General features: G+C 40.3%; 1 protein-coding gene across 2 annotated transcripts; it reads left to right on the top strand.

Moving 5' to 3' along the window:
- The first annotated feature begins 80,749 nt into the window (after positions 1–80,749).
- Positions 80,750–263,547, top strand: PEX5L (peroxisomal biogenesis factor 5 like). 2 transcript variants are annotated; one of them, XM_087933511.1, is made up of 14 exons: positions 80,750–80,860; positions 203,015–203,119; positions 221,876–221,987; positions 228,779–228,985; positions 233,857–233,983; positions 236,885–236,981; positions 242,482–242,577; positions 253,505–253,621; positions 255,232–255,375; positions 256,602–256,672; positions 259,284–259,481; positions 259,686–259,851; positions 262,377–262,534; positions 263,237–263,547. In XM_087933511.1, the coding sequence occupies exons 1-14, from the start codon at positions 80,840–80,842 to the stop codon at positions 263,439–263,441; spliced, it is 1,824 nt and encodes a 607-aa protein (XP_087789637.1). In that variant the 5' UTR covers positions 80,750–80,839; the 3' UTR covers positions 263,442–263,547. The 2 variants fall into 2 exon arrangements, with proteins under 2 accessions (XP_087789637.1, XP_087789638.1); XM_087933512.1 differs by lacking the exon at positions 203,015–203,119.
- Positions 263,548–280,231: the final 16,684 nt, after the last annotated feature.

Below are 280,231 nucleotides of genomic sequence, written 5' to 3'. Positions count from 1 at the left end.
AGCTGCAGTCAGTCCCATGAGGATGTAAATGTCGTTGAAGCCAGAGGGCTGAATTGTACCAATAAAAGAGAATATTTGAAGCTCAGGATTCAAATGAGGCATCATTGGTATTCTCTGAGCTTGGCTGTTTTTTTTTTGTTGTTGTTGTTTTGCAGTTGTTTCACTGGGTAGTTTAGGTAATGAAATGTCTACAAGAAAAAAACCGAGCTCAGAGAGCACCCAAGGACTAAATTGTATTCATAGAAAACCAGTTCTATTTTTATTCTTATTTTCCACAAAACAAAGCAAATGAAAGATTATGTTTGTTGTGACAATTATTACTTTTACTGTCACTTCCAAGACAAGGGGAATAATTGAAACTGACACAATTCTAACAATTAAAAACGAAAGGAATGGGTACAGAATTCTAGTTCTTTCTTAATCCGATTTTCCCATGGCTTTCAATGGAGGCTGATGGTTGAGAAGTTGGATATATTTTGTCAGCATTAAATCCCTTGTTCCATCCCACTATAATTGGGCATTTGACTGCCCAACCATTTCTTTTCCAAATTCTTAATAAAACTTATCCTTAAATCACAAGAGCAGAAGACAAGTGCTTTAATTCTCTCTCCTCTCCTCAAATGAAGACAAAGGACTCAAAACGTATAAGGGCCAGAAGGGGGTGCTACAGAGTTACTTTTCCCATTTGGTAGTCTTTATTAAAGCTGGTTAGATGAAAGTAAAGGTTTCCCTTACCTTTTGCGAAAATGTGCAATTTTTAGAGACTCAATACAGGTAGTCCTCGTTTGAAATTAGATGAAAAAAGTAACTTATGACCGTTTTTCACACTTACAACTCTTGCAGCATCCGCGATCGAAATCCAGACGCCTGGCAACTGGCACGTATTTACGATGGTTGCAAATTCTTGGGCTCCTCATGTGATCCCCCTTTGCAACCTTCTGACAAGAAAAATCGAATGGGAAGCCAGATTCACCTAACAATCATCTGACTAACTTAATAACGGCAGGGATTCACTCAACAGCTCTGGCCAGAAAGGTGATAAAATGGGGCAAAACTCCCTTAACAATTGTCTTGCTTAGCAATGGAAATTTTGGACTCCAATGTGGTTGCAAGTTGAAGATTGTCAGTAATAGCAGGTCCAAGAATGAAACTTCTAAGAAAATACGCAGTTCTTTCAGGGATCATTTCTATAGTAACCAACTAGAGAAATGCACTCAGAACACTGGAGGCTTTCAAGAAGAGATTGGACTGCACCATTTAGGTGGCAAATCCAAGCAGAAACTTAAGTGGTCAGGTTTAAAGACATATCTATCTAACATATCATCAGGCAGAATTTACATTATCTTCTGTCATTCTCTCCAGCAGTGCCTTTAATGCAAATAGCTCTAATTGCTGGTTAAGTATCACATAAGGGACTTGATGTCACCAAAATAATCCACGGAAAAATGATCTGCACACGTATCTTTTTTTTTGAAAGTTTTATTTAGGTTTTCACAAAAAAAGAAACCCATAATACAAATAACACATCTATTTTTGAAAATAGCATGGTCCTGGGTTACACTTCTTCATACAGACACAAACTCAATTTCATGCTCATTTTTGTGTTCTATTCCATATCTTATTATTGTTTTACATTTTCTACATAATTTTTCCCCTCTTTTAATTTTCTTAATTTTATTTTGATTACCTCATCTCAATTCAAATCATTATATTTATACTTTTGTCTGTCCTGTTTCAATTTCATATTATCTTTTCTCATTAAACAAATTTTTCTCCTGTAGTTACTAATTGGAGTATGACACCTTTATATCTTTTAATTTTACCCATTCAACTCTTATTTAAGCTTCAATGTATACCTTAAGGTTATAACATTCAATATAATACATAACTTCCAATCAAATTCTGCTTGGTACATTCTTAAAATACACACTATATTCTTTAAAAAAGATTATAAATATATATAATTAAAACACTCATTCCATTCCAATTCAGTTCTATCATTAATATTCATTAAAATCTTAACATCTTTAACATTTTTTTTCAATTAAATATCATACTTCCTTGGGAACACTTATAATCTTTTCATAATTATTTTTTCTCCCCCTATTTCTCTTCACTTATATTTTATAAATCATTAAATAATTAAAATGTTCCCATCCTTTCTTAATTCTCTCATTCGTTTTATTTCATTTATTTATTAACAAACGTTCCACTAGATTACGATAACTATTTTATCCATCATTTTAATCATACATTGTTTCATATTTTCTGAAATTATTTCTATTTCTAATATAACAATACTATCTTATGTACCTTTGCAGAATCCCTTTTTCAATTAAATTTTCACCCATTATCTCTAAATAGGCTCTATTTCTCTATATCTTGTTTCTGTCCTTTATAACTTCTTTTCCTTTCCTTCTTCCCTCTCTTCTTCTCCCTCCCCTTTTTATCCCCTTGTCTCTCTACTTCTAATTCTCTCTTCTGTATTCCCCTCTTCTGTTGCTTTCTAATATTATACTTATTTTTCAAACTATTCTTCTTTTTGGTTGTTTTTTCAAATCTTAAACTCTTCATTCTCTTTCCCCCCTTTCCCTTTTTTTCCCCCACATAAAATTACTTATTCATTAAAGATGGCTTCTTCTCTGTCCCAATCTTCTTGTTCTGCAGACATTTCTTGTTGTTTCTCATAGTTCCAAATCTCCATTTCTAAGAGTTGAAATATGAAGCCAAAAGAACCTCTCCCTTCTTGTGCATCTTCTTTGTACTTTTTAAGTTCCATTTTCAGTTCTTCTAAAAGTGGTGCCATTTTAAACACTTTTAAACAACCACCAGATTGATTTTAGTCACTCAAATGCAGTAACCAAAAATCCAGAGATCACCAAGTAATCCAAATACTCCTAAACTATTTCTTCTTGCTTCTTTTTTCCACTTTCTCTTCCTGGGGTTCTACTATTTTGTTGCTAAGTTTCAGTTAAAATGTATCTTTTAGAAGTCTTGTTGAGGTTTTACTGTAGATTCCTTTTAAATCTAGGCAGTCTCCTCCCTTTTTTCCAGATCCTGCCCTTTTATTCTTTTTCTCTCCTTTCCTGCTTTCAAAAGCTTTTAAGTATCCAGAAATCTTTATTTGACATTTTATTTTCAGTTAAATGCCTATTGATGTCAAAGTGGATTTTTTTTTTCAATTTCTTGCTCAAGTCTCTTAGCTGTCAGTATAGGGAAAGGAAAAGGAGCGAAAAAAACCCAAATCCTTTCCCTTTTCTCTCTCCTTCGCTGCTTCAAAGACTTATTTGGGAACAATGTTATTTTTTTTTTATTTAAATTCCAGGGTACCTTAGTTGTTGCTTTTGCAGTTTAACCCAGTCAACCAAAACTTTCACTTCTTATCTTCCTCCTGCACATTCTTTTCCGGTTGAGTTCTTCTTTGAGGTGGCCATTTCTGACCACCGCTGCAACCACCTTCAGGAAAGGGAGTAATGGCCAGCTGAGATGTGGCTCTCCTCAACCCTGCTGGCAGTCTCCCCCCTCTTCACCACCTCTACGGGGTGGCTTAGCCCCGAAACCAGCTGGCTTAGGGCACTCCAGTGGTGAGCACGGATCGAAACCGCACACGATCGCGGTTTCGGTCTGTCGCGAAGAAACTCAAACCGGAAGCCTGCACACACATCTTTTGTATACAACTGTTCATTTACCTTCAGAATCAAGCACAGTGCCACCTAAAACCAGTCCCACCCACCCCCGGACTATTCCTCAAAGAAGGATAAGTTAGGATATTGTTTTCTCCAGCATTGTTTCAAAGTTCTGTGACACAATGGAAAATATAAAAGAGCTTAAAAGAGAGGCAGGCAGTTGTTATGCAAGGACAATTTTTATGATGCAAAGAAACTTTGCAGCAAGCAGACATTGCAAATATCCGTACATTTCTCTTGTGGTTTGACATCTGCTCTAACCCTGTTATTCCAGCGGTGACAGAGCAGGTCTGCAGCTGGTCTGCCCCGCTGTCATTTGGGGTCTTCAGCAGCAGCCCTAGAACACCTGCTGCTCCTATATAAAACAGGAAGAAGAAAAAAGAGAGAATTAAATACAGTGAGATCAAAACGATGTCTGAAAAAGCACACTTGTTTCTTGCAATTTGCGTCGTGTTTACCCCCCCCCCCCATCTCCCTTCACCGCAATACAATTTTAAAAAATGCATGGGCCCAATGAAACGAAGAAAAAGAAATTGCTAGAGAATGCAAAGGGAAAAAGCAAGCAAGTTTTTCTTTCTGCTTAATTTTCTATCCATTCTTTTTTGAGATTGGAGCAAACATGCAGTCATTTAAATCCGCAGGCACTTTCTGCTCATTTGGAGTCCGTTGTGTCTTTCTGTTGCGAGAGAAATATGCAAGCTAAACAATTCACATTTTTTCCCCATGCACCATGCTGCTGCACATTTTAGAAGCATGACGCATCATGGTGATTAATGCCAATGATATGGCAAGCCTCCAAGGTGAAAATAAATGTACATCTCAACAGGACAACCTACAACAACTCCCCCTCCAAGTTAGAAAAAAATAAAGTCCCATCAGAACCATCTGGAATCATTTTCTTCTGTCTTTAATATCTTTATCACTGCAATACTGCCGATCTGCTAATCGTTAATTTTTTTTAATTTTAAAAATATGGTGATGGGCACTAGATTAGGTAGCATTAATCCTTGAATTCTTAGTGGTCCTCACTTAAAAAAGAACATAGGATATAGAATAGTAGGGTTGGAAGAGACCCTGGTGGTCTTCTAGTCCAACCCCCTGCTCAAGCAAGAGACTCTATACCAGTGGTTCTCAACCTGCTTTTCATCATGGACCTCCTTTAAATACCTTTAGTGGCTATGGATCATGGCCACAGACTCCCAAGACTCAATTCAAGCTTTTAACCATACATTTTTTTCAAGCTTTCGTGGACCTTCTGCGATGACATTGTGGCCACCCAGGAGTCCATGGACCACAGGTTAAGAACCGGTTTGGACAAATGACTGTCTAGCCTCTTCTTGAAAACCCCAAGAAGGCTTTTGTGGAGCACTCACAAGAGGTAAGCTGTTCCACTGGTTAATTGTCCTCACTGTCAGGAAATTCTTCCTAAGTTCTAGGTAGGATCCCTGTTTAATGATCTTCCACCCATGACTTCTTGTCCCGCCCTGAGGTGCTTTGGACAATAAATCAATCCCCTTTTCTCTGTGACAGAGAAGAAAGTCCTATGGTTTAAGGTGGCAACTGATGAGAAAGAGAATGGTCTAACCCCCTTCATATTTACTGCTAGGGACGGACTGTGGGACAATGAATGGAAACAGCTAAATCACACTGATGTATAGAGCTATAAGGAATTTGGGTTTTGAACAACAATCTGTTATCTTCTTAAAACAATTTCCATAAATTTGTACTCAAAGCGCCAATGGCTGATGTTTTCCTTTTAGCATCTGGAATTTCTAACTGCCTCTTCCTTTTGATTTATGGGAGATGCCATTCTATCTTGCTTTATTGATTTATTTCTTTCTCCTTTTGGTTTGTTGCATTATTCCTCCACTTTGTTTTCTTGAAAGTAAGCGGGTGTAGGAAGTAACCTGAGATCCATTACCGATGAATATGTATGCTTACATTATCTGTTGCTTATGCTTTAGTTTTTGAGATGTATAAATATCATTGCATCCCTTTGTGGGGTGGGGTCTCTCTCAATATCCTTTAGGGAGAGTTCCACCAGTCCACGTGTTTAATAAAATCTGCAGTGAACCTTGATTATTTGCTGTGAGTCCTACATTTTGATTCCATAAAAAAAAAAAAAACTGGTGTCAGAAGTGGGATTCACAAGCTATGAACAACAGAATAGCAGAGTTGGAAGGGACCTTGGAGGTCTTCTAGTCCAGCCCACTGCTCATACAGGAGACCCTATATCATTTCAGACAAGTGGCTGTCTAATCTTCTTAAAATCTCCAGGGATGAAACAACCAGAAATGATGGTGCAGGCGTCCTTTTGAGGTAAATGCTATGCAGAGCTTAACCCTTTGTCACCTTCACTGCCAAATGCAGTAGTCTGTGTCCAAATGTCTTTGATTTGAGTATATATGTTTATTTACTTATTATTGGGTTGTTTTCTTTTTAATTATGTAAGCTGCCCAAAATCATTTTGAGGTTGGTACTTTCTAAGTCAAATGACTGAAGGAGTGAATGAATGAATGAACAAATGTTAGGGTGGAAGTTGCTTAATATTCTCCTAACATTTTTCTGAGGACCAGTTCAAGGCCCTTTTGTTTTAGCGTTCTCTTCTTTAACCTTTTTTTTCCTGAAAGAAAGAAAATGATATTTGTAAAGCCCACTTCTCATTGGAAAGGCTCCATTACAAACTTTTAATGCCCTAAAAAAATGATTTATTTTCCCCCCTCAGTAGATGTAACTGTCTGAAGAATCAGAAATAGGAGTGGTATTCAGCACATTCTGACCAGTTCTGGAGAACCAGCAGCAGAAATTTTGAGTAGTTTGAGGAACCGGCAAATCCCACCTCTGACTGGCCCTGCCCCCATCTATTCTCTGCCTCCCGAGTCCCAGCTGATCGGCTGGGTCTTCTTTTGTTTGTCTGCACAGGAGAATGGAGCTGGAAAGCAGGTTAGTGGGGTGGGGAGGGAATGGGGATTTTGCAGTATCTTCCCCTGCCACGCCCAACAAGCCATGCCCAACAAGCCATGCCCACATAACGTAGTAAATTGTTTGAATCTCTTCTTCTTCTTCTTCTTCTTCTTCTTCTTCTTCTTCTTCTTCTTCTTCTTCTTCTTCTTCTTCTTCTTCTTCTTCTTCTTCTTCTTCTTCTTCTCCTCCTCCTCCTCCTCCTCCTCCTCCTCCTCCTCCTCCTCCTCCTTCTTCTTCTTCTTCTTCTTCTTCTCCTTCTCCTTCCCTCCGCCTCCTCCTCCCCCTTCCCCTCCCCCTCAAGCTAGAAACCAGGGGGCTATGCGTTCTAATCTTACCTAGGGATGAAAGCCAGATGGTGACTTTGGGTCAATCACTGTCCCACAAACCAACCCACCTCATAGGTTTGTTGTTGTGGGGAAAATAGGAGGAGAGAGGAGCATATTACACATGTTCACCACGTCGAGTTACTTATAAAGTAATAAAATAGTACTTATAACGTAATAATAGAAACTAGTCAATAATTTTGAAAAAAAAGGAAAGCAAAAAAATTAAGTAAGTTAAAAAAAGTGCAAAGTAAGTAACAGAGAAGAGGGAAAAGAAAAAGTTATCAAGAAGCAGCTTCCATTCTTAATATCAGTTGCCAGTACATTAATATTTTACCCTTTTCTAAGATTACAACATAATTTCCTTCTTTTCTTTTTAAAATATGATTTTATTGAAACTTTTTTTTAAAGAAAGAAGATGCAAAGAAGTGGCTTCCAGTATTCTTCATAGCAGTTATAAGTACAGTTATATTTTAACTTCTCTCTATAAAGTTACCTCATGATACAATTTACCTCATGACAGGCTTCTTTCTATGGTCTATCCTGTCTAATCATCAACACCATAAATCACGTTCATTTTTTTCCTCCAATTTTTATACAAAATTCCATAAGGGATTTTCAGTCTCCAATAAAGGTGGCTGGGTGTCTTTTCTCTAATCCAATAAGTTAATTTATCATCTCAGCATGATTTCCTTCTTTGCATGGTGTACTTTTTTTAATCATCAAACCCATAAATCACAAGCTCATTTTTTCCCCTTGCTTCAGCAAAAAGTCTGTAAGAACAGTCTGGCATCTTCTCCAGTCTTGGCAAAGGCTGATTCCTACTTTTTGGACCATAATGAAGACATATATATATATATATATATATATATATATATATATATATATGAATCTCACTCTGAGAAGCAAGAGCCGAAGACAGAAGCCTGAAGATGATGAATGAGACTTCATCGAAACGTTGCCTAGATACTTCGAATCTTACGCGGGAGAAAACCCGAACAACCAAAGATCCATATGGGTACTTACATGTATGGTATTCAGCTTTGTTCGGGTATTTTCCCACATCATTGTAGTTGTGCTTTTAAAGTTGTAGCAACGTTTTGGCAGAATCTCATCTGCCATCATCAGGCTTCTGTATTGTGTTCGTCTGTGACACAATGTTGCCAGCCAATCAAGACACAAAAAGAGCCACAAAACAGACAGAAGATATTAGAAACACCAATCAAGCAGAACACAGCAAACTCCAAGACCAATAAACACAGACCAAGACTCCCAACCAATCAGGATGAAGAAAAAACCATTCTGGCATGGCAGTAGGCTAGCCCCAAATTTAAAACTGAAACGGCTGTGAAAGTCTGACTCACAGACAAACACAGTACAGAAGCCTGATGATGGCAGATGAGATTCTGCCGAAACATTGCTACAACTTTAAAAGCACAACTACAATGACGTGGGAAAATACAGGCAGTCCTCAACTTACAACAGTTAATTTAGTGACTGTTTAAGTTACAACAGCGCTGAAAAAAGTGACTTATGACCATTTTTCATACCTATGACTATTGCAGAATCCTCGTGATCACATGATCAAAATCCAGCAGACTCATATTTATGATGGATGCAGCGGTCATGTGATCATCTTTTGTGACCTGACAAACAAAATCAACAGGGAAGCCAGATTCACTTAACAACTGCATTACTAACTTAATAATTGCAGTGATTCACTTAACAACTGTGGCATGAAGGGTTGTAAAATGGGGCAAAACTCACTTAATAAATGTCTCACTTAGCAATGGGAATTTTGGGCTCAACTGTGGTCATAAGTCGAGGACTCCCTGTATGGATGTAGAGTAATTGTATTTTATTATGATCTTTAATCATAATTTTTTGCTATTGCTATTGCCATTGCAAACAGTAAATTCTTAGCAAAGAAAAGAGGAGATTAAAAACACAGGAAAGCATCAGAATGCCCAAGCTTTGTCTTCCATTTCAATTTGATCTAACATCTGTAACATTAGCACGTCTACTGCTTATTTTCTATATAATTTCAACAAAACATTTTAAGAAAAATCAGCTATACTTCTGCCTGCTTTCAGTGACACTAATACCAATTTCAATGGAGATTATTTAGATGAATGAAATGGTACTGTTACTCATTATTCAGAAACTTGCAGCTAAAGTAGAGTAATTGCTGTATTAGTAAATATTAATAAATTGGGAGTTCTAAACATGTACTCCCATCTTGCATCATGTTAGGCTAGATTTTATTCAAACAGATTCATCTCCCTTAAACACAACTATGGAGCCAGTTCTGCTAATCCCCAAAATGTAAGATTTAGTCTGGAGTTACAAGGTTCTCTCTTTATATGGGGGGATCAGAGGTGGTATTCAGCAGGTTCTGACCAGTTTTGGAGAACTAGCAGTGGAAATTTTGAGTAGTTTGGAAAACTGGCAAATACCACCTCTGATTGGCCCCACCCCCATCTATTCTCTGCCTTCGAGTCCCAATTGATCAGCTTGGTCTTCTTTTGTTGCCCTGCACATGAGAACGGAGCTGGAAAGCAGGTTAGTGAGATGGGGAAGGAATGGGATTTTGCAGTAACCTTCCTCCAGGAGTGGGGAGGGAATGGAGATTTTGCAATATCCTTCCCCTGCCATGTCCACCAAGCCACGCCCACAGAACTGTAGTAAAGAAAAATTGAATCCCACCAAGGGATAATTATTTTACCTAGACCATTCGTGGGTGCTTCTACCATATGGAATTCATCTACTAACTTTCTATGGTAAAGTGAGGAACTATGGCCCTTTTTTTTGACTTCAAGTCCCAGAATTCCTGAGCCAGCCTTGTTCAGGAATTCTGGGAGTTGAAGTCCACAAATCATAAAAGAGCCATGGTTCCCCACCTTGATTTAGGATATTGTAGAAACTTAACATCCACCCACCTCCTAGAAGAATGAAATATTTTGGGAAATATTAAAAAAGGCAGGCTAAAATATTTCCCCTAAAAGAGAAATAAAAATCTTAAGGGAGACAGAACCTCAGAGCCCCAGTTCCCTGCTCCTTATCCACAAATCAAAAGACCTTCAGCTCAAGGGTGATGGGATTAAGACATGGCCCTTCAGGATATAATAGGATTAACCCACTACCATCTAGCTGCAGAGCTTGCTACATTGCACAATCTCCTAAGCACATTGCATCACCCAGCAAACTTCAACCAAAGTTAGCTCAGACAAACATGACTCCTATATGGCCCTATGGGAGTCTGACAACAGCCAATAGAATACATGTTCTTGCACAGAAACAGGAAGCTCAAGTTCAAAGCCCAGGAGAAGGTATAAAAACCCTTCACTCTCAATTCCATGTGGTCAGCTGCACAGAATCACACGTGCTTGGCAGTTCTGCTTCATCAATAAATGGACCCTCTTTCCAATCAGCCTCCAGCCTCCATTTTGTCTTCAGTGCCTTTCTCCCAGCTTGGAACTGGACCTGGATATTTCTTCCAACGGTGTTGAACTAGGAGCAATGAAACCCAGGTTCAGGAACTCAACAATAATAAACAATTAGACAACCCATGACCCATTGTTTTAGAGGTATTTCCTCAGTACCTTCCACAGTGGCAGAACATTAGGGATCTATTTAGAGACTTATCTGCCGTGAAAACATCCCATGTTGAATGGTATATAGCACAGGCGGACATCACATGGGAAGTGTTTTAAGATATTTTGTGCTCTATGGGAACTTTTATGTCCTAATGTGATTTATAAAATTTGCCGAATTTTAATTCCATGGGAATCATGGGTCCCAGATTTTGGATGCATTCTGTAAGTTAGCCCATTTGAAGTGACTTAGTTCAAAAGTTGTGGCCCTGTGTTATAACAAACAAACAATTAATTAAAAATGAAAGATAATGGTGGAATTCACCAGAAAGCCTCCAGGTTCCTTTCTCTTTCAAAATGTGCTGTTTTATTAGACCTTCAGAGGATTTCTACTTTTCTAAAAAAAGGATAAGAGGTACACTTAAGTAATTCTGGATATTGCAGTCCCAGAATATCTGATGGTTACCAGTTGGGGATAGGGGAACAGGCTGCCATATGGTGTTTACTTTCCCCTTACAATGCTTGCACAGATGCATAAAACACGCAGAGATGCTATAGAGAATTTGAAGGATGTACTAATCTTTCATATCTCCATTTTTCCTTTACTTCAAGTTGGCCTTCCATATCTCCAGACTTAATGAAGAGTTCTATTATGTTACAATATTTTTCTCTGGGAGAAATTTATGTGGTTCAATATTTTACTTTGTCTTAGCACTGATTTCAAGACTACTCCAACAACCTTTCTCAATGCATTGTCAGGTATGAAAGTTCAGGTCCACACATGAAGGTCCAATTAAACTGATTTGTTGTTACTGATGCCTATGCAGAGAAATATTAGGGTTAGCACCTGTTAGGAGTTAAGGGTCAATGGAATTCAAGTGATGTAGGGTTTAGTTTGCTTGTGGCTACCTACAGATTCTAGGCTAATCCCTCTTTTAACACCACCTCCAAGTTTTACCACTCCTTCCCCTACATTCAGTTCTTTATACTTATACTTAGAATAACTTTATTGTCACTTTGAATGTACACTAATCGGCATACAGTACATTAAAATGAAATTTTCGCTCAAAGGATCACCCAACCATGGTCACATTTTTGGTAATTGTGGGAAATTAAAATGTCAATCATTTTATACTTGAGTGGTCAACAATCCCTTTCTTCAGAGGCTATGTATAGAAAAACTCTAGAGATTAACTATTAAATGTTTATTAAACATAAAGTCACAAAATAATTAAATCTCAAAATTTAATTATTGCACAAGTGTGAATTATTCATTGGTGATTACTTTTTGTTTAGTTTTTTTTTTTACATATTGTCCTTAATCTGCAAGACTTTTTTCACTAAATGAACACTTGTAAGTTGAGGGCTACCTGTATTCTACCTTGTTGGATTTCCTCCTCCTCTCCTCATTACCTTCTTCAATATCAGAAGCAGAAATAGACAATGTAATTCATCCAGATATCATTGCCATGCTGGAACGTTGGTTTTTAAAGGCAATAAAAAACAACAAATAGGAATCCAAGCTAGAAGAAACTCGAGGCAGTTTTCTTAGAACATGGAACATGGAATAATAGAGTTGGAAAGGACCTTGGAGCCTTCTAGTTCAACCTCCTGCCCAAGCAAGAGATCCTACTACACCGTTTCAGACAAGTGACTGTCCAATCTCTTCTTAAAAACCTCCATTGATGGAGCGCCCACAATTTCTGGAGGCAAGCAGTTCCACTGGTTAATTGTTCTCACCTTAGTTCTAGTTTGCTTCTCTCCTTGATTAGTTTCCATCCGTTATCTCTTCTCTTGCCTTCAGGTGCTTTGGAATTGGAGAATAGATGGACCCCTCTCTTCTTTGTGATAGCCCCTCAAATATTGGAACACTGCCTATCATCTCTCTTCTGGTCCTTCTTTTCTTAAGACTTTTGAGGAGACCTGGGGACTTTTTATTGCTTTAACTGAGGCTGTGATTTTTATTTAGAAGCACACATTCACGTTGGTCTAGCTGGGTAAATTGTGTTCCAAGACTCGCATTTATATTTGTGCCTGTTTCTGTTTTTAACTCAGTATCTTGTTGACAACGTTAAAGGGTTGAAAGCAGCAGCAATCAATTTTGTATGTGTTCCCTCCATATCCTCTTCACAGTATGAGCCTTGCTTCTTAATTACTTCATGCTAAGTCCTTGAAAAAAAACAAAACCAGTCTCCGGGATCTTCGGTAAGGAAAATTGCAAATGTATACAAAGCCTATTTCTAAAGGAACCAATAAAAATGCAGGCTGAAGTTTGTCTGAAATAAGAAATGGGATTTGGGCTCAAAGAATTCTAGAATCCCAAACCCTGAAGCCCAGTACTTACTTTGAATCTGAGCCAGTGGTGGGTTTCAAAATAGTTTACCACTGGTTTGGTGGGCGTGGCTTGGTGAGCACACTTTGCATGTACGCACACACTTTGCACGTGTGCACCTGCCAGTGCGCACTTTGAGCAGGCGCAGAGCCTTTCTGACTCTTCTCCTGCAATCCTGCACTTTCCCTGTCGCTTCAGCAGCTGAAGCACGGCAATCTGCTGTGCCGTGCAAAGCGGATGTGCTCCAAAAGCAGAGAATAAAGGTCAGTATGTGAGACTGGCTGGGCCCAACAGCAGCTCCTCAGAGAACCAATTTGGTCTCAGCTGATCTTTGGTGCTTTCAGCACTACCGGTATGCCAGAACTGGGCCAAACTGGTAGAATACCACCACTGATCTGAGCTCACCTGCACACCTCACTAACTCTGCTTTAAAAAAAAAGAAGAAGAAGCCATATTTTCATGAAACTGTCCTTATCTCAACCCCAGCGCACAGTAGAGGCATTTCTAAGCCATCTTTAACTTCTCTGATTTTAAAGTAGCATTTCTCCTTTATTTTTTTCCCCTCAATTTTGGCCATGGATAACATCTAGAATGCTCCACTGACAATGTACTTAATAAGGCATTCAGAGCTGGGATACACCCAGTTCCTTTTAGCCATTTTTCAAGTCCGTGGTCATTGTGTCAAGCCTTATGATGATCCAGCGTGGGATATAAAATAAACACAGTCACAAAAAACAGGTGAAGCCCCTTTTATTCCTTCACTTTGCTTCTAAGTTCCCAATATCCTTGACTGAAGACGAAAAACTCCCACACAAGCAGTTACAAGAAGGAGGAAAAAAAACAACACAAACCAGGCAAGATAAGGGCTGGAGGACGTCCACAAATAACAGAACACACACTGGGAAGGACGCCAAACTCAGAGAGGAATAATAAATTGGAGAGATATTTCCACGCTTTGTTTCCAGCACTCGCCCATACGCATGTCCGTCCTCTTATTCAGTTGTCACAGCTGCAGCCCATGAGGAGGATCAAGGCCCTCTCCTCCCCCACAGACCACATCTCTCCCATATCTTCTCCTTCCTGTGTGCCCTAGGATGGAGAGGGGATGGGCCTGGGTCCTCCTCTGACTGCCCAGCCAGCCTCTGCTCTTGCCCAGCCTCCTCCACAACCTCCAGAGTCACACTTCCACTCCCTGTCGGCTGTTCCTCTTCTCCCTCAGAGTCAGTCTCCACCAGGGGGAAGCCTCAAATTTTGCTTTTGCCATTTCATCCATTTTCGATGTTCAGCTTGCCAACAACCCAAGTGGGGAGGGAGAGAAAGAATGCTATGTACACTCTCAGAAACAAGACAACAGCCATGGCAACCAAGGACATTTCATCAGGTGTTTGCCAGAGCCAAAAAGACTTTCTCAGAACAATATTAAGAAACACAATTGGACAAGGTGACCTAGCCTAATAGGCGGAGGAAGAATCTATATTTTAACTATGTGGGTTTGCGCAGGAAATAGCTAGATCTGGTTTTGCTTTCATATGTGCCGGAATTATGTACACAATACAATTTTGCATGAGGAGATTGAATTGTCTCTGTAGTACCAGCTTTGCTTGAGTTCATCAGTTGGAACCTTGACATTAAACCTGATCTAGCTATTTCCCGTGCAAACCCACATAGTTAAAATATAGATTCTCCCTCCCCCTATTAGACCAGGTCACATTGTCCAATTATGTTTCTTAGTAATTTTTGACTTTGAGCTCTACAAAAGAGGCTATTCACCTGAGCTCTGCAGAGGCATCTGCCTATAAACGTTTGATTAGCACAGTTTGAAGTACTAATGTGGGTTCTATGTAAAGATGGATTTAGCACTCTTCCAAGAGTTCTAAACCTAATTTTCTTTAAAAGGAATATTGGTTTAGTAGCTCTCCATCAATATAAACGGATTAAATTCATTATCAAAAAGAAAAAGGATATTCTCAAAACTTATTCAACATAACGCAGATATAATATGTCTTCAAGAGACACATATTTCGAAAAATGACGAAAGACATCTAATTTGTCCAAAATTAGGTAAACTTTTTACAGCACCGGCCGACAAACACAAGAAAAAAGGAATTGCAATTTATGTAAAACAAGATGTAAAGGCAGAATTAATCTGGTCGGATCCCGAAGGAAGAACTCTGGTTATACAAGTTTGGATAAACCACATCACATTTTTACTTGTAGCAATCTATGCCCCAAATGATGACCAGGGAAATTTTTAAACACCTTCACCAAAAAATAGTAGGCTTTGAAAAAGAAACATTTGCTTGATTGGCGATTTTAACTCCATTGCAGACTACCAGAAAGACCATAGTAATATGGGGAAAAACAAGAAGGGGAAAAGGGAACTTTCTGCGGCATGTAAGGAAATGTTGAGAGAGCTAAATTTAAAAGATCTATGGAGGGAACGGAATCTTGAAGGAAAACAATTTACATACTATTCTAACCCACATAAGACTTGGACCAGAATAGATATGGCTTGGATGGATTTGGACTTGGCTAATGAAATAAAAGAAATCAAAATCCTACCGAATGAATGGGCTGATCATAACCCAATACAGCTAATTTGGAGAGATAGGAGACGAATAAAAAAAGATGGACACTAAACAACCAAATTGTAAACGAAGAAGAGTATATTAATAAACTGAAAGAGGAGCTAAACTATTTTCTAAAAGATAATAATAATGAAACAACTTCAAAACAGAACATTTGGGATACTATGAAAGCAATTATAAGAGGCACAACAATTTCCTATAATGCTATGAGAAACAAGAGAATTTATGCCCAACAAAACGTGTTACAACAACAAATCCAAGACTTAGAAATACAATTACAAAAAACCCTAAGATCCAAGGACTACAAAATCAGTTAATACTAGCCAAACATAAGCTGAATTTAATTGAACAAGATAAAATATAAGTTAGCTTGAGAAGGTCCAAACAAAATTATTTTGAACACGCCAATAAACCAGGAAGATGGCTATCTTATAAACTTAAAAAAGAAAAAAAAAAGAGATTGATACACCAATTAATAGACGAGAAAGGCATCCCACAACATGAGATTGAGAAGAAAAAGGATATTATATTAAACTATTTTCAAAGATTATATAAAAAAGAAGAAATCAATGAGGATAAAATAAGAACTTATCTGGAGAATACGAATGATAAAACAATAGGGGAAGGAGACAAAGAATTACTAAATAAGGATATTACATGGTCTGAGTTAAAATCTGCAATGGAAAATCAATGTAATAATAAATCCCCTGGTCCAGATGGGATTCCAGTAGAATTGTATAAAGCCACAATAGATTTAGTAGGGCCTCTGATGCTGGAAGTGTTTAACGAAGTACTTTTGGCTGCCAAAATGCCAGACTCATGGAGGGAGGCGTTGATTGCGTTAATTCCGAAGGAGGATGTGGATGCCAGATATATCAACAATTATAGACCAATCTCACTTTTAAACGCCGATTATAAATTATTTACCTCAATTATAGCGAATAGAGTAAAACAAGTTTTAAATTTATACATTCATGAAGACCAAAATGGTTTCCTTCCATTTTGCCAAATTAAAAACAATTTAAGAACCGTTATTGACGTCTTAGAATATTATGAAGCTCATCCAGAGAAACAATTTACACTCACGTTTCTAGATGCGGAGAAAGCATTCGATAACTTACATTGGCACTTTTTAATACAAAAAATCTATAACATGAATCTGGGCACTAAATTCGAGAATATTATCACAACAATTTACAATACCCAACAAGCCAATATACTAATTAATGGTGAACAAACAGGCCCACTAAGCATTGAAAAGGGCGTTAGACAGGGTTGCCCTCTCTCACCCCTCTTATTTATATTTGCTTTAGAATCATTGTTAACGCGGATAAGACAAAATTCTGAAATCCAAGGAGTTAGGGTCAAAGCAGAGGAATATAAATTACAGGCGTTTGCAGACGATATGGTTTTCTTCCTAGAGGATCCCATGGAAAAAGGACATAATCTAATAAAAGAACTAGAACAATATGGCTCAGTAGCAGGATTAAAGATTAACAGAAATAAGACGAAATTACTGACTAAAAATCTAACAGAGAACCAGAGGAAAGAATTAGAAAAAACCATGGGGATACAGGCAACAAAAAAGGTCAAATATTTAGGCATATGGTTAACACCACATAGTAAATCACTCAAAGAGAATAATTATGATAAACTGTTACAGCAAATTAAGAAAGATCTAGAATCTTGGAATAAGTTGCAGCTTTCTCTACTGGGCAGGATTGCCACAATCAAAATGAACATCTTACCAAAACTCCTTTACTTATTCCAGACAATCCCAATAAAATTACCAAAAATTTTTTTGATGATATAAATAAGGTAACTCTTAAATTTATTTGGCAAGGGAAAAAAGCTAGAATCAGTATTAAGGCCTTACAAGATGCAAAAAGTAGAGGTGGGCTAGCGCTTCCAAACTGGGAATTATATTATTGGGCAGCCAACTTATTATGGTTAAAAGACTGGGTCAATTTACGGAACAAAAGAACTCTAGTCTTGGAAGGGCACGACCTTCAGAGAGGATGGCACGCATTTCTATGGGATGTGGGGAAAACTAAACAGGCGTACTTTCATAGACATCTTATTAGAGATTCACTATTAACTAATTGGAAAAAATATGTAAAAAACATTATTTAAAAATTCGATTTGGCTTTCAACAATGGAGGCAATGGTTCATCCCAACAATTTGGATATAACAAAAAGCGACTAAATATAAAGATTTATTAGACCCTTTAGGAAAATTAAGAACTCGACAGGACTTACAGGAACAGGGATTTAAAATTGATCAGTGGTTATATATACAAATCCATAGTAGATACAAACAAGATATCAAAGAGTTTGGAATCTATAGCAAATTACAACACTTAGATAAAATCTTATTAGGATCAAATAAAAAGAATATCTCTAAATTTTATAAATATTTATTGGAGGTAGAATTAGAGCAAGAGATAGTGAAAGGGAACATGATAATGTGGAGTAGGAATATTGGAAGAAGCATTACATTAACAGAATGGGAAAAGATCTGGAATAGAATCATTAAGATTACAAAATCTGCGGCGTACAAAGAAAATATGTATAAAATGTTATATAGATGGCACTTACCCCCTTCGAGGTTAGCGAAAATGAACCCAAACTCTAGTCCAAAATGTTGGAAATGTAAAAACATAGAGGGAACCTACTTTCATATGTGGTGGACCTATAAAGAAGCCCAGAAATACTGGCAAAAAATTAGAAAATGGCTGGAGGAGATAACCAAAGAACAAATCGAATACAAACCAGAGTTCTTCCTACTAGGGATCTCTGATAAACATTTTCCTAAAAAGACGAAATATATAATAATTCATATTCTAACTGCGGCCAGATTAGCATTTGCCCAGTGCTGGAAATCATCCCGTTTACCTACAGATCAATTGGTCATTCAGAAAATATGTGACTGCGCAGAAATGGACAATTTAACCATAGCTCTTAAAAATAAAGAGTCTTCAGCATTTGATAATAATTGGAATGCGTGGTATAATTGGTTATATCAGAGATAAACTGTTCAATGAATAATGGGTAATTTAAGCATAAATAGTGATAAGATGTGTATATTTAAAGTAAGGTAGGAGAATTGGATCTTGCAGACTGTCAAAAAGAATATCTGTCTGATTTTAACGTATTTTCTTTTTCTTCCATCTCTTTGTTTTTTTCTCTCTTTATACTTCTTTTTCTCCTTTTTCGGTCGCAAGACCGAGCGTTTTTTTCTTTTTTTTTCTTTTCCTCTCTCTTTCCCTTCTTTCTTTCTTCTTTTTCTCTCTCTGTTGCATATGTAATGTTGTTATGTTATTTTTAATTGTAAATTCAATAAAATTTATATATAAAAGGGCACTAGTTACTGTGTTTCTCCAACAATACAGCCTCCACCAATAGGAAGGCCCAGCACGATTTCTCGGCATGAGGTGAAATTAAGCCCCGCCCCGCAAAATTTAGGCCTATTTAATCCATGGCGTTTCCCTGCCATTTCTCACATAGTTCATTAGAACTACACGAGATGAAGAGAAATGGGGGGGGAGGATGGGGGGGGGAGAAAACTTGCCTTTAGGAGTGCCCTGCAGGTAGCCTAGGCTAGAATACCCTGATCTACTGATAGAACATCAGCCGATAGAACCTCCCCAAAGTCCAGAACTGCTTGGGGGTGAGGCATGGCTTCCCGTGTCCCCTCGCCATTAGGCAGTGTCTTTTGGGTGATGGAAGCTCCCCAAGGGCAGTCACCAGCCACTTCGATTGGCCGGTAGAAACGGCCTCGGGGCAAGTGCACACGCACACTCCCCTCGCCGCAAGTTTAATTCTATCAGCCGACGAAAGCTCCCCGAAGGCAGAGTCCCCAGCCTCTTTGAGGTGAGGCATGGCTGCCCGTGTCCCCTCTCCATTAAGCAGTGTCTTTTTGGCGATGGAAGCTCCCCAAGGGCAGTCACCAACCACTTCAATCGGCTGGTAGAAGCGGCCTCGCAGCGAAGGGAGTGTGCATGTGCACTCGCCCCAAGGCAACTTCTACTGGCTGATCGAAGTGGCTGGTGACTGCCCTTGGGGAGCTTCCATCTCCTGAAAGACACTGTCTAATGTGAGAGGACATGGGCAGCCACGCCTTGCCCCGAAGCGGCTGGGGACTCTACCTTCAGGGACCTTTCATCGGCTGATAGAAACGGCCTCATGGAGAGGTATGTGCGTATGGGCTGCTCTAGATGGTGGGGGAGGAATTAAGTCATCCCCCGAAAAGATGGCCTAGCCATTTTTCGGGGGTCAAAAAAAAATAAGGCTCGGCCTTATTTTGTGAGAAACACGTTATGTGTTTTAAAACCAGATTACATAAAGTCAGTTTCCATGGGGAAAGAGATCCAGATTCTGCCAGCTGTGCTTTGCTGGTTCTGCCAGCACTCTTAGGTACATTTGAGGCTTTGCTGTTTCCTTTGTAGTGTTAATGTTATTTGTTTACATAGTTATTTATTCTTTGAAACACATCTCTAAATTACTGCTTTATCATCAAAGCAAACACAGATTTGTATATATAGACTTATTTCTTAAACTAATACAACTGTGAAAATTAAACAAAAACATTAAATAATTGAGGTGTCAGCTTCTGAAATCTGGAAATTATTTCACACAATGCATCCTTCAGATGATACTGAGAAGTAAATCCAGGCTTCAGCACTGTTCTAATGAAATTTGCACCAAATCTATGGTTATCCTTCACTCACCTTCTTAAATACAGAACACTTAGCACTTAGATTTATATACCACTTCATAGTACTTTACAGTCCTCTCTAAGTGGTCTACAGAGTCAGCATATTACCCCCAATAATCTGGCTCCTCATTTTGAAAGGATGGAAAACCAAGTCAATCAGGATCGAACTCTTGGCAGTGGGCAGAGTCAGCCTGAAATACTGCATTCTAATTACTGTGCCACCGTAGCTCTCTTGCTATATGTATGATTAGAACAGCCATCAGTAGTATTAAAAGCTGCTCAGAAAGTGAGGAGAACCAGAAAAGTAGTCTCCTAACTAAGATTATCCATCAGAGGACACACTATGAAGCTAGTTCCACACATTTGAAATGTGTGGAAAGAAAGAAATCAGGAAACCCAGGCAGTTCAAATGAATATAAAGGTTTATTGCAAGCTTAAACTCTCTACAAGAATCTGAACTACTAATGGTCAAAGCAAATTGGTGGTAGATAAGAGTCAATGGAATTCAAGGTGGGCTGGGCTTATATCTGTTTTGGGAACGAAGGGACTCAAGATGATGATGCATTTCACCCCTCCCTTAAGTTGAGCCTGGTCAACTCTTATACATGTATTCATAGGGTTTTCAAACAATGTGTTCTGTCCTAGGCTTCCCCAAAAAGCATTAAGCAGACTCTGTGTTCTGTCCAAGCACCTTTTATTAAATGAATTTGAATTTCTTGCATTCACATTCAGCCAATGGCCTGGTAAACAGTCTTTCAAGGGTATAATCAGGAGCTCAAACCTTATCTATCTTGGAAAGCTGCCCGATAAATATTTCCAAAGACAGTGCTGACAAGGAAGGGCTTAGCACAGAGTCTCTAGGATGCACAGACAGATCTTCACAATGATGGAACGAATGAACAAATTGTTCCCTGCAAAAGCCCCCTCCCCTTTTGCTCCTCTTTTAATCCTTATGGGAGGGGCCATTCATTGTCCACCTGTGGCCTTACTCCCACTTCGACCCTGAATTCGTAATTGTTCTTTCCTTTTGACAGATCTGCACGTGTGCAGGCTGGGAACTGGTTCCAGCTGATCCCCCTCTTCATGGCTGTCTGAGCCCGAAGGCAGCTGATGACTGCCAGACTGCCCTGGCCCCACCTCTGCCTCTGGCATTCACCCAAGTCTTCCTCAGCCTCCAGGACTGGCCCCAGGTTCCTCCCCAATCTCCTCGCTGTCCGACTCTGCTGCCAGCTCCACCAGCCACTGGGTGGGCCACAACGCAATGGCTTTCTATTGACAAAAGAGATGCCATAATGAATACAGTCCCAATCAGGGAAAGAGTAGGTAGAGAAGGTCAGATAGATAATAACAATAAGTAGTAAGGCCCAGCACTTTGTCTTCTGCTAAATAAGACAAACTGATGGGTTTGCTACCCACTCTTAGCACCCAACTGATCTTTGCTTTCTACACTTTTTCATCACAATTTACTCTTGTCTAGGGCAAATGGACTTTCCTGCATGGTTTCTACTCTTTAAGACTGAATCTGAGCCAATATTGGCTGAAGTGCAAGTCTGGGAATAAAGATGATATTGTTGTGGTTTGCCGGCAGCAGGTGCAGATGGCTGAGGTCTCGGAGAGCGAGGATTTGGATGAGGGGCCTGCGTGTGATGCAGGGATGGGGTCAGGACTGTCAGAGAGTGGAGTGCTGCCTTCGGAGCTTGTGGAGGCTGGCAGCAATGATGAAGAGGACCCTGTGCCCAGTGCACATGTGCGCAAGGCTGCTGGAAGGAAAGACTAGCTGCAGCAGCATGGGTGACTTGGGAGTAAGGCTGCAAGGTGATGGCCCCTCCTTTAAGGGGTAAAAGTGAGCCCTCAGAGGTAGGATTCTTTACAGGAAGCAAAGAAGTTCTTGCACTTCAAGTCTTGTGTTGAAGTTTGGACTATCCTGGTTTGTGTTTGGAGACGTTTGGTTTTGATTATTTCCTTGCAATTTAATCTAGTGTTCTTGGCAGCTTTGCACAACCTTGGCAAGGCATGTTCTTATCTATTAAAAACTATTAGTGAATGAACAGAATTCACAGAGAAGCATTAAAAAGGTTTTGCTTTTATCTCTGTTTGGTGTTTGTTTGCTTTGAATGAGGCTTGGATCAGAACAGATATTAGAAGATATTGTTTGGCTTCACTGCTTGCTAGTTTTTAGAAAATTAAACCACTGCCTAGTCCTGCCCAGCTAGATCAGTGCCAAACTTCAAATTAAATCTGGACTGAAACGGGTGATCTGATCCGTATCAGGATCTGCCCATCACACAATATTATTTGAAGAGAATTAAAGCGAGCTTTTGACTCTAGAAAAGCTTGCCGAAGGAATGACTTTGCAACTGCATCTTGGTAACCACAATTATTACATCTTTCAATTAGACATGAACAGCTTCTTGTCAGTATCCTTTGGTTCAACCCAAGCCAAATTAATCAAAAAGTAATTAGCTGGGTCTCTCCAAACAGATGGTTCATATGTAACTGATCCCTTGAAACAGGACCTGAAGTTAGACATAGTCAACCTTTCTCCAAAAATAGAGTGTAGATCAGGAAATGTACAAAAGACCTGATCCATCTTTGTTCTCACCAGTAACCTACCAGCCATGGAAAAGTAACCCCATTTGATCCTACTTGGTGTTAATGTAGAGTCTATTCTCCGCACATTCACTCTTCTTGTTTTGTTCATGTAGTTTGATTCTGAAGCCTGTAATCACATCATCAATCATACCCGGCTTGTTGACATGCAATATGAGATTCCTGAGATCCTTTCTGTAAGCCCTTCACTCAGAATATCACATCTTGAATCAACAACCTTGTTTATATGAGCAGCCCGCTTAGCCGCACAAAGAAGGCAATTCAGAAGCAATTACTGGAGCAGCTTAGTAACATTCTTAGCTGAGGGCAGGTGAGATCATAGCTTAAATTCTATATAAACTCTTCAAAAATACAGAGAAGTCGATCTGAATAACTTGAACTGCCTTTTTTAATGATGGGAGAGCAACAGGGTGCCACTGAAATTGTGGGGTGGTCATATATGATTTTTAGGCAATGATTTACTCATTTCCACAGGCACCTACAACTTACTATGGTAATGGGTGGGCTCCATTGAGGACTACCTGCCCCTGACATTCATCCCAGGAGTACAGAAAAACCCTACCTACCTATCTTTCTTTCTTTCTTTCTTTCTTTCTTTCTTTCTTTCTTTCTTTCTTTCTTTCTTTCTTTCTTTCTTTCTTTCTTTCTTTCTTTCTTTCTTTCTTTCATCTACCTACCCATCCCTATCTCTATCTCTATCATCTCTCTCTCTATTTCTCTCTCTATCCATCCAGCCACCTCTATCTCTATTTCTATCATTTCTCTACCTACCTACCTACCTACCTACCCCTATACCTAACCCGATCTCTATCCCTATCTCTCGATTTCTATCTCTATCTCTCTATTTCTTTCTCTTTCTCTCTCTCCATTCATCCAACCATCCAGGGTTGGAGAAGCGGCAAATACCCCCTCTAACTGGCCTTACCCCCATCTATTCTATGCTCCCGAGTCCCAGCTGATTGGCTGGGTCTTCTTTGGTTGCCCTGCAGAGGAGAACGGAGTTGGAAAGCAGGTTAGTGGGGGTGGGGAGGGAATAGGGATTTTGCTGTATTCTTCCCCTGCCATGGCCCCCAAGCCACACCACACCCACCAAACCACGCCCACAGAACCGGTATTAAGTTTTTTTGAATCCTACCACTGATACAGACCTCTCAACTAGTGGTGGGCATGGCTTGAAGGGCATGGCAAGGGAAGAATACTGTAAAATCTCCAGTCAGAGATGCCATTTGCCAGTTCTCTGAACTACTCAAAATTTCCAGTACCGGTTCTCCAGAACTGGTCAGAACCTGCTGAATACTCACCTCTGCTCTCAACTATCTTCAAGAAAATAGAACGTTCTGAATTTGCATCAATTCGTGGTTACCTTTTAATCAGACAGGAAATAAAACCGACGTAAAATTATTCTGATTTGTAGTCACCTACAAAAACATTTCCAATGCCCCCTCGTTCAGATAGTTCTTATCTGACAACAAACTGACAGGGCCTTTCATAATTCAGCAGAATTTATTTTCATTTTTAAAAAGTTACTTTCATGTATAATTGAACTAGCTTTCAACTCGCTTAAGCGTCCATAGAGGGTGGGGGCGGGTTACCTTCATTAATCCTTTAGTGACTCAGAATGTTTTCAAAGGTTATTTATTTGGTTATGTCTTATATAAAGATAAAATGTTTGTTATAAGGAAAAAGAAGCCTAAATCCTACTCTTTAACTTTCTGGACAATTCATATGACATATTGCGCAAATGGAAACCTGGAGAGTTATAAAATACATTCGTCTCTGATGAATAGCATAGCATAGCATAGCATATAATAGAATAGAACAGAATAGAATAGCAGAGTTGGAGACCTTGGAGGTCTTCTAGTCCAATCCCCTGCTTAGGCAGGAAACCCTACACCACTTCAGACAAATGGTTATCCCAATCTCTTCTTTAACATTTATAGGGTTGGAGCATTCACAACTTCTGGGGGCAAGTTGTTCCACTGATCAGTTGTTCTAACTGCCAGGAAATAGTTCTATGTTGCTTCTCTCCTGGATTAGTTTCCACCCATTGCTTCTTGTCCTTCCCTCAGGTGCTTTGGAGAATAGCTTGACTCCTTTGTGGCAGCCCCTGAGATATTGGAACACTGCTATCATGTCACCGCAGTCCTTCTTTTCATCAGACTAGACATCTGACTGTCCTTTAAAAACTTCTAATTGATGGGTTAGTTGAGAATGTGCTCTTTCTGTCAATACCCTAAAGAATCTGAAAGCCAGGTAATGAAAGACGAAGCATCATGATTGAACCCTACATTTAAAAAGTTATATTTCAGCACATGACATCTTAAAGGTTATGGGGATGTGAGAGAAATGTCATGAGCTACAGAACTAGTATTGAATATCATGATTTGGACAACATCTGTAGTAACAGAGAAAGACAAGATAACATCCAGGGAGCTGCTTTCTATAGATCAGTGTTTTTCAACCCTAGCAATTTTAAATTTTGTGGACTTCAACTTTCAGAATTCTGGGAGTTGAAGTTCACACTGTTTAAAGTTGCCAAGGTTGAGAAACACCGCTATAGACTTTAGAGCATGCATCCTCAAGATTTCACCCCTGAAATTCAACAGTATGTGGCAAAAAAAAAAAAAAAGCACCAGCACAATTTTCTATAGATTTTTGATGGGACTCAAGACTCAAGAGTGGTGTGAAGTTTGTATTATCTATTAACAAAAACCTCTAACTCCTTCAAACTAGAAAGGGAAGAAGGACAAACAATTAAAATCTTGGCTTTTCCAATGATGTTATTGTATACAAAAGTTGTCATGGCTCTTTTGGCTGCTGAGAAAATCAATTAAAAGCAATTCAGTGCCCAGCTACAGGAAGCAAACCCAACCCAATTTTAAGACGTGTCAGTTTGCAATTTCCCTTCTTTTAAAACCCACTCCAGAAGGGTTGGAAATTTAGATGCAGTACCTGGTGGTGGACAAAGAAGATTTTTGTGTGAGTTCAAAATATGCCTTTTGGATGATTGGATGAAAATAATAATTTAGGCTAGACTCTGGAGATCCAGACACTAGCAGGATTTCCATCATCATTACAGTTACAAGAATCCTCCCTTCTCCAACGATTTGAAAAGTGGGATAAATGCCAAAAATGTATTTCCCTTTAATTCCACATAACCACCATTATGTGGCAGCAAAGAGCTTGTTCCCCATTGTCTTCCTGCTGCCCTCTAGAGGCTGTCTCTATATTTGCTGCTCCAATAGGAAGCCTATAATAATCCCATGTCAAAGGGGTAAAATTTGGATATATTTGATGGGTGAGGAGTATATCGCACAATGTCTTCTGAGAAAGAAATCTAACAAAATAATATGTACTATGAATGAACATTTCCTTTACAAAACCAATGTAACAAAACATAGTCAATACAGAGACAAAATAATGTAGAGAAACCATTCATTCTCACACTAGAACAAGTTCATCTATCATCTTGGTTTGATACATGGGAAGAACCAAGATCTTTACAGTTCTGTGAAGGCTAATAGGGCTAATATCACCTAAATCTTAGGAGGGAGGAAGTCATTCCAAAGCTATAACAGAATCAGAGTTGGAAGGGACCTTGGAGGTCTTCTACACTTACCCCTGCTCAAGCAGGATACCCTATATCAGCGGTCACCCACCGGTGGGCCGTGAGAAAATTTTGGTGGGCTGCAGAGAAATTTCACCCCCAGAGCACCTCCCCTCAAAGCAATTAATCCAGGCTGCGCAGAAACACAAGGCTCTGCAGTCCACATGGCCTGTGGCAATTGAGATTTACATTAGCTAGGCAGCAGGAAATGGTTGGATTTCTTGCTTTCTAGCTAGTCTTTAGATCTTCAGCTTTGCTTTTAAGCATAGCTGAACCTCCCTTAGGACTGAAGTTTCTATTATTCAGTGCAGACCCATGGCAAGCAAATTTTATGTGACAGACTGAGTTAATCGATGGCAGATAGATAGATCACTGAATGATTCTGTGAGCAACTCAATGTGCCTGCCTGCTTTGCCTGCTTTTGGGTAAAAGTTGCTCTTTTTCAAATAAAAAATCCAATATTTACACACATGGTGTGTTGTGAGTTAATTTTGTGAGTTTGCTTGCAAGCAAATTTTATGTGACAGACTGAACTAGCCAATGGCAGATAGATAGATATCTAAATGAATCTGTGATTCTGTGAGCAACTCAATCTGCTTGCCTGCTTTGCCTGCTTTGGGGTAAAAGTTGCTCTTTTTAAATAAAAAGTCAATATTTATATAAATATTTATAATATTTACATACAAGCCATGCCCAACCAGTCACATGACCACCAAGCCACACCCACAAATTAGGCCACACCCACAGAACCAGTTGGTAGTCCCTGGGATTTAAATTATGAGTTTAGTAGTCCCTGAGGTCCAAAAGGTTAGCGACTCCTGCCCTATATCATTTCAGACAAATGGTGGTCCAATCTCTTCTTAAAAACCTCTACTGATGGGGCATCTACAACATCTGGAGGCAAGCTGTTCCATTGATTAATTGTTCTAATTGAGTGGAAATTTATCCTTATTTCTGGGTTGACTCTCTCCTTGATTAGTTTCAATCCATTGCTTCTTTTCTGCCTTCAGGTATTTTTTGGAGAATAGATTAACCCCCTCTTCTTTGTGGCAGATCCATAGATATTGGAACCCTGCTACCATGTCACCCCCATTCTTCATATTCTTTAGCCTCAAGTCCCCTAATCATCTTTATTGCTCTTCTCTGCACTCTTTCTTGTGCTTCAACATAAAAGGACTGGTGCAGTAACAGGAAAGGTTCATTCTCCTGAGTGCCATTAAATGACATTGCTTCCTAGAAGGGACCCTAAGGAACCTGGTAGGATGAGCAAAGTAACAGGAGATAGTTCCACAAATAACCAGCTATATGCCACGCAGTATATCTATCTATCTTAAAGTCTCTTTCGAGAGTATTAAACAATTCATCACCCTCAACTTCTGGCTGAAGAGAAAACTGCCCTGAATATGAGATGGGGACTATTTTTAGAGAGGAAAAACTCAGCAATGTTCTGAGCCAAGAATAAATTTAATTAAGTGAAATGGAAATTCATAAAATGAAGCAGTTTCTAATTGGGATAGCAAGAGGAAAGAATGAAAATAACTGTTATTAATTGTTCTTTGAGTTATCTGATTAATGGATTTCTACCAGTGTGCACCAATTCCTAAAGAGCAACTGCTGTTCTCCGGGTACCTCAACCAAAATATAAACATATATTATACATCCCTAAATATATATAAGAATGTTAGTACTAAAATGGTGAACTATCCAGATGAAATCAAATTATATATGTGACCATTGGCCCAATCCACAGTAGACTGTATGAAAAGGTACAGGAGTCCCTGTGGATTTTTCTCAACTGGTCGTTGCTGACTACCAAATGTAGTGCTCATCTTTGTTTCAAGGCCATTGACCCAGCACTGTCTGAAGTCATTTATTTATTTTTATTTATTTTTATTTTGTCAATTGCTTGCAAGATAATAGGTATAAGTAAAAACATAGTTATGAATACATGGATACATATAAGAAAAAAAAAGAAAAGAAAAGAAACAATAGGACAGGGATGGTAGGCATGTTGCTTATGCACTCCCCCTAGAGACCTCTTAGGAAAGGGGTGAGGTCAGTAGTAGACAGTCTAAGGTTAAAGTTTTGGGGGTTTGGGGAAGAAACCACAGGTAGAATATTCCAGACATTGACCACTCTGTTGCTGAAGTCATATTTCCTGCAGCCATGTGGCCAGCATGATGTCACAGAGCACTATTACTTTCCCACAGAAGTGGTACCTATTTATCTACTTGCATTTGCACGCTGTTGAACTGCTGGATTGGCAGGAGCTAGAGCAAGTAGCAGGAGCTCACCCAACAGTGTGGTGCTTGTATCCCAAACATGAGTTGCTGTGCTCCCCCTACAATAGACTTTGCAATAGTAATAATATTATAAGCCATTTTTGTTTCTGAGGGAGCACAATCCTATGTTGTTTTATTTGCAGTCCCGAATCTTTCTCTCCTCTGCATAAGGGAAAGCGAACTGAATATATTCTTTAACTAGGGTTTTGGTTTTTTTGCCATCTACCATCTGCATTTTTGTAGCTCAGATCTGGGTGCCCTGTTTTAATATCCTGAATCATTCCTTATCAGCACCAGATGGGTTATTTCACAGTAAAATGAGAAGAGTTCTTTTGAAAAGTTAAAATATAATAATTCTAAGGCAGAGAGAAAAATAATTACCTTGTTGCACACAATTAGCTTGGCTATCACAGTTGAGAATTGAAAGTTGTGAAAGCCTTAAAACCTTCTCTGGGGATATTTCAAAATATTACCTTGGCTACATTGCTAGAATGATATCATCTCTTTTCTTTTCATGTAACTTTGAATACTGAAATTATTATTAGAGCTTCAAATCTTGCTTCGGTGGAATGGGAAAAACAGAAGCAGAGCTGGGGAACTTGTTTTTATACAATTCATTAACTTAGAATGAATGTATTATAAAATATTCTGACAGATAATGTAGTAGTCTACACAGGACCCATTTTTTATTGTCTTCTAGATAATTATTTGGAGGAAGAAATACTAATCTCTGAAATTATTATTTTTCAAATGTTATAATCTTCTCTTTCATGATAATTGGAACTAATAGCTTTTTCAGGGGGTGTTCCCCCAAGAAGGTATTTACATAGTTTTCTGAAATTATTTATATACTATTTTTCTTGAAATAATTAAGTATAACAGTATCTCTATTTATGGGCAGAAATCTAATTCCTGTTTCCAAGTAATATCAATATCACACTTAGGCAGGGGTGGGATTCAAAAGTTTTAACAACTAGTTCTGTGGGCATGGCTTAGGTGGTGGGCGTGGCTTGGTAGTCATGTGACTGGGTGGACATGGCTTGGTGGTCATGTTATTGGCTGGGTGTGGTCAACTCAATATCACTCACATTGAGGCAAGCATCTCCTCGCCTGGCCTCTCATGACTGTGGGGATGCTGTAACAGTCGTAAGTAGTCATAAGTCACTTTTTTCAGTGCCATTGTAACTTTAAATGGTCAATCCACACAAGCAAAGTACCAGCAAAGGAGAAGAAAAAAACTCCCGAGACGTTCCTGAGACAGGAAGTCTAGTCCTGCCAAGAATGTAATCAAGGTTAACGGAGAGGCAGTTTCTGTAAGCAACACCAGAATGTTTCCTTCCTGCCTTCCTTACAGGATTAGGCCAATAATTTCTTCTAACAACCAGTTCTCCGAACTGCTTAGAATGTTAACAACCGGTTCTAGTGAATAGATGTGAACTGGTAGAATCCCACCCCTGCACTTAGGCCTAAAACCACTTCAAAATGAAAGTCATATTCTATCAAATTGTCCCATCAAATATCTACTGAGAGATGTTGGAGGTTGAAGAATTTAGAATTAGTAAATTTTTTGTATCTATACTAGTCTCCCTTATTTCTTTGTCATTAAATATAAATTCAACACAAAAATAGTTTGTCGCGAACAACGACTGCCTGCGAAGGCTCCTGGATTGGGGCTGAAAGGTGAAAGTGGAAGCAGGATGCTTCATCCCATATTTGGATAGACCAGGTTGCCCTGATAGACTACTGGAAAAAAACATACATAACAGAAACAAGTTATTAATAAAATAACTGCCAGACATTTGTTCTTTCAAGACAAGCTTATATTTTAGCCTTCAAAACCGAAGACCTATGAACGGTAAATAGGATCTCATCAACCAAATAACTGAATTAGGGTAAGGTTTTGCCATTGAAATTGCATCTAAAGACAGGATAACGGACATGTTGAAATTGATGGTTTGACAGCTTGGTATTCAAAAATACATTACACAACTTTTTGCTCTGCAACTTCTGACTCAGTTGCTTTTTATACCCAGGATCATGTTCAACTTTTCCTAACCCAATGCTTTCCAAATGTGTTCTGACTGCAATTAATCAATTTCCCAATGGATATGGAAAGAGCAAGATCAGGAAACTCTGCCAGGTGGTAAAGTGAGTGGCATTTTTTCATTTTCTTTAAAAAACATTTAGGTTAAAAGTTGCTTCTAGATACGGTAACCCAGAAGCTTTAATTGGAGGTAGAGCAACTTTAGCTTTTATTACCTGTCAACCTTTTCCTCTACTAGGAAACCCCTTTAAAATGCTACTTTGTACAATTATCCGGTTTATATGCAGCCTCTTATATTTCAGAACTGTTCCAGGTAAGTAATAGCTTGCCTGTAGGCATCTGTTATAAGACACAATGGTGTCATCATGCAAAATAACCCACCTGAAGTTATTTGAACTCAGACTACCTTCACCACGAGCCTAAAGACAGGCCAAGATGGTTACCATTTCTGTAGACAGTCACGAGGAATGGAACCCGACTCTTGCCCTCCTTCCCAATGAACCATGGTGGTGCACTGGTTAGAATGCAGTACTGCAGGCTACTTCTGCTGCCTGCCAGTTGCCTGCCGTTCATTAGTTCGATCATGACCGGTTCAAGTTTGACTCAGCCTTCCATCCTTCCAAAGTTGGTAAAATGATGACCCATATTGTTGGGAGCGATATGCTCAGTGGGTGGGGGGGGGGGAGGGGATTCAGCCGGTTCACACTGGTTCAGGTGAACAGGTTGTTAAATTACCCGCACCCACCCTGGCTATCAAAGTGGATCCTGGGCACTGTGTTGTGCTGCAATGGAGAAACGGGCACTGGAGTGGCCGATGCGAGGGAAGGAGAAGGCCGCTTTCCCTTTTTCTTCTCCCTGCTCCTCCTCCTTCCTTCATGCCAGCCACTCTGTTGCCCATTTCTCCATTGTAGCACAGCGCAGCACCAGGATCTACTTTCATAGTGGGGAGGGGGATAATTTAACAACCAGTTCACCCAGGGTCAGGTTAGCTGTCGTGGGAGGCTCGTCCCGCATATGCAGCAAAGCTGGAGGATCGGGATGGGCCATACCTCTCACAACAGCCAACCTGTCCCTGGGCGAACTGGTTGCTAAATTATTTAAATCCCACCACTGACTACGTTGACTCTGTAAACCATTTAGAGATAGGTGTGAAAGCATTATGAAGCGGTATATAAGTCTAAGTACTATTTCTATTGCTAGTTGACTAGTGCTTTGTTTAAAATATTGCCCTTGGACTGGGAAGATCCAATAGAGGTTTTAATTGAATACAGGGGTGGGATGTGACAGGGTTAACTACTAGTTCGGGATTTACGAGCTTCCCTGCCTGCTGTGAGCCGCACGGCTGTTAAACGTCATTAGCACACTGTGTGCCTTTGAAACAGCCCTCTTTTCCTGCTTTTTTAACTGCAACTGTACCTCGTTCGGCAGCTGAAGTTGAAAAATCAGGAATTAAAGATCAGGTAAGAGCCCAGGTGGGCAGGTGGGCAAAAACACCAGCAGATATAGAACCGGTTCTATATCTGCTGCTCTTCAGAGCTACCAGTTCTACAGAGGTGGACAGAACTGGTAGAAACCCACCCCTGATTGAATAACAAAGGTCATTGAGTGTGACCACCAGTCTCATCCTAATCCATCCTACAAGATAGTTGGATATGGGTTTGCCGACTTGAGCCCTCAGACAAAAAAACAGGCTTATAAACCTAATAAATAAATAAACATCATTCTCAGGAGTGAAGTCTTACTTCTGTGCCTATAACATGAAAATTTTATACCATCATATGGTTGATTTAATGGATTTTAATTTAATGAGACATTGTTTAATGAGCTATGAGTTAGTATATTCATGAAACTGACAAATTGCCTAAATTCAGCAAGGCCAGAACAAAAGTCCATCTAGTTCAGTTTTCTCTCTCCAAAAATAGCACTTGGAAGCATATTCAGAATATAATGAATTAGCTCTTACTATAATGACTCCAAGGCATTTTTGGGACATTTGAATGCAGTCAAATGTTGAAATTAATGCTTTCCTGATTATGAGTTGATGGCTCCCTCTAAGTGGTTTTGTCCAGAAGTAATGGACAATCACTGCTCCTCACAGAATGAATAAAGACTCAGTGACCTCTGTTTTTAGCCATCTCCCCATTTCCATAAGGCGAGCTTGGAAGAATTTGTGGTATATTTTAAAGCAAGGATAACTCCTGGTAGTGTTGAACTGCACTACTTTATTATTGTGTTTTGTTCCGAAACTATACATCTGTGGAGATTCTCAATCATCCATGTCCCAAAGGTGCATTTTGCAAAAGGCAACTGGACTTCCTTGGTTGAATTGAAGAAGCTTCTTGAATGAGAACATTTTCAAAGAAAAAAAAATAAACCAAGAAAGTCCACTTACTTGCCTTTTTAAAAAAGGCAACTTTGGAGCTTCTGAAACTATTTAGTTTAAAACCCATCTACAGTACCTCAAGTGCAAACTTCCCAGAGGATCATTGGTCATGATGTACAGTTTGACATAAATCTGACATGTTGCCCATTTTCACAGAGCAAATTTCCAGGCATACATTAATCAATCTAGTTAAGAGCACAGAGGACTTGTATATTTTTTCTTCAAAATGCACCTTTGTAGGATTTGGAGGGGCAGAAATGGCTCCTTTGCAGTCCTTCCTGAAATTTCCTATTTTCTGTTGTATGGTTGTAAGATCGTTTCAAGGAAATGCCTGTTGCAGTTTTCAAGATTGATGTCAAACTTGATACTGGAGGGCGCAAGGAAGCAGACAAGCACCCCACAGTCCTTGATAAAAGGTGAGTGATTCTTTAAAGCAGAGCATCTTTGAATGGAAGAGATGCAATGACTCAGCAATGAAAGATGCTGAGCTTGTGAGCGGTAAAGTTGACAGCCCGGGTTTGAGACCCGAGAGCCACGCAATGGGGTGAGCTCTCGTTACTTGCTCCAGCTCCTGCCCACCTAGCAGTTTGAAAGCCTGCAAATGCGAGTAGATAAATAGATACCATTTCAGTGGGAAAGTAACAGCATTTCATGTTCCTCTGCATATAGTCATGCTGACCACATGACCACAGAAGAGTCTTTGGACAATGCTGGCTCTCTAGGCTAAGAAATGGAGATGAGCACCGCCCCCTTAGAGTCAGAAACGACTGGATTTTACCTTTATTTTTGAATGACTTGGATTCTGTGTTTCCTGAGCTTTTTGCAGTCTGGACTGAGCTTTCCCTTATAAGAAAAGTCATTCGTGAACTTGTGTCATCTGTTGGTTGTTTATGTCTACCCCTCTTGCTGTTACTTTCCTAATCGCCTTACAATCTCTTGCCTTAATTTCTGACCACATCCTCATTCAGATAATCATCAAGCCATCAAGTCATTGTCAATTCTTAGTTACCTCACAGATTTATTCCTAACCTGGCTGGTTTTTCAGGTCTTCTAATGCTGCATCCATCACTATCATAATTGAGTCCTTCTACTTCGCTGCTAGTTGCTCTCTTCTCCCCATTCCTTCCTCTTCCTCCAGAGAACTGAGTCTTTAGATAATGTGTCCAAAGTAGGATAATTTGAGCCTGGTCATTTTGAACCTTGAATGAGAACTCTGAGTTAAATTATTCAATGAGTCATTAGTTTGCCCATTGCAAAAATTGGTCCAGGAGAAGATGGAAAAAAAAACCCCCACTTTAAAGGATAATAATCGTAATAGCTAAGAAAGACTTTCTGCTGTCCCAGGTATGGGTTGTGTGTGAGAAGAATACAATAGCATGAGTTAAGGACAGGAAAAAGAAATTTCCAGAGCACTTCCATTCTACAATTAGGCCCATTTCCGGCCTTCCTGGACTTCCAGGAGGCCCAGTTTTCACCTCCTTGCATGCCCTGCACTTACCTGCATCCAAAACAGGCCACTTGGGGACTCCTGAAAGGGGTACAGCGGGGAGGGGGGGCGTTGGCCAGCCAGGAGTGGGATTTTGAGGTTCTCCAAACTGTGCAGAATCTTAGCTAGAGGATCTCCTGAACCCCTGAGAACCCCAGCAGCCCGTCCCTGTCTGAAAGCTACATATTTTTTTTTTGTTTAAATCCAATCTCTGAACAATCCAGTTTTGTTCTGGTCCAGAGAAGGTGCTATTTATTTAGGCAAGGAAGAACATGGGAAAGGATAACAGACGTGGGTCTGTCTGTTTAGAGATAATTTACTAAAATTGCTTTCTGGCTGAGTTGCTAGTAGAGAACTGGAGCTTCCAAGAAGATTATAGGAGTGTGGCCTCTTCCCTACAGAAGATGCTACCTATTTGAATCACTAAAAATCATCCGGCATTCAAGTGGAATGGACAATTCCCTTCAGAATCCATAGAATTATCTCCTCCATCTTCATTTCTTTTCACCCATTCTTCTTTTGCAAGTACGAATTCATCTGTTTCCATGACTACAGGAAGCTGTTTTGCTTTTTTTAAACAAATACTAGTCCAACTGTTCTTGGATTCAAGATATACACATTTTAAGTAGTCTGAATATATATGTAAATGTTTCCGCGCATTCTGGGAGATGCCGTTGCACAAGCCTGAAAGTTTAAATGTTGGAGAAAAAGGCTAAGGGAACAATCTTTCCACTGCTAATAAAACTGCAATAAAACAAAATTATAAGTAATCCGCAACTTACAGCCATAATGGAGCCCCAGCCCATTATAGTCATAAGTTGAGACAGTTTTAAAATGAGTCATCACGTAACAATAGCACTTAGATTCATATACCTCTCCATAGTTCTTTACAGCCCTCTCTAAGTGGTTTACAGAACCAGCATACATTCCCCCCACAACAATCTGGATCCTCATTTTACTGACTTCGGAAGGATGGAAGGATGAGTCAGCTTTGAGCTGGTCAGGATCAATCTCCTAGCAGTGGGCAGAGTCAACCTGCAACACTGCATTCTAATCATTGCACCTCACCTGATTTTATGACCTTTTTTTGCACCAGTCATAAAGTGAATGTTATAGTTGTTAATTGTTCCCTCTGGGGCATTTTTGCTGAAAACTGGAAATCAAAAAACTGGAAATCAACTCTGGTTTTGGGCAACAATGTTGTAAATTAAGGTCATGTGGCTGCAGGAGGCTGAAAATGACTGTAAATGTTGGTGGGTTGCTTTGCCTAAAATGCAGTCACATGACTGTGAGGGGAGGGGGCAGGGAAGCAGCCATTGAAACTTCAGAATTGGGTCCTAAGTAGCTTTTAAGGCAGGGGTCTCCAACCTTGACAACTTTAAGACTTGTGGATATTAACTCCCAGCTTTGCTGGCTGAGGAATTCTGGGAGTTGAAGTTCACATGTCTTAAAGTTGCCAAGATTGGTGTCATGCCCCTGTCAGAATCTGAGTTGGAGAGGGAGGCCCAGCAGCTGACAGGGAGTGGGAGTGTGGCTCCATTGGCTGTTGAAGAAACTGGGGAAGGGCAAAGTCCAGCTGGGCAGAGAAGGGGAGAGGTAGAGCAAGGCAGAGGGAATTCAGGCCCATCCCTTCTTCATCCTAGGGCACGCAGGGAGGAACGGAGAAGGGAGCAACATGATTGTGTGGCTTATGTGGAAGGAAAGGGCCCTGATTCCCTTGCAGCTGGGAACACAGTGTTTAAAAAGGGGAGTTGTGCACAGCCAACTATTGAGAGCAAATCATGAATTATCTGGTGTTGTCAAGGCTTATCTCGGTTCCTGGTATCTTCTCCACTGTAAGTGTCTTGCTGGCCTTTCAAGTCTGCAATTCCTTCTCCTGCCCTGTCAAGTTAATTACTGCAGCATGGTTTATGTGGATTTTTATTTACAGTTTGTATGTACTTTGATTTTGGACTGAATTTCCTCCACTAAAGACTGTTCTTGGGAGAGTGAAAACAACTGAGGTGTGGCAAACCATTCTGCCGCATGAATCAGCTGTGCTCTAAACAAAGGAAGTAAAGGACAGGAAAGAACAGGGGTGGGTGAACAGGCCCACATAATCGTCGCAGCGAATGGGTTTGGAGACACCTGATCTTCAGAGCAAAGGGGTTAGATCAAACTGGTCCAAACCGGTAGACTCCCACCCCGGCATCCATGTTTCCAGTGTCTTTCTCCCCACTTGGAACTGAACCAGGTGGATATTTCTTCCAATACTGTCCCTTGGGATTTTAGACACTGCTAATCTTCGTGTGTGCAAAATAGAGAAAAGGAAAATGATGTCAAAAGAAAACGGTAATCCGCAGCTAAAAGAGTTCATTCTCAAGGAACTTGGAGATATATTTTGAGTGATAGAAGCGAAACATTATGGATGTTGATTCTAACTTTAATTGAAAAATGCAAATTCGCCGAGATGTGGATCCCTCTGCATCGGATCTAGGACGGAATATTTGAAATCGATATACAGAGTTATAGGCATTTTCCTTTTGTACCAAATTAATTTACTGTTCCTAAAAAAAGGACACAAATATGTTTAACAAGATTATCTATTTCAGTACTTCTATACAAACTCGAGATGACTAACAGAGGGCAGAAAGAAATGAAGAATATTCTAACTTATTGCTGTGCCTAGCATTTATCTGAATTTCTAGTATGCAATCCAGATATTACAAATCTAATTTTAGCATGCTAGCTTCTTTGTGGGATAGATAGGAAAATGGGTTGTGTTTCCACTGCCTTCCTCTATTTTGGGGGAATGAGCATTGTAGTTTTCGAATAAACGAAGAAATAATTCATGAACCTTTTTAGGGAAAACTTGCAAATCATAGCACTAAAGCCCTGAAATAAAAGAGAAGCGCTGATCTTATTCAAATGCAGAAAATAAGACTTGCATCAGATGCCTGTCATGTATTCTATAATTTTCTGAAGCAGAATGCCAAACATTATTAATTCCTGAAATTTGAAATCTGTGCCGCTTTCCAATCTGACAGATGCTTCTCGTTCTTTCCAACATAGTGTTTTAAATATTACAAATCGTATTATTTAATCCCAAAAACATTGGCACCATGGTCAATACAATTATTTTCAAGAACAGCTTTGTCTGCCATTTGAATGATCTAATAAATGTACCAAAATCATAGAATCATGGGGTTGGAAGGGACCTTCCAGACCAATCCCCCAAATAATATTACATGAGGATGCCAATAAAGAAAAATTGTCTGTAGCTTAGAGATGAAATGAGATGTCCTTGGTGTTCTCTGAGCGTGATCGTTTTCTTGCAGATGTTTCATTACCCAAAGTAGGTAATATCCAGAGGTGGTATTCAGCGGGTTCTGACCAGTTCTGGGGAACCAGTAACGGAAATTTTGAGTAGTTCAGAGAACCAGCAAATCCCACCTCTGACTGGCCCTGCCCCCATCTATTCTCTGCTTTCCGAGTCCCAGCTGATTGGCTGGGTCTTCTTTTGTTGCCCTGCACAGGAGAATGGAGCTGGAAAGCAGGTTAGTGGGATGGGGAGGGAATGGGGATTTTGCTGTAACCTTCCCTGCCATGCTCACCAAGCCATGCCCACCAAGCCACGCCCACAGAACTCGTAGTAATTTTTTGGGAATCCCACTGCTGGTAACATCAACAGTGCTAGTAAGGCTGATGATGGTGTGGTGATGATGATGATGTTATCCATTCAGTTGTGTCTGACTCTTGGTGATTTTATGGGCCAGGTCTCTCCATGTCTTCCAATCTTGCACTACTTCTTTGTAATATTATATATTGCATATATAAAAATAGTGTGGGAAGAAAAATCCATCTGGTTCAGTTCCAAGCTGGGAGAAAGATACTGGGAACCTCGAGACTGATTGGAAAGATGGTTTATTGATGAAGCAGAACCACATGGGTTTGTGGTTCTGGGCAGCTGTCAAAATGGCATTGAGAGTGAGGTTTTTTTATACCTTTTGGGGGGCTTTGTACTTTAGCTTCCTGTTCCTATGCATGTTGTGATTCGCAGCCGGTGCAGCCAGCCGGTGCAGCCAGCAGTGGAATCAGACAGTGGGGAAGAAAAGGGACCAGTCAGAAAGTCTAGAGAGGACTCGGACGAGGGTCCTGCGTTGATGTAGAGATGGGGCCAGGACCATCTGGGAGTGGGGTGCTGCCTCTGGAGGCTTCGGAGTCTGGCAGCTGCGAGGCAGAGGACCCAGGGGAGCCTGTTCCCAGTGCGCGTGTGTGCAGAGCTGCGAGAAGGAGAGAGCAGCCGAAACAAAAGGGATGACTCAGGAGTAAGGCTGGGAGGTGATTGCCCCTCCCATAAGGTATAAAGGTGAGGCCAAGATGACGAAACCTTTGCAGGAAGCAAAGTAGTTTGATAGGTTCAGATTCATTCTTGAAGCTCTTTGTACAGTTGGGTTTTTTTGTACTTTGGTTTTTTTTTTTGTACTGCGGTTGGGTTTTTTTCTAGTTCATTTGATTCTTCTGAAGCAGCGCTTCAAAGAAAAGGTGTGTGCTTATCTTGGGGGATTGTTTGAGATTAATTCCGGCTCGGAATGAAAACAATTCCCAGCATTACAATAAAATAAGTTTTGTTTTTAAAATAAGTGTGTGCATAATTACGGTTTAGGAAGCCTTGGTCAAAACAGTGCAAGAACATGAATTCTATTGGCTCTGTTGTCAGATTCCTATGGGGTCATGTAGGGGTCATGTAGGGGTCATAGATGGCTCTGTAGGCAAAACAGGAAATGCAAATCTTAGGTGTTTGTCTGAGCTAAGTTTGGTTGAAGTTTGGACTGCTCTGGGGTGATGCAATGAAGGGGCTTGTGTTCTGAAAGGGTGTTGGGCAATTCCTATTGTGCCTTAATGGCTTTCATCCTGCTTTAGATCTTGAGTGAAAGGACTTGCTTCTAATCCTACCATTCTGCCTTTCTTCAGACTTTGCTGCAAGTTTCAAAATATCCTGTCTTGAATGGATTACCAAAATCTGCATTTCTAAAAGGTGCCTCCTCAGTTTCTGCTCGTGGGCAAGGAGACTGGGGCTGTTTCTGCCTCTAAAAAACATGTTTCTCCATTTCTCATTTAGGGAAATATAATATTCTGTCTTTTTTTAAATATTACTCAAAATATTTCAATTTTCTAGGAGGGGGACTTCCCACAATAGCATCAATCATCCACATCTGCTTATCTCAGGTTCTTGGGAAGGACTCGATAGGCAGACAAAAATGCCAAATCCAGTCTGAACATTTGGCTGACTGTGCGATGAACCACAATAATAATTTAGTCACTTTGAGTCTCTTTTAATAATGAGATGGACATATAAATTAAATAAACAAATAAAGATTATAACCATCCCTTGGAATTCTATGGGGTTAGGAGGGAGACATGTTTTGGCATATTCCAGAGCATTTTCCCAGCCAGAGAGTGTGAAAAAATGAGTTCCAAGGAAGAGAGAGAAAATATCAGATCCTGCATGATTGTGCTTGATAAAAGGTGCTAAGCAGCTTGTGATGAGGATTGGAGGCAGAAAGAAAAGCTAGGACTTGATATGAAGAATAACATCATGTACATTGTCCCATCGCTTTTAAAAAGTATCCAGTGATGGGCCATCAACAACTTATGAAGGCAAGCTGGTCCACTGGTTGATTGTTCTTTCTGTCAGGAAATTTCTCCTTAGTTCTAAGTTACTTCTCTCTTTGATTAATTCCCATTGTTTCCTCGTTTTGCCTTCTGATGCTTTGGAAAATAAGTTGACCCCCCCCCCCCCTTCTTTGTGGCTGAAGCCATTTGCAAGAAGTATAGTATGGTTTGATTCAGTGGTGGGATTCAAAAATTTTTACTACCGGTGTTAGGAATGATAGTAACCTAACAGTTGGGTTGGAAATATATAAACCAAGATAGTCATTTAATACTGTTGTATCTTTAAGAGAATGCTGTAATTGTGATTGGCTGAGGTTCCTCCAACGGTCATAAGATGGAGCCAGAAACCTGGTTTGTTCTTTTTGCATTTCCTTTTGCCTTTTGCCTGAATGTCATTCTGCTTGAATTGCTGTGAGTCTTGCAACTGTTCGCAAACTCCGTTTACTGAACTTTGTTTATGATACTGGTAAAGGAAAGGACTTCGTTTTTGGATTATCCCTTGACTGATTGTTTTGAATACTAACTGCTTTAACCGTGTATGATTTGGACTGTTTGTTGGACTTTGTTTACCTGTTTACTGGAAGTAAAACTTACATTTTACTATTCAGGGTATCTGTGTGCTGGTTGCGTGTTATTCATCACCACTCTCACTATGTTTCCCTGAGTGCACTCATTCTCCTAACGGGGAATACCTCAACAAATTTTTTTACTACTGGTTTTGTGGGCATGGCTTGATGGGCATGGCATGCTTGATGGGCGTGGCTTGGTGGGTGTGATAGGGGAAAGATACTGCAAAATCTCTATTCCCTCTCCACCCCACTAACCTGCTTTCCAGCTCCGTTCTCCTGTGCAGGGCAACAAAAGAAGACCCAGCCAATCAGCTGGGACTCAGGAGGCAGAGAATAGATGGGGGTGGGGCCAGTCAGAGGTGGTATTTGACGGGTCTCTGAACTACTCAAAATCCCCACTACCGGTTCTCCAGAACTGGTCCAGAACTGCTGAATACCACCTCTGGTATGATTCCGGATCCATGGCAATTCATGTTACAAAGACAGAGCAATCCTACTCTGTGCTGAGATCAAAGCAGGAATTGAAATCTACTGGCTGAGTGATTGCCATCTTCATTGTGAACAGGACAGGAGGTATGAAACCAAGAGGGCTATAATCTTAGTGTCTCCACCGTTGACATATCTGCAACGCTATGTTTTCCCACAGACAACTAGCAAAACATCCCCAGGGTGCATCAATGTTCAGTCTTACATTTCTGCCCCAGGAACACAAGTTTGTCTCTGTTCATCATTCTGACATTCCTTATAACAGTGGTATAGATATCTCTGCAGCCATTGAACATTTCTTTTATCTTTGGGTACATCAGCAGTTGAATGTCTTTCTGAATTTAATCGAGCTGCATGAAAAAGCACCAGCCCCACCTGTCAGCCCTGTAAAGTAGATCAGACTAAAAACAGACATTGTGTGGGCCTAGGGCTACTTATATTATAACAAGAGAGTCTTGTGAGTCCGAATGTGTTTTCCCAACTCCCTCTTTTATGTTCATATACATTCGGGCGGGGAGGCACTGTCTCAGTTAAGCCTAGTTAACAACTTAAAGCTACATGCAACCAAATAAATACAATGCATAGAACAGTCCAGCGCATGTATTCTGGAGAAATGGAAGTTTCCTGAGGATGAGCTCCAGCACAACCTCCAAAGCTTGGAAGAATAAATGTTTGGTCTCAGTGACCGATTCAGATTGGATTTTTGTCTCACTTATGTCAATAAATCTCGATTCAGATTGGATTTTTGTCTCAGTTATGTCAATAAATTTCTCTCTTGGTATGGTCTCAACCCCACGTTTATCTGAACATTGCCTCGCTAATGGATCTTCTCTGTCTGTCAAGGCCATTCTCTCTACTCCTTTCATTATATGCTCTATACTCTTCAAAAGCTGTAGGGGCTTCATCACTGGAAGTTTTTAAAGAAAAGACTGGACAGCCACCTATCTGAAATGGCATAGGGTCTCCTGATTGAGACCTCCAAGGTCCTTCCCTTCTGATTGTGAATAACTCACTGGATATCTTACTTCCTAGAGGACTCTTCCTCCATGTCATGTTCACCTGTCCTGCTTGCTTATTTCATTTCCTTGGTGAAATGCTGGAGTGGATTGCTCTTTCCTTCTCCAGTGGTTTGTATTTAGTGAGACCCTTCCTCTATGATCATCACGGGGGATCCTTCTGAGGCTGAAGATCCCCAACAGAATAGCTTATCACTGTGATGGCGAACCTATGGCACCTGTGCCAGAGGTGGCACACAGAGCCCTCTCTCTGGGCACGCGAGCCGTTGCCCCAGGTAGGCCCCACCACGCATGAGCCTGCATGCCTCCCACCGGCCAGCTGGACTTCTGGTCTCTGCTGCAAATGCGTGGGGGGTAGGGCATGCCTGGGATGACATGTGCATGCGTGGGACACACACATGGGTCATGCAGGCATGTGCAGGCATGGGGTGCATGCTCAGGAGGTGGGGGGTTTACACACAAATGCGTAGGAGAGCAGGGTGCATGCGTGGGGCGCGCACTTGCATTGCATTTTGGGGATGCACACACGTGTGCTTTAGGCACTTGGTGCCAAAAAGGTTAACCATCACTGGCTGATAGCATCACAAGGATGCATAACCCGCTTCATAAGGCAATAAGTCATGAATACACCCATTCACTAGATGGCAGCAAAGAGTTAAGAGGTTCTCCCCCGCCCCCATTTCTTTGTTGCCATCTACTGATTGGTTAAACATCTGCAGCCTATTATAGTACCCCAAATAAAATACAGTATATTAACCCAACACTTCCAACTTTGAGCCACAGTGCATTCTAAAAGTAGCTCTTTGCATTCTGGTTGTCGCTGAGATGGGTGTTGTGCTTCCCTTTAACACTGATTAATCCATTTTTTGTGTGGGCAATTAGACCTGGAAAAATAAAATGCTGTCATGTATATTTAACATCCTCTTTGCACTGGGCTCTTTAATAAGCAAAACTGTTGTGGCATTTTAAGAACATGGAAAAATTACCCTGCTGGAGCAGAGCAAACATTTGTTGAGCACAGCAATGTTCAGTAATAGCCAACCACGTGACCCTGAGAACTAATAAACAGAGAATCATGCAATTACTGATGTTCAGAAAAGATGTTTGACAAGAAAGGAGAGTGCATTGTACAGAGTGCTGCTCTCTAAAGTAATGAACCAACCCTGAATTGAGTGTTTAAAACTGGATCATTTACTGTCCTGCACATTATATTGCTGACTCCAGAAGGAAATAGAATGATGCGTATGTAAGTATGCATGTATGGAATAACTCTGCTCCTATTCCTACCCCCAGCCCAACCCTAATTCTAGAAACATACTTTAGAGAATAAAATGTGTTGTTCCCTTTTAGCAATGTAAATAACTATGAATTTCATCTTGAAATATAGCTGGGAGATGATTTTATTTCTTTTAGAAGTCCATAACATTTGTTTTCTGTACTTTTTTCTAACAGATTAACAGAGTTGGAGGGGACATTGTAGGTCATCTAGTCCAACCCTTGCCCAAGCAGGAGACCCTACACAATTTCTGACAGATGGCAGTCCAGTCTCTTCTTGAAACCCCCTAGTGATGAAGCTCCCACAACTTCTGAAGGCAAGCTGTTCCATGGATTGATTGTTCTCACTGTCAGAAAATTTCTCCTTATTTCTAGTTGAATCTCTCCTTGATCAGTTTCCATCCATTGTTCCTTGTCTGGCCTACAGGTGCTTTAGAAAATAGCTTGACCCCTTCCTCTCTGTGGCAGCCCCTCAAATATTGGAACACTGCTATCATGTCTCCCCTGGTCCTTCTCTTCCCTAGACTAGCCATGCTTTTCCTGTAACCGTTCTTCATATATTTTAGTCTCCAGTCCCCTAATCATCCTGGTTGCTCTTCTCTGCACTTTTTCTAGAGTCTCAACATCTTTTTTATAATGTGGTGACCAAAACTGAATGTAGTATTCTAGGTGTGGTCTTACTAAGGCTTTATAGAGTGGTATTAGTACCTCACTCGATCTTGATTGTATCCCTTTGATAATGCAGTTTAGGATTGTATTGGCTTTTTTGGCTGCCACCACACACTTCTGGCTCATATTTAACTTGGTTATCCACTAAGACTCCGAGATGCCTCTCACACTTACTGCTATTAAGTCAGGTTTTACCCAGTCTATACTTACAAACTTCTGCACTTAAGTTTGGTCACACCATATCAACCAGATTCTGTTGCAGTCGAAAATTATGTCATACCTGATATGAAAATTGTTTCTTGGGTGAGATTTCCAAGATGGATTAAAATTTCAAATTTACTTTCTAAAAATGGTTGTAAAGGGTTTTTTTTTTCTGTCTGCTTCTAAAAGATGAACTAAAAGCACAGTCACCTATTGCTCCTCAGGCTCAAATCCAAAAATGTAAAAATAGAACAAGTTACCTCAGAGCCATCTGAAGATAACTTTCATTAATGTGAAAAAAGCCATCATTTACTGAGATACAATATGAATGGATTAGGATTAACTTTAATCACTGGTGGTGGTGAAGACAATTTCCCCAGATATATCTAGCCAGAAGCAATCCATTTAGGCCTAACTTGGAACATCTTGAGACTTCCATATATTCTTTCTCAGAAAGGATTTCAAGCAGCACACAGCGAGAATTATCATCCAGATAATGAAATTTATATTCTTAATACATATTTGGAAAGGTTAAAGACTACATTAAGTCACAAATTCCTTCAGAGTATATTCTGCCATTTTTTTTACAGTTCCCCTGTCTTGACAGCTCATATGCCACAGCTTTAAGCCAGATTGTTTTATCAAAGTATAACATAATTGTTAAACTTTTAATCCTCTCTGCACCCATGGAAGTTCATGTACATTTATTACTATTGGGGAGGGGGTATCACAGTTATTTAGGATTTGATTTACTTGGGGTTTTTTATACCAGATTTATTATAAATAACTCAAGGTGGTAAACATCCATCTTCTTCCTACCTCCTCTGATTTTCCTCACAACGCAGTACAGTGGGTTGGGTGGAGAGAGAGTGAGTGGCTCAAAACCAGATTTCATGGCTAAGGTGGGACTAGAACTCACAGTCTCCTGGCAATTAGCTCAAAGTCACCCACCTGGTTGTGATGCTTAAGGCGGGACTAAAACTCACAGTCTCCTGGTGATTGGCCCAGTCACCCAGCCAGCTTCCATGCCTAAGGCGGAACTAGAACTCACAGTCTCCTGGTGATTGGCCCAAAGTCACCCAGCCAGCTTTCATGCCTAAGGTGGGACTAGAACTCACAGTCTCCTGGTTTCTAGCCTGATGCTTTAATCACTAGACCAAATTGACTCTCAGACAGGCACTTTACAGCATTCCTAGGTGAGCTGTCCCATAAAGAATTAGCCACAGTTCATCAATCCTTTGAAAGATCTCTTCTGAATCTCACATGAATGTAGCAGCTGTCTACTATTCATTAAAGCAGCCTGACTCTTTTTAGACTTTTGCGTGCCTCTGCAAAGTGCCACTGTTTTAAGAATCTCATTAATTTTAAATGAGGAATCCTTTGTTCTTGTTTCAAATATTGCCCCCTCGCTGCCTGCTATTTGTTTTCATATCTAGTAAAGAACTTTTCCTGGGACTAAATAATGGGAAATAAAATTGAGAAGGAGGGACAGGATCAAAAAACTGAGATATCCTTGGAAGATCAGAGTTATTTAAGCCTTTAAAAAAGGAAGCATTTGTTACTTTCAGTACATATTCAGTGACATTGAATTAATTAACTATGAAAATGCAGGGCTGACAAATCATATAATATAAGGAATAACACGTAGACTTTTGAAAATTAAAACACTATGTTGATGCTTTCCTAATCAGACAGTTAATTAAAAGTACCAGGAATTGAAGACATTAGTTAGTTAGCTGAACTATTACTTAATCCATTCTACCCCCCACCCATGAAATTAAGAAGCATGCATTGTCATAAATGTATATTTAAAACGGATTTTAGAAGATTGGAAAAGTAGGGATAATCGTTGGGTGCTAATCTCTCTTCTCCAAGGGCTTCATCTACAGGGATACAATCAAAATCAAGTGAGGTACTAATACCACTCTATAAAGCCTTAGTAAGACCACACCTAGAGTACTGCATCCGGTTTTGGTCACCACACTATAAAAAAGATGTTGAGACTCTAGAAAAAGTGCAGAGAAGAGCAACCAGGATGATAAGGGGACTGGAGGCTAAAACATATCAAGAATGGTTACAGGAACTGGGAATGGCTAGTCTAGGGAAGAGAAGGATAGCAGTCTTCCAATATTTGAGGAGCTGCCACAGAGAGGAAGGGGTCCAACTATTTTTTAAAGCACCTGTAGGCCAGGTGGGATTCATTCTCCAAGCTTGTAGGTTGGTTTCTGAATGTTTTGTTACCAGGCTAGGTAACATCTTCAGCAGAATTTAGGGGATGTCGCTGTTGGTGTTCTTCTGCTTAGAAGAGCTTTGTGTGGTCATTGGATCTTGTGATGGGGAGGTCATGTCAGGTGAGGGTCATGTTCAGGTGAGAATCTTGTGATGGGTCAGGTGTGGGTCATGTCAGTTGAGGGCCTTGTGATAGTCTTGTGATGGGAAGGTCACGTCAGGTGAGGGTCATGTTCAGGTGAGAATCTTGTGATGGGTCAGGTGTGGGTCATGTCAGTTGAGGGCCTTTTGATGGTCTTGTTATGGGGAGGTCACTGTCAGATGTGCCTCATTCAAAACCCAAGAACGAACTCCCTCAACTCCATCATTGTAGAGAAAAGGTACTTTTACTGAGTTTGAAGTGATAGCAACAAAAGAAAGCAAGTCTCAGCTGGTCCTATGAGTCTTGAAGATTTGCCTCAACTAAGTGAATAAAGACACCAGCTTCACTTTGCTATGTAGTTCAGTGATGATTTATTCCATGAACAGCAAATCACAAACACTCTCCTCCAGCAAAAACGGCTTAACCCGAGTAAGGGTAGTGTTGGGAGCTTCTGCCTTCCAACCCCATTTATTATTACAGCGACCACAGCCGTGCCTACATGCAGCTGAGCTCCTGGCACTGCCTAACTCAATTAACCTTCATTGCTGTAACCCTACCTTGACATCATCCTAATTGCCTGTTTATCTCTCTCAAACTGCCTCCGTGTAAATGATCCCCCCACTACATACTCCATTACCATCCTCCCAGCATGTACCGGCAACCCCCTATCCGCTCCCAGGTGCCTGTCATCCCCCTCAGCTGATTCCCGGGCTTGCACAAGCAACATTCCTCGCTGCGTCAGACATGGAGCATGGCTTCATAACCTCAGTCAGGAGCGGCTCGTCAGTTGGGAGCTGCTGACGGGTCGAATCGCTGGGCCCCGGTGAACTGTGGACTCCGAGGTAAGCGACGCTGCACTCGGAGCCATACAGGAAGGTCTGAGGCAAAAAGGCGCAGAAATTGCATGTTGAAAGTTATCCCAAGTTCCCTCCCCCAAAGGTCCAAACTGAACATCCAATCTGAAGTGCTTGTAGTGTCATGTGGGGTACATCTTCAGGTGGTTATTCCCTCATGTGGTATGCAGAGATGGTTGACCTTGGCTCAACAGAGATAAATCCATGCAGCTGCGCAGTAAGCAGGAAAGCATCCTCTCCTTTTTAGTTCACACAGAAACCATCTTCACTCTCCAGCCATCTTCCCCTCCCTAATACCAAATTACCCCCCCTCCCCCATTTCTATGGCAGCCAACAAGAAGCTAGCAGCATGAGGTGTCAAGAAAGTGACATGGAGGCTGATGGTCACATCAGGTGAGGGTCAGGTGAGGAATTGGGAGGTGAAGTGCTGTTTGGGGTGTGCGTGGGTTGATTGAGGGTTGATGCCATCACTGGTTGGCTGTGCAGTTGATTTGAATTCTGAGGGGTTCATAGGCTGAGAAGTCAATGTTTCTCAAACTTGACCATTTTAGGATGTTGGGACTTCAACTCACAAAGTCAGGAATATTCCCAATCTTTGATAATAAAATTTGCCCTTAATTTACAACCTGTGTTTCCTCAGGCCATGTAAACTGAAGTGATGTAAAGCACTGAATAAGCTCCTAATCTGTTATTACAAAACACTAGAAAATCTAAATACATCTTTACCCTGGGGACAATTGCATCGGCTGAAAGTGTACACAGAGGTAATTGTAGAAGAAAATCTACAATTAAAGATAATTTTATTCCAATTTGGAGACCATTTCTTAATATATTAACATTTCTCCTTAAAAAAACACGATCCAATTCAGTACAAATTCTGGGCAAAAATATTCTTTTAAAGACTAGATAAGTGCATAAATACTACCTTTTCCTCTTCTCATTTGCCTTTGGTTTAATTCTTTACCTTCCTTTCTAACTGTATTTTTAGTTTTTGTGCTAATATCAAAGTAGTTCAATAAAAAGCAACATAAAAAGAAATTATAACACCTTCATTGCCATCTGCAGTGCTGCAGCCTAGGATTTTCTCCTGTAATTCTAAGTGTGTTCAACTGATCTTCTTTCAATACCGAGAAAAATTTGGTTTTTATTTTGTAAATAAGCTGTACTATAAAATGTTTATTGGGTATTTAGTTGGAAAATGATGCCATGCATATTCAACCAAAGAGCTTTGAGAAACAGAATAAAAACACATTAAAATACACGAGCTTTTTGAAGTTGCAAAAGAAAGAATGTTTTTGCCTCTTCATCACATACCTAAATGGAAGCAGCTGTTAAAGATAATACCGAGCCAAAAACCAAAAGCATGAATAAGAACATCCCACATAATAAGAAGAAATTACTGTGAGGCCTGCAAAATCATACTCTCCTTTTTGGTTGGTCTGCCTACATTTGTCCAAAAAATGGAAGCGAGTAAAGTACCAGTACCAATAGAAGAGCATGTTTATAGCTCAGGGTTGAACTGTGGGATCTTTGGTGCTCTCTGAGCTTGCTGGTTTTCTTGAAAACGTTTCATTACCTACAGCAGGGGTCTGCAACCTTAAACACTCAGAGCCATTTGGACCTATTTCCCACAGAAAAGAAAACGCCGGGAGCCAATAATTTAACAACCGGTGTGACTGGCTGGGCGTGGCCAACTTGATGTCACGCACTCCCACCCAGTCACCTCCTGCTCTGGAATATGGAGTGAGTTTCCATCCCCTGCTATCACCCTTACCTTCTCAGGCCAGGCCAGGAGTAATGGGGAGGGGAGGGACGAAGCCAGCCAGTGGTGGGATCAGCTGACAGGGAGCCGCATCAGAGGGCCAAAAGAGCCACATGTGGCTCCAGAGCCACAGGTTGTAGACCCCTGACCTATAGTAACTAGGTAACATCTTCAGTGCTAGAAGGGTGTGGGGTTTACAGTGGGGTTTACACTCTATCTAACTACAGTGACTTGCCTTGTCAGTTGCCCTGTCAACTCTCACCTACTGGTACTAACACTCGGCACTGAATTGGCCTTAGATAAGCGTTAATGGAATTCAAGAGTAGCTGACTAGTTGTAGCAATGTAACAACTCTAGGTTGATTCCTCTCTTGGCTCCATCCCAAGTTCTGCTTCTCCTCCTCCTACATTTATAGGGACATACAATGTATAAACTATTGCTTTGTTATCCTAAAATGTAACATGATTACATTTTACTGGGAAACCTTGACCTCTGGTCATTCAGCTTGGAGGCTAAAGACGCAGCCTGGCCTTCTTCAATTTGAAGATACATTCGTTCAGCTGAGGCAAAGAGGCAGTCCCAGAACCAGTGAAATTCGGGGGCTGGACAGGAGGCAGATTGTATCTGTCCTCAGTGTGGAAGGGATTGCCGCTCTCAAATTGGTATTTTTAGCCACATTAGATGCTGTTTTAGGACCTCTTTTCAGAGCACGATAGCATAGTCTCTTGAGACTGAAGGATGCCAATTCAATTCAACAGGATTATGGACAGATCATGGAAGTGCTCCCAGATCCAATCACAATGAAATTGCAAAAGCAAAACAAATCAAGCATTAAGGATTGAGAAACATAATATAATCTCTCTATTGTCATTTGTCAGAGCATAACTCTGACTTTTTGGAATAGGACTCTCTTCTTTTTTCACTGCATACTTATACAATGACTGACAACATATAATTAGGGCTTGTTTGTATCTTATATTGAAAATTGGAAGGGTTTTTCTTTAGTTACAGTTGGTATAATGATAATCTTCATAGGCTGGGCTGGTAATTCTGCTAGCCTTTAAGATAATATGGTCTGAAAGTATCCTGCGTGAAGCCACCCATCTTTCTCAACATATACTGCACCTTGTCCTTCACTGAATAAGAGATAGCACCAGAACAAGTATATGTAGAGAAACCCTACTTTTAGGAGTATAACTTTAGTTGGAAGTTGTTTTGTGTTTGGTGCTTACATTAATACAAATAAAGATAATGCAATAGTGACTGTGTAAATCTAAAAGCCAACAGTGTGCTTTCCTCCATTATACCAGCAGATCAAGTCAACTCTTGAAGTGGATAGATCAAAGTCAGAACAAAAGAAGAAATGAATCAGAGAAGAACAACGTGATGAAAGTCCTGAGAATATCCATCTAGCCAACGGGAGGCGTGTTATGTAGACAACTGCAAAACAAACCTTTCAGATATTTCAAAATCCCTCTGCAATTTTCTCCACATCCATTTCCTCCAGTTTTCTAGTGCTCAGTAGTGCATGCAAAGTCAAATGTCAAGACTCTTTTCCCATCTGGTTCGTAACCTTGAATTAAAGGCATCTTCAGTTTACATTTTTTGAGGATAAAGGCAGCTGCTGAATACTGGTCTTGTCATAGATTCATCTGCTTTTATCCCAAATTCTTGTCTGCCTGTTTTAGGATAGACTGCTTGGCTCAAGGTTGATTCGGCCTTCCATCCTTGGGTAAAATGAGGATCCAGATTGTTGGGGGCAATAGACTGACTCAGTTAGAGAGGGCTGTGAAGCACTTTGAAACGGTCTAAATGTTATTGCTAATGTGGCAGGTTTCCTACATACACTGGTTAACTGATGAATAGAATAGAATAGAATAGAATAGAATAGAATAGAATAGAATAGAATAGAATAGAATAGAACAGAATAGAATAGAATAGCTTTATTGGCCAAGTGTGATAGGACACACAAGGAATTTGTCTTGGTGTAAATGCTCTCAGTATACATAAAGAAAAGGTACATTAGTTAAGAATCAAGAATCATAACGTACAACACTTAATGATAGTCATAGGGTACAACCAACAATCAAATCATACTAGGAAACAGTCAATATAAATCGTAGGGATAGAAGCAACAAAGTTACAGTCCTACAATCACAAGTGGGAGGGGATGGGTGACAAGGAGTGATGAGAAGATTAACAGTAATAGTAGTGTACATTTTGTAAATAGTTGAACAGTGTTGAGGGAATTATTTGTTTAGCAGAGTGATGGCTTTCAGGAAAAAACTGTTCTTGTGTCTAGTTGTTCTAGTGTGCAGTGCTCTATAGCGTCGTTTTGAGGGAAGGAGTTGAAACAGTTTATGTCCGGGATGTGAGGGGTCTGTAAATATTTTCACAGCCCTCTTTTTGACTTGTGCAGTATACAGGTCCTCAATTGAAGGCAGGTGGGTAGTAACTGTTTTTTCTGCAGTCCTAATTATCCTCTGAAGTCTGTGTCTGTCCTTTTGCGTTGCAGAGAACCAGACAGTTATAGAGGTGCAGATGATAGACTCAATAATTCCTCTGTAGAACTGTATCAGCAACTCCTTGGGCAGTTTGAGCTTTCTGAGTTGGCGCAGAAAGAACATTCTTTGTTGTGCTTTTTTGATGATGTTTTTGATGTTAGGTGTCCATTTTAGGTAATGTGATATAGTAGAACCTAGAAATTTGAAGGTCTCTACTGTTGATACTGTGTTTTCTAGTATTGTAAGAGTATTGTATTGTATAGGAAGGTTTATTCTAAAGTCTACTACCATTTCTGAGTGTGTTCAGTTCCAGATTGTTCCAGTTATACCATGAGGCAAGTTATATAACCTCCTGTCTGTATGCAGATTCATCGTTGTCTTGAATGAGACCAATCACTATTGTGTCATCAGCAAACTTCAGTATTTTAACAGATGGATCATTGGAGATGCAGTCATTGGTATATAGGAAGAAGAGAAGTGGAGATAGCACACAGCCTTGGGTGGGGTGGGGGTTGTGCTGATTGTATAGGTATCAGATGTGATTTCTGTCTGTTAGGAAGCTTATGATCCACTTACAAGTGTGTTCAGGTACTGCTAGTTGGTTTAATTTACTTAGAAGGGTGTCTGGAATGATGGTATTGAATGCTGAACTGAAGTCTACAAAGAGGACCCTTGCGTAGGTATTTGGAGATTCAAGGTGTTGCAGGGTGTAATGCAGAGCCAGTTAACAGCATCATCGATCTATTTGCTCAGTATGCAAACTGCATGGGATCTAACAGCAGATCCGTGATGGTTTTCAGGTGGGACAGCACAAGCCTTTCAAAGATTTTCATAACTACAGATGTTAGAGCAACTGGTCTGTAGTCATTCAGTTCCTTGATGGAGGGCTTCTTTGGCACTGGGGTGGTGGTAGAACATTTGAAGCAGGAAGGAAGATAGCACATCACTAGTGATCTATTAAAGATTTGGGTGAAGATGGGGGCCAATTGGTCAGCACAGACTTTTAAGCAAGAAGGAGTTATCTTGTCTGGCCCTGGTGCTTTTCCTGGCTTCTGTCTGTGTAATAGATCTTGCACTTCTTTTTTTGTGACCACCAGAGGTTGTGAGCCCAATGGATTGGGGCCAGTTGTAGGAGGCTTGGCTGTTGTTGGTGTGTTTGAGATGTGGGTTGTGGAGATAGGTAGTTGTAGTTTCTTTTCAAACCTGCAGTAAAACACAATCAGGTCATCTGCTAGTTGTTGATTTCCTTCTGCCTAGGAAGGAGGTTTGCTGAAGCCAGTGATGTTTTTAAGAGTTTTCCACAAGTTTGCTGGTTCATTTGTTGAGAATTGATTCTTTAGCTTTTCAGAGTAGCTTCTTTTTGCTGCTCTGATCTCGTTTGTTGATATGTTTCTGGCCTGGTTGTATAGCATTCTGTCACCTTTTCAATAGGCTTCCTCTTGGGAACAACATAGCTTAAGTTTAGCTGTGAATCAAGGTTTATTGTTCATCTATTTCTTCTGCTTGGTTGGGTGGTCTATAGTATAAACTTATGGCAATGTCATTCCCTTTTTTTTTCTTTTATATTGACCCATATGCATTCCATTCTTGGTTTCGTACATTTCTATAGAGATGTAGTGATCTCTTACACATGATACAACTCCACTTCATCTTTTATTAGGTCTCTTTCTTTGGAACAGTTTGTGTCCTTCCATCAGTATGTCCCAGTAATGAGTTTCATCCCACCAAGTTTCAGTAACTGCCACTCTATCATAATGACCCTCATGTACTAGGACTTCAAGTTCACCATGTTTGTTCCAGTGGTGGTATTCAATTTTTTTTACTACTGGTTCTGTGGGCATGACTTGGTGGGCATGGTGCGGCTTGGTGGCTGTGGCATGGCTTGGCAGGCGTGGCAGGGGAAAGATACTGTAAAATCCCTCTCCCCTCCCCATCCCACTAACCAGCTTTTCAGCTCCATTCTCCTGTGCAGGGCAACAAAAGAAGACCCAGCCAATCAGCTGGGACTCGGGAGGCAGAGAATAGATGGGTGCAGGCCCAGTCAGAGGTAGTATTTGCAGGTTCTCTGAACTACCCAAAATTTCTGCTACTGGTTCTCCAGAACATGGGAGAACTGGCAGAATACCACCTCTGGTTTGTTCCCCAAAGGTTGCTTTGGGTTCACCCAGCCATTCTCTTAGCATATGGGGTTAATTTGGCCCGAAAAATAAGCTATCATATCAATTATTTAGGGACCTTGTATTATATAAACTAATGGAGAAAAATTAAGTAGGTGGTCCCAAGGAGTCATAAATGACTTGACAGCACATAGTCAATCAGTTATGTAAACACAACAGTTGTGTTTTCTTAACTGGCTTTACAGGGAATGTAGCCAACTTTTATGAATGCGATAGATTCTTATAAAGCTGCTAATTCAAGCATAAAAAGGATTTTGGGTTGTTGAAAATTAGCTTTTTTAAAAAGAGGAAGTGATAACTCCAACTGAGCAATGCAGATAAGAAGCCACCAACTTTTCTTCAGATTCATTTATTTAGAAATCCTTACTTAAAAAATAAAATCCAAACAAAATCATTAACCACTCAGTTGATCTGTTTGCCCAGTTTTTTTTAAAGTGAAAATTTCACCGTCTTTCAGTAAATTTCCAGCCCAGTTTCAGCTGAAAGACATCACAACTGTATTTTCTAGCTTCTTATTCTCAGTTTAAGAGATGAAGAGAAATACACCAAAGCAATAGAATTCTAGGACATCCTGAGCTCAACAGATAATACTGATACTAAACATTAAAAACAACAGCAGCAGCAACAACAACAACAACAACAACAATAATAATAATAATAATAATAATAATAATAATAATAATAATAAAAGTAAAGGTTGGGGAAGGAGGTAAGGAAAAAAAATCAGGAGAATATAAAACACTTGTTAAATTAAGTGCTGTAACCTGGATATCATAGAAGCCTTTCCATTAGTTTTGAAAAAGCTTGCAGAAATTATAAATATTTATAAAGGGAAACTAGTGTTTGAAAACTCTTTGATCCAAACATAAAAGGATTGTTTTCAAGGCAAAAGAACATATACTGTCAATATCAAGAGCTACATGTTCTGAAAAAATGAACTCAGATGACTAGCATTCTTCAGAGAATACCATTAATAATAAGGAAATGAATTTCCTAATTGTGCGTGTATAAAGCTTCAGTTCAATCAGAGATCTAAGTGTTTTGAAAAACACAATTCAGTAATTCTTTGAAGTACTCATTGATGTCAAAACACATGTAATTTGATTCACCTTTAACTGGCAGTTGTTTAATGAAGGAGGGGAAATAAATGAGAACTACCTACTTTATTTGTTAGGACAATTTTATCATATTTCTTTGCCAACAGACTAATTTGGGCCAAACAAAGTTTTTCTTTCCTTTCAAATGAAGCAACCAGAAGGAGCTAAGTTTGCTCCCCACTCCATGTCCCCGTTTGTAGATTTAAAGCTGCCCAAAGTTGTTATTAGTTACGGAAGAAAACCACTCAACAAACCAGGATTTTCCCATCTCCATTTAGTTGAAAAGTTTGTGGACATTTATGCACAGTTTTACAAGGAGCATAATGACTGGGAATGGGAAGCCAATATCCTTTGGAAGCTGTACATGTGTGGGCTAAGTAAAAAATAATAAATTGAAATATGCCTTAATCTCCCTATGGTGTCTTCTCAATTGTTTTGAGGGTATTTTTCCCCTCCCACCAAATTCCCTTCCCTATAATGTTTTCAGCAGTTTTTGCAAAGATAATTCTGAGAATGTTTTGCTTGCTGATAGGGGAGGTCCTTGTGAGAAAATCAGTTCAAGAGTAAGACATCCAGATCGGCAGTAGATGTAACTATATGAAGAATTGGAAAGAGGTCTCAGCAGCTTCTTCAACTGGATTGAGGATTCTTCTTTGGGACTCTTTAATGGCTGCCTAAAAGTAGTAATAATCATCATCTTCTTCTTCTTCTTCTTCTTCTTCTTCTTCTTCTTCTTCTTCTTCTTCTTCTTCTTCTTCTTCTTCTTCTTCTTCTTCTTCTTCTTCTTCTTCTTCTTCTTCTCCTTCTCCTTCTCCTCCTCCTCCTCCTCCTCCTCCTCCTCCTCCTCCTCCTCCTCCTCCTCCTCCTCCTTCTTCTTCTTCTTCTTCTTCTTCCCCTCCACTGAATATGGAACAACAGAGGGTAATAATTGCCATTGTCTTCCTTTGAAGGATTATAGTCTGGGTGCTATGATAGGTTTCCTTAAAGCTGTGCTTACAGTTAAAAGGAAAGATAGTTTTGAGTGATTTTTATGACTAGTTTTTATAATGTTCCCAGTTACAATAGGGTTGCTTGCTAGAATAATATTTTATTTTTTACTGTCAGGCTAAATCACTGACTAGAGGGTAAAAATAAAAGTTTGCTTCCTTGAATATAGTGTTTGCTTTGGCTTGATAGTTACTTCTAGGTTGAATTTATGGTATCAGTTAATGCCCTGTAACAATGTGAATTGTTTCCTAGATAACTTTGAGTTGTCCAGAACAAAACATTTCTGTATACATCAGTCAGGGAAATCTAACCTGTTAGTTTGGTGAATATTCATGATTCATGTTATATGAGGATTACTTGTCATAGTAATATTTAATGCAAGAAAATTCTATTGACAATAGATTAAAGGTTGGGGCTTGTAATGGTATGTGACTATGAACCTGAGAAACAGGGAAGGTGAGCTGCAGACTAGGCAATGGGCCAGAAAAGAGGCAACTGAACCAGTGGTAGGATTCAAATTTTTTTACTACCGGTTCTGTGTGCATGGCTAGGTGGGCGTGGCCAGGTGTCATGTGACTGGGTAGGCATGGCTATGTGACTGGGAAGTGGTCAAAACTCTTTTTTTCTTTTGCAGCACCGGTTTGGCTGAACTGGCAGCATTTTTTTCTGCCACGAAGAAGAGGGGGGGTCAAGCTAGTCTCCAAAGCAGGACAAGAAGCAAAGGATGGAAACTAATCAAGGAGAGAAGCAACCTAGAACTAAGAAGAAATTTCTTGACAGTTAGAATAATTAATCAGTGCAACAACTTGCCTCCAGAAGTTGTGGGTGCTTCATCACTGGAGGTTTTTTAAGAAGAGATTGGACAACCATTTAACTGAAATGGTGTAGGGTTTCCTGATTGAACAGGGAGGTTGGACTAGAAGACCTCCAAGATCCCTTCCAACTCTGTTATTCTATTCTATTCTATTCTATTCTATTCTAAAAGTTAGAAAAAATATAATTAAACAGCTAATGATATTCTTAAATTCGTATTATTGTAGGGATTACTAGTTTTGGAAACATTGGGATTAAAACATTTGTATTGCTATTAGGCTAAAGGTAGAATTAGAATCAGACTTTCCTGAAGTACATGTTTTAATTTGTAGACAAAATAGATAGAGTTGTATTTCCTTTCCTTTTCTCTTTGTGACTTTAATCATATCTCATGACTTTAATTTCTTTTACTTGCTCCTTCTCACTTTTTTCTTTGCTTTGCATATCATTTCTCACTCCAAAAGACAGTTGTTTGATTGCTATATATATAAAGAAACTTAAAAGAATTTGGTTGCTGGAATTTGGTATGTCTAGTTTAATGAAACTAGGGGTGACATGGTAGCAGTGTTCCAATATCTCAGGGGCTGCCACAAAGAAGAGGGAGTCAAGCTATTTTCCAAAGCACCTGAGGGCAGGACAAGAAGCAATGGGTGAGAAAGTAATCAAGGAGAGCAGCAATCTATAACTAAGGAGGAATTTCCCAATGAAACAATTACTCAATGGAACAATTTGCCTACAGAAGTTGTGAATACTCCAGCACTGGGAGTTTTTAAAGAAATCAGACAACCATTTGTCTGAAGTGGTGTAGGGTTTCTTGCCTGAGCAGGGGGTTGGACTAGAAGATCTCCAAGGTCCTCCAACTCTGTTATTAGATAGCACAGTATAGGTCATGGAGCCTTATGGACAGCATTAGATTCTCAGGCCTGTATTAGGGATTCATATCATAATGAGCAGTTTGCTCTTCATTATTTCAAGAGATTTACTGGCACTTGTGGTCCTCTGGAGCTAATTAGCAGTGATGAACATTTGTTTTCAAGGCTAGTATGTGTAACACCAAGCAAAAATTTTGATGCCACATATTTATTGAATACAGCTTTATTTTCTTTAGTTTAATTCTCTCATTTAACTCTTTGTAGATCTGGACTGAATTCCCCTTCTCAAGACATTTTATTTGTTTCAGGGTTGCTATGGTGCTTTTTAATTATTCAGATATGAACGTGATTGCTAGATTGTTGACTATATCACAGTCATCGTGCTAAACCAGGGGTGTCAAACTCTATTTCACGGAGGGCCGCATCAGGGTTGTGTTTGACCTTGGAGGGCCGGGGAAGGGGGCCTAGCCATGGTGAGCATGACACAGGACTCGTGTTGGGGACACCTGTGGTGGCCAAGTACTAATGCAGGACTTCCATAAGACCCTCCCTCACTCTCATTGTAATCTATCTGCAACTAAAAAAATGCTCCTTTAGTCTTTTTAGTTGCCAGCAGAAAGGGAGTGGGGGAAAGCAGTGCATTCCTTAAATGCCTTAGATAATCGCCTTGGCAGCCCAAAGCTGTCAGTTTGCAAGAATATTACTGGAGAGCTTGATCGATGACTCTTGGGTATGAATGTGTCCCATTGGAGAATATACATCGAGGGGGTGTGGGGAAGACCAGGGTCAAGGGGGAAATGAATGATGTATTTTAGTGTCTGCCGCACCCAGCTAACGCCAACATGGCCACTCCTAATAAATCAATTTCTTTTTTACTCTGAGGGATGTGGCTAGAGACTGATGATTTGAATAGGGTTGGATTTGTTGGAGCCCTGACACTATTTCTGAGATACTGTCCTTCCTGCCTTCTATCCTTCCTTCCTTTTTCTTCTTTTTCCTTCCTTCTTTTTTCTTCTCCCTTCCCTTCTTTCCTTATTTTTCCTTCCTTGCTCTCTTCCTATCTTTCCTTCTTTTTCTTTGCCTTTCCTCTTTCCCTCTCTTGTTGGCTGCAGGAGGCCGTTGTGCCTGAAAATGTGTTTGGCCCATGAGCTCCATTTTCGGTGGCAGAGGCACCGGTCCTTTGCTATTTCTAGGCCAGCCCCGTAGGCTGGATCTAAGCAACCCCCAGGCTGGATTCAGTCCGCGGGCCTTGAGTTTGGCATCTCTGTGCTAAACTAACAAGGAAGGTCATATTGCATGATCACAAGGTCATTCCAAGAAGTGTGACCTACAGAAGCATCCTCTGGAGATCATCCTTCAATGCTCTGAAATTTGCCCTGACAAACTGAATGACTTTTCTACCAATCCATCCATTTCTATCTCATACACCATCATATTGTCACCATAGATTGATCCCATCTGTCTTAGCTTATGTGTTTACCCATTGTGAGAATTTCCTCTTCATGCAGTGAAGGCTGGATAAGAAACTTCATGATGGCACCATGGGAAAAGACAGGAATCAGCTTTGGATGGTTTCAACGAAGGATTGGGGAAAATCTCTTGATTTAATATAGCAGCAACTGAATAACAGAATAACAGAGTTGGAAGGGACCTTGGAGGTCTTCTAGTCCAACCTCCTGCTCAGGCAGGAAACCCTACACCATTTCAGACAAACGGTTGTCCAATCTCTTCTTAAAAACGTTCAGTGTTGGAGCATTCACAACTTCTGGAGACAAGTAGTTCCACAGATTAATTGTTCTAACTATTGTTCTAATTGTTAATTGTCAGGAAATTCTTCCCTAGGGTTCTAGGTTGCTTCTCTCCTTGATTAGTTTCCATCCTCTGCTTCTTGTCCTGCCTTCAGGTGCTTTGGAGAATAGCTTGACACTTTCGATATTGGAGCACTGCTATCCTATCACCTCTATTCCTTCTTTTCATTAAACTAGACCTACCCAATTCCAGCAACCGTCCTTTATATGTTTTAGCCTCCAGTCCCTTATTTCACTGCTTTGTGCCAAATCAAAATAGAGACTGACTGAACATGTGCAACTTAATGAAGAGAAGGCAGTAATTATGCCCTGTCAGGCTACAATCAGCTAATGCTTTTAAATTCTTCTTAACCAGATTAGCTGAGACGTTGGCAGTGGCTCAATGAAGGTTGCTAAGGTAGACTACCCCCAAGTTATCTATAAAAAACAACAGCTTTCTCCTTAGATTAACAGAAGCCAATTGACACCTGGAAAACTGCCAGCCAGCCATGGTATCTAAGGTTGTAGGACTAGAAGAAGATAAGGATACTATGATTTCACTCCATTTGATGTCAAGATCTAGAAGCCAAGACAGAGAAAATGGGGGAAACCCTCAGAAAATATTTCTATATATATATATATATATTTATTAATATATAAATAAAAAGAGCAACATGTTCAAAGTCCATATATACAGTGTGTTGCCTGGTTACATTTCTTGGAGTAATATTCGTCATAATCATAGTAATAGTCTTCCCTAATGATAATTTCATGATAACAGTGCTTTTCCTTCATAACTTTGATACATATTAATTAGTGAAACTAATCAAAATTAATCACAATAAGTTACAATAAACAACCATGATCATGAAATTAATCTTTTCAATTTCTTACTGTTTGTTTAACCAAATATTCAGTGTCTTCCTTTAATTTCAAATGTTAGTTTATTTATTTCTGCGTATTCTAAAATTTTTGTTATTATCTTTTCTTCAGTGGGGATCTCCTCACCCTTCCAATGTTGTGCGAACATAATACAGGCCGCTGTTAACACATGTACTATTAAATATGCCTTTCTTTTACTATATTTATCTGGTATGAGGCCCAACAGGAATATTTCCAGTTTTAAATCTATATGTTCCCTTATCATTTTTTTTCTAGCCAGATGTGTATTTTTGTCCAGTATTTTTTCACTTTTGAACATGTCCACCACATGTGATAATATGTGCCCAGAAGAAAATGTTTCACATTTATAAGAAAAGGGAGTGGAAGAATTATGGAAACACAGTGGGTTTTTTTTTTCTTAAAAGGGTAACAGTGAGACACCTATTAAGAAAAAAAGTACACCATTTCAGTTCATATAATCATGTAAATCACTTTTCCAAAAACTACCTGCAGGGCAGGTCAAGTTCCAGACCAATTTAGTTTTAAGAGATAACACCCAGAAACAGAAGTCTGTGAACATTGGACACACCCAAGAAGAAAACATCAAATAAAACTGAAAGTGACACCATGGAGCCTGGATTGAAACTGGTTATAGTTATGCTGTCACCATAGCAACTATATATATAAATATATATATATGACATTTTCTATTTTCAGAGACCTATCATTTCCCCTCAATTGAGATGGCCAGGGATTTAACTATTTCTCATTCTTGATTTGTCTAAATAAGGGATTTGGAAGAAAATAAGCTTCTCTTATTTACAAAACAATTTGGCAAACCCAATTTTATCACCTGTCACCATGGGACTGGTCATAATTTATATCATGTTTCCACTCAGGTATTTAATTGGGTCTCTCACTGCTAAATGATTTTTTTTTAAAAAAAATGTATGTATTCTTTCATGTATTTTAGTTACAAGTTTTCAATCCAATGGACAAAGTTTTTTTTTCATAGCCATCCAGTCAATTCTTGCCACTCTCTTAGACAACTAACTAATTGTAATTTTATTTAAAAAAATCAAAAGGTGTTCATCCCAAATTGCTAAAAGTTTGTAGAGATTCTCAATGATCCAGATCATGGTTGTCCCAAAAGTGCTTTCTCAGGAAGCAACTGGAATACCCTTTGAATGGTGTGGGAGTAGGAATGGATTTCCAGAGGAAAAATTGCAGACTACAGGAACCATTTGTACTACTTAGGTGACCCTGAGGACATAGATAAACCTCCAAGTGCCTCAATGACCCTCATACAATCCACTAAGTGCAACTTCGCTTCCTTTTTCCTTCCAAGAAAGATGGCATTTTGGAGAAATTCATCAGGAATAATGAATGTGATCTTCTTGCACTAATTTAGTTATAGATGATCAATGGGTGTGTGCATAGCAGTCCAAGCACAGGAAAAGTGACATCATGTGGGTCATTTGTGTGATGACCACATGAAAAATGAGCAGCCAGGGAGTTATGGGTGATTATTCAACTTATAAGTAATGAGAAAACATACAGCTCCAGCAGAGTTCTCCAAGAGTCTTGATGATAAAGTAAGTTTAAAACCACCAAAGGAAACTCAATACAGTAATAGAAGCATATTTCGTAGAAGTTTCAAGAATTTAGCCGCTATGCAGATATCTGCACAGCATGAAACAGGATTTCAAGGCAGAAAACAGGATCTGTGGGTGGATTTTCTCACATCCGTTCTCTGGACAGGTGCTTTTTTTTTTTTTTTGGCACGTTTGCTGATTGCACATTATAGCAGAGGATCACATTAGGGCTACTTGCATGAAAAGCTCTAAGATTAATTCAAAACTCATAAGGATATAGCAACAGCCTAGCACTGCAGAAATATTGTAGCAGTCTAATCATGCAGATAGCTTTTAGTATTGCAGTCCAATCGTGACTAAGAGCTCAGATTTTAAGCTCTGGCCTTTGTATGGTTCTAAATGGATCTTGGACTTTGCAGAGCTCACACGTTTGAATGGCAGCTAGTCGAATCCTCACAATCAGCCTCTACGTCTAACATTACTGCTGCTAGCCAGCATGGAGCAGGTGGCTTGTAGACTATCTAGGACAGGGGCATCAGACTCAATTTCATTGAGGCAGAGGTGGTATTCAGCAGGTTCTGACCAGTTCTGGAGAACCGATAGTGGACATTTTGAGTAGTTCGGAGAACCAGCAAATACCCCCTCTGACTGGTCCCGCCCCCATCTATTCTCTGCCTCTTGAGTCCCAGCTGATCGGCTGGGTCTTCTTTTGTTGCCCTGCACAGGAGAACAGAGCTGGAAAGCAGGTTAGTGGGTTGGGGAGAGAATGGGGATTTTGTAGTATATCCTTCCCCCAGGAGTGGGGTGGGAATGGGGATTTTGCAGTCTCTTTCCCCTGCCACACCCACCAAATCACGGCCATAGAACTGGTGGTAAAAACAGTTTGAATCCCACCACAACATTGAGGGCCACATCAGGGTTGTGCTTGACTTTGGGGGGCCAGGGTGGGGCATGGCTAGGGTGGGAGTGGCAAGATTGACATCACTCATGTCGGGGGCACCTGTGGTGGCTCGAGCACTCTGCCAGCGAAAGCAGGCTCCATTTCCATCTGCGATGGCTTCCTGAAACCATCTGCCAGTGAAAATGGAGTTCGGGGGGGCTGCTCGTGGCCCTCACTAGCTTCATTTTTGGCTTCAACAGCCTCCTGCAACCCTCTGCAAGCAAAAACAGCCCTCCCATGAGCTTCGTTTTCACTGGCAGAGGGCCACTGCGGGCCAGTCCATTGCTGTTTCCAGGGTGCCCTGTGGGCCAGATCTAAGCCCCCCGGTGGGCCACATCTGGCCTGCAGGCCTTGAGTTTGACACCCCTGATCTAGGTAAAACTTAATTCACCAGTTGCTTGCTTGTCCCCACAGGCATTTATTCCCAGGACAGTGCAGACCAAGGAGGCAGGCAATCCCTCAGTGCTTCTCAGGGGCAGTCTTGCCCTCTATGGTTTCCAACAGAGGTGGGATTCAAATTTTTTTGCTACTGGTTCTGTGGGCGTGGCTTGGTGGCCATGGCAGGGGAAGGATATTACAAAATCCCATTCCCTCCCCACCCCATTAACCTGCTTTCCAGCTCCATTCTTCTGTGCAGGGCAACAAAAGAAGACCCAGAGGCAGAGAATAAATGGGGTTGGGGCCAGTCAGAGGTGATATTTGCTGGTTCTCCAAATGACTCAAAATTTCCACTACCGGTTCTCCAGAACCAGTCAGAACCTGCTGAATACCACCTCTGGTTTTCAGGTGTAGAAAGGCATCTACATCCCATCAACTTCAGATACCTGTCAGGTTGGTATTACCAACCTGAACTTCTACAGCACAGAAAGATGGGATTATTGTTTACATGACTTAACCATGTTGAATAAGTTAGGTTGTACACAACAAATAACTTCTAATTCAGCTCCCTCCCATCCACTCACCACTGTCATAAACACAGGCCAGTTGATTATGTGACCACGGGGGCGCTACAACAATCACAATTGTGAAGAACAGTCACAGATCGTTTTTTCCAGTGCCATTGCAAATTTGAACAGTCATTAAATGAATGGTTGTAAATCGAATTATTTGCATGGCTTCATCATGGCTTATTGAGTTTACAGAATAATAAAGAATCATAAACACTATTTTCTGAGTTTTCATGGCCCACTTAACTGTAAACTGTAAAGTGACTACACCAGCTAGAGTGGTACAATGGATTAGGCTCAAATGTGCACAGACATTTTTTATTTAGTGTTGTGCAAGTATCAAGCAACAGTTTATGGAAATTTTGTGTTCCAGTTATAGCTCAGCAGACTTCAAACAAAGCCTCCTGGATCCTGGCAGGTCCCTTAAAAAGGATCACATATCAGATTATATAGGGAGTTTTCCATCTGAGACCACAAAGAATTTTTATCATTTGGATAAAGATCATGATGATGATGATGATGGTTTCTCATACCTTTTTGTCCCTGGATAACTTTTGCCCCTGATTTATACAGATACAGAGTAACAGAGTTGGAAGAGACCTTGTAAGTCAATCTAGTCCAAGCCCTCCCCACAAGCCTGAGACCCTACACCATTTCTGACAGATGGCAGTCCAGTCTCTTCTTGAAAGCCTCCAGTGATGAAGCTCCCAGAACTTCTGAAAGCAAAGCTGTTCCGTTGGCTGATTGTTCTCACTGTCAGAAAATTTCTCCTTACTTCCAGGTTGAATCTTTCCTTGATCAGTTTCCATTCATTATTCCTTGTCTGACCTTTGGGTGCTTTAGAAAATAGCTTGACCACTTTCTCCTCTCTGTGGCAGCCCCTCAAATATTGGAACACTGCTATCATGTCTCCCCTGGTCCTTCTCTTCCCTAGACTAGCCATGCCCAGTTCCTGCAACCATTCATCATATGTTATATATAGAAGCTTTATTTAATTCCATATCAATAATGAGGCAGGTTAGCCTCAGAGAAAGTAGCTGGCTCAAGGTCATCCAGCAAACTGCTAGAGTCAAGTGGGAATTTGACACCAACGCTACTGTAAACCTCAAAACATAGGCTGTTCCCTAATACCACGCTTCATTTGAATTTCATTTCACAAAGAGAGATGTCTTTAAAGGCTACACAGTGTTGTTATCTTGAGTTCAGGCAGGATGGTGTTCCAAGTAAAAAGCAATGGAAGATTAGCTAGTTCAGTGTAGGAGGTACTGGAACAGGATAAGAGACTGCAAAAGTCAAAGAACAGATTGTCTACATTTGCCTTAGAATCAATGGTACTTATGTCATATGCCCAACTCAATTATTTTTGGAGCTTCAAGTTAATTTAATTGGAGTCCAGAAGCTCATATCATCTGTATGTTGATGGCTGTCAGGTGCAAAAGATTAGGTCCAACACCTGGAGGTCCAATTCAACTGATTTATTGCTAATCATGCCTATGCACAGGGATCTTCCTGACTAACCTTCACCTGCTTGGATTAGGTAAGGGAGCTGGTCTTAGTTCACTTGTAGCTATGTAGGGATATTTGGCTGATCCATCTTTTAACTCTGTTCCCAAGTTCCACCACACCTACAATAGCATCTGCTTCTACTTCTCTTGCACTTTCAGATCAGAAAGACCGCACTTGGATCGAAAGACTTGTTTTAGCAACGGCCACCAAATTATACGAAACAAAGAAGTATTTTATTTTGTAGTCTTCAGATAACAGGGCGATGAATTCTTGTGTTTGTTTCAGGCCATTTCAACTTGCCTTTCACCAAAGTCATTCGCCACTAGTTAGAACAGGGATGTCAAACTGGATTTCTTCGAGGGCCAGATCAGCATTGTAGTTCTACTCCATGGGCTTGCTGGGAGAGGAGGGAGAAGGGACGGATACCTCCTGCAACACCCTGCTAGCCAAAATGTGGCACAGGGGGCCACGTGCACCCCCAGGCCCCATTTTGGCAGGCAGAATGCTGCAGGAGGCCATCCAGCCCAAAAATGTAGCACGAGGGAGGGAGGATCAGTGGTGAAATGCTACCGGTTCAGCCCGGTTTACCCAAACCGGTAGTAAAAAAAAGCTCTGACGATTAGCTGAGAGGAGAAAGAAGAGAAAAGCCCAGGATCGGCCCTCCCACCTGCCCCTGTGCTTTTCTGTTCTTTATCCTCTCAGATGATTGGCGCAGCAGAGCCTCAGCTGGTGTTTGGAAAGCTGCAAAGTGCACGAACACCGAACTGGTAGGGAAACTGGTAGAATCCCACCACTGAGGGGGGATGCATGAAGCCTCCTTGCTCTGTTTTGACTGCCAGAGGCACTACAGGCTGGTCCTTTTCTATTTCTATGCTGGCCCCATGGGCCTTGAGTTTGACACCCCTGAGTTACAGTTTCCCACTAGACCCAGTCTGGTTCAGTGGATAAAGCAATCAGGCTAAAGTCTTGCTTTAATCATGAAAGCCCCCTGGGTGACTTTGGGCCAGTCGCACTCTCTTAGCCCAACCCACCTCACAGGATTGTTGTTGTGGGGAAAGTAGGGGGAGGAAGGTACATTGGATATCACAAATGAAAGCAAATGTACGTGTCCCAGGATAACGTTGCAAGATCCAATCTAGGTTGGTCATTGAGGCCAGAGGTTTAGTCTTCTGAGCTTTCAGACTCATGCGTGGAGTCCATCCTCAGGGAACCTGTGTCATTCATACAGAGAGAGGTTCTCTGGGGATAGGTTCCAGGCTAAAAACTTGGGAGATTAAACCTCTGGTTTCAGTGACTGTCCCAGATTGGATCCTGTGTTGATATGTTCACTGCCTTGAGTTATTTGTAAAAATAATAAAAGCAGAATAGAAATAAACAAAATAACAACAACAATTACTATTGTTATAATTGGAGAAGATAACCAAATATATACCTACAAATAGAAATAGAATGACTGTGGCAAAGGCAAGGAAGGATAGTGCCACTAGCAGGGGTGGGATTCTACCAGTTTGCACCTATTCTCTAGAACTGGTTGTTAACATTCTAAGCAGTTCAGAGAAGCAGTTGTTAGAAGAAATTACTGGCTTAATCCTGTAAGGAAGGCAGGAAAGAAACATTCTGGTATTGCTTACAGAAACTGCCTCTCATTAACCCTTATTACATTCTTGGCAGGACTAGACTTCCTGTCTCAGGAACGTCTCTGGAGTTTTTTTTCCCTCCTTTGCTGGTACTTTGCTTCTGTGGAGTGACCATTCAAAGTTACAATGGCACTGAAAAAAGGTGATTTATGACCATTTTTCACACTTACAACTGTTGCAGCATCCTCACAGTCATGAGAAGCCAGGCGAGGAGATGCGTGCCTTGATGTGAGTGATATTGAGTTGGCCACACCCAGCCAATTACATGACCACCAAGCCACACCCACCACCTAAGCCACACCCACAGAACTGGTTGTTAAAATTTTTGAATCCCACCCCTGACCACTAGTAATAGGTGCCTTGGGTGCAATCCGAAAACAACTGGAGCACCACTTGAACACCATTGGCATTGACAAATTCACCATCAGTCAATTGCAGAAGGCAGCTTTATTTGGAACAGCTTCCATCCTGCAACGATATCTGTAACACCGTCAAACATTTTTTTATTTTTGTTATATGTATCCATGTATTCATAACTATGTTTTTACTTATACCTATTATCTTGTAAGCAATTGACAAAACAAATAAATAAATCCAGATCTGCCTCTCCCAGGTGTCAGGGCTCCGACATCCACCCCCATTTAAATCATGAGTCTCTAGCCGCATCTCTCAGAGTTTAAAGAAGATTTATTAGGAGTGAACATGCTGGTGCTACCTGGGTGTAGCTGACTCTGAGACAAATCATTCATTTCACCCTTGACCCTGGTCTTTCCCCATCCCCTGGATGTATATTCTCCAATGGGACATATCCATAGCCAAGAGTCATCAATCATGCTCTCCAGTAATAACCTTGTGTGCCAGAAGCTTCGGTCACCTAGAAATTAACTATGAAGCATTTAAGGAATGCACTACTTCCCCACTCCCTTTCTGCTGGCAACTCTAAAAGACCAGAGAAATATTTTTGAGTTGACACCACGTCCTTGGTAAGGACTTGATAGGTAGACAAAAATGCCAAACCCAGTCTGAACCTCTGGCTGATTGTGGGATGAATAACAACAACAACAATAACAATAGTAAATTCTGTGACAGATAGACGAGGATCTTACTGGAACATGAGCAATAGAACTGAAAAGTATTAAATAGGGATTGTCAAAATTTAGCAGGGCAGAAGAACTGTTGGTTAGTGAAGAGCATCCTGATGGCAACTGGGAGGCAGTTGGAGAACAAACAGAAAATGTAGAACAACAGAGATCACAAAGGCCTAGAACAGGGGTGTCAAACTCAAGGCCCATGGGGTACTTAGATCTGGCTCGTGAGACCACCCTGGAAACAGTGAAGGACTGGCACATGGTGCTTCTGCTAGCGAAAATGGGCTCCCGAGCTCTGTTTTTGGCTGCCATGGCCTCCTGCAAGCCTCTGCCAGTGAAAACGGAGCTTGGAAAGACTGCGTTTTTCCAAGCTTGGGAACCCATTTTTGCTGGCAGAGCACTTAGGCCGCCTCAGGCACCCCCGACATGATGTTGAGCTGGTCTCGCCCACCCTGGCCATGCCTACCCTGTCCCCCACCCCTGAGGTTAAACACAACCCTGATTGTAGCCCTCAGCTGTCCGCACCTGTTGCCAGCAAATCATACTTCCCCATTGATTTTGCTTGTCAAGAAGGTCGCAAAACATGACCCTGGAACGCTACAACCATCATAAATATGAGCCATTTTGTCAAGCTCCTGAATTTTGGTGATGCGACCACAGGGATGTTGCAATGGTCATAAGTGTGAAAAATGGTCATAGCTTACTTTTTTCAGTGCCATTGTAACTTAGCATGATTACTAAACGAATGGCTTTAAGTCTGTAGTTGATTTCCCGGATTGTATCATTCTAAGGACTGTTGGAAAACAAAGTAGAGAGTAGGAAAGTAATTACCTTGAACAGTAATTCAAGCTATCCTGTCCAGGCTATAGAAAAATGGATGACTCTTAGGTGACAGCAAAAGAGATGTAGATACTTTCCTGGCATCTAATGGGTATCTAGATTTTGCAGACCAGGTAGGAAGGACAGATTTGACACATTCTTTTTCTGATCAAATTACTCTTGCAGGTGATAAACATTTAGCATCAGAGCTATCTCTATGTTGGAGGTGGTAATTCAGCAGGTTCTGACCAGTTTTGGAGAACCAGTAGTGGAAATTTTTAGTAGATCAGAGAACCAGTAGTGGAAATTTTGAATAGTTTGGAATACCACCTTTGACTACCATCCCCATCTATTCTCTGCCTCCTGAGTGCCAGCTGATCGGGTGGGTCTTCTTTTGTTGCCCTGTAAAGGAGAACAGAGTTAGAAAGCAGGTTAATGCAGGGTGAGGAGGGAATGGGGATTTTACAATATCCTTCCCCTGGAGTGGGGTGGGAATGGAGATTTTACAGTATCCTTCTCCTGCCATGCCCACCAAGCCCCCCACAGAACTGGTAGTAAAAAAAATTGAATCTCACCACTGCTCTATGCCATGAAAATGAAAATGCTCCATTGGATATCAGGCATCTCCCTTCTTGACCACATCAGAAATGACACCATTTGACAACATTTTGGTGTGGCACTAACTACAAAGAAGATGAGAGAAGACCAGCTCTGCTGGTCCAGAGAGCAGCACCTTCTACTATTGCCAAGATTGTCAAGACTGCCTACCAACTAGAAATCAATGGCCGGCGACCTCTCAGGCATCCAGTACAGTGATGGCAAGGCACCATTAACAAAGACATGCAAGCTGCAGGCCTGTGCCCAGGAGACACAACTGTCTGTGCAAAGTTGGCATTCAACAACCCGAAAAGCGGACTCTACATCTGTGGGAATACGCTAGGTGTCAACTCATAAAATATTTCTATGGTTTTTTTTAGAGTTGCCAACAGAAAGGGAGCGGGGAGCAGTGGGCAGCTTGCATTCCATAAATATTTTCAAAGATAGTTTCTAGGCGACTGAAGTTTCTGCCATGCAAAATTCTAACTGGAGAGTATGCTTGATTACTCTTGGCTATGGATGTGTCCCATTGGAGAATATGAATTATGATACACCCAGGGGGTGGGGGAAAGTGGGGTCATGGGTGACAGTGAATGATGTGTCTCTGAGTCGACTACACCCAGGCAGTGCTGGCATGTTTACCCCTAATAAATCTTCTTAAAGTTTTGGAAGTTCAGCTAGAGACTCATAATTTAAATGGGGGTAACTGCCAGTGCCCTGACACTAGGAAGAAGAAAAAGGTAATAAACATTAAACATTAGGATAAAACAGCAATTCCTGGAAGGGTTTTTTTTTTTTTTTTGCTTGACACTATAGAACCTGGTCCTCTTAAAGCTCATAATTGCTTTTTTACAGCAACAGATTAATTACATCAGGAATTCCCCTTCCTGTTAATCATTTTTTACACAATGCTTAATCACAGCACTGATAAGGACCAGTTGTTTATTAATCAGTTTTAATCCACTGCAAGTAACAATGTGGAGGCTGCATTTAATTACTTATTTAATTTAGTTTCTGCCATGGACATGCCTTCTCCTTTATTATTATGGATGTACACATGAATTTATGTTTAATCACCAGCTAGATAGGCAATAATGCTGAGTGCTATATTTCAATCTACAGGTGAAACTCGAAAAACTAGAATATTATGCAAAAGTTCATTTACTTCAGTAATGCAACTTAAAAGGTGAAACTAATATATGAGATAGACTCATTACATGCAAAGCAAGATAGTTCAAGCCATGATGTGTCATAATTGAGATGATTATGGCTTACAGCTCATGAAAACCCCAAATCCACAATCTCAGAAAATTAGAATATTACATGCGATCAATAAAACAAGGATTGTACATCGAACAATATCAGATCTCTGAAAAGTATACGCATGCAGATGTACTCAGATGTACTGGTTTGGGCCCCTGTTGCAGCAATTACTGCCTCAATGCAGCGTGGCATGGAAGCTGTCAGCTGAGGTGTTATGGAAGACCAGGATGCTTCAATAGCGGCCTTCAGCTCTTCTGCATTGTTCAGTCTTATGTCTCTCATCTTTCTCTTGGCAATGCCCCATAGATTCTCTATGGGGTTCAGGTCAGGTGAGTTTGCTGGCCAATCAAGCACAGTAATCCCATGGTCATTGAACCAGGTTTTGGTGCTTTTGGCAGTGTGGGCAGGTGCCAAGTCCTGCTGGAAAATGAAGTCGGCATCCCCATAAAGCTCGTCTGCGGAAGGAAGCAGTGTGTGCCTCTCCATTCTTCCTCCAGACTCTGAGTCCTTGGTTTCCAAATGAGATGCAAAAGTTGCTCTCCTCAGAAAAGAGGACTTAGGACCAGTACTTTTTTTTCTTTAGCCCAGGTAAGACGCTTCTGACGTTGTTTATTGTTCAGGAGCGGCTTGACAAGAGGAATACGACATTTGAAGCCCATGTCCAGGATCTGTCTGTGTGTGGTACTCTTGATGCACTGACTCCAGCCTCAGTTCACTCCTTGTGAAAGTCCCCAACACTTTTGAACGGCCTTCTCCTGACAATCCTCTCCAAGCTGCAGTCATCCCTGCTGCTTGTACTCCTTTTTCTTCCACACAACTTTCTATTAATGTGCTTTGATTCAGCACTTTGGGAACATCCAACTTCTTTTGCAATTACCTTTTGAGGCTTTCCCTCCTTATGGAGGGTGTCAGTGATGGTTTTCTGCACAACTGTCAGGTCAGCAGTCTTTCCCATGATTGTGCTTCCTACTGAACCAGACTGAGAGACCATTTAAAGGCTCAGGAACCCTTTGCAGGTGTTATGGCTTAATTAGCTGATTAGAGTGGGACACTTTGAGCCTAGAATATTGAACCTTTTCACAATATTCTAATTTTCTGAGATTGTGAATTTGGGGTTTTCATGAGCTGTAAGCGATAATCATCACAATTATGACACATCACGGTTTGAACTATCTTGCTTTGCATGTAAAGAGTCTATCTCATATATTAGGTTCACCTTTTAAGTTGCATTACTGAAATAAATGAACTTTTGCACAATATTCTAATTTTTTGAGTTTCACCTGTACTAAGCTAAAGGAAATTGAGTTGTTTACTCGCTGTACTGATTGTGAGCATTGCACTGTATTCCCTATGGCTGGGGTTCACAACTTGTTTTTCAAAAAATGAACAGAGCTAAGGCCAACCTGGAAAATCGCTCAGACACCACAACTTATGCGACTGTATAAGTAGCTATGAGTATTGTTCATTTTGCCTATGTATCTTCCCATGAATGGCATTTGTTACCAGTATTATTCTGGGTGTAATTCAAGCTGTTGATTGTCACCTATAAATAATAACTAATAGATTTTAAAAACTTTCTTTTTATGACTCCATAATCCCTTAATTCAGGGTAGAGTCAGGACAACTAGATCAGTGGTGGGATTTGAAATTTTTTCACTACTGGTTCTGTGGGCGTGGCTTGGTGGGTGTGGCTTGGTGGGAGTGGCAGGGGAAGGATATTGTAAAATCTCCAGTAAGAGGTGGGATTTGCCGGTTCTCCGAACTACTCAAAATTTCCGCTACCGGTTCTCCAGAACTGGTTAGAACCTACTGAATATCACCTCTGCCATGGACCACAGTATTCCAGGTCCCCCTGTCCTCGACTGTTTCCCAAAGTTTGTCCAAATTCATGTTCATTCATGTTCATGTTCATTCTGATATTATCTAACTACAGTATCTCGTCCTCTGCAGTCTCCTTCTCCTTTTGCCTTCCATCTTTCCAACATCAGGGTCTTTTCAGATAAGTCTTCTCTTCTCATTAGATGGTCAAAGTATTTGAACTTCAGCTTCAGCATCTGTCCTTCCAATAAAAGTTGGGGTTGTAGCCCTAACATAACTGGAAGGCAAGAAGATGGAAAACTCTGTTGTAAGCCTTTGATGCGTCTCTTGGGGACCATAAAGTTGGATGGCTCACTGGAAGCCAATTGGGAATCTCCCTTGCCATATAATTCAGATCCCCAGTGTGGTTCTCCTTCCTATACATGAGCCTGCAAATGACTCCATATTGTCTGTCAAGTATGACAGCTTAACATATATTTATATATTAACAATATTCTTATGCCAGTGGGGGTTGTCTTCCATGATGGGGTCGAAAAGTCAAGATGGCAGCTCCAAGGATGCAGTCAAAGCTGCACAATGCACCAAAAGAAAAGAAAAGAAACAATGCATCACATGCATGATCTTGACAGCCATTTTAATTTTTTTTTTACCTTTCCATCATGGCTAGCCCTTCTGCATAGGTAAGAAAATATCAAAAGAGCCCAATACAAAATCACTTTCCAAAATATAGTAAAATACTGTACGTAAATGGAACAATACCAGTCCAGAAAAAAAAAAGACTAAGAGCAACGTGAAAGCAGAATTCCAGTATTTGTAGGGTTGTCATAAAGAAGAGGGGGTCAAGTTATTTTCCAAAGCATCTGAAGGCAAGATAAGAAACAATGGACGAAAATTAATCAAGGAGAGAAGCAACCTGGAATTCAGGAGAAACTTCCAAACAGTGAGGACAATTAACCAGTGGAACAGTTTGTGGGTAGAAGTTGTGGATGCTTCAACACTGGAGGTTTTTTTTTTAAAAAAAGACTGGACAGCCATCTATCTAAAATGATATAGGGTATCCTGCTTAAACATGGGGTTGGACTAGAAGATCTCCAAGGTTCCTTCCAGCTCTATTCTGAATAAAGCAGTCATATTAAGCTTTGAAAGTTAAATTTTATTTCCCTATCTTATCAAATGTCCATTTTGTTATTCTTTCTATTTGGGGAAAAAATAAATGACAATTGGATGTGTCACGGAGCTTCAGTTTTATTTCCCAGATGTCTCATGAAAATAAATGTATTTACAAATGAAAGAGATATCTAGAAGATATCTGCAGCTTGGCTGAATCCTGCAGATAGGTGATGTGTTTTTGTGTGATAAACTAAAAAAGACAAAGGTAAGTAAGCGTCAGATTTATGTGGTATATTAGAAAGGAAACATGACTAGATGAGCTAATTCTATTTTATAGTAAAAAATCACATTAACAGAATCTCACAAGTCCGAATGTACATCTTTGTCCCCCACTTCCTTTAACAGCCCAAAAAACTAAGAAGGGTCTGTTATGAGCCCCTTGCTCTTCCCATATTTCGGCTGTGGGTCAGCTGCCTTTATTTGATTTTATTCTTGACTTCAGACATGGTGGCTCAGTGGCTAAGACATTCAGTTTGTCTATCAGAAAGGTCGGCAGTTCAGTGGTTCGAATCCCTAGCACCACATAACGGAGTGAGCTCCCGTGACTTGTCCCAGCTTCTGCCAACCTAGCAGTTTGAAAGCATGTAAAAAATGCAAGTAGAAAAATAGGGACCACTTTGGTGGGAAGGTAACAGCATTCCCTACATCTTTGGCATTTAGTCTCTTTGTCCTGACTTCCAAGGTCATTCCCACATACCATTCCAGTAAGTCAGTAAGATGGAATATTATCCTCATCCATTTGAATGTCTGAGTGATTCTGCCCAAAATGACAACCATTTTTTTAAAGGTCTCTTATCAGACTCTTAAAATTCCAAGTGTGTCAACTGACAGTGTTACAACAGAGCAGTTAAACTTAGCTGCTATGCACACCAGATTATTGCTGCCTAATTTAACCTTAGTTTAGGAGGAAGGTATTCTGATGTTTTGGGAAAGGAGCATCATCTGTTGGGCAAATCTTTTGTTAGTTCAAGGTTTCATGTTTTGTGCAAATACAGAAAGTGGGTTTAAAAAGTGAAGGAGTATTCTGGAAGGGTAAGAGGCAACTCAGTCCAGATATCATATCAAGAGCCATGGTGGCGCAGTGGTTACAATGCAGCGTTGCAGGCTAGCTCTGCTCTCACTGCCAGGAGTTTGATTCCTTCGATCCTGACCGGCTCAAGGTTGACTCAGCCTTCCATCCTTCCGAGGTTGATCAAATGAGGGCCCAATATGCTGACTCTGTAAACCGCTTAAAGCGGGCTGTAAAGCACTGTAAAGCAGGATATAAGTCTAAGTGCTATTGCTATTGCTACCTTGTGTGAGAGAAAGAAGGTGGAGACAGCCCCTCCACAAACGTATTGTAGATGCAGGTGGTAGAATGCTCAGTCTGGCAAGATTGTGTCTATAGGTGTGAAACAATTTTCAACCCTCAGCCTGGAAGAAATGTTATGTTAGATTCTTGGTTTTGGACCTGACATTAATGAGTAACTGTGTTGAACCTGGTGTCTGAATGCAACTGTATGGTGTATTCCACTGGGTCAAGTGTGAGATAATATAGCAGATTTGTTTGAGAGAAAAAACAACAGGAAGACAGCAATGAGGACTAAAAGTTCTCTTCCTAGTTCCCTTGACATGCAATAGATTAATTTAATATTGTGGTGTGTCTGCTTGATTCCCACCCCCCTAACTTTTCCCCATTCCTATTTATGATTTCCCCTGGCTTGCTTTTCTCCTGCAAATAGATAAGAGTGTGAAAACCTGGCAATTTTAGCCTCTCAACTGTCAGCATAAACACACACACAAGTGCAAACAACAGGAGACAAGATGTTTAAGTGAGTTTTTGAAAGAAAACCTTGGACAATAGCAACAACACTCTCGGAATTACAACACTTTTGCATCTGGGGATCAAATTTAATGGTGGTGGGGAAAACTCCCTCTGGACCCCTCTCCCCTTAAGACATTCCCAGTGTTACCTGCTGCAGGACAACATTGCATTACTCATATTAACTCTCCCCGAAGTCGTGATCTGTATTCCTTGCAAACAGAGAACACAATATGCATTCATTTCAAAGCAGAACAATTGGCGGGGGGGAAAAAGAAAAGAAATACTGATATTAAAGTCGAAAGAATGAACCAAAGATATAAAGCGAGCAAAGAAATAGAACGTAAAATGGGTCTTTTTTGTATAATAGTGCATATCTGTAGTTCTTCTCTTAATAACACGAATCCAGTCCAATTTTTCTTTTTATCTTTTTTGGATGACACAACTTATGGAATTATGGCTTATCAATAAAAGAAGCTCCTAGAGAAAAAGGGCTGCTCCTTTGTATGGGCAAATCATAAACTGTTCGGGAAATTTCTATCAGTCCGTATGCCAAGATTATTGTTATTTCATATTGAATAATGTTGCCACATTGTGGAATGAGTTGACAATTGAATGAAAGATTTCTGAGATTGCATTATTGGATGTGACATTTTAGGCAGCCCATCGCTGCAATACAATACAATATAATACTATATTCCATGTAGTAATTGAGGAAAGAGACTAAGTAAAACCAGGAGATTATTCTGCCGGGAGGAAACTAAATTGACTATATCTAGGACTCAGATAAGAGCATTCTTTCTTTGTTGATTGCTTTTTTCTTATAAGGAGATATTATATTTTGTGCAAACAAAGGAACATTTAAATATGTAATCTAATACCTGCAGGCTAAAGTCTATATCTCAAGAAGTTACCTTATTCTACAACAAGAAGGAAATATTTGCACAACACATGTGAACAATCCTATTTAGCCAGATGGATACATTTTCTTTTTCTAGACTCATCAACATTGTAGATGGCATGATCCTTGACTTGACCTACCTGACATGTTTGCTATCAGGTAGGTTCAAAGGAGAATATCCCAAGGGTGCTTTTTCAAGAGGCAACTGGACTTTCTGGTTTTTCTTTGAAGAATTTTTCTGTCAGAGCTGAAGAAGCTTCTTGGATGAGAAGTGAAACGTCTTCAAAGAAAAACCAGAAAGTCCAGTTGCCTCTTTAAAAAAAGCATCTTTGGGACAACCATGACCTGGATGAATGAGAATCTCCATAGACATTTGAAGGAGAAAATAGGTGCCTTAAACCTATAGAAGCTTACAGGCCCATTTTGCATCTTAAAGCAGCACCCAAGTAAGAAAAATGGTCCATTAGAGGTATGGAATTGAGATTTTTTTAAAGGGATGCTATGAAATGAACGAAGTTTCTAAAAAAAATCTTGAGGTGAGTAATACCCTCACTTGCACATGACAAAGACTGGATTGAAATGTTCAACCACATCCACCACCCAGGACTGATGGTTGAAAATGGAAAATACTGTATTCATGGTTTATGCGTGATCCATGCCTTTTACATAGGTTAGCCTATCTTGGAATTTTGGGCACTCTAGTCCAGGACTCTCCAAACATGGCAACTTCAAGACTTGTGAACTTCAACTCCCAGTTGACAAGAAAGTCCAGTTGCCACTTGAAAAAAGCACCTTTGGGACAACCATGATCTGGATGACTGAGAATCTCTACAGACTTTCAACTCCCAGAATTCCTCAGCTACCTATGCTGGCTGGGGAATTCTGGGAATTGAAGTCCCACAGGTCTTAAAGTCGCCAATGTTGGAGACTCCCTGTTGTTATCCAATACAATCAAAAGGTCAATGGGTTAGGAAAGATGAGAAGGGATCTATTTCAATGATGCACTTAATCTGCCACCTATAGATCTTACAACCCTGGAGGGTTGTAGGAGGGGCCGTTTTGCATTTAAAATGGGAGAAGCTTCCATTGAACATTGTGGCTGTCATCTTGTCCATATCCCATGGGCAACCCTTGGATGATGGGAAGAGACATGTGTTCTCCCTAATTTAGAATAGTTATTTCAGTGGTGGTTATTTTGTTTGCTCGGTCCACCCAAGGCGGTGACTTCAATAAGTTCAAAGTGCTACATTGACGCATTATTGACTGCTCATGCATTTATTTATTTGGCCAAGAAGCTAATCTGGAAACGGCTCATTTTTTTTCCCTATAGGAAATGAATTCAGAGCACCATGCAAGCATCTAAAATGGCTAACTCATGACTTCTCCCTTTTTTTTTCTTTAGACTTTACTAATTTGTTACAGACTTTCTAAAATGAATATTTAATTGACACAAACATGCTGATGACTACGCTTAGCACAAAGACAGATGTCAAATACTGCACGAACGTCAAATGCTGTGTGGGCATCAGTTCCCAGAATTCCCCAACCAGCCTGTTGGCCCAGAGTTGCAAATAACCCCCCAATTTCATAATTGATATTTTATGGATAATTTACCCCATCTTTATTATTTTTATAAATAGCTCAAGGTGGTAAACATACCCCCCACTTCATCACACTTCCCATCTTTTAAGTTTAATTGACCATATTGCAATTTATTATTTTTTTTATTGAGAAGGAGGAGGAGGTGGAGGAGAAAAAGAAGAAGAAAGAAGGAGGAGGAACAAAGGAAGAACAAAAAGAAGGAGGAGGAGGAGGAAGGAGATGGAGAAGAGAGGAAGAGGAGGAGAAGAGGAAGAAGGAGAAGAAGAATGAAGGAGGAGGAGGAAGAAAGAGAAGAGAGGAGGAGGAGCATTGAATTTATGTTTTACCAATAAAAGAAATAAAGGGAGACTAACAGTGGTGGTATTCAATTTTTTTATTACCAGTTCTGGGGGTGTGGCTTGGTGGGTGTGGCTTGGTGGGTGTGGCAGGGGAAGGATACTGCAAAATTTCCATTTCCATCCCACTCCAGGGGAAGGATATTGTGAAATCCCCATTCCCTTCCCACCTCACTAACCTGCTTTCCAGCTCCATTCTCCTATGCAGGGCAACAAAAGAAGATCCAACCAATCAGCTGGGACTCGGGAGGCAGAGAATAGATGGGTGCAGGCCCAGTCAGAAGTAGTATTTGCAGGTTCTCCAAACTACCCAGAGGTGGTATATACCAGCTCTCCAAACTACTCAAAATTTCCACTACCGGTTCTCCAGAACCTGTCAGAACTGGTTGAACACCACCTGTGTAGACTAGTATAGATCTATTTCAAGCTATTTAGCTCTCACCAGCTAGCCACACCCTTCTGAGATTTGAAAGCGGAAGCAATAGGCTCCATCCCATAATTGGGTAGAGCAGGTTGTCCTGATAGACTGATCTCATGGGGGGAAAAAAACACCCAGAAGTAATTTCACCTCTCACTCTTGATTCTTTGGGCCTACAAGACTAAAAGTGCTATGCAACCCTGGGGGTGGTTAGTGGCTTAAGGACAGTCCCTCGCCTCTTTTAACTTTCTAACCCCCTGATTTTAACCTTGTTTTAATTCTGTACTTTTTTTAAAACTGCCTTTCTCGTAATCCATCCAGAGTCACTTAGGTGAGATGGCCAGGATAGTCATTTGACAAATGAACAGACAAATACATAAACCCTCCCAATACAGCTGGCCTTTCCAGCTGCTAAATAAGGAAATAAAACTTTTCTGGATGAAGACCCCCCCCCCAGCAATTGACCCCAGATACTTTGCCAGAGTGAGCCATTGCGGGAAAGGAAAGCACAGAGGAAGATCCTACACTTCCTTTAGCCAAGAAAGGAAACCATCCCCGAAAGGGCGCTACTGATTCCACTACTCGGGGGGCTCTTTGAACCGGAAACTCTGCCCATGCCCAGAGGCAGCCAACTCTGAGCCGCCTAAGGTTTGCAAAAAAAAAACAAGGAGGGAGTGGGGGGGAGTGAGGCATCGTGCCCTCCCGTCAAGGACAGCTTTTGGCAAGGTTCTGGCTAGGGCCAGCCCGGGTTTTTTTTTGGTGTTTTTTTTTTTTGTTTTATTCTTATTCTTATTCCTTCCTGCAGGTTCTCCTTTCTCCCCGGCGGCGGGGCTCGAGGAAGCCGGCAGGTGTTTCCCCGAAATTCTCGTGCCGGTAGCTGGGGGTGGGGGTGGGGTGGGCGGCCGAGGGCTGGAAGGGGAGACGTGAGAGGCAAGCGCCAACCAAGCAGATGCCCGCTTTGGCGCTCTGCAGTCAAGGCAGCAGCAGCAGCAGCAGCAGAAGCAGAAGAAGCGAGGACGGAGCGCGCGCCGGTCTGCCGAACGGTCCCCGGATGGCGCGCGCTCAAGCTTTGCTTTGCTTTGCTTTGCTTTGCTTTGCTTTGCTCCGCTCCTGGCGGAGGGAGGGGAAAAGCGGGAGGGAGGGAGAGAGGCCGCCTCCATCTCGGTCCAGCGGCAGCGCGAGGAAAGAGGAGGAGGAAGAGGAGGAGGAGGGGGAGGGGGAGGGGGGGAGGGGTGGCGGTGGAGAGGAAGCGAAATGAAGGGGCCGTGGAGGAAACCCAAAAGAGTTCGCTTGAAAAAGAGCGAGGCAGAGTTCTAAAGGCAGCCGCCCGCAGCAGAGTTTGCTCGCTCTCCATCCTCGCTTTAAATATCATCATTATTATTCTTTTCCTTTTTCCTTTCTTTCTTTTGGCCTGGCAAACAACTAGCCTAACCTTAATCCACCTTCAGGCTTTTCTCCCGCCTTCTTTTCTCCCTTCTTTTCTTTCTTCCTTGCTCTTCTTCTTCTTCCTTTCTCTCTCTCTCTCTCTCTCTCTCACCCCGGTGCCCGATCACCGGTCCCCGATCACCTGAGAAAGAGGAGGAGGAGGAGGAGGTCACCCCTGAGCATAAGAGGCGGCAGAATTTCCCAGCTCAACTCCCGAAGCCGGGAAGGACTCTATTTTTTTTTTTTTTTTTGCCTCGCCTGAATGTAATTGTACCTGGCCGCTGCCAAAAAAAAAGGAGGAATACAGTCGCGTTGCTTTCTCCGGGTACCTTCGCCTGCCCATCACCTGTCAGCCTCTGGGGAGTTGGAAGCCGGCGGAGCGAGAATGTATCAGGGCCACATGCAGGTAAAGTCACCTCCGGAGCTGCCTTTGAAAGGTGCAGCGCGGTCAAGTTTGGATGGGGGCGGGCGGGCGGGTTTTGCTGGGACCCCCTCATCGGATGCGGGGCGGGCGGGGGTGGGTGGGGAGAGGAGGAATGGGTCTTTGCCTGTCACAACAGGTGGATGGGTCCGAGAGCCTCGTTCACAGCTGGGAACTTCAGGAGGAAGTTTAAGGATCCCTCCTGGCTCTGGCTTTGACCTTTCCAACAGGTTTGTCCTCCTCTCCCAGGTTAAAAGGAAGCATGTGGAAATCCATGGTCGGCAGCCTGGATGAGGGGTCTTGAAATACTCTCCGTGTGTCGATTGAAAGACAGACCATCAGTGGGTTCTTTTTTCTTTCTTTTTAAGTGGGTCTGAAAGATCTGGGGATCTCATCCCCTCCCAAACTGCCTCCAATGAGCTTTGCTTTTTCGCTTTCTTGGGGGACCTTTTCTTGGTCTCCCTGTGGCCAAGGAGATGTTCTACGGGGCTCCTCAGAAGAAAACCCCAAAACGCATGTGTTATCCACCACCTGCCTTCTCACGGTCATATCCAAGTCCTTCTCCTCCTTTGTCTCTGGCCTGGCTTTCCAAAACCCCCAAATCCAAGCACTATTTTGTGTATATATATATGTGTGTGTGTGTGTGTGTGTGTGAGAGAGAGAGGTTTATAGAATTCCAAACTCATCTCTTCAGCATCTCTGGATGTAGCCTCCTGCTTCTATCGATCCAAAACCAGGTATGACACTGGTGCTTATTTTTTTCTTCTTCCTTTCTTGGTACACAGTGGAATTATGACTTTAACCTTGACTCTCTTTATTCTCTCTTCAATGTGGTCCTTCTCCTTTAAAGAAAACTGGTGTTATTGTGGCAGGAAGCGCTCCCATTGTGGACCGATGACATCTCTGCGGCTCTTCCCCCCATGCCACAGAAATCTGATTCCTTACCCTCCAAATTTCTCCCTTTTTTTTCCTAGTATAGAAAATACTTCTATCCTCTAATATAGTAGGAGCACTGATTGGGATCTAACGTGTGCAAATAGCAAATGTGTTTGTATACAGAGAAAGCCTCAGAAATGGAGAAAAAATACCCCCGTTTTATGATTTTCTGCGGTTTGGGGTGATGGATCAACCCTTACAGATGTCACTATCAACTGCAGAGGTGCATATATAACATGACAAGTCAAGTTAAATGAGCATGCTTGACTCAGCAATTCTTGCTTTCTAAAACTAAATGCTTTTCAAACTCCTCTTTTTTTTTTTTTTTTTTTTGCTTCCCTAACTTTGTATCACAGCAATATCTGGAAACGAAGACAAGGTCTGTAGCAAGTAAATCAGAAAACCATGAAAACAAAAGAGAAGAAATAAACATTAACCTCAGACAACTTAAATGTTCCCTCTTTTTAGCATAAACCCTGTTTTTTGCTTTTTTTTAAAATCCTGTTATGAGCTAAATGAACCCTGAAAGTTAAGTGCAATGTTATTGCTCTGTCAGTTGAAATCCTATGCAGGCTTGTTAGAAATTAAGCCAGGTAATCCTGCTGCCCAAGATCAGATTACAAATTTATTTTTCTCTGGAGGAATCATTCCACTGGAGTCACAAATTGGGTTCAGTATATTTTTTCTTTCTGATTTATTAATGAGCTCTATATTGGGATACTTTGTATTCTGCTATTGTCTAAATACAACCTAAAGTTAACTGGTGTGTGCGTGTTTTAAAAATTCATTTTACTATATCCATTTCATTATGACAAATACACAGGTTGCAGGGTTTGGTTTTCAAAATTTACATTGAGGAGGTAGACCTGGAAATTATATGGCATAGATGAAATACAATATCAGCTGTTTTAAATCTTAAGCAATTCAGATCTCTGAGGCATTTATTTAATCTTCAGAGAACTAAATTACTTAAAAATCTTGAAACTATTTGCTGGAATCAAAAGGCCCACTGCTAATTTTAATAAATATATACAATACATTGTGTCAAGCTTATAAAAAGTGCTGCTTAGTAAATGTATGGGGAAATTTGTATGTTTTCATTCCAAGCAAGAATGCGAATGATCATAACTGAAAGTAGATTTTTGACTGTTGTTAAATACAAACAGAAAAAAACCCTAGGAATAATACATCAGGACTTTTGTTCAATCATCATTTTTTTAAAATGGCTGATTTATATAATACTACTTATTGATGTGACAGTGTCAGTGTCTTTTCTTTTGATTGTATATCATTAATCTAAGGATAATATGCTTAACTGATGAAATATTAAAACTTTTATTATTTTTCATTAGAAATCCGCAAAGATCCCCACAACTTCCTTTTTCTTATTTGGCCCAGTTTTATTTCATTGACAAGATACATATTTTTCTGTCTTTAACATTTATCCTTTGTCCAGTTCTCTGATTTTGACCTCAACTTAGGATCAACTCTATATTGTTTTTCTGTTGTCCTTTTCCCCCCTTACAATATTTTTCCAGTTAATTTTATGTTGGGTAGTTGCTGGTTTGGATAGTAGGACAATAACTAAATGGAAAAGTTGGAATAACAAAATAGTAAAAAAGAAAGAAAGAAAGAAAGAAAGAAAGAAAGAAAGAAAGAAAGAAAGAAAGAAAGAAAGAAAGAAAGAAATTTTAAAAATTCACCTTCATTCTTTTTTAAAAAAAACTTGTCTTCCACGTAACAGATTTTGCAAACACAGCAATCTGCCATAGAGTCTAGAAATAGTTTACCGGGTGCCAAATTTGCCTCTTCTTTCCAATAATAGTGTAAATCTAATTAATTGAGTAGCTGAGAGATAGAATTAAAAGTTGTTTTGGATTATTAGACCATTAGGAAGAAAACTTGCTTTCTAGAGCTCTTTTACATTGGATTTGAGATTCTTAGGAATGCTGTGATATGCTCAGATAAAGTGAATAGAACGTTTAGCTACCAGAAAATGGTTTTTTGTGAGTTCACTGCTCCTGTATAGTTTTTCTGTTCCTCTATATAGCTCTGTTGGTCAGTCAACAAAATTGGTTCAGAAAGCTCACTGTTTTACTTTCTTTTCCTGTCTCTGATAGTATTTGTTTTCAGATTTCTCTATGAATGAATGCTGCAGGCAATTTTAAAAGTAGAAATCTCATAAGGGAATTTCCAGATGATCTAGACACAGTTGTATTATGAACTGGTTCCCAGACTTTTAAAATCTTTGAGGATAATCAACCCAATATTCAGCCTGTTGAGAGCTTGTTACTGTTGGGAGTTAAATAATTTCTTTTTCTAGACATCATTCCCTTGGCTGAACTTGGGTGATTGGAAGTGATCTTGTGAATTGTTTTGGGCATTGGTATGCCTGCCTGCGTGCCTGCCTGCCTGCCTGTCTGTCTGTGTATCTGTCTGTCTGTCTATTCTATCTATCTATCTATCTATCTATCTATCTATCTATCTATCTATCTATCTATCTATCTATCTATCATCTATCTACATGAACACACATATAAATAAATGTCAGAGTTTAAAAATGGGTAATATTTGGTTCTCATATTTTTGCTGGTGCTTCAAGGTCATCCTTGAGTGGGGCAGGGATAAGAAAATGGTGGCCAAGTTCAGGTGGCTGTGGATGCCAGTTTGAATCCCTTTAACACTGTTTCTCTGTGTTCCTTGGCTTGCTGAATGCCATGGCTTAGTAGTGAAGATGTTCGCCTCCCTACTCGGAAGGTTGAAAGTTCAATCCTAGGTAGCAGTAGAGTTATTTTTTCTCTTTTAGGGCAGAAAGAAAAAAAATATCTGCTGTGAACTCCACGTGGCATCAGGAAGGGCATCCAGCCAGTAAACGCTCAGCTCCATCCAGTTGCCCCAACTCTACCCCAAGTTAAGGGTCTCTACCCTGAAATAAGGGATTACAGGGTCATACGGGGAGTTTTCTCTGTGTTCTGTAGTGAGTTTAGTAGACCAAAGGCCACACTTTCCAGTTTTGGAAGTGTGGAATGTCCCAAAGTGGATGGAGGTCACATCATATATGAAAGAATTGGATTTTGTGCGGATTTTGAGAGTTTGAGAGTTTCCACCAGTGTCGGAGGGGAGGTGGTGGAATAAAAAGTTGTTGTTACTCGCAAAGTCATGTCCGACCCATCACAATCCCATAGACAACGTTCCTCCAGCCCTTCCTGTCCTCTACCATCCCTCAGAGTCCATTTAAGCTCATGCCTACTGCTTCAGTGACTCCATCCAGCACCGTCATTCTCTGCCGTCCCCTTCTTCTTTTGCCCTTAATTGTTCCCAGCATTAGGTTCTTCTCCAGTGAGTCTTCCTTCTCCTTTAGGTGGCCAAAGTATTTGAGTTTCATCTTCAGGATCTGGCCTTCTAAGGAGCAGTCAGGGTTAATCTCCTCTAGGACTGACCAGTTTGATCACCTTGCAGTCCAATGGACTCACAGGAGTCTTCTCCAGCACTATAGTTCAAAGGCCTCAATTCTTTGATGCTCAGCCTTCCTTATGGTCCACTGTTCATTTAAGAAGGCATTCTTATCTCTTCTAGCTATTATCCGGAATTCTGCATTCAATTGGATGTATGTTTCTCTTTGTCCCTTGCCTTTTGCTTCCCTTCTTTCCTCAGCTATTTGCAAAGCTTCCTCAGACAGCCATGTTGCTTTCTTGCATTTCTTTTTATTTGGGATGGTTTTAGTTGCTACCTTTTGCACAATGTTGCGAACCTCCATCCATAGTTCTTCAGACACTCTGTCTATCAGATCTAATTCTTTAAATCTCTACTGTAAATCTCTACTTTAAATCTCTACTGTCACCTCTACTGTATATTCATCAGGGATATGATTTAGTTCATACCTGAGTGGCCTAGTGTTTTTCCCTACTTTCTTCAATTTAAGCCTAAATTTTGCAACGAGAGGCTCATGATCTGAGCCACAGTCAGTTCCTGGTCTTGTTTTTACTGACTGTATAGAGCTTCTCCATCTTTGGCTGCAGAGCACATAGTCGATCTGATTTCTGTGTTGACTGTCTGGTGATGTCCATGTGTAGAGTTGTCTTTTGGGTTGTTGGAAAAGAGTGTTTGCTATGACCATTGTATTCTCTTGACAAAATTCTACCAGCCTGCGCCCTGCTTCATTTTGTACTCCAATACCAAACTTGCCTGTTATTCATGTTCTCTTTTGGCTTCCTACTTTAGCATTCCGATCCCTCATGAAGATAATGACATTTTTAGTGTTAACTCTAGAAGGTGGTGTAGGGCATAAAATAAAAAGTAGCAGCCACAATTATGCCATAAAAGCATTTTTTTTATATGTGCATCATGATGAATGTAAAAAAGGGCTGAGCTTTTAGTGGCTTGGCCATTTTGTAACCATTCCCTGGGATGTTTTCATGAATAATTTTATTACCAAAAGATTCTATAAAGATTTTAAAAAATACAAAAAAAAAATAGAAGAAAAACTAGAAAGAGATGATAAAAGGGTAAAAGAAAAAGTGCAGAGTAACAAAAAGCAAGGAAAAGATACCTAAAAAGAAGCGACTTCCAATCTTAGTTGCAACAGTTAGAATCATAGCAATTCCTTTTCCTCTCTCCCACACTGCAAATCACAGTCCTGTTCTTCCCATAAATAAACCTTTTTAAGCAATAAATCGCCAAATCAGCAGTTCATTTTTATCAGTTTTCAGCAAAAAGTCCATTCAGGGTTTCCATCCTTTATAAAAGTAATTCGCTACTTAATCAAACAAATCAATTTCTGCAAATGCAGCCATCTTCACAACCCATTCCTCTATTGGTGCATCTGTGATCTTCCAATCTTTGTGCATATAATAGCCACACTTCTGTTACAATATATAAAATAAATTAGAACATGGAATAATAGAGTTGGAAAGGACTTTGGAGGTCTTTTAGTCCTGCTCAAGCAGGAAACGGTCTGCCATTTCAGACAAATGGTTGTCCGGTCTCTTTTTGAAAGCCTCCAATGATGGAACACCCACAATTTCTGAAGGCAAGGTGTTCCATTGGTTGATTGCCACTCACCATTATGAAATTTCTCCTTAGTTCTAGGTTGCTTCTCTCCTTGGTTAGATTCCAACCATTGTCTCTTGTCTTACCTTTTAGTGCTTTGGAAAGTAGTTTGACCCCCTCGTCTTTGTAGGAGCCCCTCAACTATTGGAACAGTGCTATCAGGTCTTCCCTAGTCCTTCTCTTCACCAGACTAGACATACCCACATTTTTGTATGTTGTAGCCTCCAGCCCTCTAATCATTTTTGTTGCTTTTCTCTGCATTCCTTCTCCACTAACTTTTTCTAGGTCAGTATCCATACATCCTAATAAGAGAAAATCTGCTTTCAGATTGTTAATTTTGAAAACTCTCTGCATCACCCTACGTATTTGAATCTGGCATTTTTTTTCACTTTTTCAGAAGTTCACCAACAGGGGTGGGATCCGACCGGTGTAACTACAGGTTCGGTGATTTTGCGGTTTGTGAAATGTGTGTGGAACATCGTCAGCTGTGTTGCCCGAACAGCTGAGCAGCGCTGCATGCAGGTGCACAGCGTTTGAAAAAGCACTATTTTCCTGCTTTTTCAACTGCAGCTGTACCGCTCAAAGCAGCTGAGGTTAAAAAAGCAAGAAATAAAGGTCAGGTAAAAGCCCGGGCAGGTGGGTGGGCCAAAACAGCAGCAGACATAGAACCGGTTCTATGTGTGCTGCTCTTCAGAGCTACTGGTTCTACAGATCTGGACAGAACTGGTAGAATCTCACCCCTGTCCACTATGCATGATTGAAAAGATTGTGGTCATAGAAAAGTTGCAAAAGACCACAAAAAGAGAAAGCATGTCCATAGATTGCCTTTAGCCCAATGTAGAGTCTTTAATGCATATATATATTGTGTTGGAGTTTTTTCTGGAGGCCTTTCTGATTGACAAATATACCTGAACAAGAAAACCATAAATATGCTCGTGTCTGTTAAAACAAAACAGTGTTACAGTTGTAAAAAAAAAAAACAGCTTGTTTTACTAATGATTGATCTGCTCATTCAATACAATATGAGCTAATCATTGTTGCAGTCGTGACATACTTTTTCATATTAGATACTACACAGATTATCAAAATAATGCTACTGGAACTGATGGTATTTTCTCCAAGCAATACCTTGATCTTAATGCCATTTTAGAAAATATAGCTAAAAAGTTTCCCCTTCCTTCCTTCCTTTCCTTTGCAGTCCACCAAATACTTTTTAAAAATAAGATGAACTTCTGAATGGCTCGGTTCACACATTCTATGTAACCAGGCCAGTTAAGGATCTGGTGGCTGCACTTAGACAATATGTTAATCTTGGCTAATGTTAATGTTTATTTATTTAAGCACGTTGTGTCCCTCCACCTAATGTCAGAGATACAAGACAACTGCTAGAAGAGGAGGAAGAATAAACAAAAAAAGAGGCATACAATCCATATAGTTTTAAAGACTCACAGCTGAAATTTTGTTCCTCTAGTGAAGCTTTATTTAAGATATTTAAGATACAGGTAGCCCTTGACTTGTAACCATAATTGAGCCCAAAATTTCATTTGTTAAGTGAGTTTTGCCCTATTTTCAGTGGTGGGATTCAGCCAGTTCGCACCACTTTAGGAGAACTGGTTGTTAAGTTACTGTGCAGTTTGGTGAACGGGTTGTTGGAAGAAATCGTTAGGGCAGAGAACCGGTCATTAAATTATTTGAATCCCACCATTGCGTATTTTATGATTCTTCTTGTCACAGTTGTTAAGCAAATCACTGAAGTTGTTAAGTTAGTAACATGGTTGTTAAGTGAACTTAAGTTCCCCCTTGACTTTGCTTCCAGAGGGTCACAAAAGAGACATTTTGGGGAGACATTGCAATTGTCCACCGCTGTTAGCTGAGTCTCTAAAGCTATGGCTTGTATGAATGAATTTCCAAGCAGCTAAATTTTGAGCGTGCGACTATGAGGATGTTGCAATGGTGGTAAATGTGAAAAGTCACTTTTTTCAGTGCCGTTGTAAATTCAATCGGTCACAAAATGAATTGTTGTAAGTCAAGGACTACCTGTACAGAAGCAAGGAGAATAAAAGATAAATTATCTTTATATTAATAACCCATCATGTTTTGGAGCTCTGCATTAGATTTAACATTCTCCAACACGATGGTCCATTGTGTTGGGTATTGGAGTCTTTTATATATTGGGTACTTAAGTGTGCCTTTCATTAAATCCTTATATCTAAATTATGAATGTTTGAAATATTATATTTGCTTCAATAAGACTTTTTTTTTTCAACATAGAAGGATTGGAACATAATATGCACCCCTACAGAGATACATGCATTCAAATATTATACTCTCTTTATTTAGAAAACTCTGGAACTTTATGATTAGAGTCTATTATTAGAGTTTGTAGAGCAGTTATATAGATATTGATAATGTCAAATATTCTATCTACTCTTTTTATTTTCTTTCTTCATTCTTCCTTTCTAGCCCTGATCAACAATCCTAGGTAAAATCTCTCTCTCTCTCTCTACTCTTTACATTCAGATATACTCTTGATTTGCATTAAGACATTTTGGAACTTCCCAAAAGTGGTATAGAATATTAGAAATAAGATTAATCTTTGTAATTCCTTCTCTATTGCTTGTAGTTTACCAAATAATCTCCCGATTGTCTCACAGACTTTACATCTAAACCATAGGTCAAATGTGTTCTCAGTCCCAAGAATAATAATTTCTGAGTTGGTTTTCACACCAAATTAAGTTTGAAGCAAGAAATTAAGATGTGCATACGAGCAGCCGGGGACTGAAAAAGAGAAAACTCGTGACCTGTGGCTTGCCTTTAATCTCTGCTTCAGAAACAAAATTGTTTGAATGCAGCTCTTGATGGGAATGCAAGCCATAATTAAAGACCTTTGGAATATAAGCCTCTTCTTACAAGTCCTAAAATTCAGTCCTTGGGCTTAGCTTTTGCTGATCGTGACATCTATCTTCGGGGCTTCACTTTAAACTCTAAATATAACTGATTTGTTATAACTGGCTAAGTAACTGGATCTGTCCAGAGCTCTGGATGCTACTTAATGTCTCTGAGCTGGGAGAGGAACTAAAAATTGACTTGACCCTTGGAGAAATGGTTGCTCCATTCTTTTTCAACTGAATAAAAGTTTCCCTCTGCTAACCAATAATATACCAGGAGATAAAAGAAAATCTTCCCGTTCATTTTTCTAGGACACAGCATAGCTATTTAAATACCTGTTTTGATAGCCAAGTGGATGGGTTTGTACAGCTTTCCAGGTTGTGTGTGTGTGGGGAGGGGGGGGGGTAAATAATGAGTTAGCTGTTCCCTTGTTCTACTTAAATGAATTTTCCTCTATATCTGCTATTTCTTCTGTGTTTCCAATTTCTTCCTATTTTATAGCCTTGGTAAGGCCACACTTGGAATACCGCATCCAGTTTTGGTCACCATATTATAAAAAAAAGATGTAGAGACTCTAGAAAGAATGCAGAAAAGAGCAAATAAGATGATGAGGGGGCTGGAGGCTAAAACTTAAGAAGAATGGTTACAAGAATTGGGTTTATCTAGTCTAATGAAAAGAAGAACTAGGGGAGACATGATAGCAGTTTTCCAATATTTGAGGGGCTGCCACAAAGAACCTATTTTCCAAAGCACCTGAAGGCCGGAGGGATAAAATCAAGATCACACAAAGAGTTAATACCACTTTATAATGCCTTGGCAAGGCCACATTTGGAATACGGCATCCAGTTTGGTCACAAGATGTTGAGACTCTAGAAAGAGTACAGAGAAGCACAACTAAGATGATTAAGAGACTAAAACATATGAAGAACGGTTGCTGGAACTAGGTGTGTCTAGTATCACACTAGACCAGGGGTGACATGATAGCAGTGTTCTAATATCTCAGGGGCTGCCACAAAGAAGAGGGAGTCAAATTATTCTCCAAAACACCTGAGGCAGTGGTGGGATTCAGATTTTTTTTACTACCGGTTCTGTGGGCGTGGCTTGGTGGTCGTGGCAGGGGAAGGATATTGTAAAATATCCAGTCAGAGGTGGTATTTGCCGGTTCTCTGAACTATTCAAAATGTCTGCTACCGGTATTCTCTGAATACCACCTCTGACCTGAGGGAAGGACAAGAAGCAATGAGTGGAAACTAAACAAGGAGAGAAGCAACATAGAATTAAGGAGAAATTTCCTGACAGAACAATTAATCAGTGGAACAACTTGCCTCCAGAGGTTGTGAATGCTCCAACACTGGATGTTTTTAAGAAGAGATTGGATAACCATTTGTCTGAAGTGGTGTAGGGTTTCCTGCCTAAGCAGGGGGCTGGACTAGAAGACCTCCAAGGTCCCTTCCAACTCTTTTATTCTATTCTGAGAAACAGTGGGTGGAAACTAATCAAGGAGAGAATTTTGACAACCCAATAAAACAACTAGCATATAAAGCCACCCATACAAAACATAAAAATCCACATTAAAAGATGCATATTTCGTACACACACAATATGAGATAAGATTATTATTATTTTATCTTACTGTACATTGTTGAAAATGATTAATACTGCATGACACCCAAATCTGTGATGGGAGTTTGGCTGCTTTACATTTAATAAACCAATAATAAGGAGCTTCTGGCAGGATTCCTATGGATTCTATTTCTTTTGGGAAAGAGCCATAACTGGAGACACAAGACTTTTTTTATGGGCAAATAGAAGATAAGAGCAAAGTTTTTCTTTAACATCAGATTTCCCAGGAGAAGAAGTCTTTTCAGAGGACAACTCAAAGCCTTCCCTTATCTTCCTACTTTTGAAGCTGAATGGGATTGGGAGTGAGTTTGTCAAAAGATATCTGGGAAGTGCCTCTATTTCAGAGATGTCAAACTCATGACATCACATTGTCATCATGTGATGCATCACAACTTTCCCCCCTTTGCTAAACTGGGGGTGGGCATGGCCAGCGTGTGACGCATCCAGTCTGTGGGCCTCAAGTTTGATATCCCTGCTCTAGATATTTTACTCTGGTTCCATGCATTCCGTATATTTGTGCCCATCAACTTTATCCTTATTAAGCTGCACATTTTCTGTTTTTGCTTCTTTAAATATCTCTTGTTGAACCTTATATGCAGCTTCGTTTCTTTAAAATAACTTCATAAGCTTCCCAAGTAGTTAGAAACTCCTGGTGATCTTTTTTTTCTTTGCCCTTAGTGAAGAAGAACTAGGGAGCTTTCCAATATCTCTTTGTTGAAATAAATGTTGGAACATTCCAGGTACCTCACCTATATTATTTAATAATTCTAAATAATAATTCTATAATTGCCCATAGATGGAGAGATGCTATGTTGAGGACAAGAGCTTTCCTGAAGACTTCTGGTGAATTTACTGCAGTTCTCTATCATTCGAAATCAAAAGTTCCTGATTCATACTGCAGTTTCTTAGTGCGCCAAATTTAGAGTACTTTATAGGTTGAAGAACAGCAGTGGAGATCCTTCTGGGAGGTTTCAGACAATATTTAAATGCTGTTGATTAACCTTCTTATCTCCCCATTGAAATTGGAAGAGGAGGAGGAGGAGAAGAAGGATTGATATTGGGTCTAGATTCATTCAATGAACTGTGGATAGTTTAATTATTCTGAATAGAATAACTGACTTCTAAATTTTGGAATGGGATAATGCAACTTTAAGGTGTGTGGGCTTTAGCTCTCAGAATTCACCAGCCAGCCATTCATTCCCCATACTGCCTGCTGAATTGTGGGACTTGAACTTCATACATGTTAAAATCACCAAGGTTGAGAAACACTGGCATAATGTAATAACCATAAAACTTTGGAAAAAGTCCAAGTCTATACTGTAACCTTCTCAGATCAGCTAAAAATGACAAGAACCAGAATCCCAACTATCTGGATAATGCTACGGTAGCAGATGTTGACAGAACCACACAGTCATCAATAGGAGCCCGTCTGAAACAGTGATTAAAGCATTTGATTAGGAGCAGAGACCCAGTTTCATGCTTACCTTCACATACTGTCTGGTTTGAGTCAATTATTCTCTCTCAGGCAACCTATCTCCCAGAATTGTTGTACTCGTTGGGAAGATCCCCTTGTAAGTTACCTTGACTTCCTGGAAGAAAGATATGATATAAACCAATGAAATAACTAAGAAACCTGGTGCAACCCTGGTGTGTTTAAGCCACATATTTACTGATTTTCATCAATCTCCATCTTAAGTTAGAATGTAGGTTAGAAATTGCTTGAGGCAAGGATCTCTTCTCTTGACTCTTAAGAGCACCCTGTACCTTAATAGGATGCTGTGATTAGAGATAGTAATAAAACCAAAAACATGAGGAAGTCAGCAGTCCATGTAATTTTTTTCTCTATTACTTCTGTCTTGCTCATCACTGCCCACTTGGGAACAGAGTCGTATTGATGACCAGGCTGATCCTGAAGGAGGGGTCCAACATGCCATGAGTCATGAGTCACTTCATGCCCACAAGAGATCTAAGTCCAGCTCACCTTGAATTCCGTTGATTCTTATCTACCGACAAATTGCTTTGACTGTTAGTAGTTCATGTTCTTAAGGGACGCAGTGGCTCAGTGGCTAAGACACTGCACTTGTCGATCGAAAAGTTCAGCAGTTCAGCAATTCGAATCCCTAGCACCACGTAACAGAGTGAGCTCCCGTGACTTGTCCTAGCTTCTGCCAACCTAGCAATTTGAAAGCATGTAAAAATGCAAGTAGAAAAATAGGGACCACCTTCGGTGGGAAGGTAACAGCGTTCCGTGTGCCTTAGGTGTTTAGTCATGCCGCCACACATGACCACGGAGACGTCTTTGGACAGCGCTGGCTCTTCGAGTTTATAATGGAGGTGAGCAGCACCCCCTAGAGCCTGGAACAACTAGCACGTATGCGCGAGGGGAACCTTTACCTTTAGTTCATATTCTTATACAGAGCTTAAGCATATAATACATCTTTATACCCATTTCAACTGCCTGAATCTTCTGATTTCCATATTGCTTATACACACACACACAGCCCGTGTGTGTGTGTGTGTGTGTTTGTGGTATGTGTGTGTGTGTGTGTCCATTTTTGCACTAACTCACTACAGTATAGGCTTTTCCGTTGTAATATACTCCTAATAATTTACAGTACAATAGTACTGGCATCCCACCTCCTTATTCCTGCTGATGGATCAGCATTCATTCACTAATAAACTGGAAATGCCAGAATTCTAATGCAGTTATCAGAATCCAACATTTATTAATTCATTTTTAATACAACAAAGATGACGCGGCTACTGATGGATGCTTTGAAAAATGGAACAAACTCCAAGTTTTTGACAGCAGGAAAAGGAAAGGGTGCATGTTGTTTATTAGTGTAATGGTATGCAAAAAAGATTTTGAGAAACAGGGCAAAGATGCTTCCTAAGGAATTGTAAGATCAAAGAGAGAGCATTGTCCCCAACTGTATAATGGGTGGAGGAAGAAGTTCAGAAGGGACCCTCCCTACCTTCTCGGGCTGCAAAGGAGATGGTGGGAGATTTGCACTTTCAGATTTGCAAGAGTCTGCTAATGTAGCCTTACAATAAAGTAGAATTAGCTCACCTGGTCATGTTTCCTGTCTGGTTTACCTGGGAAAGCTGACACAGAGTATTGTCAGTAAAAACACTTTTGCTTCAAGGCGATAAGTATACAAAATCGACAAGCTCATTTCTAAATCTAATCTTGCATTGAAAAGGTACAAGGTTAAAAATACCTTAGATGCAAGCAAGCCTGGACAGTTTTTTTGATGTACTGTTTGCTAACTATAGTAGCTGAGATATAGAAATGTCATAAGGTGGGACAACTTTGGATTATTTTGGAAGGTGATGGTGGATGCTGCGGATGGTTTAGGCGTATGTGTGTTTGTTTTGCGGGAGTTTCTGTTTGTTTGTTTGTTTTGCTATGCATCTTTTTCATTGCCCAGCAGTTTCTTACTTCCCAATTTTGCTAACTTTCAACTGTAGAGGGTTTTTTTAACCCCGTCTCAATATTTTTTCTCTTGGGATTTAAGCAAAACACCAAAAGCCAAGGAGAATTCAGACTGGTCAATAAATGATTATGCAATGAAAGACTGGACATTTGGGGGCAAACTCATATCTATAAAGAATAGCGAGAACCTAGCAGATTTTCACTGAATTTATTTTCCCCTTTGAAAGAATGTTAAACATTCATTCAATAATATACTGCTCTGCAGTGCTTTACAGCCTTCTCTGCGTTTACAGAGTAAGCATATTGCCCCCAACAATCTGGATCCTCATTTTACCCACCTCGGAAGGATGGAATGGCTGAGTCAACCTTGAACCTGGTGAGATTTGAATTGCCAAGTTGCAGTCAGCCGGTAGTCAGCAGAAGTAGCCTGTGGTATTGCATTTTAACCACTGTGCTACCGCAGCTCTTAAACGGAATGAAACTGGATAGGGGAAAATGGAGGTTATTTGAGGGCTCATCATTACTCAAAGCCTGAAGCTTGATTTAACTTTATTTAGTTTACTTTATTGTCATTGCACCTCATACAACAAAATCAAACACCATCTTCAGTGCACATCGTGACCATGAAAATAAACACAAACACACATCCTTCACACTCCACACTTTGAATTGAAAACCTCCAATACTGCACCAACACTGCATTATACAGCAGAATTCAAAAGAGCTATTGCCCTGGGATAGAAGCTGTTTTTCAGCCTATTTGTCCTTGTTTTTATTATTCTGTACCATCTGCCAGATGGTAATAGTTTTAAAAAAGGGTTCGCAGGATGAGATGGATCTTTGAGAATGTTTTGAACTTTCTTAAGGCAGCGGGAGCTATAAAGCTCTTCCAAAGAGGGGAGAAGGCAACCAATGATCTTCTGGGCAATGACATTACCCCTCTGGAGTGCTTTCCTATCTGCCACGGTGCAATTGGCAAACCATACAGAGATGCAGTATATTAAAATGCTCTCTATGGTGCAGTGGTAGGTCACCAGCAGTGTTTCATTCAGTTGTTGTTTTCTGAGAAGTCTTAGGTGGTATAATCTCTGCTGGGCCCTTTTGACCAGTGCTGCAATGTGACCACCCCAGGTCAGGTCCTCTTTTATGGTAATGCCAAGAAACTTAAAACTGGCCACTTGTTCCACTTGGTCTCCATTGATAAGCAAGGGCTAGATATCTGATCTGTTCCTTCTATAGTCCACTATAAGCTCCTTGGTCTTATTGGTGTTGAGGAGCAAGTTATTGTCTCCACACCATGAAAGCAACCGGTCCACCTCATCTTGGTAGGCAGATTCATCCCCCCCGGAGATAAGTCCCAACACTGTTGTATCATCTGCAAATTTAGCAATAGTATTACTAGCGTGAGTGGGAATGCAGTCATGCACATAAAGAGTATAGAGTAAGGGACTCAACACGCAATGCTGTGGTGTACCAGCATTAAGAATAAGGTCTGAAGAGGTATGATTACCTAATCTGACCCTCTGTGATCAGCCAGACGGGAAATCCATAATCCAAAGGCAGATTGAATTAGAAAGTCCAAGGTCCAGAAGTTTAGACACTAGTTTATGTGGAAGAATTGTGTTAAACGCAGAACTAAAATCCACAAAAAGCATCCTCACATAGCCCCCCTGCTGTTCTAGATGAGTCAGAATAGCGTGAAGAGTGATGGCTATAGCGTCCTTTGTAGATCTATTTTGTCTGTATGCAAACTGGTATTTATCAACTCTATGGGGAAGACCAGAAATGATAAATATTTTATTTATTTGTTCGTTTGTTTGAGGGAGCCAACTTATTCAACATACTTTCCTCTTCCTATTTTCCCCACAAAACAACAATCCTTTGAGATGGGTTTAGCTGAGAGAGAGTGACTGGCCCAAAGTCACCCAGCTGGCTTTCATACCTAAGGCAGGACTACAACCTCCTGTTTTCTGACCTGGTGCCTTAACACACACTAGACCAGGGTTATCAAACTGGTGGCCTGTGGGCAAGAGGCGTCACCCACAGGTCATGCCCACCCCAACTTCGTGAATGGGGGGAAAACGTCATGAAACATCATGTGACGGCAATGTGACACAGTGAGTTTGACGTACTGGCTCTGAGATTTATCTTCCTCCAACATCACAACAAATCATGCTGCTATGCAAATGTGCCACACCTCTAAATCTTCCCTCTTCCACCTTGGAAAAGAAAATAGAGGGTAACTGATAGGAGGGAATCAGTAGGGAATCCTAGCTGTATTTCTTTGCTCAGTCAAGTAAATGAGCAAAGAGACTTGGCAACTCATTTATTCTGAGATGTCCCAATGTAGCTGGAGGATGAACGTCCAACATAATTGCTACAGGAACGGAGATCTATCTTAGATGGACGAGTGCCTTTAAAATTTATCTATCTACTTTGGCTTAGTTTCCAGTAGAGTATTAAATCTGTATCTATGGTGAAAATACAGTTTACCATGGGCCGATCCTTTGTTGATTGGAATATTATTTTTCAGAGAATTTTTTTTTTTTTTTTTTAACACATAGGAAAGTAGGTTTCAGGAAGCCGCTGGCTAGAAACTCTTCCAAATTTTGCTTTTATTTGTGAGAGGGAATATCTTTTCACAGGGGTAGGCATTAAAACGGCATTTTCTACCCACTGTCTGATAAAAAAAATGGCCAAGTCAAATTTGCCCATATATTAGAGTACTGGAGATTGTTAATTTTTCACAACTGTCTACTAAATAAATAAACCAATGCAATTTAAATCTACAGAAAAGGACCCCTTTTAAATGTATTTATAATATTGATTTATATATTTGTGCAACAGTTTGATAAGCAACTGTGTCAGCTGGTGCTCCATTCAAAATCCAAGAAAGAAATACTTAGACTCCTTTAATCAGAGAAAAGATATCTTTTACTGGAAATCAAGTGGTAGCAACAAAAGAATTCTGAATCTGAGGAAATGGGCGCGTAAATCACATATACAAAGTAATGGCAATGTTCCCACCCCCAATAGTTCAATTGGCTCATCCAATTAAAAGTTGTGTATATCATCATGTGGGCATCTCCAGGTGGTGATGAGGCCTCAGTCCATTGACCTTGATATATTTTGATAAAGAGTTGCAGCTGCGCATAGCACAGGATAGAAGCCTAAGCAAGAATCTACCGCCCACCCAGCTTATACAGTTCTGGTTTGTAACACCTCCAGCTCACTTCCCATAACCATTCGCCCCCTCCTCTCCCCGTTACTTATGACAGCCGAAAGATGCAAAGCAAAGGGAGAAAATCTTGAAGGCTGACATTTGGCCCTCTTGCAAAAGAGATGTTAGTCCAAGAAAAGATAAAAAGAGAAGGTAAGAAAATATACATGTAACACCATAATACTATTTTTTAGGGTTTATCAGGATATTTAGTAGAAAATCTTGAAGGCTGACAAACTGGTAGGGTTGCCTCTTGAGGGTCAAAGTCAAATGAAGTTTTTTTCAGAGGTAATAAAATACTGTATTTAACTTTTATTCTTTAAAAAAAAAATGAAATGGACTTTGACCGAATTGCAATTTTAAGATAAATAATTACTGAATATTTACCAGAGGAGTTTCTTTTATTGCTTGACAGCTTTGGTGCTAAAGATCAGTGCTTTTATTAGAATTAACCACTTGTATTCCTTTTTTCCTTGCTGCTGATGCTAAAAAAAAAAATCTCATCTTTAAAAGATTTTGCCCAACAGCAGATAAATTCACACGGGAAGTCTCTGCGAACTTTTATCAATGAGAATTCAAACAACATGAATATTGTACAAATAAACAGAGCATGTAGAATGCCTTCAAAGATACTTTGTTTTGCCTGAAGAAGTCATTGGTAGACCAAAAAAACTTTCAGTGGGGAAAAAAAGGGTATGTGTGAACAAGAGCCATATTAACTGTTTCTCCGTCAGCTATAGCTTGATGAGCAAAAGTTATTTTTACGCCTTCTGATTTCAGCAAAAACCCATATACTTTGCCACTAGCAATCTGTTAGAAAAAGGATTGATGTTTTAGGTTTTCTGAAATGGCCAATTTCTAACAAACTGATGAGCCATCAGCCAATTACTCTATATAGATGTATGCTCTATTTCTGAAATAGCTGACATAATCAAATGGCCTCATGTTGATATCATGGAGCTTGGTTGATATCATTTATGCTTGGCATAAATGTAAATTAAGAGTGCGCCTTCTATAGCAACAAATTTTTCATTACTGTCTAATGCCATTATTAAGCAAACTATCCGAAGGCATTAAAGTTCTTTATTCAGCAAGTCCTGTGACAGTGATGGAAAACCCAAGGAGGACTGTTGACATTTTGTTCCAATCTAGTAAAATAAATAGGACACCAAGAACTTGGAATACTAGGTCAAGCTCAGCCAAGAATAAGCCCACACTTTATTTCCATAGAATAGTTAGCGTGGAATGAAACCCAGGACCCCAAAACCAATAATCAAGGCTTGTTTATTTATTCAGTATGAACTGGAGGAACTTCCTCCAGAAAATAATGGGAGGGATTCCTGCAGACAAATAGATGAATTCACATTTATATATTTCAGGAAAGAAGGAGAAATTGAAACATATGCATAGGTAATAGATGATGTAAACATAGATATGCATAATTAGCAAACCTCAATTTACTTCCCTGTCTACTGTTTTTATCCTTGAGAAAAAGGTATTGCCTGTTGGTTTGAATTTGATGTCCCAGGTCACTTTAGCTTCTTCATTTTCTATGATGTTCTCTATTTTACGGTCCCACCATTTCTTGCTTGCTGGCAAATGGCATTTCTTGGAGATCTTCCAATGCACCCTTGTTGCCACTTTGTCATGCCATTGTTTGTGGTCAGTCTGTGTGATCTTCTTGGAGCAGTTAACCAGGTGGTCCATTATTTCTTTTTCTTCTTTGCAGAGATGGCTGTTGCTGGCTTCTCAATTCTTCTTCTAATCATTATATTTATTTTCCATCCATCTCCCAGTTTGAGATGAGTCCAAGTGAATGGTATTGAATCTGTTAAATCTGACTGTTTCCATGGGAGGAAGCTGACCAAATGTCTTTCACTGTAGAAGCTGGAAGTGTCCTACTGGATTATATTGAGCCATTGATCATATGGTGCAATCCAACTTTTTAAAATATTTTGTTCTGATAAGAAAAAAAAAAGGTAAAAGTTTTGGTTGGTAAATGAAGAGGGTTTTGGAGCAAAAATTATTGGAATTCCACTGAATTTTATGAGTGATATAGAACTATGACAAAACAAAAAAATTGTCTGAAGCATTTTAATCCTTTTAGGCTGATGAAAGGGGGAAAAAACCAATGTTAACATTCATTTTGAGATATTCAGAGAGAAATTTTTAAAAAGGAGCTATTCATTAGCCAATATTTAGAAAGGGAGGAAAAGAAAAGTTAGTAAGTAAACAAAATTATTGAGTTATTTTTCATTATAAACATTGTACATTCTATAAATGTTGGGAGAATCCCCTTGCAAGATGAAGCAGGAACAATACTGACAGCTTTGGTTTTTTAAAAAAATAATCAAAATATATTTTGATTGAAAATATATAGTATTTACATCTATAAAAATAGATTTACATAAAATATATATTTATATCTGCACTTCTTTAATTGTCTGGTTTGTCTCTGCAACCAAAGACAGACACAGACTTCAACGGATAATTAGAACTGCAGCAAAAACAATTGCTACCAACTTGCCTTCCATTGAGGACCTGTTTACTGCACAAGTCAAAAAGAGGGATGTGAAAATATCTACAGACCCCTCACATCCTAGACATAATTGTTTCAACTCCTTCCCTCAAAACGACGCTATAGAGCACTGCACACCAGAACAACTAGACACAAGGACAGTTTTTTCCCCCATGCCATCACTCTGCTAAACAACTAATTCCCACAACACTATCAAACTATTACTAAGTATTACTATTATTCTTTTCATCCTTCCTATTATCTATCTCCTTTTCTACTTATGACTATAACTTTATTGCTAGTATCCTTATGATTTATATTGTTTTATTTAGTTTCCTAGTATGAATTTTGTTGATGGCTTATATAGTATCCTATGACTATCACTAAGTGTTGTATCTTATGATTCATGATGAGATTGACTATGATCATGTTTTATGTACATTGAGAGCTTATGCACCAAAGACAAATTCCTCCTGTGTCCAATCACATTTGGCCAATAAAGAACTATTCTATTCTATTCTATTCTATTCTATTCTATTCTATTCTATTCTATTCTATTCTATTCTAATCTAATCTAATCTAATCTATTCTATTCAATAAACTATAATTTCAAAAGATTTCTTCTCCTATCCTAGAATCCTCATAGGAGGATATTAATCTACCAAAAGTATATCACTGGAAGGAAATCTAACAGAATCTTGAATGCTTCTTCAAAATCTTATTTCATGGCTTTTTGCATGTCAGCCTCAGAGTAGTTTTTTTTAAAAAAACAATCTTATTGGTTTTTAAAGACAAACAAAACATAAAAACATCCAGCTTTCTTTCATAAATATATAAGCAGTGTGTTGGTTGGTTTACCAGTTTTTTGTGCATCCATTTCGTAGTCTCAATTACAATTATATTACATAATAACTCATATTATCAATCAGAAATTAAATACCCTAGTATCACTATTAAACAATCATTTGACTGTAATTTTGTTCATTCATACTTTGCGAGATAACTATAATTTATTTTATAACAAATCATATAATCATACCGAATCTATCCTAAAATCGTTATTATAGATATGATATAAAAAAAAAAAAAGAAATATATCTTTATATATTTATTATTCCCAGCCTCAGAGTAGATTTTTGAGGAAATATTTTAAACAAAGTCAGTGTCAAAAGCATAATAATGGTAAATAAAGTGCATTGTTTTTCTGGACAAGGTGAGAAAGCTGAAAAAAAAAAGTCCAGCTTGCAATTGTGCCAGAGATTCTCCCCCCGCCCACCATGACAAAGAAAAAAAAAATACTATATTTGGCTGTTTATTATAACGGGATTTCTTTTAAAATGAAAAAAGAACAAAAATTCTCTTTTCTGCTGGAAATGAATGGCCTAATTAAAATGCAGAATAGTTTGTCTTTCCAGATCTGCTCCACCATAAAATAAAATAAAAATGTTTTTATTCTTGTTTGCTGTTACATATCCAATTCACTTTTGTACTCCCTAAGAATAGGACAATTTGATTTTGATCGTTGCTGAGAAACATTCGTTTTTGTGTTGGGGTTTTTCTTCTCCAAATGCTCATTGAAGCATTTCTTCATGTCTCCCATTGCAGACATCCAGGAATGATGCCAGAGAGAGTTTCCAATGCACGAGATCATTGCCAAATGACTTTTTTTTTGTCATCCTTCTGGCATAAGTCTTCTTTTTTTCATTAATAAAAGTTTTTCATTTTTATTTTTTTACATATCTCTTCAAGTGAGCAACGTGAATCCAGGTTACAACATTTATACATAGCCGTAATTACATTTTCAACTTTCTTATCTAGTATCACATCAAATCATTATCTATTCCACTAATCTTTAAATAACTTCTCATTTCATATTTCAATTTATTAATTCAATATTAAAAACATTTCATCTTCACGTTTATTTTGAATTCTTTATCCCCTATTATTTCCATTTTCAGCTTACCACCAATTTTATTTTACATTATTCATTATTATCTTCTTTAATTTTCTCAAGGCTGATATATAATAAACAGTCCAAAAAGAGTAAAAATAAAATGAAACTGATATATTCAGGATCCACATGGTACATTCCTCAGTCTACAATAAATCTTATATTTATTCCAGAGATATTCATATAACCATTTCATATTTATTTGTTTCGACTTAACCAAAGCTTACCTATAAAATTTTAATACATTTTCATTCCCCTCCTTTTCAATCATAATATAATATTCTCATTACAAATACTTTACATTCCAATATAATCCCTTCTGATTTATTATATTCTCTATTTTCTCATATCCTTTATATAATCATTTATATTTTATATTTCATGTATACACTAAAAAAGAGAGAGAGAAAAAACCAGAAAATTAAGTTTCTCTTTTTGTTTCCAGTTAGCCAAGTTTAACGTATAATGTTTTATTTAATTCATACTTTTTAATATAATAGCATGTTTTTCCCAGTTGCCATATTCTCTATTTTTCTAATAACATTTGGATTTGGATAGTCAATTACATATGTATGTATGTATGTATGTATGTATGTATATATGTATCTATATATGTATATGTTTTCTTAAGTTACTTACATGTACTTACATGTATGGCATTCAGCTTTGTTCAGGTATTTTCCCACGTCATTGTAGTTGTGCTTTTAAAGTTGTAGCAACGTTTCAGCAGAATCTCATCTGCCATCATCAGGCTTCTGTTTTGTGTTCGTCTGTTTTGCTCGCACAAGCATGAAGCCAAAAGCACCAGCCTGAAGATGGTGAGTGGGACCTCGTCAAAACGTTGCCAAGATGTTCGCAATCTTACATGGGAAAAGATCCGAACATGCCAAGACCTACATACCTGTACCTGTGTAAATCTATGAAAACATACATATATACATACATAAAAACACACACACACACACACACACACACACATAAAAGAAAGGATGGGATAACAATAAAACATATCTCTCATTCTATCTTCATTTTTCTCATATATAATTATATAATAATCTTAAGGTAATTCCCAATAAGTTTAAACTTCAAATCTCCCCTATCTACATTTCTAATAAAAAATACTAAAATATATTTCCATATGGTACCCCCCGCCCCCCGTTTGTACTATCTTTAACCCTTATCTCTAAATCTCTTGGCCTTATAATTTCTTTTAATTTTAGCCAGCTTTCCCTCTTCTAGGTTTTTCCTGTCTTCCCTTTTTACTCCTCTTTTTTCTTCTAATATTGTTTTTATTTTCATCTGCCAATCAATTATCCCCCTCCCCGCCGCCTTTTCCTGTTCTCTTTTTTGAAATTTCTTCTTGTACAGTTTCTTCTTTTGTTTAATCTTGGGAGTATTCTCTCTTTTATTTGTTGCATCTATCATCAATGCCTTAGTTTTGGTTGCTTTTATGTCTTTTGGCAACATCCCTTGTTCTCTGTGCTCTTCTAAGCTCCTTTCCTCTTCTTTAACTCCTCCTCTCAAGGATTTTTCTTGTTCTTCTGCAAACTGCATCACCATTAATTTTTCTGCCAGTATATCCAATAATCCCATTCTTTCTTTCAACATTCATCTCACAGTTTGCAGTTCTGACTTTAATTCTTTGCTTCTTTCTTCCATTTTTTAAAATCAGTTGAGTTATTCTTTATTTTATTAAAAGTCAAAGTCTTTTGTTTTAGTCCTTGACAAAAGCTTTCATTTGTCTCAATTTCTCTTATTAATCCTTCTGTCTCCTTGTCACAGTCAGCACCAAACAGTCCCAAGATATTACCTTCGTTTATCCTTTCGCTGCAATCCCCCCACCCCTTTTTAAATATTTCCGGGGTTCTTGTTATATTATAGTCTTTTATTCCATTTCATTTCTCAGTCACACATTTATAAGACCAGTAATTTTCCATGAAATCATGGGGGAAAAAATGCCTTTAACTATTAGGTAGCACTCTACATCGCTTTCCACTTTTCAAGGTTCTTTTTTCTCATTTCATGCTAATTTTATTAATACTAATTTTCAACCATTAGCTCTTTTTAAATATAGTCAATTCCAGACAAGTCCAGCATTCTATCCGATGCCTAATTAATGCCAGTTTCTATATCTTATTCCAAATTTAATCTCTAATTCCATTGTAGTTCTTTTATAATCCAGTTTTTTATTTACCTTGTATTTTCCTCTTGTTTTCTATTTGCTGCTGTCATACTCTTAAGCGAGGGCTCTTTCCTTCTATTTCTCAGGGTTGTCGGGAAAAAAAAGTTCAAGTTCTTTTGCTACATGGTGCTCACCATTTCACCACTCCAGCACATACTCAGGTCCCGAAAGCTTCCCGTCTTCAGGGCAGCCATTAAAACTGCTGCTACCTTCAAGGGGAGTATACCTAGCCAGGGAGGCATTATGACTAAATATTGCCAGACAGGTTAGTTGATTAATCTTAAGAGAAAGGTTGGATTGCCTCTGAATTAAGATGAAATGTGTTCCCATTGGATTACTGGGACTCATCCTCCATGGGGCTGCCCTTGAAGACCATCCAGAACCTACAACCAAAATGCAGTAACATGCACATGGAGGTTGTCAGTCATCCAAGTCATGGTTGTCCCAAAGATGGTTTTTCAAGAAGCAACTGGACTTTCTGGTTTTGAAGAAGCTGAAGAAGCTTCTTGGATGAGAAGCAAAACGTCTTCAAAGAAAAACCAGAACATCCAGTTGCCTCTTGAAAAAACAACTTTGGGGACAGTAACACGCACAGTTTTGGGCACTCCATAATTCACCTGAGTTATACCAGTACTGTATGAGCTGCTCTGGCTTCTAGCTCCTTTCTGAGTGCAATTCAAGGTGCTAGTTCTCACTTTTAAAGCTCACCCTTAATAGGTTATTGTTGAACCTCTCTGAGGTTACCTGCCCATCCTACTAGCTTAGATTGAGTGGATATACTCCAGTTCCCCTCCCTTAAATGATGTTATCAAGAGACACACCATCTTGATGGCCGTTCAGCCCTTTAGAATAGCCCCTCGCCTGAAAGTCAAAGGTTTCCTATCCTTTTAGCCTCCCAGATGTCTCCTTATCTTTCCCCCCGTGAATGGGGGGGGGTGTATCTGAAGATGAGCTGGGGGTCCATTTAGTCTGGTGTGTAGAGGGAGGAGAAAAGTGGAAAATATTTTTTTAATCTCTGTGCGATTGATTTTTATGAGCCACCCAAGCTTATAGATGAGGCAGCCAGCCATATCAATTCAATAATTAAATAAATAATCATTTTCCAATGAGGTCTTTCCATGTGTTAACCTGAAACATAATCATGCTTTTTAGAAGGCAGATTTTCCACATTAAGTCTTTTGTAGGAAGACTTTTGTACTGTCGTCTACACTAGCAAAATAATAATAATCATCAGAAAGTCTGTTAGCAGTTTTTCCAGCTAACAGGTTTTATGAAAAGACTTTTTGTTTATGCCTTTTTGTTACATTTGTTACTTGGAAAAGGTGCAATCAGACTCCTATTGATTTTTCCCCATCTTAATATTTCTTTTGATCTCTCTAACACAAGAAATTGTATTTCCTGACATTGTTATGAATTGTTTTCTTCAGGATCGGCTTTTCTACCCCAAATCGTTGCCTATCTACAGATTCAAAGGCATAGGCAACAGATTACTCGTCACATCTTCTTTACAGCTTTGTCATTTTTAAAAAAATGGTGTGCAACATTCTTTTAACTTTACTCTTGCCATAGAGAAACATTCTTAATTTGCTTGTTCTGTTTTGACACTTTCGAATATATGCCATTGGAATTGGTGGCTTCCCTGCCAATGTTCAATAATAAGAGTATTTAGCTGGATTGCAAAAAGCTTGCCAAATTCATCAACAACTTAGAAGCTGGTCGCGTTCTTGAAAAATTAAAGCAAGCATCGCCATCAATAAAGCTGACATGTGTTCTGAAATTATAGCAGTTCAATTTGAAATTAAATACTTCATCAGAAAAACTAAAAACACTTCGCTAGAATATTGCCTGCTTGTTTTGAGATTCAATGGGGAACCATCGTGGGCAATTTTTCTTGAAAATTTGAAGAATCCATCACTTGTAACAGTCTTTATTTCAATATTTGTGAACTATTGAAATTATCAACTGCATCCCAAGGTTTATCCCAATATTTCTTCCAAGACAGCTGTCCTATCTACCATAATGTCCACCACTATCGGAAAAACCTAATTCAGAAAAGGACTAGGAGTGACGTGATAGCAGTTTTCCAATATCTAAGAGGTTTCCATAAAGAAGAGGGAGCTTTGAAGCTCAGTCAGAGCTGAAGAAGCTTCTTGGATGAGAAGTAAAATGCCTTCAAAGAAAAAACAGAAAGCCCAGTGCCTCTTGTAAAAAAAAAAAAAAAAAGCACTTTTGGGACAATACCAATGTTTCCTCCTTCTTTACTCCCAACTACAGCCCACCATAAAATAACTCAAAAGATTTCAGCACTATAATTATGGCTGCCTGAAAATACATATGAAAGGACAATGCAGTTTGCTCTCATCATGACTTTTTAAGGGAAGCTAAGTCACTGCAAAAATTCCAATTCCTTTAAGGCACCCCTGTCTGGTGGTGGGCTGCTGATGGTTCACACCGATTCTAGCGAACTGGTAGCTCCAGTGAGCAGTTGGCCTAGCCCACCCGCTCCTGCCCTTTCCTATCCTATATTCAGGGGTAGGATTCTACTGGTTCAGCATGGTTCTACCGAACTGGTAGCTCTGAAGAGCAGTGAGACTGAACTGGTTTGTAACGACAATCTTCTGGTCTGCTGTTTGGCTCACCTGCCCTCCCAGGCTCTTACCTGGGCCTTATTCCCTGCTTTTTCCACCTCAGCTGCTTTGTGCAGCACAGCTGAGTGCCATGCACATCAGCAGAAGAAGATGTATGCTTGCAGGACCTGTGATTTGTAAACAGCACGTTGTTGTTGAACCGGTTGTTATGCCAGTAGGATCCTACACCTGCCTATATTTCCTTGTTTTCTAGCTCAGCTGATTTGCGTGGCACAGAGGATCAAAGCGTGTACTCATAGACCTGGTTGTTAAATGGATTGCAGCCCACCACTGCCCCCAGTCAAAAAGCGGTGTAAATCCCTGCACAACCATTTGCATCTATCATTCCAGACAAGTAATTCTTCAATGACTTCGCTACCTTGCAAGATCATCAGTTCTGAAAAAGTTGCATTCTTATTTGTCAATATCACCAGCAAAGGAAAAGAGAGAGAGATGCTTTTACTAGTTTAAAATGTGTCCTGGAAGCCATCAACAGGGAAATCGAAAGTTCACTTGAATGGAAAATTATTTATTTTATTTTATTTATTTATTTTGTCAAGCAATTATAAGATAACAGGTATAAGTATAAACATAGTTATGGATACATGAAAGGAATACATATAAGAAAAATAAAAGGAATAAAAAGAAAAAAGAAACAATAGGACAGGGACGGTAGGCACGTTGGTGCACTTATGCATGCCCCCTACAGACCTTTTGGGAAAGGGGTGAGGTCAATAATAGACAGTCTAAGGTTAAAGTTTTGGGGGTTTGGGGAAGAAACCATAGAGTCAGGTAGTGTATTCAAACATTGACCACTCTGTTACTGAAGTCGTATTTCTTGCAATCAAGTTTGGTGCGGTTAACCTTGAGTTTGTATCTATTGTGTGCTCTTGTATTGTTATGGTTGAAGCTGAAGTATTCATTGACAGGTAGGACATTGCAATGTATGATTTTATATACTATACTTAGATCAGACTGAAGACGGTGTAGTTCTGTGTTTTCTAGGTCTAGAATTTCAAGTCTGGTGGCATAAGGTATTCTGCACCGAGCAGAGGAGTGGAGAACTCTTCTTGTGAAATATTTCTGGACTTTCTTAACTGTGTTAATATCAGATAGGTAATGTGGGTTCCAGACTGATGAGCTGTATTCAAGTATTGGTCTAGCAAATGTTTTGTATGCTCTCGTTAGTAGTGTGATATTACCAGACAAAAAGCTATGTAGGATTAGGTTAACAATTCTTAATGCCTTTTTGGCTGTGGAGTTACAGTGGGCTCTAGCACTATGTGTGCCTCTCTAATTGGCATTGCTGCCAATGGAGGATTTCCTGCCATTCCAAGCAGTAGATAAGGATCAGAGGTTTCAATATCGTCACGATTGCAATAATTCCCCCTCTCTTCAATTGCCCTCATCCCAGTATCTTTTTTTTAAAAAAATGTGCAAATAACCTGCAATGGTATATTTGTGTTTTGGATCTAAGATATTTGGATAGGATTCCTGCTATCTTTATTTATGCATTATTTCTTGCAGATCAAAGGGATCTTTCTGCAAGGCATTATGAGGATTATTGGGTAAGGATTATTTCAGATGGAAGATAGGGATAGGAAGCTTCAAGCTCTTTTAAGGCAGAGTTGCTTTGAATCTTTTTCCCTCGGAATATTTGCAAAAGGGACCAAAGTGTGTGTGCTTGATAAGCCTCTAACAAGATCTCCCATCTGTGTTTAGAGATAATCCACTTTCTTTCTCTGTCTTGGCACGATGTCTTTAAAGGCCACATGCAATGGAATGTACTTTTTGGGTCACTCCAGAATTTCCTAGATAAATGTAAGAGTCTTCTTATCGGGGAGTTGGGCAGCTTAAAAATTAGTTAATTAGCATTCATAATTAATTAAATACTACAGTTTCCATCATCTTTTTCCAGGAGGCAATGCTGAGAATGACAATTCAGCAACCTCTGAAGGTTTCCTATTTATTCAGATTGAGTAGTTTACTCTGAAATTACATTAAGGAATGAATTCATACAACATTAACTTGTTTGCTTGAATTTGGGCTTAAGCATTAGCCATCCATCATGGAAATGTTCTTAGCCTGGTGTGCCCCTGGTTAAAATAACATCTGAGCCAGGCAGAAGGAGGATGAAGGCTTGTTCTCCAAACTTGTGGGTTGGTTTCTGAAAATTTCGTTACTAGGTGAGGTAACTTCTTCAATGGAGTTTAGAGGAGCAAGCAACCACCTCACTACACACAAAAGAAGCTGGGTCCAGCCCCTATTCAGAAGGGCCAGGATGTGTAGTGTTGTGCAGCAGCATAACAGTAAGAAAAGTAGAAGAGTGACGTCTTTCTCCGTAACAGTTATCCAAAAAACTTCATACTCCGACACACAGCACTCAAACCACAACACACCACTCACCATGCCAACCACCATGCAAAAACTAACCTTACCATATACAAAAGGGGTGTTGGAAATGACCGCCAGAATCAACAACAGGCCAAAAACCCATCGCCACACTCCACCAGGAATTACTCTGCACCAAAGACAAAATACAGAAGGATGAAAGAAACAATATAATCTACAAAATCAACTGCGACCATTGCAACCAATTCTATGTGGGACAAACATCCACAAACATGGATGCCCTGATCCCAAATCTTTACAACCAACCCAAAAGCTTGGCAAATGAACCTTCACTCTCATCCTACACCCGATATTCACAGATATTCGCCACTATTGCAAAGATAAATTCATATTTTTTTAAAATTTATGTATAAGTAAGAAGATAAGTTGCTGTTGCTCAGTAGATACAGGGTGGCTCAGTGGCTAAGATGCTGAACTTGTTGATTAGAAAGGTCAGCAGGTCGGAGGTTCGAATCCCTAGCACCGCATAACAGAGTGAGCTCCCGTTACTTGTCCCAGCTTCTGCCAACCTAGCAATTTGAAAGCATGTAAAAATGCAAGTAGAAAAATAGGGACCCCTTTGGTGGGAAGGTAATAGCGTTCCGCGTGCCTTTGGCATTTAGTCATGCTGGCCACATCACCATGGAGATGTCTTTGGATAGCGCTGGCTTTTCGGCTTTGTAACGGAGATGAGCACTTCCTCCTAGAGCCGGAAACAACTAGCACATATGTGTGAGGGGAAACTTTTACCTTCCCTAAAGAAGATAAGCGTCCCACAGGTACAGCTGGGAAGACCCTTAGGAAAGAAAGGAATTCCTTTATATACAGTTGAAACATTCTGGGTTTGTTCTCTCATTGGCTAGTATAATTTGAATCATCAAGCATCTACTGAGCATGCTCAGTACCTATAAGTCTGCATGTAACAATTCATACTATCCTGTAATATTCTTAGCACGATATTGTTAAAGACCAATTGAACATTCAAGGGATGTGTTATAATGAATATTTTAATGAATTTTGAGTTACTAGTTTTCACTTTCTGGGCAATTCTCACTCTGTCACCTTGAATCTGTTGTAATCAGAATCCACATTCTTGATTTTGTCTGCTTCAAAGGAATGGAAACATTAATCAAAGCCACTCCCTTTTACTGAAAATATTATCCAAAGAGGCCTCTTTCTCCTGCTCCCATCATTAGGTGTTATATAAATCAGACATTTTGGCTTAGCATCACCCCAGCCAGGTATGGCTTATTTAACAAACCATGGCTACTTTGTGTAAATGTAGCCTGTGTAGACATATATAGTGCAGAGATTATCAGATGTGCTGGACTAGAAGTAGATTAGAACTGGAAGGCAGGCAAAGAACCAATGGATTTCTCTCCTAACCAAGGAGAAAACCAACACAGAACTAAGGAGAAATTTACTGACAGAACAACGAATTGGTGGAACAGCTTGCCTTCAGAAGTTGTGGATGCTCCGTCACTGGTGGTTTTTAAGAAGAGATTGGGCAACTATTTGTCTGGAATGGTATATGGTCTCTTGTTTGAGCACTGGGTTAGACTACAAGACATCCAAGGTCCCTTCCAATTCTGTTACCGGTATTCTGTTATTCCCATTAACTTCCAGCAACATGGCATTATATTTCTCAAATCAATGTTTATAAAAAAAAAAAAACTCAGCGGGAATCTACATCAATATTATTATTACAGGTTCTAAGCTTAATCTGTCCATTGAGAAATTCGTTTTATGATTCCTTGCAGCAGTTAGAGGTGCTCAGAGTGTGTAGACTGTGAGAGAAAGGTCATTAGGAAGAAGTTAGTGACTGATGAGGCAAATGATTGTGGAAGAACACCTGACAGGATTGATTTGTAAAAGAGCTGCAAGTCACATTTCCGTGGTTGGAAATTATTCTCCTTCCCCCTCTCCTTCTCTCTCACACACACTCATTCTATCCCTCTCTCTTGTTCTCTCCATCTCTCTCGTTCTCACTCTCATTCTCTCTCATTCTCTCTCTCTTATTCTCTCCTCTCTCTCATTCTCTCCTTCTCTCTCTCTCATTCTGTCCCTCCCTATTCTCATTCTCTCTCTCTCTCATTCTCTCTCGTTTTCCCTCCCTCCCCTTATTCTCTCCCCCGCTCTCTCTTGCATTAATGTGAAAATGATTCCGTTCCTTCACAGGAGAAATCTAACAGACTCCTGTTGCCCTGTCCAGTTCTGATCCATTCTCTACATTGCTGTTATTTTGTTCTCTTTTTACAGGGATAACTTGAAACTGACATTCTGTGACATTGTCTGACTCATATTGTAACTTTGGACTGGTTTACATATAGGCTTCAACTTATGACCATAGCGACGTTCTGTTGAAGTTCCGAAGGTCTTACCTTGCGATCCAGATTCAAAGTTATGATGAACAGCCCCTTCCCCGCTATGGCCACTGATTGTCCTTCAGGTGTTCCGTAACTGGGCTTATTACAGCCGTTTGTAACATTTCTCAGTCATGAGGCCATGTTTTACTTCTAGGTTTTGGTATAAATTGCACCCATGGCAAACCATGGGTTTATCTAACGATTGCGGTGCTTGCTTAATGAGTGCAGTGATTCACTTAATGAACACCATACAAAATGTCATAAAATTGTGTCAGATTTTATGACTGTAATAACCTCAAAGTCATAACTCAAGAACTATTTATATTGATTTTGTTTGCCTTGCTACCGACTGGCCACTTGGAGCTCAAGTTAAGATTCTGCCCAGGGAAGCTGTAAGGCTGTGGTCAAGATGATTCTTTTAGCCAGATTACAGATGAACAGAGTTGGAAGGGACCTTGTAGGTCATCTAGTCCAACCCCCCCCCCCACCCAAGCAGAAGACCCTGCACCATTTCTGACACATGGCAGTCCAATTTCTTTTTGAAAACCTCCAGTGATGAAGCTCCCACAACTTCCAAAGGCAAGCTGTTCCATTGGTTTATTGTTCTCACTGTCAGAAAGTTTCTCCTTATTTCCAAATTAATTCTATCCTTTTTCAGTTTCCATCCATTATTCCTTGTCTGGCCTACAGGAACTTTAGAAAATAGCTTGACCCCTTCCTCCTCTCTGTGGCAGCCCCTCAAATATTGGAAGACTGCTATCATGTCTCCCCTGGTCCTTCTCTTCACTAGACTAGCCAAGCCCAGTTCCTGTAACTGTTCTTCATAAATTTTGGTCTCCAGTCCCCTAATCATCCTGGTTGCTTTTTCCTTTGCCACTTTCCTTTGTATACTGTATAATGGGATCTGGCACTTGTGGTGGCCCAACCAGTTCAGTATTTTGTTGTAGTGTTGTTGAAGCAAGTGCCTGACACTTCACAACTCTATGAATCAATAGCAGGCCTGGTCTCACTGCCCTCTGTTGCCTCCCCGATACATGGTAAGCCATTTGAATTGGAATTAGGGAAACTTATTCCTTAGGTAATTTTTTTAAAATTCCGGCTTGTTATTGCAGTAAAGGATGAAAAGGGAGGAGACCCTTTCTTTCTAATAATAAGCAGAAGCTTTTGTTCAGCCTCTTCATGGCAGATATATGAATCAGGTTTCTGTAATTTGATTCCCCCCTTGTGAGGCAGCTGAGTCAGGGAGCCAAATTATCAGCCAAGCTCAGCATGGGAGAAAGGCAGAGCATGGAATTTGCTTTGCCCTGTTCTCCTACTTGCCCAAACAGATGTCAAGTGGCCTTGCCAACAGTTTGCTGCTAAAACTGACATTTCAGCCAGGTCAGTAATATACATACAGCCCCCCCCCCTTAGTTCCAAAGACATTGAACGACATTCCAGCTGGGCATATTGGTAATTACAGAGTCCTGATTGATTGTTGAGCTTGATTGTTTCCTTGCAGACGTTTCTTTACCAAATAAGGTAACATCATCAATGCTAGGCTTGTTACCAGCATTGACCTCAGAAGTCTACTGAGATTCTCAATCATCCAGAGCGTGGTTGTCTCAAAGGTGCTTTTCCAAAAGGCAACTGGACTTTCCCGTTTTTTTAACTTGAAAACATTTTGCTTCTCATCCAGGAAGTAAAAGATTCTCCTCCTCCTCCTCTTCCTCCTCCTTTCTCTTCCTTTTCCTCTTCTTCTTCCTCCCCTTCCTCTTCCCCCTCCTCCCTTCCCCCTCCTCCCCTCCTCCTCCTCCCCTTCCTCCTCTTCATCTTCCTCCTCTTCAGTTGTCTTTTGGAATAAAAGCACCTTAAGGACAGCCAAGATCAGAGAGCACCAAGGATCCCACAGTTCAACCCTGAGCTATAGATATTCTCTCCTATTAATATTGGATTGTTGATCTCCAGTATAAGCGACAGATTTCATGTTGGGTGAGTCTGGCAGATAAAGGTGGCCTGCACCATCTTACAAAAGAATGCAGAAAATGTATCAAATAGCATCCCTAAGTAGTTCAGTATGGAATCAGATTTTGAGATTCCCCTTCAAAACAATGGGGAAAAAAATAATCTGTTTCCTTAATTCAGGTATAGATATGCTCCTGGATTTTTCTTGCCTTGTGGCTGACTTTTCCAATGGCTCAATTAAAATATGGGTTGGGTGTGAGAAAAAAAAAAAAGGACCATTAGCAAGAGAAACGGCTGCTTGCAAAAGGCATCATCATATTATGGAAGGGAGAACTACATCATCTAAGTGATGTTTGTGCTGAAGGCTGTTCTGCTCACCAGAGCGTTGAATCCCTGCTAAGCAGTTGCTTGGAGTACAATTTATGTTTCCCAATCAGGTCAACTCCCCAGATGTGTAGAATTCAACACCAAAATTTCTCAGCAATCACCATGGAAATTGCCCTGATGGGAGAATATTCTTCTAAAGACCTCTCCCCGTTCCTTTCTTGATCGGGCTCCGCCTCCCTGAGTACCTTTAGAGCATCTTATAAAACCAAGAGGATATGCTTGAAGGAGGATATGATGAATTACCTTCAGTTACAAGGAAATGGACAACAGGTTTCCCAACCTAAAAGCAAACTTACTTAGAGTAGTGGGGCTCCCTCACTTTATTACAGAGAGAGTGAGTACAGTCTCCGATGCTGGAGGAGATGATGTCTAAGTAGAGTCCAAGTTAAGATATTTTGCAATAAGGTCAGGATTTGGTTATCCCCTGGAATATGGAATTGGGTCAAAGGCACCAGGAACCCAAAGGTAGTAAGAAAAATAAAATAAAACAAAACAATGCAGTGAGGTCAGGAAAGTACAGAGAGAGTACAGCTGCCGGCTGGAGTTCCCTTAATTTTTCCTGTGGAATTTGTTCTGATGCTATATAAAGATTGAATTAGTAGCCCTGACAGGAATCAGGTTCTAGCGAAAGCTTCCTGCTTTCAGTGCAATTCTCCACCCATAGGCACCGCATTTGTACATTTGGCCATTTGTAGCATCCTTACTCAGTCTTTTAGGGATATACATAGAACAGCAGAGCAGAGAGAGCTTGCTAAGTAATCGACTGCCCTAGAGTCTTGCAGGAGCAAGCAGAATGAGAGCCTTCTTACACTTTCCTCTTTTAATTGGGGTTGTATCGGTTTTTCTGGACGATCGCTTTAGGACCACGTTGCCAAATTCCACCCATGATCTGAGGAACTAGCATGCTTCCAAAATATTACAAGGTAAGGGATGGGCCTCCGTTGGCAAGCGGCTAGAGACAGTATTTTGGAAGGTAATAAACAGAAACGAGAGAGGGGTTGAGTCTTAAGGATTCTTCAGAGGCACTTAAGGGCTTATCACAAAGATGCCAGGCGTGAAGAAGGGACTGAAGCAGAGTTTCTCCAGTTTTTGAAGTTCCTGCTTCATGTGGATTGGCAGAGTCATAGCTTAATTTTTCTGAAGAGGAGAGGTTCATGCTGATCCACAGGGCAAAAATCTTCCCTCTGGATTAGAGGGGTTTAAAGACCAGCGTGGAAAGTTTCTGCCTGTAGGGGAAACGATGCAGTTCCTGGAAGAAGATTATTCAATCTGGGCCGACAGTAAGAAAGTCTTGCCTGGCTCAGATTTCTTTTTCCTTTTTTAAAATTCTCTATAGGCTTGCCTGCTTCTGAGGCCTAGTTCCTATTTTACAGCAGGGCAGGTTTAAGGGTCATTACGGCTTAGCTGAATCGTGCTGGGTTTCAGAAACGAGTAAGGAAGTTCTACTTACTGGCCATGGTACTGAAATATAATTTTAGGGTTATTCTTGTTGATGCAAAAAAAGATGCTGAGTCACAGTTAGCTAGAATTCTGGAAAGAGGCGAGCCATGTTGTAGAAATGAATGGCAGCTTGTCTCTTCCACAGAATAAATCGATTGCTTTCCCCACAAAAGGAACCAGGAAAAAAAATGCTGTAGCTGGATGCGTGTCTTGAACATTATTTGAGTGGTGCTGAATTCCACTCTAGCTGCTAGCTAGATCCTTTGTTTTCTAACACAACTATGGTCATTTAACTTCTCTAAACCTCACCCTATGATCTTGACGAATGTATCTTTTCTTTTATGTATACTGAGAGTATTTGCACCAAGACAAATTCCTTGTGTGTCCAACCATACTTGGCCAATAAAGAATTCTATTCTATTCTAACCATGCCAAAATTGGAAATTATTTATAATCTGGGACTGAAGCTTTTCCCTCCAGACACCGTTTTTAAACCAGTCCCATAAACTCTTTTGGAAATTTCACTCTGGGTAACATACCAGAGTATGATACCTAACCTAGCAAATTCTCTTGCTTATAAATATCATTTCCCTATTTTTTTAAAAAATTAAACTACTGCACCTCCTGCGGCAAGGCATTCTGTTTGACAAATTTCAGCAGCATCTGTAAAGAAGAAAATAATAATAAAACTAAGTCTGTGTAATGGGTCTGTGAGGAGCAGCGGAGGATGGATGGCAAAGAAATTAGATTCTGATGATATTTAAAAGTTGTACCAGAAGAAGGAAAGAATTTTGCTGCTTTGGAAGCTCAAAAGTTATGGAAATGTTTAATGCCATTAACTTTCTGAGCATGTGTGTGTGTGAGAGAGAGAGAGTACAAACAGGGATCCATTTTTTAATGGATTTAATTAAAAATTGAGATTATTTCCTTAGTTGAAGAGGACAACTCAGTAAACAAGATGTTATGATTCCTTTTATTACCATGATAAGGTATCATTTGCTCTGTGCCTGCAGCTGCTACCGCCATGCATTGTGGGGCCTGGATGAAACCATTTGTACAGGTGGTCCTCAACTTAGGACCACAGTTGGAACCAGAATTTCTATTGCTAAGCAAGGCGGTTGTTAAAGTGAGCTGCATCTGATTTTACAATTTTTGGCCATGATTGTGCAGTTAAGTGAATCATTGCAATTGTTAAGCGAATCATTGCAATTGTTAAGTGAATCTTTGCCATTGTTAAGCGAATCTTTGCAATTGTTAAGTGAATCACCACAATTGTTAAGTGAATCATGGCAATTGTTAAGCGAATCATTGCAATTGTTAAGTGAATCACAGCAATTGTTAAGCGAATCACTGCAATTGTTAAGCGAATCATTGCAATTGTTAAGTGAATCATTGCAATTGTTAAGTGAATCACAAGGTTGTTAAGCGAATTCGGCATCGCTCATTGACTTTGCTTGTCGGAAGCTGGATGAGAAATTTGTAAATAATGATCACATGACCTCGGGAGACTGCATCCGTCTTAAATACATGCTAAATGCCAAGTGCCCAGATTTTGATCACTTGACTATGGGAATGCTGCAATAGTCGTAAGTGCTAGGACCCGTTGTAAGTCACTTTTTTCAGTGCTGTTGTAACTTTGAATGGTTGCTATACAAGTGGTTCTAAAATGAGGACTTCTTTACCCTCCCTCTTTTTCTGATCCAAGTTTTGTCACACCCTCCTTAGAAAAATGTACATTCCCACTCACCTTTCCCTTGTTAAACTTGAAGCATGTGGTGGAAAGTAGTCTGGATTCCCAGAAGGGTGGGGTTGCTTTCCAGAAAGTAAAGAGGTAGCATAGTTTGGAAAGTTCAGTTAGCAGGAAGAGAGTTAGGATGGCTCCTTTCTAGCGATTCCCAGAGTATAGCCGTAGTTATGCAAACAGTTGCTTTAGTCTGGCAAGATTCTGTTTGTGGGTGAAGTACAGCAAACCACTCTTAAGTAATGCCAAGGGTCATTCTTCGTTCTTGGGGCCTGACGAGGAACAACAAGGAATTCTTAATGCGGATTGTAGTTTAGTGTGGACTGACATTTATTTTCAGCTCATGGTTTTATCTCGCTCTAGTTTTTAATGATGGCAGAAATTTAAACATTTGAACTTACTGGTTTTTAATTTGTTGTCCTTTCTTTTATCCTTCTTTGAGCTTATTTTACCATACATATAGCAAAAAAAGAAATTCAGCCTAATTTTGTTGAAGCAAGGAAAGCACAGAAGCTGAGAAGAAAGGGGGAGTTTGAAATGAAGGAAGGGAAGGGAAGGGAAGGGAGGGAGGGAAGGAGGAAGTAATTTTCTGATCAACTTTTCCTATCTTGAATAATCTACTGTAAGGAAGGGAGATGGATCAGAGGAAGAGAAAAAAAAGACAGAGACTGATAAAGAGAGGATATGGCTTGGTCCAGAATACCTGTTGTTTCATTTTTATTTTTAAATAACCCCCTCTTTATCAACTGATCAGTGGTAGTGGAAAATACTTCCCCAGTAGGAAGAAGTTAGGGCTGACATACTAAGTTCAGAAAAACGTAGGTGAGACATCTTCATTTGCCACTTTGTGTAAATAAGGCAAAAATAATGCCTTCACTTCTACGCAATCCTCACTGTGAGAATGGATGCATCTGAAGCACACTGGGTGCAGGAAATGTGTCATTTGAAATCTCAGTATTATTATATGGAAGCAGGTGCAATTGAAAGCTCAGGATGAAGCCAAAGGCTTTCTGGGGTCCCTCTTGGGCTTTTCAGAACAAAAATAACTCTTCCCTGGAAATACTTGTGGGGCAGAATTACTTGTCTGGATATGAAGAAGGGAGCCAGGTGTCCTAGAACTGGAAAACAAACTATTGCATTTGCCTGGGGATCCTGCTAGAAGATGTGTTTATTTCCATGGAGCGTCTACTGTAAGACTTATTTTCCATTTTGTTGTAACAAGCACCAAAAAGAATGACACACAGAGCAATTATAAAACAATAAGCTCATGATCCAGCCCATGAACAAGCCTAACTTCTATTAAGCTTCAGTGAATGCTTGAAACTAATTTCCTCGGGTTTCAATGAGAATATAATGGCATTTTGGCAGGATTATGCCTTATGGAAAAGCCAATTTGAATCAACATTAAAAGCCCAGTGCAATGCAGTAGGAAGTCAAATCAAAATTGTAGATGTTAAAGCTAGTTAACAAAAGCCATAAAACTATGGCTAAAGAACTACTGCAATTAAAACTGGAAGATTACTGGTTAGTCTGGAGGAGAAGGAATATTGGTAGGTCATACAAGCCCTCTTAGACCAGGTGTGTGAACTTGGACTGCTAGTAATGCGGCCCCACAAGAGTTTAACATTATTATGTGTATTTATGTACATTAACTATGTTATACATTTTATATGTGGCCCAGGACAATTCTTCATTCAGTCCGGCCCAGGCAAACCAAAAGTTTGGCTATCCATTCCTTTGACCTGGGTTTTAGGGGTCATGCATTAGATTGGAGGTCTCCAAACTTGGCAACTTTAAGACTTGTGGACTTCAACTCCCAGAATTCCTCACCCAGTATTCATCCAGAAGCTGGGAGATTCTACTAAGAGTAAAAAGAGTGTTAACTATGCTAATAATTTAAACATGATTATGTTACAAGCAACACATATAATAAATAGGCTGACTGATAGATATTTTGATGAACTGATAGATTTTTTTTTTTTGCACAAGGACATAATAAATCAAGGGGAGTGATTATTCTTTTCCAAGCTGCCATAAATTTTAAGGTTCCAAAGATTCTGAAAGATAACGAAGGTAGATATGTATTTATAGAAGGGGATTTGATACTAATTAACTCCATCATCTGTTTATAATCCTAATCAGGGTCAAAATCAGTGACCCATGAAAGATTACAAATGGAACAAAGAGTAATCCAGGCAATTTTATAAATAGGAGGGGGACTTTGCTATTGATGCATTAAATCCTCAGACAGGGATGCACAAGAGATTTCAAACCGAATGCATAGTCTTAAGCTCCTAAATACGCAAACAATAAAAACTAGACATTTTATTCAGGTAGGTAGATAGATTCAGTAGTGGGATTCAGCCGGTTTGCACTGGTTCAGGCGAATTGGTTGTTAAATACTCCCATCCACTTTCAAAGTGGAACCTGGGTGCTGCACCGCAATGGAGAAATGGACAATGGAGCAGCTGTCATGAGGGAAAGAGAAGGCTGCTTTCCCTTTTTCTTCTCCCTGCTTCTCCTCCTTCCCTCATGCCATCCACTCCATTGCCTGTTTCTCCATTGCAGCAGAGGGTCCACTTTGATAGCGGTGTGTGTGTGTGTAATTTAACAACCAGTTAACCTAGGGTCAAGTTGGCCATCGCAGGAGGCTTGTCCTGCATGTGCGGTGGAGCTGGAAAATGGGGATGGGCCATGTCTCCCATGACAGCCAACCTGACCCAGGGCAAACTGGTTGTTAAATAATTTGAATCCCACCACTGGATAGATTATGTACTGTATGGTAGCAGTCCCCAACCTTTTTGGCTTCACAGACTGGTAGCCCCAGAAGTGGCAGAGATGGGAGGATGGGATGATTTCGCTAGTGCAACCTAATCACACACATGCACAAATGAAACTTCGTGTGCTCATCCAGCACTTGTGTGGCCCAGTTCCCAATTGTCCATGGCCTGGAGCTTGGGGATCCCTGCTGTGGGGATCTCTGAAAGTTTTTTCAGATTTTTGGTAACAAATCCAAATTGTAACCAGACTCTTACCAGATCATGTTCTGTTCAAATTAGAAGACCTTCCACTTAGTCATAATTGGCATTTCAATCCAACAATACTATACAACGTAACAACAAAGTGAAGACTAATTCAAAATTGAGAAACCTTTTTTAAGATAAATCATACATATAAAACATCGGTAAGAATAGGTTGGCATGCTACAAAGGCAGGAGAAATGGACATTATTTTAAAGGTATCAGCGCAAAGGCAAATAAGCTTTATTTAGAAATTAATGATTTGTTCGCAAATTATAATAGAACTGTGTTAGAAAGAATTTACAAACAGATACTAAATAAAAGGAAAGAGTTGGATGATCTGGAGACAGATAAAATCTCCTCTCAGCTTATTGTTGCCAAGCAAAAATACTATAAACATAATAATAATAATTCTAGCCTACTGGCAAGTAAACTTAAAAAAAAAGTTAAGGAGAAAAATTGTTTTCATGTTATTTTAAAAAGTGGTGGTCCAATTGTGACCAAAACTACAAGAACAAGTCAACAATTCAAACTCTTTTTTCAACAACTACAACCCTCAAATAATCAATGACCAATAAAAAGTTAACCAATATTTAAATACAGTATATATATAATTTATACAATCTCTGTTTTCTGTTTCAAGAATCCCTGAAGAGGGGATCATTCCAAATGGAAAATTTCCTGACTCTAATGGATTGTCAGGGGAATGTTATAAAGAATTTAAAAAGATCTTAATTCCTGAACTTCTACTTTTATTCAATACTTTGCACAGGAGCAGTGTGGTGGCCTAACGATGAAGGTGTTCACCTCTCACCTGGGAGTTTGAGAATTCAATCCTAGCCATTGGCAGGTGTTTCTCTCTCTCGTGGTGCAAAGAGAATATATTTGCTGTGAATTCTACTTAGGCATCAGGAAGGGTATCTAGCCAGTAAACACTCAAGTCTACCCAGTCACCCTGGCCCCATCCTGAATCCAGGGACTACAGGATTGTAAAAAGAGAAAAAAAAATACTTTTCACCAGGGAAAACCTTTATCAGAATCCAAGAAGCACTTGTAAAATAATTTTGATCATTAAAATGGTAAAAACTCCCAGGATTTAGCATCTTGTAGGGCCACTGAACTTCTCAATATGGATTATAAATTCTAATCAAAATGGTTACCTAATCCATTAAAAGTGATTACAGATAAAATTATTCATATGGATTCCAAAGAGTATATCCATCCCTGTCAGGACATCTTTAAGTAGCATACAAATTAGTAAAAATTAAGCCATATATTCTTTAGATATATTTAAAGCCTTTGCCTCTGGAAATACAACTTTTAAAACAAACATGAATTAAATTTAAATTTGATGCTGGTTTCTATAACGTGACTGAACATATCTATGACCAACTAAAGCTCAGATAAGACTTTAACAGTTACGCTTTGGATTCCCTTATGAATTCAAGAAGTACTGAGCAAAGGTTATCCTTTTCACATTTACTGTTTAGCTTAACTATAGAAGTGCTGGCAACAGCTCTTAGATCTAATAATCAGATTAACAGGATAAAAATGGGAAGCAAGATGTCCCCTATCTTTTAAATCTATATGCAGATGATAGGATTTGCCCAGTGGTGGGATTCAAATTTGTTTACTACTGGTTCTGTGGGCGTGGCTTGGTGGGTGTGGCAGGAGAAGGATACTGCAAAATCCCATTCCCTCCCCACCTGACTAACCTGATTTCCAGCTCCGTTCTCCTGTGCATGACAACAAAAGTAGACCCAGCCAATCAGCTGGGACTTGGGAGGCAGAGAATAGATAGGGGCAGGGCCAGTCAAAGGTGGTATTTGCCAGTTTTCTGAACTACTCAAAATGTCCGCTACCGGTTCTCCAGAACTGGTCAGAACCTGCTGAAGACCACCTCTGATGTTGCCTCTCTCAATTGTTTCTTATTCAGCTAACTATATTAAAGAGCTACAGATTTTGCAGAGGCGTCTGGATTATCAGTTAATTTTAATAAATAACATATCATGATACCGGGAAAGGGAAACCAGGCCACCAAAGAACATGGTGGCCGGACACCATCAAAGCTGACACCAGTTAGAGCATAGAAAAACTCAAAGAAGTAGTGCAAGATCAGAAGATGTAGAGAGATCTGGCCCACTGAATCAGAATATGACTGAATGGACAACGTTATTGCAATCACCATGTAATGTTTCTTCATACATTCCCCAAAATTCAGAAGGTAATTTTTATACTTTTAGGGATTCCAACAGCAAATAAACCTTTAAAATGTTTAGGTATTGCCTGTTCTGACCTACGCTTCACAAAATCATGAAACACTCCTTATTCTGACAAAACCTCTTTTTATTTGGTTAATGTGAATTCCTATCATTCACATCCAGCAAAGTCCCGGAAAACCGTCTTTCAAGGGTGAATTGCAACCACAGACCTTATCAGGCTTGGAGAGTTGCCAGGCTTCCAAGCACAACGCTGTACAAGGAAATACTTGGCAAGGCGTCTCTGTGAGTCATGAACTCAGATAAATCTTCACACTAATTAAACAAATTAATTGTCTCCTGCAAACACCACTCCCCTTTTGCTCCTATTTATTCCCTATGGGAGGGGCCATTCACTGTCCACCTGTGCCTTTACTTCCGAGTTGACCCTTGTTCCTTAACAGTTACCTTCTCCTGACAGCTCTGTGCATGCGCACATTGGGAACAGGCCCCAGCTGTTTTTCCTACCCACTGATCTCCGACTCCGAAGGCAGCTGATAGCTGTCAGATGGCCCTGGCCCCATCTCTGCCTCCAATGCAGAGCCCTCGTCAGAGCCTTCCCCAGACTTCAAGACTGGCCCCTGTTCCTCCCCAACCTCCTCACTGTCCGAGTCTGCCGCCAGCTCCTCTGGCTGCTGGTGGGCCACAACATTGCCATAACTACATATACAAATAAAAGAAAAAACTTTACAATTAATATGTACCTATTTGGAAGAAATTAAATCAAGAAGGGAAAAACTGGACTTTAGAACTTTTCAGTGTTAGGCTACGTTGCAGGGGTTAAAATGAAAATTCTTGCATGGCTTAGTTTTTTATTTCAATGCTTCCCAGTGGCAATTCCAGATCAGGCTTTAAATATTTGGTAAAGCGAACTAGAAAGCTTTTGTTTCCATGCACAAAAATTGAAATTAAACAAAAGGATTTTATATAGATATTAGAAACGAGGAGGCTGGGCATGCCCAATTTGTTAATATATTATTAAGCAACACATTTGAGGCACATAATTTTATATGTTATAAGGGACTTTCCCAAATAATAGATTCAGGGGTGGGGTTCAACCGGTGTTACTACTAGTTCGGTGACTACGTTTTACGCGTGCGTGTAAAACAACTTTAGGCTGTGCTTCCCGGACAGCTGAAAAGCACTGTGTGCAGGTGCACATCGTTTCAAAAGCCATTTCTTTCCTGCTTTTTCAACCTCAACTGTGCCGCGCAAAGCAGCTGAGGTTGAAAAAGTAGAAAATAAAGGACAGGTAAGAACCTGGGCAGGTGGGTGGACCAAACAGCCGCAAACACAGAACCGGTTCGTTGTCTTCTACTCTTCAGAGCTACCGGTTCTATAGAACCGGGCAGAAATTGTAGCATCCTACCCCTGAATAGATTCATACTGAAATTATGTTAGAGCTACATAAGTTTATAAATCATTGGTCTTTTTCCACCCACAATATTCTTCTCAAATAAAAGAGATTGAAAATGTCTTTTCCAGTAAATGCTTCATGGAACAGATATCGTTTCAATAAAAGATACTTCCCCTTTAACTCCTCTAATAACATCTGTCAGTCAGGATGATTATCATGGTTTGGCTAAAATGAAATCTTTGAAGGAATATATACATAATCTTTATAGTCTAATAAGAAGGAACCTTTCAATAAAGACCAGATTGAGCGACAAATAACTGATAACTTAACATGGTTCTTCTGGTATAAACTTAAAATCCCTTCTGGGGGGAAAATATTAGAGATTTTGCACTCCCATGCAAGAGACAATTTGAAAGAAATTATGAAAACTTGGTGGATTCACTTCAGATTAAATACAAGAAATACAACGAAAGATTATACATTGCTAATATTTGACTCCTATTAAGGCTGAGCATCAAAGCATTGAGGCCTTTGAACTATGGTGCTGAAGAAGACTCCCGTGAGTCCCTTGGACTGCAAGGTGATCAAACTGGTCAGTCCTAGAGGAGATCGACCCTGACTGTTTAGAAGGCCAGATCCTGAAGATGAAACTCAAATACTTTGGCCACCTAATGAGAAGGAAGGACTTGCTGGGGAAGAGCCTAATGCAGGGAACAGTTGAGGGCAAAAAAAGAACGGGACAGGAGAGAATGAGGCAGCTGGATGGAATCACTGAAGCAGTCGGTGTGAGCTTAAATGGACTCTGGGGAAAACAGATTCAAATTATCAGAGTTGGAAGGGATCATGTAGGTCATCTAACCCAGGGGTCGCCAACCTTTTGGACCTCAGGGACCACCAAACACATAATTTTAAATCCCACAGACCACTAATATGAATTTTGACAGACGGTGGCTTGCTGACATTGGTGGGAAAGTCGGTCCCATATTCCAGAGCTGCAGTAATCACAGGACTGGCCCTTTGGTCATCCTGGAGCAGCTGCTTCTCCACCCAGGTACATCAGCCTGCCATGAACTGGAGGAGTTGCTCCGGGATGACCAAAGGGCCAGTCCTGTGACCACTGCAGCTCTGGAATATGGGACCAACTTTCCCACCAACGTCAGCAAGCCACCCCCGGGGCGGATTTCCCTCCCCTGCCATTGGTCTTACCTTCCAGTTCCAGCTCTCATGGCTCTACTCAAGGTAAGGTTTGTGCTTGGCTGGAGGGTGGAGGCAGGCAGGTGGGCAGGCCATGTGGACAGCGCAGCCTTGTGTTCCCACGCAGCCTGGATTAATTGCTTTGGAGGGGAGTGCTTTGGGGGGAACATTTCTCTGTGGACCACCAACATTTTCTCGTGGACCACCAGTGGTCCCCAGCCCACTGGTTGGCGACCACTGATCTAGTCCAACCCCCTGCCCAAGCAGGAGACCCTACATCATTTCTGACAAGGTAGAGGACAGGAAGGCCTTGAGGAACATTGCCCATGGGATCGGGATGGGTCAGACACAACTTCACAACTAACAACAACAACAAGACTAATGTGTGTGTGTGTAACCTTCCCTCCCTCCCTTCCTTCATGTGGCCTGCATGTGAGGGATCCAGCTCACGGACTGCCAATTTGACACCCTTGCCCTAGAGCCAGACACAACTGGACAGAGAAAATAACTTTACTTTTATCTTTACAATTTCCAAAATTGTCACAGTGCTTAGGAAGTTTGGGAGTTGTAGCCCTAACACAACTGCAGGTTGCCAGGTTGATATAGCTGCGATATAAATGTATTCTTAGATTCCGTGTCACTAAATGCTGAAACACTTCTAGGCAGTGAATCATTCTGACAGACAATGAATCTTTCCCAAGATGACCTGTTGATATGTTCTCTGTTGGAGTGGGAGATTCCAGCCAATGGTACAAAAAAGGCATATCTACATTTTTTTCCTGTCAGCTTATATTTAATCATCCTTTCCAGAAACATTTCTTAAAGCAAGGAGTTGCAAAGAAAAAAAAGGGGGGGGGGGAATAATTAAAATGCAGCCAGGCAAAGCAGAACTAGATTAGTCATCATAGAGCTATAATCTGATATTAATTACTGTAGAAAAAGAAAGTAAATGCAAATGCATCCAGGTTTTTCTAAGCCCCAAGGGCCTGAAAATAATAGGCTTTAAATTCTTGACATTTCTTAAACATCTTTTAAATGAAGGGAGAATTATTATTTTTTCTATTACCAAGGACAACTTCATACTATACTAAAAGATTATGTATACTCTTAAGTCTGTCTTAATGCTTTAGATTTGATTTGCAAAAAGTGTTTTATACCAAAGATACAATCATAGTAGAAGAGAATGCAAGTAGTCCTTGACATATGATCATAACTGAGCCCAAAATTTGTGTTGTGAGAATGTTTGCCCCATTTTTTTGCCTCATTTTACAACATTCCTGGCCACAATTGTTAAGTGAACCACTGCACTCGTTAAGTTAGTAACCCAGTTGTTAAGTGAATCTGACTTCTCCATTGACTTTGCTGGTCAGGTTGTAAAGCTGATCATTTGACCTTAGGACACGACAATGGTCATAAGTGTGGACCAGTTGCCAAGCATCTGAATTTTGATCACATGATCATGGGCAAGCTACCAAAGGTCGTAACTGTGAAAAATGGTCATATGTCACATTGAATGGTCATTAAACGAATTATAGTAAGTTGAGGACTATCTATATATGAGCCATGGTGGCGCAGTGGTTAGAATCCAGTAGTGCAGGCTACTTCTACTGACTGCCAGCTGCCAACAGTTTGGCAGTTCGAGTCTCACCAGGCTCAAGGTTGGTAAATAAGTTGGTAAAATGAGGACCCAGATTGTTGGGGGTAATATACTGACTCTGTAAACTGCCTTAGAGAGGGCTGTAAAGCACTGTGAAGCTGTATATAAGTCTTATTGCTATATATAACTCAGGTTGAACAGTATAGTCCTTGGTGTTCTCTGAGCTTGTTTGTTTGCTTGCAGATTTTTCATTACTTGGCTAAGTAACTCTATCAGTGCCAGTAAGTAAGGGTTTTGGTCTGTCTTTTTATACAGTAGTTTGCCCTGACAGTTTGTGTGTATGTGTGTGTGTGTGTGAGAGAGAGAGAGAGAGATTCGTTCTTTGGATTACAGTATTATTTTCTACTTGATTGAAACAAAAATTTTGCTTCCTGAACACTTGGGGATGTATCTTACAGATACTTGGCTGGTTAAGCACAAAAATAACATGTAATGCTGGGGTGTCAACCTGGATTTCTTTGAGGGCCGGATCAGCATTGTAATGCTCCTCCACAGGCTGGTGGGGTGGAGGTGGTGGGGAGGCAGGACGGACACCTCCTGCAGCACCAAATGGCAAATGCCAAATGGGGCATGTGGGGGGGGGGCATGTGAGGGCATGGGGAGGTGTTTGGACCAGAAAAGTGCTTCGGGAGGCCATCCAGGCCAAAAACTGGGTGCAGGGGGAGGGCCATGCAGCCCCCCCCATGCCCCATTTTTGCCAGCATGAGATATCTGTCCTGTCTCCCCATCCGTCACTCACCTCACCAGCCCACGAAGAACTACACTGCTGATCTTGCACCGCATTTTGGCTGGCAGAAGCACCACACGCTGGTCCTTTGATATTTCTAGGCTGGCCCCGTGGGCCAGATCTAAGCACCCTATAGGCCAGATCTGGCCCCCGAGCCTTGAGTTTGACACCCCTGATGTAATGTGACCTATCAAGCCGAGGTGGTATTCAAAAGGTTCTGACCAGTTCTGGAGAACCGGTAGCGGACATTTTGAGTAGTTCGGAGAACCTGCAAATACCACCTCTGACTGGCCCCGCCCCATCTATTCTCTGCCTCCCAAGTCCCAGCTGATCGGCTGGGTCTTCTTTGGTTGCCCTGCACAGGAGAATGGAGCTGGAAAGCAGGTTAGTGGGGTGGGGAGGGAATGGAGATTTTGGAGTATGCTTCCCCTGCCACACCCACCAAGCCACACCCACAGATCCGGTAGTAAAGAAATTTGAATCCCACCACTGCTATCAGGTACAGTTTTATAGAAACCTTCTATTTTTGCATAACCCTATTGGTTATTCTGTACACATGAAAGAAACATATAAGTACTATACCTTTACTTTTATTCAGCAAAGAGTGCTTCTAATGCCAAGTTATTATATATTATCATGTTATTCTGCACACCAGTTTATGATATTGAAGAATAACTTCAAAATCTCCACCCTCTAGTTAATCAAATTGAACTGTAATTACATTGCAATTTTATTGACTTATTAACTTGCATATAATTAACCTCAGTTTTCCCAGCTGCCGCTTCATTAATTAAATCCACAGAAAGAATTCAAACTTCCCTTTAAAAGCAGAAAGTTCATTAATTTCTCCAAACTAAAAAGTGTCAGAGAGGTTCTTTTTATATATACATATATGAATAAAACATTATTGTTGCAGCTCTGAATGAAATCTGCCCTGTGATATGGTTTTGTCTGTTGAACAAATTAATCATGCAACATTATAATTAAAATGATTGGTAATGAGAATGAAGACTGAAAATGGTGTACTTTGACACTGAATTCACAGACTTGCTTTTACCTATGAATCCATTTCAGTGTTGGCTCTTATTCCTTCTAATGGCTTGGCAAAGTCTCTGGTTTGCCAATTTCATCATTGGGAATATGACCAGCCAGTTCAGGATGAATTGAGTTGTATATTGAATTAATTTGGACACTACCACATTACATTCATTTGGATATCAATTCCAAATTGTTCCGAAATCACTTTATGAGACCACAAGAAAGCACTGAGGGCAGGACAAGAAGCAATGGGTGGAAACTAATCAAGGAGAGAAGCAACTTAGAGCTAAGGAGAAATTTCCTGACAGTTAGAACAATTAATCAGTGGAACAACTTGCCTCCAGAAGTTGTGAATGCTCCAACACTGGAAGTTTTTAAAAAGATGTTGGATAACCATTTGTCTGAAGTGGTGTAGGAGTCAGAGTTCCAAATAATATACCCACAACAAACAAAACTCCAAGGCAAGTAGAATCCTCGAAGAATAGTTTTATTGGATATATCATATTGTCACAGTTCTGGTGAAAACCAGCTCTGAAGATTCCCACGGTTTTCACCTAATTAAAAGTAAGAGTTTTTCCCTTTCTCCAAACAATCAGTCACATGGTCCAATCAAGGTGCCATCCGGTTGCCTGGTGACATTGCTCCTCCTCTCTCTGGCCAGGTGTGAGAATGTCCTTGGTTCCCAGGAGAAAGTATTTTGTTTTAGCTACAAACACCCCAGCTACCTCTACTTCCCCCACCCCCATCCCTCTGCTCCAGTGTGGCAATACTGAGGCTTCAAAATGGCTTCGGTCAGGCCAGCTTCAGGGTTGACAATAGGGTTTTCTGCTTAAGCAGGGGGCTGGACTAGAAGACCTCCAAGGTCCCTTCCAACTCTGTTATTCTATTCTATTCTATTCTATTCTATTCTATTCTATTCTATTCTATGAACATTATCTAGATGGACAGGAAAAAAAACGCACCCTTTCTATCAGGCTACATCTCAGAGGCAGATTTTGAGACTTTTCTGTTGTTTCAGACTTCAGTTCCCATTAGCCACAATATGATAGGGTAGAGTAGAGTAGGAAGAGGACAGGAGAGGAGAAGAATAAGAATAAGATACAAAATAATAATAATATAATGTAATAGGGTAGGGCAGGAAGGGGAGAAGAGAAGGAGAAGGAGAAGGAGAAGGAGAAGGAGAAGAAGAAGAAGAAGAAGAAGAAGAAGAAGAAGAAGAAGAAGAAGAAGAAGAAGAAGAAGAAGAAGAAGAAGAAGAAGAAGAAGAAGAAGAAGAAGAAGAAGAAGAAGAAGAAGAAGAAGAAGAAGAAGAAGAAGAAATAATAATGGTATCATAATCAGTGGGGAGGGGAGAGGGGAGAGGAAAGGAGGGGAGAGGAGAGGAGAAGAATAGGGTAGAAAATAATATATAATATAATAGGGTAAGGTAGGGTAGGAAGAGGAGAGGAGGGGAGAGGAGAAGAGAAAAGAGAAGAGAAAAGGAATAGGATAGAAAATAATATAATATGGTATAATATGATAAGATAGGATAGGGTAGGGTAGGGTAGGGTAGGAAGAGGAGAGGAGAAGAAGAGGATAGAAAATAATTATATATAATATGGTAGGGTAGGGTAGGGTAGTCTAGGGTAGAACAAGAACAAAACAGAACATGAATACAATAAGGATAGGATAAGATAGGATAGGACAGGACAGGACAGGACAGGACAGGACAAGAAGATTGCAAATGAACCTTCTTCACAACTGGCAGTTTTTGATAGAACTACAAAAGAGTGATACGGGATATCAAAGAGAGTAGAGCCCCCCTCCACCCCCGTTACTGCTCTCACTCACCCGAAACGGTTTTTTCCTCTTAATCCACAAGACTTAGATTGAAGGAGAGGGCATGTCTGCAGCACTGAAGACTTCATGCCTCTGACATTTTACAGATTGTTTGCAATCTTGAAACGCTGTGCTGAGTCACGGCCAAGAAAACATCTGCCACAAAGGCCAACAGGATCGCCTCGATTCTGATTTTGGCACATCAGTTCCCAGCTGGATTCTCTTTGGGGAAAATAAATTAGGTTTCTCGCTTAATTGTTGAGATGAGCTTTTTTGTTTGGTGTCTGCTTGCCGCCAGCGTTGCATAATTACACTGGTCCATTTCTCTAGATAGGGAACGTGTTTCTTGTCCTCCACAGACTGCCTGCTAACATTTTATCTTGAAGACCACCTGGTGCTAGGAAAAGACCTGGCCCCATTTTTACAATTATGCCTGTGGAGAAAACATTCTTTTCCTTCACAAATGTGTGTGTGTGTGTGTGTGTGTGTATGTATGTATATGTATAACTGGTTCAGAAAATTCTGTCTTCTATGGCTGTTTCCCTGAAATCACCAGGAAAAAAAAAGACTTTAACTACTCAGTGATACTTTACCAATAATAATAACAACAACAATATCACCATATATCGGGACTTGAGAATCGAACTGCAGAGACTCTGGCATAAACCAGTGCAGGTGGTTCCAGTGGTACTGGGCACACTGGGTGCTGCTGTGCCTAAAGACCTAGGCAAGCGCTTAGAAACAATTGGCGCTGACAAGATCACCATTGGTCAGCTGCAGAAGGCCACCTTACTGGGATCTGCTTGCATAATCCACCGATACATCGTGCAGTCCTAAACACTTGGGAAGTGTTCGACTCGTGATTTGTGATACGAAACCCAGCATAGTTATCTCATTTGCTGTGTACAAAGTCATTTTTGTGAATAACAACAACAGCAGTAGCAATAATAATAATAATAATAATAATAATAATAATAATAATACCATACTTTTATTTATAGGAGCCCTGTTGGTGCAGTAGTTAGACTGTAGTATTGCAGGATAACTGCCCACAGCCAGGAGTTCAATCCTGGACCAGCTCAAGGTTGACTCAGCCCTCCATCCTTCTGAGGTTGGTAAAATGAGGGCCCAGATTGTTAGGGGAAATAAGATAGTTTTGTGAATGGCTTAGAGCAGCGGTATCAAACTCAAGACCCACAAGCCAGAACCAGCCCGCAGGGTGTTTAGTTCTGCCTGGCAGGGATGCCCTGGAAACAGTAAAGAACTGGCCCACGGTGCCTCTGCCAGTGAAAACAGAACTTGGGAGGGCTGCGTGCTGCATTTTTGCTGGCAGAGGGCTGCAGGATGCCATTGTAGCCAGAACAGGAGATCAGGAGCCCGTTTTTTTCTGGTAGAGTGCTCGGACCAGCACAGTCTCCCCTGACACGAGTGCTGTCAAGCTGGCCATGCCCATCCCAGTTCCCCAAGGTCAAACACAACCATGCTGCAGCCCTCAATGAAATCAATTTTGACATCCTTGGCTTAGAGGGTGCTGTAAAGGACTGTGAAGCAGTATATAAATCTAAGTGCAATTGCTATTAGGATCAACCCAAAGTTACAAGCGTTTGATTTCTCCAGAACTTTTCATCAGGCTGGATCTCGTGAAAAATTAAGGGGGTGAGGAAGTTGCTGGAGTGGGAGCGGGGAGGGAATTCCCATGCGCTTTAGAAACGAGGTCAGAAGTTTCAGCTACGCAGCTTGTTAATCAGTCTCAAAATGGTGTTTGTAGATTGAATGCATTTGTCAGCAGCCTTGGGTGGCATGAAGGTTATTGGAGAAGAGCGCTAAAGGGGAAATGGGCTATGAGAATAACTTTGGGAGATAGGAGGCAGAGCCGTGGAGAAGAGATATCTCAGCCCAAAGAACCCCCTAGAGCGCTCTGAGGAGTAAAGGCAAAGGAGGGGAGAGAAGTGCCTTATTTATGTATTATTATTAAATTTGTATGCTTATTTGGAGCCATGGTGGCGCAGTGGTTAGAATGCAGTATTGCAGACAAACTCTGCCCACAGCCTGCAGTTCAATCCAGATCAGCCTCCCATCCGTCTGAGGTCAATAAAATGAGGACCCAGACTGTTGGGTGACATTGCTGTCAATGACAACGCTGATGTTGTAAACTGCTTTGAGGGGGCCGTAAAGCACTACAAAGTTGTATATAAGTCTATGCACTATTGCTACTTTATTTCTTTATTAAATTTGTATGCCCCCACCCCATCTCCCTACCAAGCAACTCTGGACAGCTTACAACATCCTAAAAACAAAAACGCAAAACTCTCAAATGCTAGGCATTAAAAGAATGAAAAATTATAGGAGTTTCAGGCTTGCAAGACCCTGTTGCTATCTCCTTATAATAAAAGCTGTGTTATTACTCATGCTTTTGGTTTCTTGTCTGAATGACCTGGGAAGGACTGACATAAAACCAGAGAGCTACTGGAACAAATTTTATTAAAACCAGAAGAGACAGAGCCTGTGATATATTTTTTTTTCCTCACAGCTGGCTGAAAGCTTCCTCTGCCTCATTAGTGTCAAAATCTGGACTAGCTCATTTCTTTAAACAGGTGTATCTTAAAACCTGCCAAGGCATAGAAGCTGCAGGTGCATTTGGCATCCAGTTTCATCAAACATGCACAACTAATCAGAGGGTGACTTCCTCCATCCCTGTAGACTGAAAATAATCCAGTACAAAGCAGAAATGAATAACTGCCTGGGCTACCACTCATATACAGGCACTCCTCGACTGACGACCACGATGGAGCCCAACATTTTTTGTTGGTGAGAAAGTAACACATTTTCTTAAAGTGAGTTTTTCCCCCTTTTAAGATTTTCCTCACCACATTTGTTAAGTGTGTCACTCTAGTTGTTAAACTAGCAACACTGTTGCTAAGTGAATCTGGCTTCCCCATTGACTTTGCTTGACAGGAGGTCACAAAGAGGGGATTCACATGACCCCGGGACACTGCAACCGTCATAAATATGAATCCATTGTCAAGCATCTAAATGTCACTCTCATGGCTGTGGGGATGCTGCAATGGCCACAAGTGTGAAAAATGGCCGTAAGTCACTTTTTTCAGTGCCGCTGTAACTTTAATTGGTCACTAAATGAACTGTTGTAAGTCGAGGACTACCTATGCTGCAGCCTATTTTACTCTTCCACTGTAGTTGCTGTTCTCAATCCTAAATTAAGTCATCATCTTTCTGCGCCAACTCAGAAAGCTCAGACTGCCCAAGGAGCTGCTGATACAGTTCTACAGAGTTGTCATCTGCACCTCTATAACTGTCTGGTTTGGTTCTGCAACCCAGAAGGACAGACACAGACTTCAGAGGATAATCAGGACTGCAGAAAAAACAATTACTACCCACCTGCCTTCAATCGAGGACCTGTATACTGCACGAGTCAAAAAGAGGGCTGTGAAAATATTTACGGACCCCTCACATCCTGGACATAAACTGTTGCAACTGCTACCCTCAAATTGACGCTATAGAGCACTGCACACCAGAACAACACAAGGACAGTTTTTTCCCAAAAGCCACCACTCTGCTAAACAAATAATTCCCTCAACACTGTCCAACTATTTACAAAGTCTGCACTACTATTACTATTAATCATCTCATCACTTCTTATCACCCATACCCTCCCACTTGTGACTGTATGACTGTAACTTTGTCGCTTGTATCCTTACAATCTATATTGACTATTTCCTAGTGTGGTTTGATTGCTTATTGTACCCTATGACTATTATTAAGTGTTGTACCTTATGATTCTTGACTCTTGATGAATGTATCTTTTATGTATACAGAGAGCATTTGCACCAAGACAAATTCCTTGTGTGTTCAGTCACACTTGGCCAATACAGAATTCTATTCTATTCTACCAAGAGCCTAATTTAGGTGGCCCACTGTAGGAGAAGAAGAGGCAGAGACTGAGGGCGGAGTCAAGAGAGAAAACAGTCTAGAGTCATTATGTTCCCACAAGCGATCCACATCTAGCCCGCCCTTGAATTTCATTGACTCTTATCTAGCACCACTTTAGTGTTGGCCATTAGTTGACTAGATTCTTCTGCATGGGCTTGTTAATAATGATTCTTCGTACCTGTCACAGCCCTATTGCTGATATAGGAGGACAACAACTAGAAGAATTCTTAAGGAAAAACCACATTGGTTTTGCAGAGACCTATTGTTCTCTGTATGATCTTGACGTAAGTCATTTCAAAAGAACATGTCTGTGGAGATTCTCAGCCATCCAGGTCATGGTTGTCCCAAAGGTGCTTTTTCAAGAGGCAACTGGACTTTCTGGTTTTTCTTTGAAGACCTCTTCTCTTCTCTTCCAAGAAGCATCTTCAGCTCTGACCGGATGGTGGGGAATGGAAGGATTTCTACTCCTTGCAGACAGCAAGAAGCACAATTGATATTCACCCATTTCTAAGTTAATCATAACAACAGATAAAGAAAAGGTTCCAGGTTTTAATTCCAGCTTGTTTTAAATGTCAAGGGTTCTTCAAAGCTACTCCTGATTACAGAAACATTCCTGTTAATGCTGTTTTATTTTTATTTATTTTTTTGTATCCCCTGTTCATGAATCACTAATTGTAGAGGTTGCATATTGCTTTTTAAACATGCACCAGAGCCTAACTGTGAATTAGAGGATATTCTATGATCCCCTGTGGCTGCTTTTGCTACATAACAATAGAGAAGTATCAAAAGTATGCCAAATTAAGGATGGGGTGCAGAATGGGGAAAAAAAGTGCAGGATGATGCCAACAGGGCCTCCATACAGAATGTAGAAAAGGTATAATCTTCCAAACTTGGGAAACAAGTATTTGTACTGGGTGAAGAAATCGACCTGTTGATTTTAAAAATAATTGCAGCTACGACACCTCTGAAAATAAATTTTACAATGGGTTATGTCGATGCCATGTTGGTATGATGGAAGGTTTATTTCAAAGCTACAGATGAGGTACATCAAATGTCTTGCACAGAGATATAATAGCGCCCCATCATGAATTCCACTGGATTTTGCTCCATCTAGATTTCGAATAAAACCTATTTACATTTATTTTTCGATGATCAAAAACGAGTGGGAGGAAAAAGAGAGAATTATGTTACACAGGCAAACAACAGCCTTGAAGTTTAAAAAGAGACATCAGATTGGGGAAATTTGCATTTAAAAAATCTGCATTGGGGAAATTTATCTGTTAGCGGAAAAAAAAGCAGATTTGCATTTTGTTTCTTTGACAAAAAGAAAGACTTTGAACAATTTATATAGCTGCCTAGCCACCCATTTCACAATGCAGTGATTCTAAGAAAAGTATAGGATCAAAACCAAACTACCAGAATAACAGCTGGAAACAATCCTAGACTTGGAACCAAACAGATCAGCTGACAGGGCTCCCTTAATCTTCAAAAGTCTGGGAGGGAATAGCCAGGTTTTAATGCCTTCCAAAATAACAATGGGGTCAGAAATCAATCGATCGATTCCACTTTATAATGCTTTGGTAAGACCATATGTGAAATATGGCATCCAGTTTTGGTTGCCACAATATAGAAACTCTGCAGAGAAGAACAACTAAGGGACTGAAGGTTAAAACATATGAGGAATGGTTGCAGGAATTGGATATGTCTAGTTTAATGAAAACAAGGACTAGAGGTGACATATCAGTCTTCCAATACCTAAGGTGCTGATACAAAGAAGAAGGAGTCAAGCCATTCTCCAAAGTGCCTGAGGGCAGAGCAAAAAGCAATGGATGGAAACTAATTAAGGACTGAAGCAACTTAGAACTAAGAAGAAATTTCCTGACAGTTAGAACCATTAATCAGTGGAACAGTTTGCCTTCAGAAGTTTTTTTGATCAACCCAATCACACTGTGGATGGAAGTACACAGAACAGAATGGAATAACAAAGTTGGGAGCGATCTTGAAGGTCTTTTAATCCAACCTTCTGCTTAGGCAGGAAACCCTACACCACTTCCAACAAATGGTTATCCAACATCTTTTTAAAAACTTCCAGTGTTGGAGCATTCACAACTTCTAGAGGCAAGTTGTTCCACTGGTTAATTGTCCTCACTGTCAGAAAACTTCTCCTTAGTTCTAAGTTGCTTCTCTCCTTGATTAGTTTCCACCCTTTGCTTCTTGTCCTGCCTTCAGATGCTTTGGAGAATAGCTTGACTCCTTCTTTTTTATGGCAGCCCCTGAAATATTGGAACACTGCTATCACGTCTCCCCTAGTCCTTCTTTTTATTAAATTAGACATACCCAGTTCCTGCAACCGTTCTTCATAAGTTTTAACTTCCAGTCCCCTAATCATCTTTGTTGCTCTTCTTTGCACTCTTTCTAGAGTCTCAACCTCTTTTTTACATCGTGGTGACCAAAACTGAATGCAATTTTGATGAGACCCCCTTGAACCTTAAGCTGTGTGATTAATTGATTGATTGAGTGAGTAAGTGAGTGATTATAAGTCATCAAATCAGTGTTAACCCTCAACAATCTCATAGAGACAATTAGTTCCTACCTTGGTTCTTCGGGTCATTAAAAGAGTACATTAGGGAACCATAAACCATCAAGGCTCATTTTAGCCACTTTGGAATTACCTAGAAGAAATTTGAATTCTTATGTTTATGTTTCTTTCTGTATGTCTCTTTTGTTTTGTTTTTGGTTAAACAGATATTTCTGTTTAAAAAATCATGTTTATACATGTTGCTTGCTTAGTTTTCCTGCTGACTCAGACTTGGAGGATAAACTTTGGAATTTCTTGATTGAATGCTAATATCTAATACTATTGTCATTATGAAATTTATTACAGTTGTCCACTCTAAAAATCTCTAAGTTTTATCTACTGCAGGGATACCATGTAGGGAGATCTTACCTGATAAACCATGGTTAAGCACCATCTCCATTCAGGTATTAAACCATCCCCCCAAAAACTGTTGGGAAATTACAGAGGGTTTATTTTGTACCCAGCACGCTCCAAGTCAACTCAGGTGTCACTCAGTATCTAGCACCTTCTGATGTTCCTACGTGCAGGAGTTAAATTATGAGCTGATTAACTAACCTGGTTTGACAGCATCATCCAAACTCACATGATGCCCCCAGTCCTCTCATCTAAAATCCTTTAATTGGAGACTGCATAAATTGAAGATCCTGTTGCCTGCTCTGCATTGTGTTATGGCTGAGTGAGAGCACTTAACATCGCACTTGGATATCGCACTTAATTAGATCAGCTAAAGACCCAACAGATGTATTTGTACCCTACACTAAGTTTGGATAATGTCTTGGCATGTTGGGTGAAGGCAGCCCAAGATTATTGCTTAGTATCTTGTGCAAAGTGAGTAAACGGGTTACTTTATTGACCAGTTAAATGTGCTATTGAATTATTTAACCAGGAATGAAAGAAGGAAGGAAGGAAGGAAGGAGGGAAGGAAGGAAAAGCCATAGTAATACATTCTGGAGAACTGGTAGTGGAAATTTTGAGTAGTTAGGAGATTACCAAGGGGTAATCTTCCCCTTGGAGTGGGGTGGGAATGGAGATTTTACAGTATCCTTCCCCTGCCATGCCCATCAAGCCATGCCCACCAAGCCATGCCATGCCCACCAAGCCACGTCCACAGAACCAGTATTAAAAAATTTGAATCCCACCACTGTATCTCCAATAAATTATCAGTTTTAGTGCCATTCAAAGCAAGCGATTTCCTTACTATGAAATCACCTCTCTTCACTTTGCCTTAAAAAGACAGTGATTTGAGAGTTCATGTGTAAAGGGAGATCATGCTAACTTAGAATGGCTGGATGATTTCAGAAAGTTTCCCAAAGGAAAATCCATACGGTACACAATTTCCCATTAGGAATAGTTTCTTCTTAAATGGGAACAATTTTCTGCAAAGGTGCTAACATTTTTATCAAGTGTAAAATTGTTTGAGAGAGAAGGAGAAGGAGAGGGAGAGAAGACAGAGAGCAATGCCCAAGTTGGTTCCTATATTTGTGATCTTTTGTAATACAGATTTGATTCTTGTCTTGTGCTTTGCTCTTACAATGAAAAATGATTTGCCAAACTGTTGGCACTTTGTTGATTAGATGCCTGCTTACTTTATCTTTCCTTTAGAGTAATTACATCAGGCTAGATAACAGAATCTAGCTAATCTTTTAAAAAAATCTAAGAATAATGAAATCTGGCTAATAATTTGACAAGAGACCACCAAGACATCACAGTACTGTAGCCTAGATTAGGAAATTGAAAATATAACCTTAAAAAAGGCATTGGCAAGCCATTTCTGCACTGCTGCCAAGAAGATCCTTGCCAATAAAATCAGGAGTCAAGCTCAATTTGACCTTTAAAGTAATTAAATGTATCTTAAAGTTTACATGACTTTGCACTTCTATTTTATACTTACAGATGAATACTGTTAAAGTTTGCCGTTTTTATTTCAACTCTCTTTCAAACAAAACAGAAAGCTGAGGTGGTTATTGTGAGGGAAAAGTTGCAGCATGCTTGTACTTTTGTATTTCATGAAATTTTCCTTCTAAAAAGCCCCTTTCTCCCTTTTTTTACTGAGTTGAATGTGCTTTGAATAGACATGGAAAAGAAAGGAAAGAAAGGGGAAAGAAAGAAAGAAAGAAAGAAAGAAAGAAAGAAAGAAAGAAAGAAAGAAAGAAAGAAAGAAAGAAAGAAAGAAAGAAAGAAAGAAAGAAAGAAAGAAGGTAATCTCAAATGAGCCTTTTTTAGGGGGAAAACGTAGGAGAAGCAAAGTCATTTAACTGGGTGTGGATTTCATAAAATGTATCTACTTAATTTGGATTCTATACTTGAGACAGAATGCTTCTTGAGTTCAAGAATTGAACAGAGAACTGAAGACACTTTTTGGATTAGAAGCTTTTTTTCAAGGAAAAAAATAAGAAAGTCCAATTACCTTTTGGAAAAGCACCTTTGGGACAATCAAGGCTTGGTGTCAGCATTCCAACTAACAAGCTCTGACCAATAAACTCTGACACAAGCATTTCCTCAAAGTTCCGTTTTATTAGAGTTGTCATATTGGCACATCTGGGAAAACCAGAATCTGAGAGTTCTGGGTTTTCCCTTCCCAAAAGAAATTCAAAGATCCATCCTCTGCACCAAAACAGTCCATCACATGGCCCAATCAAAATGTTGTCCCAACTGGAGACATTCCTCCAGACACGCCTCTCCAGGTGCAGGGCAACTTGTCCCTGACTCTCTGAGAAAGAATGTTGATGAATCTAATCTTCTACCTCACTATAAAATCCCCCCTCCCAAATTCCCAGGCACTAAATGTGGCAGCCTCGAAGCTTCCAAGTAAAATATGGCTTCCAAGGCTGACATCTGGATAACTGAGAATCTCCATAGACATTTGCCCAAAATGGCAACATGAATGTTTCGAGAATTTGAACTTGACCATGTCATCCTAAGGCCACTTCATCCCACTTAATTTCATCCCACTTAATTCAAATGCCTGTGGTTCATCCCACTTAACTCAAATCCACTTCATCCCACTTAACTCAAATGTCTGCGGTGCAGTGTTGGCCTGGAACCATGTTGCTACCATGCCAACCCAAGAAAAGACCCAGATTCCTTCAGAAGGCCTTGAAAGATAAGCAATGATTATCCAAAACACTCTTTTAGTTCAGGTTCCAGAGTATGGCACTTCATATCTCTTTTCTGCTGGGAAGATAGGCAGTTTTTTCAACAAACCTCTTGGCTTTGGCCTCCCACTACTTCAGTACAGGGCCCTTGAAAATAAAAAATATTGCTAGAGGCTGGAACTTTGATCTGTAGCATGTTATCTTCAAGGGTTTTAATTAAAATATTAAACATTGCAATATGAGGAACAAGAGGCCATGTTATCTAGTTCTACCAGAGATCATAATTTCTCAGGCTAAATACAGATCTATGAAGCCCTGTTCAGAGAGCTGCAACACACAGTAATTGCTTCTGACAGCTTACTTCTCTACTTCAGTTAACCTACCACCGTTGTCTTTACTGTATTTATTTATTTATTACAATTACGGAATGCTTCCTTCCTTTAACTTCAGTGTTTGGCAAGGTATTTGATTAATGGACCCAGCTATCTATAAAGTTTGTGAACTGGCCACCTTTTTCATGGATTATTTCAATGTCCAGTTTCCCTATAAAGCCAATGTTATGTTAAACATTCATATGAGATAATTGTCCATTGCTGGTGTGGTGAGGTGCAAAATGTAATTTGAGTAGCAGTCCTTCAAAAAAATAGCACGATTTAAAATGTCATATCTTGACTTTAATTTTTGCTGTCAAATTCAGCATATTTTGTAATACTGGAACACACATTTCTAAAAACATGCAGATTTTAAGTGCCAATAATATAGTCGAAAAACCAATAGATCCAAATGGGGAAATGGAATTCTAATCTTCAGCCTGGAAGAAAATTTTAAGAATTTTTAGAAATGTGGAGAACTTCAATTCCCCAGCTAGCATGCATCTATAGTGGCTGACTCATGACTTCTTCCTTCTCTGCTAGAATTTAAAATAGTTTGTAACAAACTTTTAAAATGAATTTTTAGTTGACACAAACTGATGTTGATGCTGATCACAAAAGACAGGTGTCAACTTTTATGCAGAATCCAAAACATGATTTGAGGCACAGAAGTCTTTTTTTTTTTTTAGAGTTAGGACTTTAAAGTTTGTGATAATATCTCTTGAAATTTCAAATATCAGAGTCATCTGCAAAATAAAATGCTCAATCAATTAGAGCACAGTTTCTCAACACTGGCAGGCTTAAGATGTGTAGAGGACTTCAACTCCCAGAATTCCCCAGCTGGCATGCATCTAAAATGGCTGACCCATGACTTTTCACTTCCCTGTGAGACTTTACAAGTTTGTAACAGGCTTTTTAAAATGAATATTTAATTGACACAAACATGCTGATGGTTGCACTTAGCACAAAGACAGACAGATCAAGTGCTATGCAGAGTGCGAAAAAACCAACAACCTTGATTTGAAGCACAGAAGCCAGAAGCCATTTTCTTGAGAATTAAGTTTGTAGTGGTCAGAGTCAGACTCATAGCAAAATGAAATGTTCAATCATTTAGAGTAGTGTTTCTCAACCTTGGCGATTTTAAGATATGTGGATATCAATTCTTGGGGGCTAATCTAATCTATGAGGGAACGATGTTCCTAAAATCAGGGGGCACCACACACAAAAAACCTCACTTTCTGGTACTCCTTCACTAATGGGACCCGTACCATGCCTCCTGTGCCAGATATATTCTGGAGCAGGCAGAAATGATAAGGAGTCTTGCAAATAACCATGCCATCTTTAGACAGGACCAACAAGATCATGACTTTGCACCTGGAAGTCTACTGGTATCAGTGCATTTCATGGAGCAGAAGTCTAATATGTGGAATGAGAAGTCAGAGGAAGTCTAAACTTCCTGTGATGCCACATTCTGAGCCAGGTGCAGTTTTTGGATGCTCTCCAAGGGCAGATCCTTGTGCAGGGTATGACAGTGACTAAGATATGAGCAGCTATGAGCAGAACCTTTCAATCCAATGAATTCTTTCCCAGAGGCTTTGCACAAGGCATTTTGCTGCCTGAGGCAAAGGACGAGGTGGTAGCACTTTCCCCCATCCTGTTTAAATTAACATTGAGTTCAACCATGATGACAGGATAACATCCCTCCCACTGCACCTAAGGTCATCAGGTTAAATCATATATATAAAACATACATGGACCAATCTGCCTACATCTCTAGAATCTATTGCCTGAGGACATCAGCACAATCTGTCTAAAGAGAATCAGAATAGAGCTGGAAGGGACTTTGGAAGTCTTCTAGCCCAGCCCCCTGCTCAAGCAGGCGATCCTATCCCATTTCAGACAAATGACTGTCCAGTGTCTTCTTAAAAACTTCCAGTGATGGAGCATCCACAACTTCTGTGTGGCAAGCTGTTCCACTGGTTAACTGTCCTCATTTTGGGGAAGTTTCTCCTTAATTCCAGGTTGCTTCTTTCCTTGATTAGTTCCCATCCATTGTTTCTTGTCTTGCCCTCTGATGCTTTGGAAAATAAATTGACACACACAACATATCCCTCTTTGTGGCAGCCTCTCAAATACTGGAATACTGCTATCATGTCCCGTGTTCCCCCCCCCCCAGCTCTATATTCATTTTTCACAAAATTAACACATCGCTATCCTGAAGTGTCCATAATATGGGACAAAAGGCAGAATATTATACGTCCCTGGATGAGAAAAGGAGAAACATGCTCTTGAAAAGCAGCCCCCACCTTTGTTAATAGCCCCAGAAAGACTGGTCCAGCCTATCTGCAAGACAAAAGGCCTCCAGCTCCAGGGTGATGGGATTAAGACGTTGTCCTCCAGGACATAATAGGATTAGCCCTCTACCCATCCAGCAGCAGAGCTCACCACATGGCAACTGGGGATATTACATCACCCAGCACAAACGTGGGTGATCGAACAAACTCCTAGAATTTGCACATGGCCCCTACAGCAACCAATATGATACATTTCTTGCACAGGAACAGGAAGCTCTAGAGCAACTCACTCACTCTCTACTCCGTGTGTTCAACTGCATCAGGACCATGTGCTTAATCGTTCTGCTCCGTTAAACCAGCTTTCCAAGCAGCCTCCATGTTTCCCGTGTTTTTCTCCCCACTTGGAACTGAACCCAGATGGACATTTCTTCCAACCTAGTCAAGACTAAGAAGTCAGCAGAGAAGCAAATTAGGTCCTTAATTACAACCAATGATTGTGAACATCTCATTCATTTTCCTCATTATGTTCTTCTTTATGTTATCTTCTTTCTTTGATTCATCTAAAAATCAAATTATTGATTACTATATATGTATAGTAATTGATTACTACATATTGGCATTGGGGAGGGGTATATTTAATTGGATTCTTTTGTAACCTGTATATGTTCAATCCCTTGAACTTTCCTAGCCTTCATGGTAATTTCTTTGCTTGACAGACACTTTTCCTTATTATGTAAGTTAGCAAGAAGCCAGAGTCCATGTCATGGATGCTGATGAATTTTGACATTTCTTTGGAACTTGTGACTTAAGTTATAAAGAAACTGATGAGATGAGAACAAGGGAATCAAACTGTCTAACCTCATTATTTGTTCCCCATGCAGACAATCTGAATCAATTAGAATATAACACATTTGCTCTGAGAAAGAACTTTGATTTAGTAAAGGAAGAAGGTTCTAGGGGCAAAATCTTTAAATGCCGAAGTAAAAGAAATTCCTGTGCTTCAATAAATTTGGAGATAACGCTGGATTAATAATAGTACATGCCCTAGATACAGTGCTCTGAAAACTTTTCTAAAGAAATCTTGAGATATCTGCAGAGCAAACTAAGGAATCATAGAAGTTGAAAAGCATGCTGAGGCCACTGTGTTTAATCCTTGCTCTACGCAGGAATCCAAATTAAAGCCTCCTCCAGAAGCTCAAAGTTATTTACATGTTCATTTTTAGCTACAGAATAACTGCCCTGTAAAAGCAGGTTGGGCTTAAGTAGAATCAATGGCTCAAAATAATCTGCCCCTCTCCTCTCAGGAGTTCCCACACAGCCCGTTTTGTATGCAGGTAGGTACAGGGCGTTCACAGGGGTTCGGGGAGGGTGAAAAACAGGCCTCCCAGAATTTCAGGAATTGCTGGAAATAGGCCCGTTTCTGGCTTCCAGAGAGCCTCTGGAGCAGTGGCTCTGGTTCTGTGGGCGTGGCTTGGTGAGTGTGGCAGGGGAAGGATACTGTAAAATCTCCAGTCAGAGGTGAGATTTGCCGGTTTTCCGAACTACTCAAAATTTCCGCTACCTGTTCTCCAGAACTGGTCAGAACCTGCTGAATACCCACCTCTGCTCCGGAGTCCAGGGAAGCTATTTTTGCCCTCCTGGAGGCTCAAAGAAAGCCTCCGAAGTCCGGGGAGGGCAAAAACGCTCCCCCCACTGAGGTGCAGGAGGCCGACTAGGCTACGCCCACTATGGCCACGCCCATCCAGCAACCGAGCAGAGAGCCCTTTGCTAAAAATTTTGAAGCCAATCCCTGCATTCTTTTTATTCTGGAATGCAAGTGCTTTGAAATAAACTGCATCAGTTTCCTTCTTGTGTATCATCCCGAAAATATTGAAACAACTGAAGCAGTTTGGTAACAGTAGCTTCATGGCTGTATTACTCAGTGCACACCTGCAGAAGCTCTCTTGTTGATAACGATTTGTCTTTGCGGAATATTTGACGTCGGGGATCGAGGAAGACAACTTAATGAGAGCAAATGAGCCACAGTGAAGGTGTGTTGTATTGGAGCTGTTATTTTTTACCCAATACCATCAGGGAACCTGCTACCTTCATGGCTATTTGCTTTAAATCACTCCTAATTAAAATTGCTGGCTTTCTGCGTTATTTCCTATTTGCTGGAAAGGTATTAATCATTGGATAACAAGTGCCAGATTAGGACTTGTGTACAGTTGTATACCCGCTCCTACTTTCAGGCGAGCCCTCTAAATTTTGGCTGCATTGCAGATTATTACAGCATCTATCATACAGTATATTAGATAATTTTACAGAGCAATGGAAATCAATGTGAAGTCTCTGAACAGAGTACATTCCGATAGCAGGAGCAAAATGCCAGACTAATTTAAAGAGTTGCCCCTAAGAAATGTTACGGGTCAAAAAAATCCCAAGGTCTAGAATGCTGGTTCCTGGCCAAATGCAATTTCAAAGAGTTAATCATGTTAAAAATGAGTCTGAAACATCGACTTTTGGTCATTCCAAGGGACACTCTTCTGTCCAAGATCAGGCAAAGCAATAGGCTGCATTTGTATGACTTACATTATTATATTAAATTAGATTATTTAAAACTGTAGCAGATTCCACTCACTCCACATTCACATTGAATCCTGTATTAATTTTATAGGTTTGCATTGAATTATAAATCATATATATTGGTATTATATAATAGCCAGCTGGATGTAAGGTTTAATGTGCTAGCTTAGAAACTGGGAGACAGTGAGTTCTAGTCCCACCTTAGGCATGTAAACTGACTGCGTGACTTTATGCCAATCACACTGTGAATTCCAATCCCACCTTAGGCACGAAATACAATAGGGCAGTGGCCCCCAACCTTTTTTGTGCTGCGGCCCGGTACTGGCATCACAAAATCATCCGCGGCCCAGTACCGGCATCAGCATGCATGGCAAGGTGAGCCGAGCAACTGGCCAGCCAGCTGTCCCCTGCTTCTCCCCACCACCTTCAACTCCTCCTTTGTACCTGTGTTGATGGGCTTCGCGACGGCTTTGGGACGGTCGCTCAGCTTGCCCTGCCATGTGTGCTGAAAGAATCCTCGCGCCTTAGTTTTGTTCGAAGCCGCCCCCCGCTTCGATGAAACTAAGGCGCGAGGATTCTTTCAGCACCCAAATGCCGATTTCTACCCAGAAAAGCTCACCGGAAGCACTTTTTCATCAAAACAAGATGGCGGCGCCCAGCAAACCGGCGGCCCGGTAGAAATTGTTCCACGGATCGGTACTGGTCTGGGGACCGGTGGTTGGGGACCCCTGCAATAGGGTAATGTTGGGCCAATTATCAAGAGACTGAGTTCTAAGCCAGACTAATTTAAACTTTCATGCCTTAGGCATGAAAGCTGACTGGGTGATTTCGGCAGGTCACTCTCTCTAAGCCCAACTCATCTCATAAGGTTGTCATTGTGGGGAAAAGAGAAGGAAAGGAATGTTATCCATGTTCGCCATCTTGAGTTACTTATAAAAATAATAAAAGCAGGGTAAAAAAATACTAAAAAGCAAAAATAAAATAATCAAGCAGATTGGAATTTCTCAAAATAGCAAATCAGAAGAACCTAGTCAAGGCAAAGACTAATCATGTTTATCATTCTGTATAGAGGTATCCATTTGATCTTTATCTGATTTAGTGAATAGGGTTTTATGAAAACAGTCAGCTAAAACCAAGAAGTTTCCAAAATCTTAAGAGTTAGGAATTTGGAGAGTTCTGGTTTGCAAGGCTTCGGCGGCGTCAGGAGTCCGCGATTGTGCACAGTTCCTGCTGCGCTCGCCGCTGAAGTGCCCCCGATCCAGCTGGATTTGGAGGCTATGGTTACCCCGTAGAGGTAACTGAAGATAGGGGAGATCCGGGCAGGGGTCCGGGAGTATCGCAACCCCCCTCCTCAGCCAGCTAAACTCCCTTTTCCCAAGGCGGTGGAGCAGCGGTCAGCAATGGCCGCCACAAGAAGCTTTCAGCCGGACAAGATTGTGCAGGAGGAAGTTTGAGAAAGTGAAAGGTTTTGGCTGAACCAGGACAATAAGTAACATCTAGATACCCTGGAAATCCAACTTTTTAAATAATACATTGTTTCCTAAGAAGATTGCTAAAAGCAGCAGAGGAAAGTTAAAAGGGAAAGTTTGTTTTTTCTCACTCTCATTCCGTACGGAGATAGCAGATGGAAATTGGAAAAACCTGCTTTGGCACAGAAGGTAACTAAATTTGAACATTAAAGCCAAGGGGATATTAAAGATTTCTGAACATTGGAACTAAAAATTAAAATCTCTTTGCTATAAGTGGGAAGGGAGAGGTAAAGAACTTATATTAAGATTTTGCTGGAGGAGACTGCTAGGAGCTTATAAGATCAGAGATAAAAGGCAATAAGACTTCTAAAAAATTATTTTGGAACTGTGTAATTGAATTCTACCCCAGGAAAAGAAAGTATAAAAAGAAGAAAGTGCTAAATGAAACAGTTTGTGCTGATTTGGATTGCTTTGTGACTTTGGGACTTTTGGAAACTATTTTTTGAAAGTCTAAAAACATTTGAGTTGTTTAAAAGAAAAAATCTCATAATGGCACTAACTGTTGAAGAATTGAAAATAGAATTCAAAAAGTTAAAAGAAGAGGAACAAAAAGGCAAGGGCTCTTCTGGATCTGTTTTTCACTTCTTAGAAATGGCGATTTCTACCTACCAGGAATTACAACAACAAGAAAGCTGGGATGAAAAAGAAGAAGCCATCTTTAATGGACAAATAATTTTAGTTGAGGAAGAAAAGGGAAAGAGGGGAAAGAAAATGGAGAACTCAAGATTTAAAAAAACAACCAAGAAAGGGAAAAATAAGGTGAAAAATCGATACAATGTCAGAAAGCAACAGAAAAGAGGAATACAACAGAGACGTTTTTATGCTCCAAATTAACTTTTCCCTGTTCCATCCCAGTGCTTATTTTCAGTGTTGTTGAGCACTGTGACAGAACAAAAGCAAGAAAATGTGGAATTTTCTGCACATCAGTCAAGGAAAAAAATATGTTAAAGTGGCATGATGAAAAAATAGCACCAGTGTTTGTGTATGCAGAGACACATATACCAAAGAAGTGTATGATTTCTGCAGTGTTTTGTATATGTGTTCTTTCTGTACTTTATTTCTGTGCATCTTATTTTTTTGTTAGCTACTTGGGGCATCATTCTTTAGTTAAAGATAGGCTGAAAATCCACTAAAAGCACTTTTTTTTTTTGTAAATAGTTTTAGAGCTACTCTGTCCATGTAAGTACAATCCATATAGAGGCACTGAGACAACCAGAAGTCTTAAGCATGACTTCTACCGTATTATGTTGGCAACCCACAGTTAAATAAGAAGGACTTTGTTGAAAAATATTTCTCCAATTGCTTATATGGGAAAGGAAATAAATGGTGGACTTGCCAAATTAGAGGAAAAAAATATTTGCCTCATTTGTAGTAAAAGTTTATTCTGCTTCTTCTATTCATAGGCATAAGACATTCATGTTTTGCTTATGATGGTCAATGCATAATGTAAAACTTTTAAGCAAAAGTTCTTGCACATTTGAATCCATCTGGAGACTTGTTAGCAGATAATGAGAGTTCTGGGGATGAGGAGGACCCTGAGAAATTAAAGTAATAGAATGTTCTTCTGGATGAAGAGCATGGCTTTAACTATTAATTAATGTTATTCACTGTTAGAAGAGAGTATTTGTAGCTCAGGGTTGAACAGTGGGGTTCTTGTGGCTCTCTGAGCTTGGTGGTTTTCAAACAGACATTTCAATACCAAGCTAAGTAATGTCATCAGTAAGCAATTTTACCCCAAACAAGGAACTACCAATGCGCACAAAACAAGCGAACAGTAAACAACCCCTTAATCAAGGAAACTCCAAGACTACTACCAGCAACACTGACAGGAAAAAGCCACTAGTATATAAAAATAAGAGCAAAACCCCACTTCGTCGTAGCACTAATTATGTTGCCTAGTTTGATAATGAAACGTCTGCAGTTTCTTAGGAGCATAGAAAAACCTCATCTCCGTCTAAAGAACATCTCAGAGGGAGTAAAACACAATGGAGAAACTGGGGTTTCTTTTGCTTAATTTAGTAGAACAGCATGTGGAAATCCTTCCTCTCATCTATCTTTAGCTATTTATAGCAGTGGTCAAATAGATTCATTGGGTAGAAAGAGACAATGCAATCTCCAATGGTTGTGGAAATTCATTACGCAACCAACCAATGTCACATTGTGTATCTGTAGATTCAGCACATGTTTTGGTATATACCTCATTATGATGTGAATTCTATATTTGTATGACCTTGATGTGTGAGTTGGGATGTGACTTGCGCAAAAAATGGAACAGTTGGTCTGGCAGCTTCTGTTGACTGAATATGGTCCATTTACCCTGGCACAAATCAGATAGAAACTCCCTGTTGAGTTCTTCCATTCCATTGAATCTGAACCATTAATTCTGCTGTGGTCTTATACCTTCCAAGATCTGAAGAAGCTGAATCTTCTGCAAAAAGTGAACACTGTCTCACATTAAAGATAGCAATGGCTTAAAGCAGAGGTGGTATTCAGCAGGTTCTGACCAGTTCCGGAGAACCGGTAGCAGAAATTTTGAGTAGTTCGGAGAACTGGAAAATACCACCTCTGAATGGCCCCGCCCTCATCTATTCTCTGCCTCCCACGTCCCAGCTAATTGGCTGGGTCTTCTTTTGTTGCCCTGTGCAGGAGAACAGAGCTGGAAAGCAGGTTAGTGGGATGGGGAGGGAATGGGATTTTGCAGTAACCTTCCTCCAGAAATGGGGAGGGAATGGTGATTTTGCAGTATCCTTCCACTGCCATGTCCACCAAGCCATGCCCGCAGAACCGGTAGTAAAAAAAAAAAAACTGAATCCCACCCTTGGCTTAAGGGAAGACAAGAATTCAGAACATCACCTTTCTCTCTAAAGGGACATATATTTAAAACACTGAGTAAGCAGTGGGGTGCCACAAGGTTCCATCTTAGGTCCAGTCCTCTTCAATATCTTCATTAATCACTTAGATGAGAGTACAGAAGGGAAACTCATCAAATTTGCAGATGACACTAAGCTGGCAGAAATAGCCAACACCCCAGGAGATAAGCTCAGGATCCAAAAAGATCTTAACAGACTTGAACAATGGGTCCTATCCAACGACATGAAATTTAATGTGGAGAAAAGCTAGCTTTTACACCTAGGCCAGAAAAAATAAAGGTACAAGTACAGATTAGGTGAAGCCCGGCTCAAAAACAGTAACTGCGAGAGGGACCTTGGAGTCCTAATGGACAATCACTTAAACATGAGCCAGCAGTGTACAGTGGCAGCCAAAAGAGCTAATACAATCCTTGGTTGTGTAAACAGAGGTCTAAAATCAAAATCATGTGAATCGTTATAAAGCATGTACTGCTTAGTGAAGCCTCAGTAAGACCATACCTGGAATACTGCATCCTGTTTCAGTCACTACATTACAAAAAAAGTTGTTAAGACTTTGGAAAAAGTGCAGAGAAGAGCAACTAAGATTATTAAGGGCCTGGTGACAAAAACATATGAAGAACCGTTGCAAGAATTGGGTATGTCCAGTCTAGAGAAAAGAAGGACTAGGAGTGACATGATATCAGTATTCCAGCAGAGGTAGTATTCAGCAGATGCTGACCAGTTCTGAGGAACCGGTAGTGGAAATTTTTAGTAGTTCAGAGAACTGGCAAATACCACCTCTGACTGGAGATTTTACAGTATCCTTACCCTGCCAAGCCATGCCCACAGAACTGGTAGTAAAAAAATTTGAATTCCATCACTGTATTCCAATATTTGAGGAGCTGCCACAAAGAACTGGAGGTGAACTTATTTTCCAAAGCAGAAGAAGGCAAGACAAGAAACAATGGATAGAAACTAATCAAAGAGAGAAGCAACCTGAAATTAAGGAGAAACTTCCTAACGGTGAGGACAATTCACCAGTGGAACAACTTGCCTTCAGAAATTGTGGGTGCTCCATCACTGGAGGGTTTTAAAAGGAGACTGGATAGTCACTTGTCTGAAATGGTACTATAGGGTCTCCTGCTTGATCAAGGGGTTGGACCAAGAAAGCAGTCACCAACTGGTGGGCCACAGCCCACAAGTGGGCCATGAGAAAATGTTGGTGGTCCTCAGAGAAATGTCACCCCCAGAGCACCACCACTCCCCAAAGCAATTAATCCAGGCTGCGCAGAAACACAAGGCTGTGCTGCCCACATGGCCCGCGGGAACCCTCCCCACCCACTCACCTGGCAAACTTGCCTGCTAAGTTGCTATTTTTCCTTTCTTTCCTGACCATCAGCTGTTGTGCTGTGCCAGGAGATTTAGATTAGCTAGAAAGCAGGAAACCATTGGATTTCTTGCTCTCTAGCTTATCTTTAGATCTTCGACTCTGCTTTTAAGCAGAGCTGAACCATCCTTAGGATTGAAGCTTCTATTATTCAGTGCAGACTCACTGCAAGCAAATTGTATGTGACAGACTCAGGTAGCCGATGGCAGATAAATAGATCTCTGAATGATTCTGTGAGCAACTCAATCTGCCTGCTTGCTTTGCCTGATTTGGGGTAAAAGTTGCTCTTTTTTTATAAAAAATTCACTATTTACATAAATACTTGTAATATTTACATACAAGCCATGCCCAGCCAGTCACAAGACCACTAAGCCACACCCACAAATTAGTCCATGCCCACAGAACCAGTTGTTAAGAAATTTGAATCCCATCCCTGCCTGTGTGTGTGTGTGTGTGTGTGTGTGTGTATTTATTTATTTATTATTTATTTATTTTGTCAAGTGATTATGAGATTACAGGTATAAGTATATACATAGTTATGAGTACATGAAATCGATACATATTAGAAAAATAAAAAGAAATAATAGGACAGGGACGTTAGGCATATTGGTGCGCTTATGCATGCCCCCTATAGACTTCTTAGGAAAGGGGTAAGGTCAATAGTAGACAGTCTAAGGTTAAAGTTTTTGGAGTTTGGGGAAGAACCCACAGAATCAGGTAGAGTATTCCAGACATTGACCACTCTGTTGCTGAAGTGTGTGTGAGTGAGAGAGGGAGAGGGAGAGAGAGAAAGGTTAGATCAGATCTCTCTCCCTCTCTCTCTCTCTCCCTGCCACCAATGTCAGCAAAATTCATATTAGTGATCCCGTAATTTAAAATTATGAGTTTGGTAGTCCCTGAGGTCCAAAAGGTTGGTGACCCCTGGACTAAAAGACTTCCAAAGTCCCTTTCAGCTTTATTATGATTGATTGAACTTTAAACTGTGGGGACATCAACTGTCAAAATTGACTGAGCCTTTAACTGGAGAAAATTCAGTCCAAAACAAGGTACATACAAACTGTAGCGAAAAATTCAAACAAACCAAGCTGAAGTAATTAACTTGACAGGGCAAGGAATTTAGACTTGAAAGCACAGCAAAACTCACAGAGTTGGGAAGATGCCAGGAACACAGATAAGTCATGATGATACCAGATAAATTCATGTTTGCTCCCAACAACTTGCTGTGCGCAGCTTCCTTTTTTAAATGCTGTGTTCCCAGCTGTAGCTAGTGAAGGGAATCAGGGCCCTTTCCTCCCCCGTAAGCCATGCAATTCACATTGCTCCCTTCTCCGTTCCTCCCTTCATGCCCTAGGATGAAGAAGGGTTGGGCCTGGGTCTTCCTCTGAATTCCCTCTCCTGTGCTCTACCTCTCCCCTGCTCTGCCCAGCCGGACTTTGCCCTTCCCCAGTTTCTTCCACAGCCAACTGAGCCAAACTCCCACTCCCTGCCAGCTGTTTGGCTTCCCCCTCCGAGTCAGATTCCGACAAGGGCATGACACGGACTGACCACATTCTCCAGTCTGTGCTCTCCACGTGTAAAAAGATTCTACACTTATCATTCTCAGCCACCAAAGCCATACTATTTGTGGAGGCTAGGAAATAGTAGTCCCATGTGTCGAATGACACCAATTTAGGGACAGCTTAGTTTTCCCATTAGAAAGAAGGTGGGGTCATGGATGGTGATGGGCTCTCTCAGGGCTGCCATTCAGTTATGCTGTGTACTGCCTGCTGCTGGCAGCCTGCCATAGAAATGGGAGCTGTGGGATGGGACAGACAGGAGGGGAAACAAAATCACGTCTCACACCATTCAGTGAATTGCTTGCGGTGCCAAGGCCAGCAAAGGAATGCATCTAGCTGCAAAGACAGGGACTGTTTCCCAAAACAATTTGTTAACACCTAATTGGACACTTCTTGATAAGCACTGGGATGGAAGGGAACAGGGAAAAGTTAATCTGCAGCATAAAACGTCAGATCCAGCTTTGCTTCTTTTGTAACCACTTGGTTTTAGTAAAGTGTACCTCTGCTAACCATGGGCTTAAGCGTCTTTCTTTTCTAACTGACCAAGTTGGGACAGCTAACAGGTGCACCATTGGAAATCTGAAAGACCAGACTGGGGACAAATTGTCACAGGGGAAATCTGTGGTCATTAAGGGTTGGCAATGACTTGATACATTACCAATCAATCAGTTTCCCTTCTACCTCATGTATTACCTTTCTCTAGAAAGGAAAATAAGAATGCATAAGGGTCAATATAAAAGAAAAAAAGAATGACATGGCCATAGGTGTATCTTATAGGCACCCAATCAAGCGGAAAATATAGATGTCCTTTTTGCCAGCCAACTAGCAAACATGCAGGAAACCCACAACAACAGTAATGGGAGACTTCAATTATCCTGATATCAACTGGAAAACTAATTCTGCACCAAATGAGAAATCAAATTCTTACCAACCTAGCTGACAACTTTGTTGTCCAAAAGGTAGAGGGTGAAACTAGAGGGACAGCCATACTGGACTTAATTCTTACAAACAGAGAAGAAGTGATAGAGAGAGTTGAAACTGCAGGAACCTTGGGTGAGAGTGACCATGTCATACTAGAATTCAACATAACACAAACACAAACAACAGAACATAATGACACCAGAGTCTTGGATTTTAAAAGAGCTGATTTCAATAAACTCAGAGAGAACTTGGGAAAGATTCCATGGATGAAAATCCTAAAGGGGAAAACAACTCAAGAATCTTGGGAAACTCTAAAAAGTATGATCATAGAAGCCCAGACCAGCACAATACCACTGAGAAAGAAAAACCAAGAAATCCAAGAAGAAACCAGCATGGCTGCACAAAGATCTCTCTGGCAAATTGAAAGAAAAAAAAAGACAAGTACAAAAAAATGGAAAGAAGGACATACAACTAAGGCAGAATATCAGCAGATAGCCAGAATCTGCAAAGACAAAGTCAGGATAGCAAAGGCTCAGAATGAACAAAAACTTGCAATAAAAGTCAAAGATAATTTTAAAAGTTTCTTCCAACATATAAATAACAAGCAAAAAATCAAGGAAACAGTCGGTCCACTAAAGAGTGAAGATGGCAAGGAAGTAACAGGCAATAGAGAGAAAGCCGAACTGCTTAACTCATTCTTTGCATCCATCTTCACGCAAAAAGAAACTATAGCTCAACTCACCAAAAACATAACTGTAAAAGACAGACCAGAAATAAAAGTTAAAATAAGCAAAAAAAAAAGTAAGAGAACACCTGTCTGATCTTGATGAAAACAAATCACCGGGGCCTGAAGGATTACATCTGAGAGTTTTAAAGGAGGTGGCAGAGGTCATCTCAGAACCACTGCACCATATCTTTCAAAAATCCTGGAGCACCGGGGAACTACCAGCAGATTAGAAAAGAGCTGATGTGGTTCCCATCTTCAAAAAAAGAAGAAAAAGAAACAGACCCAGGAAACTCTAGACCAATCAGCCTAACATCAATACCCGGGAAGATACTGGAAAAGATAATAAAAAAAACAGATCTGCCAACATCTAGAAACAAGTAAAGTAATAACTAGGAGTCAGCACGGATTTGTTAAAAACAGATCATGCCAAACCAATCTTATTTCATTCTTCAACATAGTGACTAAATTAGTAGACCAGCAAAATACTGTGGCCATAATATATGCAAGGCATTCAACAAAGTAGACCACAACCTACTTCTTAGTAAGCTAGAAAAAAGTGGAATAGATAGCACCACTACTAGATGGACTCGCAACTGGCTGGCAAACCGTATTCAATGAGTAGTCCTTAATGGGTCTAAGTCTACATGGAGGGAAGTAAGCAGTGGGGTGCCACAAGGTTCCGTCTTAGGCCCAGTACTCTTCAATATCTTCATTAACGACTTAGATGAGGGAATAGAAGGGGAACTTACCAAATTTGCAGATAATACTAAACTGGCAGGAATAGCTAGCACCCAAGAAGATGGGCTCAAGATCCAGATGGATCTTGACAGACTAGAACACTGGGCCATATCTAATAAAATGAAATTCAATACAGAGAAAAGTAAAGTCCTACACTTAGGCAAGAAAAACCAAAAGTACACATATAGACTGGATGAAACCAGGCTCAATAGCAGTAACTGTGAGGGGGATCTTGGAGTCTTAGTGGACAACCAGTTAAATATGAGCCAGCAGTGTGCAGCAGCAGCCAAAAAAGCTAATGCAATCCTAAATTGTATTAACAGAGGGATACAATCAAGATCAAGGGAAGTACTAATACCACTCTATAAAGCCTTAGTAAGACCACACCTTGAGTACTGCATCCTGTTTTGTTCACCACATTATAAAAAAGATGTTGAGATTCTAGAAAAAGTACAGAGAAGAGCAACCAGGATGATTAGGGGACTGGAGGCTAAAACATACAATGAATGGTTGCAGGAATTGGGCTTGGCCAGTCTAGTAAAGAGAAGGACCAGGGGAGACATGATGGAGGTCTTTCAATATTTGAGGGGCTGCCACAGGGAGGAGGGGGGTCAAGCTATTTTCTAAAGTGCCTGTAGGCCAGACAAGGAATAATGGATGAAAACTGAACAAGGAGAGATTTAACCTGGAAATAAGGAGAAACTTTCTGACAGTGAGAACAATCAACCAGTGGAACAGCTTGCCCTCGGAAGTTGTGGGAGCGCCATCACTTGAGACTTTCAAGAAGAGATTGGACTGTCATTTGTCAGAAATGGTGTAGGGTCTCCCACTTGGGGGGGGGGATTGGACTAGATGACCTACAAGGTCCCTTCCAACTCTGATTATCTGTTATCTGTTAAGAAGCAAAAGTTATCATTTCTCCCAAGCTTTGGTAAGATAAATATATATTATTTGGTAAGATAAATATATATTATTTGGTAAGATAAATATATATTATTATTTGGTAAGATAAATATATATACATGAATAAAATAACCAGTCTTCTTGCCTTTTAGCCAAAGGGCAAAAATGAACAACATATGTAAATCATTTTCTGAAAGCTGGAGAAGAAAAATAGGAAAGATAAGTAAACTGAAAGAAATTTGGTCTGCTATCCATCTTATCCGTAGACCGTTTAATCACAACAACTCATTAAAAGGAGCAGTGACTTAGCCAGAACTGCCTTATAGGGTTTGAAGAGTGGCTTAATTAATGATACCTGTCTAGAGAGTCTAATACTAGACTTAGAGTTAGAGCTGAACAATGAAGAAAAAGACCACATTGGCATCATTCACTCTAAAAATAATATTTTGTGAAGAGGATAAGGCTGAATAGACAATATCAGGTCCTTCAAGTAAATTATAGGAGCAGAGTCATGTTACCGCAAAATCAGAAAGAATATATTGAAATACATTTCAATTAGAAATGTATTCAATACATTTATATTAGTACAAATACTAATATTCAAATACATTTCAATTAAAAAGATGGGAGCATTTTTTCAGCCTAAAAGACACCAGCCCTATTCCCCTGTTGTCACTTCTGCTTTTTCTCTTCTTCTCCTTATCCTCTCCATCCTCCTCTTCCTCCTGGGAGGAAGGGGTGACTTAAGCTAATTTATTTAACTTAAAAACAGAAAAGAATGTCTTCGTATCAGAAAGTAAGAATCCAAGATGAATCCTAACAATGGACAGCCTTTTCCAAAGCTAACTTGGTGTGTCCAATGGAACAGCTTGCCTTTGGAAGTTGTGGGAGCTTCATCACTGGAGGCTTTCAAGAAGAGATTGGACTGCCGTTTGTCAGAAATAGTGCAGGGTCTCCTGCTTGGGCGTGTGTGTGTGTGTGTTGAACTAGATGCCTTACAAGGTCCGTTCTAACTCTGTTAATCTAATTTAAAAAAAATACAAATAAACAGTGGAATGGCTCGCCTTCAGAAGTTGTGGGTGCACCATCACTGGAGGCTTTTAAGAAGAGTCTGGACAACCATTTGTCTGGAATGATATAGGATCTCCTGTTTGGAGGTTGGACTACAAGATCTCCAAGACTTCTATTACTCTGTTATTCAGAGACTTAGAGGAAGAACTGTGTGCTGTGTGGCCTGCTTTATATTCCTTAAATTGAATTGCTGCCTTCAACTTCAATTCACAATGCAATGCCATGCCTAGAATTAAAACAACAACAACAACAAAAACAACAACTTCCTTTCCAGTTAAAATCTGTGTGTGTCGTGAATGAGGCAGCCATCTTTTTCTTCACCTCAAGCAAGAAGCACCTTGGGCTGGTTGTCCCATTTAATGATGAAAGCACTAATTTGATGAATCACTTGTCTGTATCAGGGTACGGAGTCTAGCAGGCAAATGAGAATATGTTTACTAGCATGCTTTCTAATAACTATTCCTTGCTTGATCGCACTTACCCATTAAAGGAACACAGGGATTTTAAAAAACCAATGCATTACTCTTTTTTAGGAGGATGCAAATTGCCTCAGCCCTTACCTGATCTTTGCTTAATCATGATTGCCCTTCTTTTGAGAAAAATCCCTTCCTGTGACAATGACATACAGTATTTACAGAGTTTCTGTTTGTGTGGAGCATCCATTCTGTCCAATCATGGCTTATTACAGCTGTTCTGTTACTGGTCATTACCTTCAGTGATTTTCAGCATTAATTTCCAACTGTTTGGGAATATGCCACTCAATAACCTGAGGCACAGACAAATGATATTTTTCTATCAATGGAGTTGGAACTATGTTCACCCTCATTTGAGGGTCATTCCAAGTACATTTTGTAAAGTTAGAAAGCAGTTAGGGTCTCATTAAAGTCCACTTGCTTTTTTTTCCTTGTCGGGTTCTCACCAAGCATGACATTTTCTGAACAGTAGCCAGAAAAAGGCTATCATAAAAGCTTTTGACAGCTCAAAGTGACAGGAACCATCACTCTATGACAGGTGTGCACAGCGGCATCTTTAATGTGTCAGAACTTTGCCTCTTTGGGCCATGCGTGAAAGGTTGGGAAGCAGATTTTTTTTAAAAAAAAAAAAAAAGGGTGAGGATTGTGTTGTCATGTTGCAATGTTGCTTATGTCAGCTTGACACGCTTCCCACCCAGGGTCTCACTAGGAACTGTCAACAGTTTAATGACCAAGCATCAGAGTTAGGTGTGGGAGCCCATATTATATACATACAAAGGCCTACGTTATTGAAAAGGAATATTAGAGATCTTTACTGTGTTTTTTTTTACTTATAAAGTGGTTTTCTTATAGTAATAATTTCTCTGTTGTTTTGTAAGTAGACCAACTGCTTCTGTATTTATTCCTTGTGTATGTAACCACATTTGGTTAAATACAGCCATTCTGTTCTGTTCTGTTCTGTTCTGTTCTGTCCTGCTCTGCTCCATTCCATTCCATTCCATTCCATTTCATTCTATTCTATTCTATTCCAATTCCAACATTGTTTAATGAGAATAAACTGACACTGTTCCAAGTTCCCAAAAGGAAACTTAAAATTTCAGTGAGCTTGTCCCTGCTTTGTATGATTCCTGAATTTCTTTGAGCTGGATTGTTCCCAATTATACCCAGATGAAACTCTTCTTGAGATTAAAAGCTAGGTTTCAAGCATTAATATGATTGGAAAGGCCTTCCAATGAGGCTACATATTAAGGAAGTGAAGAACCAAGAAACCAAAAATGACATTTAGTTATGAGCTCAGACAAAACAACCTTACTTGGAATGTTTTGCCAGGATCTTTTTTGAGATTTGTCAAAACAAAACTTCACGTGTTTACGTGTTCCAATACAGGAATAACTAGGATTTAAATGGCACCATGGCTCCCCCTTAGTTCATAGATTTAAAAAAAGCAGAGGAGATTGCACATTTTCAAAACTTCAAAAAAATATTTCCTAGTAAACAATGGAAGCAAGTATTAAGCACACACTCGTGCCAGTATCAACAACAGAACTGAATTTAGCAAAGGAACAACAGATTCATTTCAATGCAGTCTGTGAACAATATAACAAGAGCAAGACTTGACTTGTCTAACTGCTGGCTTGTGATTTGTTCTTAATTCAGCTATACAGCTAAACAAATTATCTGCAGAGGAAGCAGCTATCAGCTAACTCCAAAAATCACCTTCTGTAGAACTGTATTTGCTAAAAACTGGAAAAGCGGGAAAATACTGATAGAAGAAGAGGTGATTATGAAAATAATGGAATGTGCAGAAATGAGTAAATTGACATTAGCAATTAGAGAGCAAGAAGATAAAGAGTATTATAAAACTTGGGATTTATTTTATCAGTGGTTAGAAAAGAGAATAGGAAAATAGGATATAATACAATATAAATACAATGATAGAGTAAAGATAAGACAGTGTAATATGTTATAATGAATTATAATGGAGTGAATGATATTATGAATTGAGATATCTCAGTAACTGAAATTTGATCAAAAAGGATGATATAGTTTATAGTCCAATAAGTAATTAATAACAATATAACATGCATATTCATGTAAAATAAATTTTAATAATGTAGTTAGAAGGGAAGGACTGTTGATATTGTGCACAAGAAGATTTATTCTGATGGACACACTGTACAATGGAAAGGATTTATGTTTATGTTTGTTGTTAAAAAATAAAAAAACAAAAATAAAAATCACCTTTCTGCAATTGGGAATCTGCCTGAAAAAGAAAGCAGCGTACATTGCCACATTATCATCATAATAAACCATCAATTTAATGGATGTCAGTTTAGCAGATTTGGAATGCAATGAGTACAGTTTGTTGATAATTCCTTGGAGTGAGTGTATGTGTTTATCTATTATATCAAGGATTCACAAAGTCAACCTCTATAAGGCAAAGAAGTTTAAAAGAACACAGAAGTAAATTTACCTACCACACAGACCGCAGATGTTTGCCTTATGCCTTTACTGCTTGCCTCTCTGCCTGCCTGCCTGCATTATTTACTTATTTGTTGCCTTTGAATTTATCTTGATTCCTAGTAATCAGATGAACAATTGCACGCAATTTTCTTGGGAACCTGATTAGAAGTGGTTTGTCAAAGCCTTCTCCCTATGGCTGTGTGTCAGAAGCCCAAAGTTATCCAATTGACTTGTCTATAGAGATTCTCGGGCATCCATGTCACGGTTTTCTCCAAAGTTGCTTTTTCAAAAGGCAACTGGACATTTTTTGTTTTGCCTTGAAGATGTTTTGCTTCTCATCAAAGAAGTTTCATCAGTTCTGAACTTAGAACACTGTCTTTTTAAGATGGTTAAAAATTGTTGGCATTGTAGGAATGGAATGGAATGGAATAGAATAGAATAGAATAGAATAGAATAGAATAGAATAGAATAGAATAGAATAGAATAGTCCTCATGAAGCTTCTTGGATGAGAAGTGAAATGTCTTCAGGGAAAAACAAAGAAAGTCCAGTTGCCTTTTAAAAAAGCACCTGATTGGTAGGCCTTTCAAACTTTTTAAAACAATGCCTTTCAAACTAGTTCTCCCGTGGCCAGGGTGTTCTTCCCAGTCTTTCAGTTTAATTCTCCTTTTCTCATCATTCCCACAATCCACTCACTTGGTTCCACCTATAGAAATGAACTGGTGTCTCCTGTTTTATTGACAAATACAGTCTCCAATCCCCTGAGCTGCCTGACAAACTGAAAAAAACAAATGCTAGGTCTGTCATGGGATGGCACAACACTCAAGACAATGTAGAAAAATGTCATTTGTTTTTAATCTTGAGCTTGTGTCAAAATGGCAAGTTCTTTTCCAGATTCGAGATAAAGCAGAGGATTGAATGGGTTTTCTCTCAAGCTTGGAACAATTAAGTAACTAGTTTGAAATTGGGGCACTGTGCACACCTCCTTCAGATATGCAGAGGGGAAGCTCTGATTGACAAGAGAGAACAACTATTTCAGGCAAGGGTATGGAGGACAGAAGGAGAGGTACAACAGTTAGCTAGATCTTACATGTTGGAAGTATATGACCTGCCTGCACCTTGTATAACATCTTGAGTTTACATAGGAATGCACAATCTCAAACACCTTCTGTAGTCAGGCACATACTAAGTACCAGGGGAAAACTTTGGGCAAGATAATTATGAAAGTTCGTGCTTCCATTATAATTCAGAAGTTGGAAGGAATATTCATCACGTTGAATGTAGTTAATCTCTTTTGTGGTTCATAATACAGTACATACACAAAATAATCCACTAAGCTTAACATATTGTATAAGTGCAAACACCAGCTCTTTCCCTAACCTTGTTGAGTATGTTATGTGCTTTTCTAGTCATGTTTTTTAACACGTATGATTTTAGATTCTGCTTTATTTTTAATTCTTGGCTGCCTAGTTGTGACTAAGATCTTGTTTATGAGTGGATCCTTAATAGCAATAGCAATAGCACTTATACTTATATATCACTTCACAGTGCTTTACAGCCCTCTTTACAGCCTATTGCCCCCAACAATTTGGGTCCTCATTTTACCTACCTTGGAAGGACAGAAGGCTGAGTCAACTTTGAGCCTGGTAAGATTTGATCTGTCAAATTACAGGCAACCAGCAGTCAGCAAAAGTAGCCTGCAGTATTGCACTCTAACCACTACATCACCATGGTTCAATAATGGAATATTTTCCAGAACAGTGTCTATTCAATAATGTTCAGCTTGTTTCTGTCTTGTTGGTTATTATGCTTTGACACTTTTAACTTTTGATTGGACTCCTGCTAATTGCTACAGCCTAGATTGACTCATGCTAGTCCTCTTTTCCAAGCCTTTCCTTCTCTGATTCAACTTGTACTACCTAGTCAGTTAGAATTATCCCTGGTATAACTCTAACAATTAATTCTAAATGATTGCTGCTATATTGTTAAGGCTGTGAGAAAGCTATTGTACTATTGTGTCCTTATGCATTGGCATAATAAATTATATCTTCAACTCAGGGGGCGTGTAGGTTGTGAGGATTGAAGAGCTGTAAATTAAAATGTTGAAATCTGCTGTTCTTCAAATTTTCCAAATAATGACTGCATGGGCATGTTAAAGCATGCTAGAGCTATTAACATGTGGCACCAATAGCAATCAGGGTTTGCATTTTAAAGCCTACTGTAAGAATTCTAGATCTGGAAATTATTAAGAAAAAAGACAAACCAATAATTGGTAGCTGAACAACCACAGCACAAGAGAAGCAAGCTCTCCGCAAAGCCAGAGCGGCAAATGCCACAACAATGGTGCCCACACATGTTTGCCCGACATGTGGCAGAACATTCCATGCCCGTATAGGCCTTACCAGCCACTGGCGGACACACAGTGGACAGCCCACAACCCATTAGATGTCAAGGTTCTCTTCGAACACAATGGACAAACATCAGAGATTGGCAGTCCAGATTTGATAGTCTGACTTACCACAGTAGATACCTGATTATTATTCACAGTAGCTTTAGATCTCTCTTATTGCAGATAATGAAGTTAACCATAATTTTTGAAAGCCTATGCCATTGTAAAGCTATTAACTTCCAATCTGTCACAAACTTAATTTACTATGGAAGTCTCTATGTTTTCATGGAGACAATTACAGTGATGCTGAATTCTCAAAATAGTATTTTCATTTGATATGCACGCAACTATATATAAGTAAGTAGGTTGTCCATATATTGTCCTCATAGGGCATTTTTAAAGTCAAGGGATAGGGAAAAGACAAAAAAATGGGACAAAAAAGCAAATTATAAGATAGCACTGGGTGGGAAGCAGAAAGGAGTGAACTATATGAATTGTCTTTTTTCTACTCGTCCGTTGCTGAGAACTGATGTAAATTAGACTTTAACTTGTGTTTCTCATCGTAAGACAGCTGCAAAGGAGATGAAGAGCAGAAAGAGAAGGAATACTTGTTTGATGTTCAATCAGTTTATCAGAGAACAAAGGAATGACCAGTTTCAACTATTTGAGAAAATGCTGGCTTGCACTCTTATTTTAGCCAGTACGAAATCTCTTAAATGAAAATTAGCCTCGAGATATTCTGCTTTGACTCTTGTCTACCCCGATTTTGCTTTTGAGAAAATGACATAATAAAAGCAATCATAAAAATATATATATTAAAATTCCTTCCCAAAACTTTAAAAAACCAAATCTTTATCCCCTGGCATCATCATTTTGTCCTCTGGTATTTTCAGATGTTAAGAGTGAGCCTCAGCCACCATAGATATGCCAATTGTTGCTCTACAGATACAGATCCATAGTAACATTAATCATGGTGCTTGTCAAAGAGACCCAGACTATATTCTGATGTATCTATAAAAAAGGTTGAACTTAGATCATTAGAACTGAATTTAGAGAATACTTTTTTGAACATTAATCAAAGTGACAGGTGGCTTGCAGAACAGCAGGTTAGACAGAAGGAACAGCTAGTTGTAATTAAGGAGTCTGTTGAGGATAATACTACTTCAGCATGGAACAAAGGGCTCTATGTGTCTGAAAATAGGTTAGACCCAGTTGATACTATGAGATGATAACAGTACAAAATGGATTGTTGCGAAGATAATTTCATATTAAATCAGCTTCATTTACACAGGAGAAACATAGTTTTCCAGATTTCACAAAATTCTTTAGCAGTGTTACCTGCATTCAACAAAGTAGAACCACCTGTCTTCCAAGAGAGTATTCTTACTTTTAATTTTGAAGTGGAAAGGTTAAAAAATTGTCCAGAAGCAAGACACCTAGAAGATGGGTGGAGGGTGGGAAGCAGAAAGGTGTGAACTATATGAATCGTCTTCATCTAGTGAAAAATGAGAATACATAGTTCTGTACATCTCTCTTGGCAATGAAAGTCTGGGTAGAATGGAATGATCTATAAGACAAATTGGCTTTTATGCAGGAACCTGTAATAAGAGCAGAGCACACTTTGAAAGAAGAATTTCAGTACCATGGACAGTTCGTATCCATTTTTAGAACATTTATGGCTTACTCTAGCCTTCAGGTGTTTTGAACTCCCATTATCTTTAGCCAGTATCTGTTATAGATGCTCTTAACAAGGTTCATCATAATACAAGTTCTGTTCAACATCATAAATACTTTAGAAAAAAAAAATACCAGTGGCTCTCCCTCCCAATATGCAATGAGAACAATCTCCCTAATGTTCACTGAGGGGAAGTCTAGGTGCCCTTGCTATCTTCCAAAATATATTTTGGCAGCATATATTGAAAGACAACAGGGAGCTTCCATAGATTTTTATTGAACTGAATTCCCCAGACTATACTGAAAGTCCGGTTATAAGCAAAATAGGAGTAATGCTTTTCCTATGTAAACATTGAATGCCCATGACAATGTAAACAACAAGACAGTTTTGTTGGTCTTTCCCTTGGCTTCCTTCCTTCTTTTTCAGCTAAGCACCAACTATGTCTTCATAGATATTCATTGGAAATAGAGCAGGGCTACAAAATCAGTAGATTTGGTGGAAAATCATATGCAGGTTGGAAACTAGGCCTATTATAAACAAATATGTTGATGGCCCTCTTTTCTATTGAACAAACAGCATTTGCTTTTTATTTTAACATGACAATGAATAGAATCTACAAGTTCAATTGTTCTCAGGTTATCTTTGGAAGTAGAGACCAAGCTGCAAGCTAGAGAGCTGATAGAGTTCCATTCTCTCAACAGTGTTCCTCCTTTATTTGGCATCACAGGCAACATTATGGAATTAAAGCTAGTGTTTTACTCTCCTTAGGGCACCATTGCTAGAATAAAAGTTTACAACTGAAAAATGAATTTTATTCATGTGCACATTGGGAGGACAAGCAAGATTCCAAGGAAAAATTTAGTAGTGCTTAATTCCCTTTAAAAACACTCCATTGATATCTTCCTACAGTGTAAAATAGAAATTCCAAGCAACTGATAGAAGATAGAAAATAAAAATGTGACTGCTCTGTAGTTAGCATTTTCCTTGAGCAAAGAGTATGTTTCTATGTGTAATTTATACAATGCTTACACAAATAGAAGAAGAGAATATTTGTAACATTGGGGTTCTTTGTGCTCACTGAGTTTGGTGCTTTTCTTATAGTTGTTTCATTACCAAACTAGGTAACGTGATCAGTTTATTCTTATTTTTATATTCTAGTGGCTTTCCTTCTCAGTGTTGGTGAAAGCGGTCATAGTGGTTCCTTTATTAAGCTGTTGTTTACTATTAATTTGCCTGTCTGCTTTCATGGTTCCTTGATTGAAGTATTGTTTACTTCTTGATTGTTGATCTAGTGTTAATCTTGGTGTCTCTGCTCTTACACAAAGCATTCTGTAGGCAACAAAGAACAAAGAACGCTGTAGTGTTTCCCAACCACATGAAAACATACTTGTGAAATAAACATGATTGGAAAATATATATATATAATTATGTAAAAAAACAAATAAAATTTCAGAGGACACATGCCACCAAATGTCAAGGAAGCCTTCAGTGGACTTCCCAGGGTTAAGTGGCAGAAGCATTTTTTGCAGAAATAAGGTTTTATCTCATGTAAAGATCACACCACCTTCTTTACCAGGTCAGTTGAAGATCTGGTGGTTTAGGAACATGCTAGTTTTGGATAGTGTTTATTTATTTAAAGCATTTATATAGCCAGCTGTCTTAGAACAAACTCAGAATGGCTCCTAATTCAAAATTAAAATAGCATTAAAAAATCATATTAAAACGCATAAAAGCAAAAACTTGGCACCGAGTCAAGTTTCCAATGTGCAATCACCTCATCTTATGTGAGCACTTGGAAAGCCAAATCTTCACGCTTTATGGAAGGCTAGGAGGATGGAGGCCTGCCCAATTTCAGGAGGAAAGGTGTCTCATAGAAAGGGCTCACTTCCATCCTCCCCCAAGAGTTAATTTTGGGGTAGTAGATTTAGATCTTTGCAGAGTAGCTGGCAACTTTTCAGTATTCCAGCTTGTGTCCCTGGGGCCACATGGAACTGTGGGTGGAAAGAAAAATTGCTTTAGCTGATGGTCCTAAGGACCAGGGATATTAAGAAGCAATTTTTTTGCTTCACTGGACTAGAACACAGGTCCAGGGTGGGATTCAGCCATTTCGGGGTGATTCAGGTGAACCGGATGTTAAAGTTACATCTGGTTAGTTGAATTGACCAGCTGGCCCCACCTGTCCCACGCCTCCCCTCCCAGGAATCTCCATGCAGCCCGTTTTGGATGCAGGTAAGTGCAGGGTCCACGCAGAATGCTCTGGGAGGGCGAAAAAATGACCCTCCCGGAAGTTCCGGAAGTCTGGAAACGGGCCTCTTTCCAGCTTCTGGAGGACCTCCGGAGCCTGGGCAGCTGTTGTCACCCTCCCAGAGGCCCAAGGGAAGCCTCCAGACTCTGGGGAAGTTCCGGTAGGCCACACCCACCATGGACACACCCACCCAGCAACTGGGCAGAGAACTGGTTCTTGGGATTTTTGAATCCCATCCCTGCACAGGTCCCCTGTCCTCAAAGTTCTGGGATAATTCAGCAAATTAAAATTGGCAGAGAAAGTATGAGAGGATATGTCAGGGATAGTATTGACAATCCTGAAGAACCCTGGCAAAGCCATCTTGGAGCTTCAGTGCGACCACCCTGGAGTTGAGGGACAGGGAGAGGGGATTAGAGTAGTCAAAATAAAATACTTTCTCTTGGGAACCAAGGACCTTCTCACACCTGGCCAGAGGAAGGAGGAGTGATATCACCAGGCAACTAGACAGCACCTTGATTGGACCATATGACTGATCGTTTGGGGTTGAGGAAAAAAACGTTTACTTTTAATTAGGTGAAACCCGCGGGAACCTTCAGAGCCGGTTTTCACCAGGTATGTGCCACTATGATATTTCCAATAAAGCTATTCTTTGTGGAATCTACTTGCCGTGGAGTTTTGCTTGAAATGGACCTATTACTTGGAACCCTGACAATTATATTCTAAACTCAGAATAACGAGGACTCTATTATTATATTTCTTTTCAATGCTGCTTGGCAACGCCTGCCCACCTGTATTCTTATAGTTGTCTTCCCATTCTGATGATGGGACAATAATTGCTAGCATCACTGTGAAGTTTTCAGCCTTCTATAAGTTGGTGTAACTTTCTCAAACCCTTAAAATGCACATATACTTTTATTATCCCAGTGTATGACTTGGTCACCATCATTGCATACCTATATTGTAGCTCTTGACTGATAACTATAATTGAGCCCAGAATTACAGTTGTCAGTCATGCCAGTTGTTAAACAGATCGTCTCATGGGCAACTTTCCTTTACAACATTTTTTGGTGACAGTTCTTTGTGGTTGTAAGGCAAACGCTACAGTCATAAAGCAAATGGCACAATCATACAGTGAATGCTGCAATTAGCAACACGTTGTCATCTTGTTTGCCTACAGGTAGTCCTCGACTTGCAACTATTTGGTTAGGGAACCATTCAAAGTTACAACGGCAATGAAAAAAGTGACGTATGACTGTTTTCCACACTTACAACCATTGCATCCTGATGATCATGTGATCGAACTAGCACGTTCAAAGTGTCCCCAGAACTGTCAAGGAAGATGAAACACTCAGCCTCTCCCCATGGAAAATATGGTTTCAACCTTGAACACTTGAATGTTCTTTCAAAAATACCTGCAAAATTGATAATGAGTGCCACAACAGTGAAGCGGCACTGAGCTGGGTGCCCAGAGACCCAATTAGTTTCCAAAGCAATTGAAGAACAGGGACAACCAAAGATAATCTTGCCAAAAAGAAAAATGTAAACAACTCTAAAAGCAATGGCTCGAAATAAATTTTAAAAAAAACTCTAGTTTTTTTCCCCATAACAAACTTTTAAGCCTTTTGAGCTTGTCAAGATTAATGACAAATAACACAGGTGTTTTTGCCATTGTGGTGTCCTGCAAGCATGTTGAAAGTCTCAGAATTTCCAGGGAAACTAGGTATAGATATAGAGTAGAGTAGAGTAGAGTAGAGTAGAGTAGAGTAGAGTAGAGTAAAGTAGAATAGAGTAGAATAGAACAGAACAGAGTAGAACAGAGTAGAATAGAATAGAATAGAATAGAATAGAATAGAATAGAATAGAATAGAATAGAATAGAATAGAATAGAATAGAATTCTTTGTTGGCCAAATGTGATTGCATATGCTCTCAGTGGTATATAAAAGAAAAAGTTTCTAAGAAGATTTCTCTGAATTTCTATGAAGTGGTGTAGGGTTTCCTGTCTGAGCAGGGGGTTGGACTAGAAGACCTCCAAGGTCCCTTCTAACTCTGTTATTCTATTCTAGTAACCAATGAGGCTCACAAAGCAGGACTGTACCAAGGGCTGCCACAGGGAGGAAGGGGTCAATCTATTTTCTAAAGCACCCGAAGGCCAGGAATAATGGATGGAAACTGAAGGAGAGATTCAACCTGGAAATAAGGAGAAACTTTCTGACAGTGAGAACGATCAACCCATGGAACAGAAGTTGCCCTCAGAAGTTGTGGGAGCACCATCACTTGAGACCTTCAAGAAGAGATTGGACTGCCATTTGTCAGAAATGGTGTTGGGTCTCCCACTTGGGCGAGGGGGTTGGACTAGATGATCTTCAAGGTCCCTTCCAACTCTAATTATCTGTTATCTGTAATTGCTCACTTAGGAGGCACACAGGCCACTTCATTTTGCACCAGTTGAAGCACCCGGATTCTCTTCAAGGGCAGTCCCATGTAGAGTGAAATACAGTAGTCTATTAGGGTGCTACAGGTAGTCCGCGACTTACAACAGTTCGTTTAGTGACTGTTCAAAGTAACAGTGACAAAAAAAAAGTGACTTAGGATCATTTTTCACACTTATGACTGTGGCAGCATCCCCATGGTCATGTGATTTGCATTCAGATGCTTGACAACTGGTTCATATTTATGACGGTCGCCATATCCCATGGATCATGTGACCAATTTTTTTTTTTTTTTTGCTATCTTCTGACAAGCAAAGTCAACGGAGAAGCCAGATTTACTTAACAGCTATGTCGCTAACATAACAACTGCAGTGATTCACTTAACAGATGTTAAATGAATGACTGCAGTTTCAAATTTCTTACTTAACAAATGTCTCACTTAGCAACATAAATGTTGGGCTCAATGGTGGTCATAAGTTGAGAACTACCTGTAATTGGGACATGCGTAACTTCCTAATCCAGAACAGGTACATTACTTTGCAACGGGGCATTCCTTTCCCAATTGCTATTGTAAGATGAGGATGGGGCAGGGGGTTGGACTAAATGACCTATAAGGTCCCTTCCAACTCTGTAAACTACCTGTAATAGGAACACCGTACTACTTTCCTAGGGATCTTTCTGTGTGTATTTTCAGAGAGATAAAGCCACTAGTTAAAAAATAATTAGAGTAAAAATGGTCTGTGCTGAATCAGAAAAAAAATAATAATAACTGAATTCTCCCAGCCGAGAATATAATACAAAGCAATGATTAAAAATGCATGTTAGGTGTGTAGGAGGGTTCTATAGTTATTTATTCCTTTTTTATATATATAAAAAAGGTGTAGGTGGATTGAACTGTTAAACCTTCAGGGTGGAACATTCAGTTGTTAAAATGACGATAACTTTGACTAATGAGATGAGAATATGCAGAAGGGTGGAAAATCGCTGCACACAAGCATATACTGTACAGCAGGAGGAAATGATGTCTCACCAATTGGAACAGAAAAATCCACTTTGGTTTCAGAGAGGATGAAGGGCAGCAAAGTGGACGATGAAGTTTATTTAAACTCACTCTCCACTTAGCAGAGGTCATAAAGATATCCTTGATTTGAAAGAGTTTTACTCCTCTCTCTCTCTCTCTCTCTCTCTCTCTCTCTCTCTCTCTCCCCTGCTTTGAAATGTTAAGGTCCTTGTAAAATGTAGGGAATTCTTCTTGCTGGACCTAAGCTTGCAATTCTATAACTGTGGGGCACCCAGATATATTTCTGAAAACCCCTAATTAACAAATGAAGATGATGGTCGTTGGTTAGCTTTCTCTAGCATTCGCCATTTATGTTTTCTGTTCCCTGGGATTTCAAATTAGGGACAGGTAATCAGGGGTGGCCTAGCTGGGGCTTCGCAGAGGTTCAGGAGAGCCCTTAGCTAAGATTCTCTGCATTGAGGACCCCCAAATCCCACTCCTGTCTGGCCCCACCCACCCCACCCCGCCCCTCCCAGGAATCCCCACGCAGCCCATTTTGGATGCAGGTAAGTGCAGGGCGCACACGGAAGTTTGGGGATGCGGGAAATGGACCCATTTCCGGCTTCCAGAGAGCCTACGGAGCCCGAGGAGTCTGTTTTCATCCTCCCGGAGGCTCAAGGAAAATCTCCAGAGCCCTGAGAGGGAAAAAATCCCCCCCTCCCCCGCTGTGGTGCAGGAGGCTGACTCGGCCACGTCCACCGTGGTCACACCCACCCAGCAACCAAGCAGAGAACCCTTTGCTGAAATTTTTGAAGCCCAGCCCACCAGTGGTGGGTGGGGTTCAAATTTTTTTTACTACCAGTTCTGTGAGCATGGCTTGGTGGGTGTGGCAGGGGAAGGATACTGTAAAATCTCCAGTCAGAGGTGGGATTTCTCCAAACTACTAAAAAATCTCCACTACCTGTTCTCCAGAACTGGTCAGAAATGGCTGAATACCACTTCTGTTCTGAGTCCATGCTGCTGCAGCTGCTCTTTCCTGCGAGCAGCCCTGCGCGCACGCGCACTTGGCACAGGCTCCTCGGGAACCTCCTCATCGCTCCTGCCAGCCCCCACAATCTCTGAAGGCAGCCGTCCACTCCTTAATGGTCCTGGCCCCTCATCTGAGTCCTTGCTCTCCTCAGCCATCCAGACCTACTTCCGGCTAACCACAACACTTGTGGACTTCAACTCCCAGAATCCCCCAGCCAGCATGGGTCTACAACAGTGGTGTTTTTCAAATATTTTTACCACCGGTTCAGTGGGCATGGCTTGGTGGGCATGCTTTGCACACGCGCATGCACTTTGTGTACCAAATGCACACTGTGCGCAGGCACAGAGGCGTTTTGAGTCACCTCCTGCAATCCTGCAATCTCCCTGACACTTCAGCGGCTGCCGCGCAGCAATTGCTGCGCCATGCAAAGCAGCTGCACTTTAAAAGCAGGACATAAAGGTTATGGGAGCCCCAGCAGGCGGGTGGGCCGAACACAGAGCATTGGAGAGAACCGGTTCTATCTCTGCTGCTCATCACCACTACCAGCTTGGCAGAACCGGGCCAAACCGGTAGAATGCCACCACTGGTCTACAAGGCCCAAGATAGCTTGCAAAGAGATCAGGCAGAGGCATCAAAAATGACAATGCACGGATGTCAACCATGTCTTTCAGTACACGGGGGAGAAAAAGAATTGAACCCAGCAACTACTGTATGCTTGGATTTGGCAATAGCTGTTGATTGCTATTATTACAGCTTTTGTAATACATATATATAATAAAATTACCTGATCAGAAAGTTGAGTCCTTGAATCTCTGCTTGATTGCCTTTGACTAAGGCACAATGCAGAGTCCGCCACCCTCTGTTACAATCCTTCCCCTTCGGCGTCCCATAAATTGGCAGGTAGTTTTGGAAGAAACCAGCCTAAATCCTCGGCGTGAAAATTTAATAAATAAATTAATTAAATGACATACACCATTTAATGAAAACTGAACACAAGCAAGAACCGACTTTATCCTCCTTTTTTCTCAATCCTATTGCTTTCCCCCCGAATGTTTAAAAAGCCCACCAGTCCCCTTTGTTTGTCTGCTTGTGGGATGCTGGGCAGGAGTCAGTTCGAACACTTGTTATTCTTAGTGTTTCAGTCGGCTTCATAAATGCTCCGTCCCTCTGCTTGCCCTCTGCCAGGAAAATGCAATTAGCTCTTGGCTGAGAATCTCAGCCATGGCTAAAGGGATGGAAAGGAAAGGCCAATGAACCACTGAAAATCGGCAGGGCTCTCCATCAGCCGCGATGAAGTTGCTCTTCCATTCTTTGGTGGAACAAGAACTTCAGACACCCGCATTGTTCTCGGTGCTTTTGGGCTGGCAAAGAAGCATCCTTGAAAAAGAAATGTGTGAGAGCAAGGGGAAATTACAGCAAGCCCTGAAATAGTTTCGAATAGATTTATTCCTGTCATGCAGGATATTAACTCAAGCAGCCACTGACTCAGGAAATGAATAATCGAATATATCTTACTTTATATAGAAGCTCCTTTTAAAGTAGCTCTGCCAGGAAGGATTTAATACACCACTAGCCTTTAGAATTGTATTCCAAAGAACCCCAAATGCCCTTTGATGGCTATCAAGGTTCCTTAGCAAGATGAATACCATCAGGACAGCATCACCATTTCTAATTATTTTCCCTTGCAAAAATAGGGCAATGAATTCATGGCCTCCGGAAATGATTGAACTACAGTTCCCAGCATTCCTCATCACTTAGTAATCTGTCTGGGGCATTAATGAGAAATAGTTGGCTTGAGAAGGAACAGTTGGTTTATCAAGGAGTTTGCTGATGAAGAAAATGTAGAGGAAGGAGAGATGAGAGAGAGAGAGAGAGAGAGATGTCTCTGGGTGGAGAAGTAGAAGATGAAAGTATGATAGTAGATTCTGGAAGAGTAATTTTGGAAGACTAAGGATACCATATGTGAGATCAACTATTACCTAAAATAGTGTAGGATGACAGGGAGGGCCAAGGGCAGGAGTCAGAAGAGGAATCAACCAAGAATCATTACATTCCCACAAATGGTCTAAGTCAGAGGTAGTATTCAGCCACTTCTGACAGGTTCTGGAGAACCGGTAGTGGAAATTTTGAGTAGTTCAGAGAACCAGTAAATACCACCTCTGTTGGCCCCACCCCCATCTATTCACTGCCTCCTGAGTCCCAGCTGATCGGCTGGGTCTTCTTTTGTTGCCCTGCACAGGAGAACGGATCTGGAAAGCAGGTTAGTAGGGTTGGCAGGGAATGGCATTTTACAGTAACCTTCCCACAGGAGTGGGAAGAGAATGGAGATTTTACAGTATCCTTCCCCTGCCACGCCTACCAAGCCATGCCCACCAAGCCACACTATACCCACCAAGCCATGCCCACAGAACCGGTAGTAAAAGAATTTGAATACCATCACTGGTCTAAGTCCAATCCCTCTTGAATTCCCATTTCCTCTTATCTAACACCAATTTAGAGCTGACCATTAGTTCACTAGATTCTTGTGTATAAGCATGAGCAATAAATCAACTTAACAGGAACTTAATGGTTCTGATTCTTTGCATCTGACAAATAACTTTCAATTTTTAATGAAGAGTCACTCTTTGGCCAATTCTTTTTCTAGGTTTATCCCTAGAAAAAAGCCTGATTAAAGTTCTTCTGCTGTGAATATTAAGCAAGTATTTTTGTGCCAAGGTGGCAAAAATATTGTTGTAGATTACCCAAGGGAAGCGTCAAGCATGTCATCAGTCTCAAATTCCTACATGTCCAGTAAAGATCTAGGTCCAGCTCACCTTGAAGTCTGTTGATTCTTATCTACCACCAATTTACTTTGACTGTTAGTAGTTCAGATTCTTGTAGAGAGTAAATTAGCATGCGATAAACTTGAAATAGGGGTGGGATTCTACCAGTTCACATCTATCCGCTAGAACCGGTTGTTAACATTCTAAGCAGTTCAGAGAACCGGTTGTTAGAAGAAATTACTGGCCTAATCCTGTAAGGAAGGCAGGAAGGAAACATTCTGGTGTTGCTTACAGAAACTGCCTCTCCGTTAACCCTTACTACATTCTTGGCATTCTTGGTTCTCAGGAACTTCTCTGGAATTTTTTTCCCTTCCTTTGCTGGTACTTTGCTTGTGTGGAGTGACCATTCAAAGTTACAATGGCACTGAAAAAAGTGACTTATGACCATTTTTCACACTTATGACTGTTGTGGCATCCCCACCGTCATGAGAGGCCAGGCGAGAAGATGCGTGCCTCGATGTGAGTGATATTGAGTTGGCCACACTCAGCCAATAACATGACAACCAAGCCTCGCCCACCAACTTAGCCATGCCCACAAAACCAGTTGTTAAAAAATTTGAATCCCACCCCTGACTTGAAGCCATTGGAACTGCCTTACTTTCTGATTTCTTGCCCCTGACAAATATAGCATTTTGCAACCTAGCTACCCTCCCTTTTCCTGGGGCTAATTTATGGCATTTTTTCACCATGGTCCACTCACTTCAATGATCATTTATCCTTCACCCAAATACATCTCAAACGTCTTTGAAAAAATAATAATAATTTTGGAAGCAATGTGTAATGCAGATAAAACAATTCCGGTGGAAAATGAGGGTTTCCCGGCTGTAGAATTTACTGTGCATGGGCTAGATTTTTATAAGTCTATTTGATGCCATCTGTGACTAGAACAATCACTAAATAATGTATTGCAAAGGGCAAGTGTGTTTATTTCCTTTACCGCATGCCCTCTGTTGATGTGCTCTTAATGGAAATAAGTAACTGCATGTTATTCAAGGCTTACCTACATCTGGTTCTCCCCAGCCTTTAGGTTTAAAATAGTCCACCTTCCTCACAAAGTGTGAGCATGGCTTAAACAAAAAACCTCCATTAGCTGAGGTTGCTTAAATATGTGCAATTTTTTTCCAAACAAAAAGACTGGAGATAAAAATCAGGGTCTTTTTTTCCTAGTTTGCATAATAATTCTCATCTAACTCTGACTGCTCTGCACTTATCCTTCAGTAATTAAACATTAGAAAATTGGAGGTACAATGCACATTTTAATTGCCAAGTAATTTGCCCTGAGTCACTAGAAAGTATTTTTTTCTCTCACCGTACTAATTGGTAAAAGAATTAGCAGTTTGCAAAAAAAAAAAAAAAGTATCCATCCTGTTGTTTTCTTTCAGTGTGATGAAAGATAATTTCGTTGTAAAGCATCTCTTAAAAAGGTGTTTTAAAGCATCTTTTAAGCCAGAAGAAAATGTTGATGAAATTTAAATGCAGAGACTTATATAGTGCTTTACAACACTCTCTGGGCAGTTTACAAATGTCAGCATATTGCCCCCAACAATCCTGGTCTTCATCTTACCGATTTTGGAAGATTGGAAGACTGAGTCATCCTTGAGATGATCTTTCTTGGCACAATTGTTAAGTGAACTGCTATAATTGTTAGTAATTTAACACAGCTGTTTAAGTGAATCTGGCTTGCCCATTGAGTTTGCTTCCCAAAAGGTTTTGAAAAACATGATTCACATGATCCCAGGACACTGCAACCGTCATAAATATGAGTCAGTGGCCAGTGCATTTTGTTACATGGGATGACTGTAGCAGTGTGGGAAGTGGTCATAAGTCACTCTTTTCAATGCCATTGTAACTTTGAATGGTCACTAAACTTTGAATGGTCAAGGACTCCCCTGCGTAGGATGGTGCCTTGAACAATGAAGAGATTATGGGCATTTATTCCTAACTGTTGATTTATCATCTTGCCACAGATGCACCTGATTAGAATTACAGTTCAACAAAAGGAGTTTGCCTTGTCCTGTAATCCAATTTGGAAATGCACGCAGTGTTACATAGCTTTACATAGCTTTCCAAGAAAAGAAAAGCTGTAAAAGAAGCTTTGCAACAGGTTTAATACTGGATATAAGTCTGGTCAAAAAATAAAACACTGAAGGTCACCTCGGATGTTAGGTATATATGCTGAAGACCTATATCTGCACCACAGTTATTAATCAGTTTGTTAGATTTAGACCCAGCGTTTCCTCCAAGACCAAAGACAGCCCCATAACATTTCCACCAGGGGAAATCAGTTCTATAGAACCGGTTGTTACGATTCTGCGCAGTTCGGAGAACCGGCAAATCAGGCCCCAGGCTGGCCCCGCTCCTCTCCACCCACCCCTCCCCTCCCTGCCCAGTCAGTCCTTAAGGTATTTCTTTTTTTCCCCTCCCGACAATCAGCTGTTCCGATGATCAGCTGAGCCAGGATCCCCCTCGCTGTCTTACTGCTTCACCCAGGAGATTTCCCTGAGGCGCAGGAGGCAAAGGGGGGGGGGGCACTGCCCCCCCGTGCTCCATTTTTGCCTTCCTGGGCTCCAGGGAAGCTTCATGGGAGCAAAAACGCCCCCGAAGACTTCCCCGGGGGGGAGTGCTGTGAAGGAAGGGAGGGAGGGAGGGAGGGAGGGAGGGAGGAAGGAAGGAAGGAAGGAAGGAAGGAAGGAAGGAAGGAAGGGAAAAAAGAAAAGAAGAAGCCACACCCACTCAGTCACATGGCCACACTCACCTAGCCACACCCACAGAACTGGTTATTAAAAATTTTGAATTCCACCCCTGATTTACACCCTTATTTTATCCCCACTCATCACAATGCTGTATGGTAGGTTGGAACGAGACTGAGTATGTAGCCCAAAATTGCCTTTTCCATGGCTGAAAAAGACTTAAGAAATCCAAGTCTTCCCATTCTTAGCACTTAGCAATACCACTTAGACTTAGACTTTACAGTGTTTTACAGCCCCTTTAATCAGTTTACAGAGTCAACATACTTCCCCCAACAATCTGGGTCCTAGTTTTACTGATCTTGGAAGGATGGAAGGCTGAGTCAACCTGGAGCCTGTTGAGATTTGAACTGCCAAATTGCAAGCAGCCGGCAGTCAGCAGAAGTAGCCTGCAGTACTAAACTCTAACTACTGTGCCACCACGGCTCATGCTTCAACCTTTCAACCCTCGCATGGATTTTTAGCTTATGTGTGTCATTCGTTCAGAGGTTAGGGTCGGAGGTTGTGAAGGCATTATTTGTGAAGGCATTATTTGTGAAGGCATTATTTAAAGAAGTAGGACTTACAGAATAACAGAGTTGGAAGGGACCTGGGAGGTCTTCTAGTCCAACCCCCTGCTCAAACAGGAATCCCTGTACCATTTTAGAGAAATGACTAATCTCTTCTTAAAAACCTGCAGTGTTCGAGCATCCACAACTTCTGGAGGCAAACCATTCCTCTGATTAATTGTTCTAATTGTCAGGAAATTTTATAACTTGCAGAAGAATAAAATAACAACTTAAGATGCAGCATCCGGCTTAAATAGATCTAAGATATCTTGACTGACATGATTGGTTTAAAACCTTGGTAAAACTCAGCATGGGGTGGCTTGATGGGAAGGAAACTGTCAGGATATGCACACTTGTTAACTAAAACTCCCCCTCAACATTGCATGCAAAACTGGCCAGTGTCTAAATTTAGATTGGAACTGTTGTGCTAAGCTTTTAGGGAAAGATGGCAGGTGGAAAGCTGGAGATAAAAGCCAAAGATGAAGGGAGCCGGGCATTGGTACAAGCCGCAGTGACCTGTTTGCTTGTGGACATTGTGCAAGTAATGCAAATTCCACAATTTGCATGGCACCTGGGATGTCAAATCCCACAATTGTGTCATGACGCATGGGATATCTTTCACTTTCATGGATACAGGTAGTCCTTGACGTATGATGATTGGGCTTAACCAGCCCTGGGATCCTACCTGTTCCACTACTGGTTTGGTGACCGCGCTCCTGTGCACCTAATGCGTGTCCACCTAACAGCTTTCCACACACCAGCTGAGGCCTGCAGTGCCAATCAGCGGAGAGGATAAAGAAGAGAAAAGGACGGGGCAGGTGGAAAAGCCGGTCCTGCGCTTTTCTCTTCTTTCTCCTCTCAGCTGATTGTCGGAGGCTTTTTTTTACTACCAGATTGGGTGAACCGGTCTGAACCGGTAGCATACCACCACTGGTCTTAACTCTTTTCCTATCCAGGAATGCCTTGCCAAGTTTGGGTTAAACAAATTCCACTTTTTAGAAATATGCAGTCTTTTAGGATGAGACTATATAACATCAATTAGTTAGTTAGTTACTTACTTAGTTACTTAGCTAGTTACAAGTAATGTAGACATAGTACACGTAGTCCTCGACTTACAATCACAACTGAGCCCAAAACTTCTGTTGTTAAGTGAGACATTTAAGTGAGTTTTGCCCCATTTTATTACTTTTCCTGCCACAGTTGTTAGGTGAATCACTGCAGTTGATAAGTTAGTAGCCTAGTTGTTAAGTGAACCTTGCTTCCCTCTTGACTTTGCTTGTCAGAAGGTCGCAAAAGGGGATCACATGATCCTGGGTTACAGCAAAGGTCATAACTATGAACCAGTTGCCTAGAATCTGAATTTTGATCACATGATCCTGAGGATGCTGTAAAGGTCGTAACTATGAAAAACAGTCATAAGTCCCATTTTTCAGTGCCATTGTAACTCTGAACAGTCACCAGATGAACTGTTGTGAGCTGTATAGAAAATAAAAATAAAAAACAATAACCACCCACCCACTCATCTCCGGCGACAACACACACTCACAGGAGCCATTTTGTTGTGTCCCGTCAGTGGCTGGTGGAGCTGGCAGCAGAGTCAGACAGTAGTGAGGAGGATGGGGAGGCACCTAGGCCAGTCTTGGAGGTTGAGGAAGGCTCGGACGAGGGACCTGCATCAGAGGTAGAGATGGGGCCAGGGCAGGCTGGAAGTCATCAGCTGCTTTCATGCTCAGATAACAGTGAGGCTGGGGAGCAGTTGGAATTGATTCTCAGCCTGCGCAAGTGCAGAGCTGCTAAAAGAAAGGAACAATTAAGAACTCAGGGTTGATGTGGGAGCAAGGCCACAGGTGGACAATGAATGGCGCCTCCCATCAGCATTAAAAGAGGAGCAAAAGGGGAGGTGGCTTTTGCAGGAAACAACTCACTCGTTCGGTCATGGAGATTTGTCTGTAAACCCAGCCTTCCCTGCCAACAGTGAGTGTGGAACTATTTACCAGGCAACATTCCAGGATTAATAAAGGTCTGAGATAATTAGTCTACTTTCACGAGACTGTTTGCCAAGCTGTTAGCTGGCTGTGAATGAAATTATTCACATTGTTGTAAATAAAGAGGTTTTTGCTGGGACTCAGAATTGACTGGGTGCTTTTTGGTGATGCCTAGGATAGAACACATTTGACGGGCTCCATCCCACTCTGGGTTTCCCAGGCCGCTGGCAAAACCAAATCTTCAGGGCCTTATGAGAGAGTGTTAAAATGGCTGCCAGTCTAATTTCTGAAGGGATAATATTCCAAAGGAAATTGTCCAGATAGAGAGCTATTTATGACCTGTGAATAGTGTGCCAGAAGCCACAAATGGTAAAAGAATGGGAAAAGAGGAGATAAAGGTTGTGCTGGCTTTATGTTAAGTTCAGTTAAATGTAATTAATTTCCACTGATACATTTAACAAAATGTCCCATTCTGTCACATATGAATTACAGCGTGGGATCATTCTGAGGTTTCTGGCAGCCACATCTGTGGTTTGAATTAAAATGTGGAGCCTCACATTGTGTATTTTTGACCGGATTCCTAAAAACTCTACTCATTCAGAACGTGGGGTGAAATTTAGATTTGTCCATCCTAAAATGCCCTTTTGTACGTTTGCATTCTAATATACATACATAGAAATGTTAAAAATGTGTAACCATAGATTAAAAAAATAGACAATACTAGGAAGCAATTCAAACTGTTGAGTACAGTCATTAAACTGTAGCTCTGTGGGGTTTTTTTGTCTATCTGATTTTTGTATTGCTAGATATACCATCCCTTTAGATTTGGCTGAATACACATCTTCCTTGAATAAAAATTGGGTCCAAGGTCCCAGTTCATTGGGCTGCTTTATTATTTGTTGTTTTTCAAAACCGTGTTGTTGTAATCCTCATTTAATTACAGCGATACAATCATGAGCAATTTCAATATCCTGGATTTTTATCTGGTGAGCTGAAATCATATGGTAAAGATGCAGAGATGAGGTGTTGAAGGAGGTGCGACGTAAGCTCTGGAAATTGGGTATTTGTCTCCTGTGAATTGCTTGCAGCCAAACGGCTTGTCATCTAATGCTGCTTTTACATGCGTAGACTCAACTCACCCTATCTCAATTTCCAGTGATGTTTCTGGGCTTCACAGAGGCCTTACGAGCATTTAATAGAGAACGAAAATGGTGATTGCGGTTAAAGTTGTCCTCTAGATTCAAAAGTCAAAACGAGATTTGGTGAGCACCTAGGGAGTCATCGACGTATGACCCACAATTGAATCCAAAATGCCTGTGGCTAAGCAAGTTTGTTAATCTGTTAGTTAGTCTGTGGTTAAGTGAGTTTATGACCTTTCTTGCCACAGTTGTTAAATGAATCGCTGCAGTTGTTGAGTTACTAACATGGTTACTAAGTAAATCTGGCTTCCCCATTGATTTTGCTGATCAGAAGGTCACAAAAAGTGATCACATGATCCCAGGACACTGCAACCGTCATAAATACATGCCAGTTGCCAAGTGTCTGAATTTTTAAAAAATACTTTTTATTAAACACTTTCCAGCAATTTATAACATATCCACACTTCAACAAGGTTACAGCATCATCAACATTCATATTCATATATTAGTTACTGTGTTACTTTTATATCTGTTGTCTAACCAAGTGTACCAGGTGCCCCAGACCAGATAATACTCCGATTCACCTCTATCTTTTAACTTTAGGGTCAGCCTGACCATCTCCGTGCAGTCCAAGGGAGAAAGATTTTTCTGCAGACTGGGTGTGTGTGTGGTTTTGGATGCTGCCTACATTCCACTTCACTTGTTTGCACAACCTAGTTTCTGGCATGCCATAGCCCGATGCCAGTCCACCAACCGGGGGGCTGGAGACCCCTGTTCTAAAATTCCCCATTCAAAAAAGATCATTTTAGCAATTTTCCTTGTATATAAATAGGAGCTTGTTACAATAAAAGGGATTCTCTAAGGTAACTGGAAAACCTCAGCTTTTGTATCAGTCCTCCAAATTAACATTGTTGGGGAGGCTGGGAAAAATTGATCTCTTGCACCTGGAAGTGTGAGATTATAGAAGGTCTTCTTACCAACTATATAGGACACAGAATCATAGTCCTGGAAGAGATTTCAGTGATCTTATTTATTTATTTATTATTTATTTATTTATTTGATTTGTCAATCGCTTACAAAATAATAGGTATAAGTATAAACATGAGTAAGAATACAGAAAATAGGTACAAATAAATTGGGACAATAGGACAGGGATGGGAGGCACAATGCTGCACTTATGCATGCTCCTTACAGACCTCTTAGGAATGGGGTGAGGTCAATAGTGAATGGGGTGAGGTCAATAGTGGTTAATTTGAGGTTAAAGGAGTGGGGGTTAGAGGAAGTAACAACAGAGTCAGGTAGTTCATTCCAGGCATTGACCACTCTGTTGCTGAAGTTGTACTTTCTGCAATCAACTTTGGAGCGGTTTACATTGAGTTTGTATCTGTTGTGTCCTCTTGTATTGTTGCAGCTGAAACTGAAGTAGTCATTGACTTGTAGGACATTGTAGCAGATAATTTTGTGTACTACGCTTAAGTCTAACTGTAGGCGGCGTAGTTCAAGATTGTCCAAGCCCAAAATTTCAAGTTCGGTGATATAGGGTATTCTGTTGCGAGCAGAGGAGTGTAGTAGTCTTCTAGTCCAACCGCTTGCTCAAGGCAGGAGACCTTACATCATTATGGTCAAATTCAATTTTTGGAAACCTCCATCGATGGAGCACTCACAACTCTGGGAGGCAAACTATTCTATTCATTCTCTCTGTCAGAAAAGTTCTTACTTCTAGGTTGGATTTCTCTTTAATGAGCTTCCACCCATTCAACTCTTGTCCTGCCTTCTGGTGCTTTGAAGAATAAGCCAGTTCCCTCTTCTCTGTGACCCAATCCCCTAGTATTGGAAGACACTTGTCATGTCTCCCCGCTATGCATTTTCCTTGAAATATTAGACATACCTCAACCATGCATCATATGATTTAGCCTCCAGACCATCCACCTACCTATCCATCCATTCATATAAATTAATACAAGTTAAATGCTATGATCCAATTAAAGATGCGGAGGAGGGCAGGATTGTGGGGAGATCTGCTGTTAAACAAGGACCTCCACTGTGATTCTCTCCCATTGGAGCCCCAAGCTAACTGGCAAAGCTTGTCTTTAGGCTCTTCCGGAAGATCAGGGGTGTCAGACCTCAAACCAGGAGGGCAAGATATTCCAGAGGACAAGTACTTATCACCTTTGTTGCTCTTCTCTGCCCACTTTCCAGGATCTCAGCATCTTTTTCGTATTGTACACAGTACTCCAACTGTGTCCTCACTAGTGTGATATAAAGTGTTCTCATGATCCTGATGCTATCCCTCTGTTGATGCAACCCAGGACTGCATTGGCTATTTTGGCAGCTGCAGCACACTGCTGGCTCATATTTAAGTCACTATCACTATCCACTAGGACCCCTACCTCTCTTTCACAATTTCTGCTGTAGAGCCAGTAGTTCTCCTATCCTATGCATTTGGATATATTTTTACATAATATTTGTATATAATGTTTTTATAAAGCAGATTCAGTAGATGTAGCTGCCTAGATATACAAATATGCAGCACACTAACTAGAATATTTTCTGGGTTCAGCTAATTCACTGAACTACATTCACTAACCCAGTAAACTCTATTTGGGTGACAAGGGACTAAACCAAGTCTAACCCTGATCCAAATTAGCCTGTGGTGTAAATGCAGCTGTGCAGGTGCTGGGTCTTTTAACTCACCTGATTAAGTCTATTATGCAAAAATAGCTAGCGAGTAATTCAATATGATGAATGTATGCTAGAAGGCAGATTAATTTTGTATACCTGTTTTCTGAGAAAAGACATTGGAAATCATCAGCTTTTCACTGAAGTGAGGTGGGGGACATTGTATTCAGCTATAAAGTATAATGTAATTCTAGCATTTTTGCTTCTACTTATGCAATATAAACCAAATTAAATACTAAATGATGTTTATTGTTCTGGGTTAATGGCTTAAATATTTGTGTGAAAAGATTCAGTTTTAATTTTTAAAAAGATATAGCCAGTTTAGTCTAATGGTTAAGGCACCAGGCTAGAAACCAGGAGACTTGAGAGTTCTCGTCCTGCTCAGGCATGGAAGCCAATTGGCTGACTTTGGGCCAATCACCAGGAGACTAACAACTTGTGGCCTTTTCATGAGGGCGCCCAAAATGACCTGCCTGTAGGAGCCATTTTACAGACACATACAATTTCATTTAAAAACTTTACAAAGAAATACATAAAAGAGGGAAACTTACAAAAATGCATCAGTGTAGAATAACAAACTAAACAAGGAACTAGAAAAAAAATGAACTAAATATATCACATATATGTCAAGTAATAAACATTATAGGTAGTCCTCAACCTAGAACCACAATTGAGCTCTACCTATATGTCTGACCGTACCCCACCTAAGTTATATGGTGTCACTGATTTTGCTCTTCCCTAAAAATGTTAAATGTGAATTTTCTAGGCTCACTTTAATTCTGCTGGTCATGAGAAAGTCCTTCAGGCTTTGCTATGCACCCATAGTAATCATGTATATGTCCTGGGTTATGCTCCAAAAGTGTAAGTTATACAGCAAATGCTTTAACGACGTGACTGAAGGAAAGGAGAAACGTTTGAAGATAATTCTCTGTTCTCTCGGCATCAATGTTTTCAGCAATTTTTCAATATATCAAGGATCAGCTTTCAATGCCAAGAAATCCATTAAAGACAGCAGAAGGTGTATCTGATGATCCTAACAAAAAAGAAAAAAATAAGTGGTTTTTTTCCTTAAAAAGGTATGAAATTTCTTATTCAGAAGAAACAAATAGCCCTAGAGATTAAAGACATTCTGAGATCAAAGAAAGAGAATCTGATGCAGATCTTACTGTTTTAATGACATATATTGATTTCTTGACCACTGGGGTCTCATATCTAAAACCAATCTGTCTTCTATTACTGATTTCTTCCAGGAAATGTTTGTGATGTCAGCCAGAGTAGCACTTTCTGGTGTTGCCTATATCTTAATAGTAAAAAAAAAATGCAATACGTTATTGAATAGGCTAAAGGAGTGCAAACCAGGTTTCTTTTTAAATGTTAATAGAACCCATATAATGTGTTTGTGATGGTTATATTAAAAAGTGGAAGAATGGGAATAATGCTGAGTATAGCTTTTATTTTAGAATTCTGCAGTCTTCATGGGCACTTTTTTCTTTCTTTCTACATGGTTGTTGCCCTTTCATTTATACAACCTTTAAATAATCCCCAAGGATTAGACAGACTATGCAATATAAATGAAAGATTTCAGACAATACTTTTAAATGTAAAAGTTTTTTTAAAAAATCAGTTAAGAGAATTCCTAAAGGAATTTTTAACAGGGACATATTCATCTTCTGTCTCCTCATTTCCTTTTCATAAAATAGTAATATTTGCAGCTATGCATCTGCATCTAAACCTTAAGAATTTGGAAAGAGCAGAAACAGCTTCTGTCCATAGCTGTATCGCTTTCTTCTCAGATTATGAAAGGTTTAAATATGGTTGCAAATAAAGCCAATAAAAAAGATGGGAAAATAAATTCACAGAACATTATTCTCTGCCCATCTGAGTGTTGATCATAGATGAGGTGGTGCTTGGGTCTTTTTGTTCCTTTTTGGCTTTCTGATTATCTTTTTTGAAGGGGATGTAAATGTTGTTTATCTCTATGAACCTATCGATGGCTGATTCGTCTTAAGTGCCAGGCTTCCAGGAACTCTCTGATGTTGTTGAACTTGGCTTAGTCAAAATGAGTAAGTATCTCAGACAAGTTCTTCCCTAGTTTTCATGGAGATAAAGTGAAAAAAAAAGGAAGCACAATCAGACTTGCAAAGCTCTGTTACTATAACAATAAAAAAAGTACCAGCCTATATGGTGCTGGTTTCCTATGCTGATCTTATAGGGTTGACAAGAATTGAGGGGTTCATATGAATTCCAGACCTCCATACCTTTGAAAGCCACAAGTACATATTAACACCAATTGCATCTTTTAGACAGCTATAAGTTGATTGACACAGCAGTCTACTTTCCTTTTTTCCCCTTTTCTTTTTCCTTTTTTCCCTCTTACTGCTTTATAAACTTCTTGTAAATGATACGTGTTTAATTCTAAAGCAAAGAAAAAGAAGTTTAAACTGTTTCTTCCAGTGTTTCAAAACCTCATCAACTTAAAAACCTGTAAATTTCAATTCCCAGAATTGCCCAGCCACCATGCTGACTGGGCAATTCTGGGAGTTGTAGTCCACAGATCTTAAAGTTGCCAACATAGAGAAACACTGCTTGAAACTGATATCAGCCCAGAGTTGGAGGAATTTTACATTTTTATTTCCATCTGATTGTTTCATTTAACTGTGCATTGGTTTATAGATTTACTGGTCTCCTGATGGACTTGTTCATTTGAAAAGGAAAACCTACTATCAGATGTATGAGTCTGATGAAGTCTATGCACATGTAATTAGGATACACGTCAAAAAAATTGTGTAAAAATACCTGGAGTAATGTCTGCAAATTCTGAGGATGGGATGGGATGGGTGGCAAGGAAGGAAGGAAGGAAGGAAGGAAGGAAGGAAGGAAGGAAGGAAGGAAGGAAGGAAGGAAGGAAGGAAGGAAGGAAGGAAGGAAGGAAGGAAGGCATTAAGGCAGGCAGGCTATAAACAGCATAAAACTTTCTCAACATACCAAAATCTTGCTGCAGGATTCAACCTTGGTTGTATATGAAGATAACTGTGAAAGTTCAGTTCTTTATATGTGGCTCTGTTTCAAGTCTAGATTATTTCTAAAGATTTGGGTAGGGAGACACAATGCCTGGGGTATCATCTTGCATCTTGCATTTTATTCAGTGAATGAATATATCTTGGGATTTTGTGAAAGATATTCCAGATTTCCTAGACATTTGAAATCTATGATAGTATTCCATAGGTCATTAAACTAGGTCTTAATAAATAAAATGGAAAAATTTATATGCCACCCTTTTCTGAATGCTCTCAACAATAGACCCACGAGTTAGGGCACTCAAAAAGAATACGTGAAGCTCACTTACGGTGAATTTCAAGATCATATGTAGGCTTCAAACTATATTTTCTCAATCCCAGCCCAACATCTTAACAATTACCCTACCCTGGGTTTTAGTGATTATGTTCTTTAAAGCCTACATTAAAAATAATAATAATCAGGGGCTTCAATGTGAAATAGTTCAATTATTTTGCTTTCTTGACATCTTTGAATGATTAAATACTTTGGTTGAGTGACAAGCCCTATCTAATTGGAACTTTCAAATTAAATTTCTATAGCTGTAGCTTAATTAAAACCTCATTAAATAGTTCTTATAAGAACTGAATCTTCATTAAAACAGCTGCATAGAAAGACCAGTAGTCAGAAATGTGACATATTACTACCAATAATGGATCAAGAGGGAATCACATAGTAAGTCTAGTAATGACTTCAGCAGTTGGCCACTGGCCAAATTCTAATGAATGACGGCACTTTTGGTAGTTTTTGCTTGCTGGAAGGAAGCTGGTTTAAATAAATCAAGGTAGGAAAGGACAGGGTTGTTCTTTTTTTTTTTCCCCAAATGTATTTTTGGGAGCACTTAATTTTTGTGCTGGCCTGGCTCAGCAATTATACATGTAGCATCTTTCTTTAAAAAGTTAAAATATACCCGTACATAATGAAAACATTAGGACAAATAAAACTAAATAAATCATGTAAAGTAGGACTGTGTTGAAGTCAATCTCAGTCAAATCATTTGCTTGGGTTGCATAGTCTTTCTACCAGTATCCTTAAGAAAGCAGTGATTTAGAAATGCTAAATCTTTCTAGTTTAGACCAATGGTTTGATCTAATTTATGATTATGATTATTATTATTATTTTGCATGAGTGCCTATTAAGGACTAGGATGGGAAATAATTTGAAATCTTGCTGTCAGAAACCTTCTTCCAAGGTTCTTGAATGATTCTTGTCTCTGTTTCCTAGCTCAGGGAGCCAGTGTTTTCTGAAGACGCTTCTGTGGTCATTTGACCAGCATGACTATATGCCGAAGGCACACAAAATGCTGTTACGTTCTCACCAAAGTAATACCTATTTATCTATTTGCATTAGCATGCTTTCGAACTGTTAGGTTGGCAGAAGCTAGTGCAAGTAACAGGAGCTCTCCCTGTTACACGCCGCTCAGGTCTCAAACTCAGGCTGTCAGCTTTCCAGGTGAGAAGCTAAGCATCTTTAACTGCTTAGCCATTGTGCCTCCTTACGAAATAAATATGGTGGCTGTTGCTAGTCAGGATGCCATCAGAACTTCCTGACTCACTCCACACTGCCCAGCTGTCCATATCTAATTAGAGAAATCTTTCATCAAGGACTTTTAAGTACAAACAAATTTTAAGTTGAGAATTCTTTTTTTTTTCCTGTTAAAATAAAAGTTATTATTATAGTTTTGAGTTTCTAAGTCACTTTTTAGTTACTTTTGATATCTATGGAAATTCTCAGTCATCCAGGTCATGCTTGTCCCAAAGGTGCTTTTTTCGAGAAGTGCCTCAGGTTTCTTGTTTTTCTTTGAAAACCTTTTGCTTCTCACCCAAGAAGCTTCTTCAACTCCGACTGGATGGTGGGGAATGGGAGGATTCATAGTCCTTGCAGGCAGCTGGTCATTTGTATTCTTTTAGAGCAGGGGTTCTCAACCTGTGGGTTGTGACCTCTTTGGGCGTCGAATGACCCTTTCACAGGGGTCGCCTAAGAACATCGGAAAACACATTTTTTTTATGGTAATAGGAACCGAGACACCGCTAATTTTATGATTGAGGTCACCACAACATGAGGAACTGTATTAAAGGGTCGCGACATTAGGAAAGTTGAGAACCACTGATTTAAAGAGTCATTGAGGCCACTTGGAGGTTTATTGTGTCCTCAGGGTGACCTAAGTAGTGCAAATGGGTATGGAGCTTTATTGGAACTGCTGAAAGGACTGTGTTGTAAATTGGAGATAGATGATGTCATATCCCTCCCCTTCTGTTGAGAGAGGCTATTCAATTTTGACATAGATGGCTTCTTTGACCCCTCTTTCAAACCAGTAGTCCTCTCTGTCCAAAATGTCGAATTTGCTATCTTCAAAAGAGTGGCCTTTGTCTTTTCAATGCAAATGGACTGCTGAATCTTGAAACCCATCCTGATGGGTTTGTTCTCCTGCATTGTGCCATGCATTTATGAAGTGGTTACTTTTGATAATTTCACTTTGGAACTTTATTTTTATTGATTGATTGATTGATTTGATTTGATTTGTCAATCGCTTACAAGATAACAGGTATAAATATAAACATAGTTATGAATACATGAAATGGATACGTATAAGAAAAATAAAAGAATAAACAATAGGACAGAAATGGTAGGCACGATTGGTGCGCTTATGCATGCCCCCTACAGACCTCTTAGGAAAGGGGTGAGGTCAATAGTAGATAGTCTAAGGTTAAAGTTTTGGGGGTTTGGGGAAGAAACCACAGAGTCAGGTAGAGTATTCCAAACATTGACCACTCTGTTGCTGAAGTCGTATTTCCTGCAATCAAGTTTGCTGTGGTTAACCTTGAGTTTGTATCTATTGTGTGCTCTTGTATTGTTATGGGTGAAGCTGAAGTATTCATTTACAGGTAGGACATTGAATGTATGATTTTATATACTATATTTAGATCAGACTGAATGTGGCGTAGTTCTAGGTTTTCTAGGTCTAGAGTTTCAAGTCTGGTGGCATAAGGTATTCTGCAATGAATAGAGGAGCGGAGAACTCTTCTTGTGAAATATTTCTGGACTTTCTCAACTGTGTTAATATCAGATACGTGATGTGGGTTCCAGACTGATGAGCTGTATTCAAGTATTGGTCTAGCAAATATTTTGTATGCTCTAGTTAGTAGTGTGATATTACCAGAGAAAAAGCTACGCAGGATTAGGTTAACAACTCTTAATGCCTTTTTGGCAGAGGTGGCAGGTTCTGACCAGTTCTGGAGAACCGGTAGCGGAAATTTTGAGTAATTTGGAGAACCGGGAAATACCACCTTTGACTGAAGATTTTACAGGTTTCTTCCCCTGCCACTCCCACCAAGCCATGCCCACAGAACCGGTAGTAAAAATGTTTGAATCCCACCACTTCTTTTTGGCTTAGTTACAGTGGGCTCTAGCACTTAGATCATTTGAGTTGAGTACTCCAAGGTCTTTGACAGAGTTTGGATCATCAACGAGGTCTTGACTATTTAGCTTGTATTTTATTTTCTGATTATTATTTTTTTGCCAATATGTAAGACAGAGCATTTATTTGTTGAGATTTGAATTTGCCATTTGATTGACCATTCTGATACATAGTCGGGGTCTTTTTAGAGGGTAGTACTTGTTCCACTCTGTATAAAGTCCCCCTCACATAGACAGACAAACATGAGGTAGAATATCACACATATAAGACAAATGCTTCTTAGCCAAATATTTCCTAGAGGTTGTTCCTTTAACATGCTCTGTGAAAGTACATCATTAAAAATAGATGCAATATCCGAAGTACATAATTTAGCCAATTAGCAGTTTTGCCTCCTGGTTTAATAATAGGCCTTTGTTTTGTGTTTAAAATTAAATTAGAGATCAGACTGATTCAGGACCATCTGCAACTAGGCAAGGCTTCATCAGAATGATGTAATGTGTTATGATATCACAGCACAAGCTCTGTCCCTTATTTCCTATGTGTGTGACAAGTTTCAAGTATAAGAAGGGAACAGTTTGCATTTCAATAGTCCAGTGCATGGCTGGTCATGTGTTCCCTGTGAACTGAATATATCTTTGAAAATTTTCCTATTACAATAATGTTATCGAAATAAATAATGAGTTATTTACTCATATTTAGGATAGATCTATTGAAACCATGACTCGTAGGGTATTGGGGAACTGGAGAGCCAGATTCAATTTTTTTCCACCAACCTTATTAACTCATTGGGTGACTATAAGCCTAAATAATTTCATAAGCTGGCTGTTGTGAGGATAAACTTGGACTTTATTATTATCTGGACAAAAGCCAAGAGGGACACAATAAAATTACTTAATACTCATACTTCCTGGAAATTTCAAAAATTGGAACCTTATAGCACTGAAGGGCACCTCGCTGGCAAAATCTGAGGTCATATTATCAAAGTTTATTTTTGTCTTATAAATAAACCACTCTAAAAAGGCTGTGTTATATAGGAGAATAATTAGTATTGGCAAACATTGTAGTTGGAAGTTTGCTACCGTGGAGAACAGAGAAAATCCAAGCCATTTGTCAAGCATTGTCATATTCCCAGTATTTTCTATTGGGATTGATATATTAAAGTACTGATTTTTAAAGCCTCATTTACCTTACTGCCTCTTTGTGGTACTGTCCTATAGTTTTGATTTTAAAAAGAAAAAGCCACATGAATAACCCCAAGACTAGGTTCCAGCGACATGCTAGATTGGGCTAAAATTATTATTATTTTATGGGTAATCTGCAATTAGATTCGCAGTCAAACACAGACTAGTGAAATCTTAATACAGGTGATTCAAGTCCTAACCAAGGATCTGAGAAATATTAATTATTAAGTTTCCATATTAGAAATTCATCTGCCAAGTTTTTAAGAGACTTCCTTTATGAAAAGAAAATAAGATTGCTCCTCCTTCGTCCCAGAATATAACACTGGAAAGCTAAATTGCTGTCACAACTAATAGATAGCAAACTTTGAAGGTTTTTTTTTTTAAACTTACACTGGAGGCATTCAGAGCAAGAAATAAACACAACAAAGTCTCTTCTCCCTAATTTGTATGCAGTTAATACTTTTAGTGACATTATGAACATGCTATAGATTATCAATAATATTATACTTTGGGACATGGGAAGATAGAGCGATTATTTACAGTGCTTATAATAAAATGCTAAGATAAGAGATAACAGCTAAACCAAGGATTTCAAATTTGCAGCTTATCTTTGCGCTGTGGGCAATTCTCCACCGATCACAACATATTAGGCAGTGAGAATGTTGGCTTGTAAACCCAGGGCACTAAGAACTGGGTAGAGTTGCAGGCTGGGAAGACATCCAGAGAGAAGAGTGGATCCGTCTCTGACCTCTATCAAACTTGATCGGCCTCCCAGCATCAGCAGGAACTGGTCAGACGGGCACACAATCACTTCACTGAGGCTTCTCCTGCTGGGAAGCAACACTGTCAGAGAATCCATATCTGTTCTCACACTCCATTACAGATGTTGCTTCTTAAGAAACACAGTTTAGTTTACTTTACTTCATTGTCATTGCACCTCGTGCAACGAAATGAAACACCATCTTCAGTGCACACCGTGACCATGAAAATAAACACAAACACACATCCTTCACACTCCACACATTGAACCTAAAACTCCCGACACCGCACCAACACTGCGCTATACAGTAGAATTCAACAGAGCAACTGACCTGGAATAGAAGCTGTTTTTCAGCCTATTTGTCCTGTTTTTTATTATTCTGTACCGTCTGCCACATGGTAATAGTTCAAAAAAAGGGTTCCCAGGATGAGGTAGATCTTTGAGAATGTTTTGAACTTTCTTAAAGCAGCAGGAGCTATAAAGCTCTTCCAAAGAGGGGAGAGGGCAACCAATGATCTTCTGGGCAATGACGTTAACCCTCTGGAGTGCTGTCCTATCTGCCACTGTGCAATTGGCAAACCATACACAGGTGCAGTAAGTTAAGATAATTACTAAGATACAGAATGAATAATGGGAAGGTGAGGTTTCACTATAGTAGATGGACCGGGAACCTAGAGTTGCCCAAGAAAAGGAGGCAGGCAAAAAGAAGACCCGATCTAGCTACTCCACCACATGGGTTGCTCTGCTTATAAACACTGGTGGTTTTTAGGAAGAGATTGGACAACCATTTGTCTGAACTAATGTAGGGTTTCTTCTGTTATTCTGCTAGACAAGGCGTGGGAACCAAACAGTAAACACCTCTATGGGAATCCATGGTTTCTACTCTCTGCTGAAAAGCCCCTATTGCCCGTCTTCCAGTTAGTGTGTCTTCTGTTTGGTCCTCAGCCAAATGGTTACAAAATGAAGCATCTAATTTTTAGTAAGTGAGATTATAAGGTTCAGCATCCTAAATATGGGGTAGAGAAAAAGAAAGGCGGGAATTAGAAGTAAGGCAGAGAGGAGGAGGGAATGTCTCTTAAGATCTTCCTGCAGTGGTGAAATGGTGCTACAGGTTCGGCCCAGTTCAGCCAAATCGGCTGAACCAGTAGTAAAAAAAAGCTCCGACGAGCAGCTGAGAGGAGAAAGAAAAGTGCAGGATTGGCGCATCTGTGCTTTTCTGTTCTTTATCATCTCAACTGATTGGTATGACAGAGCCTCAGCTGGTGTTTGGAAAGCTGCATGCGCATGCATGCAAAGTGCACGATCACCAAACCGGTAGAGAACTGGTAGAATCCCACCACTGTCTTCCTAGTATATTCAAGCTTGTCCCACCACCTGTATAAGTTCATTTATTACTTCTTTGGTGTTTGAGAAACAGGATCAAGTGAAAAGGTGCTGGACAAACAAGAACTAATTCATAAGCATTCCATTGGAGGCAACATCCAAGGTTAACTTTCCAGGCGCGGTGGTTAGAATGCGGTACTGCAGGCTACTTCTGCTGCCTGCCAGCTGCCTGAAGTTTGGGCTCAAGGTTGACTCAGGCTCAAGGTTGACTCAGCCTTCTATCCTTCCCAGGTTGGTAAAATGAGAACCCAGATTGCTGGGGGAAATATGCTGACTCGGTAAACCACTTATAGAGGGCTGTAAAGCACTGTGAAGGGGTATATAAGTCTAAACGCTATTGCTATTGCTACCTATAATACGACTTTTGTTTTAAAACTTAGATGTAGCATCACCTCAGGTGTTTTTTTTCACTGACTCTTTACCCTTCTTTTTGTCAAGATTCCAGCAATCTCCCTAATTAAATCATGATTCTCGAGCCAAACTTCAAAAAACTTCAAAGGATTCAGTGGAGGCACCATACTGGCACTGCCCTGTATGAAGCCAACTCTGGCATGCTATCCTCCCCCTGGATGTCTCACAAACCAGATTCTCCAACTGAGCACATTCACAGGCTGGGTGTCACCATTCACATTCTCCAATTAAATATATTCGTGTGCAAAAGCTCTGGTATTTTAGTTACAATCTTTTAAAGCTAAGAGTTGGAATGTGCTTTCGCTTTTAACAGCTGCACTGCTCTTCCAGAATTCCTTCCCCCCACTTTTTTTTTTTATGGCAACTACTAGGAATGCTTTATGAGTTCACATTTTTCACACATGCAATGATCTTGCCTCTTTCCCACCTTCTCCATTTGTATCATCAATGTTTGGTGACGAGGTAGCAGCTGCCTTCTTCAGCACTTTATATCAACTCAACCACAAAACCTGAAAAGGTATGAAAATAGATCCAAAGGAGTTGAGCCTTATATTATTAAGGCAAAGCAAAGAATTGTGTTTCTGATGTGACTTCTTTGGTTAAGCTGAACTCTTTTGCATATCAAAGGGTTTGTCTGCAAGTCTCTCAGATGGAACTCTTACTAGTTTTGGGGAGAGTGAGATCCCTAGTTTTTGTACATTTAGTAGTACTTACAACAGGTTTTGATCATGCACTGGACACATGTTTCAGGAATTGGGATTGATAGAGTACCGATTAAATCAAAGTAATGCAGCAGCTTTATTTCATTAGAGAAGGAACACACTGTGTAATGAAGGGGCTTCAAAAGAGTGCTTTACTTAAATCATTATTGAAGCAAAGCTTTGCACTTCCCTAGGCATTAATTTGGCAGGAAAACAGTTGGATGTCAGTTTATTTTTTACCACAAAGTGTCTTTTGAGTGTGTTTAAATGTGGGGAAATTCCAAAGGCCTGTCATCATGTTGTTCCAGAGCCTGGCAAATAATAATTTTAGCATGGCACATTAAGTTAGTTATTTTAAGAAAAGTGAGTTAAGATCGTAGACATGTTATATTACAGCTTTCATTCTGAGCCATACTTATAATAATATTTACATCTTGGTGAGTTGTGGGGGTGCAGTGGTTAGAGTGCAGTACTGCAGACTACTTCTGCTGACTGCCGGCTGATTGCACTTTGGCAGTTCGAATCTCACCAGGCTCAAGGTTGACTCAGCCTTCCATCCTTCCAAGGTCAGTAAAATGAGGACCCAGATTACTGGGGGCAATATGCTGACTCTGTAAACCGCTTAGAGAGGGCTGCAAAGCACTGTAAAGCTGTATATAAGTCTAAGTGCGGTTGCTATTGGTTGTAAAAGTTGGCTTCATATCTCCTGGCCTTTTGCTGGAAACTGCTATTAAAATAGGCAATGTTTAAATATTTTAGAATATGCACACTTTTTAACAAACCAACTCCAGAAGCTCAGAGCAAATGAAAAGCACTGAAAAAGGATACATTTTTAAGCTGATTTGCTAATCCTTGACTTGCGACCACTATTGAGCGCCAACTTACTGTTGCTAAGGGAGACATTTGTTAAGTGAGTTTTGCCCCATTTTACAACTTTCCTGCCACAAGTGAATCACTGCAGTTGTTAAGTTAATGGTTGTTGAATAAATCTGGCTTCCCTATTGACTTTGCTAGTCAGACGGTCACAAAAGGTGATCAGCTGGCCCCAGGACACCAAAACCGTAATAAATATGATATCAGTTGCCAAGCATATGAATTTTGATCACATGACCATGCTGTAATGGTCACAAGTGTGAAAAATGGTCATAAGTCACTTTTTTGCCAATGTACCTTCAAACTTCTTGCTTAAAAGTCTTTGCTGACCACTTGGCCCACATCTTCACCCGAATCTTCAATAGATCACTAGAGATGTGCTATGTTCCTTCCTGCTTCAAACGTTCTACCATCATCCCAGAGCCAGGAACTGAATGACTACAGACCAGTTGCTCTAACATCTGTAGTTATGAAAACCTTTGAAAGGCTTGTGCTGTCCCACCTCAAAACCATCACGGATCTGCTGTTAGATCCCATGCAGTTTGCATACTGAGCAAATAGATCGACAGATGATGCTGTTAACATGGCTCTGCATTACATCCTACAACACCTTGAATCTCCAATTACCTACGCAAGGGTCTTCTTTGTAGACTTCAGTTCAGCATTCAGTACCATCATTCCAGACACTCTTCTAAATAAATTAAACCAACTAGCGGTACCTGAACACACTTGTAAGTGGATCATAAGCTTCCTAACAGACAGGAAGCAGCAGGTGAAGCTAGGTGGAATCACATCTGATACCTGTACAATCAGCACAGGGCCCCCGTAAGGCTGTGTGCTTTCTCCACTTCTCTTCTCCCTATATACCAATGACTGCATCTCAAACAATCCATCTGTTAAAATACTGAAGTTTGCTGAAGACACAACAGTGATTGGTCTCATTCGAGACAACGATGAATCTGCATACAGACAGGAGGTTATACAACTTGCCTTATGGTATAACCGGAACAATCTGGAACTGAACACACTCAAAACCGTAGAAATGGTGGTAGACTTTAGAAGAAACCTTCCTATACAATACAATACTCTTACAATACTAGACAACACAGTATCAACAGTAGAGACCTTCACATTTCTAGGTTCTACTATGTCACATGACCAAAAATGGACACCTAACATCAAAAACATCATCAAAAAAGCACAACAAAGAATGTTCTTTCTGCGCCAACTCAGAAAGCTCAAACTGCCCAAGGAGCTGCTGATCCAGTTCTACAGAGGAATTATTGAGTCTATCATCTGCACCTCTATAACTGTCTGGTTTGGTTCTGCAACCCAACAGGACAGACACAGACTTCAGAGGATAATTAGGACTGCAGAAAAAACAATTACTACCCACCTGCCTTCAGTTGAGGACCTGTATACTGCACGAGTCAAAAAGAGGGCTGTGAAAATATTTATGGATCCCTCACATCCTGGACATAAACTGTTTCAATTCCTACCCTCAAAACGATGCTATAGAGCACTGTACACCAGAACAACTAGACACAAGAACAGTTTTTTCCTGAAAGCCATCACTCTGCTAAACAAATAATTCCCTCAACACTGTCCAACTATTTACAAAGTGTATCTACCATTACTGTTAATCTTCTCACCACTCCTTATCACCCATCCCCTCCCACTTGACTGTTTCCTAGTATGATTTGATTGTTGATTGTACCCTATGACTATCATTAAGTGTTGTACGTTATGATTCTTGATTCTTAATGAATGTACCTTTTCTTTATGTAAACGGAGAGTATTTACACCAAGACAAATTCCTTGTGTGTCCAATTACACTTGGCCAATAAAGTATTTATTCTATTCTATTCTATTCTATTCTATTCTATTCTATTCTATTCTAAACAGTCACTAAACAAACTGTTGTAAGTCAAGAAGTAGCCGTATTTCAGCTTCATATTGTCTTGCACACTGTCTAGGTTAGGCCCAGTATGGAGAAAGAGGCACACTCCGAATCTCTCGGAGTAATATATTTATTTTGGATCCAAATACAGCTGGGTCCTCTCATAAGGCTGGAAAAGGACTACATCCCATGGTTCAGTCAGCATTTACATTTTATTACTTATATAACTAAGGAAATACAAGTTGATTACAGAGGAAACGCATATTATCTGTAAAACAAAGCAGTTACCAAAATATCCTCATCTTGTTAATGGACATAAGCTGTGTCAGCAAAGTTTATTTAAAGAAGCTCATATTTTTTCCAGGTGCTTTTCAAAGGAGGCCACAGAGCTGTTTCCTCTAAGGCAGGGTAGTCAAACTCGCAGATGCATCACACACTGGCCACGTCCACACCCAGTTTAGCAAAGGTGGGAAATGATAGAAAGCCCATTTTCACAAAAACTTTTTGTTTTTGTTTTTTGGAGATACGATAAATGTTCCATGACTGTTTGGTTAAGATGCTTTTTCTCCCAAGCCTAATAAAAACCATAACAACCTTCTAAAGACACATCTAAGCACAACAATCTTACCAAAGAATCTCGGTGAATTTCGCTATAATAAAAACAGAATGTCAGGCTTCCAGAGATTGCCCTAATTAAATCATGAGCCTCGAGCCAAGCTTCAAAAGAATCCAAAAAAATTATTAAGAACAACATGTGGACATTGTCCCATATGAAGCCAACTCTTGCCACACGTAATTTACGGTCACCTGTGACCCTGTTTCCCCGCTCCCTCCTGGGTGTGTCATAAATCAGGCTCTCCAATGAAGCACATTCATGGGCTGAGTGTCATCAATCACATTCTCCAATGAAGGATTTTCACGGGCAGAAGATCTGGTGCCTAGGTTACAATCTTTGTAAGATAAACATGGAAGCTACTTCTGTTTTTTATTGCCGTACTATTCCTTCAGATTCCCCCACTCTCACTTATGGCAACTTGGAAACAGGCCTAGGAATGCTTTACGGGTTGACACAGAATATATGAGAGTCCTAAGAAAGACTCTTTGCAGCAAATTTCCTTAATTAATTTTGTGTCATGTAGAAAATTACTTTGTTTTCTAGAACTTGCACCTGCTGCCATTAATTGCAGTCATTAATCACTCCAAAATTCCAATTGCCACTCTCAGATCTTTTTGATCTGCTGTTCCATGCAGAGACGGGGGAGGGGGATTTGAAGCTGACTATGTTCTGGGTTGTAGTACCCTATTGTTACAGCCCTTTTCCCAATACACCTTCTGCATTGTTCTACAGCAAAAACAACAGGAATTGTGGATTATCCTTGTGGGGGGGCAATGGAATGTTGTGTTATTGCAGCCACCCAATGGATTAATGATGATTGAGTGATTGTTTCACAAGCATTAATATGAGTACCGTGACTGTTTTCAGCCAGGAAAGGAGTATGTTTGAAGATGACTATGGTTCTGTGTTATAGCACCCTATTTTTCCAGTCTTTTCACTATCCAGGAGAACTTCTGTGAGGATTTTGCGGTCTTCTACAGCAGAAATAACAGGAATGGTGGATTACCCTTGTGGAACAAAAAAAAAAATAGCATGTTATATGGTATTATGATGATTACAGCCATCCAGTGGATTAATGATGATGATGATGATGATTAATTGATGGATTGTCTGATTAACAAGCACTAATATGAGTATCATGACTGTTTTCAGGCAGTAGGTGAGACCTTGAAGAAAAAGTGGCTGTGGCTTCAAAAATGCAAGCTGATCTTTGCCTTGGTGGGTTTTTCTTTTCCTCCTCCTGTGCCGGACATTTAAAAAGCATCGCATGTTTTCTAATGCATCTTTTCCGACTGACGAAACTTGCTTTTATTACAACCTTCAGCACGAAAGGCGTGCGCTCTTTTGCCAGCACCGCATGCCATTTACTGCTAGCGCAACAACAGCCGCATATATAGAGACTGTATATATTGCTTCAAAGGATACTGCCACAGAGGGAACCATACATAAAACTTGTGCACATTTGGCCAGATAATTTTTGTAGCCGCTTAGCAAGCAGAATGTGCTTTTCATCAGATAAAATACCATATCCCAATTATAATTCACAATGCTGTGCATTTTGCAGTTTGGGTATAACGAAAGTGTGCAACAGGGAAGAAGCATGCTTTTTATATGAGCATGCTTTGGAGATTCTTGGATATGGAGATTCTTGTACATTATTTCAAAATGTTAAGTTGGATACCGGTGTTATTCAGAACTGTGGTTCCTTGATGGCACTTTATAAGTAACTAACAAAAAAATGTTTTATTTTATACTATCAAGCAGGCACAGCTTGACTTGGTTGGAATGAAACAATATTGCCTTAAAATCTGGAATATAGATGTTGCTAATCAAGATACAGGTGCCACATTTGTGGCTTTCCATGTTTTTATTTCCAATGAAGTTCTACATCATAATTCCTACTCAGAAAAATAAGCAGATGAAATCATGGGAATAAGTAGAACCTAAAATGTATATAATACTATACCGTGTACCCGAACACTTCCTTTCCTTGTACAATGCATCGTAAGTCACATGAAGTGAATTGGTGTGTTGCCTTTATGGAAGAGTGTTATTTTTACCTGTTCTCGCCATCCAAATTTATTTTGTTTGTTTTGTAATCTTAGTTCTAGACTGCTAGTACCTGTCCGCATCTCACATTTCTCCAAGTTTCTTGCACAATAAGGGAGCCAGTCACCAGTAAGATTCCCAAAGATTCATAATCCCATGAATACCTTTATGGATTCCTATTCAGCAACTTTTCAAATGATCCATCATTTAACTTTCCACCCTGAGAGCTGATGCAGAGTAGACTATTGTTCCTTTCTGCATACCTTTTGCTAACAGTCTTGCTGAACAGGAAAGTGTCTAGGTCTAAATTCCTGAAAATTACTACCAATTCAATACAGCATTTGAAAATTATTTGAAGAGGACTAAAAATTTACTCAAGGAAAAAATGGTCCTGTGACGTTCCAGCAAATAGAAGACTTGTACCATCAGTCTTACTCTTTCATTCATGCTATGGTTAAGGAGCTATTTTTACACTGCTGAAATAGTTCTAGAGCTGGATTTCCATGTGTGTGCATGTATATATTATTTATATTTATATACACATGCAAATGGCAATTTTTAATATCTAATTGAGGTCCTTAGTGATCTCTGAGCTTGGCTGTTTTCCTGCAGATATTTCAATATCCAAACTAGATAGATGCGTGTTTGTGTTTATTTTCATGATCATGGTCATGATGTGCACTGAAGATGGTGTTTGATTTCATTGTACAAGGTGCAATGACAATAAAGTAAACTAAAAAAATAACATCATCTATATGTTACCTAGTTTGGTAATAAAACATCTGCAAGAAAACAGCCAAGTTCAGAGAGCATCAAGGACCCCTCATTTCAACCCTGAGTGACAAATATTCTCCTTTATTGATAGTTGACCTTAAAGAACCCATTATAGCCCTATCAGGAGGATAAAAAGATAATTACAATTCGGGTCACCAAGCTGGATATTGCTGTTGTCTCCATGCAAAGGATAATTCAAGAATAGTAGCCAATGCTTAGCAGAGCTAAGCTATTATCATAATCTTTTGTTCCAGTTGACTTCAAGTGGTGTTTGACTTACAATCATTCATTTAGTAACTGCTCAGAGTTACCACAGAAAAAAGTAACCTGCCACTTATATCCTCGCATTTACAACCATCACAGCACCTCCACAGTCACATGATCAAAATTCAAGCAGATGAGAACCGGCATGTATTCATGGCAGTGGTCATAAGTTGAGGACTACCTGCAGTCAGATTTGACCTGGCATTAGGGTGATCATAATTGCATTTTATCATAAATCAGGAAAACTTCTGATCAACATTGTCTGATTACTGGACTATGTCACATACACACAGCACAATGATACATTCAAAGAAACTTCAGAGATTTACACGGTTTTACAATTGCACCCAAGGTAATTTAAAAGTTGTAATAGTGTTTTATTTGTACAGGACCTCTCCAAAAGATACTTTTCTGTTGTAGCAAGAAAGACAGAATTGAAAATCTGCGATATTGAACTAAAATGGTTTATGATGGGGGCATTAGCTTAAAACATACAAGATAATTGTTTAAAAATGAATGTTTTTATTATAGTCATGCTGGGCATCTGAATATGGTGGGTCACCATTGGCCAGTTTGAAGAAAGTTTTTGCTGTCACCGGTATGGTTTTTCCCAAAGAAATTCCTTGATTTCTGCCATTTTTACTTTTGTAAAAATGAACTTTAGAACTGTTTTGTCTCTTAAGGCAACACATATTGTATCTGTGTTTTGTTACTGTGTTTTAAGAAGGGAGCCGTTGAATTCTCTAGAGCAGGGGTCCCCAAACCCCACTACTGAACCACAGCCTATTTGCAATCTGGTCGCATGAGTGATGGGGCTGAAATGCACGTGCGCACAACTCAATTTGCTCACTCAAGCAGTCCAGTTTCCCTCCCCTTCCCCCCCTCCCCTCCCCCCAGCCAAGCTGCAAATATTTGGGACTGCTGCTCTAGAGAGAATTAAACTAATTTCTCTCTCTTTCTCTCTCTCTATTTTGTTTTTTGCAAGTTTTGGTATGTCACTCTTGATGTCCTAGTAATCATCATCATAATTCTTCTTCTTTTTTTAACAATTCAAGTTCAGAGGAAAATAATGGGTAGCTTCTTCTGTTCCAGAAATTAAAATACTTTTTTTAGCTAACTGTGCCGTGCAGTTAATGGGTTAAAATTATCGTAAAATAATTGGCCAGCTGAAGCTTCCATTACATGGTGGGTGAGATGGGAAATGAACTGCATTATATACCGATCTCTGATCTCCTAAGAAAAGAAGACAAAAAAGATGGAGGAAAGCAGTAACCTGATAAATTGATATGACAATGTTAATGAGGCATTGATGCAGATTCTCTGAAGTCTTTCCAGGACTAACAACAGTGAAAGTGTTCAGCGTGATGGTATTCGCAAAGGAGAAGGGGGGGGGAGAAACCTTCATACTGATTTAAATTATTTTTCAATTAATGTCACACATGGTGTCCAATCTTACAACTTTAACTTTGATCTGGCATCTTGTTAATCTAGCAAAACCTCCTCATTAAGCACAATGTTTTGAAATATTCATATACAGGTAATCCTTGGCTTACCACCATTCGTTTAATGATTGTTCAAAGTTACCATGACACTGAAAAAAAGAGGCTTATGGCTATTTTTCACACTTATGACTGTTGCAGCATCCCCATGGTCACTTAATCCAAATTCAAATGCTTGACAATTGACTCATATTTATGACAATTGCAGGGACCACCTTTTGCGACTTTCTGACAAGAAAAGTCCATGGGGAAGCCAGATTCACTTAACAACCATGTTACTAATTTCACAAATGCAGTGATTCACTTACCAACGGTGGCAAAAAAAATGTAAAATGGAGCAAAGCTCATTTAACAAATGTCTCGCTTAGCAGCAGAAATTTTGGGCTCAATTGTGGTCGTACGTCGAGGACTATACCTCTTTGTGTGTCTCGCTGCAACTTGGAGAGATAAGCCTTCTTGTCCTCCACAACAATCTTAGATAGATGAAAATTATCTTTTTTATGGAGAAGTGCTATGTCTACAGCTCTCTAGAGTTCAAACTCTCTGAGATTCAGACTGGAGTGGAGGCTGGTTTATAATTTAACCCACGGCAGTAAGTGGTCCAAAATATTCATCCTAAATATTGTACAAATGAAATTATTAAATTGCAGCCCACCAGGAAACCAAATATAGAAGAATTTGGCTATTTTTAGGGGGTGGGGAACTTCCTATGGTCTTTGGTGTGCTGTAAGATCTGCTTCTAAAATGACTTGGCCAGGAGAAATCCTAAATGTAATATAATTTTAACCTGAACTTAATTCAATTATCCCAATGGATGTAAATATATCCTCTTACTGACCCAGGAAAATGACAATTTAGCAGCAAATTCTGGAGGCCACAGTAAGGACACGTCCCACCAAAGACAGCTCCAAGATTTCTGATCAGACACCATGAAAAAATTGCTTTAAATAATCCATTGTATCATCTATGGAAAACTGAAATGAGATTGAAACAAACGGTTATCACTTGGAAAGTAATAAAGTATGTTGGATTGGACATCATGCATCTCTAAATATATATATTATATCTTATAGTTAACAGTTATGCCAAAACCTGTGTGATTGCTTAACTGCTTTAAAATGATCATTTTTGTTTCCAGCACCAACAATTTGCTTCCACTATTTTACATGTTAAACTTCTTGCTTTTTTTTGTTGGTTTGTTTGGCGGGAGGAGACAAGGAAGGGAATTGAAACTGATGATGATAATGTCATATTAAAGCTATTTCTACATCTGTAACAGGAATGTCATACATTTCCTCCTGACACAAGTCATTGTTGATTTCACTGTTATAGGGGAAAGGATCTAGGGCGGCAGATAAGGCTGTTGCCATGGTGATGAAGGAGATACCGAGGGAGGAGTCTCCGGAGGAAAAACCCCTCCTTACTATGAAATCACAGGTGGGCAGAATGGTCCGGATTTGAAGGAGGAAGCTGTCGTATTTCAATGCAAATGTAGATCAACCATTAGTAGAGCTACCATATTTTGGTTGCAAACATTCATCCATTAGGTGGCAGTAGAGAAGTTTCATTTTACTATCTTATTTGCTGCCATCTTGTGGTCACTGGTTTTCTTCCGCTGAGATATGGTAGCTCAATAATTTTCTAGAAGTCTTCCATTCTTCTTGATTTCTATGTTCAATTAGATCTCAATCGCTCTCTCTCTTCCTGCCTCCCTCTCTCTCTCTCTCTCTCCCTCTTTCTCTGCTTTCTTACTCTTTCTGTACCTTTCTCTTTCTTTTTCTCTCCCTCTCTTTCTCTGTCCCTCTCTCTTCTAACTTTATCATCACACTGGGAGAGAGCTATTTAAATCCACATATTCTTCATCCAAATTACACTGAAGACATATTGACAAAATGATAATAATAATAATAGGTGACAAATGTTAAATTTTGAAAATCATCTTGCTAATGTGTTTAATAGAAAATTTTCATCTGTATCCTTTAAATTATATCCAGCATTTATTTATAGCTGTATTTATATGATTTCTTCTTTGGCATTGCTCTCAGGGTCCAGGTTACAGTATTATAATATTATATGCAATATATTGTTAACAATATTTTTCAAACAAGGATGAAAGGCATAAAATATAGTATAAAGCAGAGAAAAACATTACTTCTGGTTCACCATTTTACATATTCTGCATTAATGTTGGATTTTTTTTTTGAAGGCAGGTGTTTGAAGTAAAATGGCATACGTAACAAGATTGTGCATGTTAGTCATTAGCAAAGCATCTAAAACTGTTCAAAATTACCAGCTGTGATCCATTTTGTCCATAGTTACAAACAGCAGTGATATAAGTGAACATTAATAACAAAAAGATAGAACATACTTGGTTTGTTGAGTTTTGTGCCGTACTTCACAATATTTAATGCTTTTGAAATAGTCATGTTTGCTGATTTCTATCACCTCTACTGCTAGCCGATCTCATTCACACCATCTTGAATGTGGAGGCCATTTTTCTCTAGAATGTTCTGCTTGCTTTGGCAAATGCGAGATCTTATCCAAGTTGTACCCAATTGTCTTTAGTTTTGCAGTTTGCAGTTCTCAACTTTGGAAAAGCTAGGTTATACATTAACAGATTCAATGAAACATGGGACAACTGAAAAAGATTTTCTTCAAAAGCTAACAATCCAACAAGCAATCTAATGACCAATCTATTTTGTTGAAACAGTCTGCTTTAGTAAGCAATATATGAGACTTCAATCTTATATCTTAAAACTAAGGTCCACAGGAATGAATCTCCTTAACTTTCTAATTCCTGGTGTGAGAAGATTAGAATATTAGAATTCTTTATTGGCCAAGTGTGATTGGACACACAAGGAACCTGTCTTGGTGCAAATACTCTCAGTGTACGTAAAAGAAAAGATACATTCATCAAGAGTCAAGAATCATAAGGTACAACACTTAATAATAGTCATAGGGTACAATAAGACATAAAAATATTGGTTCTTTTATATCATATTATATTATATTATTATAGTTTCATTATAAGATAAAAATACAGAAAAACCCCCAAAAGTTAGAAAACGAAGGAGAGAGTGCAAAGAGAGAGAAAAAAGTGATTTCTGACTTAGCATGCAGTGAAATACAAATACTGTATTTAACTTTGCTACACATTTCATAACATTTCAACCATTTCTATAATAACAAAATCATTCTAATCATGAAAATCTAAAATCAAGTTTCCATTTTTTTTTCACATTGGCATTACTTTTGAATGATTTGCATTAAGTATGATTTATTTAAATAAGTTGACTTCTCACTGTTCATTATGAAATAGGCTTGGTTTAGGAAACTGCAATTAAAAGTAAACATATGGGTTTGATTCTGAAGCTCTGAATATGATAAACCAGAATATTAAATAATAATTCAGTAAAATGTGGATTGCTAACAAGACGGGTAGAATAAATGGAGATATTTGATGCAGATCCCTAAGTTAAAACAAATAACCTTTAGCATTTGGAGGAAATTAATAAATCAAGAGTTATAATATAATCTCAAGGATTTTTAAGTAGTTTGATTACATATTGGTATTAATTGCATCTTTCATTTGAATGCATGAAAAATGAACAGGAGGGAAAAATAGGTTGTCATAGGATGCAGTAATACCAAACAGGAAGGTCTGGAAGGAACAGCGTAGCCAGGGATCTCTTTTAAATTACCCTAATGATAAACTATTTTAATTAAGGATCTGCATTACACTGTGTATGGACCATCAAGGGCCTTTGCCAGACTTAAATATTAACTCTGAAATCCTGTGATTTATTTTAGGCTTTCTGCATTAAATTGTGGTTGTGTCTCTAAATTTTGGGTTTTTCCCTTGTTATTAGATCAATACTCATTATTAGTATTACTATTGTTTGTATTTGTATGGAATAAATGGACATTTAAAACAAAACACAACCCAAAGGCTTTATTCTTTTAACTTCATTTTATTTACTAAACACATTATTAAGTACACACCAGGATAGATAAAAGGCATATCAAAAGATCAAATAGTAAAATATAATTAAGAAAGTACAAGAAAGTAAACATACAATCTGAACAGTCAAGGAGATTAATGTTTCTTTAGCTATCTCAAGCCAAATTGCAAATGTCAGGCAGCGATCATGAAAGTCCAATTAAACTGATTTATTACTACTCATACCTATGCACAGGAATATTCTCAACTAACGGTTAGCACCTACTAGCAGTTACAGGTTATCAGAATTCAAGGAAAGTTGGACTTTGTTCGCTTGTGCCTACATTCTAAGCTAAACCCTCTTTTGACTCTGCCCCCAGGCTTGGCCACTTCTTCCTGTATACAAATGTGTCACTGATTTGTAAAAGAAAAGCTAAGACTAAGACTAAACTAAGGCTAAACGAGGACTAAGCTAAGATTAACTAGGAAAAGCTAAGACTAGATTAAGACTAAACTAAGAACTTTAAACAAAGAGTATGATTAACACGGTTTATACATAGTAACTGGAAATATAGGCAATGTAATTCTAATTATAGATGATCTAATTATAAGTATAGAATAACATCTTCTAATTGCTTGTAAAGTTAAAATATAAATTAAATGTATAATAAGTCATATTTAGGATGTGGCACAAATCCATACAGTAAGACCTAATCTAAGAAAAGTTTCCAGTTAGAAATGAATTCTATATCAGATTTACCTTTAAGTATAACATGTTGGACATCAAAATATAGCCCTTAACTTGATTATCCATCTTTCAAAGGAAGAAATCAAACATGCTTTCTAAAAAGAAGCATGTGATAATCCTTAGCACAGCTAACAATATGCTTTGAATGGACACATGGTTTAATGAAAAGTTGAATAAAATTATTTCTGGTTGCAAAGGACATTCAGCTTCAAAAGCTGTTTTATTCTCATGTGAATCATGTTCCTTTTTAACTTCATGGGAGCTATTCAAATGGAATATTTTTTTTCCAACAGAAATAATTGAATTCTACACTGTTTGCCAGATTGAAGTGTACAGTGTGTTTAAAATAATGGTAACCATAGCAGTCATAAACCATACAGGCCCTGTTGTTATCAACAATTTGCAAATGTATGTATTAAAATACCAGCCCACCTTTTTATTATTATTATTTCTACATATTCCAGTACCCCTGAATGTTCGATTACTTATGATTCAAATGAATTCAAAGGCAGCTCAGACCTTGCAATTGTTTCATTTCATTTACTTCCTTTGTGTAAAATCCCAAAGTAGCTTAATTGAAGTTATTAGTAATTGCCAATATGCTTCTGTGCCTTAAAATAACTCATTCTCAGTTGCCTTTTACAGATTTGCAATATTGAATTATCCACACACATACATCAAGGTAATAGATAACTTCAAAGGGACTCATTGTCCCAACAGGTATTAGAGTGAAAACGTATTGGTTTCCCACCCCCTATGTAAGAAGATTGTGATTCTGTCTGGATTTTACATGAATATCTGTTAACACCTTGCCAATTCCCAAGAGCAGCTCCTTAACAAACATGCAAAGCGAAATAAATATCTGAGTGGTCTTTTGTATATGAAGTTACGCACAGATAATAATCCTTGTAGGAAAATCTACCTCTTTGATGCCGTTGTTTATTGACCTATAGATACAGAGATGGAGCAGGAAGCTTTGCTTTGATACATCCTGTTTTGGTTTTACATGCAAGCTACTTTATGAATCAGGTGAATTGAACGAGAGAATGGAACTCCTGATTCATATTCTAATGTGTTTCATGCCCATTTACTTTTATTTCCAGTAATCATAAGAGTTTCCCAGAGTGAACTGTTATTGGTTTGTGCATGTTTCTGTCCTCCTGTGTGTGAACTGACTTCATCTTTGCCATCGTTGAGTGGACCAGTATTTTGGATAATTGCCCGCAGATCAGCTTTGTTGTATTTGATTGTGTTGCCTTGCAGATTGCTATACATACTTTGCTGCCTTTTTAATGCTGATCCACATGCACCTTTCATAGTGAGCATTTGTCTGACATCGTGTAATACTGCGAGAAAGTGAGAAAGTTTTAGATCCAACTTGATGTGTTTCTTCCGTAGCAGGGAAGCCATTTAAAAATTATCTCTGTATTAGACTCCCATGTTGTGTTCGTAATGCATACAGGCATAGATCAAAGGGATTGCCTTGGTCATGTGACTGTTTCCTGCACATATCTCTTCTGGAATTGATATGAGTAGGATAAAAAATAATTGGATGCGACCCGCCTGGTTATGTGATATTTCCTCACTGCTGGAGTCTATCCACAGGGAACCTATTTTCAGTGGTTTCCACAACATGGCTGTATGTAGTCTACAAAATTCAGCTTTAATGTAGAAAAGGAAGACACTGAGTTCCATTCTAGACCCCAAAATTAGATTTTCTACCTTTGCTTCTCAATCAGTCCTTCCCAATGTATTGAATAGGACTCCGAGTACTTGCAGCATGATTATTGTTTTAATGGCTTGAAATTAGCCAGCAACATTAATGTACAAGGGTGGTAATAATATCAACAAGAGCTGGATAATTCAAAGAACAAACACCCTCAATCTGATGTCTTCCAAATGTATTGGAATCACAGCAATTTCAGGTTTCTAAAGATGCCAGCCTACTTCAACTCTGAACCGTCCTCCAGAATAATGTACAGGTAATCTTCGACTTACAACCACAATTAAGTCCAAAATTTCCATTGCTAAGCAAGACGCTTATTAAATGAATTTTGCCCCATTTCACATCCTTTCTTGCCCCAGTTCTTAAGTGAAATATTGCAATTGTTAAGTTAGATGCTGCAACAGTAGTAAGTGTGAAAAATGGTCATAAGTCACTTTTTTTTAGTGCCATTGTAACTTTGAATGGTCACTAAACAAATGATTATAAGTCAAAGATTACCTGCATGATTTCTTTTGAACTGCCAAGTGTATCTTATAACCTTGGGGTTTTGTAATCTTTCTCTTTCAAATATTAACTTGGCCTAACCGTATGTTTGCTTTTTCTGAGATTAGTTAAGCTGTCTAGGAGATCTAACTAAAATAAGGTTTAATGGGGCTTACTATTAGCGGCATAGCATGTAGTATGTTTTAGAGAGCCACAGTTGTGATGGCTACCACATAAGGACTGAAAAATGCCCTCTGAAGACAAATCTCATACCATCTGGTCAGTTTCTTTTATGAAAGAAGATCATAATTTATTAATTTATTTTTTATTTATTTCTTTAGTTTAATATAGCTGCCCATCTCACCGAAAGCAACTAGGGATGGCATACAAGGAAGCTGCAAGCAAAGCATTTGTTTCAAAGCAAAACGGGCAATGAAAGACTGACTCAGGATATTATCTATGCGCAGCCTTCAAATGCTACATTCTGTTGAAACAAGCTAATCAGATATATTTTGGGTCAGAGGATCTTATCCAGCATGCATGCATGGTTGTGTGTGCGCGTGTCTACATATGTGTTTGTGTGTGAGTGTGTGAGTGTTTTAGTAGGCCTTCCCATCCATCGATCAATTCCATTTGCATCTCTAAAATTAGAACTGGAGTCAAATGGATTAATTTAATTAATTAATTAATTAATTAAAACTAAGGAGAACTTTCCTGACGGTTAGAACAATTAATCGGTGGAACAACTTGCCTCTAGAAGTTGTGAATGCTCCAACACTGGAAGTCTTTAAAAAGATGTTGGACAAACATTTGTCCCAAATGGTAGAGGGTTTCCTGCCTCAGCAGGGGGTTGGACTAGAAGACCTCCAAGGTCCCTCCCAACTCTGTTATTCCATTCTGCTCTACTTAGTTCCATCTTTAGCCAAAGGGGGTTTCATACGAGTTAACATTGGAAGATAGTATCATGAAGGTGTAAGATTTATTAGTACATAAAAGATGTTATGCCAATATTTCAAAGGATGTTTTTGAGCAGAGTCAGTTTGTGTCATACTTTTGGATGTAGTAGGAGTCATTAAGAATCTAGTACAGATAGTCCTCAACTTACAACAGTCTGTTTAGTGACAGTTCAAAGTTATGACAATTCTGAAAAATGTGACTTATGACCAGGGGAGGGATTCTACCAGTTCGCACCTATTCACTAGAACTGATTGTTAACATTCTAAGCAGTTCAGAGAAGCGGTTGTTAGAAGAAATTACTGGCCTAATCCTGTAAGGAAGGCAGGAAGGAAACATTCTGGTGTTGCTTATAGAAATTGCCTCTCCGTTAACCCTTATTACATTCTTGGCAGGACTAGACTTCCTGTCTCTGGAACTTCTCTGAAGTATTTTTTCCTCCTTTGCTGGTACTTTGCTTGTGTGGAGTGACCATTTAAAGTTACAATGGCACTGAAAAAAGTGACTTATGACCATTTTTCACACTTACGACTGTTGCAGCATCCCCACCACAGTCATGAGAGGCCAGGCAAAGAGATGTGTGCATCGATGTGAGTGATATTAGGTTGGCCACACCCAGCCAATAACATAACCACTAAGCCACGTCCACCCTGTCACATGACCAACAAGCTACACCCACCACCTAAGCCACACCCACAGAACCGGTTGTTAAAAATTTTGAATCCCACCCCTGCTTATGACCGTTTTTCACACTTATTTTCACATACCTTGCAGCAGCTCCAGAGTCACATGATCAAAATTCAGATGCTTGGCAAGTGGCTCATATTTTGCGATGGTTGCGATGTCTCAAGGTCCTATGATCCCCTTTTGTGACCTTCTGACAAGCAAAGTCAGTGGGGAAGCCAGGTTCACTTAACAACTATGTTATTAACTTAACAACCGCAGTGATTCACTTAGCAACTGTAGCAAGAAAAGTCATAAAACGGAGGCAAAATTCACTTAACAAATGTTTCACTTAGCAACATAAATTTTGGGCCCAAGTGTGATCATAACTCGAGGACTACCTGTACAGCTATGTGGATGAATTAGTATCAGGCATTTTATTTAACCATGATTTGTTAAGAAGCTATAGCAATCTTGTTCAGACATCATACTAAGCCATAAAGCATGGTTTCCAAACCATAAATTCAAACATTCCACTAAGTCAAAATCGAACATATTAGAACTTGGTATGATAGACAGTGCTCAACTTACAACACAAGTGAGTGTAACGTTTCAGTTGCTAGGCAAGACAGTTCTTAAGTGAATTTGCAACTTTTCTTGCCACATTTGTTAAATGAATCACTGCAGTTGTTAAGTTAGTAAGACGGTTGCAAATTGAATCCAGTTTTCCCACTGACATATCTTCTCAGAAGGTCGCAAAAAGTGATCACATGATCCTAAGGAGGCTATAATCATCATAAATATATGCTAGTGTTCTGACCCAGGCTTCTTAAACCGTAATCACTCACAAACTTATTTTAAAAACAAGAGTTATTTTATTGCAATGCTGGGAATTGTTTCATTCTCAGCTGGAATTAATCTCAAACAGTCTCCCAAGATGGTTCCCCCACTCCCAGATGGTCCTGGCCCCACCTTTCAGTTCTATGAAGTGCTGCCAAAAACAGAGGAATCAAATGAACTAGAAAAGAGAAATACAAAAAAAAAAGAAAAACCCCAACATAAGTACAAAGAGCTTCAAGGATGACTCTGAACTGATCGAACTACTTTGCTTCCTGCAAAGGTTTCATCATTTAGGCCTGACTTTTATCCCTTATGAGAGGGGCAATCATTTCCCAGCCTTACTCCCAAGTCACCCCTTTTGTTTCAGCTCTGTGCACATGTGCACTGGGAACAGGCTCCCCTGGGTCCTCCGCCTCGCTGCTGCCAGACTCCGGGGGCTCCAGACGCAGTACCCCACGCCCAGATGGTCCTGGGCCCATCTCTACATCGATGTAGGACCCTCGTCCAAGTCATCTCCAGACTCCCTGACTCGTCCCCGTTCTTCCTCACTTCCTCACGATTCTGCCGATGTCTGCACCAGCTGCCGGCAAACCACAACAGCTAGTTGCCAATTGTCTGAATTTTGATGTTGTGACCATGGGGGTGCTACAATGGTCATAAGTGTGAAAAAACAGTCATAATTAACTTTTTTCAGTGCTGTTGTAACTTTGAACTGTCACTAAATGAATGTTTGTAAATTGAGGATTACCTGTAATCCAACATGGCCCTAGTGATGAATAGTTTTAGGTGCTACTCAATAATCCCTAACATTTTGCAAAGTTGCTTTCCATCCTTGAGGATTTCAATTTCCACAGAAGCAAAAAAAAGGGCAGCTTCTGGGAATTCCAAAGTTGAGACTGATTCTTCTTATGATTTTTGGACATGAAAACAACCCTTGATTTGTATGCACCTTACAAAATCTCTCTCTTTTTTCAGTTAAAGGCCAATAAAACTGTTAAGCCATGACACTGTTATTAGATTACGAAGGACCATTTGTAAGTTAAGTATTAAACATCTTATTTATTTTAGGAGGACACGACGTATAATATCAGTATCTCTGAAAGGTAATGTTTTAAACATTGCCTGGAATAAATGTTGGCTCCCTGCCAAACTGCCATTTCTTTGTAGAAATGAAATAAGGTGTTTTTCTTTTCTTTTTTTGGTTGACTGACTGGTTTGTTTATAAGCGGCCATGCAATGCTGAGAAACTAAGAACTTGATAGCTATTCTGGAAAGCTTATATTTCTCTAAGCAGAAATGCAAATTCCAGATCACAGAGGGGGGCGGAGAGAAGAGGAGGGTATTTCATAAGGTAGGGATAGCCATGCCAAAGTCACGCTTTCTGATATCTAGTGTTGGAAGAAATAGCCCTCTGGGTTCAGTTCCAGGTGGGAGGAAAGACACTGGAAACATAGAGGCTGTTTGGAAAGATGGTTTAATAGTGGACAGGATCACATGCCTTGGAGCTCCTGAGCAAAAAAGGGAAGAGTTGCTGAGATACCCTGGGTTGTATACCCTCTGCTGGGATTTGAATTGGAGCTAGTATTCTGATTGGTTGTCAGAGTCCCATGGGGGGCCATGCAGGGGCAACTTTGTAGGCTGTCCTGAGTCCCAGGCTTGGTTGATGAAAGGGCTTTGGGAAATTCCTATTATGGGTCTGCCTGAAGGAGGTACATCTTTGTCACCAAACTATAAAAAGGATGTTGAGACTCTAGAAAAAGTACAGAGAAGAGCAACCAGGATAATTTGGGGACTGGAGACTAAAACATACGAAGAACAGTTACAGGAACTGGGCTTGGCTAGTCTAGCGAAGAGAAGGAACAGGGGAGACATGATAGTGGTCTTCCAATATTTGAGGGGCTGACACAGAGAGAAGGGGGGTCAAGCTATTTTCTAAAGCACCTATAGGCCAGACAAGGAATAATGGATGGAAACTGAACAAGGAGAGATTTAACCTGGAAATAAGGAGAATTTTTCTGACAGTGAGAACAATCAACCCACAGAACAGCTTGCCCCTCAGAAGTTGTGGGAGCGCCATCACTTGAGACTTTCAAGAAGAGGTTGGACTGCCATTTGCCAGAAATGGTGTAGGGTCTCCCGCTTGGACTAAATTGGACTAGATGACCTACAAGGTCCCTTCCAACTCTGATTATCTGTTAAATTGTTAGGTAGAGTAGACTGGCCCAAGCCTCAATGTCCCGTTAGCAAGGGTAAGGGGAGTTGAGTTTCTGCCTCTCTGAGTTTCTACTTCTCTTTTAGGGGAAATATTCTGCCTTTTTAATATATTCTAAAATATTTCATTTCTCTAGGAGAGGAGTGGGTTTTAACTTCCAACACAGGGTAGATGACAACTTTTCAGAAAAGAAGTCCAGGTTCTCCCTACCTTTGAAAGGATAGCCAACTACCGTTAAGGAGAAGTCATCCCACCGATAACCTGATCCATAGAAAACCTGATCCAGGTGCAATTCAGAGTGCTAATTATTATCTTTGAAACCTACTACCTTTAAAACCTGGGTTTCAAAGATAACAATCAGCACCTTGAATTGCACCTGGGAGAAAACGGGGAGCTAATGCAGCAGGCATAAGAAAGGTATACAGATAATCCTTGACTAACAGCCGTTCGTTTTATGACTGTTCAAATTTACAGCAGCACCGGGTAAATGTGACTTATGACCATTTTCACAGTTACAATATTTGCAGCATCCCTATAATCACGTGACCAAAATGGCAACTGACTCATATTTATGACAGTTGCAGTGTCCTGGGGTCATGTTATCCCGTTTTGCGACCGTCTGACAAGCAAAGTCACTCCTATTGAAATGAGTAGAACATGATGGAAGACTGATGATTTAGAAAATCTTCCTTTCATTGTGTGATTGCGAAAAACAACAATAACAGATTGTTGATTTGTGGAAGCAGGTTGCATTTTTTTTTTCTGCAGAGACGATGCGGACAAATCAAGTTTCTTTTTTAGAAGAGTGGGGGGGACAGAAAAAATAAAACACACAAAATTAAACCAAGCAGTTAAAAAAAAACAAGTCTAGAATTATTACAGGTAGCAAAGTTTACTTTTGGATATGACGTAAAAGTGAATAACATAATAGTAATACTGGATTAGAGGCAAGTTTGGTGGACTGAATATCTTTATTCTATAAAGTTAAATAATGATACCATAACAGCAGCCACTAAGCCAGATTGAATACAGTACCCATATTCTGGCTATTGAATTTTGCTTATTGGCTGCTATTAAAGTATTATTATTTAACTTTGAGGACTGTATCTCTGAATAAAGTATTATCTCTCTATGTCTTCCTCCGCAACATATTTAAACATCTTTTAAACACTAGCCCCTTTACAATTTGGATTCTTCACACCCTTAACTAACTCAAGTAAATCCATTTTTCTGGATTTGCACCATTCATTTAATCCTAAATTAAGTTCATCGAGTAAGGTTCACTTCACACATTAAGCCACTCAAAAACCAAACTCAGGTTAACACATGATATACTGTATTTGAATCTGCTGAGTTTTCAAGTCTCCTAGTTAAATACTTCATGTAAAACAGACTTTAAAAGCCTCTTATTGACAATGTTCCTTCCAAGGTTATTTTTAAAGCTGCTTTTATAAATTTTCTCAAGCTAGCACACTCCTACAAATAAGGGTAGGGCTGTTATAAATCTCTTTACGCAGCTAATGTGATTCTACACTAGCTCCCATTAAGTGCGGGGAAAAAGGTACATCACTGAGGGTGAAGACTGGATCAGATATTCTCCCAGCCTCCAGCTTTTCTCTCTCCTCCAAATTCTCAATATCCCGGTTAGTAATTCTAAGTGGACACCGACATGGTATCTTTAAACGTGTTATAGTTTTAGAACTGTAAACAACCCATTTCACCTAGCTGAGATGGCCAGTTATAGAAAAATGGATGGATGGAAGGTTGAATGGTTGGATGGTTGGATGGATGGATGGATGGATGAATTTAAGCCATTATATATCTAGCCATGCCATATTGAATTAATCATAAATGGCTGGAATTGCAGAACACATAAAGCTTAGTTTACCATTAGTAGCTGGTAACACCACACTAAAGCAAATGGAGCAGACTTGTTCCCTATCTCAAAGAATCCTTTTTCAATTAGTATTGAGTAGCACCTCCTAAGAGTAGAAGCTCTTTGGTGGTGGGATGGATGTTGTCGGCAAGTGATGGACCATCTTCACTACGGAAAGAAGTTGGATGTCCATCTGTTCATGTGCTTAGACGAACAGCCAGGAAGTGATGAACTGTCTTCTACTAGATTGGTGTTTTGGCAACTTGGAGATGTTTCATTGATTAATTGCTCTCACAGGCAGAAAACTTCTCCTTACTTCTAAGTTGGACAAGCTTCCATCCATTTCTTCTTGTCCTGCCCTCTGGTACCCTAGAACAGGGGTGTCAAACTGAAGGCCCGCAGGCTGAATCTGGCCCACAGGGTGCTTAGATCTGGGTGCTGCCCTAGAAACAGCGAAGGACTGGCCTGCAATGCCTTTGCCAGTGAAAACTGAGCCATTTTAGCTGGCAGTAGGTTGCAGGAGGCTGTCACAGCCGAAAATGGAGCTCGGGAGCCCGTTTTTGCTGACAGAGCACTTGGGCCACCACAGGTGCTCCCGACATGAGTGATGTCGAGTGATGACACTCACCTCAGCCCAGAGGTGGCATTCATCAGGTTCTGACCAGTTCTGGAGAACCAGTAGTGGAAATTTTGAATAGTTCGGAGAACTGGCAAATACCACCTCTAACTGGAGATTTTACAGTATCCTTCCCCTGCCACGCCCACCAACCCACACTCACAGAACCGGTATTAAAAAAAATTTGAATTCCACACTGCCCCAGTCCCCTGAGGTCAAACACAATCCTAATGAGGCCCTCAATGAAATTGAGTTTGACACCCCTGCCCTGGAAAATAAGTCAATTCCTTCTTCTTTGTTACAGTCCTTCAAATATTCGGAAGATTGCACCTAACACTACAGGGAACATATGAATTACAAAAGTCCTTTTGAACTGTGACAAATTCTTGAGCATCTCTATTCATGTCCAAGTCAGTGGGATTCAATTTTTTTTACTACTGGTTCTGTGGGTGTGACTTGTTGGGCTTGGCAGGGGAAGGATACTGTAAAATCTCCAGTCACACTACATTATTTCTTGTTTCACACTTTTTCCTCCTTCGTTGCCTCTTCCTAAAGAAGCTTCTGTTAAAAGTTAAGCTTGAAAACCTGCCACTCCATCTGCAGAATTAATTAATTCCTTAATAACAGCTTCGGTTCTAATATGTTTGAAGGGCACCAGCTTGGGGAGGGTTTTTTTTGTAAATCTCACAGAGCAGCCAATATGCTTTAAGATAATCTTTCCAGATATTGCATTAGCTGGTTGAATTTTTTCGTTACACAGAAAGGCTAACTTGATTACAAAGCCTCAGCAGTGTCAGGATTCTGGCAGTTACTCCAATTAAATCATGAGCCTCGAGCCACACTCCCAAAGATTCATTTGAAGGTAACATTCTATGACCGGCATTTACCTGGGCGTAGCCCACTCTGAGATACGTAATTCACTGTCACCCTTGATCCTGCTTTCCCCCCCACCCCTCTGGGTGTATCATCCAACAAAAAACGTCCATAGCCAAGAGTAATCAATCATGCTCTCCAATTAGATTTTTGCACAGCAGAAGCTTTAGTCATCGAATCAGTGTTTGAAGAAAATATGAATGGAATGTACTTTTGATTCCACACTGCTGCCTGCTCTTTGAAACTCCTCCCCTTCTTTCTGTTGTCAATTATAAAACATGTATACAAAATGTTTTATGAGTTGACAAGCGGTGTGCCAGAGTTAGCTTTCTGTCCCTAAATGGATGAATAGAACATTGGAAAGGAAGACATCCAGGACTGGGCTTCTGGGGGTTTGCAGGGGTTCAGAAGACCCCCTAGGCTAAGGTTCTGTGCAGTTCAGAGATCCCCCCAAATCCCATTCCTGGGTGCCCCCACCGCCCACCCCTCCCAGGAGTCCCCACGCAGCCTGTTTTGGAAGCAAGTAAGTGCAGGGCATGCACGGAGGCTCAGGGAGGGTGAAAAATGGGCCTCCTGGAAGTTCGGGAAAGCCGGACATGGGCCCGTTTCCAGCTTCCAGAGAGCCTCTGGAGCCCGAGGAGGCCATCTTTGCTCTCCCGGAGGTTTGAGGAAAGCTTCCGGAGCCTGGGGAGAGCAAAAATGCCCCCACCACCACCATGGTGCCGGAGGTTGACAAGCCACAGCCACCATGGCCATGTCCACCCAGCAACCGGGCAAAGAACCCTTTGCTAAAATTTATGAAGCCCACCCCTGATAACATCTCACCAGTGAAAATGTTTCAGCTTATGAAATCTTATCACTGGTAGCTGGTAATTTCAGGCAAATAAGGATTGGCATGTCCACTTAAGTTTACCAAGTGGAGTAAACGATGTAGCAATTGCTTACTTACGTCAAATCCCACTACTGTGTGAATAATTATGAATCCTAGCAGGATAGAAACTTCTCCCATTTTATTTTCCCATATACAACAAAAACAAGATTGACAGGTAGCCCTTGACTTAAACAATCCATTTAGTGACCATTCAAACCGCACTGAAAAACCACTGAAAAAAGTGACTTATGACCATTTTCACACTTAACAACCATTGCAGCACACACACACACCCATGGCTATGTGCTTAAAATTCAGATGCCTGGCAACTAGCTTTGCTGGCTGGGGAATTCTGGAAATTGAAGTCCTCCAAGCTTAAAGTTGCCAAGGTTAGAGACCCCTGCTCCAAAGAACCCAAAGCTCTCTTGCTTCAAACCAGTATTGCAGAAAACAGAACCCACAGATGATTGAACATTTCCTTTCGGTTCTAAAGGGTTTGATTTAATAGCAATAGCACTTATATACAGCTTCACAGTGCTTTACATCCCTCTTTAAGCAGTTTACAGAGTCAGCATATTCCCCTAACAATCTGGGTCCTCATTTTACCCATCTTGGAAGGATGGAAGGATGAGTCAAACTTGACCCTGGTGAGATTTGAACTGCCAAATTGCAGTCAGTTGGCAGTCAGCAGAAGTAGCCTGCAGTACTATACTCTAACCACTGTGCCACCGCAGTTCATTGAAGAAACATTCTTACAGCTGGATGGGTAATAGCACCTATGTGACCTGAGTGAAGCTAAGTGTCAGGGGCAGAGCTGACTGGCTGTCAGGGTTCCGACGGACGCCCGAATTAATTCATGAGCCTCAAGCCAAGTTTCAAAAGAAATCCAATTATTTATGAGGAGCAACATGTCGGCACTTTCCCAAGTGCAGTCGGCTCTGCTCCACATAATTTACTGGCCACCTATGACTCTGTTTCCCCCCCTCCTCCCAGGGTGTGTCATAAATCACATTCTCCAACAGAGCACTTTCACAGGCTGTAGAAAACATGCCTCTCCAGCTTGCTCTAGTAACCTGGGATACAATCTGGAAAAAGTTATGCATGGAATGTGCTTTTAGTCACAACAACTGAGCTTCTCCATCAGTTCTCCCCCCGTGCCTTTGGCAACTCAAGAGCAGGCCAGGAATGCTTTACGAGTTGACATTAAGCAGAACTGGCTATGGTTCATATTTGAATGGGTGACCACCTGAAAATTCTAAACCTTTAGCCCAATCAGGAAGTTGGGGGAAAAAAGCAATGTGGAAAAAGTCAGTACAGTAATAGATGCAGGTAATCTTCAATACATGACCATAATCAAGATCAGAATTTATGCTGCTAAGCACAGTGATAATTAAGGGAATCACAGCCAGTGAGTAAGTCAAGTACTTCCAACTTTGCAAGCAACATTAACTCCAGAAGTGGAAAATGTTCTTGCAATGGGGAACCATGTTCCTGGGTTTTTTTTACTTTAATTTCAACTTCAGAGGATTGCAAAGCCTCTGAAGTTGGTTGCATCAGGACATTGTGGAAGCAATGTCACCCCTTGTTCTTTGTGGTTTTAAGGGCTAAAATAGCGTCCCCTTTTCTCCCTTAGACCAAGCATCCTTGGGGAGGAAACTTGAGTCTTCCTCAACCTTGTTTCCTTCAACAATATAAGCATGGCTGGAAAGAAAGAAAGCCAATCCTCCAGGCATTAAACTGTATACGGTCTTCCTTCTAGAGACCAAAAGTAATGCCATTGATCCTGATAAATCTATCATCTGGATTCGTATCAACATGGCCAGGCTGCTGTATCTGTTTGTGGGTTCCTTCCTTAAGTTGATGAATAATCTCTAAATCATTAGAAGAGTCTTAGCATGGTACTTAAGGTAGCAATTGAGCCTGGGGGAAAATAACCCAAATTACAATTCTCCTTCAGCCATGAAATCCTATCAAATAACTTCAATCAATCATTGGGACCAGGGTTGGGATCCTACCGGCATAACAACCAGTTCAGTGAGTGTGCAAGTGCACTTCACACACTACTTGTAAATCAAGTTCTCCTGCAAGCAATAACCATCTCCTGCTGACACAGGGCACTCAGCTGTGCCGCGCAAAGCAGCTAAGGTTGCTTTAGCAGGGAATAAAGGACAGCCTAGAGCCCAGGCAGGCGGGTGGGCCCAACCAAAGAAAAGAAGGTCTTCGGAGCAAACCAGTTCAGTGTCAGCTGCTCTTTGGAGCTACCGGTTCAATAGAACCGGGCCGAACCAGTAGAATCCCACCCCCGGTTGGCACTCACTCGGACTTAGTGGGAGTGGATTGTTATGAGACAAAATCAGATAATATTATGGAACCATCGAAGGTTTCGGTTCTTGAACAGAAAGCCTTGACAGTGCAGAAAAGGAGAAGGGTGAGATCAGAAGAGATATATAAGGATGGGAAAGGATTTATAGCAACGGGACTCATTCAAATAGAGAGATGCAATCAGTGGCCATCCCTTCTGCGTGAGGTCAGTGTCCAAGAAGGTTACAGGAGCAAACTTTAATTCACCTTGCAATTTCGTATTTCAGATTCGCAACCTTGAATCGCTCCGTAGGCACATAATTAGCATGCTAGACACCCCATGTTCTCTTCGTGGTGCTCCAAAACATCTTGTTGAAAGACTTTTGAGAATCGATCATTATAAATTCATAGGTTAGAGGGGAAAGACTTTTGAGAGATCTTCGTAGATTCATAAATTAGATCTTTAAACATCAGAGGGGAAAGACTCTTGAGAGATCTTCATAGCAGGGGGTGGGATGCAAATATTTTTTTTCCAACGGATCTGTAGGTGTGGCTAGGTAGGCGTGGCTAGGTGGGTGTGGCCATGTGACTGGGTGGGTGTGGCTTCTTTTTCGCAGCAGCAGCACCACACCCCGTGCTCCATTTTTTACCTCCTGAGCCTCAGGGAAGCTTCCTGGGAGGCTGTTTTTATTCCCAGGAGGCTTTCCTGAGGCCCGGGAGGAAAAAACCAGAGCACAGGGGGCTGCATAGTACCCCCCCCATGTGCCCCTTTTTGCCTCCTGGGCCTCAGGAAAGCCTCCTGGGTGAGGCAGTAAGGCAGCTAGGGGGATCCCAGGACAGCTGATTGTTGGAACAGCTGATTGTCAGGAGGAGGGGAAAAAAAAGAAAGAAATACCAGTTCATTCAAACGGGAGCATTTTTTACTACCAGTTCACCTGAACCAGGCCAAACTGGTAGAATACCATCACTGTTTCATAGATTAGAGAGGGAATGGGTTAAAGGTTTTTCACTCTTGAGTTGTCAGATATGATTGGTCTGAAATGACCATCATCCTGCTCATTGGCACTGTCGCCTGTTGATGGAAGGAGTTAAGAGTCTGACAAGAAGTGGTCAATGCTGAAGATGACAATCACTTTGAGTCAACATAGGTGCGATGGGAGTTTCACACATACACACACACACACACACTGCCCTTATAAGGTCTTTCAGCTCGTGCAGATGAGATCCGTAGCATGCTGTTTTCCAAATGTTTTGGAAATGTGCCTGAGGTGGTTTGTCCAGCCGAACTGAACAAGGGATGGAAAGGAAAGGCATTTGGATGATGGGTCTGGTCTCTTGCCTCCTCTTGCTTTCTGCAGTTGAGATGGGCTCGCTCTTCTAGAGAAAAGTCAGGTTGCCATACTGCTGGCTAGTTGTCGAACAGGGAACCATGTGTAAATGCAAAAAGGCCAGTGAATCTACATGGCCCCTATGCATGGCTGGATTTGCACACCATGCTAAAGTAGGGTAAATAGATTTCTGGAACAGATTGAAGAAAGCAGCTCATCAGATTTAAACCATGATAAGCTACCTTAATCCATTATTTATTTGAGTAAAGCATGTTATACAACCACAGCAACTGTATTTTCCTAGCAAGAGGGTAGGGTTTAACAAACTTTGTGAGCCCAGCTAAATTGGGGCTTCATTAGATCCCAAATCATAAAAAGCATGCCCTTTGGAACCTGATTAGAATATAATTATTGAAAGGACGACAATCTTCCTGCGGCAGAAGACTGAAATCAGAAGTTAGGTACTGACGAGTGTTGTTTTATCTTTTTTTGCTTCCTCTCATTCAGTTGCTTATATTCATCTCATTTAATTTCAAGGGAAACCATATGCCAATTTAAGCCATATGATGCTTTCAGAAATGGATATATATATATATATATATATATATATATATATATATATATATATATATATATATATATATATATATATATATATATATATACACACCATTTGATGCTGTCGTGACATTTGTGTGCCTAGTTAAGCGGCACCCACAGGCACACACATCCAACTCTCTCTTCTTGCTTTTTTGTCACTAGCTTGTGAATGAGCAACAAGAAAGCCGACCCTTGCTGAGTCCTTCAATAGATGACTTTCTTTGCGAAACCAAATCAGAAGCCATTGCACATCCGGTGACATCAAATACAGCAGGTAACGGCTCTTTCATTCACGCTTGTTCGGTTGCAGTTCATTTCCAAATTCTGCCTGATGTTTGTTCCTCTGCCGACTGCTTTTTGAAGCTCTATGCCACAAAGATTTTCTCTCATTTTGCGGGGGAAGGAACCAGTGGGTTCTTAATGGCACACGGGCTAGAGTCATGATTATAGCTTGTGATATTTGATACTGTTCAACTATGTGCAGAAAAACTGAAAACGGATGAGAATCAGTGAAGTTTCCCAAAGGAAGGGCTGCTTCATGTATATATACAAACAAAGGACTTGGCATGTGAGTTGAAAGCTATATTCTTAGATATTCATATCGTTGGTTTCTCTTGAAACAAAATATTATTGGCTAATCATAGAGCTGGTTTCTGGATGGAATACATTTTTTTTAAATCTGGCATATGAAGATAGTTTTCATGCTAAATAAAGTTCACCGTTGCTTTTAAAAATTCAGTATAAATGTAAGGGGGAGAAATGTGAGGAACACAAACTGAGTTTTGACAAACAAGGTGTGAAGACAAGTTGCTTGGCTCCTGTTGATGTTTAGCAAGTCAGGTCAGCCTGGATAAAAATATCATGATGCCAAGAGATTTCCCTCTACAAGAGAAAAGGACAACAATATTTTTCTGGCATACATGTTTATATATATATATACTAATAACAGAATAACAGAGTTGGAAGGGACCTTGGAGAACTTCTACTCCAATCCTGGTCAAGCAGGAGATCTTATACTGTTCCAGACATGCGGCTGCTATTTCTCCACAATTTCATGGCCATTCTCTTTGCAAAGATTTCAAAAAAAAAAAAAAGAGCTCACTTTAAACAAGTTAGGAGTGAATTTCTTTAAAATCTAAGAGAGAGAGAGAGAGAGAGAGAGAGAGAGAGAGAAGGTTTCACAAGAAAACTGGCAGTGATGGATGAAATAAAAAACTCTTAAAGGAAATTTTAAGTGGTTCGGGAGCCATTAGTATTCCATAAAGGCAAACGCTTTTTTCCTAAAGACATGAAGGCAATTTTACAGCTGTAAATGTAAAATCTCACATTCACCTGATGGCAACACATCAGAAAATCTTCTCTATAACCATCAGAAGTTACTGCCAGTTGTTTTAGCCATCCATTTCCAACTCAATATTCTGGAGATGAGCCCCAGTTTCACTTAGTCCTATACTGACTAGGAAATGTGAACGTTGCAGTCTAACTCATCTGGGGTAAACCAAAGTGGAGAACACTGTGGACCTATCAATTCTACGCAAGATATTTTTTCATAGCTTGATACCGTACTCTCTAAGTGTCATTCTTGGAATTCCCAACCATCATGCAATTCCCAACAAATCTTGGCTACAGAAGGAAAATGTAATGGCAACATCCAGTCTTCCTAAAATATTTTTGCTAGTTAACAGGCACATAGTTGCCTCATGAATTCCAAATGAGACTCTCCATCAAATCACATATACATTCTGAGTGGCAAGAACCCTGTAAGGTGCGTGTGTGTATGTGTGTAGGACCTGGTTAGGTTGAACCACAGACCATTTGCATGCAAGGGATGTGTTATGCATGCATCCAGATGAGGTGATTTGAATACAGGGTTGCAAATAAATTAATGTGTCCTCTCAGCTGTCATTGAGGAAATACACCCTTTGCATACTGGATTCACAAACAGTATCAAATTTAGATGGAATTTTAAGGCTTTTTAACCTTATTGCTATTCCAACTAATGCAGGGTCTGGTTTTTGACCAAAAGAAAAAAAAGAAAGGATATCCTTTAAAACAAGATAAACTTCTGTCTTCTCATTCTCTTCTGGTTTTTCCAACGATATTTGTAGACACACACTGAATATGACCTTTATACCATTTATTCTATATAATCAAATGAGTATGGTATGACAATAATTACAAAAGGGCCTTCAAAGAGAGAACCAGAAAGAACTGAAGATCCCAATTAAATATAACTTACTAATACTGAATGAAGCAAGATATTTTAACCTTGGATATCTTGAAGGTTAAGTTTGAACAATGGATTTAGAAGTTAACGTTAAGCCTGCCTCTATAATAGATTGTGTTTACAGATGTTATGAAAGAAGAACAAGTTTTACCCAACAGGATTGAGACTGATCTGAAAATGGATTTACAAATGACAGGCTACAAGAACGATACAGCAAAAGATGCTATTCTAGACATACAAAAGAAATCAGCTAAGATCTTAATAATCAAAAGGGATATACAAATAATGAACCTTCCTATATTGGATTTACAAGGAGGCTTGTTAAAGCTTTAAAGAATTGTGTGGAAAAGGACAAAGGAAAAGTGAAATCAAGTTCTATTCAAAGGGATTAAAGATCAAGATTGTTAGAAGTAGAAGAAAGGGATATACAGTTGATTTATTTGATCAAGGTCAAAATAGATATGCTGTTATTTGGAGTAACTCTTAATGGGCTTTTGCTGATCAGACTGAAATGATAAGTTTGAAGGATATGTTCAGAGATAAAAGATGAACAGTATAGTGGCCTAGTGCTAAAGACTGTCTTCTCACTCAGAAGATTGAAAGTTCAATCCTAGGTAGTGGCAGATGTTTTTCTCCTAGGTTGCAAAGAGAAAATATCTGCTGTGAACTCCTCATAGGCATCAGGAAGGGCATCCAGCCAGTAAACATTCAACTCCATCCAGTTGCCCCAACTCTATGCCAAATTAAGGAATTGCAGGGTCATAAGGGGACACAGTGGCTCAGTGGCTAAGACGCTGAGCTTGTCGATCAGAAAGGTCAGCAGTTCAGCGGTTTGAATCCCTAGCATCAGGTAACGGAATGAGCTCCCGTGACTTGTCCCAACTTCTGCCAACCTAGCAGTTTGAAAGCATGTAAAAATGCAAGTAGAAAAATAGGGACCCCTTTGGTGGGAAGGTAACAGCGTTCAGTCTGCCTTCGGCATTTAGTCATGCCGGCCACATGACCACAGAGACATCTTCGGACAATGCTGGCTCTTCAGCTTTGTAATGGAGATGAGCACTGCCCCCTAGAGCTGGAAACGACTAGCACGTATGTGCGAGAGGAACTTTTACCTTTATTGTTCAAGAAGGAAGTCTTTAAAAAGGGTTTTTTTATATAGATAAAAGATAGGATTTGAGAAAACTTTCATAGCTGTTGTACTTTAAGAGAAGGTGATAAATTACTAAACTTGCTTATACTTGTGATGAAGGGGAATTCTTTTTATTATATTTATTTTCTTGTTCTTTACTGTACACTTATTTTTTTTCCTTCTTTTCTGAATTTTCTATTTTTCCTTTTTAATCTTTGGGGGTGGCGGGTTGTCTGTATTTTTGTAATTGTAATTTTTAACAAAGGTACTTTTTAAAAAAAAGAAAAAGTAGTCATCCAAAAGGGAAACAATGTACTTTTATTTACCTGAATGACACATAAGGTATGTCCACAGAATGATGAAGACATATCAGTGTCCTTTCTTTTAGCTACACGGATCTTAAGCCTTGTGCCACTGTTATTTTGGGCTATAGGTCAGTCCTTTTGTAGGATGCAATCCTCTGCCATCGCTTACCTGATTCCAGCCTTTTAAAAATAGTATACAAATACATCAGGGGTGGGCTGCTGGGGTTTCACAGGGGAGCCCCTAGCTAAGATTCTGTGCAGTTTGAAGAACCTCCAAATCCCACTCCTGGTTGGCCCTGCCCATCCCACTCCTCCCAGGGGTCCCCACACAGCCCGTTTTGGATGCAGGTAAGTGCAGGGTGCGCATGGAGGCTCAGACAGGGTGAAAAACAGGCCTCCCAGAAGTTCGGGAAGGCCAGAAATGAGCCTCTGGAACCCAGGGAGGCCATTATCTCCCTCCAGAAGGCTCAAGGAAAGCCTCCATAGCCCAGGGAAGGCAAAAATGTCCCCCACCATGGTGCAGGAGGCCAGCTAGGCCACGCCCACCATGGCACGCCCACTCAGCCACCAGGCAGAGAACCCATTGCTAAAAAAATTTGAAGCCCACCCCTGGTAATCCTCAAGTTATAATAGTTCATTTAGTGACCATTTGAAGTTACAAAAGCACTGAACTTATGACTGTTTTTCACAGTTGCAACCTTTGCAGCATTCCTCAAGGCCACGTGATCAAAATTCAGATCTTTGGCAATCAGGTTCATACTTATGACCGTTGAAGCATCCTGGGGTCATATGATCGTCCTTTTGCGATCTTCTGACAAGCAAAGTCAGTGGGGAAAGCAGATTCACTTAGCATCCTTCTTACCAACTGTGGTGATTCACTTAACGGTGGAAAGAAATTTCATAAAATGGGGGCAAAACTCACTTTAAAAATGTCTTGCTTAATAATATAAATTGGGGGTTCGATTGTGGTCCAGAATTAAGTGAATCTTGAGAATAGCTTGCTATAATCAAACTATATAGTTTTAGGATTCAGCAAAATTACTGCAGATGAAAATTGACACAAAGCAAGGAAAATGTGATTAGGATATCCCTAATTGTCTCTAATATCACTGGTTTAAAAATCAAAGACTTTCAATACGATGGGAAAGAGTAATATAAATCCTTTCTTCTCAGCCTCTTTGCTGCTAAAAATCACATTCCATGATTATGTTTGTTCCAGATTTATTTATTATTTTTTATTTATTTAGACAATTTATATTGCTGCCTACTCACACATGGCAATTCAAGGCAGCTTACAGGGATATAAAAACAGTATATAAAAGAAATAAAAATAATAAAAAGAAAAATAATAACATAATAATCTTAACCATCCCAAATTAAAGAGATAACAGCTGCATTCACACCATGTGCTTGGCTATTAACTACAGCTTGATTTTTAATTCTGCGTGTTGAGTGACTCCAATCAACATAATTTATGGTCCAGTAGCTGTGCTTACGACACACTTAAACCAAGTTACAGCATCAACCCATTTTCTTAGTTCTCGAAATGCATTAAACCATAGGCTGATCAAATCAGCTGGGACCGTGCTACATATTAGCACACACACACACACACACAAACCTTGACAAAACTAGACATAGTGTGTTGTGTAAGTAAATCTGCTAAGTCATTACCAACCATGATTAAGTAGGTTGGATTAAGTGGGTTGGCTAAGTCATTACAAACCATGATTAAGTAGGTTGGCATGATATAAGTTCCATGTATCATGCCAACCCCCAAAACAAATTAAGCTAGAGTAAAACAAATGTCTTGAGAAATAACTTTGGGAACTCTATAAGTGCTTTGCTGAGAAATGAGGATGGCTGGACAATCTTCAAAAACCACAAGGACCTTGGCCTTCAATCTAAATTGCTAATGAGCATCTAAAAATTTGTGACCTTCGTGTTGCTCTTGCAACTGCCCCTTTCTTTTAAATTTCTTACTTCATAATCTCCAATGCAAATCTTGGAGTAAATATTTTGACATTGGCCATATTGCCAAGGTTAAACCATACATGACAAACGTCTTCCAGTAATGAAAAACAGAATCCCAAATTTGAGAACGCTGAAGTCCCAGCCCCCTCAAAGAAAGCCAGTCAACACCGACCATAAGATTTGAAGCCTGTTGAAATAACAGGCTACATTTTTCATTTTGGGATCATTCTCAAGCCTAAGGAAATAGGTTTGAAAGATTAAAGAAGTATAAAGAGAAAATGACCTAGAAGTAAAATAAAAATTATATAACTTCACAGCATAGATGTTATTAATCCCATCCTTAGTACTAGATAATTATCTGCCTAGACATTCCTAATTAATGCAGACATATGTGGAAAATGAAAGAGTTCGTTAAATATTATGAGCACAATTGGTTCAGTTTTTCATTCGGAATCTTATCAATGTGCTTTTATTGAATCCTTCAGTTTCCTTAGCAAGGGATGGCTTTGTGCAGCCATTTTGTCATGTTACTACATTAATTTAAATCTCTGCTGAAATAGTATGAAATCACCAGCTGACTAAATTGTGAGGAAAATAATTGATAATTAAGGACCCATGGCTGGGATCACATCCATGGACAATTTGGGGTCACCCTCAGAGCTTTTATCATCTCGACGTATCAAGGTTAGGGTTAAAGCAAGAAATTTAATTTGGCCAGCCCTCTCGAAGGACTTCAGTGAGTGACAGTATCTGGCTGAGGTATTTGTCTTAGAAACTAAGAAAATCCCCTGATTGGTATGTTCAGAGGAAAATTTCCAGTGTGTTTTGTGACCACACTGGGAAATCAAGGGGGAGATAGTGGCAAACCATCTAAATAAATTTTAGGACAACAATACTTTCAGATTTATTGAAGAGGTTATTTGAATTACCTGGAACAAAGAAAAACATAATTATAAGAAGAATGGCTGGTTTTGATAGTAGGGGGTTAATGCAGCCCCTGAACTGATTCTCTTATATAAATCATTAGTGGGGAACTGCTACAAGCTGGAAAGTATAAAAAGTAAATATGATCATGTTTGTGGTCTATAATAAATATAAATCATGTGTGTAAGCAGGGATTTCAATTAGAGAGTCACCATTCTTTCCTATAGACCTTCTTTTTTTCAGTCCAAACTTGAGGTACAAAAATCTACCCCCCCTTGCCAACGTATATGCACACACAGAGAGAGAGAAACATACACACTCACGTGCATGTGCGCGCACACACACATGCGCACAGACACACACATACACAAATCCCATGTTATATTTAGTTTGGATTCCACCTTGAGAAAGCCAAGGGAAATTCAGCGTATTTTTTCAAGCATTGGGGTTACATTGGAGTGAGGGTATTAAAACGTCTCTTTTTTTTCACAATGGTCCTTTGATAGTTCTGTCAACAGGTCTGGATCTCCTTGACCTCAGTGAACCTGTTTCCCAAATCCAAAGCAAAGTGAAAAAGCGGGAGAATTCCTCAAGAGGGGAGAGCTTGAAAGGATCGATCCATAGAAGGAAGGCTGAAAAACCAGACCTTATCTATGTGGACACCGAACAGAAAATCCAACCACTCAAGGGTCCAGAGAAATCACTGGATTTAGGTATGCAGCTTTTTCTGGAGGTGTCTGCAACAGGGACCATGATCGGGAAGATGGTAGGCAGAGCAATGTATTGCTATACGTATCCACCTTCTTAGGGGCAGTGGTTAAAGACTCTGAGCTTGTCAACAGGACAGCTGACAGCCCAGATTGGAGACCCAAGTGCTATGTGACAGGGTGAGCTCCCATTTCTTGTCCCAGCTCCTGCCAACCTAGCAGTTCAAAAGCATGCAAATGTGTGTAGATAAATAGGTACCACTTCAGTGGGAAGGTAACGGTGTTCCATGTGCCTCGGCATATAGTCATGCTGGCCAAATGACCGTGGAAGTGTCTTCAGACAACACTAACTCCCTGGGCTAGGAAACAGAGATGAGCCCCAACCCTTTGGGATCAGACACAACTGGACAGGGTGTTTTTGTTTTGTTTTGTTTTTTCTGGTGAGACCAGTCTATCAAGGCAACCTGGTCTACCCAAATATAGGATAGAGCATACTGCTTCCACTTTCACCTTTCAGCCCCAATCCAGGAGCCTTTGCAGGCAGTTGCTTACGTGACAAACTATTTTTGTGTTGTGTTGGTAAATATAAATTTGACTGGACAGGGTGAATCGTTACCTCTTTATCCACCAACTTGTCAATTTTGACCTGCCCTCCAGTGGATACCACTTGACATTCATATTCTTGAATGGGAAGCTGTAATATATTAAATCTATTTAACTTGCTTTGCTCCTCCCACATTCTATTTTTTTTTTTTTTTGATAGGAGGGATCAGTTCTTAAAGGGCCCATTGGACTATAAGACTTGAACTAAGGACATTTAAGACATAGGTTGGGATACTAACTGGTGGCCTAACCTAATATTTAGCCTATTTATTTCTTGGGGTTGAGAAGTCAAGCATAGGAAATAATATCTTGCACCATTTCACAGGTACAAATAACAATGGTTATTTTAAAAAGTGATCCCACACCGGAGAACTGTACCACATTATGTGGACTGTTAATGTGATGTTCAAACCCTTTAAAGAGAACCCACAGATGCTCCCATCTCCTGCATATTAGTTTTTTCAATACACTTTTGTTTAGAGTATCACAATGTAAATTCAGCACCAGGAAAATAAACACAGATGACTGAGGCTTCATTTAACTTCTTTATAAACATATAAAGTAAATTTTACAATACCAGTTGTAGATTTCTCCAACATAGAGCTCAAACTCAATCAGTAGCAGACATGTTACAGGTCCAGAGCAGAACAGCAACTCAGGAGCTCAGAAACAGACATCAGTTTCACTTTAGTTCAGCAGACAAGCAAGACACACAGCAGAGGAGAGAAGCAGTTTCATTTTCAATAGACAGACTCAGAGCTTAACATAGCTTCAGAGCTGCAGAGCTTAATATAGAGCCAAGCCTAGGCTACTTCTAGTTCCAGTTTCCAAACAGTCCTCATTGGCTGACTTAGTTGCTATGTCTATTCATTGGCTGACCTAGTTATCATGCTCTATTCCAGTTTATGAATATACTCTGTCATCTTTCCCAACCCGGTACCCTTCAGATGGGCTAGATTAGAAGACCTTTGTTTCTGTCTAGGGTAGGAAAAAGCAGCTTACAAAAAGCAGGGCCTTCCCAGTCATGGCCTCTAATGATCTACAGCTCTTCCAAGGCTTTAGCTCAGTGGTAGTCAAAACCTGGTCCCTACCGCCCACTAGTGGGCATTCCAGCTTTCATGGTGGGCAGTAGGGGTTTTGTCCCCTACTATAAAGTATAAATCACCGTTACTGTGGAACCAGTAGGCAGTTAGAGAAAATTTTACTACTAATAGAGATACAAAAGTGGGTGGTAGGTATAAAAAGGTTGACCACCCCCGCAATAGCTGGTTTTTGGACCAGGAGGGGAAAAGTCATTCTTTTTTCAAAGAATATCTTAAATTTACAGATTAACAGAGTTGGAAGTGACATTGTTACTCTTGTTCATCAGTTGGTCTTTGAAATTACTTCACTGTGTTCACACAAGCTTAACCAACCTGTTAAATTAAGCCATTTTCTAAAGGTGTACATTATATTGAACCATAAACCTGAGTTTGTGCTTCACCCAAACCTAAATAAAATGCACCTAAGTTTAATTCTAACCAAGTTTAGTAGTTGATGTGAATGCGGCCACCAAGTTGTTATCCCATAACTGGTTAAGGGTACTATATGAATACGTTTATTATGTTCTCTGCTGCATACATAAAAATCACAGAGGAAAAGGCTTGGGACAATTTTCTCCTTTTGAGGGAAAGAAATCCATTTTCCTGAACTGACTTAGTTAATCTTTCTGAAATGGAAAAAACTATTCAAAGTAATCCTTAGTTCACGCTGTCGAGCCCAGAGAATAGGCTGGGCCAGAGGTGGTATTCAGCGGGTTCTGACCAGTTCTGGAGAACTGGTAGTGGAAATTTTGAGCAGTTCAGAGAACCGGCAAATCCCACCTCTGACTCACCCTGCCCCCATCTATTCTCCCTCCCGAGTCCCAGCTGATTGGCTGGGTCTTCTTTGGTTGCCCTGCACAGGAGAACGGAGCTGGAAAGCAGGTTAGTGGGGAGGGAATGGAGATTTTACAGTATCCTTCCCACTGGAGTGGGGTGAGAATTAGGATTTTACAATATCCTTTCCCTGTCACGCCCACCAAGCCACACTCACAGAACCAGTAATAAAAAAATTTGAAGCCCACCGTTGGGCTAGACCAAGAAACATCTTGGAAGAAAGGGGTACAGGTAGTCCTTGACTTACAACAGTTTGTTTAGTGACTGTTCAAAGTTACAACAGTATTGAAAAATGTGACTTACAACCATTTTTCATAGTTATGACTTTTGCAGCATCCCATGATGATGTGATCAACATTCAGATGATTGGCAACAGGTTCATATTTATGACCTTTGCTGTGTCCCAGGGTCTTGGGATCCCCTCTTGCAACCTTGTGACAAGCAAAATCAGTCGAGAATCCAGATTCACTTAACAACTGGCTTACTAACTTATCGACTGCAGTGATTCACTGAACAACTGTGGCAAGAAACATTGTAAAATGGGGAGAGGAAACTCACTTAATGAATGTCTCACTGAACAACAGAAATGTTGGGCTTAACAATGGTTGTAAGTCGAGGACAACCTGTTCAGGTAGCCCTTGGCTTATGGGCGCAGTTTGAGCCTGTTGCCGAAAAAGGTATTTGTTAAGTAAAATGGGGCATTTTTACAGCCCCATTTTACAGCTTTTCTTCCCACATTTGTTAAGTATATCACTGCAGTTGTTAAGTGAGTAATGCTGCTGTTTAGTGAATCTGGCTTCCCCATTGACTTTGCTTGTCAGAAGGTTGCAAAGGGGGATCACGTGATCCCGGGATAATGCAACCATCATAAATAGGAACCAGTTGCCAAGCTTTCGAATTTTGATCATGTGGCCACGGAACAGCTGCCATGCCAAATGAAAGTAACAAAATGTTTAAAAAGTTACGGTATTTGTGTACCATAACTTTGTGAAAAAATCCTGCACACTTTCAGTTTTAAGCTGTATTTACACATGTTGAATCAACTTTTCACTCATAGAAACCACGCAGAATTAGTACTTTGATGAAAATGTCGGTAGTCGGATTGAGATGTATAATTTTTATTAATATAACCAAAGTCTTTTTAAGGCACCACAATTGTCACCAAAGATCATGTGCAAAGACTTACACAATCTATGCTGAAGTGATGCCGCCTGGCGATAAGCAACAAGAGCTGGCCAACTTCATATTAGTAACCTTGTTTGGTTACCTAAATGGTCCTTTTCAGGGCCACAAACAATAAAAATGTTAACAAAACATAAGTGTCGGCCTTAGTTATTGCAACACGTATGCCACAGGGTATGCATCAGTTAATCTGTTTTCATAGTCATTGTAAGCATGCAAGAAAATTCACAATCTCCATCCAAACAGCACCAAATTGCAAAAAGCTTATGCTTTTCACTTAAAAACCATCTGTATTTATTTAAATATAACAATATTTGCATAGCAGTTAGCATAAAATATCATCAAATCAATGGCCTATCCCAAAAATTGTCATAAACAGTAATGCGTGCAGGACTTTTTCACTCAGCTGTGGTAACTTACCGATCACATCTAAATTATATTAAAGTAACCAAAATATCTTTACAATCCCCAAGGAATGTCACAACTTTTGAGCGCCCCTATGTTTGGAAATTGAAAGTTGAAAAAATTGACATGCCCTACCTGAGCACAACAGCTGTAAGTGTGAAAAAGAGTCATACGTCACAATTTTTCAGTGCCATTGTAACTTTGAACAGTCACTAAACAATTGTAAGTCAAGGACTACCTCTGGCTAGCTACTCCTGTGTTGCTGTTGCTAAGAAAACTACAAGACATCTAGCTTAGCTGATGAGAGTCTTGATGTCAGGATTTCGGCGGTTACCCCAATTAAATCATGAGTCTTGAGCCAAACTTCCAAAACTTCAAAAGGATTTATTGGGAGTTAACATGTCCGGCACTGCCTGGGTGTAGCTGACTCTGAGACACATAATTCACTGACCCTGGTTTCCCCACCCCCTGGGTGTATCGTAATTCATATTCTCCAATGAGACACAGCCATAGCCAAGAGTCATCCATCATGTTCTCCATTTAGATCTTTGCACGATAGAAATTTCAGTCACCTAGTTACTAACTCTGAAAAACTGTTTATGGAATGCACTTTTGATTTCCAAGCTGCCGCACGGCTCTTTCAAACCCCTTCCCCCCCACTCCCTTTCTGTTGGCATCTCTAAAAAGACCATAGAAATATTTTATGAGTTGACACTTGATGCAGTATATATGCTTTTGTCCTGAAAATTCATTTTCTTTTACCTTATCTAGCCAATATCCAGGCTCAGCTAGAAAAATGGGATGAAGTCAAGCATCGTGGAGAAAGAGTTTGCAAAGGTCCTTCAGGTTCTGAGAGAAAATCGTCATCTTCTAAAGCTCCACCAAAAGAATTTATGTGGTAATTTGCACTTTTAACTTTATCTGAGACCAATCCTGTCATTGGGTGAGATGAATCATCCTACCTCATTCTACCTGTACCATTCTAACAGTGAGAAAAAAATACAGCAGTAGAACAGCTTGCCTTCAGAAGTTGTGATTGCTCTATCACTGGAAGCTTTCCAGAAGAGAGTGGACAACTGCTTGTCTGAAATGTTATAGGGTCTTCTGATTGAGCAGGGAGTTGGGTTAGAAGACCTCCAGGGTCCCTTCCAACTTTGTTATTCTTTTATTGTACAGATTCTGGGCAACCTGCGGTTAATTCCTCAGCAATACACCATTCATAGCCTGCCATCCTACACCTGCAGTTTAGTTGACTTTCATGACCATAAGGAGATCACCCAAATCAATGGGAAGGCAAAGAGAAGCCCAGAACAAGATATGTGTGCATCGTATAATAATACACTACAGGAAGAGAACAAAGAGAAATGTTTAAGAGTACTTTAAAGTTAAAATGGTCAGAAAACAAACACAAAATGGTCGGAAAACAAAAGCTCATGGATTATAACAAATCCATGGGCTCATTCTTACAATTGTTTGTATTTCTGTCACCTTGAGGATGAACAATTGTATATATGTTAAGCTTTTTGGAATCAATGGAGTTATGTGGATGGATGGAAGGATGGAAGATAGATAGATAGATAGATAGATAGATAGATAGATAGATAGATAGATAGATATACAGGAGAGAGGGAGAGATAATAGATGAGTAATAAATAGATGATAGATAAGAGAGATGATGGCTAGAAGATGGGTGGGTGGGTGGAAAATAGAGATAGGTAGGTAGCAGTGGTGGAATTCAAAATTTTTTACTACTGGTTCCGTGGGCATGGCTTATTTGGTGGGCGTTGCTTGCGGTCATGTGACTAGGTGGATGCAGCTTAGTGGTCATGTGACTAGGTGGGTGTGGCTTAGTGGTCATGTGACTGGGTGGCCGTGCTTGGTGGTCATGTGACTGGGTGGGCGTGGCCAACTGAATGTCACTCACATCAAGGGGTGCCTCACCTGGCCCCTCCCCTCCCAGCCATTCCTTGTCGTCCAGCTTCAACTTATCTATAGTTCTGTAAAAATGTTGTTCACCTTTTTTTGACTTTATTATTTGCATACTATAGATGTATTTTCATGGACCACTGAAAGGAGGAAATGGCTCACATGCTTTACCCAAGAGTGTGACATAGGCAACAGGCTTTTAAGGGGCTGCCACAAAGAAAGCGGGGGGTATTTTCCAAAGCACCAGGAGGCAAACAAGAAGCAATGGATGGAAACTGAAGAGAGAGAAGCAACCTAAAACTCAGGAGAAACTTCCTGACAGTGAGAACAATTAACCAGTGGAACTGCCTGTCACCAGAAGTTCTGGGTGCTCCAACACTGGAGGTTTTTAAGAAAAGACTAGACAGCCATTTCTCTGAAATGGTATAGGGTTCACCCCAAGGTCCCTTCTAAGTATTATTCTGACACCTTTCCCAGGATTTCTGCTCAGAGTTTGGCATCCTCAGTTTTCTTGTCTGAGCTGGGGGTTGGACTAGAAGACCTCCAAGGTCCCTTTCAATTCATGTTAAACACATGTGTATTTTATGCTCTGGACTATTGACATTGAGTGCATGTAAACCCTGAAAAATATGTGGTAGCCCTGGGCAAAAGAGAGGCAGAAAAACCACTCTAGGTGTAGGGACAGTGTAAAATATTAACACACGATAAATAACGGAATAATGAAAAATAATAGCACACAGTTTTATCTCTCTCTCCCTATTTTTTTTCTTTCTTTCTCTACCTTCCTCTTTCTTTCTTTCTTTCTTTCTTTCTTTCTTTCTTTCTTTCTTTCTTTCTTTCTTTCTTTCTTTCTTTCTTTCTTTCATACACACACACACACACACACAGCACTTAACAGACAAGCATTTTGGAAGCAGCTCCTTTAAATTTCTTCAAGGCTTGAGTGGATTCTTTTACGTTGAAAAAGTGCTCCAAGGCTCGATTTACCCCCACCCCCTCTGTCAGACCGCACTCCTTCTCACTCCAGGCACTTTACTCACAGAGGGAAAGTGAGTAGCGTCCATGCCTTTCTTCCTTTTCCTTGGGGAGAAAGAGGATGTGGGGAATGGAAAGCTAGGAGAGCGATCACAAGTGACATCTCAAGTGACTTCGGGCGACCGGGTTGGGGGCATGGCCAGCCAAGGATTGCCACTGGTTTGGCAACCCATGCCAAATAACCGCTACCGGTTCGCCCAAATAGGTGCGAACTGGTTGAATAGCACCTCTGGTAGGTGGGTGGATGGGTGGAGGGTGGATGGATGGATGGATGAATCGATGGATGGATGGACGGACGGACGGTCAGACAGATATAGAGATAGAGATAGAGATGATAGATGGGTAATAGATGACAAATAGGTGATAGATGATAGATAAGAGAGAAATGTTAGCTAGAAGATGGGTGGGTGGGTGGACAGAGAAGATGAATAAATAGATAGCTGAGGGAGAGATAATTTTTAAAAGTCAGAAGTAGCACATTTTGAAAGCATTATGAACTTAGCAAATGAGCAATTCACGAACCAAGGTAGAAATCAGAATACTGTTGCTTCTCACCTTTCAGAGTTTGCAGCCCAGTTCTCTTCACAAAATACATAAATGTGGGGGAAGGACATAATCCTCTCCTCTACCCTCACTCAAATCCTAATGCAGCCAAATGCTGAGAACTCGAGGTCTTTCTTAAATTGCTGCTATCCATTTTTTTTTTTTACCCTGAATTTTGTTTACTGTGAAAGGGCTTTGAACCATGATTTGGAAGTGATGTAATCAAGGCCAGCTATGTTGGTGTTGCAGTCTGAGGATGTACAATTTTCAAAGTTGACATTTTGTTCTTTTGTAGGTTGGCAGAAAACAGGTCGCAGCCTGAACTGGCCACCAGTAAAACCACATTAGAATCGATTTCAACCACAGATTTAGAATTAGCCCCCGCACCAAAGGTAAGAGGGGGCATTTAATTCAATTAGTCCTGTTTTGAAGCAGGCCAAAAGTATGGAATATTCCAGATAATACTCATATTTTGCAAATCAATAGTATTAATCCTGATATCTGCATAATTACATGCTATTAGTAATATTAATAGTATTTGACATTTAATGTAATATTTGTATGATGCATTTATAAAAGCAGTCCAGGATCTACAGGTACAAACTTACAGCAACTTAACAACCATAATTGAGTCCAAATTTGTGCTGCTAAGGGAGACAGTTGTTAAGTGAGTTTTGCCCCATTTTATGAACTTTCTTGCCACGATTGGTCAGTGAATCATTGCAACTGCTAAGTTAGCAATGGCAAAGTTGCTCTTTTTCTTGTATTGTGTATTTGCATGTTACAGAAGGCAAATTATGTTTATGTTAAACTATAATCTCTTTATGTTAAACTGTAACCTCCATGCATGGATGTCATAATTGTCCTGACCAAGGCTTCCTAGACCGTAATTATGCACACGCTTATTTTAAAAACAAGTCTTGTTTTATTGCAATGATGGGAATTGTTTTCATTCCCAGCCGGAATTAATCTCAAACAGTCCCGTGAGATAAGCACCCACCTTTCTTTCCTGGGAAGTGCTGCCAATAACAGAAGTATCAAATGAACTAGAAAAAAACCCAACTGAAGTACAAAGAGCTTCAAGAATGAATCTGAACCGAACGAACTACTTTGCTTCCTGCAAAGGTTTCATCATCTTTGTCTGTTCTTTATACCTTCTGGGAGGGGCAATTGCCTCCCAGCCTTACTCCCGAGTCGCCCCTTTTCTTTCAGCTGCTCTCTCCTTCTAGCAGCTCTGCACACACGTGCTCCCCTGGGTCCTCTGACTCACTGCTGCCAGACTCTGGAGGCACCCCACATCCAGATGGTCCTGGCCCCATCATCCAAGTCCTCTCCAGACTCCCTGACTGATCCCCATTCTTCCCCACTGTCCAATTCCGCTGCTGTCTGCACAGGCTACTGGCGAACCACAACAATAATCTGGGTAACTAGCAATAGAAACCTTTTGAGTTTAATTCTTTGGGTCTATGACAATTCGCACGGTGAGTTTGCCATGGCCAAAACACCATGGCCAACTCACGATGGCTAACTCACCACAGCCAACTTGCCACGGCCAACTCGCTGCAAGACAACTCGTCATAGGACTAGAGTTACACTAATATCAAAGAATTGGTGGAATAGAGCCATTAAAGAAAAGGTGCAAAGGGAGAGACAGAATGAAATGTGAATGGCAAAAATTAAAATCTTTTTTATTTAATTAAATAGAATTGTTAAAATTATTCTGCGGTGGGGTTTCCCATGGCAAGTTGGCCGTGATGAGTTGTCTGTTGCAAGTTGGCCACAGTGGTGTGATTCAACCAGTGTAACAACCAATTCAGTGAGCACGTGCTTCACATGCGCACGTGTGCTTTATGTGCGCACATGCCAAATGTGCAGTTCACGGGTGTGCTCTACATTTTAAGAAGCCCATTTTCAACTCCATTGCTGTATCCCTGGTGAGTAAAACAGCTGATGCACAGCAAATCACTCTGATGTGTGAAACAGCTGTGCTAAAACATCTGGATATAAAGGACAGGAAAGGGCAGGGGTGGATGGGTGGTGCCAAATGCTCACCGGAACCACCGGTTCGCCTGAACCAGTTCGAACTGGTAGAATCCCACCCCTAGTTGGCCGCAGCAAGTTGGCTGTGGCAAGTTGTCCCATTCCCTTTCAGGAGCAAGGATGTTACTCTAGCCATGTCATTTGCTGATGTATCTTCCAAGTACAACTACTTGAAAGTGCACAGAAATCATTGGGGTAACATATATTAAATGTTAAATATTACCCTGAAGGAGAATTCACCCATTCTTCAGAATAGCAGTGAACAGGAAATATTCTGATGCTGAATCAGTCAGTCGATCAATCAAACACTGGGATCAGTTATTCCCATCTGGAAAAGTTCATATAAATTAATGCACGTTCAAGTATGTTGCACAAAGATCAAAGACACTTGAAGAAAGCATGCCTTTAAAAAAATGTATGTTTAATTCTGTCAGATTTAACCTCTGAACTCTTGCTAGATTGTTTTTGATTCTATCAGTTGACTGATTTTAAGGACGTGCATACTTAACATAAACAAGAATTAAATCAACATTTTTTTAAAAAAATGGTGATAGTTGCAGAGCAACTCTGAATTTGGGACATACTTTATTCAGAATAAAGAATATCTCAGTAATGCAGCAGGGATATGAATGGGAATCACCCTGCCATAAATGTTGTTACAAGGACTTGAGTTTGCTTAATACCAATTCAGGTCAGATACTAGAAATACATTTTAACCATTGTGGTACATCAGGTCTCCAGTCCTTCCATAGGTGCAGAAAGTGTCCTATATTAAACGACCAATAGACTGATGAAATGTGTTGAATATCCATGAACATCTATGGAGATTCTCAGACATCCAGGTCATGGTTGTCCCAAAGATGCTTTTTCAAAAGGCAACTAGAATTTCTTGTTTTTTCTTTTGAAGACGTTGCGCTTCTCATCCAAGAAGCTTCTTTGGTTCAGAAAGAGTACAACAATGTACAATGTACAGCAACAACAATGATTAGGAGGCTAAAACATACAAAGAATGGTTACAGGAATTGTGTCAGTGTTCCAAGTAATGCACCCATAGAAAACAAACTCCGAAGCACTTGAGTTCCCCAAAGAACAGTTTATTGGATACATCATATTGGCACAAACTGGTGAAAGCCAATTCTGAGGTTTCCCACAGCTTTCACCTAATTCAAAGTAAAAGTTTTCCCCTTCCCCACAAGTCACTGGTCACACTGTCCAATCCAGGTGCTTACCAGTTGCTGGGTTACTTACTCGTCCTCTGGCCAGCCACCTGTGAGAATGTCCTTGGTTCCCACAGGAAAACTTTATTGTTTTAGTCCGTCTGACTATTTCCCCCTTTCCACTGCTGTGTGGCAGTTCTGAAGCCTCCAAGATAGCTTCAGCAAGGTTCATTCAGGGTTGACAAATTGCTTGTCTAGTCTATTGAAAAGAAGGACTAGGGGAGATATGATATCAGTGTTCCAATATTTGAAGGGCTCCTATAAAGAAGAGGGGGTCAAACTATTTTCCAAAGCACCAAAAGGCAAGACAAGAAACAATGGACGGAAACTAACCAAGGAGAGAAGCAACCTAGAACTAAGGAGAAATGATGAGAGCAATTAACCAATGGAACAGCTTGCCTTCAGAAGTTGTGGGGGCTCCATCGTCGGAGGCTTTCAAAAGGAGACAGGACAACCATTTGTTTGAAATGATATTGGGTCTCCTGCTTGAGCAGAGAGTTGGACTAGAAAATCTTCAGGGTCCCTTCCAACTCTGTTATTAGGTTATATTTTATGGATGAGAAGCAAAATGTCTTCAGTGAAAAACAGGAGTCCAGTTGCCCTTTGAAAAAGTACCTTTGGGAAATGTGCATGAGCATACGGATAGAGGCCATTTCTCGTCACTATATGCTTAGCAGTAGTAGAAAAACTATCTGCATTCCAGATAACCTTGCATTGAGATTAATTTATGGATATTAATCAGTCTAATGGCCCATTAAGGCTATACCTTACATACCTGTTTATGCTCCTGTGCACCTATTACACAGTACCACTTCCACTGTCATCTTAACTAGCTGAGAATTGTGAGGCAGCATGCTCTAACCCAGCGTTTTTCAACCTTGGCAACTTTAAGTTATGTGGACTTCAACTCCCAGAATGCCCCAGCCCCCAGCCTGCTCCAACTTGTTCTTCATTGAGTAGCACTCAGCCTAAGATTAGCAGATCCTTTTCATCCTCCCAAAGGAGGAAAAAAAAAAAGCCAACACCTAGCTCTGTGTTTTATGCACTCTGGCAACTCTTTACAACTGAGTAACCCCAAGAATAATAATGATCCAATGAAAAACCATGTAAGCACATGTAGTTTCCCCCCCTTTTGTTGGAAAGACATCTGGTTAATGAGTTTGACCTCAGAGAAGTATGGAAATCACGGGCTTAGCAAAGCCAACGTTTTTAAGTCACTCCGTAGCTTATCCCTGCATTGAAAGTTGAAATTTCTTTTCACCACGTCCGTGAGTTTAGAAAGGGCTTTTTATTTTAAATGAAAAAAGGGCTTATACACTTGCATTGTACTTGTTCCCGTGGGAGGAATCCAAAGATAGAGCCGGAACAAAGGAAAAAGCTAGGGATAGTATCGACAAATAACTACTGCCTGGCCAAAGTGGAAAATGTAATCAGTGAGGGGCTTAGAAGCCGTGATTGATGAGAAAACGTTTGATATGGGCTTCAGTGCTGTTGACAAAGAACTGGTCTATGATCAAGCAATGGCTTCACTTCAGGCAAATGGAAAACTGATGGAAGTTAACAATGAGACAAAGTTTGGCCTTTGGCCACCAATATTGTTGGTGGGCAGCCATGATTCCAGCTTTCATCTAGCAAAGTACTTTCCATTCTATTCAAAATATTCCCCCTCCCCACCAAGCACTTGTGAGGGAGGGGCACATGACTTCGATTTTGTAACTTGATAACTAACATACTTACTTTGTATTTGTTGTGGCCCATCAGCTGCCAGCAAAGCTAGCAGCAGAGTCAGACAAGGAGGAGATGGAGAGATAAGCCTTTGGAAGGCTCTGATAAGGAAATAGCATCAGAGGCAGAGGCAGGGCCTTCCGTCCTGTCCCAGGTGGAGAGGCAGCTGTCTTCAGGGCCTGAGCTGAGTGAGAGGGAGGAAGAGATGGAGCCCATTCCCAAATGCATGCATGCACAGAGAGGAAAGGAGAGAACAGCAAAGGAAAACAATAAGCTGGCTCTCAGGGAAAAGCAGACGGAAGATGTGGGAGCTTCATCACTGGAGGCTTTCAAGAAGAGACTAGACTGCCATCTGTCAGAAATGGTGGGGGTTGGACAAGATGACCTAGTCCCTTCCAACTCTGTTAATCTAGTCAGATCTGTTGATCTGACTACCTGTAATTGAGAGTAGAATAAGATGTCCTAAAAAAAATAACAGCTTCACAGTTCCTAGACCAAATATCACAACTGCAAATTCAAGAGTTGTCAGCATCTATTTAAGTATGGCTTATCTTGAAAGCTGAGTAGGGTCACCTTGGCTAGTATTTGAGTAGGAAACCATTGGGGAATTATTAGACTAATCCATAAGAAGAAGAAAAACAAAAACAATGACAAAGGAATAACAAACTTAGGAGTCCATGGAAGTTGGGCAGCTATAGTAAATTTGAATAAAGAAATACTTTTTTTTACACCCTAGTGCTGCTAAGAAAAATGCATGGATGCAATCACTAGTAGAAGAGAAGCTCCATTTGAAAATATATTTATTCCAGATACAAACCTCAACTTAGCCCTAAGCATTGACTGATTCTGATTCTTTCAATGAATATCATGCTTCAGTTTGCCTTATTTTCTGACTCTGATGTTCTTCCAGGGCCGGTCAACCAAAGAACAATGTTGGGGAAAACCACTCCTATCCCGAAATCATTCCATGGAAGAGGAATTTGAACGCGCTAAAGCTGCCGTTGAGGTATTCCTTGGCATTTCAAGAACTAGTTCAATGGGAACGAGGACCCATCTCCTAAAATTGGCCACTTGCATTCTACTTAACTGGGAATATTGATTAAGAGCACAATATCAATAGCACTTAGACTTATTTACCGCTTTAAAGTGCTTTGCAGCCCTCTCTAAGTGGTTAACAGAGTCAGCCTCTTGCCCCAAACAATATGGGTCCTCGTTTTATCCACCTCAGAAGGATGGAAGGCTGAATCAACCCTGAACCTGGTGAGATTCAAACTGCCAAACTGCAAGCAGCCAGCAGTCAGCAGAAGTAGCCTGCAGTACTGCACTCTAACCACTGTGCCGCTATGGCTCTTTAACTGTTTAAATGAATGTGTGATGTAGAAGATGGTTTATATTCATCTAATATGCCCATTTTTCTGGAGGGTTTTCTTTATTTAATATTTTATTATTTTTAATTTTCTTTTTGTTTCTTCTGGCACTACAATTTCATAACTGTTTGTTGGATATCATCATTTTTCATTGGTTTTTATATATTGTTTTCTCTGTTTTTTTATCTTTCATGGTTGCAGTACAGGTTGCAGTTATGACCGCAATTGAGTCCAAAATGTATGTTGCTAAATGAGACATTTGTTAAGTGAGTTTTGCCCCACTCTCTGACTTTTCTTTGAACAGTTGTTCAGTGAATCATAGAAGCGGTTCAATTAGTAACATGGTTATTAAGTGAATCTGGCTTCCACATTAATTTTGCTTGTCAGAAGGTCACGAAAAGTGAGCACGTGACCCCGGGACACTGCAACTATCATAAATGTGAGTCAGTTTTCAAGCATCCGAATGTAAATCACCCTGGGGGTCATAAGTGTGAAAAATATTCGTAAGTCACTTTTTTCAGTGCCATTGTAACTTCTTCTTTTTATATATATACATAAACAGATTTTTATTTTATTTTACACACCTTTCCACGTGGGCAACATGTTTCCAGATTATAAGACTTGTACATAGTCATGGTTTTATTTCCATTAATCTTATATCATATCAGCTCATATTATTATCCATTTCACTCATCTTTACATAAATTTGCATTTCATATTTCGGTTCATTGATTCAATATCAATATCATTTCATCCACACATAAGTTTTCAATTCTTTATCCCCTATTATTTCCATTTTCAGCTTACCACCTATTTTATTTTACATTACACATCATTATTATCCTTAATTTTTCTCTAAGCCGATATATAATAAACAATCTAAAAAGAATAAAAGTAAAATAAAGCCAATATATTTAGGATCCACATGGTATTTTCCATTCCCTTACTGTGATCATAATAAAATATTCTCATTGTACACTTCTAATATCTATTAAATGATAACTGTATATTTTTAAATGTATGTATATTAAAGTATCCCCTCCAATAAATCATTAAAATAGCTTCTTAATATATCTCATATTATCTTCACTTTACGTATAATCATTAATAATCATATTTTTAATTCATTTCCATTTCCTTGTTTTAATCCTCCAAAAAAAGGGTTCATAACAGCATATTTCATATACAGTTCATACTCATATATATATATATGTAATTATACATTCCTAAGATATTTCCCAGCAAGTTTTAAACAAAATACCAATATATATTCCATGTGGTATCCCCCTTATAAAATCCCTAGCCCTTATCTCTAACTTTTTCAGCTTTATTATTTCTTTTAATTTTAGCCAGATTTCCCTGGTCTTCCTTCTTTTTTCCTTCTAGCTGTGCCATTGTAACTTCCAATGATCACTAAGTGTTCTACATCAAGGACTACCCACACTGTAATAGCATAGGAGAAGGAGTGGCAGAACCTGGGGGCAGAATTAAAAGAGGAATCAGCCTAGAATCCCTACAAAGTCACAAGTGAAATAAGTCCAACCCCCCTTGAATTCCATTGACCCTTATCTAAATCCAAGCAGATGAGAATTGTTAGTTGAAAAGATAGGTATGATTAGCAATAAATCAGTTTAATTGGACCCTCCTATGTGGACCTGATGGTAAATATTCTTTTTAAAATAAAAAAATTAAGAAATGGGGTGATTCATAAAAGCGTAAGGCAATGTAAGCAAAAACCTTGGTTAACATTGAAACCCAGCAATTAAATGTCCCACTAGAAGGATGGATAGTTGCAGAAATATGACCCATATTACAATGCAAGTAACTACGTAAAAAGTAAATGACTTACATTTAAAACAAAAAATTACTAAGACTTATATGCTGACCCAATCAAACAATGACTCTAAGCAGCTTACACTCTTCATTACAATATTAAAGTTCTAATGCAATTAAATCAAATCTCAAACCACAAAGAGCACATCAATAAAATCATAATACAGTCCCTGGATGCTACTACTTCAAGAATAACTCAATTTTCCCCACTGTCCAAAAGAACCAGATGTTGGCTGCTAGCAAGGAAGTCAGAGATATTTTTTCCTTTCTCAAAGAGAGCCTATGAAGGAAAGTATCTGCTAATCTTTGTCTCTGCCCTGCTAGTATTCTATGTGCATCGAATATTTCACAGAGTAACAAAGTAAAATATATGGCCGTGATAGTGAACCTATGGCATGTGTGCCAGAAGTGGCATGCAGAACCATTTCTGCCAGCATGCGAGCTATCTCCCAGAACTGATCTACTGTGCATGCACGCACACCCCCTGCCAGCCAGCTGATTGTCAGGTATCTGCCATGCATGCACAGGGGGTGAGATGCACGTCTGGGAGACACATGTGCATGCACAAAGGCGTGAGGCACAGGGGGGGTCATGCAGCATGTGCAGGGGGCAGGGGGTCATGCACTCATTGCATTATGGGTACAGGCATGCACAGCAGATACCGCACTTTTGTCATGTGACAACAAAAAGGTTAGCCATCACTGGTATATGGCTGTGGCCCAAATCTGACTCACATAAAGCAACCACATATCTTTGAAGATAAGACATAATTTTATTAACTTAAATACAGAATGTCCTGGGTACCAAACAAAGCCCAGCGGCCCTATGCCTAAGCTCAACCAGAGCTTAAACTGCATTGCAAAGACAAGATACCCCAAAAGGCAGGCCCAATGGAAATTACAGCATGGTGCGATTAGTAATAATCCATTAGCTAAACACATCAGTGTGACCTTATTATTATTTATGCCTTCCTATTAGGTCAGCATGCTAGCCATAGTCCTTCTTCAGTTTTCTTTCACCTGTCCAGAAGTTGGCTGCTTCCGGTTCAGACCGGTTCACCCGTACTGGTAATTCCGACCACCGGCTGGGGCCCCCCAACTGCCTCAGTGCTATCCCATCCTATATATCTTACTCATTGGCTTGCTTGCCCCACCCACCCAGCCCAGCTTATTTCTGCACCTCGCTCGCTCTATTCACCATGGCTGCCCGAGAAGGTGTGCTGGAAGTTGCGTGCATGAAATTGCCATGAGTTTGAAGCGTGCAGTCATATTTTCGGTTCTGCACTAGGCAAAACAGCTGTTAAATTTTGTGAAGCCCATCTCTGCACCTGTCTTAGCATTATAGAAATGTATCCAAAACATGACAATTTGACCCTGTTCATTTGTGGCTCAAGTGACAATTCCGGATTGATTTGTTTTGTGATCGATTTGTTTGTTTCCTTGGCTGTTCATGGTATTCCCAGCAGCCTTTTCCAATAACAAAGTTCAAAAGCATCAACGCACTTTCTAGCTGGCTTCTTCAAAATCCAATTTTCACTTCCGTAGAGTGTCATGGGGAAAAAGTCTTTACAGCCCCAATTCTGAGCTTACTCCATCTATTTGATATGAAACAAAGCAAAAAAAAATAATTCTGGAGTCCTTTGGAAATGGACAAGAAGGGACTGAACTTAATCACAGGGTGTGTTTGCTGATAAAATTAGAAATTAATTACTTTAGTGGCAGTTTGCCAAGGAGAAAACTGAAAGGAAAATCGTCCTGTCTCTTCTACCCTTCACTATCAGCTAGAAGGGATCGCTTGTTAAGAAAATATCTCCATTAAATGCACAGCACTAAAATAGTTCAAACCTGGGCACGTTTGCAAACAGTAAACGAATTAAAGCAATGTAAATATGGAAGGATGGAGTGGTGGTAAATATCTCCCCGAACACCTGACTTTCCTCTTCTCTCATAATTACAAAATGTGCCCCTTGTGCTTCTATTTGAAGTCTAGCAGATATTGAACTGAACTGTGTGCCGTACTCTGAATAAGAAAGTACAGTTTGGATTTCCAGAACTTGTGGCTGTCTCACAATTAACCAAGTGCAGCACATAACCCTCCACAACACTCTTCTACAACACCACCCAGATAGATCATTGGGAGAAGGAGTGAGAAACTCAGCATTTTTCCTTCCTTCCTTCCTTCCTTCCTTCCTCCCTTCCTTCCTTCCTTCCTTCCTTCCTTCCTTCCTTCCTTCCTTCCCTCCCTCCCTCACTCCCTCACTTATGACCAATATCATAATTTAAGAAAGAAATATGGGTGGTTCTCAACTTACAACCAGTTGTTTAGCAACTGTTTGAAGTTATAACAGGAGATGTAGGAGGTGACCAAGTTGAGCCTGAGGGAGGGGTCAAACCTGTCATAAGTCTTCTCACAAGATGTGTAAGTCCAGCCCACCTTGGATGCCTTTTTTATTTCCTGCTCATTTCCCTTGACTGTTAGTTGTTCAGATTCTTGTAGAGAGCTTAAGCTTGCAATAAATATTTATACTCATTTGAATTGCCTGAATCTCCTGAGTTCCCCAGTGCTTAACAAGATCCCTCAAACCAGAACTTATGACCCAAATTTGAAGTTCTGATTCCCCTTTTGTAGACACGTGACCATGTTACAGGTACTCAGCCACCGGTCTGCATTTATGGCGGTTTAAAGCATCTCATGAACATGAGACTATGTTTTGTGATGTTTTTGACAGAAACTGGTGTTTATTTCTATTTTCTGGCAATAAAACGAACCAATAGCAAACAATGGATTCACTTAATGACTGTGTCAGGATTCCGGCAGTTACCCCAATTAAATCATGAGTCTCGAGCCAAACTTCCAAAACTTCAAAAGGATTTATTGGGAGTTAACATGTCCAGCACTGCCTGGGTGTAGCCAACTCTGAGACACATCATTCATTGTCACCCTTAGCCCTGGTTTCCCCCACCCCCTGGGTGTATCATAATTCATATTCTCCAATGGGACACACCCACAGCCAAGGTCATCAATCATGCTCTCCAGTTAGAATTTTGCGCGGCAGAAACTTCAGTCACCTAGTTACTATCTTTGAAAACTATTTATGGAATGCACTTTTGATTTCCAAGCTGCCACACTGCTCCCCCCTCCCTTTCTGTTGACAACTCTAAAAAGGCCATATAAATATTTTATGGGTTGACCAACCGTAGTGTTAACTTAATGACTGCTGAAGTCACTTAAAAACACCGTGTTCATTTTATGACCATTCACTTAAATCAGAGTTCCCCAACCTTTCTGGGTTGGTGGCCCAGAGGGGGAAGAGGGGAAAGAGAGGATGGTTTTGTGGGGGGACAGCCGTTCCCGTTGCTCGCATGAATGAGGCCCTGAGCGCCCGGGAGGCTCGCACGAACGGGGCTGTGCATATGGGCCGGCCAGCTACTCATGCGGCCTAGTTGCACATAGGCTGCGGCCCAGTAGTAGGCCGCAGCTCACAGGTTGGGTACCTCTGACTTAAAGGCTGCAAAATAAAAATTGTACTCAGACATATGGTGACCTTCTTAATGACTGTTACAACTTATGGCCATGATTGTGGGCTCAATTATGCTTGTAAGTCAAGGATTACCTGCAATATTTTGAATACTTTTTTTTCCTTTTCCTTTCTATAGATATAAATTTTAAGGAAGAAAAATTGGCAGCAATATTTGTAATACTTTTTTTTCCCTTTGCCTTTCTATCAATACAAATTGTAAGGAAGAAAAGGTGATGCAAACACAATCCCACAGGCAGAAAGGAATTAAAAAAATAGCTGCCATCTTGACTTTTTTGACCCCATTTGTGGCTACCATAACACTCAAATGTAGATTGAAACTTTATCCACAGTTTCTTTTATTGCTATTAAGGAATATAAGAAACTGGTTTTTTTCCAGTACCTGGTATAGACTATTTAAACTGCATTTTCGGTCTAGAAAATGGTCTTAGGGGCATTATAAATAAAATAATAAGGAGCTATTGAGATAACATGAAATGGTCTGGCAGCGCTATAGAAATGCCAAATGTTTGCAATATTCCATAAACATCCCTTTCTAAGAACAGAATGCATAATATTGTGCATTTTAAGATTTTCTTAGCTACATATGAGAGATAAGCTTTTTTTGCCTATTCCAGGCTTAGATTCCAGATAGCCATAAAGTGCTAGTGAATTACAGAGCATAGAATCACAAAAGAGGCTGATTTTAGTAGCATCGTCTCTGGAATACTTTACTTAAAGAGATAAGTAAAACAATTTTATACCATAGTATTCAGGGTGGCAAGGACCATTAGTCAGAAATGTAATTTAGAGAGACCTTATTTGAATTTTAGAATGGATTTTAAAAGGGGAGGTGAGGGGGAAAGGGGAAGGAAAGGGGCAAAGGGAATGGAAGGGAAAACTAGGGAAGGAAAGGGAAGGAAAGGAAAGGAAAGGAAAGGAAAGGAAAGGAAAGGAAAAAGAAACAAAAGGAAACAAAGAAGGAAAAGGAAGGGAAGGAACGGGACAGGAAGAATAAACCTATATGTATAAATGACACCATTTTTTAGAGTATTTCTATAATCACTAGACAAAAAACACAACATTATTGTAGGGGAAATAAAAAGATAGTCTTAAAAATGACAAATAGCAAGGAATAAATGTATGCATTAGTTCATTTATTTATCCAGTAGTATTGCATTTATTTATTTTGTTTAGGACTAGAACTCCCAGTCTCCTGGTGATTGGCCCAAAGTCACCCAGTCAGCTTTATGGCTAAGATAGGACTAGAACTAACACCCTCTCTTTTTCTAAACCGGTGCCTTAACTACTACAGAGAAATTCATGATTCAAAGGCATTTAAATATGTGCAGTTAGGGAGATATCTATCTGAGTCACTTCTGATCATTATCTGGACATTCTGGACTTCTGTTGCTGTAATGTTTTAGCCTTTGTTTCCTTGGCAATTGGGGTCTATACATCTCTCAAGGTCACTTTCCTTTCTTTCTTATTCCATCAGAATTTATCTGACTATCATAATTCTCATGCATTCAATTGAATGAAAGTTGGTAGGAAAAAATGCAGACTTTATCTGTTCAGCATTAATTATTTAAACATTTATATTCTTTTTACTACCAAAGGAGTCTGTCTTGTTTTTCTATTCCCTTATCTGCTGTTAATTTTTTTTTCTGAAGCCACTCAGTCTGTACAGTTCTATTTTCTCTTCCCTAGCTGTTACTAAAATGCATTAACTACATAAATAACTGGACACCCATTTGTTTGTTTCATTCTGTCTGCTGTGGATCAAACCAGCATAACGACCTGCCAAACTTTGAATGTTTTATTTTAACATGGAATCAAGAAAATTAAAGAATGTTCTGGGATTAAGATTTATTCCACTTTTAATGGCTTCTAGAGTTCTATCTGAGCCTTCTTCCTCTGGTATACTTTGGATAGATGGTGTTGAAATTCCAACTCTCAAATTTCTTTTGGATTTTTTTTATATGGTTTTTTATGAATTGTTTGTATAGTTTTCAATTTGTAAGTCATCGAAGGTCATTACTTGAGACAAGCAGCTATAAAAAATTGAATGAATGAATGAATGAAGTCTTATATTTTATGGGATTATGGAGACTACAATCCAGTACATTTGCAAAGTTTCTTGTTGAGAAAGACATACCTACATTCATCACTATGCTAAAGGCAAAAATAGAACTTTCTATATTCTGGAGTCTGCAAATGTTGCACATTGCATGCAATAATAAGAATGGAATGGAATGGAACAGAACAAAATAGAATCTAGGCAACTCCTCATATGCCAAAAGCCAGCAATCATATCAAATTATTTTACAAAATGAAAGGGAAGGGAGGGGAGGGGATAGAATAGAATAGAATAGAATAGAATAGAATAGAATAGAATAGAATAGAATAGAATAGAATATGTCAAAAGCCAGCAATCATTTCAGATTCTTTCACTACACCCACAGAAGGTATTTCCTACAAATGTTCCTTGTGTCACAGCACCAGAATGCAATTAGATGGCAGTTAATTTTATGTATCCCTAGCAGAAATGATTTTGCTTCCTAAATTTGAGGTGAAGATTTAGAACCGTCCTGTTTTGTTTTGTTTTTCATCCAGTTTTCATTCTGCATGCAGGCAAAGCAGATTGATGCAGAATAATCTCTTGTTTCCAAAGACCGCGCATAAAAACTAGATTGCCTAGATTTTTTCAGTGTGAGGACTCTATGCCAACTTTTATTTACACAAGCTGGCTAAACTGCTCCTGGGTGTACTGTTATAGGAAGTCAATTCAATCCTTAGCATTGCCACAAACTGGTCCAGTCAGCATTGTCTATTAATTTTGATGTATTAATGTGTTATATACAAGTGATACTTCTGTATTATTGTTATTCTTCACTCTACTAAACTTGTATTAAAAACAAAAGAAAATGGCAACCACTTCTGTACAGTTGCTAAGAAATTTATATGATGCTCAGTTTGACAGAGTCTTTGCTTTTTTAGTTAAAAAAACCCCACAGCTATGTTAACCATAAGAGAATCTTAGAATTACAAAAACTCCGAGTTACTTTTGAATAGACAGGAGTAAGATTGGATAAAAGAACCTTAACAGTTGTCTATGGAGATTCTCAGTCATCCAGGTCATGATTGTCCCAAAGGTGCTTTTTCAAGAGGCAACTGGACTTTGTTTTTCCTTGAAGATGTTCACTTGTCATCCAAGAAGCTTCTTCAGCCCTGACTGAATGGTGGGGAATGGAAGGACTTGTATTGCTTGCAGACATTTACATTCTCTTAAAGAGTCAGGTGGCTGGATGGAATCACTGAAGCAGTTGGCATGAGCTTAAATGGACTCCAGAAGAAGGTAGAGGACAGGAAGGCCTAGAGGAAAATTGTCCATGAGGTCGTGATGGGTCGGTCATGATTTTGCAACTAACAACAATAAAAAAGAGTCATTGAGGCCACTTGAAGGTTTGCTTGTATCCTCAGGTTCACCTGAGTAATACAAGTGGATATAGAGCCTTCTTGGAACTTAGAAAGAACTGTGTTGTGGAACTGTGCTTTCGGCAAGACACTTTCTGCCCTAGCTGTATTCCTTCCCTGTTGAATCCAGTTGCAGGCTGTTGGGGATGAGTCTGTGCTGTCTATATCTCAAACTGAAGTGCAAATGGTCTGCATTTTTCTGGACGTCTTCTTGGATGAGAAGAGAAACATCTTCAAAATCCTTTTACCCTAACCCTCTTGAAAAAGCATTTTGGGACTTAACAGTGGTCCTGTAGTACAACTACAGTGAGCCAAAATTTCTATTGCTATGCAAGGCAGTTGTTAACGGAGTCATGTCCCATTTACAACCTTTTTGCCACAGTTGTTAAGCAAATCATTACAGTCCATCATGCAGTCAATAAGCAAATTTGGCTTTCCCCATTGACTTTGCTTGTCAGAAGTTTCCTAGGAAGGTTGCAAATGACAGTCCCACCCCGAGATGCTGCAGCCGTTGTAAATAATGCTGGTTACTAAGCATCCAAATTTTGAGCACGTAACTACGGGGATGGTGTGTGAGAACCGGTTATAAGTCACTTTTTTCAGTGCCGTTGTAATGTTCATTAAATTACTGTAAGTAAAAGACTAATATCTATGAAGATTTTCAGTCATCCAGGTCATGATTGTCCCAAAGGTACTTTTTTCAAGAGGCAACTGGACTTTCTGGTTTTCTCTTAAGACATTTTGCTTCTCCTCCAAGAAGCTTCTTCAGCACAGGGCTAAAGAAACTTCTTGAATGAGATCAGTGGTGAGATTCAAATTTTTTTACTATCAGTTCTATGGGCATGGCTTGGTGGGCATGGCAGGGGAAGGTTACTGCCAAATCCCCATTCCTTCCCTACCCCACTAACCTGCTTTCTAGCTTCATTGTCCTGTGGAGGGCAACAAAAGAAGACTCAGCCAATCAGCTGGGACTTGGGAGACAGAGAATAGATGGAGCGGGACCGTCAGAGGTAGCATTTGCCGGTTCTCTGAACTACTCAAAATTTCTACTACCAGTTCTCCAGAACTGGTCAGAACCTGTTGAATACCACCTTTGGATAAGAAGCGAAACATCTTCAACAAAAAAAACCTTTGAAAAAGCACCTTTGGGTGAGGAGCTATAGTCATTAAATTATTGTAAGTGAGGACTATCTGTATCTCAAACTTGCAAACTGGGATGAGCGTGGACAGTGACCATCTAAGTTAATCTTCCCCTGGCACCTTCAAAATTCCCAACTTCCGTTCAGGCTGACTGAAATTCTGAGAGAGCTGTAGGCTGTGGCCATAGAGCAAGTTTACCTGGGCCATGTAAAGATCTCAAAGTCTGTATTTTGCATTTGCACAGTGTGTGTAGATTCTTTAATTTAACTTGTGTTCATTTGCAGCTTTGTTAATTATGAAGTGGACCAGTTATGTTGTGCCAAGCTAGAAATAACTCTGTTACGAATATAACCTAAAATGTACATTTTCTCCACTTGGGAAGCTTCACCTTAAGATCCAGATCCTTAGTAGATGCCAAAATATTGTCATGTTATCACAATGGCAACACACAAATGATGCCACTTTCCCCTTTTCTCCTCCCCTCCAAAGAATGACTGCATATAAAGACGTTTGAGGTTCTGGATTTTCAATTTTGAAAGTGAAAAATAACTAGGAGATGCCCTTAAGCTAAAAGAATTGTTTGGTTCCTTTTTCCCTAGTCAGACACAGAGTTTTGGGACAAGATGCAAGCAGAGTGGGAAGAAATGGCTCGCAGAAAGTGGATTTCAGACAGCCAAGAAACACAAGGACGAGTGGCCGTCTCCATTAATGAGAAGGTAACCTGGGATTGTTGAAGAACAGAGAACATATTTATGGTAGTCCCAGATCAGTACAAGGCAAATTTGCATATCATCCCATAGGACCTGGTTCTGTAAAGGGCCTTCTATCCTAGTAGTTTCTATGGTCTGATGCAGTTGGCATGCTCTGAATTAAAACTGGTCACCTCTTGAGACCCAGAAAATGGGCCTACTTTTCAAAGCACCTATGCTGTGGAACACTTTCCCCCATGAGATTACCTTCTACCATGGATGTATTTCAATTAACTCCTTTCTATGGATTCTGGTGGCTCAGTGGCTAAGACACTGAGCTTGTTGATCGAAAGGTCGGCAGTTCAGCGGTTCGAATCCCTAGCAACGTGTAACAGAGTGAGCTCCCGTTACTTGTCCCAGCTTCTGCCAAACTAGCAGTTCAAAAGCACATAAAAAAATGTAAGTAGAAAATAGGGGCCATCTTTGGTGGGAAGGTAACAGCATTTCGTGCTTCAGACATATGATTGCGGAGATGTCTTCGGACAGCACTGGCACTTTGGCTTTAAAATGGAGATGAGCACTGCTCCCTAGAGTCAAGAATGACTAGCACATATGTGCAAGGGAAACCATTACCTTTACTTATGGACCATGGTGGCTTACATGGTTAGGATGCCGGGATGGAGGTTAGCAAGCCCATGTTTGAGACCTAAGTGCTGCCATGGAGCAGAGTTGAGCTGCCATTGTCAACTTTCAAAACGATTTTAGCTGAAGCCATGTTTTCCTTTCTTTGTTTCTTAGTTGCCACACATATGGGGGGAGGAAACCTATAGGGTGTAGAATGTTTTCCTCTAAAGTGCCAGACGTAACAGCAATAAAGCTTGTGAGAACCAAGGTCAGCTCAATGTGCCCTCGTAACAGCCGGAGGGAGTGCTGAAAAGGTTGCCACTTTCCCTGGTTGGTTTACGTGACCTGTAACACTAAGGAGAGTGGGTAGTATCTATTCTTTTAATTATATCAAAGCGCAGGAAATATTCAGAGTTGGTTCCACATTTGACTGTGCCGATATGATGTACCCAATCAAGGAGATCTTTGAGAAGAGCTACAGCCTCAGAGTCTGAATTGATTGGGATCATTACTCGGAACCATGACACCTGTCCTTCATTCCCGCTCCTGCTGTGGACATGAAACTGAGCTAATCTTTCAATCCCGAAGTGCCTCAGTGCTTCTGACACAAGTGCAAGTCCCTTTTTAATCGGCAAAAAAATTGTAAGTTGAGGAAGCAAAATAAAAAAGGAGGAGATGCGTTTCCAGTTACAGTTATGTCATTTGTACTGTAGCTTATCTGATACATAAAATATTTTCAGAAGAAAAAAATGACCTTGTTGGTCATATGGATTCTTTAGTCCCATTGCTGAAAATAAGCCACTGAATAAAGTAATGTGCAGGCTGTTCAGACATTTACCAAAAACACCTTCATGGATAAATCAAAGGCTAAAATCAAATGATTTTAAGGTAGTCCAATTTTACTCCCAGGCTTATTGAGATGTTCTTGTGAATAGATCTCCCTAAGATTGTGTGGATAGTTTTCTATGCAAGAGTCCATATCTAACTGCCAGCACTTTAATTTTCTTTTTCAGGGTTATTACTTTCACACTGAAAATCCCTTCAAAGATTGGCCTGGTGCTTTTGAAGAGGGACTAAAAAAACTGAGAGAAGGGGACTTGCCCCTCACCATCCTGTACTTGGAGGCAGCTATTCTCCAAGACCCACATGATGCTGAGGTAACTACCCTGGTGAATATCTGGAACTAGTTAAAATTCCCTTCAGAGTCTTTTATCGGTTGTGAAGAAACAGCTCTGGACTTCTTGGTGCTCTCTGAGCTTGGTTGTTTTCTTGAAGACCTTTAATTATCCAACTAGGTAACATCATCAGTGTGAGTGAGTGAGTGTGGGGTTTGCTCCAGCAATGGGATCCTACCTGTTCCTACTATTGGTTCGATGATTGCACAGCTTCTGCCACACCAGCTGAGGCCTGCAGCGCCAATCAGCTGAGAGGATAAAGAAGAGTGGCGGGTGGGAAGGCCGATCCTGCACTTTTCTCTTCTTTCTCCTCTCAGCTGATTGACATTTTTCCTCCTCTCAGCTGATCGTTGGAGGCTTTCTTTAGTACTGGTTCAGGCAAACCGGTCCGAACTGGTAGCATACCACCATTGGTTTGCTCTCTGTTGATATCCATTAGCTTGCCCCTCCAGTTTTGATGGAGGTGTGGTTTTGTCCTTTATTAATGCCTTAATTAGAGTGTTATTTGATTCCTTGATTGTTATTTGAAACAACTTTTATTGTCATCCCCTATACTACCCATAGACATGTTGTCAACTTAATCAATGGGAACAACCTTGAAAGGGAGCTATTAATATCAGAATATTCAACCATTCCTCACTTTTCGGCTTTCTCCATTTTGGAGAAAAAGCCCAAATATATTTCATAGCCTTGGTGCTTTCTCACTCATATATAATTTGAATGTGATAACACTGTTTTATATTCCCTTGAGCACCATCTCCTTGTGTCCATTGGAACTGGCATCTTCCTGATTGGTTCTGAAGTCGACATTCAGGATTTAGAATGGAGGGGATGATGTGGTGGAATGTAGTCTGGATTCCCAGGAAGGACGGGCTGCATGTCAGAGGAGTTTAGGTGGTTTGTGTGGGAGAAAGAGAGTGAAGGAGGCTACTCCCTAAGAGTGCCCAGTGTGTAGATTTAATGGTGCAAGTAGTCTGCTTTAGTTTAGTAAGATTTTTGTCTGTAGGTCAAGAACAATAAAGAACCCTAGTGTGTCTTTCTTGATTTGTGAGCCTGACATCAATCTTGACAGACTAAAGCAGACTTTTTTTTTTGCAGCCTTGCTTTTTAAAATAAAGACCTACATGACTTTCATAACAAAATAGTTTCCCAGAGTTTATTCTGCTGATACCTAGCATGGTATAATGCTCAAACGTCCCATTTTGCAGGCCTGGCAGTTTCTTGGAATAACCCAAGCAGAAAATGAAAATGAACAGGGAGCCATAGTTGCCCTCCAACGGTAAGTGACACTAATGACTGTTGGGTTTATGGGCCCAATTGGTATCCAGATGGTTGCCTTATTGCTTTCAGATGGAAAGAGAGGGTTTCCGTAAATCACGGACATATCTTTAAGGGACTGGAGGCTGAAACATATGAAGACCAGTCACTGGAATTGGGTATGTCTAGTTTAATGAAAAGAAGGATTAGGGTGTGACATGATAGAGGTGTCCCATATCTCTGGGGCTGCCCCAAAGAAGAGGGAGTCAAGCTGAAGGCAGGACAAGAAGCAATGGGTGGAAACTAATCAAGGAGAGAAGCAACCAAGTACTAAGGAGAAATTTCCTGACCGCGAGAACAATTAACCAATGGAATGACTTGACTTGAAAAATGACTTCAATTGATGATATGGGCATCAGTCAAACTGCTCCTATTTGAGATGCCAAACTGCTTGGTACTATTCTACTCCACTCACATCTTAACAACTGCAAGAAACTGCTAGGAAAGGTTATGCCAGGTGGTGCTCCATTCAAAATTCAAGAAAGAAAACTTAGACTCTTTAGATTAGAGCAAAGATGTCTTTTACTGAAAATGAAGTGGTAACATCAGTAGAATTCTGAATCTGGGAAATTAGGCACGCAGATCACATATACAAAGTGTTGGAAACATTCCCACCCCTCATAGTTCAAATGATTCTTCCAATTAAAAGTTGTGAATATGATCATGTGGTCATCTTCAGGTGGTGAGGAGGCCTCTGTCCGTTGACCTTGGCATATTTTGATAAAGATTTGCAGCTGCGCAGAGAAAAGAAAGCTAAGCGAGAAATAGAAACTTAAGAGCAGGAATTTATACTCCCCCCTCTCCTCATTTACACCACACAAGAATGTAACACCTCCAGCTCTCTTCCCAGACGTTATTCCCCCTCCTCCCCCCGTTACTTATGGCAGCCAAAAGATGCAAAGCAGTAGTAGAAGATCTTGAAGGCTGACAGGTTATCTGATTGTTCAGGATCAGATATTGGGATGCTGAAGACACCCTTTTCATCTTCTAGAGGTCCTTTTGTATTTCCTGGTGGCTGGGGGAGAGAAAATTCATCACTGAATCATAGCAGGATGGAGGTGCGATATATCCTAAGCAAGCCTGCTGTGAATTCCTGATTTAAATCCCCACTGATTTAAAAGGATGGCACAATCCCGGGGGTGGGCTTCAAAAATTTCAGCAACCACTTCTCTGCCTGGTTGCTGGGTGGGTGTGGCCATGGTGGGTGTGGCCTAGTCGGCATCCTGCACCACGGCGGGGCGGGGGATGTTTTTGCCTTCCCCAGGCTCCAGAGGCTTTCCTTGAGGCTTTCCCCCGTGCTCTGGAGGCTGGAAACTGGCCCGTTTCCAACCTTCTGGAGCATACGACAGGCCCGGTTTTTTGCCCTGCCCAAGCCTCCATATGGGCCCTGCATTGACCTTGCATCCAAAATGGGCCATGTGAGGAGTCTTCGGAGGGGCAGGGTTGTTGTGGTCCGCCGGCAACCTGCGGAGACGGCAGCAGAGTCAGACAGTGGGGAAAACATGGGCCAGTCTGGGGAGGACTCAGATGATGGTCCTGCGTCCAATACAGAGATGGGGCCAGGGCCATTTGGGAATTATCTGCTGACTTCGGAGCCTCCAGAATCTGACAGCAGTGAGGTAGAGGAACAAGGGGAGCCTGTTCCCAATGCATGTGTGCACAGAGCTGTCAGAAGGCAAGAACAGTTAAGACAAAAGGGGCAACTCAGGAGTAAGGCTTGATTGCCCCTCCCATAAGATATAAAGGAGGAGCAAAGGGACAGGAACCTTTACAGGAAGCAATGTTGTTCGCACTATTAAACCTTGAAGCTCTGTGTGGACTTTGTACTCCATTTGGCTTTTTACATTTAATTTGGCACTTTAGTTGTTGGCAGCAATTCAAAGGAAATCAAGGTGAGTGCTTATCTCAAGAGACTGTTTGGGAGTCATTATGGACTGGGAATGAACATAATTCCCAGCATTGAAATTAAAAAAAGAGTTGTTTGGACTAAGCGTGTGTTTAATTACGGTCTCAGGAAGCCTTGGTCAGAACAGGGGTGGAGTGGGGTGGGAGGGGCCAGCCAGGGGAGGGATTGGGTGGTTCTCTGAACCAGCCATAACATTAGCTATAGGTTCTCCTGAACCCAGGAGAACCTGTAGCAGCTCACCCCTGCACAATCCCCCGAGAAATCCACAGTGCTGGAACAGGTGGAAGGAAAAATAAAAAGAGCCTAAGCAACAGCAAGGCAGATGCTCTTGTTCAGTGAGGAGTACACCATTGGAAGACCTGAAAGGCCGGCTTTAAGATCACCCTAGAGAAGGTCTATCTATACGACTACTAGGAATCAACCTTGTCCCAATGGTACACAATAAACGGACTTCCTGAAAAAGCAGAACCCTAACTTTGACGTTTTGACTCACAATTATCCCTTGATCAGTAGAGGCCATCTATGGCCATGGGAATGTCCCTCCAGGTTCAGCTGGGATATCAGTTATGGGTTCCTCTGGAGCAAGAGGCCTTGGAGATAGCAAGCCCATGCTTTCAGCTCCCTGAGAACACTCTGATTAAGCAAGTGTCCTTTTGCCTCTGCTCAGGTGCTTAGAGCTTCAGCCAAACAACTTGAAAGCCCTCATGGCCTTAGCCGTGAGCTTCACAAACACTGGCCACCAGCAGGAGGCTTGTGAAGTCTTAAGAAGCTGGATCAAACAGAATCCCAAGTACAGATTCCTCTTCCGAAGCAAGAAAGGTTCTCCAGCGTTGGCCAGGAGGATGTCAAAGACAGCTGATGAAAGGTAACAATAATCCCAGATTAACTAATTTAGAAGCAAAATTTGGGACACTGAAACATCACCCAATTCAACCTGCATTTAAAACATGTTCTCTATTTTAAAAGGACATGGGAGCAAATAAATTCTGCCATCTGTTCTGAGTCCCGGGTGATAGTTTCATTGCTCTTATATTAGCCTACATTTGTCTCCACACTGTATTATTTCTAGTTCCCTGCTGGAAGAAGTGAAGGAGTTATTTCTTGAAGGAGCTCATCATAATGGTGAATTGGTTGACCCAGACTTGCAGACGGGGCTTGGAGTGCTCTTCCATCTGAATGGGGAATTTAACAGAGCAATAGATGCATTCAATGCTGCCCTCACTGTGCGCCCAGAGGTACGTTTGGCACTTTAGCATTAAAATGTTTACTTCTATTGCCCTGGTGGTTTCGGGTGCTCTTTCTGGCAGTTCCTAGCAGCTATCTCTCCCTGGCGTTTGCTGACTCTCATATTTCTCATTGAGAGGGGGAGCTGATGAAGAAATAACACCTACTAGGTTTTACAGGGGATGCCCTGGGAGATTATGGCCTTAAGCAGGGGTCCCCAACCACCGGGCCCTGGACTGGTACTGGTCCGTGAATCATTTTGTACCGGGCCGCCTATTTTGCTTGGGTGCCGCCATCTTGTTTCGATGGCGCTTGAGAAAATGCTTCCGGGTGAGCTTGTCGGTCGTCGGTTGGAAAGCGGCATTTGGGTGCTGAAGGAATCCTCGCGCCTTAGTTTTATCGAAGGGGGGGAGGGCGGCTTCAAACGAAGAGCTGTCCCGATGGCGGTGGAGTCTCGCATTACTCAGGAGGAGATTAAGAAAGAGCCCGAAAAGCCCATCAACCGTGAGAAGGTACAAAGGAGGAGTTGAAGGTGGATGGGAGAAGCGGGGGACGGCTGGCTGGCCGGTCGCTCGGCTCACCTTGCCTTGGTCATGCGTGCTGATGCCAGTACTGGTCCATGGATCATTTTGCACATTTTGTACCGGTCCATGGTACAAAAAAGGTTGGGGGCCACTGGCCTTAAGGACATCCAATTTAGGGTAGTCCAACGGCTTGTGGACATTTATTTGCAATATCTACAAGCCAGAGCTAACAAAACTTGCTCCCCTCTGATCTTCAGCCGATTTAATAATTACGGACTGAGGATGGCTTCCTATTTTTACACTCTAACCATTCCCAAGTATAGAAGAGCTTTCTCCCTAGCTCGCTTTAATGTTCTTCCCTCAGCACTACTGGATGGGCGATTTAAGAGGCTCCTGATTAACGAGCGGCTATGCCCCTGGGACAGAGCTGAGGTTGAAACTGTGGAGCATGTCCTTTTATATTGCCCTATGTATAACGCAGGCAGATCTAAGTTACTGTCTCTCCTTGAAACAGACCCTTGTAGACCTAATGTTAGTAATTTGTTCTTATATTGTCTAGGGGATGGCTCCTCATATATCACTTCTTTGGTTTCCAAATTTTTTTAAAGAGCTGTAATCATCAGAGGAGAACACTGAAATTCCCCTTAGTCAAGTTTTTGGTGACCAATTATTCATGATTAATTTTCCCATGTTCTTCTTTTGTTGTACTTGTGTTTTGGTCTGTGACCGCAAATAAAGTATTATTATTATATTACTTCTATTGCCCAATGTCCTTTAAACTATTAATTAGTGTTTGCTTTAGCCACTAATGTGCCTAAAGTGAATCATTAATTGCAAGCTCCTTTTTAAAATAGTTTAGATAGTTTAACAGATTAACAGAGCTGGAAGGGACCTTGTAGGTCATCTAGTCCAACCCCCCCACCCCACCTAAGCAGGACGCCCTACACCATTTCTTACAGATGGCAGTCCAGTCTCTTCTTGAAAGCCTCCAGTTATGAAGCTCTCACAAATTCTGAGGGCAGGCTGTTCCATTGGTTGATAGTTCTCACTGTCAGAAAATTCCTCCTTATTTCTAGGTTGAATCTCTCCTTGATCAGTTTCCATCCATTATTCCTTGTCTGGCCTTCAGACGCTTTAGAAAATAGGTTGACCCCTTCCTCTCTGTGACAACTCCTCTCCCAATTCCGGCTTGCCTAACAAAAAAAAAAAAGGAGTAAATCTCAGGAAATTATCTTGAATTCAGAATCATAACAGAGCTGGAAGGGACCTTGGAGGTCTTCTAGTCCAACCCCCCTGCTCAAGCAGGAGACCCTATACCCATGATGGCGAACCTATGGCACACATGCCACAGGTAGCACTCAGAGCCATTTGTGTCAGCACGCGAGCTGCAGGAAAACTTACCCCACTGTGCATGTACATGCCTCACAGCTGATTTTCAGCCAGTTTGAGGCCTTTTTCAGCCTCTCAAAGGCTTGAGGAAGGCTTCTGCAAGCTTTGCAGGCCGAAAACTAGCCCCATTTCATCACTTCTGGTATTTTCGGAAAAACAGGAAGTGACAAAACGGAGCTAGTTTTCAGCCTGCAAAGCTTCCAGAAGCCTGCAGAAGCCTTCCTCAAGCCTTTGGGAGGCTGAAAAAGGCCTCAAACCAGACAAAAATCAGCTGCGAGCCGCAGTGCAGGTAAGTGGGTAGCAGGGAGTGGGTGGGTGGGTGATTGCGTACTCATGGGTAGGGGGTGTGGGGGGGCTCATTGCCTTCTGGGTGCTGGCACATGAGTGAGAGCGTGCAAGCACGCGCACAATTTTTGTCACAGGAGCCCAAAAAGTTTAGCCACCACTGCCCTATACCATTTCAGACAATCTCAGAAAGTTACCTTGAGTTGCATGCCATACTAGTGAAAGGAGAAGACACTTTTACCCATATCATACATATCATTTGAACAGAATGAGCAAAAAAAGAAGAGATCAAAATGGTCTGCACAAGGATTATACCTAAATTGTTGTTGTCTTGTCAGGATTATTCATTGTGGAACCGTCTAGGAGCAACCTTAGCAAATGGTGATCGAAGCGAAGAAGCAGTAGAAGCCTACACTCGAGCATTAGAGATTCAACCTGGCTTTATCAGATCTAGATACAATTTAGGAATCAGCTGCATCAACCTAGGCGCATATAGGTGAGTAGGTTCATAGGAATTTTGGCTTGTAGAGATTCTCAGTCATCCAGGTCATGGTTGTCCCAAAGGTGCTTTTTCAAGAGGCAACTGGACTTTCTGGTCTTTCTTTTGAAGACCTCTTCTCTTCTCTTCTCTTCCAAGAAGCATCTTCAGCTCTGAGTGGATGGTGGGGAATGGAAGGATTTCTACTCCTTGCAGACAGCTGGTCATTTGCATCCTTTTAGAAGGTCATTGAAGCACTTGCAGGTTTATCTGTGTCCTTAGGATCACCCGAGTAGTGCTCTTGGTTCCTATAGTCTGCAATTTTCCCCCCTCTGGAAATCCATTCCTACTCCCACGCCATTCAAAGGGTGTTCATCCCAAATTGTATAACTAAAAGTCTGTAGAGATTCTCAGTCATCCAGGTCATGGTTGTCCCAGAGGTGCTTTTTCACGAGACAACTGGACTTTCTTGTTTTTCTTTGAAGACATTTCACTTCTCATCCAAGAAGCTTCTTCAGCTCTGACAGGATAGTGGGAAATGGGAGGATTTATAGTCCTTGCAAACAGCTGGTCATTTGCATCCTTTTAGAGGGTCATTGAACCACTTGGGGGTTTATCTGAGTCCTCAGGGTCACCTGAGAATTTTGGTTGTTAGATATTGTGGAAATGGTGGATTCTTTTTGTACATGTTTTGTTGTTGTTGTTTTTCCTAACCTGTAGAGAGGCGGTGAGCAACTTCCTCACAGCTCTCAATCTGCAACGCAAGAGTCGGAATCAGCAACAGGTGTCTCAACCAGTAATATCAGGTAATATTTGGGCTGCTCTCCGGATTGCATTGTCTATGATGGACCAGCCAGAACTCTTTCAGGCTGCTAATGTGGGTGACCTGGATGTGCTATTAAAAGCGTTCAACATCGAGTCTTAACTACAACCCCTCTCGGTTTTTCTCGCTCACAACTTCCAAATGAATCGTATCAACGCTCTACCCTGAGAGAAAACTTCCTTAACATTCGCAACCTGACTTACAACCCCAACAGAAATGATTTGGACTTCTTTCCAGCGTGAAGGATCTACAGATGCCATCAGATCTTCGGGGGTGGGGGTGGGGGGAGGAAAGACGTTCATAAGCACAACATTTTGTAAATACACACCTGACAGGGCTTGGATGTTCGTGATGGAATTAAAAGAAGAACAGCTATCTTGATAACGTAACAGCACTTTGAGAAACAACCTTGCTTGCATGTTCTATACAACATCCATAAGGTACAAAGGAAGGAAGGTTGTCTGACCATGCTACGGAGACTCAAGAGCACATAAACCAGGAGCAAAGGGCAAGTTTTCTTAAAGACTTCTTCTGGTCCACTGGATTTGCTGCCCTTGATCCAGAGCATCCACGGGGAAAATGGGTAACTCACGGTTCATTTTCCACAGATGTGATCATCAGTATATGTGCATGTTAGATAGCTGTCTTTTCCCCATAACTGTATTAAACAGGTGGATACCTGTTTAATATATTAGGGATTTCAATTATATTATCCGAATTTTTATTCTGAAAGCTGCTACCCCGTCAAGCAGAGTTCTTCACGCGATTCCCAAAACAATGTGTGCATGTCAAATCATATCTATCAGGGCTGCGTGTCATGCAATTGTAAACTGCTATTTGCACTAGATGTCGGGGTACGTATGAGTAGGGCTGGACCTAACTGGGCACCTTAGAAAGGTATCTGGGTGCACTCTGCCCCTTTTGTCTCTCTAGATCCAAACACCACACGTTGTGACGTTCGACAGCGAGCTTGTTTCAGAATATTAGCTTTCAACCATCCATTTTAGGTGTTTCTGAAATGCACTGAAATATTGGGCTGGGTGTCACTTGTTACTTAAGAATGCCAGAATGTACAGGTAATCCTTGACTTATGACCACAATTGAGCCCAAAATTCCTGTTGTTAAGTGAGACATTTGTTAAGTGCCCCATTTTACGACCTTTCTTACCAGCGTTGTTAAGTGACTTGGTGCAGTTGGCAAGTTAGAAACCCGATTGTGAAGCGAATCTGGCTTTCCCATTGAGCTTGCTTGTCAAAAGGGGATCCACATGATCTTGGGACACAGGAATAGTCCTAAGTATGAACCAGTTGCCAAGCGTCTGAATTTTGATCACATGATCATGCTACCAAGGTTGTAACTGTGGAAATTGGTCATAAGTCACATTTTTTCAGTGCCACTGTAACTTTGAACGGTCATTAAATGAACTATTGCAAGTCAAGGACTACCTGTAATTGGAGTCAGTTCAAGATGGCTCCCATCCCCAAAGTGGTCAGGGAAGGTTTTATGCAGTTGCTAGGCAACTGTAATGAGCTTCCTTCAATGAACAGACCAACGCTGTTGGCCACAGCTATGGTGGAAAGCAAACAGGAATTTTTAGCAGCTGGCTGCATTACATCTCAGCAGGTATCGGGCCATTATATCTGCTGAGCCTTGTTTTGAGCAGAGCTCACACAACTTAGATAGAATTGATAAAACTTGCACTTTAATCTAGCTTTCTTGTTTTTCTTTTAAAGGAAGACAATATGCCCTGCTTTCATCTCCTCAAAGGATGTGGACGTAGTTGCATTAGCCTAAACCAGGGATATCAAACACAAGGCCCGGGGGCTGGATCTGGCCCATGAGGTGCTTAGATCTGGCCCTCACGGCAGCCCTGGAAATAGAGAAGGACCACCCCGCAGTACAGTGGTGGAATTAAAAAAGATTTGTTACCGGTTCTGTGGGACTGGCTTGGTGGGCGTGGTTTAGTGGGTGTGGCAGGGGAAGGATACTGCAAAATCTCCATTCTGACCCCACTCCAGGGGGAACGTTACTACAAAATCCCCATTCCCTCCCCACCCACTAACCTGCTTTCCAGCTCCATTCTCCTGTGCAGGGCAACAAAAGAAGCTGGGACTTGGGAGGCAAAGAATAGATGGGGGTGGGACCAATCAGAGGTGGTATTCCAAACTACTCAAAACTTCTGCTACCGGTTCTCCAGAACTGGTCAGAACGTGCTGAATACCCACCTCTGCCTCATTGCCTCTGCCAGCAAAAATGGAGCTCATGAGGGGCTGCACGTGGACCCCTTCCCCCAATCTCCATTTTTGCTGGCAAAAGGTTGCAGGAGGCTGTCCCAGAGCCGAAAATGGGGCTCAGGAGCCTGTTTTCGCTGGCAGAGTGCTCGGGCCGCCACAGGCGCCCCCCTGACACAAGTGACGTCATGCTGGCCACTCCCACCCTGGCCACAGCCACACACCCCTGAGGTCAAACACAACCCTGATGCAGCCCTCAATGAAATCGAGTTTGACACCCCTGGCCTAAACCAAGACTTCCTAGCTTTAAAGGGGTGTGGACTTCAACTCCCAGAATTCCCCCGCCAGCATGAATGGCTAGGGGATTCTGGCAGTGGAAGTCCACAATTCCTTCAAGTTGCCAAGTTTGGGAAAGCACAAGGAGAAGGCAACCTTTTAAAAAGCAAATAGAAGTTACACAATTACACTGGAGCATTGAGATAATATGGATGGCAAATATTGTCAAGGAGAGAAGGTACAACTGTTCCTTCCCTTATCTCAAGAAAATGTGCATATGGGCGCCTTTCTTCCTTTGGCAAACAAAGTAGCTCCCACTCCAGCCCCACTTTTCTATTGCTATAATAAAAAGTTGCAGATGGGATGCAAAACTACTTTCCATCCTTGAGAGAAAGATGGCCAAATCTTTTGGTCATTGATAAAGGGCGGTTAAAAATACCGCCGTCCCTCAAGCCCACTACGAAAGAAGCAAATTGAGCTTCCCTTAAACACAAATGCAGGAGCCTTGGGATCTATTGGCTCCGGGTACCTCAAGACAATAAAGTGCCTCATGAAAAAAAAAACAAAGTCCCCTTAATTCATAGATAAAGGGTCACATGTTGATGGAAGAGTCCCATTGGTGGGATTTTCCTGCATATTCCGGATGGAGCAAGAGTCATTGGGCTCTTCCAAAAAGGGTTTTCCGTGTTCACTGTACAGGCTTTGTGGGGTTCAGAATGCTGTCAGTGTTCAACAACAATACTCAGAGGCTGGAATGTGGTGGAATGCAGCCTGGACTTGCAAGAGGGATGAGCTCTTTCCCAAACAACAAAGAGACAGCAGGGCTTGGAATCCTTGGGGTGAAGGCAATAGTTATAACAAATATAGGCATTCAGATAACAGATCATCAGAGTTGGAAGGGACCTTATAGGTCATCTAGTCCACACACACCCTGCCCAAGTGGGAGACCCTACATCATTTCTGACAGATGGCAGTCCAATCTCTTCTTGAAGGTCTCAAGTGATGGCGCTCCCACAACTTCTGAGGGCAACTTCTGTTCCATTGGTTGATTGTTCTCACTGTCAGAAAGTTTCTCCTTATTTCCAGGTTGAATCTCTCCTTGTTCAGTTTCCATCCATTCTTCCTTGTCCGGCCTACAGGTGCTTTAGAAAATAGATTGACCCCTTCTTCGCCTCTGTGGCAGCTCCTCAATATTGGAAGACCGCTATCATGTCTCCCCTGGTCCTTCTCTTCGCTAGACAAGACAAGCCCAGTTCTTGTAACTGTTCTTCGTATGTTTTAGTCTCCAGTCCCCTAATCATCCTGGTTGCTCTTCTCTGCACTTTTTCTAGAGTCTCAACATCTTTTTTATAATACGGTGACCAAAACTGGATGCAGTACTCTAGGTGTGATCTTACTAAGGCTTTATAGAGTGGTATTAATACTATTAGTACTAGTCTATTCCTCGACTTATCACCACAATTGAGCCTAAAATTTATGTTGGCAAGTGAACATTTCTTGAGTTTTGCCCTCTTTCTACGACTTTCCTTGCCGCTGTTGTTAAGTGAATTCTTGCAATTGTTAAGTTACTAACATGGCTGTTATCTGAATCTGGCTTCCCCGTTGGCTTTGCTTGTCAGATGGTCGCAAAAGTGGGTCATGGGCCACTGCAATGGTCATAGCAATAGCACTTAGACTTATATACCGCCTCACAGTGCTTTTATAGCCCTCTCTAAGCGGTTTACAGAGTCAGCATATTTCCCCCCACAATCTGGGTCCTCATTTGACCCACCTCAGAAGGACGGAAAGCTGAGTCAACTTTGAGCCTGGTGAGAGTTGAACTGCCAAATTGCAGGCTACCGGCAGTCAGCAGAAGTAGCCTGCAGTACTGCATTCTGACCACTACACCACCACAGTCATAAATATGAACCGGTTGCCAAGCACCTGAATTTTTATCACATGACCATGGGGATGCTTCAATGGTTGTAAGTGTGAAAATGGTCATAAGTCACTTTTTCCAGTTGTAACTTTTAAATGAAGTGTTGTAAGTTGAGGACTACCTGTAATGGATTGAGTCTGGAAACTTAAATAACAGGAACCAAGAACACACGTGGAGTTGCTTCTGAGGAGTTTCTTTATTGTTGTTCCCCAGTAGACAGAAATCTTGCCAGACTAAAGGAACTCTCTGCATAGCTATTAGGTATCTAAGGGGCTGTCACAGAGAAGAGGGAGTCAACCTATTCTCCAAAGTAGCTAAAGGCAGAACAAGAAACAATGGATGTATACTAATCAAGGAGTGAACCAACCTAGAAATAAGAAGTTTACAGAACAATTAATTAATGGAACGGCTTGCCTTTAGAAGTTGTGGGTGCTCCATCACTGGAGGTTTTTTAAAAAGAGATCGGACAGCCGTTTGTCTGAAATACAATGGGATCTCTTGTTTGAACAGGGGGCTGGACTATAAGACCATCAAGGTCTCTTCCAATTTTGTTACATATTCTGTAAACTGCTAGGGAGGCTCCACCTTCACCCTCTTTCTGCCTACCAGACATTCTTTGCTCCACTGTCTTTGCGTTCCATGAAAGAGCCCCTTGCTCCTGCAATTTTGGACTTCCATCCACCATAGGATATCAGATTACATACATAATACATACATACAAACATACAAACATACATACATACATACATACATACATCCAGTGGTGCGATTCAACTGGTGTAACAACCAGTTCGGTGATCATGCACTTTGCACGCATGCACATCATTTTAAAAAGCCAATTTTCAGCTCTAATGCTTAACTTCTACTGCAGCCCCGGTGAGTAAAACAGCTGAGGCGCAGCAAAATGGTTCTGCTGCGTGAATCAGCTGTGCTCTAAAACAAGGAAATACAGTACAGGAAAGAGCAGGTGCGGGTGGGCGGGGCCAAATGATCACTGGAACTACCGGTTCGCCCCAACCAGCCTGAATCGGTAGAATTCCATCCCTGCCTACGGCATATTACCTGTAACTTCAGATGAAAGCAAATATTTGGGATCTCTTTTGTTAACTCTTACAACTATCCACTCTTATTTCTGAACATGGATGGATTTGTAAGGCTTCCCATCAGCCCGAAATCAAATATATTGTCAGCACATGCCCACAAAGGCAGGCTATTCAGTTCTAATAACCAGGGACCTTAGCAGACGCAATCACATTTAGATGTAAATGCTGCAATCCATCTTGCCATTTCCCTCAACACCACCCCACCTTATTCACTGAGGTTATAATAAAGCTACCAGTGCATATCTATTGGAAAGGGCCATTTATTTTTATGGCGAGTGAGCAAAAGACCTCGCCTGCCTCCCGGATGGCTCTCCAAGAGTCGAGATGCAACAGTTCATTAGCAGGACTGAAATCACTCCATTATGCTGTTTCACAGGAGACTGCAATGTCAAGGTAATGGGATGAATGATACCTTAAGGGAGGGAGGAGGCAGGCCTAGAAAAGTATCTTTGATGAGATGGCTGCCTAGGTGACCGAATATTTCATGTGAGTGTTCCTCTTTTATAAATGTTCGATCGGGACTGACTATGGATTGCATTGAGACCACAGGTTGGGACGCAAATACTTTTACTACTGGTTCTGTGATCATTGCTAGATGGGAGTGGCTAGATGGGTGTGGCCATGTGACTGGATGGGCATGGCTTCTTTTTTTTTTTTTTGCAGCACACACCCCCACTCCTTTTTTTTGCCTCCTGGATCACAGGGAAGCTTCCAGGGGGGGGCATTTTTTCTCCCAGAAGGCTTCCCTGAGGCCCAGGAAGGCAAAAAAAATGGAGTGTGGGGGCCCCATGGAGAACACCTCACACACACACACACACACACACACACACACACACATGCCTTTTTGCCTCCTAGGCCTCAGGGAAGCCTCCTGGGTGAAGCAGTAAGACAGTGAGGGGGATCCCAGCACAGCTGATCATCAAAACAGCTGATAGTTGGGAGGAAAAAAGAAAAGAAATACCGACTCAGCTGAACCAGTAGCTGTTCTTTTACTACCGGTTTGGCCAAACGGTAGCATTTTTTGCTACCAGTTCAGCTAAATGGGGATGAACCGGTAGAATCCCATCACTGATTGAGACTTGCTGAACCTTGTCAGTGGTTGAATTGTAGTAGCATGACATGCGACACTCAGGGCTGCCACCAAAATGGTCAACCTTGTGTCAAGGTTATTCTGTTCTCTTACCTCTCTTTCCATGAGAGTCTAGCAGGGCACTTTCCCTGCTGCGCATGAGTAGTGCAAGAGCATCAGTGAAATGGTTCAGGGTTAGGGTTAGGGTTAGGAATTCAACCCAGCACCTTCAAAGTGGTACCTGCTGCTACCTGACCCTCTTTCCCATTGTTTGGGTAGACCCTTTAAAATGCAGCCTTTTAAAATTTTAATTCCATTTATTTTTAAGTGTTCCCGGCTGTCTCCTTGCAGGTACAATAAACCTTCAATGCATTGGACTTCTTCAGTCGAGTGGATGTTGGCTCTAACAGACAAAAATCTCTCCTCCATTTTATGCATGCATACTTCCATTTAACAAAAAAAAACACTGGCCATTTTATACATGCATCCAATATTATTAGGGAAGCATAAAAATCACACTTCCCCTTTAAGAGTCATTTTGGTCTTATGGGTTCCCTTTGCCCAGTGGTGGGGTTCAAGTCATTTTACCACTGGTTCAGGGGACATGGCTTGGTGGGTATGCTTTGCCTAATGCTGGCACGCAGCTTTCCCCATACCAGCTGAGACCTGTAGCACCAATCAGTTGAGAGAATAAAGAAGAGGAAAACGCAGGGGCGGATCGGAGAGCCAATCCTGCACTTTTCTTCCTCCGCTCAGCTGGTTGTCTGAGGATTTTTTTTTCCTCCTCTCAGCTGATCATCGGCTTTTTTTTACTACCGGTTCAGCTGAACCAGTCTGAACCAGTAGCATACCACCATTGCTTTGCCCCCGCCCCCCCCTGTTAAATTAAATCATATTTTACAGTCCCCTGACATTTCTATTTTTATCTTCAGTTAGCAAATATACCATCTCGTTACCATTCTTTTCCCTTATTATATATTTGTATGCATGCTTGTATATATGTGCATGTATGTATACTGCTCAAAAAAAAAATAAAGGGAACACAAAAATAAGACATCCTAGATCTGAATGAATGAAATATTCTTATTAAATACTTTGTTCATTACATAGTTGAATGTGCTGACAACACATTTGTAGCCCACTGGAGGTCATTTTGCAGGGCCCTGGCAGTGCTCCTCCTGTCCCTCCTTTCACAAAGGCAGAGGTAGCAGTCCTGATGCTGGGTTGTTGCCGCCCTACGGCCTCCTCCACATCTCCTAATGTACTGGCCTGTCTCCTGGTAGCACCTTCATGCTCTGGACACTATGCTGACAGACACAGCAAACCTTCTTGCCACAGCTCACATTGATGTGCCATCCTGGATGAGTTGCACTACCTGAGCCACTTGTGTGGGTTGTAGACTCCGTCTCACACTACCACGAGAGTGAAAGCACCGCCAGCATTCAAAAGTGACCAAACCATCAGCCAGAAAGCATAGGAACTGAGAAGTAGTGTGTGGTCACCACCTGCAGAACCACTCCTTTATTGAGGATGTCTTGCTAACTGCCTATGCTTTCTACCTGTTGTCTATTCCATTTACACAACAGTATGTGAAATTGATTGTCAATCAGTGTTGCTACCTAAGTGGACAGTTTGATTTCACAGAAGTGTGATTGACTTGGAGTTACATTGTGTTGTTTAAGTGTTCCCTTTATTTTTTTGAGCAGTGTATGTGAGAGAGGGGGTGTCTGCTCTTATACAGGTAAAAGTTTGTGCAAAAGAGATAATTTTTAAAAACAAATATATAGACTCTCAGGTACCAGTACACTGCATGTAGCCATATTTAACAAAAGTGTACAATTGCAATGCTTGCAAGATTTTTTTTTTTAAACTTCCAGTCTCAAAATGTCTTAGAACTGCTAGGAGCCTCTGTGGTGCAGTGGTTAGAGTGCAGTACTGCCAGCTACTTCTGCAGCCAGCTACCTACAATTTGGCAGTTCAAATCCCACCAGGCTCAAGGTTGACTCAGCCTTCCATCCTTCTGAGGTGGATAAAATGAGGACCCAAATTGTTGGGGGCAATATGCTGACTCTGTAAACTGCTTTGAGAGGGATGTAAGGCACTGTGAAGTGGTATATAAGTCTAAGTGCTATTGCTGTTGCTATTCTCGGAGTTTGGTCCCATTGTACCACCTTTCTTGCCACAGTCATTAAGTGAATCACTGCAGGGGTTATGACTGAGAATCTCTATAGGCAATGAAAGAAGGAGCACATGAGTGTAATATTTGTGGGGTGCACGTCTGTAATGTTTAGGTAAGAGCGAGAGATGAGGTCACTACAGTGATGTATAGTTGCATTTCAGGACACTTTTCACTGTCCCTTCCAATCTTCATATCAACTATGGTAAAAAGAAAGAAAGAAAGAAAGAAAGAAAGAAAGATCTATAAACACTCATCCCCTTAGTATTAGACCATGACCAGAGACTGGGAAGTCATCACAGAATCAATCTTACAAATAACTTTTAGATCTACTCAAAAAAAATCTGCCCTCCAAATCAAAGCAATGCATACACCTAGCTGCAGGTGATAGACTCACAAAGCACTACAGCAGTGTATCTCAACTTTTGAACAGGTGTGGATTTCAACCCGAGCCAGCAAAACTGGCTGGAGAATTCTAGGAGCTAAAGTCCACATCTTTTCAAGTTGTCATGGTTGAGAAGCACCGCACTAGAGTGAAACCATCAGGTGTGTGACTCAGCCTCAGGTCTTATAGTTCTGCAGACAAGTCAAAGATTCACACATTTGTGAGACCTCGGTATTTCTGTTTTCTATTCCTCTGCCGGCATCATTTCTAGGACTTCTAGACAATATGAAGACTGCCTTTTAAGTTTGCAGCTTTTAATATATGCTACCCGCTGTACATTTAGAGGATATATTTATAAATATACATATATATTTGATAACTCAAGTATAAGGTCTAGATGAAACTCAAGCATATGATTTACAGGAGAATCTTGTGCTGCTTTTCTTGTGCAATGTTTGAAATTTAAGGTCATTTACCTGGCATTTTCTTTTGAACTACAATCGATAAGAAGAAAGTCTGAAGAATCTGCCCTCATTTTCATCGTGATATATAAGTTAATTTGTGTAAGCATCAAACTTGCAATTATTGGATTGTTACATGAATTGGGGGGAAAGGGTCATTGTTCACTCTAATGTGTGCTGTTCTTTTATCCAACTTTTCTGCATTTTACAGTGAAATTAGCTTATTCCAGACTACACAACAAAGATGCAAGTATGAGCAGAATAACCCTCGTTCTTAGGATTTGTTCCATTTGTTTTTCATTCGATAGGATAAACCTGGATTGGGCTAATTTCTAAGCCAATAAGCCAATAAGATAGGAATCAATAGGAAAACTTTGCTCTCATATATTTAGTGCATTATTAGCAGGAAATATAAATTTCTATAGTTTACCGCATCTTTAAAGTGATTTTCTTTTTGCTATGCTCATTAATGCAACTTATGGTTTTATTTGGGAACTGTACGGAATCAAAATATGTTTAATTTATATGGCTGACAAAACCTGCAGAGCACCACAGTAAATGTATTTTTGTACAGTAATGGAAGCATGCCTTCCTGTTTTATTTTCCTGTATTTCTATAAAATTGTGCAATTTTTAATAAGTTTTAAAAAAAATAAACTTTTCTCTGTAGCTTCAAGTTCATTGCTTAGATGGACATTTGCATCGTTTATTTCTGCTACTGGTGATGGCTTCCTTATTATTTGAAGTTAATTTCCACAAGTGAGGCACAGTTTTTGATGGAGGTAACCATGAGAGTTCTGTTGAAAATGGTGTTGAAAATGGTGGTCACAAAAAAAAGGAAAAAAGACAAACTGAACCAAAAGCCGCAAGTTTGTTGTTTGTTTTTAATTTAAAAGAATGACAAATCATCGTTTCTTCCAGTCAGACAAAGCCTTTCCAAAACAGGAAAAACGGTTCGAGCAAAGAATTCTAAATAGTGCAAAACTCACCCAAGTTACAAACAGCTCCATGGGCACAGGAGTTAGCTGCAAGTGACAAGAAAAGACTTTGAACTGTGACCTAACTCAGTTTGAAAATCAGGGTGACCAAGAGATGAAATTCCAAGGGACATCCAGTTCTACCATAATTTTGCATAGCCAATATATCTCAGAAGTGAGAAAAACTAGTAAACCGGCCCTAGGAATGAAATCAAATGGAATATACATCAGATTCATTTGGAAGTATGTAAATGGTAACTAGGGATAGGTCTTTCAACTCAAAATTTATATTGCGGATGCTTTAAAATGCTCCATATCTGTAGTTACAAGTGGGGTTTCCCAATTGAGATTGGTGTGACTGTAGCAATCACACATTTTGACCTACCAGAATCGTATTTGTTACCACTGATAAGTGGTGCTAGTCATGTCAACTATGTTGATCAGAGTCAAGTTCTTTTATGGAGCTATTTTCCATGGGAAAGCTCAAAGAATCTGACTCTGCCCAATATCTATGGAGATTCTCAGTCCCAAAGAAAATGGACTTTCTTTCTTTTTTCCTTGAAGACATTTTGCCTCTCATCCAAGAAGCTTCTCCAGTTCAGACTGAATGGTGGAGAATAGAAAGATCTATATTCTTTGCAGCCATCTGGTGGTTAGCTCTCTAAAGGTTGATTGTTAGCTCCCTGAGAATCATTGAGGACTTGAGGATTCTGACTAAATATAAATCCTTCTATTCCCCACCATTCAGTCAGAACTTTGTTTTCAAAGAAAAAAACAAGACAGTCCAATTGCGTTTTGAAAAGCACCTTTGGGATAACTTAAAAGACTTATATAACAGCCCATGTTAGCACATTATATCTTGAAATTTTATCCTACGCATACCATATTGGTCAGCAAAAATTCAGACAATCAGTAGAAACATTTCACTATTTGGTTCCAATTTTTTCTAGGTAGCCCTAAATAAATTTCAGTTTGGACTAATGGATAAAGTAAGTTGAGTCTTCTGTACTATGGTCAAATGAAAAATGACCAATTGTGATCATTTGAGATATACATTGTGTGTGTGGTAGGTTAGTTACATCAACAAATTCTTATATGTCTACTGAATGTTCCAGTGAAATACATTATCACAACCCTCACAAACATCGTCACATTTCTGGAAAGCAAGACTAATTCCATTTAACTCCATGCAGTTAAAATTGATAAGGAAGAAAAGGAAATGTTTGCTATGACCAATAACTATTTAACTTTGATTTGTCATCCTGAAACATTACCCAATAAGGATCCTTTTTCTTCCAAACATAAAATCTTACTGAAGCAAACTAAAGACTACTTTAAAAAAATACCTTAAAACCTCAATGTAACTGAGTCCCATTTAGCAAATTTTGAAGAGGACTGTCCAAATTTGTTTGGAGTAAAGGACAAAGTTCATTTTTTTCCAAAGTTGAGTTGTTTGTCCTACTGATGTAATTCATATCCTATTTCCATCTTTTGCATAATTATACAATTAGCATCTTTTGTGTCAATTTAGGACCTCTGGGTATTGCAAATGATGAAAATTGACACTAATGATGAAAATTATGTAATTACATTAATTATCAACATTCAAGTTTAGCAGAAGTTTGCTAACACCCGTTTCCCCCAAATGGGTTGTTAAATCAATGGTGCATTTTATAACTTTTTTAGCCAAAGTCGTGGATTAAAACAGACTCTTTGAAGGCATTATCCCAGAGAAGAGACAACAGAGTCTAGCAGGATCATAATTCCATTATTCCATGGATTTTTCAGATAACTCCTTCAGAACTTTTTTTCTACACACAATCAAGTTAACCTTCCTTTATTTCTCCTGCTGATTTCATATACAGCATAATATTTCAGTGGTGTTTCCTGCTTTTAAAGGTCTGGCTCTTTTTGAATAAAACCAATAACATCTGATGTTCTAAGAAGAAATAAAATTTTCAGTTGGCAGCAAAGCTGACTCAAACTGAATGCTTTACATTCAAAATGGCTGCCTTATCTTTGAAACGGGCAGTTCCAACCTTACCAGAAGCGATCTGCATTTGAAACAGCTCTTTGGTACTGCAGTTGGAAAAACTAGTTTCAATCTTATAATGCTTTGAGGGGTATTTGGTGCTATCGAAGCTTGGTTATTTTCTAGCTGGCATTCATTACTCAAAGGAGGAGGAGGAAAAGCAATTCCAGTGCACTGCAAAGAATTCACTCAGAATATATATTCAAATTTATGATCATGTATGACTAAAAACCACACAACTTTTTAAAAAAGGAAAGGAAAGAGAAGTAATCAGTAAATAAATAAAAGAGACAGAAAAGAATGACGTAATATGTCAGCTTCTGATCATTACAACAGCTGCAAATGTGTTTATGTTTTAGCCTCTCGAAGGTTTTATCCTCCTTTCCATATTTTACCTTTTCTAATCCTCAAACCCATAAATCACAAGTTAATTTGTGATTTCTTGCACCCTCTTTAGATCTGCTCCAAAGATTCAGAGTGCCCCTGTGTTTGTCATGACCTCACATGAATAAGACCACAGGAACTGGACTGCAAACAGCCAGACCACCACTAGACAGAAAGAAAACATAGAAATCTATACCATAATACCATGATATTATTTAATGATTAGATAATCATTAAATAGTCCAATAGATTTATATAGTCCATGGCTGGTACACCTAACCAGAAGTTAAAAGAGGAAGATGTTGGTTTAAGTCCTCTTTTCCAGTTCAGTCATGGCTTAGAACAGGCCTGTTAGTGATTGGAAACCCTTTTATGGAGTTTTTGCTAAAAATGGGGAAAAACGAACTTGTAATTTATGGTTCTAAGGATTAGAAAAAGTAGAATGGAAACAAGTTGCAATCTTAAAGAGAGGAAAAAATATAAATGGATGTATAGTTGCTGTAAAGATCTGTGGAAAGGGAACTTCATGAGGACAGTGGTGACACCCAAGCAGAAAAAGCCCAAAGGCAACACCAGGCCAGCCATAAAACAAACTTGCATAGGAAAAGAGATTTAATAAAGGTATTGAAAGAAGCCCCTAGGCAAAAGCCAAGTAATTAAGAAAACTAGGGAAACAAAGAAATCCCTTACAAACAAAAAGGCCATGCCAAATCAGCAAAACAAATAAGACAAAAGACCCATAGCAGATAGGAGATTGCCACTAAACAAATATAAGCAATGAAACTAATAATCCAATCAAACCACCCCGCAGAGTTTACCCTCTGACGGAAACCCCCCCCCATAGGATTTCACTCACACACAAAAGGAGGAAAGGTATAAAAATCAGGAGTTTATTACACAAAGCTGGCTAGCCCCAGGAACGCAGACTTCTTGCTATCTCTTGCCTTCCTGAAAATTAAAGAAACTTGCTTCCAAATAGCTGTCTCTGTCTGTGTCCTTACTCTGAAAGCACTCCCAGCAGGAAAAAAGAACCCTTGGAAGAAAGGCATTTGAGAGCCTTTCAACAGATCTAAAGCTGATACTTTTTTTTTCTTTCTTTTATTTATTTCTTCTCTACTTTTTTAAAAAAAATTGTATGGTTTTTCTTTGGTAAAACAATTCTCCAATTTAAAAAAAAAGAATATTATCTTGGGACATTCTGCCCACAGTCACCAAGACAGCCCCCACCTCCCAGTAATGATGAACTGTAATATCTAAAAAACAAAAATGTCGTCTTTACTGCAAGGGAGATCACCTTTGGAATGCTTGATATTCCAGAGAAACTTGTAATACACCTGGACAGTCTGGTAGCTAAATCAGATTAATGGACACCAGCTGAGTCAAGGAGGATAAGAATATATTGCAGGGGTGTCAAACTCAATTTCATTGAGAGCTGCATCAGGGATGCATTTGACTTCGGGGTGCCAGGGTGGGCGTGGCCAGCCCAATGTCACTTGTGTCAGGGGCACCTGTGGTGGCCAGAGCACTGTGCCAGCAAAAACAGGCTCCCAAGCTCTGTTTTCGGCTGCAACAACACCCTGCAAACCTCTGCCAGCGAAAATGGGAGCTGCCTGTGGTCCTCACGACCCCCGTTTTCAGCTGTGACAGCCTCCTGTAACCCTCTGCCAGTGAAGCTGTTGGGATCTAGCCCTGAGTTTGATACCCCTGATATATTGTGAAGTCTTGCAGCTAGAGCAGGTATATTGAGCACCAGCTACATAAGGACAAAGTACAGGTAACCCTCAACTTACAACCAGTTATTTAGTGACAGCTAAATTTCCAGAAGCCAATCAGATTGTCTTACTGGCCTTTGGAACAATACTCAATAAGAAAAATGGTCTAGGATTATGACCATTTTTCACACTTATGACCGCTGCAGCATCCCTTGCTCACACGATCAAAATTCAGGTGCTTGGCAGCAGTCATAAGTGTGAAAAATGGTCATAAGTCCATTTTTTTCAGTGCTGTTATAACTTCAAATGGTTACTAAATTAACTTTTACAAGTTGAGGACTGTACCCATAATTTGCAAACCTCCATTTCTGGTTATTGCATTGTGGATCTTAACGTCCTGACAGTACAAGAAGTTCTGAGTATGCAGATTCTTTGCTAATGAGATCTGCTCCCTGACTTTTTTGTTGTTGTTTGTTTTGGCTCAATGGAAAACCAGCTAGGACTTGGAAGGATTACATTTTGACTTCTAGACCATTTTTTACTATTGAGTATTGTTCCAAATGCCAGTAAGACAATCTGATTTGACTTCTGGATGCCCCTCCTAACTTACAGTTCACAAGTAGCCCCCTCTAGAATTACATCTTGAAGTTAAGGGGCATGCATAAGTGCACCATCGTGCCTACCGTCCCTGTCCTATTGTCCCCATTTATTCGTACCTATTTCCTGTATTCTTACTCATGTTTATACTTATAGCTATTACCTTGTAAGCGATTGACAAATCAAATAAATAAATAAACTGTCCAGTTACATTTCTGTCTTTCCTAATTCCTTAAGGATAACCATTCGGGGTAAACTTGGAAAAACAAAAGAATAAGACAGATTGGAGAAAGCATCAAAAATCAGAAAAATTCTTTTACCAATCGCCTCTCATGTTAAAACGTAAAGGTACAGAAGGACAGCTGGCAAATTTTTGTGGAAACCCTCCAAATCTAACTCCAGAGCAGCCCAGACAAGTTTGCAAGAATGATTGCTATGTCAAGATGCCTCCAGAGAAGTAGCAAGATATGCCAAATTGAGTTGAAAGGAGACCAAGACATTCATTTTTATTTATTTATTTATTTTATTTATTTATTTATTTATTTTGTCAATTGCTTACAAGATAATAGGGTAAGTATATACATAGTTATGAATACATGAAATGGGTACATATAAGGACAATCAAAAGAAACAATAGGACAGGGACGGTAGGCACATTGGTGCGCTTATGCACGCCCCCTACAGACCTCTTAGGAAAGGGGTGAGGTCCATAGTAGACAGTCTAAGGTTCAAGTTTTTGGGGTTTGGGGAAAAACCAGTCAGGGTTGGGCTTCAAAATTTTTAGCAACGGGTTCTCTGCCCGGTTACTGGGTGGGCGTGGCCATGGTGGGAATGCCCTAGTCTGCCTCCTGCACCAGGGTGGGGGGGCGTTTTTGCCCTCCCCGGGCTCCAGAGGCTCTCTGGAAGCCGGAAACAGGCCCATTTCCGGCCTTCCCGAACTTCTGAGAGTCTCATTTTTCACCCTCCCCGAGCCTATGTGCGCACCCTGTACTTACCTGCATCCAAAACAAGCCACATGGGAACTCTGGGAGGGAGGGAAGGGTGGAATCTTAGCTAGGGGCTCTCCTGAACCCCCGCATACCCCCAGCAGCCCACCCCTGAAGATATTCCTTATAGCAGAGTTTCTAAACCTCAGCAACTTTAAAATGTGCAGACTTCAATTCCTAGAATTTCCTGGTCAGTATGCTGGCCAAGGAATTCTGGGAATTGAAGTCCAGAAGTTCAACTTGCTAAATTTGAAAAACAATGCTCTACAGTATTATTCATAACAGTAATACAGTATTATTATGCCTTGTCTTGTAGACTTCTAATTACAGAATATAAAATTTTGACTTTAAACATAAAGAACTATATTTCCCGTCTTTGTGTAGGAGATGCATGCATAAATGTGTCTCAATGTAAAATCTGTTCATACATGCATCCATCCTACTAGCTTCCAAATCCCCTATTGTTTTAATCCAGGTTACTTGCCCTTGCAAGTAATCCAGTAACCCGGATTAAGTTTCTTTTTCAATTATTAGAAATGATTTTACGTGCCATTGTAAATTCCTCAATGATCAAATGTTTCAGCAT

Source organism: Pseudonaja textilis, chromosome 4 (genome assembly GCF_049901715.1).
Source record: "Pseudonaja textilis isolate UNSWEBS1 chromosome 4, rPseTex1.2, whole genome shotgun sequence".
Classification (NCBI taxonomy): domain Eukaryota; kingdom Metazoa; phylum Chordata; class Lepidosauria; order Squamata; family Elapidae; genus Pseudonaja; species Pseudonaja textilis.
This window is presented reverse-complemented; position numbering and strand designations above follow the sequence as displayed.

Coding starts and splice junctions, on each gene's coding strand:
- PEX5L (XM_087933511.1), top strand. CDS start 80,840: ATGTATCAGGGCCACATGCAG. Junction 203,120..221,875: donor TCCTTACTATGAAATCACAG/GTGGGCAGAATG, acceptor TTTTGTCACTAG/CTTGTGAATGAGCAACAAGA. Junction 259,482..259,685: donor TCAAAGACAGCTGATGAAAG/GTAACAATAATC, acceptor TATTATTTCTAG/TTCCCTGCTGGAAGAAGTGA.